The 278,822-nt window shown below is 46.1% G+C and overlaps 12 protein-coding genes across 12 annotated transcripts; 7 read left to right on the top strand and 5 right to left on the bottom strand.

Moving 5' to 3' along the window:
- Positions 1 to 4,445: 4,445 nt before the first annotated feature.
- LOC127014809 (24-hydroxycholesterol 7-alpha-hydroxylase) lies at positions 4,446 to 31,331 on the bottom strand. Its single transcript, XM_050894408.1, has 12 exons — positions 31,155 to 31,331; positions 23,455 to 23,590; positions 21,968 to 22,142; positions 19,785 to 19,934; positions 18,834 to 18,927; positions 17,253 to 17,351; positions 15,262 to 15,352; positions 14,082 to 14,215; positions 13,096 to 13,191; positions 10,087 to 10,175; positions 6,317 to 6,404; positions 4,446 to 5,199 (listed from the first exon to the last, which is right to left on the bottom strand). The coding sequence occupies exons 1-12, from the start codon at positions 31,329 to 31,331 to the stop codon at positions 5,128 to 5,130; spliced, it is 1,401 nt and encodes a 466-aa protein (XP_050750365.1). The 3' UTR covers positions 4,446 to 5,127.
- Positions 31,332 to 36,509: 5,178 nt separating this feature from the next.
- Positions 36,510 to 46,614, top strand: SLC25A27 (solute carrier family 25 member 27). Its single transcript, XM_050894750.1, has 9 exons — positions 36,510 to 36,612; positions 38,148 to 38,339; positions 39,118 to 39,202; positions 41,076 to 41,198; positions 41,960 to 42,072; positions 43,834 to 43,918; positions 44,592 to 44,684; positions 45,027 to 45,129; positions 46,543 to 46,614. Exons 1-9 carry the CDS (start codon positions 36,510 to 36,512, stop codon positions 46,612 to 46,614), a joined length of 969 nt encoding a protein of 322 aa, XP_050750707.1.
- A 2,184-nt stretch (positions 46,615 to 48,798) lies between these two features.
- On the top strand, positions 48,799 to 60,977 carry TDRD6 (tudor domain containing 6). The gene is made up of 6 exons (XM_050893985.1): positions 48,799 to 49,014; positions 49,435 to 56,269; positions 56,727 to 56,845; positions 57,941 to 58,030; positions 58,845 to 58,902; positions 60,483 to 60,977. Exons 1-6 carry the CDS (start codon positions 48,799 to 48,801, stop codon positions 60,542 to 60,544), a joined length of 7,380 nt encoding a protein of 2,459 aa, XP_050749942.1. The 3' UTR covers positions 60,545 to 60,977.
- A 749-nt stretch (positions 60,978 to 61,726) lies between these two features.
- PLA2G7 (phospholipase A2 group VII) lies at positions 61,727 to 78,617 on the bottom strand. Its single transcript, XM_050893766.1, is given in 12 exon segments — positions 61,727 to 63,082; positions 63,460 to 63,608; positions 64,273 to 64,446; positions 64,881 to 64,972; positions 65,252 to 65,365; positions 66,839 to 66,954; positions 66,957 to 66,985; positions 67,452 to 67,520; positions 68,075 to 68,168; positions 68,809 to 68,959; positions 71,213 to 71,337; positions 78,457 to 78,617. Coding segments are annotated over 11 exon segments (1,197 nt in total). The 5' UTR covers positions 71,318 to 71,337; positions 78,457 to 78,617; the 3' UTR covers positions 61,727 to 62,978.
- Positions 72,391 to 74,920, top strand: IMP3 (IMP U3 small nucleolar ribonucleoprotein 3). The gene has a single exon (XM_050893767.1). It carries the CDS (start codon positions 72,395 to 72,397, stop codon positions 72,950 to 72,952), a length of 558 nt encoding a protein of 185 aa, XP_050749724.1. The 5' UTR covers positions 72,391 to 72,394; the 3' UTR covers positions 72,953 to 74,920.
- On the top strand, positions 72,402 to 89,375 carry ANKRD66 (ankyrin repeat domain 66). Its single transcript, XM_050893984.1, has 4 exons — positions 72,402 to 72,448; positions 81,123 to 81,283; positions 82,865 to 83,093; positions 89,111 to 89,375. Exons 2-4 carry the CDS (start codon positions 81,145 to 81,147, stop codon positions 89,373 to 89,375), a joined length of 633 nt encoding a protein of 210 aa, XP_050749941.1. The 5' UTR covers positions 72,402 to 72,448; positions 81,123 to 81,144.
- A 5,050-nt stretch (positions 89,376 to 94,425) lies between these two features.
- LOC127015128 (taste receptor type 2 member 10-like) lies at positions 94,426 to 95,301 on the bottom strand. The gene is given in 1 exon segment (XM_050894872.1): positions 94,426 to 95,301. A coding segment is annotated over 1 exon segment (876 nt).
- Positions 95,302 to 95,765: 464 nt separating this feature from the next.
- On the top strand, positions 95,766 to 111,223 carry LOC127014550 (meprin A subunit alpha-like). Its single transcript, XM_050893983.1, has 13 exons — positions 95,766 to 95,831; positions 98,815 to 98,839; positions 98,955 to 99,008; positions 100,742 to 100,782; positions 100,869 to 100,944; positions 101,822 to 101,939; positions 103,347 to 103,522; positions 103,734 to 103,955; positions 104,851 to 104,997; positions 107,808 to 108,023; positions 108,358 to 108,831; positions 108,994 to 109,167; positions 111,163 to 111,223. Exons 1-13 carry the CDS (start codon positions 95,766 to 95,768, stop codon positions 111,204 to 111,206), a joined length of 1,833 nt encoding a protein of 610 aa, XP_050749940.1. The 3' UTR covers positions 111,207 to 111,223.
- Positions 111,224 to 114,586: 3,363 nt separating this feature from the next.
- MEP1A (meprin A subunit alpha) lies at positions 114,587 to 129,359 on the top strand. The gene is made up of 14 exons (XM_050894640.1): positions 114,587 to 114,655; positions 114,741 to 114,765; positions 114,863 to 114,916; positions 115,772 to 115,812; positions 115,923 to 116,001; positions 116,313 to 116,430; positions 117,997 to 118,172; positions 121,218 to 121,439; positions 122,419 to 122,568; positions 125,409 to 125,624; positions 126,530 to 126,988; positions 127,877 to 128,050; positions 128,642 to 128,849; positions 129,212 to 129,359. The coding sequence occupies exons 1-14, from the start codon at positions 114,587 to 114,589 to the stop codon at positions 129,357 to 129,359; spliced, it is 2,139 nt and encodes a 712-aa protein (XP_050750597.1).
- A 3,930-nt stretch (positions 129,360 to 133,289) lies between these two features.
- Positions 133,290 to 162,754, bottom strand: ADGRF5 (adhesion G protein-coupled receptor F5). Its single transcript, XM_050894095.1, is given in 21 exon segments — positions 133,290 to 134,660; positions 135,794 to 135,878; positions 140,591 to 140,650; positions 140,752 to 140,793; positions 141,748 to 143,118; positions 144,551 to 144,603; positions 144,606 to 144,729; positions 145,711 to 145,907; positions 147,203 to 147,355; positions 148,554 to 148,772; positions 149,035 to 149,253; positions 149,338 to 149,502; positions 150,921 to 151,154; positions 152,433 to 152,645; positions 153,447 to 153,589; positions 154,266 to 154,324; positions 154,794 to 154,921; positions 157,447 to 157,626; positions 158,976 to 159,146; positions 160,332 to 160,392; positions 162,635 to 162,754. Coding segments are annotated over 21 exon segments (4,062 nt in total). The 5' UTR covers positions 162,740 to 162,754; the 3' UTR covers positions 133,290 to 134,580.
- A 6,522-nt stretch (positions 162,755 to 169,276) lies between these two features.
- On the top strand, positions 169,277 to 169,546 carry LOC127014549 (mitochondrial import inner membrane translocase subunit Tim9-like). The gene has a single exon (XM_050893982.1). The coding sequence runs from the start codon at positions 169,277 to 169,279 to the stop codon at positions 169,544 to 169,546; it is 270 nt and encodes an 89-aa protein (XP_050749939.1).
- Positions 169,547 to 221,602: 52,056 nt separating this feature from the next.
- TNFRSF21 (TNF receptor superfamily member 21) lies at positions 221,603 to 255,846 on the bottom strand. The gene is given in 8 exon segments (XM_050893596.1): positions 221,603 to 222,100; positions 223,000 to 223,140; positions 223,143 to 223,218; positions 232,259 to 232,431; positions 232,434 to 232,523; positions 247,142 to 247,639; positions 249,380 to 250,034; positions 255,794 to 255,846. Coding segments are annotated over 7 exon segments (1,857 nt in total). The 5' UTR covers positions 250,029 to 250,034; positions 255,794 to 255,846; the 3' UTR covers positions 221,603 to 221,870.
- Between the last annotated feature and the right edge of the window lie 22,976 nt (positions 255,847 to 278,822).

Below are 278,822 nucleotides of genomic sequence, written 5' to 3'. Positions count from 1 at the left end.
TCTCATGGAAACAAGATATTTATAACTCCATTAAGCCTTTCCTAGTAATTTTATGATCAAAGTGAAAAAAATAAATAACGCTGTGCCAATCAGTCGCATGTCCAATGTCATTCAGAATGGCTACATGATGAAAGCTTCTCCTTGGTTGTTTCAATTAAACGCTTGCTATCTTTTGAATGCCTTGCTTGTGTCTAATTCCCCTTCCCCTGCATACCAGTGGAGAGGAAATATTTTTTGCCATGTGATGAGGCACACATTTAGAATGTACCAAATAACTGGGAAAGATGCTTGCTGCCAGTAAAGCCTACTGGTTTATGCTATGAATGTGACGGTTAAAAATATTTTTCCTAAAAGCCCTTAATGTTTGCCAGTTTCACCTAAAATGAGAAAAGCTACCTCAGTATTTCCACTAACCCTTGTCTATCTTTAAAATTACAACACAGATGCCAAGACTAAATGTAAACAACAGGTTAGCAACTGAGGCATTTGGACCCTGGTTCAGCAAAGCACTTAAGCATGTGCTTAAACTGAAATCCATTCCTATTCTGCAAATCCATTTTAAGTGTTTGCTTAAAGCAAAATGCATGCTTAAGTCGAGTTTTGCTTGGCACAGTGCTTAGGCACAGCACAGAGCTAGGGCCTTAGAATTAATTTCTTTTCGAAAGGAAGTCATTATTTTTAGCTTACCTCTCAATGGCTACAGCCATATCTTTTAGTCCCCAGATATCTATTTTCAGAAGGTATACGTGCTAAGCCTAAACTTCTGGTTTCTGTGACAATCAGTGGCACAGAAGAGATATCGAATGCTGTTACTAGCGTAAAGAAAGAGACCACTTGAAATACTTGACTGCTAAGTACAGATGAGAGGGGCCTTCAGTGAGGCTCATTAGAGGGAAGACATAAAAGAAGTTCTGATTATTCTGGGAGGTGGCTGCCGATATGACAGGTGATCTTTTCACCGTGCTGACTGGAGAAGATTCACTTGCAGTAGGTCAACAATTTTAACTCAAAATGTTTTGGTGAGTTTTCTGACAAATATTGTATTTCCACAGGAAATATATGATTTCAGGGAAAATGTTTATACTTTCCTCAAAAGTATCAAAAAAAGGTTTGGCTGCAATGGGATAGTTTCCGTGGTTTTTTTCCTGAAACTCTTCTTTAATATACAATAAAATAAAAAAATTATTACAGGAAATTTGTTTTAAAAGAGTTTTATTGCTCATTTCTCATAACTCTAGATTTCCTCTCTCTCATTAAGAAGACTCCTACCATTTGTTTCACTGGCTTAGACATGGGAGTTACTTATCCCAGTATAAATGAATACCAACATATAGTCCTGGCCAGCCCAAACCGTGGGTTTTGCTCAGATAGATCTGGCCTATGGCATGTCTGGAGGAGGAACGATTGCATTTTCTAAGATGGTTTTTGAGGGATGCTCCACTGCATTCCCTGTAATATCCATACTTCATACAGAAGGTAGAAATACAAAGATAGGTCAAAATACATTAATTCTTTTTTCTTTTTGTGTTAAAAATCTCCTGCTTGTGGAGAGGAGATACTACCCTTGTGGTGGTAGTATGAATAAAAACCTCATTCTGACGACTCCTACTGATATGTAGAAAAGCTTTCTAACAGTAGGGAGAGGCAGGTAAGAGGACAAATCCCCCATGGAAATTCAGCACTGCTGTATTTAAAAGCAGACTGGACAAACACTTGAAGAAGAATAATTTAGATACTGTTAATCCACTCCTGAGTAGGGTATCGTGATGACCTTTTAATACCCGTTTAACCCTGTCCCAGTGGGAAAGTGCTATCTTTCCCTCCCCCAGAAGCTTCTGAATTATTTCCAGGCAGAAGACCCCATTTAGCTCTATCACTTGACCACCACATTGCTTTACTAATCCACTTTCCTTGTTTTTTTCTACCTAGGAAAGTATGGCAACTGCATGGAGCTCTCATCCACTACAGGGCAGTCACACAGTGATGGGATCCCAGAGTGAAGCCCGCTTTTCTTCACCTGCTTGTTTGGTATCTCTCTGGCTGTCAAGAACAGGTACTTCTTTCCTGCCAAAAGCCTATACGTTAATAAAAATACGTCCTGCCTTTCAGGACAAATATTTTCATGACTGATTCTAGACTGCTAGGGAGTTGCTAAATCCGGTAACCCAACAGAGGCAAGGCTGCCGCAGCTCCACGCCGCTGGGTCCAGCCTGCAGCGAGGCTGCGCATGGATTCCCAGCAGGCACATGCACAAACACACACGTACAATATGTGTATGCACTGATGGCCCCGCTGACCAACACAGACAGAAACTCAGCACTCATACAAGCAGCACCAGTGGCCTCATCCTGCTCCCCTCTCTGGCAGATCAGGATGAAGGTCTGTGAGTGTGAAATACATGTAAAAATACACATGTACAATATGGATCCCTCCAGTAGCTGGTCCTGAATCCTCACTCTCCCCAGCTGCCTCCTACCCAGAGACACACATGCACACACACAAATACAAGTGGGTCTTAGTCAACCCCCAGACTCCACAGGCTCTCCAGCAGCTGGCCTGAACCCCCTGGTCCCTCCGGCAGCCAGCTCCTCCAGGTGCCTCACCCTGAGAGACACACACTTCACCTACTCACCAGCTAGCCTGGCTGGGTTTTCACTAGCGATCACACACCGACATAACGCGCCCACACAGTATGCGCACCCACAGTCCCTCCAGCTGCTGGTACCATGGACCCACAGGCCCTCTGACCAGTGGTCCCACTCCAGTTGCTGCACTCACACCCCCACACCCGCATGTGCACGCGCAAGAGACATCATCACAAAGAAAAGATGTGAAAATGGAGGGTAAGACAACAACAGGACAGACTGCACTGATCAGGCACAGGGCATAGCCGGACAAGCGTACCAGTCAGCAGCCTGTTTACATGCAACAAACCTCTTTTATCCCCTTATCCCTCTTTTTTTCCACGTTTGTTCCTCCCCAACCCACCTTGATCCCTCCCTTTCCCCACCTTTGGTTCCTCCCCTAAACATCCCATAAGAAGTCTTGTGCAACCGCAAGCTGCTCCTCCCCTGCATCCCACAATGTGTCCCATACCCGCAGGCAGCGTTCCCCCCTCAGCCCAAAAGGTGGGAGCTGCTCCCGTTGCTGCTGCTGGGTGTCACCCCCGGACACAGCCAGCCCTGGGAGACGTTGGGCAGGGCACTGCTCAGGGTCCCCACCTGCTTTTGCTCCTCTGCGTGTGGGGGGGAATGTGGTTTTTATCCCTAACGTTGTCCACAGGCTGTTCTTGCAGGATGTGGAAGGAGTCAGAATGTAGTTCTCACCAGACACAAGATCACACCAAGTCTGAAAAACTCAGCAATATGCAGAAACTACACCAGAATTGTGCTCACGTTTAGGACAGATCAGAAGCCATGTGCAGTGGTGTGTTATTAAATATTCACAGGTTTAGTTGGCTTCAGGTGCCTTTTATTCATTCTAACCAACTGATGCTGACCTGCAGGTTATACTTTCCTTTAGGGACCTTTTTAGTTTAAAGTCAAGTTTGCCATTACAGAATTTTGCTTTTTTGAGTTACCTCTCTTGGGAAAAAAACCCAACCAAAAGAAAACCACACACACAAAAAAAAAACCCCAAACCCCAAAATTAATTAAACAGAAGAATAAAAAGAAATGCACATTGGGAAAAAAAAATTATCTCTGCAAAACTACAAGATACCTGAACAGATGCTGTGGACATTTCCAAATTTTAAAATTAAAATATACACTTTTGGGTAGTGACCACACATGAAAACCCAGGGAATAGTTTTCAATTATGGAAGAGGTTCTGAAACAGCAGTTAAGAGTGCAACTCTTGCAGAGTTAACCATTATGAGCTAAATTAGAAGTTGGATGAATCATTTTCCAGCCATATAAATCACTCAAGTTTGTTAAATTGTTGTATCCATAACTGAGGTGAGCCAACCATTTAATGAATTATCCAATGTGTTATTTTCCTATGGATGTCATTCCCATAGTTTTTACCGTTGTTTAAAGTCCATTTGTGTTTTGTTGCAAATACTTCTAAAATGATGAATAATCTTTACTTAAAAGACTAAAAATACGTGCCATCTATTATTGTATATGAAATCTGACAGCAGTTAAAGTGTTGGTATCTGAACTTATTTGACAGCTTCTTTGAACAACTTTTACTAGGTATTCTTTATAGAATTAAATATTTTTAGATCTGTGCAATTTGTTCTATAAGTCAGACATGTTAAAGGGAAAGCAAAAATGCTCTAGATATTAGACAACCAGTCTAATGAATAGCAGTAGCTTTTCTTGCAATCACTTTTCATTAGAAGCCAAACATCACAAACTTTCATTGCATATTCATGCAAGGACCGATTCTGAATCCTGTGGAGCAAATAAAGCTCAGTAGAAATTTTAGGTGCTCCAGTGGAACAAGACCCCAGCGTTTCCCACGCTTGCAATTTTTCCATTACAAATGCATTTTATTTGCAAAAAATTGGCACCAATTGTAGGCGGAGCAGGCCAGATCTTCACCTGCCTACACAGGCAGTGATATCTAAGTCACGCTAGTTTATCGTGGCTGTGGATCTGATCCGGAGGTCTCTGCTCAGCACCGTCCTGTATTTTGTGCACAGCAGCACCAGGGAGCCGTGTGGAGTTACCAATCTGATTTCGTAGCACGAGGCACCACTTTGGCCTTGGTTCGAAGAGACCTACAGGAAGCAGGGACCTGGCCCAAGGGACCGGCTTTTCTGCTGGTTCTAGCACAACTTCCACGCAGGGTTTCCAAACATAGCAGCTTTTTGTCCTGAATGTCTGGTTGGTGAGTTTAGCATATCAGATTTGCAAAGTCTGTGAATAATTGGCCCACAAATTATGAATGCAGCAGGAGAGCTTGATTTTTAAATACTAGGAGGTAGGCAATCAGGTGAGGGGCACAGATACGACTATACTGGTATGGCATACCACAACACAAAGTATGTAGAGCATTTAAAGTTGAAATTAAGAACTGTTAAAGCAGAGAACCTATCTGAAGATGTAGGATAGGCAAGCAGCTCAGTGGTCCAGCCAGGAAGGTCCAACCAAAGGAAGGTGTGTTAGTGCTGGGCAGGTTTCATTCCCGGCATTTATACTGGACCCGGAATGGTGCCATGGGTTGCTGTGTCCCCACCAAATGTAAAGGGCTCTGCAAAAAGAAGATCAGTAGAAACATTTAAGTTAGTTCAATTAATGGAATTATCATCATGCTTTAATATTAAGATATAAACATATTCTTGGAGCTTTGGTCTTAGAGAACCAAGACTAAATACTGTGAGTATTTCTTGGCTTTGCTGAAGCCGTTGAGTAGGGCCTTCATGATTACTTTTTATTCCACTCTCTCTGACAGAGGATGACACATGAGATCTTAAAAAAACTCTTACGGTTTTGAGTATCTTCACCAGCATAATTGCCTGTGGGTGCAGACCCAAGTTACAATCAACTCCAGTGAGAGCTGGCATGGCAACACACCATCAGTCAGGAAGAGGCAACCTTCCTCCATATTCTGGGTGGACTTTCTACCACTACTTGAGATCAACATCTCACGATCTTCAAGGAGAGCAGAGGAATTAAGTTCTCCGAGCTTCCAACTTCCAGCCTAAAGGGCAATCGTACAAAGCCCATGCCACTCTAAACTTCTCCCTCTTCTCCTTGGCAGTTTAGCTATAGGGCAAGCGTGTCATGTTTAGGTTGTGACAGGTAGACATGCTCATTTAGCAGCAGTCCATGTTTGTGAGGAACAACGATTTTTGGAAAGTGGAAAGGACACAGTGCAAATGGAGAAGGAAATTACTGCTGAGAGTGGAGACTGCGCCACTCTCCCTTAATGGTAAAACCTTTCTGTGTCACAGTTGCTCCTTCAGTCTTACCCTAATCATTTATCTTCCACCACTGAATATGTAGTGGAAGAGCACTGCGAGTGCTGCCTCTGATTTCGTATCTTTGAAGTATTAATAATCCAGTTCCACATTCATTGTTTTTATGAGTGGCAGAAATTTCTTGTAATGTTTAGGCAATGATGAGACACAATACTCTTGTAGGCGCTTTCTTGTATAGACAGTGCAGCCCCACTAACATTGCTGGAGTTACTCTGGGTTTTCTGAGTTAAAATGAAGATCAAGTTATTCATCACATGTTTTATTAACACTCCTCTCAAAATTTTGCTTCATTATACATAACCACAGTTGAGCATGGTTGTTCAGCTGAGCGTGATGAAGGAAGGATATAAAGATACGGAATGCTATGTAAATGCATGGATCTTTTACCTCCTTTGGTACTGCATCCAAAAGCACAAATTCATATTTGTATAGGAATAGCACAACAAACAACTGGATTTCCATGATAGCAAACCACCTGCAAGAAAAGGGAGGAAAACATTGGCCGTCCAGCCTGACCGTCACATGTGTGTTATCATCAGATACGAAACGGGGTGTCTTTGACACATTTTACATTCCATGCTTTAGTTCTGCCTGAAAGTTTATCTTCAGTAGGAAAATATGTTGTGGCTTTGTTCAGCTTCATTACTCAGCGAAGAACACGAATGTAGCGGCTGCCCCTTCTTTCCGGTGAAACGTTAGACCGACAGTATCCCTCTGACACCCTATTTTAAAACAGCCCCTTATCATTATGGCTTTTTCCACTGTGTAAACATTTATGTTCTTCTAACGCTTGCTGACTTGAAATAACTTCATAGGAGTGAGAAGACAGTCAAATATAGAAAAGGCTATATGACTAATTGTGCTATATAAAGTTCTATAATACAGCTGGGAGCCTGATGACATCAGAGTGGCTGTGACAGCGGGAGTTATTATTTAATGCATCAGCATTAGAATGCAGTATGAGACCCAAGGGTATGATTTTTTTTCTGTAACACTCTCAAGAAAGGTCTTTCTTAGTCAGTCTGGAGAAGATTTCAGATAACTGCAGGTGAACTCCTCCTCTAGGCTATTATTTTTTAATGTCGATATGTACAAGAGCTTTCTGCATTCAGGCACCAGCATGCACCTATGCCATGTCATGGAATTACTCACCTGCAGAATTTAGACGTAAGTCTTAAATACCTAGTTAAAATAGTAATACTACCTTGCTCTTCTAACAGTTTATGATCCATTATCTGAGAGATGCTGGCAAACTTAGGTAAAACAGCTATTGGGGAATTCACTGGAGAGAAGGCCACATCACTGCACATGGCGTCAGCCTGGATTTGGCCTGGCAGGTGTGGAGAGGAAGCTAGTAAGCCCCACGAGACCCAAGCTAACTCCTGCAGAGCCATCCAGATCCGCACACTGAGCCGCCCTGTGCTCCGGAGTGGGAGGATGCTTGCTTGTTTTGGCGTAGCTTCAGACCTGAATTATGTCTGTGATTTCACATTGGAATTACCTTGAGATAGGGAGCTTCTGGTGACCTTCAGCTCGGGGGAAGGCAGGGCAGAGATATTTCAATGGAAATTAGCTCAGGTCAGGCAGGACTTACTAGCCCAACCTCCATGCCGGCGGCACCGTACAAAGGTGGGCACCGTACAAAGGTGGGCTCCTTACAGTCACTGCACTGTCTGCACAGCGCGGCCCTGGACCCCTGGTGCATGAGGTCCTGCCTCTGAGCCATCCTCACTCGTTTGGCACGGATGTACCACGATGCAACCAAATGCCAAAATGCCTCTAGGTTGCCCTGAAAGTGGAAATGCTGCATTTCCAGAGGGCTGTCCTTCAAACGCAAGCACAGCTGGATGCGGGCTGACCAGCTCTGACACCTCCGTACCCGCGGCGGGGTTCATCTGCAATCTGTCCGAGCGCCAACGGATCTAACCAATAACTGACTGCAGCACTTCCCACCATTAGATCTCAAAGTGCTTTTCCTAACAGGCTGCTGTTGTTATTCTGCTCTGCAAACAGAGATGCTGAGACACAAGGATGATAAGCAACACACACGTCTGAGGGTGGCCAGAGGGACAGTCCAGGAGTGAAAGGCAGGACTGCGGAGTCCCAGTGCGTCCCTCTCTCCCACGGCACGTTGTACTGAGCAGAAACCATGAGCTTTCTTGCAGCTAAATGCCCCTGAGTTCCCACCTGTCCTTCGTATCCATGACTGACTCCTAGAGCAGTTTTCCTCTAAAAACTCTGCGTGACTGATGCCTTCCCATTTTATTTAGTGACAAGGGGGTTTAACAAAGATGTGCTTTCTGAAATCTTGCCCCCAATGCGCTGCTGCCGATTTGTGTTGTGCTGGAACCCAGGAGCCCAGCTGTGGATTGAGATCCTGCAGTAAACGGAGTCTGAGAATGAAATCACGGCCGTTGTGCTGAAGGGTTTACAATGTCAGCGTAAAATAGGAGACAACAGACAGAGCCGTGGAAGATAAGCACAGTTGCACAGGCAATAGTCACCTGGTTAGACAAAAGTAACTTCACTGCCATCAAATTTTTCCTTTAAGCAAAAAAGATGGCAGAGAAATGGCTTTGTGGGAGCTCTTCCCATGTCAGTTTGCTAGAATATTTGACAAGTTATTTTCTAGCTTTCCGTTTGATTAAATTAGCTTTTAACTTCATGATGAACTTTTGCAATGGAGAAATTAAATGTTTAATACATTTCATTTATAAATCCCAGTACTGAATTAAATGAAAATGCATCTTAAATTTGAAATATCATTGTTTCATTCAGTCATACCACGGAAATCTGCAACCTGGTATCTAGATACATGCTTTGATTTAATTTCCTTTCTTCCAAGACCACCACCTTATTCTTTTAGAATTATTGCTGAAAAGCATGAAGGTGTGTGTTACCATGTGGACTGCCAAAGGGTTTCTAAAGACTTTTTGTCTGTCAGCAAGAAAAAGATTCTCCATCCGTTGCCTATGTAGAAATGTTATAATTTTCTTTCTAACCACAAACTTATTTTAAAGATATTATCAGAGTCCAGAGAACAGCCTGAACAAAGAAATAGGTCAGTATATATATAAACAAGCAGCTTTCAGAAACATTGTTTTGCAGCTTGTCCTGTACCTGCGGATGCCTCTTGTGAATTCTGCTGTCACCGTTGCTGGGAATGAGGCTGCGCTCGTATTTAGCGCAGGAATATGGTACAAGCCACGGAGGTACAGCAGTGAGTGAGCACTTTCCTCTGGCAAGCCTGAATGGTGAATGCAGTTTTATTCACTTTGTTTATGTCTTTAATGCCTTCACAAAGTTTATCTGACACTCATGTCCAGCCTGCTATAGGGTGCAGATTCAAGAATGCAGATCCTCTGCAACACCCTCTAGATTCCTTGCTCCACGTGGGACTCTTGAGTTAAATTGACTAGTTTTAAGGATTCTTGGTTGCTTGCTTCTTAGAGGAGACCAGGTTTTGAAGGCAGAGAATTGAGCATAGGGATGTTTGAACACAGAAACGAGGAGCAGCTGGCTCCCTGGGACTTGTTCCAGGAAGAGGGACAGCAGAGAAAACAGCAGAAGGAATGCAGGAAGCATCGAGGCTGGCATTGCTGGAGGAGTGAAGAGAGACAGGATCTGCAATTTAAGCCATCATACAATTGCGTAGGCCTTAATGCAAAGACAAGGGTCAAACAGAGAGGAGCCAGTTAAGACATCTGAAGATGAGCAAAGATGTCCATGGCATCATAGAGCATGGAAAGAGGGTCTCAGACCAGAGAAATGTTCTTTAGGTTAGTTTGGAACTGGTTTATGGCAGCCTAAATGCCTGTGTCTATAAACTGGCACATTTGTAAGTGCAACAACTTTCCCTTGATGAAAAGATGCCTCAGCAGCAGCAGCAGAGCCAGGCTGACCTTCCTCCCTGGGGGATATCCCTTGATACACTCGTCTCAGATTCTGCTTTTACATCGTGACTTAACCTGTCTTTTCCAGGAATGAAACCACTTTCAAACCAGTTTAAACAAGGTCCAGATAATACTGAACGTTAGGGGACTGACAAAGAGCAAAGCAATGAAAACACTTTATCTCCAAGTGTAAGAGGAGCCCAGTTCAAGAGAGTTGTTCTCTGCAGGGTTTGGGAATAAATAAACCCCAGCTGTTTCACTGACCTTCCTGGACACTGATGCTTCCCTCCTCCGAATGCCACAAAGCTGTCCAAGAAAGCATTCTTCTCTAAATTTGCCTCTTTCCAACGATCCTGTGGGAAGAAACTTTTTTTTCCAAATCAGCTTTATATAAATAAAGCTTAACTTTATTTCTCCAGGCTAAAAATGACCTTGGACAGCTAATCCTCAATACAAAGTTTCACTAATGCCGTTTTTTTGCATTCAACCTGTTAGAGTCTGGATTCCAAAGTCAGCACTGACTCAGGGAAAGAAATGAGGGTCCCATTTGAAACATACTTAGGTGCCTCAAAGCGCTGGAGAGGTTTTCAAAATCACCCCTAAAGCATTCTTCCTATACCTCCCCATTTTTCTAAATCCTGCATCTTGAGCTATTGAAATGCCTATAAAAATACAACCTTCTCCTTTTAAATATGCGCACATTCACAGCCAATGTTCAACCAGTATCTTCCCTCAGCCACAAAATTGTATTGCGGCACACAAATGGCTCATGCACATCTTGCATACAAACCATTTCTAAGACGCTGTGCACAGACAAATGCAAGGTGTACGAGTTGTAACACAAGAGAAAGGCAAGGATTACACAGCCCCATTCTCAGGTGCAAGCCAGTGCGTGAGAAAATGAACTATTCTCAACAAAACCAGCCTGTCTGTACCCGGAGGGCTCCTTGCTCCATCCTGAGTTGCTTTAAGAGAACAGGAACAACAGAAGGAACAAGGCAATATGGGCTAAAGTTTGGGTGGGTGGCACTGACAGAAGTAAATCTCTTGAATGCTGGGTGACAAACTATACCAGCCGCCAGAAACTCAGTGCAACTCTACCAAGGCCTTCAGGTAACACCCTGTCAAGTTTATGGTGGCTAACTCCTCTGAGGAAGCTGTCTTAGAGAAGATGTAATCTTGTGTTTATTTTGGGTTTTTTCAGCTAGGGCTGTTTAGAGCTTTCTGAAGAAGAAACCTGTTAGCATCAAAATCCAGTAAAAGCAAGAAAAAAAATCTCAGCGGTGGTGAAGCAAGACGATACATTTGGAATAGCAATGTCCAAGGGGTACTCACCTATTCCTCATGGAAAAAGGGGGAGTTTCTAAAAAACAAGCTAGCTTGCTTTTCAGGAATAAAGTTACTGAAGAAATAAGCTGCTGCATCAGGGTTTCTGCTTCGGATTTCAAACAGGCAGGAATTGTTATGAGGGATTTCAAATGGGTGAAGAGTTTGCTAGAAGGGAAGTTTTGTTTAAATTACTCCTTGATGTATTTCTATAAAAAAGACAAACTGTTCTATATCAGATGGTGCTAAAAAGAGCAGTTACAAGCCTGCCCACGCAGCCACCTGGAGTGGAATAATAATCAAGAAACTCTAGATGAACTACTGAATTAGCACAGCTAATACCTACCAGAAATCATCTGACTGGAAAGAGCAATGAACCTGGGTAAATACATGGAGATGAGCTATACAAACAAATGACAGGGAGAGGAGAGTACTTGGAATCATAGAATCATAGAATCATTTAGGTTGGAAAAGACCTTTAAGATCATCAAGTCCAACCCTTAATCTAGCACTGCCAAGACCACCACTAAACCATGTCCCTAAGCACCACATTGACACGCCTTTTAAATACCTCCAGGGATGGTGACTCCACCACTTCCCTGGGCAGCCTGTTCCAATGCTTGACAACCCTTTCGGTGAAGAAATTTTTCCTAATATCCAATCTAAACCTCCCCTGGCACAACCTGAGGCCATTTCCTCTTGTCCTATTGCTTGCTACTTGGGAGAAGAGACCGAGACCCACCTCACTACAACCTCCTTTCAGGTAGCTGTAGAGAGCGATAAGGTCTCCCCTCAGCCTCCTTTTCTCCAGGCTAAACAACCCCAGTGCCCTCAGCCGTTCCTCATAAGACTTGTTCTCTAGACCCTTCACCAGCTTCGCTGCCCTTCTTTGGACACGCTCCAGCACCTCAATGTCTTTCTTGTAGTGAGGGGCCCAAAACTGAACACAGTATTCGAGGCGCGGCCTCACCAGTGCCGAGTACAGGGGGACGATCACTCCCCTAGTCCTGCTGGCCACGCTATTTCTGATGCAAGCCAGGATGCTGTTGGCCTTCTTGGCCACCTGGGCACACTGCCAGCTCATATTCAGCCGGCTGTCAACCAACACCCCCAGGTTCTTTTCCGCCAGGCAGCTTTGCAGCCACTCTTCCCCAAGCCTGTAGCGTTGCTTGGGGCTGTTGTGACCCAAGTGCAGGACCCAGCACTTAGCCCTGTTGAACCTCATACAACTGGCCTCGGCCCATCGATCCAGCCTGTCCAGATCCCTCTGCAGAGCCTTCCTACCCTCAAGCAGATCAACACTCCTGCCCAACTTGGTGTCATCTGCAAACTTACTGAGGGTGCACTCGATCCCTTCGTCCAGATCATTGATAAAGATATTAAACAGAACTGGCCCCAATACTGAGCCCTGGGGAACACCCCTTGTGACCGGCCGCCAACTGGATTTAGCTCCCTTCACCACCACTCTTTGGGCCTGGCCGTCCAGCCAGTTTTTTACCCAGCGAAGAGTACGCCCGTCCAAGCCATAAGCAGCCAGTTTCTCCAGGAGAATGCTGTGGGAAACGGTGTCAAAGGCTTTGCTAAAGTCCAGGTAAACAACATCCACAGCCTTTCCCTCGTCCACTAAGCAAGTCACCTTGTCATAGAAGGAGATGAGATTAGTCAAGCAAGTTGGGTTCCATCAGTGGGGTCTTTCCACAGTGAGCTTTGAATCAAGATCAAAATGATTTAAAGTAATACCATATTATTTGGAACATATAACTGAACTTTAAAGTCTTGCTTATTCCTACAGGCTCCTCCTCGTTGTGCACATCTCTGTATACAAGGCCATCCTCCAGACAATGGGGAATACTCAACTTTAAGCCAATTTGTCCATGTGCTCTTGTTGTGAAATAAGTGAAGAGGAGAAAAGACAGCAAAATACGTATGCTAAGAGTGACAACTTACAGGTTTGAACACTTCTGGGTCAGGAAAATATTTTGGATTCCTGTGCAACCAATATGGCGACAACATCAGCATGTCACCTGCAGGGATGGTGAAATTCTGAAAAGGAGAAAAAACTCTAAGAAAAGAGAAAATCACAGGTTCAACTCACAAAACAGTCCCTCCTTAGTACTTCTCTTCCATCAGCAGAAGGTCCTAACAGAGGACAAGCGAAGGCAGTAAAGCCACGGTGAGCATATTACATGTTTGAAGCTGCTATATTACATGTTTGAAGCTGCTCTTGCTGTTACCATTTTTTTCCCGTAAGAAAGACCCAAACAGTAGAGAACGTGGAAAGACTATTTTTGTTCTAATTTGTTTTTTCAGGTATTGAAATAATAGAAACATTATTTCTGTCTTTCCTGCTTCTTGATGTACCATGTGAGCTGGTATTTTTTTCTACATCTTTTATTAAGCACTTCCTTCAATGCAAAGAAATTCATAAAAAGTCTTGTACGACAGTAGACCTTTATGGGACTTCAGTAATTTCTGAAATAGGCATGAGCACTGATTCCTTAAGAGAGTGTTTTTCTCCCAAACGTTTATTCGTTAGACTCGTGAACGCTGGCACTTTGCTTCTGAACGGCAGTGAAGAGGACAAACAGAAAAGAAGGAGTTTTATCAGTTACTAAATTATGGTCCCTTCTACTACATTTGTTGTGTCTGATTACGATTTCGTATACCATCAGCACAGTATCTCCAGCTCAATTCAATTCAATCTAAAATAAATTCAAAATTGAAGGTAAGACTGTGAGCAAGAGAAGGAAAACCACTCTTAAATTAATGATGATTAAATTAATGGTAATGAATAAATCTGTTAAACAGAATATATGTGGAATATATGTGGAATACCTCTACTATTTTAATTTTATCCGGATCTATTGGGAGGCCCCTTCCCAGACAAATCATACAGCATCCTTTTGGGGAAAAAAAAAAACCACAAACCTCACCTGAATTCTTATTGGGTTTACTACTTTCTTGGTGATTGCACCTGGAGACCTCAGCCGTATTGCTTCCAAAATGCACCATTTAATAAAAGGGAGCTTCTTAAGGTCCTCTTCAGAGACTTCTATTTTATCTTTACCTGGCGTGGCATGAGAAAGACGACTCTGTGTAAAAATTAGATTTCATACTCATTGCGATATGTGCTGACATGTCTTGCTTTAGAACTTTTGATAGAATACCTCAAGACTTCAAGACCTTGTTTACACCCAGAAATTTTCTTGTATTTCAAAGTAAATAAATGGACCAAAATCAGTACAATTTAAGAAAAGCCACTGAAGATAATTTAATAACTCTAAGGTAGGCGTAGATATGGCATTGGCTAGAAGAGGCCAAACAAAGGTCATCTTGGAAGTTAAGAGTCCCTGGACTTTTTTGGGACTCTGGTAGGACACTGCATGGAAATCTCAGGGACTGGAGGCACCAAGACAAGAAGCCACGGCTGAGCTCTTGGGCTATGTTAACACTAGCAAATAAAACAGGGCCAGGAGAAAGATTTAGCCACTGGTTCATGATTTTCCTTATTGGTTAATTATTGACCTGTTCCTTGATATGGTTTTGACCCATGTCAACTAAGAGTCTTCCATGAAAGTCTAAGCATGGTTCAGGGGACTGCATATGTGAATGACTGCTCCCAGTACGTGACTGTTTTTTGAGGGAAAGAGATTAGTCATGGGGGGTGAATCATGCTGGACAAATCAGCCTCAAAAGAGAGAAAAGAGGACAGTTCCTGGCCTGTTTTTCCACAGAGCAGCTGTAACTCTGGTGAACATCACACCATGAAAAGCAGCTGAATTGAAAAACTTCATCTGACCCTACCACAGATGCATGAAGAAAGCACAAGACTGGTTAATACAAATTTAGGTCTAAATGACAGGTGTGGAATGAAGAGACAAATACATATTGTTCTTTTTCTACCTTCTTTTGCTAACATCAAAGGTGGTTTTGCTTAAAACTATGTCTTGAGCATATGCTGAGAAAAGAACTCAGAGCTGGACTCCATGTTATCAGTAGTACCCTTAGCAGCAACATTCGTTATTCCCAGCCATTGACCAAGTGTGCCGTGTGCTGGGCCAACACAGAATAAATCATTTCTAGGTTCCAGAAGGACATGATCAGATTTATTACCTGCTTTGCCAAAAACAGAAGCCAGGTCTTCCATGATTTTCTTGTAAATGGAAGGATAAGAAAGTATGAAAACAAGGGTCCAAAATGCAATCTAAACAGAGACGAAAGTACTTTAACTCAGGAATATGGAACAGAATTACAGTATCTTTGTAGCAAATCACAGAGGCAGGTGAAAACGTTTGCACTTTTTTGTATGTGCCTGTTGTAGCTGGGATGCACAGGGAGCTGTGCTTCCTGGGTAAATCCACATCTAAGGGCTCAGATGCTGGGAGATTATGTCTACTCATCTGCTGTGTACTTATCTTCAGTGAACATTACACAGCTTTGGCTTTGAGCTTTGAAACACAGAATCCTTTCTTTAATTTGAAATAACTAGGTGTTAAAATGAATTACTAAATCATTGTGTGTGATTAGATTTAGCTGCATGAATGGAAAAAATTAAATAGTAAATTCCTACTAACAGTAGCAGAAATGAAGTTCAATAATTTGCAGGTCATTGTCACAGTGAGTCACACTAAAATGGGCAGGAAAAGTTTTAATTAACAGCAAAACAAGCAGTAGTATATCCCCTTTAGAATTTGCTAACTGATTATGCAATGAAGTTGAAAATCAAGAAATTTAGGAAAGGAGAAGATCCTCTTAAGTAGGATGAAACCAGAAGGACTTGCAGCACTGCCAGGAGTCTCTCTCCTCTTGCTGAGCTAGCAGGAGGTGCAGTCTGCACACAGATCTGGTCGCCGGCCATCTGTGCTGGTGAGGGGTGAGAACTCTTACTGTTATTTCCCAAATAGCCCCACGTGGATGCAGCCCTCCTTCTGCAAAACAAATCTGGTAGCTTAGTTTTCTTGTACAGCACTTGGACACTGTGACTTCACTCCAAGGGCTAAGGAGGGATAACTGAATTGTTTCAGATAAAAGGGTTTAACACGCTTGTAAAAAATCCCCTGGGAAGGCGAAAGGCCTTTTTTCATCATTCCAGTCACCAGAACAGTGGTCGTGACTATTCTGAGAAACAACGAAATATCTGTATGTCTATTTACAGCTGAATATTACAGAAGTAAGTAATGATAGTGTTGTGGAAGGAATGTCAGTTATCCTGATAACAGACAGCAGGCTATGCCTCTCACTTATACCAACATGTGAATCCACAGAAACCTCACTGAAATGGATGAAATTCCTTTAGGGTAAATTGCAGTAATATCCAATCTACAAAAAACATAGATATATCCATTAGGAGTACATATAAAAATAACTATCATTTTTTTCTAAATCACATCTGTAACAGACATAACTGTGCTGGAAAGAGCTTAGTAGTCATGGTAAATAAAGGATGTTTTTGCTGCTATGGATTCTTCATCTGAGAAATCCCTATAAATGTATTTGGTCAGCCTAAGCTGTGTTAGATATATTGGGCTTGTTAGCGTACATATATCTGTATCATTAATCTGTCAAATCCGTTTCTAACATAGACAAAACTTAAGCAGTAGTAGAATCAAACTATTGCTTTTCTTCCCCTGAAGCAACACTGACATTTGTACAGCCAATCCCCCAAAGTGAAAGAACCAAATTCCCTCAAGGATTTACACACGGAGATAAAGTTACTCTATATTATGCTTTTGATATTCTTTACAATTGGTAACACCAGGCTATTTCAAATAGAGTCTCTACTATAATACAGCCACAGTGCTTCAAAATAGAGTTAAATGCTCTTCACAGCTTAAGACTGTGATCTTAATAGCTATGAGACACATATTCCCGAAATGTTATGATAGGGGACATCATAATTTAGGAAAAATACAAGAAGAGCTTTTCTTGTCATTGCTTCTGTGACATTGCAGCCTGGGTATATTTGTAGTGATGCATGTGGGCGTGATAATCCCTTCTTTGGAATACATGCAGTGTGTGTGACCTCTGGTTCAAAGCCTTTGCTTCCCAAATACAGGCTTTTGAACAGGATAGAGAGAAGGTGTTTCTCTAGCTGATGTACTTACAGGGACAGCATTTGCTTGGGAAGCCCAAAGCATTAGGAGACTGTAATTGGGAGCTAGATGTTTTCCTTGCAAGTTATCCAGGAGATGTTGCAGTAGTGTCTGTTATAAATAAAAGATAATAATGTGTATTTCCAAAAATATATTAAAATCTAGGTTAGGGTAGGGCTTACTAGAATTCAAGGATATAACGTAAGACTAGTTTATCAAAGAGAAGTAATGTTAGTTACGGGGTTTTTGCAGTCACAAAGTAGAGATGACAGCTGTTAAAGAGAAAGTGAGACTCACACATAGGCAGAGGGCCAGAAGAAGTCAATGCACCACGTGAATCCCTACTGAATACTTGCACTGCCCTCCATTTTCTTAAAGTTTTTATGGGATTTGGTTCCCTCACTCCCCATTGTTGCTTGTATGTGGAAGAAAGAAAAAAGAAATCTCTAAATTCCTGCTCTACTTCAAAGAACCTGAAAACGGGACTGAACAAGTTGAATGAATGGAAATGAAGAAAATGTTCTCTCTGTCCCTGCCAAAAAGGTGCTTGTTATGAAGAGATGGTCTGATATATCAGCGAACTCCCTAGTTCCAGGTGCTTTGTTAGTGACCTAACCAGTGACTTCAATGGCTTGATATTCTTTGAAACTATAGCAACTGTGTCATGTTCTAGGATCAGCTTTTGTTTATAGTATTTCCTTAAATACAGGGCAACCATGCATTCAAGGCAAAGCTTCCTGTCTGCTTTTCAGAGGGGAAAAGGCTGACCTTGAATAAAAAATCACCGCCCTTTTTTCCAGATTCCCACCTAATCTAAGACACCGAGTTTGTGCCTCCTACTTCCTGCACCTTCTTACCTCCCACCATCCCCTCTCCAGCCCTCTCTTTCTTTCCATTATTCTGGTTTATTTTATGACAGAAATTGTGGTATGTAAAGCTTTCAAAGTCTAAATAAAACCTGGTTTGTTTAATGATCTGTTCTATAATCATTTGGTAGATCAAAATTCCCAGGCCAGTCTGCCCTTGCGTTTGTCAGCTGTATGGACAGAATTCCTGCCATAGCTAAGGAGAATAACCAGGGCGACAACTTATCACAGCTTTGACACAATCAATATTTAGGGTACTTGCCTTCCAATCCAGTAATCTGCTATTTTCTACTAGCCTGGCTGCTGGAGGATCTACTCACTCTACACCAGGGTTTAAAAATAGTACATGTAAGGTTTTGAAATTTCACAGTGCGGTGCCCTCAGAGAAACAACTGAAGAGGTCTTTCTCTCACCTCTTTCAACTGCTCACTGCAACTGCGATACCAGAGGCAAGCAATGGGTCATAGCTCTGAACCCTTCGTTTAAAATACCCCAGAGGAAGATGTAATTTCTCAGAATTGTAGGAAATAAACTAAATTGAGGAGTAGGACTCAAAATCATGGGTCTGTCCTAATGTAGGTGACAGCAATACTGGACAATTAAAGTACAGCTATCAAAGCTGACATATTTGGCTTATTTCTTCCAGTACTGAAATAATTCCTGCCCTCCATTCCTTCAGTCAGAGTATACAACGAAGTCATCTTATTTCATGGCCTCGGATGTTTACCTTGGATGTGGTCTCTGAAGGGTTGGTCCTTTCAGCAGCTGACACTACTTTCTCAAATAATTTTAGAAGCCATTTTTTGGATTTAGACCAGTTCCTGTAAAGAAAAGCAACAAACAAGAAGCACTTAACTGAGGCAGCATAAACCAACATTTCCTTTTCCATGAGAAGGACTCCTTGGTTTCTTTCCAAAAGCTCCTGGGCAGCAGTCAGTTGATGAATAGTCAAGTGTCAATCTGACTGACAGTAGTGTTGACTGACATGAGGAACAGCACATCTGAGACCTTCACTTTGGCCAGACCTCATCTTGCAGCCAGGACCTGTGACTGCAAGACTCCGAGATTTTCATATCTATTCCACTACAGGTTTCTCATTGTGGCTTTGGACTGTTGCTTAGGCCAATCTTTTCAAGAATAACCTCCCCTGAGAAAATAAAGGCCACATTTTTAGAGCATCCTTAGTTCTTTCTGAAGGCTATTCTGAGGCACTCAAAGTGCTGTCATGGCCCCGCGAGCATTGACAGGCTCCCCTCCTTGGAGTTCAGTTGCCTCTACCCAAGGTCAGCTCTGCGACAGTGCAGCCCTGTAACCTGGGATCAGTCTGCTGGGAAAACAGCTACGGTGTGGGAAAGAGCAGAGAGATGCCTCGTTGGGGAACCCCTCAGCTTGGGACTCACATTTAGGCTCAGGCCTTTGCCTAGTTCTGCTGCTCCCTGACAGGTCGAAGCTGGACTCTGCCCACCTAAGCAAGGTTGTTTCTGCTCTATGCCAGAAAAATGCATGAGACAAGGTCAGAACTTTTTTGAAGCACCGAGCTGAAAGCCTGCCTGACCCGATGGTGCACCAACAATAAAGACAGCGCATCATCCTCCAGGGGAAATGTCTCTCTGTTGATATCCCAGCAAGCAACATGCCTGCAATGGGTACATCACGTGCATCATCTCCTCTCCGTTACCTTAGGAAGCACTCGGGCATCTGAGAAGCGTATTCGAAGTCCTCATCATACTTCTGAAAATGTTCTTCAAACTCCTTGATTTCACTCTGACTTGTTGGGCAGATGCCCTTCCCAAACAAGGTGTTCACCACTGCTGGATACATGACATGCCTGCAAGGACAAGATCCCCCTGACTTACAGGCCGTAGGGAAGCTGTTGCAGCAGTTTTAGGTCAGGAAGGGGCACGTTGAATTGCCAACACTAGAAGCGCGGGACTCAAGCGTCACGCCAGTATGGAAGGGCTGGCACAAGGCTCCTACCTCACGCACGCCCTTACTGCAGATTTTAAGCAGAGGCTGGGAGATACACAGACCTCAGGCTAGTCCTCTGCATGTGGCTGAACTTCATCAGTTAGCATTTGGTCACTTGAGCAGTGGCAGAAAGGCTCGGGGTGCTGAGGTCCCCTTCTCCCCATTAACCACCCCTCTTATTTCAGGTTAGCCCATGCAGACCTTCCGGGCATTGCACAACCCCTTCTGCAACCAGACACCCCAAGAAATCCTTCCTCTGGCTGCAGCTTGGCTGGACTGAACAATGCTTTTTTCATTTTCTTTTTATCTCGCTCCTTCCTTATTTGCTCCTCTGTTATCCTGCAAACTCTGAGCTCGTTTCCCAGGCCACTTCACCTGTACTCTTGAGCTCTGAGAAACCCTCATGCACTCTTTGCTGGTTCCAGCCACTGCTAAACACATATTTCAGGCAACAGCTCTTTCACTTTCTTGGTTTTCTACAGCTGGTAAGGAAGATGGAGCCACCTGCTGGCTCTATGGACTTAACTTCGAGGCAGCTAAATAACAATTATCCAGGGCATTGCATTCCAGTTCTTCTCTCCTGTGTCGTCTGGGAAAACCATAAGAACAGATCACACTCAGCACAGATTTACTGTGGATGACTCTTACGGATTCTGTAGTTTATCATCTAGCCTATGACTTTTTTTTTTAATTTTAGACAACTAGCAGCTGATTCGGATTTGATGACCGGTGTCTGTGACAGCCATGGCAGTGGGAAGAACACCCTGTTCCTCAAGGCTGCAGCAGGGATGCAGCAGGGAGCCACGCATGCTTCATGTATGACTTGTACACGCATGCCACCACGGGCGCCCACGCCATGTTGTGGACCTCGGTCTGTGCTGGTGCCAGTATAGCACAGAACAACAGGTCCATCCCTGCCCGCAGAAACTTGAGCCCAGGTAAAAGACCACACATGGATTCAGAGAGGGGAATAACAAGAAAATGTGAGCGGATATTAGCGTACCAGGCAGTGGCGTAGCACACTACAGATTCGATGACTGTCCGTTTCTTCACAAGAAGCAGATGTGACTTTGATCTCAGAAGGCAGATGGGGGAACACCATGGGATGTGGGGTTTGCACCCCATTATTGAGACCAGTGCGACTGAGGGCTGGAAGGTTTCAAAGCCCCTTTCTCCCACATTTTTCCCCAGTTAATCCACATTGCAGCAATTGAAGTGACAGGTGCTCAGTGTTTTAGCTGCAGTAAAAAGCTGGATCATCTTAGACGTATTATGCACAAAAAGTCAGCAAAAGACAACCTGGATGTGAGGTCTTAGAAATAGGTCCAAGCCAAAGGCAATATTCAACTTGTAGTCCTGATGGACAGGCAAGATATAGGTGTTGTCCCAGATGGTCAGGAAGAAGGAGGAGTTAAAAGCTCTGTTGTTATCACATGAAACTGTCAGTAAAGGGATTTTTTTTACATGAAGGATGGAGTTCTGGCAACAAAGTCAGTTGCAGGGGTCTTATTTAAGTTTTGGGCTAGGCTTGGCCCAAAACACGCAGGGAAAGTTTTCATCCTGCTGAAGATCAAGCATTTTATCTGTTCATAAGTTCTTTATAAACATGTGAAGCTTTTATCGCATCTTTTGGGAAACAGGGTTTGCTGGAAGAGGCTGTGTTTTCTTTTTTCTTCCAAATAGGTAATTCAGATGTTTCTCCTAGCTGGGACAAACACCTTTAGATGAAACCGTGTCCACTCTGTGAGCCACCTGGGACTGTGAAGCAGTGATGACTGTCCTGACACAGCTTTTCTAAGACTTGAGAGCCTGAGCTCCACCTGCTTTACCGTAAGATCTCTGCTCCCACATAGGATACCGATGCATTACAGATGTGCTGCAAAACTCCCTTACCTTACCAGGTCATTGAGGTCACCTGTGCCCTCCATGCCCAAGCGTGCCATGTGCTCATGTAGTTCCTTATACAAAGTGCCCGTGAACACGTGCAGATTAGAAGGACCCATTATTCCCTTCATCATGCTGTAGAGGTTACCGTGGTTCTGATAAAATGATTCTGCAGGGACAGAAACTAAATACAAAAAGAAACAGAAACGTTTTGGAAAGTAGATGAAGTAGATTTTCACTGAAATATAGAGTGAAAATTTTTACACATAACTTGTGACTCTAATATAAATGCCTTAACCCTCATTTTCCTAGAATGAAATTCCCAGAAAGCTTCCTTCTAATCCTGTAAAGATTTTGGTGAGCCCTCTGCTTCTACCAGTCTGTGCAACATCTTCCTGCCTCACGAAGCTTCAATGCCAGCATCAACAAGCCCAAGACTTCCCCCAGCTTCAGTGTGGATGTACAGAGATGTGCATGCACTCCACAAAACAGACTGAAATGAAAAATAAATTAATCCAAGAAAAAAGAGTTTGGGTTTTCATGCTATAGTAGTACATCCTCTCAGTCATACCAGGAGAGGCTGAGAGAGCTGGGACTGTTCAGCCTGGAGAAGAGAAGGCTCAGGGGGATCTTATCAGTGTGGATAAGTATCTGGTGGTGGGAGTAAAGAAGACGAGGCCTGGCTCTTCTCAGGACAGGAGGCAATGGGCACAAATGGGAATACAGGAGATTCCACTGAGACATAGGCAAGTTTTTATTGTGAGGATGGTCAAACACAAGAACAGGTTTCCTAGAGAGGTTGAGGAGTCTCTGTCCTCGGAGATACTCAAAACCCAACTGGACACAGCCCTGAGCTGTGTCGCTGACATTGCTCCGAGCAGGGGCTTGGACTAGGCGATCTCCAGCAGTGCCTTCCAGCCACAGGGATTCTGTGATTCTGTGATTTAATCTCTCTGCCAACTTGCTTCTCATTTCAGTGTCCAAAATTGCCAAACTACTCAAAGAATTCCTGTCTGTGCGATTCCACATGCATATAAGCACACGAGCTGATGGAGCATGCCCCTGTGGATGGGACATACACCTGATCCCCTTCTAATGACTGTTCTACTACAGGGTAACAACTAATTATTGCTACAAGCTGATTTTCAAATTAAGTGATAGGACAACATACTATCGCTCCAAACCTGGTACACATAGGTGGAGTGTCTAGCCACAGAAAAGGACCTGATCTCAAACTGGGGTTGCTTGATGATAAAAGTAGTAACAGTCCCTGGTTCAGAAACCTTTGATCCCTTGAGACTGAATCCAAATTACACTGCAGGCTTACAGTGCTGGATCCACATAAAGGAATTTCATTTTGCCTTCATTTCATATCGTGGTCATAGGTTAAAAGATAAGCATTTAAGGCATGATCAAAAAGCCAGTGGGCTTTGGATTGGGCTTTAATGTTCCTGGGTAACTACATTTCCATTAAAAAAGAGCTAGGTCTCATTTACCTGCATTCTCGACAGCTTGTTGTACTGCCTGTTCAAAATTTAAGTCTTTAGATTTAAAAAATGCTTCAGTTCCTTCTTCCTCAGTCACAAAAGTAAACCGTTTTCCCAGAGCGGATATTGTGAATACAGGCCCATGCTGGAAGAAACAAAGATTTCATATTACTGTACTGTTAACACCTTTGACAGGAGCCCCAACAGGACTTCAGTGCTGCTGAGCGCTCAGGAGGGAGGACCTAGTCCTTCCTGCTCTCTGCACACCTTGGCTCAGAAATGCACAAAGATGAACATGAATCAGACCAAAATTTGTAGACTTACAGACCAGAAGGGAACATCACAGGGGCCTGCCTGACCTCTTGCAGAGCGGAAGAGATTCCTTCTCTGAGATTAACATTTTATACTTGAATTACATTACAGTTCAAACAATACAACCTACCTGGATTTAAAGAACCCAAGTGATGGATTACCTACTGCAACCCTTGGCTGCCATAGCAAAGTACCCACATTGTAAAAATCCACAGTCCTACCTATTTCAATCTACATTTTTTTAACAAAACCCCCCCACTCCTGCATCTTTTTGATGTTTTTTTTCTTTTCTTTTCTAGTTTTCTAGTTTAAAGGTTCTGCGAATACCAACAATTTCTTTCTTTTAAAGATTAATATCAAAATAGCTAACAAGCTCTGAGCAGAACAGATGGAGTTTGTTGAGACTTACATTCAGGGAAGGTTTTTGATGCCATAAATCATTCTTTTTTTTTCCCTTAACCTAATATCCTAGAGCCCTCTCAAAACTTTCAGCAATAACTATTCACTTCTGAATTCCTACATTACGAAAAAGATCACTGATATTTACAGGTACTCTAAACTAGCAAACAAATGTGCAATATCTACTGGCTGTCAGATCTAGACATAAAAAAATCAAAATTAGGAAACGAAGCATCTTCGGTATCTTTTTCTTAGTCAAGGCAATTTCTGCTCACAGGCAAAAGCCTTGGAAATCAAAAGCCCAGCATTTACATTTCTATGCACACCACCTTCTTTTGGCAAAGTTATTGTACATACGGAAAGGCTCAGGGCTTTCATAAAGTCTCTAGACACGTCAAGGAACTTGATTTTCTTTTCCAGGTTACATTGCTGACAAGGGTGAGAGAAAGTTTTCTGTTGATCTGTTTGGAGTACTGAAAAGCCTTGAATCCACCTCCCTCGCATGGTTTATGCCACTGACTTTAACCATTTCTTTTGTTGTCTGTGTCTGTAGCGTAAAGGCTGCTTCATCAAAAGCTCTTTGAAGCCAAGGAAAAGATTCCTCTTGACATCAATTGAATTTTGATTGTGTCCTTCAACTGTAAATTATTAAATAAAGAATGACTGTTTAAACTCTCTGGGCGATAATAAATAAAATATTGTTTTAATAATAGCTAAATTGTTAAGGTTGCTTTTTTATGGATAACAGCATGTCCTCATCATCAGGCTGGATAAAAATCAGTGAATTTGTACTGTGTTTGTTTTACATTAGATTTTTTTAAATTTTAAATTACCATTAAGATGTACTTAAACTAGTTTTAATATAAAATTAAATTGGAACTAATAGCAACCTGCAATAACACTTAATTATTCAATTAAGGTCACACTCAATTAAAGATTGGAAGACTTTATTTCAGATGATTACGTGTGAGCAAGATGCCTAAGCTCCCACTATAGACAACAGAGATCAAGTCTGTGCAGTCAGGGGAGCCTAAAACCCGATTCATCGGACCAGCTACTGCACACCTCTGTTTTTGTGGGTGAGCTGAACTGCCCTTAGACTCCACTGACAGGACTGGCTACGTGCCCACTGACCACCAAGTAAAGCTTGGACATCTTGCTTACCTGTAAACACCTACACAAACAATCTGGTTTTGAATCTCATCCAATTTCCTGCAACCTCTTGAGAATAATTAAAATTAAACCAATATTAAACAAAATTGAAATAAAAAAAGCTCCCTAAAGGACCTTGTCGCATCCCACCCGTGGGAAGTGGGGAGTGACTCAGATTTGCAAATCCCCTCGCTTTGGACTAAGGTGAGACAACACTCAAGGTCCATACAAAAACATCAACTTAAACGAAAAACTTGAGAAACTTCCATAAAACGAGTATTTTGTAAGCATTGGCGCGTGCACGAGATATACGTATACCTAAGCTACGCGGCTTTGCACGAAATCAAGGTAAGCCTTATGGTAACAACTTCAAGAGAGGAGAGAGAGAGAGAGAAAAGGGAAAGTGAGAGAAAAGGAAAGAGAGAGAGAGACCACCAGTCCCCGCCCGGGGCTCGGGCTGCCCCTGTTTATCGGCCCTGGACTTCCGGAGCCTTCTCTCACTCCAGCTCCAGGAGTGGTTGAGACACCCGTCAGTCAAATCAAGAGAAGTGACGCTAGGCCCCTCCCCATGATGTAACGCTTTCTCGGGGCGTTTCCCGGGCTTGCAGCAGAGTCACTTCGGGCCTGTCCCTTACAGACCTCCAGAAGAAGTCAGCTTCATTGAACGGCACAGCGATGGTGGATATTCAAAGACACGTCTTTCAGAAAGCAGCATTTTGTGTCCAAACAGGAAATTACAAATAAATACGACATACCTGATAAATTCAATGTAAAATTAAAATACTAAAAAAGGTTTGAGGATCAAACTACTACGGCAATCCCCATCCCCAATAATAAAGACTTTTCCAAACGTACCAGATGCAGGAAGTCTCCCAGTGTGTTGCTGAGCCTGATAAATGCTCAAGGTGTAAAGAAACCAAGTGGGGAAGCAATCCGAGTTAGCGATTATATCAGTTTAAGACAAGTCCCACCCTGGAGCCTTTCACTGAGAGTGATGGACTGAGACCTTGTTTCAAAGGAAGTGTTAAGTAGAATAGACTTAAACAAGTGCTAGGTAAACCAGTGATAAATATTTCAATTCAAAACTCTAGAGGGATTAAAATACGAAGTTGCAGAACTACCTACCGTGATCTGTTAAATCACCCTCAGCAACAGGAGGATGGACAGGCAAACGTGGTGCCTTTCTAAAGGGCTCCTGAAGGAGGACCTGGGAAGCCTCAAAGAGTCATTCCAGTACTCAGCAATTTTTTACAAGTGTTATTAAAGACCAGGATTAGTAGTGGATTAATAGGATGTTCTGAAGAAGAGCCCAATACAGCTTTTAGGAAGACATAAGGATGTGTGGCCTCAAACATATTCCTAATTCATTCCTTAGAAGAAGGAATTAAAAGTTTACTCATGATCTGGAGTCATTTGGGAGTCTAAACTATGAGGAGACCTAGAAACATCACAGAAGGCGGCGGTCTAGAAGAATCACGTTCTGAAATGACTCTAAGATCTATTATACAAGTGCTAATAATTAATTTAGAGCTCTCATCTTGCTAGGAAAGGAGCAAGAAAAGGACAACAGACATCTAAACCCATCCTGTGCCCACATCTTCAATTTAATGTGTCTTCAATTTACTGTGTGTCTCTGCCCATTCCATCTCAGCAGGATATACTGAGCTAGAAAAGGCAGAGGGATGCACAGGAAGCACGAATGAAAGTTTCAGTAAAAGGAGACTAAGTGGACTTAGATCCCAGGAAAGGTGAAAAGAGAGCAATTATTCCCAGTTTCTCATAATGTAAAAGCTAACGGGCACCTATTAGAAGCTAGCTGGTTTAAAAACAGACAGAATACTTTCTTGATATGGTTCATGGTTAAATTATGGATTCATTGCTGCGGGATGCTGTGAAAGCAAAATTATCCACAGGATAACAAAAGAGATTAGGTTATCACAGTCAGGTCATCTGGATGCAAATTCCAGCCTAGGAAATCCCTAAACTGTTCGACGACCAGAAGCTGGGAAGAAAAAGCAGAAGGCAGCGTACTCTCATCTGGGTGTGCTCCTTACACCCTGTTACTGAGCATCTACTAATAGCTGCTATTCGAGACAGACACCTGAATAAATAGACTTTTCATCTGTCCCCGAATAATTACACTGATGTTCTAATGCAATAAAATCATATACTGGAACAAGCTGTCAAGTAGTTCTGCATTTACCATCGTATTATGGGCAGGTACCAACAAAGCGTGGGCATTGCATGCCAACACTGCATCCCAGTTTACTGCTCTGTCTGAAACAGTGTTTGAGGAGACCTGATGACATACAGAGATATAGAAAGCAAAATAAAAATCCTCTTAGGATTTAGGGCCTATGAAGCTGCTTTCACTCATGAAAGCTCTGTTTTTTCCAAAGACTGGGAAACACCGCACAAAACAGCAGTGCTATGGTGAGAGGCAGATCTGACCTTACATGAAAGTAACACTCCAGAGAAATAAAAACTTCAGAAGGACGTTCTCCAAAATCCCAAAGGAAGGAAATCAGGGAAACAGCCATTTTTCCATGGGGCACTGTCAGGCAGGGAGCAACCACTCTCAGCTGAGACAGCTGCAATTGTGTCAAGACTCATGTTGGGAGTTAGGTGCACTGGGCTGGTTTTCTCTCCCTTGGCATGCACACACACACAAGTTCAATGCCATGTCCCCTCTCTGTCTCAGGGACTTTAGCATTTTGGTCTTCTGTGCATGGGACCAGGGTCACAGACCATTAGCGACTCAGCTGTGGACGCTCTCTTCAGAAACGCTCCGCCAGAAACCTTGTCCTCTTCTCCAGCCTGTTTGCCCTCCAGCAAACCTCATGCAGGATGCATGTCCCTTGCCATGTAACCTAGCAAGCCATCCCTCATGCAACCACACACAGCGAGTAATGCTGAGAGGCATCTAGCTGAGTCCTGAGACATGGCACCATGTCTCAAATGCAATCAACACAGTGAGAGTGATGTATGGAGCCACAGGTCCATACAACAGCGCACAACAATCTCATGGGTTAAACTGAACTTTTCTTGTTAGCTTAATTAGCAAACTGATGAGAAGCATTTGAAATGCCTCATTAACTCTTATCATGTTTGCCAGGCAAAGTGGGGAACTACATCCTTTGAACCCCTCATTAAGCAGCTCGACATGTATTTTGTTGTATGGTGGCTCCAGTTATCCACCTTGCCTGTCTCAGACTGCCTGCAAAACCACTTTAGCCAGGCAGCTTTAGGAGGAAGAGGTGGTATCTTTTATTAAGCCAGAGATTAAATATTTTATTAGAGCAGGGGGTCCTTCCTTTCTTAGACCCACTGATGACACAAGGGGAAAACCAGACAATTCTTCCAGCCCACATCATCTTCTGTAGGAGGAAAACACAAGCAGTGAACTTCAAGCAAAGTGCAGGGTGGAAGCAGTGGAAGTCTGATGTGTTACTGCAGGGCTTGAGAGAAAAAGCAGTGAGGGATATACACAAAGGGGACAATAAGAAAGCTAACTCTTTAAGAAAGAAAGAGATGAGCGTCACTTTGACAGACTGAAGGATTAATCCAGGGGAGGAATTTTCTAATTGCAAAAGACCGGATGGAGCTGAGGTTTCATACTGCCTAGAGCCTGTTTTCACTGATTTGTACAATATACAGTTGTACAACTGTACTAACTTGGCAATATTAAGGAGCTTGTAATTATTGCACATGGATTTTGCAACCCTTGTAATGCCTGTTAATGACCCCTTTGGCAGCAGCACCTGTTTTCTTTGGCTGTACTCTGCTACACTGCGTACTCCTTTAAAAGGGAGCAGGCAAGAAAAGGCTTATCTTTCCCACCCTCAGCACCTCGCGCCAGTGTGGGAGGTGGGAAGGGAGGGAAGGAGACGTGCCTGCGGTGTTTTAAGGAGAGAAAGAGGAGAGCAAGAGAGGAGTCCTTCCCGGGGACAGGGAGACTGCCGGATGATGGTGCTGCAGGCAGGCAGGCAGCCTGGGGGTGATGGATGGAAAGGTCTCTCTTGGCCCAGGGGGACCACAGGGAGAGGTCAGAACTCATAAAGACCCTGAGTTGCTGGACTCAGAAAAAAGCCAAAGGAAAGGTCCTATCTGCAAACACACAGTAAAGGGGAGATATGTAAGAAAGCCTCCTCTTTCTGCTTTGCCTTATTTCGAGTTTTCTCCCATTGAAAATATTTCTTGTTCTAGTTTCTGTCCCAACAAAACCTGGGGTTTATAAAGTCCTTCAGGTGTTTCTGGTGTGTTCAGATGTGGCAGCAGCTGCCTTAGCACCAACAGCGGCCTAAAGGGTCTCCAGGCACATGAACATCAAAATTCATGGACCCAGAGCCACTAAGTTTGCATTTGTACTTCAATACATTCTTTAGTATGTAAAACTTTTGCTCATTCAATCTGTGAATGAACCCCCAAAAAGGACTCTTCTTTCAGGTTTGTTTTAAAATTTCATCTAAGAGATTTTGCTAAAAGCTTCCTGGGAAAAAAGGCAACTAAAGCAAGCTTAAGTCATGGTGAAACATCTATCCCCAAAAGGGATTGCACTGGAAAGGACGGTTTGGCAGGCTGCTTTAATCTGGTTGCCACCAGGATATGTTTTCAATAGAACAGGGAGGTTCTCTAACAACCTTGTATCAGAAGAGTCAAATAAATACTATGATTGGTTTCTTTAAGTGAAGCTTGATCAGTTTATTTAAAGGACTAAATGGCATGGTTTCTGAAATAGCAGGAGAATGGACTGGAATGAGTTTTATTCCAGTCCTACATTTCTGCTCTAAGATGAATGAACAATTAACTGATCATGGTATGCATAGATGAAAGATACAGGAAAGACATAGAAATATAAGGTTAAAACCGGCCTGTTAAGCTCAAAGAAGCCAATGAACTCCAGATCACACACGTGAGCTTCCTCTGTGGTGCACCCAATGTGCTTTAATACAAGATTGACAGCTCTTGATGTTCTTACAGTTCATACTTCAGCTGATTATACTTGAACCTCTGCTTTCATTTAACACCATGAGTTTATAACAACCATGGCTGCAAAGAAGTACTTACAAATATGAAATCTAATAGTTCAAAACAAGAAAGCAAATTTTAAACATCCAGTATTTTTTTTTTTCCAATTTCAGGATGTTACAGTGTTTTCATTTTTAGCTAGTTTTTGCAAGTAGTGGGCTGTGCGATCCTTCAGTATCGAACACTTGAGGCTGACTACATTGCAGTAGCAGGTGATATCATCACTGAATGAAAATGGGAAACTGGGTTTTATGTAAGTTAGTATTAGCTGCCTAGAAATTAAGCATCTAATCTAAATTAATATTTAGGCTGTCTCTATCAGACAGACATAGAGAAAGGCATGTCCAGGGGGTAAATCTTCACACTTGTCTTTTGGTAAGTTTTTTAGGATAGAAAAAGGTGCCTGACAAGCATGCCTGTGTCTCTCTTGAATGTTGAGGGACACCAGCTGGTACTCAGAAATCTGACCTAACTTTAGGCAAGCAAATAATTAGTCTCCTGGTCCCGGCGCCTGGCACAGGGCTTTCCACATTATCTAAAACCAAGATTAACATGTAGCCAGACTACAAAAACCAAAACAGCAGAGGTGCTGGGTCCAAACGGGATGATCACAGCACAGAGATCATGCCTGGATGGGATCCACAACTTAGCAATGTTACTCATACAAAGCCGATCCTTCACCAGCTAAATGCTCCTGACATTATAAAACATGACAGGAAAGGGGCAAACTTAATGCAGAAGTTTCTCCTTGCCTTTCCCCTTGCAGGCAGTCACCCTGAGCATGCATTCACAAGCAGGCACGCCGCCACAGCCATTACCTTGCTTCTAGCTTGCTCTATAAACTCCAGAGGAGCTTTCCCGAACTGAAACGCAGCTCCAAACCAAGGGATCCAGCTCCTGATGCAAGGAGGGGAGCTCGGGTTTCTCAGCTGAAACAAAACAGCCTTGACAACAAGAAGTCCCAGGATTGCTGCCAAGAGGAGAGCAAGAGCCATTTTGCCTCTTTGCTGCCTGCCGCAGCAGCTGCTCTGCCTGCCGCAGCACCCGGCACGGCCGCGCTGGCTGGGATTACCCGAGTCAATGAATAGGACCTCTTTTATCAGTCTTGCCAGCTGATCACTGCCATGGAGACAAGATGTCAAAGCACCAAGCAGCCCAGGGGACCAGCCCTTGTTTTGGAAAAGGCAGAGCCAATTCTCCTCCTCTCTGGGACAAAGACCAACTCCACTTCTTGCAAAACTTAGATGTTGCTGTGACAAATCCTTGAACTTTGCACCCATCGCTGGAAGGCTACTCAAGCAGCCAGGGACACAGCCAGTGGCACTGTGGCAAAGGAGTGAGCCGCTTTCTTCAGTTCAAAAAATTATTTTTTGGCAATATCAAGATTACAAAGCAGAGAGGCTGTGATTTGCAGACATTTAGCTTTCAGCAAGGCAGATGGCAACAAGCTTCTGCAGGCATCATCTGAAGCAGTCAGCCTTATGAAAGGTACCTCTCACTTGTCTGAGATCATCTCATTAAAGGCTAGATGTGTGTCCAGTGTCTGAGGAGCAGAGAAAGGCTTCAGACGTTGAACTGACAATTCAAAACCTGCTGGTGGCCCCTATAACATCACTGCAATGTCAGAAGACAGGATTTCAGACAGGTCAGATGATTGGTTTCTTTGCGTGTGTGGAAGTGGTACACCAAAATTACGTACAGAATTCATCAGATATAAAAAAAAACTAGGAAGTGCTCTCACAGCCTACCCATGCACACCCTCAACAAGTCTGACGACAATACAAAACCAGGAGGAGTAGTTGATAGACCAGATGAGTGTGCTGCCATTCAGAGGAACCTCAACAGGCTGGAGAAATGGGCAAAGAGGGACTTATCACAGAACCATAGAATCATAGAATACCAGGTTGGAAGGGACCTCAATGATCATCTGGTCCAACCTTTCTTGGCAAAAAACTGACTTCATGAAGTTCAGCAAAGGGAAATGCCAAGTCCTGTCCCTGGGTAGGAACAACGCCATGGACCAGTACAGGCTGGGGGCCACCTGGGTGGAAAGCAGCTTTGCAGATCTGGGGTCCTGGTGGACACCATGTTGAACACGAGTCAGAAATGTGCCTTTGCACTCAACAGCACCCTGGGCTGCATTAGGAAGAGCATTGCCAGCAGGACAAGGGAGGTGATCCCCACCCTCTGCTCAGTGCTAGAGAGATCCATCCGGAGTGCTGGGTCCAGTTCTAGGCTCCCCAGTGCAAGAGAGACATGGACAGACTGGAGTGAGCCCAGTGAACGGCCAAGAAGCTCATAAAGGGGCTGGAGCATCTGTCATTTGATGAGAGGCTGAGAGAGCTAGGACAGTTCAGCCTGGAGAAGAGAAGGCTCGGGGGGATCTTATCAGTGTGTATGAACACCTGAAGGCAGGGTGCAAAGAGGATAGAGCCAGGCTCTTTTCAGTGGTGCTCAGTGAAAGGGCAAAAGGCAGTGGGCACAAACACAGAAAATTCCACTTATTTTTTTTATCATGATGGTGGTCAGACACTGCAACAGGTTGCCCAGAGAGGCTGGGGAGTCCTGGGAGACACTCAAAACCCAGCTGGACACAGTCCTGGGAGCCTGCTCTAGGTGACCCTGCTTTGAGCAGGGTGTTGGACTAGCCAGTCTCCAGGTCCCTTCCAGCCTCAACTGGGTTTTTTTGTGTGTGATTTTGTCTTCTTTTGCTCTGGCTCTTTGTCCAAATCTCTTCTTCTGCTCAGACCTAGGACCTAATCCTCAGGCCCAGACTCCTTGGTTGGACAAGCCCTGCTCAGCCTTTCTAGCTCTTAATCTGTTTGTTCCATAGACAAGTATCCAGCTGTACATCACATCTTACACTTCTCCCTTTACTCAAATACTACCTTCACACATGCATTTCCTTTTCAATCAGTCCCAGCCTTTCTGGCTCTGCCCCCAAAAGTGTTTCCCCATGTCCTTCCTCCCGAACCCTACTTAGTTCTGTCCCATTCTCTTCGTATCTGTGCTCCCAAATCTCACCAGAATAAAACCACGCTGGTGTCTGAGTAAGAGATAGACCTGGACTGTGCTTGACTTGTCCTCATGTATATTTTTATAATATTTCAGTAGTTACTAACCCAGAGGCCTTATCCACTCACCAGCTTTATGTATTTTACTAGGAGAAGAATATAGTTCATCACTACTATATTTTGTAACACTGTGCCATGGGAACACCACACCATTTGTATGGTGCACAACTTGTACACCATTTTGTATGAACATGATGATTCCATTAAAAGTGCTTTGTACAAATACAGTTTAACTCCCTTCCTGTATAGGAATAGGTGCACAGACAGGAACCTTTGTACCTGTGCAGACAGGCAGTACAGTAAAAGTAGTACAGCAGAAATACACCTGACAGTAGGAGGTTAAGAGCTGTGAAAAACAGATCTATGGCTTCATTAAAGAGCCATGCTGAAATACATTGAGATGTTACCTACGTTGGTCATAGGTGCAGAAGAACACGCCCAAATATGTCAACTGTGACAAGTAGGATGTGGATCTCCATTTCGCAAACTGTCTGGAAGAAACAGATAAATCACTTTTAACTGTGATATTACTACACTTCCGTGTTTAGCTATCACAGCTCTTTGTATGTTTATTTTATCCATTAAATTCTTTCTTTTCCTACAAAGGGGTGAAGTGATAAGAGCGCTAAAGGCCTTGTAATACTGGAGTATATTTCCATTATACGCACAGCCTGAGTAGTGAGTTTAAAGTGATCTATGTATACACGTAAGACAAGCCCTCAACCCTCTGTGAAGACATTCATTAAAGGCTTTTGTGTTTGTTTTGGACATTTTTTTTTTTTTTTAGCTTCTGCTTCTGGGGCACGATTTGGTGAAGGACACGAGATGCTACAAAAAGGCACTACTGGGAGGAGGACATAACCAGTACAATGGCGCAATAGTCACTAACAAGCTTTCCTCAGGCTAAGTCCTAGTCCTGGGTAGAGAATAGTTAATGGTCTTTCCAATGTAAACTAACACAGTCACCACTGATGGAAGGAGGTGAGAGGACATGGGCAGTTTGGCTGCCTTTCGCCAGCAGCACACAGCCCTCCCAGACCCTGCCGCTGTGTTTCCATCGCATCTGAAGTCCACGCTCCCTCCCTGCATATGCAACCTTTGATCAGACCGGCTTTGGACAGAAACCAGAAAATGCTGTCTCACTGAAAACCGAAATAAGTAAATAGGAATGGTCCTCTCTGCTGGAGCTGTCTTCCGCAGGATTTGGGGATGTATAAACTCCAGCTGTTTGATGGACCTCCATGAGCACTGGCCCTTCTCTGCTCCACAAAACACAGAGCTGTCCACACAAGCGTCTGTCTCCAGGTCGGGCTCATTTCAAAGATACTGTGGGAAGAGAAAATTCTTCCTCACAACCATCTCCAAATCAGTCTGGTTTAAAAAAGAACTTATCTCCCCAGACTAAAAATTACCATGGAGAGCTGCTCTCTCCATAGGATGCCGTAATGTTATGAGGTTTATTTTAAGGAGGGATCTAGTTGTTGTTTTCCACCCCCTAAAGCATGGTTATAGAGAAGACAGAGTGAGACTGTCCCCAGAGGTGTACATCTAAGGGATGAGAGGCAATGGACGTAAGATGCAACGTGGGAAATTCTGACTGAATATATGGAAAAAATGTTCACAAAGTGGTTAAGCACTGGAGCAGGCTGTGGTTGTGAAATCCCCATCCTTGGAGGTTTTCAGAAGGTGACAAAACAACACCCTGGGCAACCTGATGTAACTCTGAAGTGATCCCTGCTCTGAGCAGAGGATCGTACTAGATGACCTCTAGAGGTCCTCTCCAACCTAAATTACGAATTGATGATATACAGGCTGATATATAGTGACACAAGCTGACCCAAGCCCAGAGAATAGCTATGGAGGGAGGCACAGAAGTGCCAACAGCAGATTGCATAAACCGTCTAGAATAAGACTCTGAACCACTCATACCCTCAGTGCAGCCAGGCATGTTTGCATTAAATTGCAATATGCCTTCTTCCCATTTTAATCACGGTTTTGTCAGTAGTTTATCACTCCATGAATTCTAATGAATTCTAACCCAAACAAGGATCCAATTTAATACCAATTACTGGTGACCGACGAGATAAATTCATCTGACTTTAGCCGAGTATTTCACCTGCAATGCTCCCTTCATTTGTCTGAATCATTGTGACCAGAACTGCACCCTGAAATGTTAGGCAGTCAGACTGGGGTGTGAGGAGGTATTCTGGGATAAGTTTCTGTGACCTAAAAAATCCTCAGATCCTCAGCATGAGGATTAGTGATTAATAGCTAATGATTAACTTAGTGATTCAGCTGAGCCTTAATGATAAGTGAAAAGCTTCTCTTAAACAGCACATGCCTTACCCTTTTTTTCATGCAAACCTAAATACGCCTACATTAATTTAAGAGAAATTAGGACTGGCATGCAATTAACAGGGCTTCAGCATTCAGCCAGGAAAAGCTTTAAACTTTTCACATATGGGGCTTTGGGCAGAGATCGGCTTCTGTCTTCCCAGGTTTGCAAGCCCCTTGCTCAAGCTGCACTGCTCTGTGCCTAATCCCCAGGAGACGTGAATTGCTACAAGCACTTCAGCACTCCAGCTCGGCATGCAGATTTGCTAATGCAGCTTTCGTTAAATTAGATCCGGATCAATTCATCCGTCTCGGATGCCTGCACAGCTGTTTGACACAGGGATGCAGTTTGGGGCTCCCGAGGCACTGCTGTCAATGACAGCACCCCATAAAGCAAACAGATCCCACACGTGTTCTCATAATCTTGAGGTCTCGTTAACAATATATTTTTTTAATGCAGATAATTGGCAAAACTGTGCGTGCGACTGTACCTGCACTGCCAGTTTCCTGGCAGAGGGTAGCGTTGGTGACAGACTACATTTCCCAGGAGCCTGTTGCGCAGGAGTCTCTTGTGTCACTGCACAAGGACCTTGCAGCTCTGCAGGAGGCACTTGGGCTGCTGCGGTTCCTGGTGCTGGCGCTGGAGAAACATGAACTTCAGCAATTTGCCTCCTAAATGACGCAGAACAGAGCTGAGCTAGGGTCTGCTTTTGCTCCAGACCCTCGCAGGGTGGCTGGTGAGCCTTGTTTCATGTTAGGCGCTAGATGTCACCTGCAGAAGAAGAGAAGAGCTTACCTCTTCCAGAGAGATGGCCCCGAGCCAGCAGATTCGCTCTGTCAGCCTGTGCAGCGGCTGTGGCAGAACTAGGTACAACTCACGATGATTTTCCGAGAGGGAAGGGGGTCAAAATTTACTTACGGGGGGCAGGGGGAATTTCAGTCCCCAAATGCCTCATTCCTCAATGTTTGCTCTGGCTTTTCCACTCCAGCAAATCTGTTCATTCCACTCTGCTGGTCGTGACTTTTCAAAAATTTAAGCCTTGCAAGTGTTTTATGCCACCTGACTGTGGCTGGAGGGAGGGGTTTTTCAGGTCGAAATCTTCACCTCTGAGACCGAAGGGCTGCAGTCATTAACACAGAGCAGTTGTGACTAATTTAAGCTTTGTGCTTGCTGGGTTTCTGGAAGAAGACTAAAGAGGCAGGATGATCTGTTGCCTAAGTTAGTAGCAAGGGGCTGACTTCTTCAGGAATTTGCTTTTCATAGTTAATGCAGGTTAATCAAAGAAAAATCGAATCTTACATTTCTGGTTACAGTGGAGATGTCTTTAAAAATGGAGTATAGTAAACTGCTTGCTGAAATGCAGGAAAGAAGCACCCTGGCATCTGCGTAGCACTACTTTGTGATCAGTAACTTATCTGGAATATTTCTCAGCATATTCTATATAATTTCTACAAGCTCTTACAGGCAAATCTGTTGCATTGCTCTAATGATTTGTAACTTCTCAATCTTTGCTAATCTTTAAACATGAATACCAAACTTAATGCACAAATAGACTGTAAAACTGCTGAGGCTTTGAGCGGTGACTGCGTTCCCCTAGTACCTCCGAGTCCTGCTCTGGAAGGACCCTGGAGCATGGTGTGTCGCAGAGGTATCGAAACAAAGACAACCCCTGCTCCTGGGCACTCGCCGCCTGAGACAGGCTGGGAAGGTCCATCACCCAGTGAGACACCCCTGGCCTGGAACTGAAATTACAGGCAGCAACTATGTACCCGTACTGTTTCAGGCGCAGCCCTGGGAAGCTGAGATTGAGTTGGACTACCTTCCCTGGCCACCAGTTATTTCAGTGAGAGAAATAACAGGCTAAACATGATTTTTGTGTCTGCATCAGAAAAGCAGCATGTTTTAGGGTGGTTTGTAGGATAGATGCTCACCTGCATGTGTGTCTGCATGACGATGGCCACTGTGGGGTTGTTCCTGACTGTTAACGTGTGCTGCCACTATGCTGGGCAGAATTGGAGAGGCCACACACTCGATGAGAGATTTGACCGATATTTATTCAGGGGAGTAACTGGAACAGGATTTTCAATCCAGAGTATCTTGGAATGTACGCGTATTGTGTAACAAATCTGCAAAAAGAAATAAGGGAGAAAGGCTTGGTGTTTGACGGGAATGTATTTTGGTTACTCCTGCCCAGAGCCACTTTTAACAGATCTGGACATGAATCTCCTGTGCTCCACGAATCGCCTGCATCCCCGCTGGGTACGGTCCCTGCTGCCTGCTGGTGCCTGCACAGCCCCCTTGGCTGCCTGGCAGGGGGGACTGCGGTGCAGATGTTACCAGCGTGGCAGGTTTCCCCGCAGCTGCACTTGTATTCATGTTTGTTCCCTGCTCTTTCTCTTCAGTGACATTTCCCCTGGATCTCACGAAAACTCGACTGCAGGTCCAAGGTGAAGCTGCTGTTCATCACAAAGGAGCTGCCGGCGGCCAGGCGGTCCCTTACCGCGGCATGCTGCGCACCGCGGCTGGCATCGTGCGAGAGGAGGGCTTAGGAAAGCTCTGGCAAGGAGCCACACCGGCCGTCTACCGCCACATAGGTGATTATCTGCTCGTGATGGGACAAGTTTGGGTCCTGCCTTCTGTGGCTAACAGCCTTTTGGAGTGAGCTTGCCATATCTTCTTGTACTTTAAATATATCTGCGAGGACTTCCTTCAGTCTACCCTGCAATCCCACTTCGCAATATATGGGATTCTAGCTTAATATCATCTCTTCCCTCTCTTGCCCATTCCTTCACAGCCTTATTCTGGCTTCTGGGAAAACAAAATATAATTTCCCTGTCATCTTTGCAGGAAGGTCTTTAGTGCAAGCAGGCACTCAGAGTCCTCAGAACAATAAATATCTTTTATTTGAGGGAAGTGGGAACGGGCTGGGAAAAAAAGATAAGGTTGCAAGCGCTAGGATGAAGAAATACATTAGTGGTTTGGCCACAGGTAACAGCCTTCTGTGTTTTATTTGGAAATACGGTGACAGCAACAAACCTCAAAAGCACTTGTGGGAGGTTTTGTGCTTAGCAGCAGCTGAGAGGGAAGCAACGCGGTCGCATCTCCTCAGCGTGCGGGCATAAGCTGTGCGGCCTCCTGGCAGACGTATGGCTCAGCCAGAGAGATTCTCTGATGCTAAAAAGTTCTGGCTCTAGCATTGCTACCAGGCAGCTCCCTCGCTTTCCCCATTTTGATCACGAACGTGAGAGCAGTGACCAGCTCACCCAGGCGAGCTCTGGAGTGCTTTACAACCAATCTCTTGACCTCTGTATCACAGCATGACCTCCAGAAATGGCAAACCTAAGAATTGTCTCCTGCTTTTGTTTTCCACAGTGTACTCTGGCGTTCGGATGGTTGTGTACGAACATCTCCGTGACTCCGTGCTTGGCAGGTCTGAGGATGAAAGCTTTCCTTTCTGGTAACGTTGCATATTTATGCTCTTGCCTGTCTGGGGATCGTCCTTACTGTAGGAGTCCTGCAGCCCTAAAAGCTGTCTTTTCCTCATGGCTCGCCTACCCTAAAGAGGGTAAATATAAAGCAGGCGTTTAAGCACTGATACGGACTTTCTGATTTTAGTTTCAGGGCGGTTATCTTTTCATTCAGCTGGGAAGAGGACTAAGAAATATTGAAATAAGTTTCTCAGAGGCTTAACTAGGACCGTGATTACTCTAATAAGGACACTCTACTGAAGAGACGGAGAAACATGATAAACCGCATCGATATCAGCAGCTTGCCTGGGCTGGCAGGAATTAGCCTGGATCAGAGTGGAGGCAGGGCAGCTTGACCATGACTCAAGGTCTGTGATGTAGTGGCAGCTCTTTTGTTTCTCTGTGGGCCAGGGGATGTTGGGAAGTGCAGGTGAGTCGTGGCTGACTGTACAGCTGTGTGCAACAGCTGCCAGAGAAGCCGTGAGCAATTGCACAAACCCAACACCAGCGTGAGTAACCGTGACTAATCCTACAGCTGCCTGGGTAATGCAAACCAGAGCTTCAGCTGAGCCAAGCTGGACTTGCAGCTTGTGCCCTTCTCAGCTCCGAGGTCACTGAGAGCTTGGTTAGCTCCACACGGGGTGAGGATACATTTCCAAAGGTACGATGGACATCTCAAATGTCCTCTGGGGCTTTGCAGAAAAGAAGTGAGGGGTGGTACATCTCAGATTTCCAGCTGCTGAAGGGATGGGTCCCGCTATGTGTTGTGCAGCAGCAGTATGGCAACGTTTTGCTGGTTTGCTGCTTGCCGTACTGCCTGGGTAAGAAATTATTATGCCATTGGATTATAAGCAAGGGGAATAGGAAGGTTTGCTGATTCTGGTGTTGTATCTTAGCCCGAGAGATGGAAATTTCCTGGCTACTGAAGAGGCAGATCGTGAAGGAAAACATGCTATTTTGTTCATGTGTGTATGACAGATGTCAGCCTAAGTTAAATCTGTGCATCCTTCCTGAGGAGACAAGTGATCCCTATAAAAAGCAAAACCGAAGTCTTTGTTTTGCAAGTTTAATTCAGCAACAGTTAAATCTCGCTCAGTCCCTTTTTTGACAATGCAAGCAGCATACAGCTACAGAATTAGCTCTTTGCCTGTGGGGAATGAGCAGATTTTTATAGAAGTTTCGCAAAAATTGGAAATTTCTAGTTGTCAAATCCTTATTGTTGAAATGTCGGTCATGTACTTTTGTAATCATACATATTATCATATCCAATCAAGTGTTTTACTCCAAAATCAAATCTTTGGTCCAAAATGTAACTGTTTTTAGGATGGGATTTATAAAGAAAATACTTGTTGTGCCTGGTGCTACGTGAAGGGGGAACTATGGATAATACTGAAATTTCTGGTTCTACCAAAATAAGTAGAACCAGAAAATTAACACAACTCATCTAGTAGCAATGGAAGATAAAGAAAAGTTTTATACATCAGCAAGCAGTTTAGAATTTCAGATTGGCATTCAGTTATTATAATATATGGAGCACCATCCCTTATTTGTGTACCTTGCCATCCTGCCTTTAAACCTTAAGTGAGGAGCATAATGTAACCTGGAGAGGAAGCAAAGCATCTTGGCGACGTATAATAACTTGATTTTTTCCCCAGATAAGTTTTAACCCTTTCTTAAAATTGACAAGTATTATTGACTACTACCTGCAGTTGCCACAATTACCTTAACTTTGGCTGTTAGTAAAAGGAATAACCATTTACACTTGTTTCACCTGGGTTGTGCTGCTGAACTCTTCAGCTCCAGCACTGCAATTTGTGAAGATTTTCAGTGTATTCTGGAGCACTTTTTTTTCCCGTTTGGCAGGAAAGCTGTAGTTGGAGGCATGTCTGCGGGTGCCATCGGACAGTTTTTCGCCAGCCCGACTGATCTGGTGAAGGTGCAGATGCAGATGGAAGGAAAAAGGAAGTTGGAAGGAAAGCCGTTACGGTCGGTTCCTCTCAAAGCTGGCGTTTTTTTCCTGTTAATGATTACTCTTTGGCTGAGGGTGTGGTTCTCTCTGTTTTCTGCCACCCCCTCTCCCCAGCTGCTCAGAGCCCTTTCGGGGGAAGAGCAGTGCCTGGGAGGCACACAGTGGCTCTGGGCAGCGGAGAGGGTGGGGGATCCGAGACTTCCTCCTTATTCCATTTATACTCGCCTTCCTTATTCTGATGTATTGGTCCCAGAGACCACAAACCCTCGCCCATCCAACAAGTACAGCATGTCCATGACAGCGCTCTGCCGGCGGGAGGGAAGGATGATTTCTGAAGAAGGGAAGCTGGAAGAAAGGATGGGGGAAATGGCTCGTGCAGGATGCAGAGGCGCAGGGAAGGGCTGGGTCACCTGCAGACAGCAGGGCTCGAGACCCTCCTGCAGATACCGAGACATATTGCTCGTTACATCCGAAACTGCTGGCATCTTTTGGTGTCTTGTACATTTAGCATTGCAACCCAGCTGTGGGATCAAAGGGTCGTCTGTCATTAGCGACCAGATTGCTGCTTACCAGGGCAACTGTTATGTTTGGTAAAATATCGTGGCATGAAAGTCAAAGATGGATCAAAAAATGGATCAAAAAATGGATCCGGAGGGCCAGATCCTTGCAGGTATAAATTGCCTTTCCTATGTGAGGACCTGGTGCAGCAAAACACTGGAATATGCAAAGATTTCTCCACAGCTGAGCTCTCTACCTACTAGTTGCATATTGCTTTCAGGTTTCGAGGAGTGCACCACGCATTTATGAAGATCCTGTCCGAAGGAGGAATACGGGGGCTTTGGGCTGGATGGGTGCCAAATGTCCAGAGAGCTGCCCTGGTGAACATGGGAGGTGAATTTCATAACTTGGTCTGCAGCGCTTAAGGCCACATCTAAGCTTTAAGAAAGGAGAGGTCAGCTACTCCCCTGGTCTTCATCTCGTGGTTATCTACTCTGGGTACCTGTTTGAAGCGCACTGCAGGTGACTTCTGCCTTGAGCATTTTGTTCCTGTGGAAATCAAGTTGCTTAAAAATAACACTTTGTGCCTGAGCCTGAGGGATGGTGAGCTGGGAGCTGAGGGGGTCCCACAGCCAGCAGAGCAGGGACCTCGCCGGCCACGACCAAGCTCCCCGGTGCCCAAGCAAGGCAAGCAGGGCAGAGCCAGCGAAGGCAGCCAGGTTCCACCGAGATCCAGATCCTCAGGAAAGCACGTGGTGATGAGGCAGGTCTGAGGCCAAGCCAGGAAGCTGAGCCAGCATCAGGTCTGGTGAGGGTCACCAGGGTCAGACACAGCCCAGTGATCACCAGCAGGTCCATGGTGGTAAGAAAGGTCCAAGGTCGAGCTAGGGAGACGGTCCATGGGTCAGTGTCCAGATCAACAAGGTCCACAGCCCAGGCATGGTGTGATAGAGCTGCAGACAGGTACACCTACAGTGTAGTTCAGGCAGGGACTGAGGGTTATAAGGTGAAGTGGCTGCCTGAGCGCTCGGCTGATCCAAGCAGCACTCACTCCTTCCACATATAGATAGAGCTTTCCGGTGTCTCTCCAAAACTGCTAGGATATGTTGGACGGTCTTTGCTCTCCTTCCTGAGGTTCTGTTTATAAAGTAAGGAGGGAGATGTCTTTGGGACTGAAAGACACCGCCTGTGGGTGCCCACCATAAACACTTGCTCTGTACTTGGTGGCACATATTATAGCATTGCCTTGGCAATTTTTTATTTTGCATCCTTAAATTTCTTTGGCGTGACAGCTACTAATTTCTATGCCATTCAGCACAAGGATATGTTAGCAGCATGACCAAAAAATATCTTTGAAGATAGAATATCAGAGGTGGTGTAAGCTTACACCTTGCTAAGCAGCAGTAAAGGAATCACTGAATGGATGTTTGCAGCAGGAGCTGTTAAATGAGTGCTATAGAATACTATTAACTAAGGTATGTATCTCCATACACAACGTTAACGTGCAATCTCGGCATGTAAACTTAAACACGCAAACTCTTTTACAAGTGAGAAATGATCTCCACTGGGTATGTTTGGGCTGTAAAGCACTACAAAGCGCTGGGAGGGTCATCCTGGTTAGTAGGCTGGGCTCTTAAGTTTTAAGGTCAGGACACTGGAAATGTAACACAGATCTGCCGTTAACTTTCAGATCACTGTCTTTCATTCAGATGCCCAGACGCCATAACTCATGTCTGCTTTCAGAAGAACATGACATAACTTCCATGACATCATCTACTTTTTTTGTCCAATGTTTCTAACATTTTTATAACACTCGCACAGAGGTGGGAGAGGTAGAACCGTCCTTACTGTGACATTTCTGGGTTTGGTTAATGAGTTATTTTGCAGAATTCTCCATTTGGGATCCATTTTATCATTTGTAGGGTAAATCAGAGAAGACAGTAGTAGAAGGGAGCACGTACTCACATGTCTAATCACAGGACGTAGGTGCCACAACCACCATCAGAAACTGGGGGCAGAGTGCTAGCTGTGCCAATGGGAGGAGCTGCACTGGAAATTTAGGTCTTGCCAAGCCTCCATCCTATGTCAGAAATGAACAGCACAGACACCATTTACTTCTGACAATACTGTTTTTTCTCATTATCCTCTTTACAGATCTGACCACTTACGACTCAGTGAAACACTTTTTGCTTCTGAACACGCCACTTGTGGACAATAGCGTGACTCACAGTGTTGCCAGGTGCTGTATTCCCCGATTATCCCTTTTCCGCTGTGGAGCATTTCCAGCCTTGCTGTCTTGATCTGCCTGTCTGTGCCAGCAGAAGTCCCTATTCTTTGGTCGTGATACTGCTGATAAAATGCACCTTTATAACTACTTTCTGTTTTTGCCCGAGAGGACATTTTTGTACAAAAGACACACGACAAAGGATGCAACCATTGCTACAAAACTGTCCTCACTATAAGTGCCTTGCTGATGCATTTAAACACCTCACACATCTGTGAGAGCACAGGATTTTTCACTTTTCTAGAATTGCTACTATTTTACCTAACCCAGTTTTAATTTTAGCAAACCATAAGAATGAGCAATATAAACTCTGCAGAACAACCTCTTTTACTCCTTAAATTATGAAGAAATCTGCTTTATATAAACAATATCATAAATTGCCCATTGTGGGTCCTTTATCCCTGCCTCAGAACTGCACACAGAGGTGAGGGAAGCTGGCGCTGGGAGGACATCTGAGCAACAGCAATACCAGCAAGCCTCCTCCCAAATCAAGTTTATGTTAAGTTATGAGCTATTACTCATGATTTTATGATAACTGTTTTAATATACTACTAAAACTGGAATCATGATGCTTAAATTGTTGTGATAAATCTTAGTTTCTTCTTTAAGTATCTGTTGTTATTGACAGTTGCTGTTCTGGCCTGGTAGCTGCTGTTCTGGGAACTCCTGCTGATGTGGTCAAAACCCGGATAATGAACCAGCCGAGAGACAAGCAGGGAAGGTACAGACGCTTCAGAGACTGACTTTTCAGTAGAAAATTGAAACCCTGAGTCTCATTGATTTCACTGGGAGTGAAGTGCTAAGTCTCTGATTTGCTCTTCATCTTTCTGATGATTTTATTGGTTTAGTTTTGCACGTCCAGGGGGGTTTGTTGTGATAGCCACCTAAGCATACCCAGTTACTTAGTGGATTTCAGTTCCGATGAGAATCCAATGAGCTTACAAAAGAGCTCTTGCTTGTACAAATTTATCTGATACAGATTATTTTTCAAGGGGGGGTGGGATTTTTTTTCAATTGCATGTTTGTAATCCTAACAGTATTTGTTCTCCTTGCACATTGCCAGAGGTCTGCTGTATAAGTCTTCCACGGACTGCTTGATTCAAACTGTACAGGGTGAAGGGTTTATGTCTCTATACAAAGGCTTTATACCAACCTGGATGCGAATGGTAAGTGCCTTTTAACTCTCTTTACAAGACAGTTGAACAACGTGGCATTAAAACGTAAGGAGTTCTTTCTGCGTCAACACTTTTCCAAAACTATTTGGGTCTCTCGATTTATTTAATTGCAGTTAGCATAGTTGAATGCAGTGGATGACACAACCACATGCAGTGTCACTTCCCCCACGTTGCCTCTTGCATCTCTTTGATTTGGAAAATGCTGTCCTGCTTAATTGCTAGGGATTTTCCTTGCTTTTTTTTTTACAACTGCAGGCTCCCTCCTTTCTCCCTTCCTAAACTCTCCTTTGTTCCCTTCTTGTTCCCAGCCCTGGACTCCCTTTGCATCCCTCTTACTTTCATTCCTCCTCTCCTGATCCCAGAATTGCTTTATTACTGCTCCATCCGGGACCTCACTTTTACCCCTCTTGTATTCAGGCTAGCGGCTTTCTCCTGCATACTGCTGGGCCATTAAAGCTACATCTGTACAATTAATTCAAGCAGCAGTCAGAGCCTGGGAACTGGAACTTGGCTGTCTGCCTGTCAGTTTGGGCAAGGGACAATTCTCAATAGCAAATTTAGATGTGACCACCTTTTTTTTTTTTTTTAAGTCTATAAGAATTTAACAGTATGGCTATGTCTATACTCTGCCAGCTGGCTTCAAGGTCTTGACACTGAAGACCTTGAATCACTTCAATCCTCAATCACTTACCAGATTGAGCACTAAGATCGAAGGCAAAAGCCTCCGTTCTGTAATGTAACTGAGCACAACAGTGGCCGCAGCCTCTGGTAAGAGCAATTATAGGAAGGTTCTGCTCAGTTGCTTAGTCCCTGTGTCCCTGAGCCGGAGCACATTCAGTATTGATGGGGTCTTTGTGAGTTTACTACTGAGCTAAAAATTTCCATGGAGCATATGCCAACTTAGATTTCCCAAAGGCTTGTAATTTTGGGAATGTTTAGTGGGTGTTTCAGAGGAGCAGGAAAAGGTGTTTCCTAGGCACAAGGCAGCCTTTTGTCAAACACCAATCTATTGCCAAAAAAAAAAAAATTAAAGCATCTCAACTAAATGGGTACAGGATATAAATTTTCTGCAAGGAGAACAGTGTAATTTTCTGATTAAGGTTTTAGAACAAGTAAACCCTTTTAAAAAAAATTTAAAAAGCATTCAGCCTGAAATAGCCCCCAAGTATGAAACATTTCAGGTCAAACATTTATGGGTTGGCAAGCTGAAAAAAAAAGTTGTAGGTGTCTTGTGAAGGACTGGGTAGCTTTAACCATATACAACACTACGATTTTTGTATGAAAGACATACTGTGAGATTGAGCTTAAGAATATGATTTTTAAGAGGAGACAGTTTAATCTACTGGGCTTATTTATTGGGTCACTTCTTTTTTAAGCTTCTAACTTCAGTGTTTGCTTTCACAGGCTCCTTGGTCACTGGTATTCTGGCTTACGTATGAACAGATCAGAAGGATCTGTGGAGTTAGTTCTTTTTAAAATCGTGAAACCACTTCAACATTCACAAAACAAAGAAGAATCGGAAAGCTGGATTCTCATTCCACAAGGCATCCCCACCCCACAGGAAACTAATTCATTTAGGAGACTTACAGTAGGATCACATGTATAGGTTGCTGCCCCAAATCCAGTCCTTACTGGTTAGGAGTAGCCGTGACTTAAGGATACGATTTGCTCGGCAGACTGCTATATGAAATGTAAGTTATCCACAGGATAAAATTGTCACAATAATACTTCAACTGGCAGCCAGCATCAGCTGTCTGAAACAGTAAACAGAGGTTAAAAAAAACCCTACCAAGCAAGTAAAATATAATACTGTTTGCCTGTTTGATAATAGAGATGGTTCCTATTGTTAAGGACAAGAGCAGGTTAAACAACACAGCACTGAACATGTTCTGTGGCTAAGCAGTCCATAAAATTATTTGGGAATTTTTGTTATTATTACATTTGCACACACGTAAAGAACTACCTCTCATTAGTTTGATGCCTCAGCAAACCAAGCCTGCAGTGCTAGGTACTGAAAAACATTAAAGCAGTTTACCTGATTTCAAATTTGCTTTGCACAAAAGGTAGAAGGGTTTGTGTTCGTCTTACTTCCCAGAGACTGCCTGACCTCTTCACTCAACCACTGGAGTAACATCGATGAGTGAAATGCAGTCCTGTACCCAGGAAATCAAAAGCCTAGCTCGCTCTGCCCCTCTTGAATGACTCATAATACACATGCTGTCCATAGGACCAAGCTGAACTACTTGTCCTGAGAGTCCCTGTGCTGACGTGGCAGACTGGGTCATTAAGGTACCACTTTTCCATGGAAGTACATGCTCTGCCCATTTTAAATCTAGCTGGAAATATAAAGTTCTCTTAAAAAAACACAAAATGTATGAATATGAGTGATTTTATTTTTTTTTAACCTAAAGCTTTCCAGATTTCATAGGAAAGGGGACTACTGCTGTTTGCCACTAGGCTCATCTTTGGCAATCAGGAGGCAAAAATGCAGTACAAAAGCCATCATAACGTAGACAGAACAAAGCTGGCTTTGATTCAGCAATATCTAGTACTGAAATGATGGTACGAGACTTAGCACTCTGAGTAAATACTCAGGATTTCTTCTAGACTAGTCTTTGCAACTAGTATCTTTAATGTGCCAATGTCTGATTAAATACAGTTTGGGCGTCGTCTTGGCTTGCACTTCTACTTTTTTATTGTATTGTAGATCTGTTGTGGCTGCATGCATTTGGGCGTGTGATTCCAGCTTGGAAAAAATTAATCTCACCATTATTGGGGGGTCAGAAGTTTTTGTTCAGAAATACTGTTATTTTTCTAGTTGTCAGCCTGAGAAACTTATCTGAGTTCTTTGCTTCTTGCACACCATCACCAGCGATTATAAACCAGCAGTCAAAGCTGCATCTTCAGTTATATCCTGAGTGGTCCTGTCTGCAATCCTGTTACTCAGACAACCCTGATGATGGATATACAGAAGTACCTGATCTATTGAGTTAAATAAAGTAATTTTAAAAGTCTTGTAGTGAAAAACTGTTTTAACTCTTAATAAAGCTCTTTTTTTTTTTGAGCGTGAAACACTAAAGAGATTCGTAACAGTCCTGATTCCTAGTATTTTGTATTACAAAAATAAATAATTTGAACAGGAAAACTTGCCACTTTCTGCATTACTTCTTAGTGTTTTGTAATTCCAAATTTTTCAAGCGGAAGTTTCTACACTATGAAGCACTTGGCCATATTTATTTAGACTTACCAGCTTCAGTTTCAGAAGCCAAGAATTAGCCCAAGGATGGCACTGAGGTTCCTTGGCTGGACTCTCCTGTGGCCTAAGAAAGGCTCGCTGAAGTCCTGGGCCTTCCTCTTCCTCACACCTCCACTTCTGACCATTGTCCCTAAGGCTGGAAGGCAGCCCCATCAAAACCTCAAAGGTCTGCCTGGGAAAAGGGGGATGAAACCAGAGAGAAATCACATTTGCAGAGCTAACAGAGGAAGCGGAGCAGTGTGACAGTCCAGGCTATCTGGAGGGGGCCACCAAACAGAGCACCCACGTTTGCCACTTCCCGAGGCCCTGAGAGGTGATGCTTGCCTGCGGCTGCCCCATCCATAGGCACGAAAGCCCCGGACGCTGCTGTCCCTCAGTCCGGCGTCACCCTCCCCGTGTTGCAAATGGCTGAGCCAGCCACGACTTGGCGGAGGCAGGCGTCCCGTGTCACGGGACGGCCGCAGACGGAGGGCGCAGATCGGATGGTGACAGGCGGAGGGCGGCCTCCACCTGAGGCGCTGAGGGAGCCTGAAGCAGGCTTGCGGCAGGGCCTCGCTGCCGGCGGAGGGGCGGCCCTGCGCGCCCAGCCCGCCCCTCAGGCGCCCCTGCCCCGCTGGGAGGTTGGCTGCGGCGAGGCCGGAGAGAGCCGTCGGGCGGGAGCTGCCCCCGCTCCGCGCCCGGCCATGGCTGCCGGCGGCTGGCAGCCTCGCACCCCGCCCGGCCCCTCACAGACCGCCGCCGCGGACCTGAGCGCCCCACCCCACCCTCACACTGCCGCCCCACGCTGGCCAATAGTCGCCAAGCCCTGCCCGCACGCCCCGCCCCGGGCGCCCGCTCTGGCCAATGGAGGCTAAGCGGGCTCGGAGGGCTTTCCTCTCACCCCGCCCCCCGGCCGTTCCGCTACCACACAGCCGGCGTTGGAGCGCTCCACGCCGAGCGAGGGCAGCTGCAGCGCGGCCTGGGCTGAGCCCTGCGGCTCCAGCGTTCCCCGGCGATAACCCTCCTCTTTGTGGCGCCTCCGAGCAGTCTCGGTTTAGCAGGACCGGCCCGATGTATCAGCCCGCTCCGCCCCTCCCGTTCCCCCTTTCCCCCTACCCCCCCGCGGGGATCAAAATGGACTCGACCACTTGGGCGGCCGCGTAACGGTTCCCCGCGGGTCACGTGGGCGGCGCGTGCCCTATGAGGGCGGGAGGGCGGCCATTTGGCCTCGTGCGGGCGGTGAAGGCAGAGGGGGAGGCGTGAGCTCCGGGCCGGGGATGCTCAGCCCCGGCGCTACCGTGACCCTGCGGGTCTGCGCGGTGGGCCTGCGCCCCGAGGTGCCTGTCGTGCGGCTGTGGGGGCTGCTGGGTGAGCGCAGTGCTGACTACGTCCGCCTCCGCCGTGAGATCCAGGTGGCGGTGGGACCACGCCTGGTGGCTGCCCCACGTCCCGACGGGTTGGTGGCCGGTGGGGCTGAGCTATGTACTGGAGACCTGGGCCTTGTGGAGGTGGTCGGCCTCTGGTACCGCTGCTGTGTGGTGAGTCGCCGTGGCCAGGACTACCGTGTGTTCTTGCTCGATGAGGGCTGTACGGTGGTCACGTCTGCCTATTACCTGGCGCGGGGCTGCAAGGAGCTTTTCCGCCTGCCCCCGGAGGTGCTGGGCTGTATAGTGGCTGATGTCATGCCCTCTGGAGGCCCCAGGGTGGCAGCCTGTGGGGATGCGCCAACCTGCACCTGGACAGTGGAGGCTATGGAGTTCCTCAGCTACCTGCATGGCAAGGAGGTGTCAGGCCTGGTGCAGGAGGTGATGACGCCGCAGCTCATAGTGCTTGAGCTGCCCCAGCTTGCTGCCCAGATGCATCACCTGGGCTTGGCCAGGCAGGTTGCTCCCAGTTGGTTCTGCCAGGTGCTCAGGCGCTGCCTAACTTACGGCCACTTAAGGAACCAGCTCAAGCTGCAGCCTCCAGCATGTTCCCTTGTAACTTCTGCAGTGCCACAGCTGCTCCATGTTTTGCTCTCATATCAGCCTGTGTCACCTGCCTCGGATTACTTCTACCCGCAGCTTCAGTTGGGTGTGACAGAGCCTGTCCTAGTGACCCATGTCTCTGACCCACACCACATCTACTGCCAGTTGCAGAGCCTGTCCCAGGAGATCCGTTGCCTTTCTGATACCATGCACCACACTTATGACCGGTGGGAGCAGGATTTATTACCCAAAGTGGGCTCACCCTGTGCTGCCCGTGGCATAGATGGCCAGTGGTACCGTGCACTCCTGCTGGAGCTTATTGCTGGGGAGCAGGACCAGCAAGTGGCTCTAGTGATCTTTGTGGACTATGGCAGGAAGGAGACTGTGACCAGAACTAACCTGCGCCATTTGCCTGTTGAGTGTTTTCGTATGCCTGTGGTGACTTACCGATGTGCTCTTCAGGGTGTCTCAGATGGGGGTTGTGGCTGGTCCCCAGCGCAGATTGATGAGCTGAAAGCGTTGGTGCTAGGCAAAGGAGTGAGTGCTCGCATCAAAGCCTTTAACTCCTTCGAGCATCTCTATTATGTGAGCCTGTATGGCAAAAACGGCATCAACTTGAACCATCTTTTTGGGGTGCAGGCTTGCTGCCTGGTGAGCAGCCATACTCAGGTCAGCCAAACTGAGGCTCAGGGGCAGCTGGAAGTAGAAGAGTCCACAGCTGAAGAACTGGAGTTGCCACCAGGAGCACCTCCTGTTGCTTTAACGCACAGAGATTTGGCCTCTGCTCCTATAGTTGGTGTGCATCTGAAGTTGGATGCGTTCCATGACGCACAGGTCTCCTACCTCCAAGACCCGTCCGAGTTCTGGCTGCAGCTCCATGAGCATCGCCGACTCTTCAGGCAGCTGAGGCAGAGCATGTGGAATTTTTACTCCCATGCCACGAAGCTGGGTGGTGCTGGGTGGGACCTACAGCCTGGATCCCTTTGTTGTGCCAGTGGGAAAGAGGGTGTCTTTTATCGAGCGGTGATCACTAGCATACTGGACAGCGGGGTAGAAATACACCTGGTGGACAGAGGCAATACGGAAACTGTAGATCGGTGTGCCGTAAAGGAGCTGCTCCCTCGGTTCAGGGAGCTACCTGCTTTAGCTCTGAAGTGTTGTTTGGCAGGTGTCTCCCCTCTGAGAGGGAGTTGGAGTGAAGCATCTGTGTCTGCATTCAGAGAGATTGTACTGAATAAGGGACTAAAGGTTCGGTTTTTGAGTGCGCAGGGGGACAAATACATGGTTGAAATTTTTGACCAGTCCCAATTAGGAGAGAAAAGCGTAAGTAAACTCATGGCCCAGGGAGGGTATGCTGAATACCAGAGGTGTGAAATCCCTGAGACTCTACAGAAATCATCCGATAAGGCTGTGAGCCAGGCCTCTTCCCTAGCATGTGCTGGGGAGGAAAACCAAATAAATGCAGAATCTGATCTAAAGAGAAGTGGTAGAGCACTTAATCCTTATGTGGCTGTGATGAGCCCTGTTGCAGCCATTCACAATTCTAAAAGTGAATCTCTTCCTGCTCAGAAGTATGAGGGCGTGGAAAACCTGCCCATCTCTTGGAGACAGAATTATGTGGAAATGAAGCCAAGCTTCTCTGATGGAGGTCAGTTAGAAGTGGGGAGTACAGTTAATGTTGTTGTGTCGTATGTTGAAAGTCCTAGTTATTTTTGGTGTCAGTTAAGTAGAAATTGCCATGACCTTAAGGTATTAATGGCTGAAATTCAGGAGTATTGTAAAAATTCATCCCAGCCACATGCTTGGCCAAATTCTGTATGTTTAGCCCAGTACTCAGAGGATGAAAAATGGTACAGGGCTTTAATTATTAGTGAAGTTCCTTCTGCAGAAAAAGTAGAAGTCATATATGTTGACTATGGCAACAGAGAGCTGGTCTCTCTAACAAACCTCCGCTCAACTAATGAACGCTTTCTTAGGTTAGAGGCTCAGGCTTTCAGGTGCAGCCTTTACAACTTAATCCAACCAAATGGTCAGGATCCTTTTGCTTGGGATGAAGAAGCAATTCAGGCTTTTCAGGAGTTTGTTGATACTTCGTCATCTCACTTTGAACTGAAGTGTACGATATTTGCCTTGGCTTCGATAAACAATAAGGAGCTATTTAACATTGTAGATTTAATGACACCTTTTCAGAGTGCTTGCCGGTTTCTGACCGAGAGAGGTGTGGCCAGACCTTTATCTCCTCAAAAGCCTCTGATATCCTCAGTTCAGCTTCATTCTTACTATTATTCTATGCACGGTATCAAAATTGGGAGTGAGGAAGACATTTATATTACACATGTTGAGGATCCATGGACATTTTACTGCCAACTTGAGAGATGCGCAGATGTCTTAGCACAGCTCACAGATAACATCGGTCGCCTAAGTGAAACAACGACCAGCTTAAAAACCTTGCAAAAGTCTGGGAGCTTGTGTCTAGCAAAGTATACTGACAGTCACTGGTACAGGGGAGTAATTATAAAAACAAAACCTAATACGGAAGTCTTCTTTGTGGATTTTGGGAACACAGAGACAATAGAGAAAGATCATCTGCTTCCTTTACCCAGTGATGCTTGCGATATCTTGCTTTTGCCAATGCAGGCCATAAAGTGTTCCTTATCTGATATATCTAACGTTCCCAAAGAAGCTACAACATGGTTTAAGCAAGCCGTCCTAGAACGGCAATTAAAAGCGATAGTAGTAGCAAAGGAATCTGATGGTAAACTGTTGATTGAGTTGTTTGATGGTAATACTCAAATTAATGCAAAACTGAAGGAGGAGTTAAGCTTAATAAACAATACAGGACTGTGTAGGCATGTAGAAAATGAAACTTTGTGCTCTAGAGATACAGATGTGAATGAGAGGAATGAGACTGCAGAGTCCCCTTTAAATGCAGGTAGGCCTCTTGAAAGAAAAAAATGCACATCTGAAGCCCAGGGAGGAGGGGGAAGTAGCAAAAGGCACTTCAAAGAAGAAGAGGTAAACCTTTTCCAGCCTGCTACGAAGGGAGATCTGGCAGCTGGATTACTACAATCTGATAAAATGCTTAGCAGTAAGAAGGATGCTTTTTTGTTAGATAAAGCAGGGGAGGAGTCTCTGCTCTCTGTCCAGATGGATACACAGTCAGATATTAAATCTGATACTGAAGGTGGGTGTATAACACTTAAAAATGTATCTGATCTACTGCAAGAGAAGATAGTGCCAGCTCTTAAAGTGTTAGTGTATGTGTCTCATGTAAATGATCCGCTAGATTTTTATGTTCAACTAGAAAGTGACGAGGCTCAGCTTAACAGCATTTCGGAAAGCTTAAACAATAGGACACAAGCAAAGAACCCTTGTGGACAACTTTTCCAAGCAGGAGACTTAATCAGTGCTGTTTATTCAGAAGACAGCCTGTGGTATCGAGCTGTAGTAAAACAGAAGACTTCTGACAATTTGATAAGTATACAATATATTGATTATGGTAATACTTCAGTAATTAGTGTTGATGAAGCGCACAGACTCCCTGAAGACTTGTCATCTGTTCCAGCAATAAGCATTCACTGCTTCCTAGGTGGACTTAAATGCAGAAAAAATACAGACTGGGCAGAGAAAGCAGTGCTTTACTTCACCAAGAGAACAAGTGAAGTTCTGCTAACGTGTGAATTTGTAGAGAAGGTTGAGGATAAATGGGAAGTTATTCTCAGTGACCATCAGGGTATAATAACAGTGGATTTAGCTGATGAAAATCTTGCAAGTAGGGAAAGATCTTGTTCAACAGAAATACTTGATAGAAGAGAGAACAGTGACATGGTAACTGTATGTGAGCCTTTGCCTCCTCTGGCACAAAATGAAACTTCCTGTGTAAGTGATTGTAAGTCATTTATCTGGAAGTTTCCAGAGGCAGGTCAGACTGTAAAAATTTATGTCACAGTGGTAAATGGTCCAGAATACTTCTGGAGTCACAGTGCTGATACAGAAGACATGAACTACATAGAAGAAAAAATAGAGGAAGCTGAAAACCTTGGACTAAACTCTTTGAACAATTGTAGATCTTGTATTAAAAGCGGTGATATTTGTCTAGCAAAATATAGTCAAGATGGAAAGTTCTACAGAGCTAAAGTCAGCAGCGTAAGAGGTGACAACGTAGTTGTTAGACATGTGGATTATGGAAGTGAGGAAGCTGTTAGCATGGAGATGGTCAGACAGATTCCGTGTGAATTGGTCAGAGTACCTAATCAAGCATTTGCTTGCTGTCTGTCAGGTTTCAGTTCCTCAGAGGGCTCATGGCTTAGTCAAGCAAAACAGAAGTTTTATGATATGACTGAAGACCTCTTACTAGAAGCTGAAGTAATAGAAACACGGGAAGATAAAGCTTCTGAAGTCCCTCTGTCTGTTGTCAAGCTGGAAGCTTCTGGTAGGAGTATTAATGAAGAGATGAAGTCTTTTTGGAAGGCTAATAAAGGAACTGGTGACAATGCTTTCTCAAACCTTGAGAACCCCTTAAAGGAAAACAGATGTTCAAACAATGATATGGGTCTTTGTCTCAAAAGAGAAACTACTGCTGTTTGTGGATTAGCTCAAGAAGAAAATGAAAGTGCTTTACTTTGTTCTGAACCTTTCCTGGGTGTAACTTCTGAGTGTTTAAATACTGTAGAAGCAAATCTGTCAGTTGGAGCTGTTGAGTATTTGTCTGGGAAGGCTGATGATGGATGTGAAACAGCTGAGCATCAAAGCCACTTTGATAAAGAGATACCTCTATCCGAAGGAGAGAGCGGTAACAATGGATTACTAGAACCAATGAGAAGCTGCAGTCTTCATACTTTGGGGAGTGAAATGAAAGCTGCAGAACAAGGATTATCTGAAGTACCATTTCGAGAGGATGCTGAGCTGAAAGCAGAACTGACAGGCAGTGCTTCAGCAGCCAGTCTTTTCCTAGGAAGCAAACAAGAACAACTGCAAAGATTGCCAGTGCTCCAGGTACAGTCGTCTCCAAGTGATGAAACGGGGATGTTAGTAGAACTGGATCAGTTACAAATGCACTCTTCGTATGATGATCTAAAAGAGCTCATCCTGGAGCTGGAGGCACTTTCAGTGCAGACCTCCTTTGGTAAAGAAACAAAGGAAGCTCTGGAAACAGAGTCACTTGAAATGCAGACAGCTTCAGGCAGTGAAGCAAGAGAGAAAGTGCTGGAACAGGAATCGTTTGAGCTGCCAGTTGTGAGTGAGGAGATGGAGGAGTTTGCAGCTCTGAAGTTTCTTGAACTTTTACCATCGCTTAATGAGAGAGAGAACTTGGTGCCTTCAGTTAGCGATGGAGAGAAGACAGTAGAGCTGATTCCGTCTGATGTTCAGCTTGCTTTGGGAGAGAAGGCAAAGAAACTGGAATTGAATTTGTCTGGAATTCATAAAGCAGAAGCTATACAAGAAGATTGGATGGAAGTAGAGCCTTCTCCCCTAAGGCTGTCTTCATCTGGTGGTAGATCTGAGAAACAACTGGACCTGAAGACCCATGACATGCTGTCAATGCTAGGTACCGAAATTGAGCAGCTTCTGGAACTGGTGCTGCCTGATGTGCAGCCATCTCAGGAAGATGGGGAGGAGGACTCGTTAGGGTTGGAACACGCTGCACTGCAAAGTTCTGCAAATAGTGGAAGTCAATTTTCATTTCTTACAAAAGACTTAACAAATCAGAGGCCTGTTTGCACTGTAAAATCATGTGACTGCAAAGTTGAGAAACGTAAGGAGTGGCAGAAGAAGAAAGATGACTGTTATGTGGAAGAATGGATGAAACAAGACTTGACTGACTCATTTAAAGAATGTGCAAGTACACGTGTGCAGTCTTCAGACTGTAAGCCTGGGGATGAAGAAGTAGAAAAAAAGCAGAATGAGAACTTGGCTGACTGTGGTGCAGGTAAAGTATCTGATTTGAAGGAGTTAAATAATCAAAACGTTGTGCACATTCAAACATGAGAATAGCTTTCTTGTAGAAACCTAATGTTTATTCCCTAATAAGTTACTACATTAGTGTTAACATCAGTATGCTTTGATGGGTTAAGGACATCAGACTAAGTGTAAGTATCTCATGGATAATGTGACAGTAAGAGCAACTAATCTTACTTTGAGAGATTAATGATTTTATGATTGGAAATCTATTTCTGAACATGAAATGCATTTTCAAGACTGTTCAGGATGACAAATTTTTAACTTTCAAATATTTATTAAGTAAAAGTAGTTTGGAGGGGGAAGGGGTGTATGGGAGCAGGGTTGTGAAGCATTTGAGTTTTTTGGAGGGGCTGTTTTTGTGGTTTGTTTTTGGGTTTTGGTTTTTTTTTTCTTCCTCCTTCATTGATATGTCATCATTTTTGTAGAACACAATGACTATACTTGTAATCTGAAGGGCTTTGCTGTTGGTTCCAAATGTGTGGTGTGGACCTCTCTAAAATGGTGCGAGGCTCGCATTTTGGAGGTATCTGAAAAAGGTACCAGGGTAAGTGTGGTTTGAATACTCTTTCTGCATTCTTAAGATCTGGTCCTTCTTTGGTCTTCCTCCAAACTTTGAATATTTTACAGAAGTCTATTACAGAATTTAAGACTTGGTATTGGAAAGGCTGATTCTGGACTTACAGGCTACATAGAAACAGCAGTGTCTCAAACAGAGTGGATGCTATATGTCAACACTTGATATTCCCTTCACATCTTATTCTCCTGCGTTGTCTGGGAAGACGGAAAGATCTGGCTCCCGTTTGAGATACCTACTCATATGTGTGTGGTTCTGTCTGGCCTGCAAGTTAATGTTCTGCTGTGGAGCTGTGTTACCATTAAATGCTCATGGAACTTGGCATTATTTTACTGATGTTTTGAGGAATTAATGCTAGAACAGTAGGAACTTGGGAAGAAACTTAAATTATGCTGTAATTAATAATGAATACACAACTATTCCTCCTTCAGTGAAACGTGTATTGAATTAGCGGTTGGTGGGAGTTAACTTCTAACAGTAGAGTATTGGGCTGCCTTGTTCTACTGCTGTTTAAGCTATGGGATAACTGAGGAGTCTTCCTCCAGTTCAGGGGGAGTGTGTGTGTATGTACATATATGCACAGGCGTTATACTTACATAAAAGGGCCTTTGAGTTGTAATTTAAGGTTGCAAATCCAAAAGATCATTTCATAAAAGTAACTTTTTGGAAGATTGAAGGCCTGAGATCATGAAAGTCAGCTCTTTTGCTAGTAGATTCCTTAGGTATCTAAAGCTAACCTCAGCTGTATTCAGATGAGCGTCAGTGTCAGGTATGTAGTGATATCCCTCTTCATCAGTTTCCTACTGGTTCTGACCTAGTAGGTGTTTTCCAGCCTTCCTCTCTCACCATACTTGGGTTAGAAGCCCAGGAGAGCCTCGAGCAGATTCAGTAGCGATATTCAGCTTTATTAGAGGTTAACTTGCTTTTCCTTGCAAGATCCAGACTGAAAGCATTCTCAAAGGCAGGGAGCCCTCACTTGCGTTTTCCTACTAGTATGTCTTATTTGCTGAGCGTATTCTTAGGATCCACTGCTATGCTAGATAAAATTTGGCTCTGCCTGTGCAGGTCTTGAATCTCTCCAGTGGCAATGAGGAGATTGTGGATCCTGAGAATGTCTGGAACGGTATTCCTGACTGGGCTTGCAGATCATCTGAGGTATGGTGGTGTGGTAGTGGACTGCACAGGACAGTACCGATTTTTAGAAAGGGGGCTCCGAGTTTAGTTGTGATTCTTCCTGTGTCACCATGAGAATAGAAAGGCAAAGTAGCATTAATCTGTGCATTCATGCCAACTGCTAGAAGCATAGTATTTTTCTTTAAGACATCATAGTGTCCTGCCTTCTCTAATAGATCTCTATGGAGACTATAGAAATTTGTATATATCTACAATATAACTAATATAATTTATGTAAATATTTATATGGATTTATATAAACTGTCAGCCATTTGGCCTGAGGACTGTGAATTCAGTCTGGGAATAGATTAATGAAAACAGCTCGAAGGAAGAAACGTTACTGGAAGACTACTATTAATCAAGAACTGTAGCACAATGCTGCTGATATATGGCTTTTGACCCATCATGCTAGTAAAGCATGTAACTAACTGGTAAATCATGAAAAATATGTCTATTACAAAGTAATTGGGAAATGATAGTAAGGTTTTCACCAGTGTTCTTCACGAAGTACTAACAAATGAAAAACTCATGTCTGGAACCCAAAACTCAGGACGTCAGCCATGCTACTGACAATGATAACAGAATGAATTTCTAGTTCATTCTTCACATGCAGTTTCTGCATCAAAGCAAAAAGTGGGCAGAAGGCTTCTGTAGTGAGTTATAAGGGGGGAAAACAGTGGTAAATAAGAGTCCAGCAGTGCTGATGTAAAAAGTTAGTCTAGTATTAAAGGAAGCATTTCAATGGAAAACTATCTTGGCAATAGTGCCAGCTTCCTAACAGTCCCCTTTTGTTTAGGCAATAACCCCTGCAACAGAAAACTTGCAGTCCTTACCAGAAGAGTCCTTACTTCAAGGTAAGACTACCTTAAGCCTCCCAAAGAGGTTGTGTATTCGGTGTTTGGGTGCTTTCCAATTTTCTAGAAAATGCTTTATTTTAGAAAATACAGTTGAAACACTTTTTTGAGCTTTTGTATTTACTCTAATACTGTTGTTGTAATTTTCTTAGTAGCATTAGCTTATGTACTGGCAGTTTAATGGTGAATACATGCAATGGAAGCTGCTACTCTGTCTTGATTAGAAATCAATTTAGTATTTATTTATTCACCCTAGTGGATTGAGCCTCTTGGACAAGCTGGGGTGGTATACCTAAGTTATAGATTTTGGTAGGGTTTTGATCATTGGCCACCAGTATGCTACTCTTGCTCACATTTCTGAGGCAAGGTGACTCTACTAAGCATTGTAGTTTGGGATTTGAATGCCCCAATCCCTTAGTAGATCTTGGTCTCTGAATCTAAACCCATAATAATACCATCTTGTACGGATAGTTTGTGAATAGTGCATGTACATCTTTATCGTTACTTAAAAATTTTGAAGTGTTACTGGCAAACACCTATTCTGTGTACCAAAGAAAATAGTACAGGTTCTTTCTGCTTATGTACTGTTTCTATAATCTATGGAATCATAGAGCAGTTCTGGTTGAAAGTGACCTTTAGAGGTGCTCAAAGCAGGGTCAGCTAGATCAGGTTGCTTAGGACCTTCCTTTCAGGTCTGGAATCTATCCAAGGACAGAGACTCCAGAACCTCTCTGGGCAACTTGTTCCTGGGTTTGACCAGTGGTTGCCTGATGGAGACTGAACTAAGCTTAAGCAGAGATAGCATTTGTGTTTTCAGTGATTGAATTGGTAATTGTATTTCAGTACAACTGTACTGAAAGCTGACTGGTTTACGGGTAACAAATAATGAAGCCTGCAACAGAGATCTAGTTACCTGTTGGGCAAAAAAGTAGTTAAAAGAACTTGATTAAAATGTTAAACTGGTGAATCTACAAATCCTCCCTCAATTGCATCGCTCAAATGCAGGATTATTCTTGATCTTGCTGTTTCTGGTTTTGATAATACTTTTACAGTTTTTACCACTTCATTTTAGTTTTTTCCCCTCTTTGGCTGCTAATTGTTATTGTCCAAATTTGCCCGCTGTCTGTGTTCTTGAATACTTTGCACAGTATTAGTGTATGTACCCTCTCAGCAACAGCGCAGAAAACGTGAGCTAAGGTCATGCAACCATGTGGCACAGAACTGGATCTTGCTGCACATGTTGGCCACTGCCTGGAAAGGCAGTTTGAGTAGAAGGTACCCGATCCACAGGATGCAAAAACTCCTGCAGTGCCTTATGCTAAGCCCACTGAGGGATGGAGTGGCTTGAACTCGTAACTGAAATCCGGGAGCACTGCTTGCTTCATCTCTTGGGCAGTTCCATTGTTTCAACTGTCTATCCTTATATGATAACTTTGCATAAGTGTAGTCTTTTAATATGGTCCAATATGTTGATGACATTTAGTCTGAAGCCTTGTAGAGCTATGACTTTAAATATTGATGCATTTATACATGTTTACAGAAACGTCTTGATGGGTCTAATCTGTTTTTATTCCCTGTAGAAAAGCAAACTGGCTGCAGTTCAGATTTAGCTGAAGATCCTCATGTCCTCCAGTGTTCCTGAAACCACGTGACATGTTCACCACATGAAGCTGAACAAGTACCTGTGTACACAGACATTCCCATGAAAATGTGTTTTCATGGGAACAAGAATACAAGCAAAGCATTGAGTGTTTCTTCTATCTAACTGAGCAAATGCCTGTCACTACCATACTTCCCTGTCAAGGAATAGTGCTTGTTGGTAGACTGTGATCGTCAGCTTGGCTTCTTAAGGCTGTACTTTCTTTACTTAAATAACAATTTGCCTCTTGACTGGCATTCCTTACTGAATGTGGGTGTGCACTAACTTGTATCTAGCTGTTGGTGGGTGGTTCTTGAACAAAGGTTTCTTGTGAGTTGCTGTATAGGCTACTGTACACAATACTGCTTTCTGATGTTTGCTTTTTGGAAAGTTGCATTGTTCAGTGTGTGGGGTTTTTTTCTCTAAGAAAAGTTGAGGCTATCTTTTTTTTGGGGGGGGGGAAAGAGTTTTTTCTCTGTAGGGGAACATAGTTGTTTTGGATTCAAGTCTTGCATTTGGTGCTGTTGTAAAGCAATGGAAGAAGCTGGAATAAAGCTTTGCCTGGCATGTACTGATCAGTGTTGTTAATGACTTGTGTTCTTTCCCTATGTATAAGCCCAAATGCTGTGTGCATACCGAGTATCTTTCTTCAGCTGTACTACTGCAGTTAGATGTAGCTATGCATGTTCTGCAGTTACTGGTTCTGTTTTGACCCTAAACAGCTCTCTGGAGCACTGTGAGCTATGGTGAATGCTTTGAAACATCACACAGTCATGTACAAAATAGAACTTGTATTTATGACATGGCCTTAATTGCACCAATGAAGGATGAAGCTTTTCCTATAAATATGAAGCACACCTGCTGGAATGGTTTTGCTGCTGCATGTGTACTGTGTGGTAAGGACTTCTTAAAACAGCTGCAGCTTATCTTACCTTTTATTCTCCACCTCATGTGTTGAAAAGGGGTTTCTATTTTCCAGTCCTGTTCCATGCTCCTGTATAGCATAGATTCTTCCTCTTCTTCAGAGGCTATGGATTTTTCACGCTGCCATAATGTTTTAGGAACCCAAGATCTCTGACAATGTAATAGTCTGGCTGAGTATCACAGTAGATCTCAAGTGTTAGTGCTCACTCGGTAAGAGAAACACTTGCATGTTGATTTCCTTAACAGAGACAATACATGATGGTAGGTTGGAGAGAATTTAATTAATTCTGAAAAACAAATCCTAGATGTTGTTGCAATCTCATGTTAAGATCACAGATTATATAAATATTTAATTACACTGTTAACTGCTTTGCTTGTTCTGCTTGCTTCAGTTGGTTTGTTTATAACCTGATTTTGAAACAAATAGGCTACAGTTAGAAGTAGTCCCCCTTTTGCAAGGCTTATTCATTTAGAAGTCACTCTTCCATGTGGCAGCTTCAAAGAGTTTTGTTCTAAAAATCAGAGCCTTTAGCCAACCACATACTGAACTGCTTCTACTGACAGATACAGACAGTAATGCTAGTACCTGGACAAAGACAAGTGTCTAGAGTATTACAACCATGAGAGACATCAAGAGGATCAAGCAATGCTTACGTACTCCTTTTTACAGGGAGTGGTAGAAGCGACACATCTCTTCTGTAACTTCACCTACAACAGTATGACTGAGTGATAGTGGTAATACAGAGATTAACAAGAGAGGCACTGCTTGGAGCTTTGCTGAAGGGGAATTACAGTTGCTACAACAACAGTGACCATTTCAGCAGCTTTTGGAATGGAAATGTTCTCTGAGTATGGCAGTAAACACAGATCTTACGTGTAAGTGGATTAAGTTCATAGGAGAAGTCCTGTGTCTGAACAAACACCTTTCTGTGCTGTTTTCTTAAACTATTTCCTGTAGCTTTTAATGTAACTCTTACTAAAATAAGACAGTTTTGAAGACCTTCTTCCACTAGCAGCTTTCTGACTAGAAGGAGCACAAACCTGCTCCAACTCTCAACTGTTGTCAGAGCACAGCTGAAATACTAAGTAGTTTAATAACAAAAGATTTTTTTTTTTTTCCTTACACTGCAAAAAAGGCTTGCTGGATGCAAACTGACTTCAAGCTTGGTAAGCAGAACTTCAGTTGAATTCCTTGGAGCTTAATCGCTTGCTCTGCAAACTTGATTCTAAGTCAAAACCAGAAAGAGCATTTAAATCACCATCAAGTGATTTCCCCCAGCTGCCTATAAAGCAGAAGTTACCCTGTTGCAATATTTCAGAGAATCTCACTAACTCATTTGAACTAAAACCTCGCTACCTTTTCATGATAATGTAACCTAATGCCTTATCTTTTTTTTTTTGTTCCACACCCCAAAAGCTGTGTAGGTGGCCAATGCTATCACATGTCTGAGCAATGTCTGGCCAACATTGGTGTCCTGATGTCCGTGGCATTTTCAGTACTTCTTTGTATTCCTTATTCAGGTTCAGCTGGAGATAAGTCAATATTGGTACCAGGAATAACATTGGATCCTATGCCATCCACAAGAGAATCCCACTTATCGAAGTCTTTCTTAAGGCCTACAAAATGGGAGACAGAAAACCCAAGTGGTAATGAATTAAGTAGTCAGCTTTTTGTAAAGCTACACTGAAAAATTAAATTATAGGATAGATGAATCAACTTGGCAAAGTAGGGGAGGCATGATGTTTTAAGGAGGGAAAAATGACGCTCCAGGTTTTTATGTATTACAACAAAACTGCAATGTTCCTCCTCTGAATTGCTTAGATTACAGAAGTAACTAACAAACCTCTAGAAAAAGTCTGACTGGTTTTTTTCTACTTAAACTTCCCTGACACACTTACTTTTGATCTTGTTCTAAACAGAATGGTTATATAAAAAGCTTTGTAGGAATTAAGTATTAATTTAACTTCATACTTTGATGTAAACAGATACTTACTCAAATGTTTCTGTAGGAAGGCTAATGAAGCATGATTACTTATATCAATAGCTTCATTTGGATCTATTTCTCCTTTTAATTTGAAAAATCTTCCAATGATTTCTCCGCTCACAAAGGTAAAGTCAGGAAAGCTCTGATGTACTGACCCCCTGCAAATAGAACAATGATCAACAGGCTTGTAAGAATGCAGTTGTCTGATTAAAAGATGCTATGGGTTGCACACACTTCTTCAACAACAGCCACACATCTTATGCTGTCTTCTTCAGCAGAAGAAGATAAAACAGGTTAATCTCATGAGCATGCAAGATTAGCAGCAAATTCTGTCCTAACCACAGAAAGCAGGAAGTTTTGTACATGCTTACTGTAAGTCACTATAATTGCAATGGCAATAAAGCGTAGGCTTGGCAAAATTTGATCAAGTTGTCTCTCTGCTCTGAGTATAAGGTGTATTATAGAGCCATCCGCTCGCCTGTACGCAGTGCTTTCACTAGGTGAGTGCATAACTGCACCCAGGCGGCTATTTAAAGCGTTCAGACACAGATGATGCATGAGGCCCAGAGCAAAACTTGTGCCCCAGGGCAGGGATGCACACCTTGGAGTATCTTAAACTTAGGGTTACTGGCTGCTTCGAGAGAGGTCTCTGTCTCCACTGTGGGGGACATGCTGCTGTCTAATTTAAACATGCAGTGAAAACCTGGTCCATGAGGAAGTAGTGACTGTCTGTCTTTCTGCAGTTACATGTAACTGAACAGCTCCAACAAGAGAGTAAAGATTCATCTTCAACCACAGAAATGACGGATCCTGGACACTTACTTGATAGTGATCATTTTCTTGTTTGTGTCATTGGAGCTGAGCTTTTTCATCTTTAAGATATTATCAGCCCACTGGAATTTTTCAGAGTTGATAAAAAGCAGCGGTTGCTGGACACTGCTTTGGTAAATGTCATCGCCTACTGGGAGCATCCATGCATCGAGGGCAATGCCACACCTGTCAAAAACAAACGGATATTGTCACAGAAGCAGAAAGCTTTGTGTGGAAGTTCTCAGCATGCTTTGATTTGCAGGAGATACGGGAAAGAGAAACTCTCTATGATACTGAACCGATAAACAGGTTAATGAATCATTTTATTTCAAAATGATTCCTGCTCTGGGGGAAGAGAACTAATCTGTTATTGCATTTGTTCGTCTCCATTGCCAGGTGCAGCTGGACACAGGAGCTTCTGCAGGGTCCCACAATATCATGATATAATATGACACAGCTATTATGTTCCACCACATCCCCACAGTTGAAAGAAGCATGACTTGAGAAAACAAGACATGCCAAACAAAACTTTTTTCCAAGAGCTAATTAGTAGCTGGGGGATCTTCCTGCTCCAGACCTCTCAAGTGCCAAATGTCTCTTGCCTTGTTTTGCATACTTACCTGAATCTTATTTCTTTGCTGAGACTCTCAATAACTGTAGCACCACCAAAAGAGTGTCCCATCACAGCTATTCTGCTAGTATCAACAGAATCCTGTCAAAAAAATCCAGGTGCTGTAAGAGACTTTCTTTCCCAAATTTTTTTTTTTTTTTAAAAGGGAATAAATTTTTAGGCAATAGATCCTATTGAAGTAGGAAGAGCATCATTTCAGCTCCATTACTATCTATCCAGCTTGGGATGACCTGAGAGTATGTTCATAGATCTATGGTGTGATCTTCAGAATAGTTTACAGGAACCAGTTTAGAAATGGAAGAGGGAAACCAGAAGCATTATTGGGCGTTTAACAAAATGCAGTCACCGCCTTTCACTCACCTTTAGGCTATTCCAGTCAAAGTCTGAATTTAGTACATTCATTACTTCCTCTCCTGAATTGATTTTAAGAATGAGATCGAGAGCTTTGATACACTCCTGCGCTCTTTGCTGCACCTGGGGAGAAAGAGAAGTTGGGGCAGAGCAGTGGAAGGAATTATCAGACAACTGCTAGGCTTGCCGGCCCTTTGGACACAAGACTTTTAGTCTGTTTTTTTTTCCCCCCAACTGTCTGATACGGTAATGACTATTCATAACTGCAGAATGGAACTGTAAAATGGAACTCTGAGAAGGCCTGACCAACAACAAAACTGACTTTTGGAGGTCCAAAGAGTTGAAGCTCTTGCGTAGATCCTCTGCACGTGGAGAAATTCATCCCTATAACATGAGCAAAGACCTTCAAATCCTTCGTCCTGTCACTACTCAGAGAAGGGGTTGTTGGGATGTGCAAAGGCTGAAGTTATACAACTACAAGGAAGGCTGACTCGCTGCTCCTCCTCATGCTCATTTTGATGAGCAAATGTCATTACATCACTTACCCCATCTGCACAATAGCTTTGAAACGGTCTTTACACTGGATAAACCCAAAATAAGAAAGAGCCAAGAAGCCCTTCCCATTTTATATACATACACATTCTTGAAAACTGTAGTAAAGCTGTTGCAAATAAACATTTTCATTGTTCAGTATAAGAAGTGTTTTTGACTTTGATATGTCAGTAAAAGAAAAGCTTGAAAAAGAACCAAACCACAGTAGCATCCTTGGGAACTGCAGTGGGTAGGCAGCCAGCAAGATCTCTGTGCATCACTGAATTTCAGATACATCTCAATCTCCTGACTTCTCTACTAGTGAAAGTTGCAGGCAATGGCTTCTGGAGGTTATTTGCAAGCCCAGACATTACATATTTAGACTCGTAAGTAGGATGTTGTATGCACGCAGGAAATGACACTTGTACTGCTGTCTGTATGGCCCACGGAGATAAAGAAACACCTCCCTGGCTGAGTTTGCATTAGCTGGAAGAAAACACTCCCATATTTTAAAGGTCAAGTCTATGCTTGGAGGAGCTTGTCAGTACGGCCATATCGCATCTAGCATGGATGCTGCTTATAGTCAGGATGTCTTCATTGTTTATATTGCTATAAACCATGTTAAAGTGTTGAAGATGATGAAGCAAACATCCCCCTTAAAGCAGCCGTGATTCACCTTGCTATCCAACAGTAAACAAAAGCTGAAGCAAGCCTAAGGCCACACAAACGTTTGAATTCAACTCTGCGTCACTTAAAGACTGCGCTGGGCAGCAAAAGTGTGAAGACACAGAGAAGAAACAGAAAGTTGAGTGGAACCACAGGAGAAACAGCTAAGTTCAACAGTGCAACTTCATGAGAAAGCTTTGTCGAGGAAGTAGTTTATGCTCTGAAGAAAGCTGTTGTTGGCTTTCCCATCTTCAGGAACATAGGACTTGACGCATTTTTGTATATCCCCTGAGTCATGGCAGAAGACTGCAGACATGGCCAAAGGGAAAGAGTCTGCCAGTTAGTCCTAAACACACCACTCCTGCCTCACTTCCTAGAGCACAGACCTAGGATGAGTACCTGCTTATGGCGCAAACAACGCTCCTCCTCTCCAGTTTTTAGTTTCCTGTAGTAGATCCACTCCTTCTCCATGTTTGATGTAGACTCTTCCTGTGGTTCAGAAACTGACTTTTTTTACAATAATACGTTGCTGAAGCAGATTCATCTCTGTAATGTCAACACAAGGTTATTTCTGGGGATGTATTCCATTTGGTTTGAGATGAAGTCAGCAGAAGTTTTAGATTTCACTTATCTCAAGAGATCCAGCTACCAACCAGTGCTGCTGCAATCACAACTGAGTGTAGACAGACTTTCTAAATAATGCAATAACACCAGCAAAACTCCCACCTCCTTTATATTCTCCAGGTTCTAACAATGAGAGAAAAATAGCACGCCCGAAGAATGATGAACGATATCTACCCTGGGACTTTTCATTCAAGGGCTTATCTAAGCAAATTCCCTTTGCTTAGACGAGAGTTGAGCTAGAGAAATGGGGGGTGCGGGCAGGGCTGAAGAAGAGATGACAGTTTTTCTTTTTAAAACAATCGTAAGTTCTTCTTTAGAATAAATAACATTCTATTCCATGTGAGAAAGTTTCTTTCCATCAGAACTCAAAAACATGCAGTATACGCACCTGTGCTCCACAGCAGCCACTATAAAGCCCTGGGAAGCCATCTCTACGCAAATAGCAGAATAGATTGTCCTGCAATCAAAACCACACTCTGGTGATACATGTGCACGCATAATTATTTCATTTACGCTGCTCTTTAAACATTGACCACACTACATATGTGCTAGCCCCCATGCAATATTTCTTCTGTTTGAATTTGCTAGCCAGCAGAGGAGGCTTTTGTATGCCAGTCACCAAAGCCTGTTCACAAAATCTTGTTACTGTTTTACTATCTATTCAGAAGGAAAAATGCTAATGATTTTAAAAAAGTAGCACATACGACACTTTGCATCTTCAAAGAGCTGTCCAAAAATCAACTAGCTAATCTTCACAACATGCTTATGGAGTGGTAAATACCTTCACCCCTAAAATACAAAGGGAAAACACAAATAAATACATCAACCCTGCTTTTATTTACTGCTGCTGATTTCAGTGGAGGCATACTGATACACAGCAGCCTGTTCTTCAAATCTGTTTCAACTCCACGGGGATCTCACCTCTCTATTGAAAATCTGTTCAGAACCATCCTTGGAGACTGCTGTCTCCGTAGACGACAAAAATAGTTTGTCAACAAACTGCAGAATTACCGAAAAGCTCCAAGTCCATGGGAAAAAACGAGGAGGGGGTATTTTTCTCCCGGCTTAAAAGCAGCATTTGACTTTGCAGGACAGGTCACTGAACCTAGAAAAAAATCAAAGCCTATGCCATTATTACTGAAATGAGAGAAAGCGTTTGTTCCTATGGTAGAGATCCCAAGAATCTGGTGACCACTGATTTCAGAGCGGTCATCTGAAGCTAAGGTACCAAATCTCATCCTTAAAATACAGAAGACAAATACGGATCTGATTCTGAAAATACTTTCTACTTGGCAGAAGATACTTTCCTTCTCCCATCCACAGCCTCGCACAAGGCCTACATATCTCTTAAACCCTACGAGAACAGATTTTCAAGAACAGTCAGGCATCCACGTCTTGTTGGTATTCAGACCTTAGTATCTATCTGACTTTTGCCTATTTGCACGTTTCCCTGTGGGATTTAAATCCCGACACATAGGCACAGCTTACCCAAGCTCTTCCTAGAGCAAACTGCCCAGACACTCCTATTCATAGCAGTCAAGGACTGTGGGTCTGCCTGAGAACTGGGTCACATTCAGCGTTGAGCCTCACTACGCAAACCCGTCCCAAACACATACTTCTTTGGGAAAAACTATTTTTTAGTCCTGCAGCAATAACACACTACTCACAGAGCAGTGAGGCAACGACCTGCATACAGAGCTCATGCCTTTGCACTAGTCAAAGAATAAAACCAAAACCAGTCTTACCAACATAGTACTGGAAAAGCCTTTCTCCTACAACTCGGTACATATTAAGGAAGTCAGAGAGTCCCTGATAGTACTCTTTGTCTGGAATCCATGGTGCCTCTTCATTAGCTGTGGCATCACGTGATGGATAATACAGGCGCAAGAAGCTTCCCTAGGATTGGGGGGGGGGGAGGGAAACAAAAAAGACGACTGATATTTATTTATATATGGCAGAGAAAAAGGAAAATAAAAGCATTTATGTCAAGGGCTTCAGATGCAAGAATGACAGCTCAAGAGAATTAAGAGAATCGCACAAGAAAATTATTATCCCATACAGGCTTTGATGCCAATCCTATGTCACTATCTTTTTGTCCCTGCAATGAATTTAATATAGCATGACTGTTGGCATCCAGGTAGAGATACACGTCACCTTCTCTAGGTTAGCCTATGGCTAATTCAAAATGCTCCATTTAATTAAGTTAATCATTACAAACACTCACTACCTATTTGCTCCATTTCTGCATCTTCCTGGATCTTTTCTTCTGCCTTCCTCACTACGCCTCCCTTCGGGGAATGGTACGATGATGCAGTTTGGTCAGTTTAACAGAGGTGACTGTGTCCCCTTCACCCTTCCAGCTGGGAGCTGTCATTGCTTTCCTTGCACCAGTGAGTCTCATGGAGCTGTTACTGACCCAATTCAGCTTGCTAAACTGGGCGGAAAAAAGGACCCTCCTAGAAGTATATTTTTCCACTAGGTGAACAAGACAAATTTTACACTGAGAGTAGTTTCTGGACGTGTGGTCCAGCAGAGGAGATGCAGGTAGAGTCAGGGGCATGGTCTCAACGTGGCTATAGTGCTCCTGGCTAAACTGAGCAAAAGGCTGTCAGTACAGCTCTTGGGCAGCTGCACAGCAAAGGAGTGCAATATATTCTTCTTCCTCCTCCTCAAGATGTTTACAATTCTGTAGCGGTCCATCTTTCTAAACACAATTTTGTTAACCTGTGTTTTATCCGCCTCCGTTTCTTACCACCGGTTTGAATCTTCTTTTACTGTCTGCACGCCAGGTCTTCCGGGAAACCACCCAAGCTTTCCACATTCACGTGGACCCTCCATACCCCCGTGCCAGTATTTTTCCTACGCGGACAGCAGCAGCGTACCAACGGCACACCTTAAAGCAGACCTCCGGCAGATGAACTGGGTGTAATTTGCATTCCTACTTCCTGGTTTGCAAGGGAATTTGCGACACACTATTCAAATTCACTGTCTTGCTCCAACTGTACTTCTGTTTTAACAAGTTAAGTCTAGGGCCAAAAAGAACATGTGCTTTGGAATAAAGTCTAGTTTCTTCAATGCTAATTTATCAGTTTCATATACAACGTGTACCAAAAGCTTGTTTCATGAAGCTTGTTTCTATTTACTCATCAAACTTAAATCAACCTTTGACATAAAGGCCATTAAGGAAGAAATCACCAAACCTTCATCCATACTGGTAATGATATTAATTTGATCCCAGTATAGTCCCAGTGAACTTCCCCAGGTGACTAACTGCTTACCAGAAGGGGAAAGAGGTTCATTATCCATGCCTGAGAGAACTGTAATTAAACAGATTGCTTATCAAAGAAAAAAACACAGGCTCATTGCAAAGAGAAACTAATTGCTTCTTTGTGCTAACACAGAGTAAGCTCAGTAAAGGAAAACATATGAATAACCACTGCAAACTGAGCACAAGTTCCACTATACCTGGCTAGTCTGAGTAAAACCACAGAGTAAATGCAGGCGTATTCTCATAGGAAAATTAAAAAGCAAGAGGATCTGAAATGGAAACCCATAAGCGAGCTCATTAGCTGGCTATTTACTGTCCCCATCTTCTTATTGTGGCTTCTCTCTGTACTAACCACTTGCAGAATTGACATGCTGTTCTTTTTCAGGTAGATAAAATTTCGAGCAGCCATCTCATGCTTTACCCTGCAGCTGAAACACTGCATACCCTCATCACCCAACCCTGCCAAATCCTGTCTGGATCTTTGTGATGAGAACAGCTACAGTCACGGAGACTGCGTGTGGAGTCTGCCCAGGAGCCCAACGCAGAAGGGAGCGGTGGGGTGGATCGGAAGAACCCCGTGGGTCCCAGGAGGACACAGTTTCTCTGCAGTATCTTGCGTAGGGGAGTCAGGAAGGCAAGGATATTAGGAGGAGGGAGGAAGTAGCCATGGAGAAGGCTTGCAGGTTACATCCATCTGGTAAATGCCCAGTACACATCCTGCATTGGGACGGAGAGGATAGAAAGCTCAGCTGTGAGGGTCAGCCATGGAGCATCCCTGCACACAGACAAGACCTTCTGTTTGATTCACCTGTAAAACTACAGCAAGTTGTTTCACTAACATTGTGGCTTAAATCCAAAGGAGGAAGAACCGAGAGCTTTACCTCAACTGCATTTTCTGTCATCAGGTCTGTACATCCAACTGAGTGCGGTCCCTTTCCTTCGGGGATCCTGTAAAACTTCTCAGTGCTGCTGCTCCCCATTTCCATTGGTGCCTTCACCGACAAACCTGGGGAAAAACACAGAGCAAATCAAGAGACCACCACAGTCTGTGTGACCAGATCACCTTCCCTGAAAAAAATTCAGCGCGTTGAAGATCCGGGAGCAGGAAATTCAAGGTTGAGCTGAAACAAGGATCTGCTTATGAGAACCAGAGATCTGAAATCCCGAGTCACCAGCCTGACCTGCTCTATTGGGGAATTTCCTTGGAGCAGAGTGTCCTGAATCCCAAGGATCAGACAACACTGTACACTAAACAGAAAGGCAGGGAGGAAACGTTTGGCTGGGGACGCTGTGGGAGGTCGAGGTGCTGCGGTGCAGAGCAGCAGCAATCTCACTTCTTGGGCGCAAACAGGGAAGCGCAAGCCCAAGAGCCCGAGTTTCAGACGTGCAGGCAGTTCCCTCCCCACCAGGCTATGACCTAGAGCTGCTCCTCCTCGTACGAACTGCAGAGAGGGAAGGTTTTGCAGCTCCTCGGTAAACAAAACCGGCCTACGCTTCTGGGGGAGAAGGATGTCATGGAGAAAACCACCGCTGTAGCCATTTTTCCAAGAGGAATGACGAAGCCAGGATTTGATCCCTGGAGAGAAGAGGAAGGGCTGCGCGTGCAGGAGAGCTTGTTGGGAAGGTCTGACCGTCCCCGGCCCGTACCTGGGGTGACACCTCCGAGCCAGGCTCGCCCTGGGGATGAGCCGAGCGCAGGGAGAAGCCGCCGCATCCCAGACTAGGCAGCAGGCGTGAGCAGCAGCCCCTGCCCCTCGCTCCGGCAGCCGGGGTGCGTTTTATCCGCCACGTTTTCCTCTCCCGGCAGCAGCCCCGGCACAGCGCGGAAAAGACCCGGGGCCATCCTAACACCGCAAGAGAAGCTCGGCGGGACCGCTCCTCCCGCAGCCGCCCAGCCAGGCCTGGGAGCCCCGGGGGGGGGCGCGGAGAGCCGAGCCGGGGCGGGACTCCCTCCCTCTCCCCCTCCCCGAGGAAGCGGCGGTAGCGGCGGGGCGGAGCGCGGCCGCTCCTCCCCGGAAAGGGCTGTCGGTCGCCGGTGACGAGGAGCTGCGTGGGTCGGCAAGATGGTGCGGAAGCTGAAGTACCACGAGCAGAAGCTGCTGCGGCGGCTGGAGCTGGTGAGCTGGGAGGCGGCGGCGGGGAGCCTGGCCGAGGTGAAGGCTCTGCGGCGTTACCGGGTGGGCCGGCGGGAGGACTACGTGCAGTACAAGGCGCTGGCCCGCACCGTCCGGGCCTTAGCCCGCCGGCTCCGCGACCTGGGACCGGCCAGCGCCGCCTTCCGCGCCCGCTGCGCCTCCGCGCTGCTGGAGAAGCTGTACGGGCTGGGGCTGGTGAGCTGCCGGCGGTCGCTGGCCGTCTGCGAGCGCCTCTCGGCCGCCGCCTTCTGCCGCCGGCGCCTGCCCTGCCTGCTGGTGAAGCTGCGGATGGCCCAGAACCTGCGCCACGCCGTCACCTTCGTGGAGCAGGGACACGTCCGCGTGGGGCCCGAGGTGGTGACCGACCCCGCTCTCCTCGTCCCCCGCGCCGTGGAGGACTTCATCACCTGGGTGGACGCTTCTCGCCTGCGGCAGAAGGTGCTCGACTACAACCAGGAGCGCGACGACTTCGACCTGGCCGCCTAGGGATGAGCTGCCGGCCCTGCCTCTGCCGCCTGCGCTCTTCTGCTCTGCCCCTTAGGACACGCGTGGGAATAAACACGCACCGGCAAAACTACGGCAGTGCCACCATCAGATATTTACACACACACCACACACCCCCCCCGCAACACACCTGAAAGGGGAGCAAGGAGGAAACGTACTCACTTCTAGTAACGTATTGCTCTGCTCCTAGCTCCCCTTCACAGTTAACAGCTCCGTTCGTCTGTGCGGAGAAACATCCTTTCCGCATCCATCGCTCCAAGAAAACATCCGATAGCCCAGCTCCATCGTACTTACATCCCGTAACGCGAATGTGCTTGGAAAGGCCTCTGCCTGATCGCAGGAGAGGATGCGGTCGGGTTTAAGTGCTTGGCTGCTAATAAGAGCTGCTGGAAGGGCTTTTAAGCCTGGCCAAGCGGCTGTTTTAGGACTGAGTTTGGCAGCTTTGCAGCTGCTTTTCTCAGAGGTTGCCCCGAAAGACTGCCAGTTCCTCCTTCAGCTGACGGGCGCGCAGTAACCACAGGAGCTGCTTCTGGAAGGGTTTTCTCTTGATACCAAGGAGCGTGTATATGGGGGAAATGCGGGGGCTGTTTGGGGTCAGCAGTAAACGAGGAGGCCAAGTACTGCGTTTCTGGAACTGTAAAAGTTTTTAGCCAAAAATGGAATTAAGGAAAAAAAAAAAAAGCCAACTTCAATTTCATGTGAAGTCGTGAAGGGAAGTTTGATACTCTCAGTTCAGTATCTTTGTTGTCTGGGGTTCCAGCTGACAATTAGGCGTCATTTAAGGAGCAGGATCTAACTGGGGAGGCGTTGGAGCGAAAGCTGTCCTAACCGTAACTGCAGATCTGGGGGGAACTTTTGCATTTAGCACATAAGCCAAACAAAAATTGGTACCTGAGAGGAGCCTCAGGCCTTCTGGGGCTGTTGGGAACTTTATTCCCCTTTGAAATAAAGAGCAGAAAAGCAAAAATAAAACAGTTGTTTTAAGTTGCTGAAGAAATGTGTGTGCTATTTTATGATGTAGTTTCTCTGAGGGCTTCTTCTGATCTTTAAATATTCCAGTGAGCCCTGTTTGTCGTCTTGCAGAACCTTTTTTTTTTTTATGTAACTTCTTTTATGTAACTTTTTTTGTAATCTTTTTTTTTTCCTGGTGATAGCGACAAGGCTATTACTGAATTACAAAGTGTTTTTTGCTAGAAATGCTTTCTTTCTCTTACCCAGGACTACAAAAGGATTTGGCAGTAGGTTTAGGAGCGGAGCTGTGACTGCCCATCCCAGGTCCAGGGGGTTGGAGTTCAGCTGCAGCACTGCTCTGGGTCTGGATGCTTTAGTTTGGCTTTTCTGAACGGGAACGGTGTTTAGGTGAGGGGTGTTTTGAGGGTATCGAATCAGGACCAGAAACTGTCATCAAATATTATGGCTGTTTTTTAAAAAGGAAACTTAATGTTAAAATTCCTACCAATCTCATAAGGCAAATGCTTTAAAAGTTAATGTTCTGTTTAATGCAATAATAGATACTCAGAAAAGGACACGAAAGAGGTGGGGAAACCCCTTTGCTTATCCTATGAACTACTCCTGTTTATACTTGAATTTATTTCAGTAAAACATCACCTGTAACACCTTAACAGCCTTTTTCTCAGGGCATGGACCTTGCTTACGGTAACAAATACAAATTGAAAAGATGTTTCGTACCTGAAGCGTGACTTTTCTTAAACACCTTTCCAGCTTTCATCTAGAACAATGTCATTATTTCTTGGGAAATTCAGAAGGTGCCTAATTCAGGTGCAGGTAAAAATGGTGCATTCGCTCTGCTTTACTCTTTTGGGGGAATTTAAATAACAGCACAGTGACATGCCCTGTGCAGGGCATTTTACTACTCAGATGCTAAACTGCTGCTCTGCCCAGTTTGTCCAGCCTTCGAAGGAACAGCAGAAAAGGAAATCTTGAACCTCCAGCCTGTTAGCCTCTGTAGTTTACGTCATCAGCTAGTTCCTTTTGTCCTAAACCAACTTTTTATCATTCGTCTATGCACCTCCAGCATCTTCTGTAGCAGAAGAGAAACCACCCAAAAACCTGTCGGCTGTTAAATTACACTAAGGCAGTGGTAGCTAATTGATTTCCCTATGGATGCTGTGGGATAACAACATCCATCACCTCAGCTCTCCTCCTGTGGTATTGGAAATCAAATCCTTACGTGTTTTTTTTAAATGCATCAGGTTGTGTCTTTATATGTCTGTGTGTGTCTTAAGTCTGGAAGTCTGTGGCCCTGCTGGTTTTACAGTAGCTGAGACCTGAGATGTGTGTCCCGCTCCTAAATTTTTAATAGCCGGAGTCCACGCACGCCTCAGAGGAGAGCTGGGTCCACTTCAAGTGCGATAAACAGAGTGTTGTCTTGATCCAAAAATGGAACTTATCTGACAGCAGCACACCCACATTCTTGCTCATGAATGCAATCAGGCGGATGGTGGCTTCCTCGTGTTTAATGGTGTTTTTGCCTTTAGTTCGTGGGTTTAAGTTTGTTTGCCAGAGCCAACGTGCTGTGGCTTGCAGCTGGGCTGTGCCTGCAGCAGCTCCGGAGCCGGGGATTGAAAGGGCACAGGAAGCAGCTCCGACAGCCTTTCCTGGCACTTGGATAAACACGGAGGCTTTTTTTAAACTCCAAGGCTGGATCCAACGTCGCTGTAAATCGGCACCGGCTTCCGTGGGTCTGTGCAAGCTGGCACGAGGAGGTAGTCCGGCATTGCACTTTTTTGGGCCAGATCCTGCAAACTCTCCCCTCCAGCGCTCCGGGGGCTTGCAGCGGGAGAGCTTATGCACATGAGAGCGGCAGGACAGGGTCGTGGGTGTCACTGTGCTTCTTCCCAGCACTTTCTGAAGTGGGTTTGCTATTCTTCCGGCAGCTCCATGAAGCTTGTGGGAAGTTACTGGTGGAGGAGGACAGAGGGTGGTGGTGCTGGTGTTGGGACGAGCTCTCCCCGTGCCCCACAAAATCCGATCTCTGCCACCTCCACGAGTGTCCACCCCAGCAGCTGCGGGCTGGAGGGGTGCCAGCTTCTCCACCGAGGGAGGAAGGGGCTGCGGGGGGGTCTGGGCAGTGCAAGAGCTGTCAGAGCAAATGATGAGCAGTTCCCACGCAGGAGCTCTCACTTGGATAGTGGGAAGTGGTAAGGGAGGTTTTACCAGGGCCTACAGTTTTAGGGTTTTTTTTTTTCCCTTGTTTTTTTTCTTCTTTTTTTTTTTTTTTTTCCCCTCTGACATTGGCTTGTCCTTTATTTGAAGGCTGCCAAAGCGGGGGAGCTGAGCCTGGGGAATGTGGGGGAGCTGAAGGAAAGAGTCCTTCACACTGATGCCTTTTGTGTTGCAGGGTGTAAATGGCTGAGGCTGTCACTGAAATGCTAATGTGTATTTTTCCACTGATCTGAGCCACTTTTTGTCCAGTGAACAAGAATGCTGCATGTTTTAAAGGCTGCTTCCATCTGACATCTTGGTGTGGCTTAGTGCAGAGGTGATGCTGACCTCAGTAATTCAGTGATAGCACATCACGGCGAGCATAGACAGCACGCGGGGCTGGGGAAAGACGTACATCCCCCTTGCCAAGATGGGGTACAGAGACTGAGAGAAGCAATGGTGGAGCTGGGCGATTCCCAGCCTTTCGGGTGATGCTCCTGCATCCTGGGTTAGGCCAGGGCCTCCCGGCCACATCTCCAGGCACTTCCATGTGCTCATCTCGGTCGCACTCCCCAGTGAGAGATTCCCCAGTGGATGGAGGTGTGCTGTCCCCTTCTTGATCTCTGAGTAATCTGTTTTAAGTACATTCCCTGCCTGATTTGGCACTGGAGATTGAACCAAAGAGCCATTTCTCATCACTGGGGCATGGAATCACCTCAGTCCCTACCCCAGATACCAAACCATTTCAACATTGATTAGGTCTGGGGGAAAAAGCACCCCTAAGCGTTATGACAGCATTTACCTGAGAGCTTCAGTTCTGGTCCCTGCTCTTAAATGCCATGTTTTAGGCATTGAAGAAACTTCTCACCCTTTGCTTGCTGGTTTGGGCCTGAAGCAGGACCTGGGTGGTGGAAAACAAGTCTGCTGTGTGGTCAGGACATGGGGATGTCGGGTGGAAGCAGCAGGCAGCAGCTTCGGAGTCAGCAGGAGGAAGCACTTGGGTTCAGTCTTCCCATAAACCGTGGAGCTTCTGGATCCAACGGCTAAATCCAAGAGTACCTCTCCAGTGGGAATGTCCCCTCTCGTTTCTCTACAAGCACGAATCCACTGCAGAAAGATCCCTTTCCCCCTAATATTAGCTGATTTTGAAGAGATAAAGTGTTTCACTTCCAGCAGGCAAAGGGGAGGCCAACCACTAATGACAGCCAGCGATGGAGATTTGAGCATCTCCAGTTTCCTTGTGGAGCTGCCTGTTAGAGGATCCCACGTGTCCCCAGCAGTGAGTCACAACAGCTTCTCGGCTGCTGTAGATCGTGTCAGCGGGGCTGGTCGGTGCAAGTCCGGATGGCATTGCCGCCCTCAGTTCCTACCCTGAAGAGCCACCACGTGCTGCTCCTGGAGAGGCTCAGGTGGTTGTGTCACGGGGTAAAGTACAGGCAGGCTCTCCTGGCAGGTTCATCTGACTAATGTTACAGTCTGCCACCTTGTCACCTATATCTGAGCTCATCGGGCTTAAAACACACCGGGGGGACCTACATGCTAAAACCGCCATCTCTTTCCCCACCAGCTCTAACAAACAGCAGCCAGGGCGCAGGGTCCCGTGCAGGCACCCACCTTGCAGATGCTGGGCTGGGGGGAGATGAATGCCGTGCTGGCAGAGCACTCAAAACCTCCTGCTCGGTGTCCTTCTCAGCCTCCCAGAAGACTTTAGGTCGGGAAGGACTGCTGGACATCACCTAGTCCAAACCCCTGCTCAAAGCAGGGCATGCATGGGGCTGCCTCGGTTTTGCATGTCTCAATGCTGGATGTCTGAAGCAGAGTTTAGTCACCCTCTCTGTGAATTTTTTTTTCCCCTTCTGTCTAGTTTGAGTTTCCTCTGCTGCAGCCTGGGACTGCTGCTTCCCATCCCCACGCTGGGCACGTCCATGTCAGGAGGTGGGTTACTTTTCCCCGCGGGAAAACTTGATTCACCTTTTCCCTGAACGCCGCCCATACACACAGCGGGGAAGGGGCATGTCCACCGTATCCCCCCTGCAGCTTACCCGGAGCGAATCCCACCCGCCTGCAGGGACACACAGGGATTTAGGGCCAGATAAGGGGCTGGAAGGGAGGAAGTGGAGGAGCGCAAGCCCTCGAGGATTGGGGACAGGCTTCAGGAACAGCAAGCTGAAGCCAGGGAGCGGGAGCAGTGGCAAGCCGCGCAAGGGGCTGCGCAGAAACAACCCAGCTCCTTAAAATCCCCCTCACGCCACCATTGCTCCTCCCAGTGCTCTCCCCAGACCCTTTTCCTCCCCTTTAGCAGCTCCCGGCGCTCCACGTACCTGGTGTGCGGTGTCCCGGCTGCCCTCCGCTCCCGTCCCGCTGGCCGGAGGAGCAGGATGGACCCTTCGGCCGCCCACGGCCCTCCGGAGCCAGGCGAGAGGCGGCTGCTCCGGCAGCAGGACGTCTCTCTGGCGGGCAGACCGACTGCCGGGCTCTCCCCGAAGGGGAGGGACCAAACTTTGCCTTAGTTTTCAGATGAGACAATCTTTCTGGGAGAGATCTTCCTTGGGCCTGGAAACTAAGTTTCCGGCATGGAGCCATCCCCAAAAGACACTGCACGTCCCAGAAGACCCCGCGGCTGCTTAAATGCCGGGCTGTGCCTTTGCAGGGCAGGGACGGGTTTAGATACGGGCTTGTTTGCGTGTGGCTGTGAATTTCTGGCTTTCCTCGGAGCGCTGCGAGCGTGGTGGCGTAGGGCTGGATCAAGCACCGGGATCCCCACGAGAAAATCCCCCGGGACGGGTTGCAACATCCCATGGAGGAGCTGCGATGCTTACAGCTGGGCGAGGAGGGGAGACCTGCAGCGGGGGAGCACTGCACTTTGGCTCGAGGTCCCTCCATAAAAATCCAAATCTTTTCCTCTGGCTTTATGAGAAGGGGATAACAACACCCTAAGGAAGCCGATCCCACTTTTGGGTGCAACTTCTGGAGCGGTTTAAGGCGGATCAAGTGCAGGTCCCTACTGACAGGGCGGATCTGCACCCCCCCCTTTGCACAGCCCCGGCGTTTGCCCCCTCCGTAACGCTGAGTTTAGGGAATTAACCAGAAAACCAGCACCAGTAATAAAAGATTAGTTTTCTGAGAGATCAACAGGTTGATCCAGCTGATGAAACAGCCATATGAGCTTCAAGCGAGCAAAGGGAGGCAGCAGAGGAGGGAGGGAAGGTAAAATTTGGCTTGGCCTAAATTGCTTGTGGAGCTGCACCCGTGGACTGTCTCCTTGGAGAGCTGGTGAGCGCCTGCGGTGCGATCATTGGCTTCTCTTCCTCTCCCTTTGCATGTATGTGTGTGGGTATGATCTGAAGCTAGCAGAGCACAAAGGTGCTTGAAATTTAAGTTATATTTTTAAACTTTGAATTTTCTTGGCATTTCCTTGGAAAAGAATGAGGAAGTTGTATGAAAAGCTCCAAGATTTTTTTTTTCTGTACTTTTGTCCAGCACTCATTTCAGTGACAGGCTGGATGCATTAAAGTGTAACATTTTCAGGACAGATTTAATGCTGATGAAAGGTCTTGGAGGACAACTCTGAAGACCTCTGTTTAATCTAAAGGAACAGGTTCTTCAAGGGTAGTGAGAGGCAATGAGGAGGAGCAGGCAGTGCATAAGTGGTTAAAGTAACAGACATGCCAAAGCCAATGATACTTTTGTGGCCCACTGAGGAGCTCCAAAATTTATTATATTTTTTAATATATTCAGATATTCCCAGATGTGCAGGAGTCAAACTCAGTAGAAGTCATTTATGGGTCTTTTTCTTGGATCTGGTCTATACAGTCCAACCACCTAAGTCAGGGGACCTACTGAAGCAGGCTGTGATTCCCTCTGACCGTGGTATCTCATCTTTTTCTTACAAGAAAGCAGGGTAGAGATGGTGGTGTGTCCTTCCAGCCTGGATTTGGGATGTGGTTGGGATGTTTATGGGAGTTGGGAGCAGGGAAATGTCCCCATCCACCTCTGGCTCCCAGGATGTAGCCCCTAGGATTGCAAACCTTCCCTCACATCAGCCTCTGCAAGCTCCAGTGTTGGTCCCTTCCAACATGCTGAACATGGAAATCACACTCTTTTCAATCTGTGAAAATTAATCCTTGAAGTAAATGCGATGCAAAAGCTGGAGAAAATCCTAAAACTCTTCTGGTTTATGGCGGGGACTGGACTAATTAGCTCAAGACCAGCTGTTGATACGGGAATATAGAAGTTTTCTCCCCATAGATTTGGCCTGACTGGAGAAAATATTGCAGTGTTTCCATCCTCAGGATGATGGGGTAGCGTAGTGATCCTTGAAAGCTGCCTAAATTCCCTGTCAGCAAAGCAGCTAGGAAATATCCCCTAGCAGAGATATAATTATTGAAATCCACAGCCTCGCAGGGGCCGAAGATCTGCTTGCATTTCTTGATGGGGGTCTGTTGTATGGGACTGGAAAGTGCAAAGCATGGCTATGGAGACGAGATTTTTAAGCAACATGCCATAGCTCGATTATTTGCACCAAAGAACATGGGAAGATACTTGCACAGACATTTCTTTCATTGCAATAAAACGCCACCAGTAATGGATCTGCAGCATTGGCAAGGGAGGAGCCAGTTTCCATGGTAAGCGAATACCAACAGACCCGTGGCAAATGTTTGGCCCGAGCTGGCTGTTTGTTAGCAACATCCTTGAGAAACGCAACGTGGTTTTATCTACGAGTCCTTTATATAAAGGGCTGCGCTTTGCTCCAGATTTCTATGACTGTAAACCAAACGTCACCATCAGTCCGTGGTCACTGGTTTGAAGATAAATTATAATATCTTTTTTCCCTCTCATTCCTTTTTCCTTATTTTTGGATAAATGCTGGTTTCTCCCAGTGCATGTCTCATTTTTAATCCAAATGCTGCTTGATCTGTTAAAATTGCTCTTGAGAGGAGCTGATACATCAGTGAACACCCACTAAACAACCGTCACTCTTTTCCAGGCACCTTTCTGAAGCGTGCAGCATGACAGAGCTTCACGAAGCCGTGGCTTTGGGGGACTACGACCTGGTGGATGAGATTTTGAGGACAGGACGCTGCGACCCAAATCACAAGGATGTCGACTGGCATGACAGGACCCCGCTGCACTGGGCTGCTGCAAAAGGTAAGGGCACCCCCTGCTCTGTCATAAAAGGTGATGCTGATTATAATTACATCTTGCTATGACGGCAATTAATGCTGGTGATAGTCAGAGCTTGTATCTGATCATTTTGTCCTTAAGAGCAAAAGAGAGAAAAACACCAATTTAAATGGGAACTTTGCCTCCAAAATAATTTATGGGATTACCATCAAAGTGACTTTTTAGCTTTTTTTTCCATCACGTGAAAATTTACAAGTTACATGAAATGTACCTATAGCAAGTCTGCTTGTCCCCCACATTACTTTTCTAAGAGGTGACTTCCTACAGTGCAGAGGGGTTATTTCTTATGTACATCTGCAAGAATGAGCAGAAAGTCAAACCCACTGTATTTATACCAAGTATTTATCAAACCCAATAGAACAAAATAATTACAGTGTGTTTTACATTGCCCTCCCTTTACCCCACCTGGTTGAATAAAAAACACAGGACCAGAGTTGTGTGCAGCTCCCATTAGGTCCTTCATCATCAGAAATGTCTGTTAAAGTCAAGTATCCCTTTGCAGCCCAGAAAAGAGATGAATGCAACAATATATAATATATAATTGTACACAGCATAAAATGGACCTGTACTCCGTGCTAGGGTGTTTGTTACACGTTGGGCTCTCACATCATGGCATCTGTCTTTGCTCTGAAATCAGTGTGTGATTTGCTGGTTTACGCTTGACACCATGCTTTACTTTTGCCCTGATGGATTATTACTCGTTTCGGCAGCAGCAAAGGGAACTGAGCTATTTAAGAAAAGCTGTTTCATGTATATATAGATATACATCAACATTATATATAAAAAGTTAGTGTGATTAAAAATGTAAATTGTCAAAGCATGAAATCAGGGAATGAGGATTTATAAATGCTATGACTGTCTCTGATAAGCACAAAATGATATGCACTGAAAACCACCACCAGCAAGAAAACCACATTTCCATAGGAATAGGTTATTGTGAAATGATGATGAGAGGCTGACATGGCCTAGATGCCATTGGGAATGATCTAGCTCAGTAAAGGCAGTGTGAAGCGGGGTAGAAATAACTTATTTTGCTTCTTTAAGCAATTCCACAAGTTAGAAAAATGAGAAGGTGAATGAAAACAAGTAATTTCTCTATCTCCTATCAGACAAACCTTTGTTTTATTAAAGCGGTTCACAATTTTACAGTTTTTTAATGTTTAAATTTTATTTTGCATTGAACTAAAAACCAAAATGCAACAACGAAATAGTCAATAGCCATCTAGTCAATGACTAATTGAGATGTACTGTTAGTCAATGACTAATTGAGATGTACTGTTCAGAAATTAGCAGAAAGCTTTTTGATTTTATTGTTGCTTTTGTTGTAAAATGCTTCTGGAAGCAGTCTAGTTCGGAAAAAAAAAATCAGCGTTTTCTAATGAGTATAATTTATTTGATAAAGCAAATGGCCAGGTCATGGGTAAAATCCATTGTTGTATGACTGAGGGAATTGTGATCAAATGTGTGCAACTGTCTTCTGCATCCTGAAGGTATAAAGTCTAATGCGGGTGCATCTTCTCTCCCTGTTTTGCTGCCCAACGCAAGGGCAATCGGAGCTGGTCAAGCTCCTCGTGCATCACGGCGCCCGGCATTGCCTGCGGAGCGACGCGGGCTGGACTCCGGCTCACTTTGCTGCCGAGTCGGGGAGACTGGGGGTGCTTCGCACCCTTCATTCCCTGCACGCTGCCATGGACGCGGCCGACCTCTTCGGCGACACTCCCAAGAGGCTTGCGGAAATCTACGGTCACCAAGACTGCTCCAGGTTCTTAGAAACGTGAGTAGCGATGGCTGGTCCTGCTGCGGCAGCTGACGGGGCTCCAGCAATGAAAATTTGATTGACTGCTATATAGAGGACCAGAAAGAATATGAGTGTGTTACTTATCTTTCCACATAAAGCCTATCGAAGTCATCAAGCACAAGTAGTGCTTGATAAACAAATACGGGTCTTTTTCACAGGGAAGCCATTGGGAAGACATTCTTTTATTCCACTGCCTTCTATGGTTTGCCTTGGTATGTTTACAAAATCATGACGACTTCATGACGTCATTGTTTTTATAAGGATATTACAGAGCAATTATTAAGCAATGGAAATTAAAGCGAGAACTAACAAGTATTAACCCCTTAGGGTGGTGAATACTGAATACACAGGTCGAATTGTTTAAGAACAGCCCTTTAGGAGGTAATGTTAGTGTATGTATATCATTTGGCTTTTCTTGTAGTAAAGAACAGAGCGATCCTTTTTTTTTTACATCATTATTTAAAATTATACCATTTGATCTGTTAATAGGATGGCCACATATTACTTCCAAATTTTGGAAAACTCCTTATTGTCTTAATTCTTATGTTTATCACTGAGGCACCATATGCAACTAGTAATATGCTTTCAAAGGGTTCCCAGTTACCATTCCTGTTTTTCAGCCACTGATTTGGCTCACAAATATCTTCATCCTTGCAAAACTGTTTCCCTGGATCAGGCTGCCATCCTCCAGAGGTCTGAGCTGTGTCCCATACCTGCATCTCTCTAAAGCGGTGGGACAGACCACCAGAGGCTAACCAGCTTGTTCAGCGCAAATCGTAGTCCCACGCCTTACCTGGTATTTAGATACACTGCTTGTGAAACCTGCACATGCCGGACCCTGAGATGCTGAGAGCACCCAAAGGCTTTTCCTCCCCTGGGTTTTTCTCTGATTGTACAGTCCCACTATAGTCCTTAACTGGCATCTTTTTTTAGCGCTGCCACATTCTCAAGACTGCTTTGGCACCATATAAATCATGGATTTTTACATAGACACATATCCAACTCCAAGTCTCCAATTTGCCTTCATTGAGGAGTTCAACACAAGAGCTGCCGAGTTCAAAATCAGGCATGGTGGCTGTGCAAATGTCTCAGACGGCCAGTGCCTACCAAGTACCACCTTTCATTAATCCACGTAAACCTTTCGGTAGGTACCGTTGTCCTGTTGCTGTACTTCTACAGCTTGTTGGTTCCTGCTGAAATGCTCCATGCCCACCTATTATCTTGACACAGCATCAGCGACCTTCCTTAGGAAGAGACACCCAGACTGTGCAAAATCCCCCTGTACAGAGCCCAAAAAACTTTCTAGGGGAGCCACGTGATCCTGTTTCTAAGCTCTGGCTGTTATGGAAGCTGCTGGGACCTTTGCATTTTACCTGCCCACCCCACATCCAGGACACCTTACAGCTGAAGCCTCGCTGTTTATGGAGCTGACATGCTGCAAACCCTCACTATTCACCACCTTCCTTCCACGCAGAAGAATCACCTCTTATTGCCCTTAGACCTTCAGTTTAAAGAAATTTAAACAACCAGCAGCAGATAACTAAGCTTTGCTGATTAGTTTTTTTACGACCTAGACCCTAGCTGGGTTAAGCTCAGGTTTGCCAGTTCTTTGAGAATGAGGCACTTTCTTCCAGAGGAGAGTTTCTCTTTATACTGTTCTCAGTTCTTGGCTTGCTTAGTTTCTGTATCAGAACGGGTAAATATTGTCTGTCCTAGAGAGTGAAAGGTCTGCAGGCTCGTTCCCCTCAATTAATCATTTATAGCGATTGCTTACCTATTCAGCGCTCTCATTTTTGCACTGATCTCGCCATTAAGTCCTGCCAAGTCTGTAGCGTTTGCCGTGCGCTTGGCTATGCACCAGAGCCGTGGGGCGGTGAGGCGACAGCAAGGGTGGGGGAATCGCCTGGATGATGCCGACCAGCGATGCCTGCGGCAGGCAGAGGTGCCTGCGCTGGTGGAGGCGGCTGGGAGAATGACTGACAGGATGATTGACAGGATGATTGACATCCTGGTCTGAGCCAGCTAGGCAACAGCCTAGGGCAGCTCACCTAGTTGGTGGAGGGTTTTCTGAGGTGAACGACTAATTTAAGGTGGAAAACTTGTCTTTCAGAGCCACGTGCTGGCCTGACTCACCCCGCGGCTGCAAGGCTCAGCTAGGAGCATGGCTGGGAGAACTTAATAACTGGGGAGATGCTTTGAATGCCCATGCCTAGGACATTTTATAAGACACACGAAGCCTGTATGATCGCCTCACAGCCATAATGCAGCCTGTGGGCAGCCAAGAGTTTATCACCAGGGCTCAGGAACCCTTTTTTTAAGCCCAACCGCTATAGTTTACAACCACAGTGGATGCCTTCACCCTCATGCAACAGTTTCACCTCTTCACGTCAGCAAACTTAGAGTTAACTAGGAGGAATTACTGGCATTTGTAGTCTAATCACGATTACCTTCTGCTCCTTCAGGTGTGCAGAAGGTCCCAGAGGTGATGTCCATGGTCAGGCAGTGCTCCGTGGCTCCAGCGGGAGCTGGGCAGTATCGATGTGTGCTGCAGAGAGAAAATGAAGTGTGTGTCTGCACACCGATGCTGTGCAGCACAGAGTAGGTCTGCCCTCTGCTCACGGTCTGTGGTATTGGTAGGTAAATATGAGGGATATTTTGTTACAGAGCATCACTGTCAGTTTTGGATATTTGCCTGTCATGCAAAAAAAGAGAAAAGGCAATTTTAAAAATAACAGCCTGTGCCAAATGCAGGGCTGACACGCATATCTAAACAGGGCTATGAGCATCCAAATCCTTCCTAAATCCCAATTGATCCCTCTCTAGCACCACCATGACCCTTGCACGCTGTGTATCTGACCCCAGGTGCTGCTGGCTGCATGAACATACCCCTGCCTACCTGGGCTGAGCCACGGCTCTGTGCTGGGGATTGTTTGCATCAACGTGGAAATATTACACGTATCGACATGTAAATATTATTAACACGTAAATATTAGGAATATTCTGCTACAGAGTATCTGTACCACTCACCGCATGGACATGCAAAGAATAGGAAACAGCCTTCAAAACACAGCTGCTTCTGAATAACAAACACATAATTTGCATCAGAATTTTATTGCACCAGAAGGGCTTTACCCTGGGTGCTGTGAGAGCTGTCAAGGTGGCACAGAGACCCGCGGCCCGTGCCTGCTGCCAGCCTGCCTGCAAAGTGCTGAGCGTTGAAACTGCACCAAAGACTCCTGCTATCTAAGCCCAGGGCATATATATTACATATGTATATACACACACGCACATATATATACACACACCTCCACATACATATGTTTGCGTGTGTGTGTGTATATATATATACATAGTAAACCCACGCTATGCAGCGCATCTATGTGGAGCCGCTGGCTTTGCTCCATGCTTTCAGCCAGGACAGCGTTGCACTGATGTGACAGTGCTGCTGTATTACATAAAAAAAGGACTTTTCCCAATATTTGGTGGTATTTTTGACAAAGCTCCATAAATACTGAGGAGTACCTACAAAATCAGACGTCTGCAGTAGGAGCAAAGAGTTTGTCTTCTCTTGGACAGGATGTAGAACTGGGGTGTCTGTGCCCGGGTGCTGGCAGTGGGGGAGTGCAGGGGGGGTCTCTGTGAAAAGAGATGGAGGCTGCACCACGCCGGACACGCCGCAGGGCACAGCTCAGCCCATCAGCGATGCTGGTGGCTCCTCTGGGAAAACATGTTTAAGAAAGGGCAAAAATGCTGCCCAGCCGTGAGGAGTGAGGGAAGAGGTGTGAGAAACAGCCCTGCAACACCAGGGTCAGGGAGGAGGTGCTTCAGGTCCCAGAGCAGGGATTCCCCTGCAACCCATGGAGGACCATGGTGAAGCAGATATCCACGCTGCAGCCCATGGAGGACCCCACGCTGCAGCAAGTGGACATGCCCTGAAGGAGCTGCAGCCCCTGGAGAGCTTATGCTGGAGCTGGCTTATCCTGAAGGACTGCAGCCCATGGGAAGGATCCATGCTGGAGCAGGGGAAGAGCATAAGGAGGAAGGAGTGGCAGAGATGAAGCATTACAGACTGACCACAACCCCCGTTCCCCATCCCCCTGCACCACTCAGGGGGAGGAGGTAGAGGAGTTGGGAATGAAGGAGCGAAGTTGAGCCTGGGAGGAAGAGGGGGTGGAGGGGACATGGTTTAGTTTTGTCTTTGTTTCTCATCATCCCACTCTATTTTCAATTGGCAATAAATTAAATTGATTTTCCCCAAGTCTGTTTTGCCCATGACGGTAATTGGTAAGTGATCTCAATGTCTTTATTTTGACCCAAAAGCTTTTCCATCTTTCTCCCCCTGTCCTCTTGAGGAGGGGCAGTGAGAGAGCGGCTGGGTGGGCATCTGGCAGATGGCCAAGGTCACCTACACGAAAACCTACTGTTTTCAGTACTTTCTCCTGCTTACTGCTGACATGAGAAAGAAAAGAAGGCCTGATCTTTTGCTTTTGCTATTTTTTGAAAGAGAACTGAAAGAAACTTTCAGTGACTTGAAACTTCAGAGTTGGACTAGATGATCTTCAAAGGTCCCTTCCAACCCAAACCATTTCATGATTCTATGTTGTCTGACTTGGACATGAAGAATAGACGTATTTGTTCTTTTAAAATTCTTCAGTGCCTACAAAATGCAGAAAGTAGCTACCTGTTTTTTAGTTTGGGGTCACTTTTTTCCAAAATAATTGACTGTGTCAGTGCCAGTCATGTAAAGATTGTAAAAAGAAAGTTAACAACACTTAATAGGAAAAAGAGTTAAGAGCTGTGATTAACAAAACCGTAACTGAGATGATAAAAAAAAAATAATTCTACTGCTCAAAGGAGCATTTTGGTCTTTATGTAAGTGGTTTTTAATTTGCTTTGGTTGTTTAAAATGGGAAGTGTAATGAAAAACCATTGATATTTCAAGGCTACAAACATACAGCGAAGTATGTTTATTTTCAGATTAGCTTGTACAATGACGTCCTTCACTGAAGATCTGGGACTGTGTTTATTTAATAGTAAATATATGAATATCACCAAAAAAAATTAGGTCTTTGGTAAATCACAGATGCCAAGAGCAAACTCACTGCTGACTTGGAAATCCCAGATCTGGATGGATGATGGTTCAGTGTCTGACATCCAACAGGTTTCACACACTTGAAATCATAGAGGCAACTTGAAAAACACAGCTAAAAACCCCAGCAACCAGAGGAGAGTTGTGAATCATTTGCATATGGAGATATTGGGCTGGGGAAAATGGTATCTTCTACATAATGTTTTCCCATGCAACATTTGAACCTCTGCAGCACAGCCTTATTTCTATGACATTGCTTAATTCAAGTTATTATTTAAAAAACAGAAATGGGGATGAATTGTCAAATTTAGTTCTGGATTTGAATGCAAAGTTTAGCAAAATTTCAGGGCTGAATTGGATTATGATTAGATAATTTCTGAGGTTAAAAGGTCATCTATAAAGAATAACTATGTACAAATCCTTCCAAATTCTAGTCATCGTCAGATCTGATGTTTTGGCATTAAGAATTTCTATTACTCATGAATGAGCAGTACAAAAAGTAAAAGAAAATGGAAATGTTGCGGTTACAGTGAGTTAATATACCAGGTACATTTGCATTAAATGTGCTTAAGTCTATTTAATAGCGCACAAATTCACAAGATCAGTCTTTGAGAGCTTTTTATGGTTAAAATTATGAGTCCAGTGGTAAAAGTCTGATCTCACCGTAGATCCTTACCGAAGGTTTCCCACTTCAGCCCAGCTCTCAGTGAGTACCTAGTCACTTGGGGTGATGAATGCTGTTGGATTTGGGATGAGCCTCAGTGTTTTCTCATGTATTGCTGGCAACAGTGTTTTGACCATATGAATACACGATCCCCTGATCCTGTAGATGGGCTGCTCATGAACGGTGGTGGGACTGTGCTGTGCTCAGTGTGTGAAGATGCACTCTTGCTTTCTTCCCCAGAGCAGAGGTGGAGAGCAGAAACTATCGCAGGACAGCTGCAATGAAAGGAATCCCCTTAGACCAGAGAGATGAAGACTGGGAACTCAAGAAAGAAGAGCTTGAGAGAAACCCACCGTGTTCTTGGGAGAACTACACATCCTCCGCTCCAAAGAAAAATCGAAAAAAAAAGAGGGAAGCAGGAACACGCCCTGCCTATTTGGTGCCACCGACAACTGGCAATGCAGAGCGAAGACAATGGCAGACCTCAGATGCATCTGCAGGGTGAAATATGGATGAACAGGAGAAGCAGATGGCCGCAAGAACGCATCTTTGTGATGTACTGTAAATACTGTCATTAATAGGGAGCAGGTAGCAGTGCGTCTGTCTGTCTGTGTGTCTATATGTATCAGATCTCAAATATCAGAAAACTGCTGAAGATGTTTAAATATACTAATACTCTAAGTCACTGAAATGTATAGATTTACAGAAATGACAGCAATTACCCATATTGTCTGAGAGGGGACTGGTTTTGCTCCTAACTGATTCATGAAAGCATCTGGGACTGTGGTTCTGCTCACTCTGGTGATGTCTGTGGCTTTTGCTTGTTTGCTTCTGGTCCTGAGTCAACCAGGAGGCTCTATAGGGGCTTGTAGCCTCTGGTGTTGCCTCTCTTTTGTTTGGAAGTGGGGTGTAGTTGCTTCTTCTAGCTGAAGGGGAGACATTGATGTTGACCTTTTACTGGACACATGGGTCGAACAGCCTGTGTCTAACATTCCTGGCCCAGCAGAAGGGAAAACATGCTCCCTCATTACTGCTTTCAGACATCTGTGGCTGCCAAGACAGTTAGAGCACTGCCTTATTTTTAGCAGTGTCCCCAGCCATTTTTATATCTATGCTTATAGGAATGCTGTGGAACCGGCCCTGAGCTATCCCTCTACTCATCAACACTCTCCATGGCAAAAGCATTTTTAACTGTTTCACTTCTCAATCATAAAAAATTTGAATTTGACCCAAAGCAGTTTTCCATACCATGCCAGCACTGGGCAGCCATTCGTATTGACTTCTGACATCTTTCGCTTCCCCTGCCCTTATGTGCCTGCCTCCCTTCCTCTCTGCTTCCCCTCCGCTAACCAAACCTGGTCCTTCTGGAGTGCCTTGGTTACAGGTGTCCTTGGCACCCAGCCACAACACTCAGGCATCGCAATCACAACCAACAACTCTCTGATCTATCTCCCTCTTCTAGATTTCCAGGGACTAATTCAGCCGTCTACACAGAGGTGTCTAATGCCACCTGAGATGCTCTCGAGTACCCTGCAGGTCTCCAGAAGATCCTGTGCTATAGCTCCCAACCCCATGCAGACGTCTCAGATACCCTAGGACTTCTCAGATGACTCGAGATGCCTATGTTTAGGCAAACAAGTCAAGCTCCAGCTTTGTCTTTTGTCATTTGCACTTTCCAATCCATATGAAACGTCAACTCCATTCACAGTTGGCCTGGCTGTTGAATTAGTGACAGTGCAAGTGGAGACATACGTGGGACCGAGTGCCTATTGCCATGCTGATAAACTAAACAGGCCTGTTTCTAGCCCTGAGGCCAGCTGGTGGAGTGTCCTGTAGTTGAGGAACATTTTCCCAAGGGCTGGGCACACCATTGCATCTCTCCAGAGAGCAGCTTTAGCATATGGGCTGTGCGCTGTGGCCGTGGTGTTTTATAAGCTGTCTCCTCCAGTGTCAGCTGGATGGGGCTGGTGCATGGAGGGTGGTGATGCTGTGTTGGGCATCATGTTCACAGGGGTTTCATGGAGATGGAAGAAGATATCTTCAGCGTGGTTTGCTGGGGCTGCATTCTTTTGTGTGAGAACATCTGCAAGATGTTGGTTTTGCCTGCTGAGTCTTGTGATATGTGAGCTTTTGAGGGATGATCTTGCATGGGATGTAGGGAGTAAGAAGGATTTGCCCTGGTCTTTTTGTGAAAGCGATTGGGACTGTCATGCTAAAGCATCAACTGCATTGAGCAACAGCAGGGAAAGAAGGGAGATGTGGTGGTGCCTGTCCTTTAAAGGCCTTTCAGCTGTGGACATGTGTCCAGATGAGATGTTTTAAGATCTGCCTCCCTTGGGAAATGTGGGTGGTGAAGAGTGTCTCCTACTGTGGAAGTGAGGCTTAGTGGAGTTTGGCATCTAATCTGAGTGGCAGCTAAAGGCAAACAGCTAAAGGCAACGTGCTCTGAGTGTCTAATTTTGATCAGATGACTCAAGCCCTTTCTTTTTAGTGGAACAACATGAATGTAATTTTTTTGCTTTACAGCTGCAGGAAAAGCCAGAAAAGAGTGAAAGCTAATGGTTCAAAAACACTTTCTTATACTTTCTTATTAACCTCTTCCCCTTTCATTTTTGCGGGGATGGAGAGGAAGAGGGAAGGGAGTGCTCTTTGCCCACAGAAAAGGCAACCCTTAAAATAAAAAGCTTACAAACTAAGCTTTTTCACCTTCACTTCAACTTTTCAAATTAGCATCCCGGGACCACTCATGTTCTCTAAGCAGAAACTCTTCATCTGAATTGATTTCTAAGAGAAAGTACATAGAAATTAGTGAGTCCTTCACACTGTTGTCCTACAAGATGACCACATCTCCTTTATTGGGGGAAAAGAAGGTCTGAGAAGCCTTCTGCTGGTAGAATTACATTAAAGGTTGTTCTCAAAAATGCAACAGAAAGCTCAACAGCTTCTTGTAGAGTGAATCCATGTCCAGCAGGGCTGATGCTACACCTGAGATGACTCCCTGGAGAGCATTTTGGCTGTATCTGAATACTGCAGAGCTTCAGGAGGCCTCTGAGGTTTGGGCTCCGCACCTGGCAAATGTACTCCTTCTGGGTGAGTGTTTTAAAACAAAAGCAGAGACAAAACCTGCCGAGATGCATGAAAAATGCACACTTGGCACTTGGCATGAGGTAAGACGTCCCGCTGGGCCTGAGCTGGTGAAAGAAATGAACAATTCAGGTTCTGCTCTGTTCACGCTGAAACTATTTCATGTTTAGATAATCTGCTGTGGTGGGTTGACCTTGGCCAGCTGCCAGACCCCCACCCAGCCGCTTCTTCACTCTCGCTCCTCAACAGGACAGGGGTGGAAAATAAGATGGAAAAGCTCATGGGTCGAGATAAAGACAGGGAGATCACTCACCAATTACCGTCACAGGCAAAACAGGCTCGACTTGGGGAAAATCAATTTAATTTATTGCCAATTGAAATTAGAGTAGGATGGTGAGAAACAAAGACAAAACTAAGACACCTTACCTCCACCCCCGCTTCTTCCCAGGCTCAACTTTGCTCCTTCATTCCCAACTCCTCTACATCCATTCCTCGAGCAGTGCAGGGGGATGGGGAATGGAGCTTATGGTCAGTCCATAATGCATTGTCTCTGCCACTCCTTCCTCCTGTCGTGGTTTAACCCCAGCCAGCAACTCAGCACCACGCAGCCGTTTCCCCCTCCCAGTGGGGTGAGGAGGAGGAAAGGAAAGAAAAAAAAGTAAAACTCACGGGTTGAGATAAGAACAGTTTAATAACTAAAGTAAAATATAATACTAACAATAGTAATAATGAAATATAATAATAATAGTAATGAAAAGGAATATAACAAAAAAAAGGAAGGCGGGGGGGGGTGAAAACCAGTGATGCACAATGCAATTGCTCACCACCTGCTGACCGATGCCCAGTTAGTTCCCGAGCCGCGATCCACGCCTCCTGGCCAACTCCCCCCTGTTTATATACTGGGCATGACGTTCCATGGTATGGAATACCCCTTTGGCTAGTTCGGGTCAGCTGCCCCGGCTCTGCTCCCTCCCAGCTTCTTGCACGCCTGCTTGCTGGCAGAGCATGGGAAACTGAAAAGTCCTTGGCTTAAGAGAAGCGCTACTTAGCAACAACTAAAACATCAGAGTGTTATCAACATCATTCTCACACTAAATCCAAAACCCAGCACTGTACCAGCTACTAAAAAGAAAGTTAACTCTGTCCCAGCTGAAACCAGGACACCTCCGCATGCTCTTCCCCTGCTCAAGTGTGGGATCCCTCCCACGGGAGACAATCCTTCAGGATAAGCCTGCTCCAGTGTGGGGTCTCCATAGGCTACAGTCCTTCAGGTCATGTCTACCTGCTGCAGCGTGGGATCCTCTACAGGCTGCAGTGTGGATATCTGCTCCACCGTGGACCTCCATGGGCTGCAGGGGGACAGCCTGCCTCACCATGGTCCTCTCCACGGGCTGCAGGGGAATCTCTGCTCCGGCACCTGGAGCACCTCCTCCCCTTCCTTCTCTGACCCTGTTTGTTGCAGGACTGTTTCTCACAATTTTCCTCACTCCTCACTGCCGGGCAGTGTTTTTGCCCTTTCTTAAACATATTTTCCCAGAGGAGCCACCAGCATCGCTGATGGGCTGAGCTGTGTCCTGTGGTGGGTCCATTGGAGCTGGCTGGAACTGGCTTTCCCCGGCGCAGGACAGCCTTGACCTTGCCTCACAGAGATCCCCCTGGACCACTCAGCTGCCCAGCATCTGGCACAACCACCCCGTACATCTGCCCATGGGTCACTGCGAGATGAAAGCATGACTTTATTCCACACCGCTCTTTGCACAAAACTCACCTCCCTCGGTGTTTTACCAAGCCAGCGTCCGTTGGTAAAAGCAGATCTCGTAAAGAAGTAAAAGCAGACCAGGAGAGCAGTCACACAGAGCAGGGGAAATCATGTTTTTGCATGAAGTGGGGCACAGAGAGGACACGTAAGGCTGGCGTGGGAAGCGGGCTCGCCACCCTACCTGTCCACCCCGAGGCCATTTCTGCATTGCTGCTTATAAGTCAGGAACCACCTCTGGTGAATAATCGTGATCAACGTATTCACGCGTAGGTTATAAACCAATGCAAGATAGTGATACAACTCATACTGTTACAAAGTACACAGCCACGGCAGAAATAAATGTAAAACAAAATAGATATAAACATGTTGTTTAGTTAAGTAGTTTCAATCAGCAAATACCAAAGCATTTTTAGAAGGTTTGCAGCATTGTTATTCCCCTTTTGCAGCTAGCCCGTGTACCAGGTCTGAATTACTTTGTTATTGACAATAACTGAACTCGAAGAATTATCTAAATCAAATGATAATAATAATTTATTTAACTCATAATAATTTAGTTCAAAGAATTTTAATAAAGTTTTCTTAACTTAGATGGTGAAGATAGAACATCTGTATCATCTACACTGGCTGGAGAGTTGCATTAGAGATTAAATTACTTGGTTTTTTATAATAAAATATCAACATTTTTAATGGGCTCCAGCTTTTATTACAGTTCCTACCTCATGCAAACCTTGCACTTCACACAGGGCAGAGTCCTTAGCAGTGTCTTTTCCAGTTTGGGATTGCTGAAAATCAGAATAAGGGAATGAACAGCCGGAAAAGCATACTGAAATACTAAAATGAGAAACGTCACAGGATTTTCCTTCTTCGTGGCATACATCAGTGTCAAGATCAAACATATAAAGTTAATGCTGTAAATGAAGAAGAAGGACAGAATAGATTTCATGGCTTTGATATGGGCATCCATGCTGACATTCTTCACTGAGTTTGTCTGCATCTTGTGTTTGCATCTCCAGAGAGAAAAGAGGAGGAGAAGGGCAGAAAAGATTACTGCCGCGAATGCAGTGGCAAATCCGAAGCCGCTCATAAAAACAGGGAAAAAATGTTCATCCATTCTGACACTCAGTTACCACAAATTTCCTCGGGTGGTGGAATTGAGGTTGTTACAGTGCGCCTTATCAGTGATGTCGTAGGCAAGGATGCAGATGACCAGGGATAAAAGCACTGAACCCAACAACAGCTATGGCACGATCCTGTCAATTTTTACTTTCAGGTAGATGAAGAAGACGTGCCTGAAATTTGCAATTTTTATACAATAAAAAACACAAAGACAGGCAGAAAACCACAAGTTGGAAGAATTTAAAAAGCTTTGAGTAGCTGCAAATAGTTGGAGTATGGGGTGAACATAATAGCACCAGGGGTAAATTATTGAAAGAAAGGAATATACCCATGTGATGCACAAATACCAAAACCTGAAGCATCCCAGAAACAGCAAGATCATGCCAGCAAATGCCTGAAGTGTGATGACGCCCACAGCCATGGCATCGTATGAAGTGGCATTAAATTTATCTTGAGAGTAACAAGTTTCCATCCTCCAAGATGGGTAGCGGTGCTGTGCCAGAAAAGTAGGTTGTTGCACCAATGCTTAGCGCAGGTTGGCATCTCCTGTTCCCTGAGTGTCACTTATGGAGCTTTATAGAGCCGGTGATGGTGGGGATTTTGGTGCTGCTCCTATTCAGAGCAGGAATCAGGTGTGGGAATGTGAATGTACTGGGTATTCCCTTACCTGATATCAGTGTCAGTCTTCAAGATTTGAATTTCAGTTCAGAAGAGCTGCGTTGGGTGACACAAACAACGTAGATGTTTTTCTGCGGTGGACAATGTTGTGACTTAGTGACTGTCCCATGTTTAATCCCTGTCAGGATTCACAGTCTGGGTTGTTCTGTCCCTTTGTCGCCTATGATACTCACGCGGAGGGGTGCGCTCAGCAGAGCACAGTCAGGGGAGTCACTGTCCTCTCATCCAAGAGTCCAGGAGCTGCAAAATTCAACCAAGATGCTGGAAACTGGAGTTCATTTTGATCCTCCACAGGCACTGAAATCCATGTTAGTTTTCCCAATGGTAATGCCTAAATCCTAAGTGAAGAGCCACATGGTAGGGGGAGGGCATTGACGAAAAGCAAGACTTTCTTTTGAAGGTTTAAGTTGAAGCATATAGAGGAAAAGAACAAAAATAAGCATGAGTCCCTGTGCCAGGGTCCAAAACTCATCTGCTAGCAATGTGAAGAGTTGTAGGGATGGGACCATGCTGGGCTCCCACCACACTGAAATACCCTCAAGCTTTCAAATTACTTTAAGTCCTGAAAACTGTGCTTTTTTAACAGGCAAGGTGTGTTAAGCTCTGTAGGGCATGGACTGCCTATAGACTTTGGGTTTGTACAGGACCTTGCACATTGGACCTTGCACATCAGGACCACAGTTACCAACTAGATCTTGGCTGATGATGTGGTGTAATCAGGAAAAATTTAAATCACAACAAACAGCTATATAGCTACAAGAAATAAATGACCAGCATTTTCTCTCTTCAGAATGATGCACTTTTTTTCTGGGGGATATAAATGCAAGCACTACTCTTTGAATATTATTATCACATGCTCCTATTTGCATTTTTTTTGCTAAGGAACTTGCTACGGCATTAACACATTGAAATGTTTTTATAGAAGGCCTGGAGTTCATCTCAACAACAAAACATGGTACCTACCACATGTTCCCATGAAATCCATTCAGATATTCCAGTGGCTTTTAATAGAAGTTCTAGTGAGATCTTCACCACCCTGTATTTTTCCTATTGCCTAGAAAACATCAATGTCATAGCTAGGTTTGGATGCAGTCATTCAAAAATATTATGGATCATTTAAAACCAGTCATGCTTGACTGAGATGACGTTAGAGATAGTCACTGCACTTATGGATGGATATTGTCTATGGGTATTGTCTGGAAGCTCAGAAGAGAATTGCTTAAGGAAAACAACCCACTTCTCTGAGGCTAAAAATGCAAGAATTAATGTGAAGCCAGGTGATCTCCAGGTCCTTCAGACCTGCAAAAAGTCAGAATGAAGTCGTCAGACTGTGATGGTGATCAGACTCCTCTTGTGTGTGTGTGAAGAGCAACCTTATGGGCGCTGGACACAATGCCGCTGGCCTGCAGCTGATATCAGTAAGAAGCAGCATTTAATGAATCACCCGCTTCTCTGTATCTCATTTGCCATCTCCTTCGTGCATAAAGAGGGTGGAAGTTTTACAGACTGGGTGGCAAGGAGGCAAATCCATTCCTTTTTTTCGGTCTATGCCCTTGAGTCCAGGAGTCCGGGCAGGCTTGTGCCAGCTGGCCATTAGTGGATTTTCTTCCCCTGCAAGGTGTGTTTCAGGAGGCTGATTTGGCACTTTCTCTCCCTGTAACCCCCGTTCTGCTGCTCCTGTGACAAGTGGGCTGGGAACTGATGGATGCTTTTTGGTGAATTCAGTTTGTTTCCTCTCTTGTGGCCCCGGTTTTATGGGATGGTTTGTGATCATGCCTCTGGGGGAAAGACGCTGATGAGGCAAGTGGATTAACTCCTTCTTTGCACTCGCCGGTACCTCACTCCTCGCTCCGATCCCACTGGACTGATGGGATTAGCGAGGCGGATGCCCCATGCAGGTGGCAGTACTGAGCGTGCAACTTGTAGAGACCCTGGACTCTCAAGGCGGCCAGTCCTGTCCCCCTGCCGCACCGCAGTCTGGTGCAATTGCCCCCTTCCTGTCCCATAACAACTCTCCTACTTCTTGTAGTGCCCGACGCTTGAGGGTCTCACAGGCTGGGAGGAAAGGCTGCCGGCAGGCTGCAAAGCACGGACCAGGGAGCTCCCTGCTGAATATCTCCTGTTCCCCCCCCTCCGCAGCCAAATCGGGACAGTCCTTCCCCTGAAGGATGGGGGTGCAGGGTGACGTTGGGCAAGGGAGCAAAGGGGAGGCACGGGTAGCAGCAGTGATGTGAAGACGGGAGGAGGAGGAGGTGCAGGAAGTGTGTGGGAGCAAGAGAGCTGCAGGAGCCCGCAAAGCCTCTCATGTGGCTGCCAGGAGGAGAAACCCTCCAAACAGGCGGAGGCAAAGCTCAGCCCTGCTCTTGCCTTCTCACCAAGGGGCCTTCCTCCTGCCCTGCTTCACCCCGGCCCACGTGACTTGTGTTCACAGGGTAGGACCTGGGTGGGATTCCCATGCAAAACACTGGGAGCACATGGCTTCATAGGCACATGAGCAGGACCAGAGCGGGACCAAACCCGGACCCCTCGCTGTACTCCTACTCTGAGAGACAAAGTCTTCGAGATCTCCTGAGGAAACCCAAACCAACACATTTTGCTGGAACTTGACGGCTGGCATTCTGTTGATTACAAAAATAATGCTATTTTTAAATTAAAGATGATGCTTTACCCATAGAATGAGATGAAAACAAAAATTTATTTGCATCTACCAAGATATTTCCAGGAATACAAAAAAAATACCAAGCAAACCTTCTCTTGAAGTGATTTATTCAGGTTGCAGACCATAAGCCTCTTTTGCAGAGGTCGTTCCTTCCATACTCAGCAGCTTTGGTGGTCTCATGTCAGGATGGCACCAGGATGGTTAGCAAAGCAGAATAAAATAGTGAGATTATCTCTGAAAAAGTCACAGAAATTTTAAATACTTCAATAGCTCCTGATTGCTACAAGGGTTAATATGCTAAGAATAGTTATAAAATGGGGAGGCAGATTGCTTATCGGGTTGGCTTACGGCTATATTTAATAGGATTAAAATCTGCTCTTCCTTTTAAAGTTCAACTTTTTTTATGGCTTATGCTTATCAGTACTTCTGAAGGCTATTCACCTGCAGGACACTATATCTACACTGGCAGGTAGCACCAGACGATCTTCTGAAATGGATTGCTGGAGGATATGTTGTTTCACAGCACTGGTTACCTGCTCCTCTGCCTTTACGGTACTCCCACCTGCTCCTCCATTTTCTGGCTTGGGATCAGGGTGAGATTTCACTTCATTTGTCTGTGATTTTGAAACTGTACTTTCTGTGTTTCAGATCCAAAACTCTCTTGAAGACAGAGGTAAGGATGCAATATTTTTATGTTAGTGGAAGCCTATCAATCAGTCATCAAGTGAGGAATTATATCAACTCATGTCTTTTAGTCACTAACTTGGGTGTATTATTTCTTTTGATAGTTGATGATGTTGATGGAGGGCAGCTTAGAAAGGACATTCCAGAAATAAACTCAGGTAAGTCAGGACAGTAAGCAAGAAGAATGTTGAATTATTACAGAGATCTGAGCTAGCCTTTGGGGACCACAAGTCTGGCAGATGTGATGGCACCAGAGGGGACCGAAAGCTCCCTCCAGTGTGAGAAAAATCCCAAATGTATCATGGATATGGTGAGTATCGCAGGGCAGTTAAAAATGTGTGGGATGAACCCCAGCTACTTCTGGAGAGAAGGGAGAAGACCTCCGCTTTGGAGTCTGGTAGCAGTCAGAGAAGACGGAAGGGCAGGAGCAGGGCATGGGGCAAAGGACAGAAAGGTCCATAAAAGGTTGGTGCTGAAAAGGGAAGATGGAAAGGCCAGGAAATTTCCACAAGGATAATTTTGTAGGAAGCCCAGGATCTTAATCTTAAATTTGGAACGACACTCAACTGCTCCTGGGGAAGGCTCAGCAACCTCTGGACTGAACCTGCACCCCTTCCCACTGCACTCTTCTGCAACACGACTCCCGGAGAAACCTTGGCAGTGGCTCTAATTCAACTTGTGCTTTGTTGACCTGCATTTATCTTAAGTGGGTTGGTTGGTTTCACATGACCGATGACCAAGATACGAAGCTTAAGTACCTTCATCTCTACCCCAGGGTTTCAGTGGCATTGCCTTGAGAGAGTTTTCGTTTCCTGACATTGCCTGTTACCTACTCTATGCTCTGGTGTAGGTTTCCTCTGGTTTTGCTGAGAGAACAGAAAACATGGTGTAGGGTTGGGGGGGGGGCGGTGTTTGGGGTTTTTTTCTTCTCTCTGTATGTGTGTGAGAAGAATATAAGTTATTTCTATTACAAAAGATCTGAAGATGAACTGTCTATGCTGGGACTGTGTTTATAAGAGGGCATTAAATGAAAATGTTATACTAGCAGGACTATACAGTGGCTGGGGTTTGGGCTCAGCTCTGCATGGGGAATTTGGCACCTTAAAAAGACAGGAGTATAAAATAAGAGTCTCAAATGCTGTATTTTTAAGACATGGAAGATGTGGATCAGCTACTTAAAACCAAATATCTGTTGCCAGTTCAAATCCATCCCCTCCAGCACCACTCTAGAAGGGGAAAGAGTCTCCCAAACTTTGTACCTACCAGGCCATGTGGATATTTTGGATCCCTGGTGCATCTCAAATGGCACCAGACACCTATGTTTAGGCAACTGGATGGACACACAGCTGTAATGGGATCTGAGGCACGCAGCACATACATAGGTTTAATTGCTTCAATCTGAGCTTGATTCAGGCTCAGGTGGTTAAAAAGGTGGACTGAACCTCTTCCCTCTCCAGAATCCTTGTTTTTCTCCTTTGATCATATGGGGAATCCCAGATGATTAGTTTAGGTTAGCTAACTAGTTAGGCTATTAGATGCTGAACTTCTGGACAAATACATTCCACCTATATATCAACTACAATGTTCGAAGGTCTGCAGTTGTTTCAGGATACAAGCCTGGGAAAAATAATGAAATCTCCTCTGGGCAGCTGTTATGAAATTGTTATGGAAATCTTAATTCAACCCCAAATCCTCCTTAGCTGCGGATGGAGGACTGGCATGTTATAGTGTGGCAATGGTTATTTGTTTGCTTGTTTCTGGGCAGTTGCTGTTTAAAGAGAGATGGGTTGGTTGATGAGGCAGCCTGATAGACCGCGTGGTGTTTGGAAAAAAACATATTGTAGTTCTTGATATGTTACTCTGGCCTAAATGGTTGTTTATCTCATTTCAGAAATGGGAAGGAAGCTTTTTGAAGGTGATATTATCTTACCGGTATGTGCTGCTGATCTAAACCAACATCAGCAAGAGTGTAGATCGGGCTTAAAATGTTAACACAAGCATGTTGATCTCATTAACAGCTGGAGAGGAATGCTCTGAGAAACAGCTCCTACAGATGGAAATTTCCCATCCCCTATATCCTAGCTGACAGCCTGGGTAATAAGACTTTTTATTATGGTAGCACTAGATATAGAGGAAGATAGATAGCATTAAGATGTACTCTGTTTTTGTCCAGCTCTCCGGGCTCCTTTTGTTTCATTTGCCATTGAGTTATGCTGCATTAATGCCCTTGTTACTGCTGGCCAGACAGCGACGTAACTCTGCCCCAGCACACGTTGTTTTCGGTGTAACAACAGCCCCAGTGACCAGCTGGATGCTGATGAGCAGCCAGTTTAACTCGTATCAGTGTGTCTGGCTGAGATCTCTAGATAATGAAGTCAGGAAATCCTAATCTCAAGAACATGCATGTTGATCTATTGCACCCTTTGTGCCTTATCTCTTCTTAACAGTCCCAGCTCAGTACAGGCAGAAAGGAAATGCAGATATTTTATAAGTAAAACAGTTCAGAGCATTCTCCCTTCTTGTTTTCATCTAATTTTAGGCACTATTCTAAATTTTGAACAATTTAGGAGTGAAAACTAATAGTAAATCAGTATTAAAATTGTATGGATCTCTCCTGTGTTTACTAGCCCCGAGCAATAAGTTTACAACACTTGAAATTATATAATAACTTGCAATAAAATTACCCAGCAAAACCTGAGCAATGCCCTGGATGTCCAAAAGCCTGCTTGTTGGTTTCAGCACTATCAGCTTATCTAATAAAAGATATTATCTCTCCCTACGGCCTCTGCCAAAATTACCCGTCAGGGAATTCTGCTAACGGCCTCCTGCTCTTTCATCCAGGTAGATATTTTTTATAGATGTTAATATTTTTAATGTATGCTTGTTCATACTTTCTATCTAGAATTATAGACATTTATAGTATTCTAAAAGCAGAACAACTGCTGTTGTTATCCTCTGCTGTGTGTTTCAGATCTGAATGCTAAAGGTGTTATCCTGCAGGCGTTTGAGATGTTCAGGCTGAAGTCTTGTGTTGATTTCAAGCCCTATGAAGGGGAACAGACTTACCTGAAATTTGAGAAGCTGGACGGGTAATTTTTTGTTAACAATCTGGTTTGTACCACCTTGTTTGATATGATAGTTTTTCCAACTCAGGAGACATTTGTTTTCATTCTTGCGTGTACAAAGGACAAAAATACCTGAGCCACATTTCTGTCCCAGACTTTATTTGTATTACACTGGAGATAAAACCAATGCAAACAGACTAACCAAAGGTATTATCTGCATTTGATGTTCTCTTAATATAAGAAAAGACTATTTTATTTCCATTTGCATCCTAACTACTGAAGTGAATCCCATTCTTGGCACTCTTTCGGGGAAAACAAGCAAATAACTTCCTCCTGGTGTTGGTTAGGGGCAGGGTACGTCACTACTGGGTTGGCATTAGCATGTAGCTTCCTCCTGGCTTTCAGATGCAGGATTGGGTTTACCCACCCAAGTGTTGAAGCCAACAACCTCTACTGCTGTGCAGGTCACTGCAGGTTGCCTTTGTGCTCAGCGGGGAGGAGGTGACTCTTCCAGGCCACAAACCATCTCATCTAAAATAAAAGTCTAAAATAGGTCTGGTGACTCACATGCCAAATGCCTGTTACTGTCCAGGGACTGTAAAGGTGCCAGGGAAGCTAACTCAGTGGCAGATGCCAACACTGCGACTGTCTAAAGTTAGGTCAGGGGATTTCCCTGCTTGCTGGGAAGGACCATCAGGAAGCTGGTGACACCAGCTAGTGCCTGTGTCTGGGAATCCAGTGTAGATCCGCCTTTGCGTGCGGGGAGACTGGTGCACAGCGGTTTTGGGCAGCTTTTTTTTTTTTTAAACACACAGTGATAAATTATTTCTGAATGGACATGAAAAGTTAGGATTTAAATCAGTATTTAGGCACCAAACCAGGGAAACCAACGCAACCTGAGTTCACTGGAGGCTGCTCAGTACCTTTGAAAATTGGGCCACTTATTTAGGTACTTTGGTAAACATACACATAAACATCAGCCAATGCAGTCTATGAGGTTATAAGGCACCTGCTGTACTTTCCTGCGCGGCTCATCTTACGCTACTCGCCTTCCTATACTGGTTGAGCTGGGGCTACCTAGAGTTGAAGAGCGATAGCATTTGCCTTCACCACCTCCTTTACAAGAACTGCAGCCAGCTGAAGAACATGCATGCACTGCCCTCCGGGAAGGGCAAAATGAAACAAGAAGGCCAGTGACATCTGGGACGGGGACTTATTGCCAGGCTGTGGCAGGATACTGAAGGTACACATTGCTCTGTATGCTGGCATTGCAAATCTAGCCTGAGCAAGACTGGAAAACTCAGATGGGAAATTCTAAAAAATATTATTTTTTTACTTTTACCTTGATCTTGCAGTTGGGTTAATATGTAGATACAAATCATAGAAGGTATTATGCAAAATGGGTGCAATATCTGAGTCTTTGCCTTACAGGTGCTGGTCTTATGTGGGGGACCTTCAGAGTGGCCAGACGGTGTCTATAGGAGAGAGATGTGACTATAAAGCCATAGTGGAACATGAGCTCCTGCATGCCCTGGGATTTTACCATGAGCAATCCAGGCCGGATCGCGATGACTATGTTCAGATATGGTGGGATGAAATTATTGAAGGTACAATGCAGGTCTGAAATGATTAAGAATCACGTGTAGATGCATGTCCCTTTTCTTACAATGCTAAAATGTCTCTGGTTGAGAATGGCTGCCTACATGTTGACAACTGGGCCATTATTTAGCCACAGGTAAAGCATTTTGGCAAGATGTTATGTATGTGCTAAGTTTTATTTCTGGTCTTACCTAATCACTTGTGTATGTTTTTGTCTAGGTTTTGCATATGCCTTTGACAAACACAATGATAGTTTCCTCGATGACCTCAATACCCCATATGATTATGAGTCGGTCCTGCACTATGGACCATATTCTTTCAACATCAATAGCAACGTTCCTTCCATTACAACAAAAATTCCTGAATTTAATGAGATTATTGGGCAGAGGTTGGATTTCAGCAGGATTGACTTACTGAGGCTGAATCGCATGTACAACTGCAGTAAGTCCTTCTTCTCACACACGTGTTTGAAAATCCTTACTCAAGCTTCATGATAACGTGGATGGAGTCACATGAGAGGAGCAGGCATCACCATCCTCTTGCAATGCTAAGAGAAACTATAATTCTTATGCAGCAGCAAGTTCCATGGTGGCCAGATCCTCATTTCTTTATAGAATACCATTGAAGTGAATCAAGGGTCTAACACCTTTCATTCACACAGACTTTCCCGTAATATTACTTGTAATAGTTACTGTTTCCTTCATGAATGATGAGCATCATGCTGTTGATGATGATTAAATCTTCAAGTAACAGTAATCTGGAATTGGGGTCTCTGAAATCAGAGTATTTCAAGTTCCTTTTTCTGCCTATGTGATGTTTGATAAGACAATTGGGGTCAGGAGCACAAATGGGGATAATTGTGCTTTCCAGCTCCACTGGCAAAGCTATGAAAGTAAATATTCAACATACTGTACAGTACTGACATACTGTGCCAACATACACCTGAATGTTAAATACACCACCAGCTTCAGCAGAACTACTTCTGATTTACACCCTGAAGAAAGAAATGGGCCACAGAGCCTATCCCAGGCAGGCTTAGAGAAAATGATGGATGTCTGAAAGGGAAAAACTAGCGCGTAGGGACCAAGCTGGTTCCCGCAAGGAAATATTCAGCCGAGAACGGGAGAAAGAGATAAGGTGTTTCTTTCAGGAGGAAACATCATTTATGTGTGGTAACAAAGATTTAGATGTGAAAGTCTGTGTAGTCTTCAGTTGTATTAAGAACGTATTTCCTGATGTTAAGTGCTGTATGTAAACACTCTGGAATGGGTTTAACAGCGAGAGCCTTATTTGATATTAATGGGCATGGTAAAATGTCTTGCTCTATTCCTGGCAGCTTCGAGCCTCACCTTCTTGGACCAGTGCTCCTTTGAATACATCAGTATCTGTGGGATGGTGCAAAGCAGACAAGACGGTGCTAATTGGGACTACACATTGGGCAAACCAGGAGATGAAGACCATACTTTGGTGGGAAGCTGTGCAGGTAACAGATGTAGTTTTAGACGGTCATTAGACTTTACCATGCTTTTATGAGATGTGGGAATGAAGATATACAGAGATAAATAAGTCATTAGAAATACTCTTCTATTAATGTTAATCACTGTATACCTGATGCTAAACATGACTCTTGAATTTTCATATAGAAAGGCTAATAATAATTTTAATTTGAAATGTTTAACCCTTCTTTAAATCTTCTCCTTACATTGTAATATCTCACAAAGAAACGACAGTTTGAGACTTAGCTGCTGTAAATTGGTGGTAGCTCCATTAAAATGAAGGGAGCTCCACCAGATTGCCGCAGCTGACTTTAGTGAAACTCCATAGAATTTAGTCAGATGAGACTCTCCTCCTTTTATGCATATGTTACAGGATTTTGAGTAATTTTCTGGTTTTTGTTTAAAGCCGAAAGACCCTCTCCCTTTGTACAGGAGTTCACTTGAGGCATCCCCACAGAAGGACATGCATAAACAAATATCACAATACACAAATCTTGTTTGTAGACAAATTCTGACATTGAAACCAATCCACGATCATCAAAATAGGAAGCTGAGCTTCAGCAGTGTGTCACAGAGCAAGAGGAAACCACCCTCAGAAGACTTTTTCGAGGGAGGGGTTGCTGGGTGATGCAGAGCCGTATCAGGAGGGTGTAGCTGCTGCTAATTCAAAGTTTGTTCGAGCTGCACCACATAGGGAGGCTGAAGGATTATCTGAGAAGCACACCTGCAGTGATTTCCTCTCTTCTGAGGAGAGTGTTGCACGGGGTCCTTTTGATCGAGGCTTTGGCTCCACTGCACTGATTTAAACATATATTGAACAAATATGATTGTATTGAGTTCTGCAGTATTTTGATTGCTGCCAGGACACAGGAATTGAGTAGGGCCTGTTGTTTTCAGAGCCAGTGGGGAGAAAATTAAACACTGTAGAGGAGTATCACATAGACAGTCCAAAAGTCCTCGAGCAAAAAAGTTTCTTTTGAAAGTCATGGGCATGAGCCTAGCTGGTCTGTGTACACGTGGTCACAGTTAGGCACATCTGGTTCCCAAAACACAAGCGGTGGTTAGTCACAAAGGTGTCTCATGGTGCAGGAGAAAAAAAAAAATACTGACTAGAAAAGAAGGCCATTTCTGTGGAACCTGCTTCCAGGGAGGAAAGAGCAAGAGATGGCTTTTGGCAGTAACAGATCATGTTTGCTGCCTAACGCTGCATTTGGTTACAGTTTGGAGATCCTGCGGTTATACCAAATTTGCAGTCAGTGAGGAGGAGAGCAGGCGCATGGCAGGCAGGGCGAGGGGATGCTCCTGTTCTCATCGCTTGCGGAGTTCGAAAGGGCAGATGTACGCCCAGTGAAAGGCACAATGAAAAAAACAGCGCTTGGAAGTCCCTCCAAGCAGGGAGCAAAATGAACAGGAGGGTTGTTTAGGTCCCATCGTTGGCAGTTTCTTGTTTCTAGAGGAACAAGTCTGTTTGGCTGTTGTTTGATGGGCTGTTTGCTTGCAGTTCGCAGGGTGTGCGGTTTGCTGACAATGTAAAGGCTCTGGATGTGTGACAGAGCATGTGGCTGGGGAGCTGACAGCAGCTTCCTGCCTCTCACGGCTAGTGACAGATAATTAACTGCTCAGCTTCAAGGAGGGGGAAGAAAAAAAGTTTAAAACTTAAGTAATCAGCCTTTAGAAGTTTCCTGAGAGCAAACGGGTCAGCAGTTACTGGAAAATAAGCAGCTTTATTGGGTGTTTGTAGGGGAACTTACTGCAGAAGGCCAGCAATGCTTACGGGAGCGCATCCAAGCACAGGCATGTAGCTGGAAACAGCAGTGGAGCTCCGAGTGGCATTGGGTGGCAACTCAGAGTCATCGTGCTCTACACTGTCGCTGCTATTTGCATCAGTCGGCTCCCAGACAGACGGAAATGTGCAAACCCGTAGATGCAGCCACAGGGTATTTGGAAACCCCCAGTGTGATGCGGCTTGAAAATGTCCTTGCTGTCAGGAGAGACACTTCCTATAGAGAGGGGATGTATTGAGGCTATTAAGTGAAGCTGATGCACTTGCTTAGTCGTCTTCAAGAAGCCGATTTAAAATTGGAATATACAGAACGGGGCGGATGCGGATGATGAGGGTGTAAGTGGTCAGCCTTTGTAACCAGAAGGATCAAAGACTCAGAGGAGGTATCACTCTGGCCCACAGATAGAATTGCAGACTAACTATGAAAGAAAGGAAATAGTTATTATTTCAAACACATTAGCATGAGAGGGCATGAGCTGATACGAAGTAATGGGGCTGGAAGTTAATAAATTCTTTACCTGTAGCAGAAGTAAGGCAAAAAAGTCTTCAGCTACTTTTATAGGGCAGTCTGATCTATTGATAAAAGGCTTACAGGGCATGGTTTCTAGGTAAAGCAGAAGACTGAAGGCCTTGCCCTGACAAGACCCTTCCAATACTTTCCTAGTTTGTCTTAAAAAAAATCCCTGCCCAAGTGCATCCACGTACATCTGCACACGTTGACAGGATTGGCACATGTACAGTTTGTACTTCATTGCTAAAGAATGGAACCAAATGTGTACCTTATTTAATCAGTTAAACACTAGTTTGCAAGCCATATTTCAATGCATTTTCATTTTAATATTGATTTGCAATGTGGGGAGAATTCTTTTCTATCGAAATATTTTTTTTTCTGCTTTGAAAATAACTTTCTAGCTCAGGCAAGTGGAAACTGCACTAAAGCTTATTTAGCACTGGCATTTCATTAGTGAATGTATCAAAAACTTTTTTCGCACCACTGTGTTTTGTGCTTCCCAGAGAGAGGATATTTCATGCACTTAGATACAAAAACTGGACATGCTGGTCAGTCAGCTCTTCTGGAATCTCGCATCCTTTATCCAAGGAGGAAGGAAAAATGCCTTCAGTTTTTCTACAGGTTAAATGGAAGTCCACAGGATAAGCTAGTTATCTGGGTTAAGAAAGATGATGGAACGGGAAATGTTAGACGGATGGAAAAGCTGCACACTATTACAGGTAAGTGAAAGTGTGTTTCTATATCTGAAGTGCTGGCAAACTTTGATGCGAGACAACACTGGCGTGGTTTATTGTATGAGAGTTTGCCCAAGTGTCCAGTGTAAATCTAACCTTCATTTACTTCAGTTGAGTAACTCCAGATTGAGTGCCCATGAGAACAGAATTTGGCTCAGAGGTGGTTTCCTTAAGACTGTTCCCAGATTAGCTAGGGTGCAGGGCATCAGACAATCACCATCCAAACAAACAGGTCACAGGATGCTTGAGGAAGACACAGCTTGATTTGGGATTGTGTCCTGGACTTTCCGTTCTCACATAGATTTATTTCCCCCTTCAGCTGACGGAGAACATCACTGGAAATTGGCCAGCATTCCCTTCAGTGTCCAAAACAAATTCCGGTATGGGTTTCAGGGCATCAGAGGAGATCCAGCCAAGTCTGCGGGAGGGATTGCCATCGATGACACCAGCCTGACAGAGACAAACTGCCCCACCAACGTCTGGCACATCAGAAACTTCACATCCCTTTTTAACAGTACTTCAAAAGGCGATTATATCATAAGCCCTGTATTTTATAGCTCGGAAGGCTATGCCTTTGCTTTACAGCTGTATCCTCACGGAAGAAATTCATCACCCTACGTGAATTACATGGGGATTACTTTCCATCTCTGCAGCAGTCCAAATGATGGCCTTCTTGAATGGCCGGCTGGACACAGACAAGTTGTCTTGTCTGTTTTGGATCAGGACCCTGATGTAATCCACAGGATGTCCCTCAGCCTTAGCTTTACTACACACCCAAACCAGCTAGTATATGGTAAGTCAGAGTGCACCAGGGAGAAATATAGAAATGCAGAGGTTTGCTCAAGCTGGAGAAAACTCTTGAAAGCCAAGAGACTGAGCTAGATTTGCTCTGCACGTAACACTGCTGGGCTGACTGGAGATCAGCTTTCATTACTTATGTATTTTTGCACAACAGGCAGAAACGACACTCTGCAGTGGGACAAGCCATCTATCACTGGAAGTTTTTCTTCTTTCTGCAACTGCTACATGAGCCCGGGTGTTGGCTGGAATACATTCCTGACCCACAGGGAGCTGCACTGGAAAAAATTCCTTAAAAATGACAGTCTTTTCATCTTTGCTGATTTTGAAGGTAGAGTATTACATTATCAGAATCCCCACTGGAATAGAGCAGGTACATACTCTTCTGTTTATAAAGAAAGCACAAAAGATGAGGGTGATTAGCAAACATCTAGAGAGTCACCTATTTCAGGAACAAGGTTTTTAAATGCCTAGTGATTTCAGGTGCCTGGATTTTTGAACACCCAATATGAAACCCTGTCGATGACCTTGATTCTCTAGTCCCTGAAAATCAGATTTTCAGGACAGATTACACTTCCGTGTCTTGAAGATCAGTCTACTTAATGGTGTTCCCATTTGCCACCACCCCTATATCACTTCCGACTTAAGAAAATTGTGGTTTGAAAATGAAGGGGTTCTTTTCAGACCTTGAAAAACTGGCAGAAGGAGTTTTTGATCCAAAGCTTCTCTCCTGAGGTTGCAAGTTTTGTCAGGACCGTGTGCAGCCTCTCTGCTCTGTCAAAGGCAGCAGGGAAGGGGAAAAAGGAGGAAAAGAGCTGTCTGGTGCAGAGGGCAGCCTGGCAGGCAGGTATCCCTCTGAGCGGGCCAAAGGGACTGCACATGCCCATCCTCTGTGACAGGCACATGTCAGATGTCTGTTTTCATCTTACCTCATGGTAGGTGTCCAAAAATGAACTTTCTAGACTCCCTGGTGGGTCATTTGAGAGCAACGGATACCTCTGAGGAGCAGTTGATCCCATTCCATTATAGCTGTGATGAACTGCTCTTCTGATGTGCTGATCTCCACCGGCTGCAAAGGAATCCATCACTGATGACTAATGTTGGGTGAGATGAATCCTATCACCCTTCTGAAGTGAGTTTCCTTTGGAAAATGTCAGTGCCTGGAAAGTGGAAACACTTTGTATAAGTAAATAATCATTAAAGCAGACCTGACCCTAGTACAGGGGTCAGAGCACTTGTCTCAGATATGAGAGGACAGTTGAGAGTATGCTGTGATAATCCAGACTCACTCTGCATGACCGAGGGCTGTGAACTCTCCTGGCAGGAGGATTTCTCCCTTGCTCTTCATGAAAAAAAAATGCAAAGTTCTTGTTTTCATTCCAGCAGAGAATGGAGAAACTTTTGAAATGGCAAGAACTTTTGCAAGGTGGGACAGCTGCTTCCCATGAATGCTTAACCAGGAACGTGTGCTGCCTAATAAACGTGCAAAGAGCGGTCTACATTTGTGGCATACAGAATGCCCAGCTTTTCTGCAGGTTATGTAGGGCATTCGGCAATGCTTCCAAGTCCCCTTTAGCAATAAGAAAAGCAGCTGAGGCCTCTTTGTGCTTTCCCTGACAGCGCTTTGTACCGGGAGTAATTCACTGGGGGAAATTCAGTCCCGCTGTGTCATAAGGGTGCCAGTGGTCCCGAAAACATGTGCAGCTGCCAGGTGAAATAGTAGTTAAGAAATTGAAAGACTTGTTAGGAGACTGCATTTAGTCTCCAGTTATAAATGGGTTCAGCTTAATTTCTAGATGTTAAATCTAATATGGTCATCTTTATAAGGTTCCATTCTCTGCATTTGAATATTTATTTTGATACCAGGGTGCCTAAAACTCAGAGGCAGTGTTACATCGCCCTCTGATGAAAGTTGGAGTTGTCTCTGTATAACCAACCACTGAGGGTCTGCCCCATGCCTCCCACTTCTCCACAAGCCTTTCCACCCTCTCTCCTCACCTCCCAGCCCTGTTTCAGATCACTTCTGACCCAAGCCTCTAATCTCTCGTCCCAGTCTCCCTCCAGCTCAGTCATCCCAGGATCCTCTGCTAGGGTTGGGAAAGACACAGGCTGGAGTGCCATGCATGCCTGCAGCTCTCAGCCCTTTCAGTCTCCCCTCCCACCGCCCTCGCTGGGTACTGCTGCAGCCTCTAGAGATACTTGGATGAATTATTGTTTCTTTGTTTCTTGCCCCTGGAATCAGCCTGAAAGTCACCCCAAAATACACGCAGAACTGTACTATATACTCCATGTATTAAATTAATTACTTTTTTTTCTTTTCTTGCAGATCTCACCCCTTTGATTACATCTGAAGTCCCAGTCCATCCTTGAAGTGCCCTCAATCTCTTCACTACAAGTCCGAACAGTCATCCATGACAGATAAAATATATTACTTCACTAAAGAAACTGTATTCTGTGGTTTCTGTATTTTAAGAATTTGAACTAGGGTTCCCTGTTAGTTTTAAGAGACTAAACCCATAGACTCTCCAAAGATTATTTTGGCCCAAGCAGCAAAGTGCTTCTTTTAGTTACATCGTCGTTTTTCGTCCCATGTTTCATTCTTTTTATCTTTGCTGATGGCAATGCTTACTTCCCAGCTCTTGTGTCTGAAGTCTCTCTGTCCAGCCTTCCCTAGCCAGAAGCACCAGTGCTTGACTTTCCAAGATCCTGTTCCAGGACTTCCCTTTTCTCCCCATGGCCACTGGGCTTCTTCAAGCCCAGCTTTTGATAACGGTCACTCCCAAGTATTCAGCTCGTTAGGTCACTGCTGAAAGAATAGCATGCTTCCCTACCTTCATATGCATCTGGACCCAATTCAACATTACTGAGAAGTTTTCATGAAAGCAGAATGGGAATTTGCTTGGATCTTGTGGTGGGTTGACCTTGGCTGGCCACCAGGTGACCACCAAGAGGGTCTATCACTCCCCTTCCATCAACAAGACAGGGGGAGAAAAATACGACGAAAAGCTCGTCAGTCGAGATCAGGACAGGGAGATCACTTACCAATTACTGTCATGGGCAAAACAGCCTTGGCTTAGGGAAATTAATTTAATTTATTGCCATTCAAACAGACTAGGATAATGAGAAATAAGAACAAATCTAACACCACCTTCCACCCACCCCTCCCTTCTTCCCAGGCTCAGCTTCACTCCCGACTTCTCTACCTGCTCCCCCCGAGCAGCGCAGGGGGACAAGGTATGGGGGTTGCCGTCAGGTTATTATGCATTGTCTCTGCTGCTCCTTCCTCCTCACTCTCTTCCCCTGCTCCAGCGTGGGGTCCCACTCACGGGAGACAGTCCTTCATGAACTTCTCCAGCATGAGCCCTTCCCACAGGTTGCAGTTCTTTATGAACTGCTCCAGCGTGGGTCCTTTCTGTGGGGTGCAGTCCTTCAGGAACAACTGCTCTAGCGTAGCATGGACCCCATGGGGTCACAGGTCCTGCCAGCAAACCTGCTCCAGCGTGGGCTCCTCTCTCCACGGGGCCACAGGTCCTGCCAGGAGCCTGCTCCAGCGCAGGCTTCCCACGGGGTCACAGCCTCCTTCGGGCATCCCCCTGCTCCGGCGTGGGGTCCTCCACGGGCTGCAGGTGGATATCTGCTCCACCGTGGACCTCCATGGGCTGCAGGGGGACAGCCTGCCTCACCATGGTCTTCCCCACGGGCTGCAGGGGAATCTCTGCTCCGGCGCCTGGAGCACCTCCTCCCCCTCCTTCTTCACTGACCTTGGTGTCTGCGGAATTGTTCCTCTCACATATTCTCACTCCTCTCTCCGGCTGCTGTTCCACAGCAGTTTTTCCCCTTTCTTAAATATGTTAATACAGAGGTGCTACTAACGTCACTGATGGGCTCAGCTTTGGCCAGTGGCGGGTCCGTCTTAGAACCGGCTGAAACAGGTCCTGTCCGACATGGGGGCAACTTCTGGTGTCTTCTCAGAGAAGCCACCCCTGTAGGCCACTTGCTACCAAAACCCTGCCACATGAACTAAATACAGGATGCATTTGGGGATGCATACATTGTGCAAGGTGCTAAATGAATATATTAAATTGCATTAGTATAACATGAGATGGCTGCATAACCATCGTCCTCTACAAACTCAAATATATGCCTACAGAATGACTTATCTTTTGACATCCTCTTTAGTTTCTTGGGTAATTTTTAAGTTAAGGGGACTAAAAACCAAGTGTTTTTCAGACTACTCTGATTTTGCTTCAGTTTTTTGTTCCTTTCTCACATTCACTGCTACACATCTGCAAAACATGGCCTTTGTGCTGTGTTTTGACTCTCTTTGCTCACCTGTGAAAACAGCCTTTACATGATGTATCTTGAGACATGCTTCTCTTTTACTAGTAGTGTGTCCTGTTCTGCTTAGGTATCAGTGTCCTTCTAAATAATGGTTCATAAAAGCAAGTGTTGAAGAAGACCCGTGTATTCTAGGTGAAAGATCAGTCCTCTGGTGCCCTTCTTCTCAAAAAAAGAAAAGATCTCTGTACTTATTCCTCTGCAATGTGATCTCATAAAAATAGCTTCCTTCTTTTATCTGTTTGGAGGAAAATATGTTGCTTAGGTTGAAGGACTGACTCCTTTCTAGAACAGGGTGGTCACTGTACACAGGCACATTTCCTACTCAAAACCTACTTGCATTTGAGGCTTCTTCACACTGAAGTCCAGTGTCTCCTGCCAGCACTGCTGGGAAGCAGTGTGTGAAGCACCTCCAGAGCACTTTTTCTTCTCTTCCTACTCAAGCCCTCTGTGTTGTGCTGTGGGTGGCGGTGTCTGTGGCACAAGCCTTTTCCTACCTAATTGCTAAACATAGAGGTGGACATCCTCACCTTCACCACTTGTAATTTCAGATGTGAAATGAGGGAGTAGGATTCAATTGCCTAACTTTAAGTCACTGAGACACTCCAGGGCACATGGGACATTTGCAAGGGGATTACAGATACGATGCAGGACCTGTGGGAGATCTAGAGCTTTCTGGAGCCTTGGCTCAGTTAGCCCATGTGCCCTCCCTGAGCCATGTCCCTTGAGAAAGAAGACAGCAAAGTGCAGGACAAGAGTTTGTCATCTCTGAAACCCACCAGAAAAGAAAGGAGCATCAAGCTGGAAGGCCAAGGGTCTACTGATATATGTGACCGCCTCCGGAGGCAAAGGGTGGCGTGTTGTGCACTGGGGCATCAGTCCTGGGATGGGATCAGCCATGGGAAAACACTGTCAGAGCATTCATAATCATAACTCTTTTATCTCTAATCTTTACAATGCGATGTTAATTATTAATTGAAAACAGCACTGGGCCAAATTCTAATGTCACTGGAGTGCTATAAACCCAGAATAATTCTGCTTAAGCATGTGGCTTTCCTCCTGTGCAGTCGAGATCATCATGCTGACAGATAACAAGCACAGTGGAAGGAGTCAGCAACTTTGGGCCAGATATTGAGATCTTGTTACACAAAGTCTGGGTGGGCCTTTCACCAGCTGCACTGAAGACGTGGAGTTATCACATTCCTCTCGGTAACATTCCTCCAAAGTGGACTTAGGTAATTGATAACAACAATGCCACCATGTGCCATTTAGGAGGAAAATCCTGCTGTTATAATAATGTTACAAAGGTGGAAAGTTCGAAGCTGGTTGGCTGATGTTCTGGGGAAAGCTCAGCAGCATGCCCTATATATTGCAAGAGATGAGAGGGACCAGATTCTTTTTCCATTGCAAAAATGGGCTCCAGCATCTTCCCACTCTGCCTAGCGCTTCTAGTATGTTATGTTTACGGTACTCCAGTCTCTGTAAGTAGAAACCTGATTTCTACAGGCTCCTCTCAGTCCAGGGACGTCTCATACATTATACTCATTGTATTTTATTCTCTTTCAGGTCGGGCACCTCTCCAGTGAAGCTGGTAAGTGCTCTGTGAGCTGTTTTGTGTTTTGAAGCATTTTCTTCTGTTTGCTGTGTGCCGCCACATCTGAATACATAATGTTTTGTCTGTCCTGCAGCAGCAGATGCTGACGCTGGTGAGATAATCAAAGACATTCCAGCCATAAACTTAGGTGAGTTCATGTCTAAATTCTCATAAGGTCTGAAAAATTGTGAGCAAAATGCTGAATTTTCAGTATTGTAAAAAAGACGGGGGTGACTGCTGGTCAGGTAGTTCATGGTAACAAGAGAAATATAATTAACTGAGCTCTCAATTACCTTCCTCTGGCTACGGCACGTGAATCTATCCTAGGACTGTAACCCTATGTAAGCAAGGGATGCAGATGTCTTTCACTTCTGAAGTTTGGACAGACCCATGCTGTTAAGGCAGTAACATGCTGTATCAACTGGAAAGGCTCTGGATTCCCACAAGCATTCCCCCCCCATCTCTATATGATTTTTATAAAGTTTTACAAAGTGGAAAATAGCTTAGATGTTTATTGAGCTTCTAGATGGGTGGTAAGGAAATCAAATGGAAAAGACACAACACACTGCACTGCCTTCCTCTATTTTTTTGTATTTCCTGTAATGCAAATTTCCACATATCTTTTGATGGTGCACTGTACAATATTCTTCCTGATGCATTACTCAATATTACTATATTCTCCAGAGCACTGTCTCACTGTGTGACTGTTGCCACTGCCTGATAGCAAGCAAGAGGTTATCAAACTAGACATCGATAATGGTGGCCACCAGATTTCTGCCACCAAAAATGCAAACACTGCTGAGTAGTAAATATTGAATAGAAAGTACTGTTACTTTTAGGCCTGTTCCTATATTTCAGTGTCAAGAGGCTGGTCCTTCTTTATTTTCTGTAAATGCCCAAGGACATTAATCTTGTATAAGTAGGCTCAATATGGTTTATGAGATGAAATACATTTGATATTTGATATTTCATTTACATTATCTTTCATTAAATTACTTTTCAGCTGCTGGACTGGACCTCTTTCAGGGTGATATCTTGCTCCCTGTAAGTAATTAAAAACTTTATATCTCTCACTTGTACTAATTGTATTTTTGGTACAAATCAGCCCATCTCCCCATGGCAGATGCATCACCAGCTGTTAATTCCCTTTTCAGCAAAATCAGCGAAATGCCCTAAGAAATGAGACCTACAGATGGAAGTTCCCCATTCCCTATATTCTGGGTGATAACCTAGGTAATGCAGATACTTTAATCAGATTTTAGCTCCGATCCTTATTTGCACTGGATTCACTGTGATAAAAAATTTGCCTTTTTCAGAACTGGTTCTCTCACATTAAAATTCACTAATAACTAGATCGTTCCTTTATATCAAACCCATTTTTTTTCTTCTACAGCTCTCATAACAAAACACAATTTAATCAAATTCAATAACTTTTCAATCATTTTTCTTTCGTTCCCATGTGTATATCTGCGTGCATACCTTACCTCTCCAGGGTGAATGATCTGCAGTGTGTTAAAGGTGCTTTCCTGATGCATGTTTTCCAGATCTGAATGCCAAAGGAGTAATTCTCCAGGCGTTTGAAATGTTTCGTCTTAAGTCTTGCATTGATTTCAAGCCATATGAAGGAGAGAGAACCTACATATTCTTCAGCAAAGAAAACGGGTAAGGGTTATATCAATTTCTGTTTAATTTTGCTGTGTAGAATCAGCTGGCAATTCATTCCATTTGACTTCAGCAGTCTAAAAGTTTAGTCTAAGTAAGTTTGTTGTCAGCAGAGAAAAAGAGGCCACCGAGAAAGCAATCCATCTTATCTTCTTAGACACAAAGCTTGGAAGCAGCTGCCTCCTTCTGCTGACTGCAGAGAATGTTTAGATGATGAACTTGGAATGGGCATCTGACGTTTGGATGGCTACTCGTTGATGAGGTGAATCCCAGCATTACTGGGTTTTCATCAACTGTTTCCACTTTCCTACCTGGGGTTGTTTTCCGTTTCAGTGGTGGGTGAAACGACCCCCGTGTACATCTTCTTAACTTACCAAGGATGTGAATAGCCAGATTTAGGTTTTGAAATCTTTGGAAGATAGGTCAAAAAAAGCTGTGGAAAGCCAGCTTATTGTAAGATTGCTATTGTTTTGATGTGGCACTTATTTAATGAAAATTTCTCTCAAAATCTGAAAGGGTTTTATACTCAGAGATTCAGGTTTTCAGGAACTGGAAAGATTTCTTTTATTTCCTACGTCTCAACGTGTTTTGAAAGAACATCTAGAAAAGCACAAAAATGTTCTCACTGTATCAGCTGTGAATATTTCTTGTTCTCCCAGAACTTCATAAAGGCCTATAGGCACTGATATTTCTGCCCTCAGCTCTTCCTTGGGTAATATGTCCTATGACGCTTCTCTTTCTTACAAGACTGCAAGCACCATGATTTTTGACAACTCAGTGCTGAAGAGCCTGGTACTGGAAACTCCCTGGTAGCAGCTATTCCAAAGACCATAGGTTCAACCTCTTTGTTTTCAGTACCCACATTAGTGTGTTCAGAGCTCCTTCAACAAACTCAGCCCAACGCTGCTTTGTGATGTGCAAATGAAGGTACAGGCCAAGCAGATGCTCTTTAGCAGTTGCCTCTCACATCACCCTTGGGCTACCTTAAAAAGTTCCCAGTGAATTGGCTGAGGAGCTCCTTTCCTCCTCAATCATGATTAGCTTCTGCTGAGTCATGGTTGAGGGGCTGGGCCCTCAGAGAAAAATGTACTTTCACACCTATGGCCAATGCATTGCATAGTTGCTGTTGAAAAGGACCAAATGCTGCTATTCTAAATCCTCCTAGATCTTTCCTCTAGCCCAAGTGATTGCAAAAAAGCTCAGTCTGTCTTGATGAGTTTACTGTTTCTGTGTACGTATTATGTTTCTTGGCAAAATGGCAGCTGACACAAGACTAAACTTCTGTGGATCTCAAAAATCAGGGGTGAGGTTGTCTAACGCAGGGGGTAAGTAAAATGCTGGCCTCACGCAAGTGATAGTGCGTATGGTTTTGGGGTTTTGTCTGCTTTCAGAGCAGAGTATCTGTAGAGTATCAAGGCATCTGGTCAGCATCTAAATAATGATTTACGTTACTCCTTTTATATTTAAACCTTTTTTGATATTACTTTAAATCCAGTGAGCAGACGGAGATCTTAAATACAGAGAAGAAAACTACTTAACAGACAGTAAGATCTCTCTCTTTCTCAGGTGTTGGTCCATGGTGGGGGACCTGCAGACTGGACAGAACCTCTCTATTGGGGTAGGGTGTGACTACAGAGCGATTGTGGAACATGAGATCCTGCATGCTTTAGGATTTTACCATGAGCAGTCGAGGATGGACCGGGATGACTATGTGACAATCTGGTGGGATGAAATTATTACAGGTGGGTTTTGACCTTCAAGTCAGATTTTGTAAAGTGCAGATTCATCAGTATCTTATTTTCCCTCCTAGATTTTAAGACCTTCTTAAAGATCAGATTTTAGAAACACTGGGCCACACCTGAGACCGCTGTAAATCAATCTGTAGATGCAGCAGGGTTTTGATACAACTTCTCTGGTCAAAGACCAGAGGCTGTCTAAGGTTAGAAGAGAGAGGCCCTGCTTGGAAGTCAGAGGACTTTGTTTCCCCTTGGCTCCAGGACTGGCCTGCTCTCTGATTTTGAACAAATCGCTTCCCCCCTCTATGAGTCTGTTTTCTCTTGCCATGTAATGCAAATTGTAAGCTTACTGGGATGGTGAGCTTTGAGGTGGCTCTTCTTTAATCAAAGGTCCTCTCAAAATCTGAAAGGTTTTTATACTCAGAGATTCAGGCTCTCCTGAAACTGGAAAGATTTACTTTGTACATGAAGAAGCCTCAAAGTGATTAGATCAGATGGGACACATAAAATAGGGCTCTCTCCTGCTCTCTCCTGCCCAGTGTGTCTCTGCAGGGTCTTGCCTTCAGGTTTAGTATCATCAGATTCAGTGACTTTATGACTTTCAGCAAACTCTCCGCAGTCCCCCCAGTCCTTAGGCAGTTTCTCCTGCTGTCTCCTGTGAGGTCTGGTTCTATGCTACTTAATGATTAGTTTATTTGAAAAAGAGTGAATGGGAGTCTATAACAAATTCTGAAAGGCATGCTAGTAAAGACACCAAGTGTAAACTCTTGTTCCCAGTGGTGGTGCTTTGCGATGCCAGTGATGGTGCCAACGCAGCAAAGTTGCCCTGCCATTGCTCATGCTCTGTGTGGACAAACTGATCACTTCAGTCTCAGGGTTATGCACTCACCATCTTTGCAAATAAGTGAAAAATATATGCAAAACAGTCATCAGAAAGGAACAAGATTCAGGGAACGCTGTGTTCTCTTTTGGATAGATAAGAACCTCTGGTACAAGCAGTTTCTGCTGAGCTCTAAGAGCAGTATCTAATATGCTGAATTGCTCCAAGTTGAATGGCCTTGTGCATTACTACTTGTCTCTACCCTGTAATTTGCAGTGTCCTTTGGGGTGGCTGAGCAGTAGATGGGATGTGGATATTGATTTTGCAGACCATTATTTTTATTGTCAGGAACAGCACTAAAAATAATTCACCTTATTACTATCTTGGTCTTATCTTGAATTATGGTGATGAAGATGACGATGATGTTAACAGTATTTAGACTCTGACTTTTGGGCCCCTTTTTGCTGTGCACTGTAACTAACCACCTCCAAAGCAAGAAGTCTTACAATGTACTTATAATGCACTATTGTGAGCTCCGTGATGTGCAGAGGTATGGAAAAGCTCGACAAAACAGTGCCAGTCCTCCGTGCATTCTTTTTTTTCTTTTTTCCTCCAGAAATAGATATCATTGAATCCTCTCATCTGTGATGTATTCAGTAGCCACAAATCTGGAGCACCAAAAAAACGATACAGATGATGGACTTTAGTGTGACACTATTCTGAATGGAGTCCTGGGACTGGCTTGATATCATTACAGTCAATTCCTATATTCTGTAGGTTTCTATCCATCCTATAAAATCTCATTTTTCAGTTAGGCAAATTCATTAAGTAGAAAACTTCTGCTGAAGCCATTTGAAAGATGTCTGCTCCTCTAAAGGGAAATAAGGCTGATATGATTGTGTTCTCTGTGTGTGTTTGTGCGCATCTCTTCCCACATCATTAGTGATCTGCAACCCCAAATTTAATAGCATGGTAGCAGTTTTTGCCATAATGCATTTTCATAAACTGCAATGCAGATAGCTGGCTGGTAAGAGAAGAGATCCCCTATTCATGTTGCTGTCGACAGAAAAGCTAATAAGCCTATTAGACTTCAGAGAAAACACACAAGACACAGCCTAATGAAATTGCCACCTTGCTGTATGATTTCTTATGAAAGCACATAGAAGTTACCCTTTGCCTGGTAATGATCTTAAAAGCCAGCACCATTACATATGCCTGTGTCCTGCCAAGATCTTTTCCCCAGCTATAAAAAGTGATAGCACTTAATTAGCAAGATTCTCACCCTTTTTGATAAAAGGTGCAATTCAAGTATCAGTAAGAAAACAATCCCAAGCTCTTATACAATCTCAAGCCTTGGACTAAAGACCTTTGCGCCCAGAATGGACTTGCGGAAGGAAAGGGCAGTCTTTACACAGAGAAGCTGTAATTATCCACCAGCGCAGTCATGTGCTGTTTCTTCTTGGAGAAAGAATGCCAAATATTCTGAAAATATTATTTGTAGCTGGAAATGCTGGCAATCTCTCTTTACTTCCATACCAAAGTATGTGAAATGGCTCCCTCTCTCTGCCCTAGCAGACACCTCCATAATGAAAAACTCTCTAAGGACAAATTTTTTTGCCAAGCAACCATGAGAAACACGTTTCCAAAACACATTTCAATAGAAATATCATAGCAGTATTGTCAATCTAGGGTAAAAACATCTTCCCCCCCCCCCCCCCCCCCCGCCCCCAGATTCCTAATATATTCTTTGCTTCAAAGAAGAATAGAACCTGGAGTTACTCCAGGACTGTCATACCTGTCCTCTTAATGAGTGGAGGGTTCCAGGGCCTCTCCTTGTCCATATATGATCTAATATCCTGGGAAACATTTGCATCAATATTCACAGGCTCTGGAGTGGAGTACATTAATCCTTAAGTTTAATCCTTCAGGGTACTTACTATTAGACCATCTAATCTGATCTCCTGTATAGCCCATTCTTTACAGCTCATTGATGTTTGATTTTGAACTTACCAAAGTCACATGTGAGGGTGCAGAACTGCAATCTAAAGACACTGCTTTGTTGTCCAAATGACTTCACAAACAAATGTTGCTAAATTTGAATATTTTATTGTAAAGTAGTTGCTTTCGGGTATATCAATTCTGCCTGAGAAAACTGTATCCAAGGGGCCATGCTAAAGCCATTTCCTTTCCAGTTTCTCTAAAAATGAAGCACTTTTCTGTTCTTTTACCAGGCCAAGAGCACAATTTTCTGAAGTACGATGACAGCTTCATCACTGATCTGAACACTCCCTATGACTACGAATCATTGATGCACTACGAACCACTTTCATTTAACAAAAATGAAAGCATCCCTACAATCACAACAAAGATACCAGAATTTAATAACGTAATTGGACAACGTCTAGACTTCAGTGCCATTGACCTGGAAAGACTGAATCGCATGTATAATTGCAGTAAGTCATAATTTAGCCATGGCAAACTGTTTCTTTGTTTATACTTGAGCCTGGCTGGTTCACCTCCCTTATGTCTCTAAAACCACAAAAACTCTTCTTGGGTGCTCTTGAGGAGGTATGGGAGAGGGCCTGTGGTGTAGAGACCCAAATTGTTTATTCCCTCCTCATCCCTCTCTTTGGCTCTGTTAACTGTCATTACTTTTGTAAAAGTTCAGTTAGTCAGTGAAAGTCAATCCATTCACATCTTTTCTTCCATGTTGCTCGTAGGGTTCAGACATGTGGTTGTGTTCTGCTGGTGTGTGGGCAGCTTCATTGTGCTTTTGTGAGGTGAATGCAACTGTACTTTGTCCTCTTTTACTGACATTTGGTCTTAGTTAGATTATTTTGCACCTGAGATTGGCTAAGTCTAGAGTCCGACACTATCTAGTTGGTTGCTGAGCCGGTTGAAGATGTTATCACCACATGTAATTGTTAGCAAGAAGTTATTGTCCCCATGGATCTGTCAACAGAAGCATCAGCTTGCAGGCAAACTCAGCTGAACCAGCCCAAGGTAACTGGGTGGACTTTGTTTGAAGTGGAAGAACAGTGCTCATGCTCATCAAGCAGACAAGTGAGCCATGAAGAACAATAACCTCCAGCCGAGGAATGGTTAAATACAACACCAGCACTGTTCACAAAAAGTGACTTGTTTCTCCAAGACTTACAAGCAGGCCCAAAGACAGCCACCATCAGTCACTGTTTCAGCTGCCGCATGGGAGTTTGTTAACCTTCTGCAAAGTGGTCAGATGTTGTTATCTTTATGCAGGGAATCCCTCCAGGAATCAAATATTTCCTCTTTTGAGTCTTTGGGCTCACATCTGCTGTGGGTTGTCTTCTCTACATGATGTCTATACTAGTGTAAACAAAACCCCCCAAAATTAGAGCAGAAATTTTAATGAGATACTACTTTGGAGGTAACCATGTGTGCATTTTTTTTCAGCTTCGACTCACACTTTTTTGGACCAGTGTTCTTTTGAGTTTGAAAATATCTGTGGCATGATTCAGGGCACCAGAGATGATCTAGACTGGGTCCATCAACGGAGCAGTGCTACAGGGCAGGAAGACCACACACTTTCTGGGCGCTGTAGAGGTAAAACGAAGTAACAGAACACTTTCCTATGGAAAAGGGGTTAGCTGGAGTAATGGTCCCTTGTGCATGTCTGTACTGGTCTGTGTGCTTTAAACACAGTGTCTTTAACAACTTCTCTGAACCTGTCGTTGTAGTCAACCCTTGAGAAAACCCAGCACTGGCTACTCTGAAAACACAGGATTAAATGACCGTATTTAAGACATTACCCAGCAAACATCCGAGTTGTAATTTTTCTAGTTAAGCAAAAAGCCCTTTTTCTTGTCACGTGTCTTGGCCCTGTGAATGTGAGTTTATGGTTGCATTCGTGCTCTCATTAAGCTTTTTCAACATAGTGAAATGTTCTCCACACCAGCAAGATAAAAGGGGACAAAGAACAATCTTAACTAGAGGCCTTTTAAATATAACCTGTAAAAGGATTTACTGCAACTTCCGAAGTCTAAGAGTTATGTTACCCCACGATAAGAATGAAACAGCACTCATAGCCACTCATAAATGTTGTGTTTGCAAAGCGAATGATAACTTAAGCTTGAGGAGTGCTGGAGGTAGAAGAAAGTTGCAAAGTATTTTATGATAGGAGTTTAGGGATAATTTTCTTTTTCACGTGGTAATTTTGCCATTTTTCAAAGGAAGAAAGTCTCAAAAAGGTTGGAGTCAGTCCCAGTCACAGTCGCAGGATGCTAGCTTACAAGTGAGAATAGAGATTAAATCCCTGAAGTTCTGAGAAACAAGGGCCTGATTTGTCATTATTTACACAGGGTAAACTACTACAGACTTCCAAAAAAGAAGTGACTTTTGCAGTAAATTTTGCCTAAGTACAGAGTGAAGGAATCCTGGCCTAAAGGACATTCAGTTGTGCTTTCTTCCTCTTTGATAAAGGAAAAATTTGTCTTGCTGCACTCAGGAGTAGACTATTCCCCTTATGTGACCCAGCTGCTGGAAAGAACAGATCCTCAACCTCTTATAATGCTGGTACTTGTCAATCGGGTCCAAGAATGCAATATAACTCAAGAAAACCATCTGACAGCTTCTAGAAGTACATGCTCCTAACCCTCATCTGACTTTTTAAATTCTTTCTCTCCTTTTTTTTCCCCATATAGTATAATTGTAACTGAAAAATAATTCAGCTGAGTTGTTTGAGATTATCAGGTAAAATCCAATCTGTCTGAAGTAAGCACCTAACTTGCACTTATGCTTTAGCATCTAGTGACCCAGTACAAAATAAGTATCGATGTTATCTAGAGTTAATGGAGAGGGGTAGGTGCCTCTGAGGATCTCCAGAGCATCTAAATGAATGGGAGTGCCTCTCCTTTTGGACACCTTCAAAGGGTCATTGACTCCACCAGGAATTTAGATATTTTTGGAGAACTGGTTCTGCAGTCATCTCAAGTGGGTGCAAATTTTAGGTTTCTAACAGATGGATCGTATTTTGTCCAAACAATTTTGACGTCTTGGGTTTTTGACTTATTACTGGCTAAACTGAAGGAGGGAAAGTACGGCCTAACATTTAGAGAGGAGCTGGCAGCCTGGCTCTGGATTTGATCCCTGTATCCCCATACTGAAGTCTGCTATGGCCATATTTGGATTGCCATAGATGTTTAATGTTGCCTTTATTTGACTTTCTTATCAAAAAGGAGGTAGAGTCTAGATCATTTGGGGGTTTGATACCATAGTAAGTTTAACAACAAAGTTAGGCACCTGAATAAGGCTCACAGCTCTATTTCTCACTTGGAGCAACAGTGATCATACTTATATTTAACATACTTAAATTTAACATAAATTTAACTTATGATGAAGTGTCATACATGTGCATAAAGCAATTAGCTATCTTTGGCAAGGTTTCTATGGGTATGAGTTCAAAGCATTGCTACCGTGTGGGAGGTAACAGAGAATATTCCCCTGACATGGTTAGAGCGAACATGATAAACAGCTCGAACAGCTCCACTAACCGTGCAGGAGGCTGTACTGAGTTTATGCAGCTGCAGGTTTAACTGATGATGCTCTAGATGTTAGCTTGGACAAGAGTCCAAGGAACCAGCCCCCAACAGAGGAAGGTTTCACACAATAGCTAAAAAAATTTCAGTTGTTAATTTAACCATAAACTATAATGAATAACTAAAAAGCAACACAATACAGATAAGACGTGACAAGTTCATGTGATACCAAGATAAGACATGTGTGCAAATGGTGAATCCCTTGTAAATATAAGGATAAAAGTAGATACTTCAAATCTAAAGTAAAGAACGCTTCAGAAAATGTTAGTGGGAAATTAAACTAGAGGAGCAAGAATTCTTAAGTAATTTTCCCAGACTGAGAAGCTGAGTTTTGAAATGTCTTTGGGCAAGCTGTAAAAAACAGCTTCTTCATGTTCAAGGTCAGGAGAGTGCTAGTTTTGTGTCCAACCCTTTTTTATTATCTTTATCACTGATAAGAAATTATCTTACTCTTTACAAGGTAATATAGCATATGATCTCTAAGATCTCATCTTTAGATTATCTTCAGTATAAATCAAGTAAAAAAAAATGTCTGCTAGTTACTTGCAGTCAGCACTGAATCCTCTGTCTCATATCTCTGACATTCCTGAGGCATGCAACTTCCAACTAGACCAACTAATGCAAAATTGACATAAGCTGCCAACAATGAGTTCTATGTATATGCTAAACTACTAGTCCTATTCTTATCCTGGTCTGTCTTGGATGGTTATCACATACCATTTCCTCTACTGTTCATGTTAAGTACTACACTTATGCCTACTAAAAGAGTGGAGTTGAATGATAAATTTACACCGTGCAGCTACCAGGAAATCTGGAAAGAGACAGTGACACTCTACACTTTCTTCACAGATGCTGGCTATTTCATGTACTTCAGCACCAGCTCTGGCAAGGCTGATGAGGTGGCAATCCTAGAGTCTCGAATCCTTTATCCAAAGAGAACTCAGCAGTGCCTCCAGTTCTTCTATAAGATCACAGGAAGCCTTTCTGACAAGCTGATCATCTGGCTTAAAGAGGATGATGGCACTGGAAACGTTCGCAAGATGAGGAAAATTCAAACCTTTCAAGGTAATTCTGGAAATATGAGAAATATATAGGATATTAGGGGTGGAAAAGTTGCCTTACTGAGTCCATGAATGCAGTGGATTAGCTCAGAAATCAAAAGATTTTCCTGAAGCTACCAGAATATCTTGCAATCCACCTAAGGATTTTGGTATTACGTGAGGGCATTTAGCAGTGAAACTGTGGATTGTAATAATGTAATTTAGGTGCTCCACAGCTGAAGTCACAATGTTCCTAATGTGTTACACTCAGTGATGGAGAGGGACCCCAAACTCTGCTGGAGATCAATTGACTAGATCTCCACTGACTGTTATATGATCTAACAGTGAGGTGTACAGATGTAAATACCTGTGCTCATCTGCAGTCAATAAGAATCCCAGCCTGATTTTTATATGGTTGGAAATATAAAAACATATGTAGTTTTGGAAATGTGAACTGAATTCCCACTTTGGGTGATTTTGCTAAATAGGACAAATTCAGCCATCATGGCGCTATGCGCTTACGTTGTCAAAACCCAAGACCTGTGATAACCTGCCTATATCAAGCTGCAGCAGTTTGCAGGGAAGGATAAGTCCCTGGAAAAGCAGCAGCAACTGTTAATTCTAACGCATCGGGTCATTGACTCCCATCCACTTGTTATGTCTTGGCCCTTAGCCTGTTGCCCTTTATACTAGAGACTGTCATCCACTAATGTGTGAAGAGTTCCTAATACAATGTGTCCAAAGCATTTAGATGATAAGGCAATGTGAGTATATTATAATCACAATACCAACATGAGATCTCTAGCCTTCAGGACTCTGTGAGAGGTCCAGTTGTCTAAAAATGCAGCTGGAATGGTTGGCTAGGAATAAGCTGCTTCATAATATCACTAATCATGCTGATGGCAATGTTTTGCTTTCCTTTTACCAAAGCGGATAATGACTATAACTGGAAAATTGCCCACGTAACCCTCAACGCTCAGAAGAAGTTCCGTTACCTCTTCCAAGGACTAAAGGGCAACCCCAGCTCTTCATCTGGTGGGATTGTTATCGATGACGTCACACTGACAGAGACCCCCTGTCCTACAGCTGTGTGGGTCATTCGGAATTTCAGCCAAATCCTTGAAAACGCATCAAGTGATGTAATTCAAAGCCCCCGGTTTTATAGCCCTGAGGGTTATGGTTTCGGCATAAGTTTGCATCCCCACTCCACAATGAGCGGCTACACTCGCATTGCCTTTCACTTGTGCAGTGGAGAGAACGATGGTGTTCTGGAGTGGCCAGCTCTGAACCGCCAAGCTATACTCACAGTGCTGGACCAGGACCCTGACGTCTTGAAAAGGATGTCCTCAAGCAAAAGCTTCACCACAAGCAAAGACCATATTATCTCTGGTAAGTGGTGTCTGCCTGGAGGAATGATGAAAATGAAAGCCAAGGAATCTGAGTCAGAGGACTGAGTGTAGGACTCGGAGTTGGGCAACTTTGGCTGCATTTCCCAATTTGGGACACTTTCCTGTGGATGACTCAGAATTCCTGTCTGTGAAAGATCATCTAACGTGAAAAGTGATGCACAGAAGGTTGGTGGTATTATGAACAATCCCTGGGATATCTGAGTTTGACTCTAAATACAGAGTTCTCCTAGGAGCTGGCAATTCCCATTCTACCTGTGGTTTGCCCATTATGATAGGTGACGTATCACCACAGGATGGTGCAATGCTAGCAGGCTGCTGTATTCCATTACTAAATCAACAATAATTTAAGTTAAAACTGCATTTTGGAGGCTTGGTTGACTTGAACATACATAGTCTGAAGGCACAGCATTCACATTTTAGCTGTATTTAAGAAAAAAATACCTGAAAACACCTGTAAGATCAGTCTGCAGCAGTTGAAGCCTGTCTTTCTTGGCTGCAGATTATGAACTCTTTCACACAGGGACTACCTTTTAACTCCAGGTTTATGTAGCACGTAGCACCATAGTTCCACATCCAGATCACACAGGTGACAACGAGGAGGTAACTTGCGTTTGGTTAGTCCTCAAGGAAGGGAGTTGTGGAATTTCAATGCCCTCACGCAGACTAAGAGTTCTCATGCAGACCATATCTAAGGATCTGTTGGCACCCATAATTTGTCAGTCCTCTGTGATTTTTTGGGGCATTTCAGCTCTGAACTTGATTTTACAGCATAAATCCTCTTTAACACTGTAATGCAGAAAAAAGTCATGTCATACTTCCAGCTGCAGAACTTTGTGGTTCTTATTTGCCACTCATATTCTCTTTGCAGATGCTAACGGAACCTTAATATGGGACAAACCATCAATTGCTGGAAAATTTGATGCCTCGTGCAATTGCTATAGAACTGTATCATGGGGGTGGACTAATTTCATATCCCACAGCCAGATGAGACGGAGAAGCTTCCTGAAAAATGATGACCTGATAATTTTTGCAGAATTTAATGGTAAAGACCCTCTTCCTGATTCGTCTTATAAAAACAAATGGGTGATCCTTTCTTTCTCTCTTCATACATTCAAGTAACTATTGCCACCTGTCTCTGAGTCATCTTCTCTTCTAATGGGGATCAGCTTTTAAAAGCATTTCTGTGTCTTAGTTTCAGGTGGGTGATGTTGACTAAAGTGATTGTGAGTTCAGAGGAATCTAAATAGCAATGCTTTACTGAAGGTTAACTTCTTAGACACCTTTAAGCACCCTAACCAGTACCTATGTCCATTTCTAAGCATTGAACATACTAAAAGTCCTTCCTCGTGGTGTTTATTTTCAAACAGAACAGCCACACTTGGCATAATTTTTCAAAGTACAGAATACCGCTGATTTACCTAACTAGTTACCATAATTTCAGTATTATTTTCTATCTTGTGCTTTAAAGATGCAGAACTTGCTGTGGTACGGCAAGAGCTCTGTAAAGGGCAAATGGACAAGGAGTACCCTCTGGTCCACAAAGCACCCTGTGAGCCCCTGGTATGAAGAATACTACATATAGCATCACTCACTGTTATCTGATGTCTTTCTCCTCTCTTTCCTTTTTTAAAAGATCTAAGTCACCTCAATAACACTGAAGTCCCTGTTGAACCTGAACAACCTGCCTTCATGGAAGGCCTCATTCTTGAAAGGCAGAAGAGAGCAGCCCAGGATACGGAGCCCGTTCAAGACCGGCTGCCTTATCTGCAAGACCCGTGTGACCCAAACCCTTGCCAGAATGACGGAGTCTGTGTGAATGTGAAAGGGAGAGCAAGCTGCAGGTACCACGGACCTCTTCCCTGCTCGCCTTGGCTTTCTTCTGAACCAAACGATGCAGCTAATAAGTGTTCAGAGCTACAGACCTCAGAGGTCTGAGCCACTAAGTTTTCAAGGAACAGTAGGAACAAAACACTTCACTGCAGTGACTGGTTTCTACTAGCAGCCATAAGGGGAGGCAAAGAAACTCCATTCTGTGGTGCTTCCAGGGGATGTAAATGGCCTCCAAACAAGGTGGGGTTGTTGTGACGTGAACCCCTCTACTGGGAACTGCCCATCCAGGACAGTGAGTGTGAGGACCTTGAGGTGGGCCTATAGGGCAGGACAAAACTCCTGATTCATGTGAATCTGTACTTTATTTTCCCAGGTGCCCATCAGGACAAGCCTTCTTCTTTATAGGTGAGAGGTGTCAGTCAAGGCAGGTCCATGGGAACATCCTGGGAATGACAGTTGGTGGAGTTGCTGGAACCATTGTCTTAACCATCGTCCTCATTTCCATGATGGCTAGAAGATAAAGAGCTGCAGGGAGATAAATCTCAGCCTGGTATTTTTCCATAGTTCATAAGACATCATTTTTCAGTGAGAAATGATGAATACAATTTGCAGAAGACCAGTCAGCATGTGGATGAAATGCTCTATCAACATCTTGGCAGCAATCTGTTTACTCTGTAGGACTTGGCAGTTAAAGAACATAACGAAAGTTCATACCCTGCCTGTCTTGTGTCTTCTTTGAATGTTTTGTTTCTTCAGCCAGTAGCAAACGGTAGTGCTGGGAGTCCATGCATTTACTCTCTACCACAGTTCAAACTTAGATTATATAACTGGTAGAACCTCTCAAAACAGTGGAAAAAGTCACACAGAAGCACATATATTAAGATTCTAGAAATGTTCCTATAGAAATTACTCAAGAAATCTAAAGGGTACAAATCCATTGTTATGTAAATCAGTACATCAATACTCATTTTCCATGGAGCTGTGCTGGTTTACAAAAGCTGATTAGCTATTACACAGAATTCATAGTAAACTACTATTATATATTTTTGGCCAATTCTCTAGCAGGGAAATAATTTCACATTAAGCTAGTTGTCTTTCTAGAAGGCCTCATCTACATAAGGTTTTCAAATATTCAAGTGTAAATCTATTGTCTGGGCATAATCCAAAGTTCTTTTAAACATCTATAAAGCTCCCTTGATTTCAGCAGGCAGTGGATGAAATTGGAGCAGATCATCAGTTATAGGATTGGATCTGTAGCAGTTACCATTTACTTCATATCCCTTTGGAAATCACACGTCAAGGAGAGGGGTGAGAGTGTAGGAAGATGAAGACTGGGTTTGTGATACTGGTGGGTGCTGGACAAGGTGTTAACACCCTGCAACTTGGTGCAGATGGCAGGAAGCAACCGATCTAGTATGTCCCAAGATTCCTACTTTCAGGTGCTCTAACAGTTTCCACACTTGAAACTTTGTTACCCAGGTTTCCTCCAAAAGCAGTTTCTTCTTGTCTGCGTATCAGAACAGAAGGAGTTCAGAATGCAAATGGTAAATAATCGCAGAGGGTGAAGCTACCCCTGTGTTTATCAGATACCTGTCACAAGGGATGGCAGCCAAGGGAAAATGCACGTGTAGGGAAAATGCACAAGGGAAAATGCATGGCAGTAGGTTGTACACAGGGAGCTTGTTTCCACTTGTTTTTACACTTGGATTCATCCTGGTGCTCGCACCAGTCCTGTGAGTAGGGACAAACCATCCATTAACCCGCAGTTAAGCAGGGGCTCTCACTGCAGGGCTGGCTGGCCATCACTGCTGCAGGGAGGGCTGCGGACAGACTTCTTTTTTCCTACCCTAGCTTGCCTGGCCTTGGGGACAGCATAGGCTAAACGACTTGGGCGATGCTCGCAGCAGTGCTGGACTGGGGGCAACCAGGACCCTCCCCTGAGAGCATTGCTTTGAGTGATCGCTCCTGCCAGGCAGCAAGTGGAAAAAATCCTGCAAGCTCTCATTTGGCCCACATGCTGGTTTATTTACCGTCTGGGAAAGGCTGCAGCCGTGGTAGGGGCACTGCCGCCCGGGGAAGGGAGCGAGCTGCCTGCGCCAGCCTGCGGCACAGCGGAGGATGCCTACAAGAAGCCAGCAGTGTTACTCCATGCAATGCACACTCCCTTTTCGAGGGGCTGACAGGCGGGCAGAGATACACCCACACCACATGATTCTTGAGCACTTTCCTGTTAGAAAGCCAGGGTAAAGCACAGGACACAGCCGACGCGGTGCACTCGGCCTGCGGGCAGGGCAGACTGCCTGATGAAGGCGGCAGGCGAGCAGAGGCCCGCCAACCACCGTGCCAACACTGCCTTTCACCCACAGCTCTTCCTTCCCGGGGGCAGCGGCTCCATCCCTTTCCCTTGGGGCTGATTTTTACTCCCCAGTTTAATTAGCGAAGGGGAGCATCAGGCCGGGGCCAGAGTTACCCCAACGCCCCGGCGGCGGCTGCGGCCGGGCCGAGGCCGCCGTTACCCGCCCGCCCTGAGGGGGCGGCGGTGCCGTTGCCGCGGTAACGAGGCGCGCTCCAACGGTCGGGGGTGGGGGGGAAGAGCCGCCTGGTGCGCATGCGCGGCGGCAGCCGTTGCCCGGCGACGCGGTCAGTGGTGGCGGCGGCGACGCCGCCGTGTGAGGGAGCGGCGGGTCGCGGCCGTGGGCTCCGTGGGTCTGCGGACACGCAGCCCGGCCGGAGGGCTCAGCGGCACCGGGGAGACGTCCGCGTGGGCTGGAAGGGAAAGCCTCCTTCCTGCCCGATAAAAAAACCCCAAACCTGACGTGCTGATATGTGCACCGTTCGTTACCCTGCAAAGAGGCGGGAAAAAGGGAGGGGTGATCCAAGAGGAGGCTGTGGGAGGATTAGCACTACTTATCCCAAGGAAAAAGCTGAAAAGAACTTGGAAAGAGCGCAAATTAGAATAAATTATCCTCGATTTGGTGTGGATTGTATCGTATGCTTTATCCCTGGTTTTCTAACAGGAGAGCACTAAGGAAATTAGATGGTCCGTGTGTGGATCTGCCTGTCAGCCCCAAGTCTTCTCAACGGCAGGACTGCACACTTGTAAACCCCAGTTCTGGGGCACATTGATTTTCGCTGGCCACTGCAGCGTGGATAAAATGGTCCTGGGCTCTTTGCATTGGTCGTATCGAAGGTTCCCAAAGTCTTTAAGGAATGAAGGGTGAAATCTGGGCTTGAAGCACATGTAAGAGTTGTTCAGCAACTGTCGCAATCCAACAACTCTAAGCAGGGAGTCTGAGAGCAGGCAGGTCTGTGCTTCAGAGACCTGTATGTCACTATCCCCTCCTTCACTATTTTTCCTGAGCTGGAGTAAATCAGAGGAAGGTACCAAGGCAGCGAGTGTTTTCCATCCAATGCTATAAAAGGTAAGGGAGAGATCCCACCAGATCTTTCCAGAGATTAGGTGAACCTGGTAGGTTTTTGTTGCAATGTGCTTTAACTTAGTGCCTTGCAGTTAAGCAGAGGAGGTACATGAGTGACAGCAATCATCAGGAAACAAGCCCTGTGACAGCCCTGACTTCAGGAAGGGGAGTGAATAGAGGGATTTGGGCTTTGATCAGGACAAAGGGAAGGATTGGGCCAGCTGACCAGAAATAGCCAGCTGCCCAAAATGCCAGACTCCTGAGGGGAGCAAGTTGTTGGTGAGCCCGCTGCCCACCTTGCCTGTGCCAAAGCCCTGGTTCTTGCTGCTGAGAATGTGTGGGAGGGGTATACTGTCGTTGCTGCCATGTGTTTCCCCTTCTTCCTCCATTCAGCACTCCATTCCACTTTTTCTTGTCTCCCCTTTTATCCTGATCTGTGTATAAATACAAGTGAAGCCTTGGCCCCAAGTCTTTAAGACTGGCAGTTAATTTCTTAGCTGCTTCTCTTTCATGAATTGTCATGGCTCTTGCAACACTGGCAAAGACCTTGCCTTTGAAGATCCACCCAAAGAAGTCCCTTCAGTGCCAGACAGCTCGGCGTCACATCCTGATTTCTCATTCACATACAGTCGAGACCCAGGCTGAGCTAAACTGGGAGGTGTGGTGAAACCTCAGAGATGAAATGTCTGCAGGGATAAGGTGTGGCAGGACTGTGCTGTCTACAGGGACTCGTACTTTACAGTTTATGTAAAGCCTATTCTGACTCGGTGGGAGTGGATAGTTCTGCAGTAGGTCAATATTGCACAAGCTACTTCCAGAGTGAGTTAGACCAAATGGCTGTCCAAAGGCAAATTTTGGTTGGAATAATGTGCGAAGGTCTGATTTTCAAGTTTCCACTGGCCATACAGTTCAAAGAGATTCTGGATTTTCAAATGTTTCTTAATCTCTAACTGTGTTCTAGTATTATATCTACATCTTCAAGCAAAAAGAAATTGCTTTCAATATATATAATACATTTGATTGATGCTTGTTTATTGTCTTTGGTCATCACCACTTGCCCACACCAAACTGTCACACATTCCTGTAACTGTGGGCAACAGTTTCCCATCCTGGTTCATCCCAAAGTCCTGGGAACAGGTTCACCACTGGTAAACACAGACCTGATTCCCCAACAACCAAATGGGGCTGTACCAACTGACAGTGGTATTTGATATTGATCTCAAATCTAAATCTTCATGATTCCATCTATCATATTTTACGTTAAGTTTTATAACATTTCTGTGTGCTATAAATACTTTGCAGGCTCTCTCATAGCTCTCTGCTTAAGACAGGAGTCCTGCCCTTAAAGGTGTACAGGCTTGGAAATAACTGATTCCACAAATGTTGTATTAGAGCAATAATTTATAGAAAACCTTTCATCCTGCCTGGCACATGGTGGTTTATATTCACTGCAGAGTTGACTCTCTGAGCCCTCCAAGTGTGATTCTCCTCTGAGAGGAGACCCAAACATACAGACTTTACACAAGAGACTCCTTGCATACTTAACACTACTATGCATTAAATAAATGCAGTCCCCTCTGTGGCAGAGGGCAGCAACCATCTCTGTCTTACCACATGACATATCAAGGGAAGGACAATTATAGTTAAGGATATAAAGCTTCCTTTTCTTCAAAAAAGTGCCACATGGAGCTTTCAGTTCATTCCATCTGAAAGAAGACCACGCAGGAATCATCACGGTCTTCATTGTATCTAAGTCAAAAGTGAAGGTCTGAAATGAACCTTCTCCATTGTGAATCTTTGGTTCCAGAAGTCTTAAATAGAAAGTGGAGAGCACTATACCCTATGGCCTTTCCAGACTCTAATACGAGGGCAGGAGAGAAGCTATGAGGTACTTGTGTATCTACACAGGCCTTTGGAATCATTCAGAGAGTTGATAGGGGAAATACTAAAACCACTGGAGAACAGCTGTGTATAGCACTGCAATTCATGGCTCAGTACTGCATAGTGCTAAGCACCCTCTTAAAGGCTGAGAATTCTTCACTCCCAATGTCTTTTCCGGCACTTGAAGACCTTCAAATCCTTCCAAGTTTGAAACGTCTTGTCATCTCTTCTGGGATTGGCAGCCCCTGTAAAATTCCACCTCTCAAAGCTTCCCTGCCTTACACATTAACCAGAAATGATTATTCCAGAAGAATGCACCAAGGCACAGCTTTTAGTCAAAATGAAGCAGACCACTTCTTGATGACTTACAGGTACTTTTTGTGTGTGTCTTGGAAAGGGCAGAGGTCCTTTCGGAGTTATGTGATTTAGCATTTACAGTGCCTCAGTTAAGCAAAGAATATGACTTGGAAGTGTTTTCAGAGGAAGAGCTGGATGGCTCTGAAGAAGATACTCTGTATTTTCCTGCAAAACAAAGCATAGTGGTTAGACATAAGGACAGATAGCCTGGAACATATTGGCACTGCAAAGTAAGGACAGTTAGACCTGTCCTGATGACCCAGGTGGCTTTGACTTGGTCTGCAGCCCTGATACTAGCTGAATTACAGCAATACCAGCAACCACAGAAGTCAATGTGTTTGACGACACAGCCAGGATATGTCAGCTTGAACTGACGATCATGCCATAGGGTAGTAATTTACTCACACAAATGGAGGGACTTAGTGGTCCTCCTTGAGCATGGGGATGCATCTAGAACACATGCTCTTGAGATGAATCCCAGCTCCCTCCCTCTTGTGTCCATGAGGCTCTAAACTAAGACCCAGGTGCACAGAGCCCGAGAGCAGAGTGTGGAAGAGAGTACTAATAATATGGGAGTTTCAGGTGGCAGTAGCATGGGAAGCAGTTGTGGGCAAGTCTTATTCTTGTGGTGGGAGCTTCTGTATCTGGCTAGTGTACTCATGTAAACTTCCTGTGGCAGAGTCAGAGACCAACTTCTTGTCCCATTATCTGACTAATAAACAGACTCTTAAAAAGCAGTCGCTTGCCTACATTAAACTCCTTCATATCCCACTTTGACCAAATGTCACCATCTTCTCTGAGCAATGGTTGGATGCAAAGATTACACATTTAGGAATGAAATTACTCATATTTTCAGCAATGCTTCTTGCAAAATAGAGTCATAACTGAAATGGTGACGTCCATAAAATGACAGCCCGAGAACCTTTGAAGAGATACAGCTCCAAGGTGGTGAAGAGTACATGAACAGTAAATGAACCGAGGAGCACTGTGTCATGATATCATTAAGCTCAAAACAAAGCTCAGTTAGTGGGTTTTAGAATTGGTGAAACATGCAACCCTTTAATACTTGTTTTAGTGTTAGACAATTATGCTGCTAGCATTATGCTACAATCATGAGCAATTATGCTAGTGATTCCAATAACTTATTACAGTTCCTCTGTATTAGAAGATTAAATACAATCTATGGATGGATGGATAGACAAATAGATCGATAGATATCAGGATACAGAGGCCCTGAGAGTGAGAACTCAGGCAAAACCTTCTCTGTGCTTCAGTAGGAGAGATCTATTGTCACGTACCTGTTTTCCCGCATAAGTTGTTAAAGGTTCTTGAAAATGGATAGCTCATAGCAAGCATTGGTGTCACCAGGATCAGGGAAGTTGACTGTAAGAGAGAAAATTGCATTTTGTCAAAAGCCTAGAACTTTTCTTTGTAGCCACATCGAGGGGAAAAAGAAAGGTTACAATGAAATGTTGTTCAGTAGTACAAGCAGGCAATCCACAGAGGGACAAGTTAGATGTTTGTGAGGCATCAAGTTCACCCATTTGCATGTTTATGATGGCAATGAAGGAGAACAACTTTAAAAGAAACTACAGGACACAAACAGCCTGTCTCTAACTGTTGGCCAGGGAAGGTGGCTTAGGCTCCAGAGTCTGTCATATCAGACAGTACAGAGTTCTGATCCCTTATCTGAGGGAGTATATCCATTAAGTTAGCCAGAAAAGCTAAGAGTTATATGCTTGGGGATGGTCGTTGAAGGCCAATAGCCTGAGGTAATCAGAGGCAAATTTAACTTGACACACTAGAGGGCATTGGAACACAACTCTCTACAGTCCAGATGGGAAGAAAGAAACTTTTTGCTGCTGAAATGAAGTTTCTTTTTCAGTTCTGGAGTGGTTTGAGAATTTAATGGGATTCCTCCAAAAGATGTGGTAAAAAAAAGTATGGAAAACACATCTTTTTTCTGTTCAGCCCTCTCTGTTCATTAGGTTGTACCCTGATGGGGGAAATTAGGCAGTTTTGTGCATTGTCACCTATATCACAAGGTGGTAGAGGAAGAAGGTCAATGAATCATATCTAAAAAGTTTGATCAAAGACTTTTTGATCAAAGACAATTCCCACTGCCTGGGGCAGCTTCCACAGTGTCAACTAGAGTTGGAAGTGTCTGGCCCAGGAGATTTTGTCTGAAAAGGAATTCAGAATTGGGGTCCAAGACTTAACAACTTGTTCTCTCTACTTTATTCTGCTGGATGTGTCGGTACAGGAGGGAATGAAGAAACTGACATGCTTAATGATAGTTGTATCAGTTATTCCTGCCTTCCTTCCAGTTTCCTGGGAAAAAGGAGTTTTTCCCACAGTCAGAATAGCATCACATCCAGCAGATGTCATTTTGAAGCCAGAAAGAAGGAATGGTGCTTTAAAAATGCATTAGGAAATGTTCCTAGACCTCGATTCCCAGGAGCAATCCTCCTGCAGAAAACACTGGAATACTTGGAGTACCAGTTAAAAAAATCCAGGTGGATGATTCTGGGCATCCTAAATGAAGAAATGTGAGGCAGAAACTGTATCTTTCCTGTCTTGTCCTGACACAAGATCTGAACGTGGCAGATGGTTGGAGCCCTTAAAACTTACAGCGCTGCTCTGCCTGGCTAATCACAGGCTGCCTCCTCCCCGGCCTTCAGCACATTGCTGGAGGGGACATGCAGGGAGGTCACTAATGGGTTCAATACTGGTTTAACATCTTCATTAATGATACAGAAGATGGGAAAAGTGCACCCTCACCAAGTCTCCAGATGATACCAAACTGGAAGGAGTGGCTGATTGATAGATCACATGAGTCTGCTGTCATTCAGAAGGACCTCAACAGGCTGGAGAAATGGGATGACAGGAATCTTATGAAGTTCAGCAAAGGGAAATGCAAACTCCTCCTGTCCCTGGGGAGGAACAACCCCATGCACCAGGACATGCTGGGGGCCGTCTGACTGGAAAGGAGTAAAGACAGAGCCAGACTTTTCTTCTTGGTGCCCAGTGAAAGGACAAGAGGTGCTGGGAACAAATAGAAATACAGAAAATCCCACTTAAGAAGAAACTTTTTCACTGTGAGGGTGGTCAGACACAGGAAAAGGCTGCACAGAGAGATTGTGGAGTCTCCATCCTTGGAGCTACTCAAAACCCAAGTGGACACAGCTCTGAGCTGTAGTTCACCATGCTCTGAGTGGGAGTGTGGTACTAGCTGATCTCTGGAGGTACTTTCCAACTTCAGCAATTCTATAATTCATATGGAAGCTGGAGTGATTTGAGCCAATGCTGTTCCGCTGAGCTGACAGTTCAGCCTTAATGGACTCCTTAATTTCTTTGAGGCTGTGTACCCATCTGTCTTAATTATGCTGGTTTTTAGGTCTGCTTCCCAGTTCTTTAGCAATACCTGTACAGGCTCTTCCGAATAAACCCCATTCAGATACCAATATAAAATTAAGCTTTATTGTCATATAAGAATGATGCTAGCATTTATCACCATTTTCTTTTTCACCCCAGGTGCCAGTGGTTAGATTCTGACGCCTGCAATCCCTTACCCATCCTGGCATGGCTTCTTTGGTAAGGGGTTATAAATGCAGAAGTGTAAGTTGAAACAAGCATTTCTGTGTTAGAATACGCAGGCAGGCACCCCAGATAGAGGTATTTTATTCCTGTTGGCCGAAACTTTTCTATATTCTGTGTCTGGGAATGTGGCCCCTCTTGTGCAGAAGTAGAGATGAACACACCTTTGGCATCAGCAGGAAGAGGCTAACAAACAACTCTGTAGCTGCAACATGTCTTCAACCAGCAGAGTTCTTTGTGAGGTGAAGATTAGTCCATAGCCTCAGCCCTTGGCCTCTCCTGGGGCTGTAAGACACGTCCTGGGTGACTGAGGCTATGACCCCCCGGTGTGGGCGGCCTGCTATATTCTGCTTTAGAGGTTTGTCAAGCCTCATTGTAAAAGCAGTTAATTCTGTGTTTTTACTCCTTTGTTCACACTGAGAGACCATTCCCCCAGCCTCTCTAATGGCTAGTGGGTGCTTAATGCCGTAAGCAGATTTGCACTTGGTTGGATCCAAGGACCCTCTAGCCCAGGCGCTTCTTATCCAACGTGGGCTATAGCAGAGGCCCTAGGGAAGAGTTTTACAAAAGTGAAGTAAGTACGTAGCAGCGGATCTTCAGAATGTTCTTTCCACTTCTGGCTGTCAGAGGCACAGGGACTTCTGGAGGCAAAGACAAGACCTTGGTGTTTAATAGCCCTTAACGGCCTATTAAGCTTACACAAAATGAGGTAAACTGTAAGAAAACCTAGGAGAGTGTCCAACGTCTGTAACGTCCAGGAGCGAGGAGGTCTAAATCTCCTTTGCTTGCTTTGAATCTGCTGCTCATTGGGTAAAGTCTGGTCCTTAATTATCAGCCTGGGTGGCACACTTGCTCCATGGCCTCGTAGCAGCATCCATCACTTTTACATTCCCCATCAGTGGTTTAGGCTGAAGAGTCCTATGGCATTCTAGCACAGCAGTCATCCCACCTCTTCGGTACTTGTTCTGCTCTGCGTCTTTCCAGTTGGGCTCTATGTTTTTTGAACTTAATTAAGCCCATTTGTCCCCATGCCAGCATTTTCCTGTGGCTTAAATAGCTCTGCCTCCCTTTAGGCATTTTGGATGAAAGGCCTATGGTGCCATGAGATCTGTGGAGGTGAAGGATGCATGGAGAGAGGAACCAGGAGCTGCTAAAGATTAGAAGGTGTGAAGGGAGCAGATACGTGGCTGACACAAGAGAGTCTAGCTCCATGGCTGCCCAGTAGCTTATAGCAGCTGAGCCCTGTTTTACCCTTTTCAAACAGCCACGGAGCATTTTTTTTCAGAGTCTTGATCTCTGGAGCACAAATTGAAATGGAAGAAATTCCATTTAATCATAAGAAAACGCTTTTTTTTGTGCTGAAGGTGGCAAAACACCACAGCTTTTTGTTCAAGGAGTTAGTGGATTCTCCAACTTTAGAGATACTGAAAACCTGACGGGACAATGTCCTAAGCAACCTGCTCTAATTTACCTTGCTTTGAGCAGTAGGTTTGGACTTGATGATCTCGAGATGTTCTTTCCAACCTCAACTGTTCCATGATTCTGTCACATCTCTGTTTGGCAGGAACACTGCCTGTGTTTCTGTCCTAATTGTATTCCTCAGCAGTCATTTTCCTGAGACACTGTGCAAACTTTATTTTTTCTTTTAAAGATGGTAGTGGAACTGGTTTCCCCCTTTAATGTGAATGTCTATCCTGAGCAGAGGCATTTCCAGATGCCCATTCAAGCTGTGCTTCAATGCAGGGAGGAGTCCAAGAGTCACTGGGCCAGAGAATGTCTCTGCGGATGGAAGAGAAGCCTTCCAGGATTTCCTTAAGGATCCAGTCCCTGTTTGCAAAATTATTTCTTTTTTTCTAGGCACTAAATGTTTTGGGTTAAATGCAGGAATTTGCTGGGTATAGGACCCAAGTTTCTCCTCTTCTGAGAGTGTGTCCAGGCCGCTTGGTTCCAGAAACACATTCATTTATGTCTATCTTTTGCTCATTAAAATTTGAGTCTTTGCAACACATAGACATGATTTTGACAAAAGATTCATAATTCCTCCCATTTTTTGTTCCCAGCATAAGGTGGAGGCTAACCTGTCTCCTTGTCTCACAAGTTCAAGTTGCAGTATCTCCGTCCTTTCCTGCTTATAGCTGAAGGGCGTCTTCCCCAAGAAGTTCCCTTTGCATTTCTCTTAGGTTGTGAATAAATAATAGTGCCACTGAAATTTTCTCATTTCTAACTTAAAGTTTCAGTTACATTTTCTGGTTTATTTCTTGTGGAATTTAGAGCAAATGTCCACCAACCTCCTTCTCATTTTTTACCAATTATAGGTGAAATAATGAACTTCTTAGAAAAAGGAGTGTATTCATATTTATGTTGTTAGTGTCTTGTCTTTCTCTGGCTAGTTCTAATAAATAATTCAGAATATAAAGTGCATTTGACTTAAAAGACACTTGGAGAATGTTAGACTATTCAGCAGTAACTGAAATACATTCTTAGGTCAAGGTTCTAACCTTTGTTTGCTGCGAACTCCATTTGGACATTGAATTCCTCTTCAGCAGGGCTTCTTGTATCTATTTGTTAAAAAAAAAAAAAATCAATCAGTAAATACAGCAATTATGCTTAAATTCCAACAGTATTTTCACGTAATATAAGAAATAGTTTGAATTCTTACCTTCTTGTCCCAGAGAGTCCCAAACACCAAAATGAATAATCCCTAGGAGACAGATAATTACATGCAGTTTGATGACACCAACCTTTTCATTGCAGTACCTCATAATTATCTCAAACATTGTCCATGTTGACTATTTAAACTCTGAACTCTTTGATAGAGGGCATTTTTCTAACTGCATCTCACATAATGGACTGCTGATGTGGTAGGAGTTCTCCAGGCCTGGCCTATTCAAACTGTGTGTATATCTGGTCTACAAAAGTGACACAGATAGTTTGCTAGCACTAAACATATTTGGAAGAAGGCACCTTTGTGTATGGAAGGCATGCCCTGCCTATGCTCCCCAGATAAGCTAGCAGGTTCACAATGTAAAAGGCAAGTGAATTTGGTCTGAAGCATACAATTCTGATGCCATTCTTAAGAGACAGAGTAGACCTAACTGTCCTTAAGAAATCCCGTTGTATTGGGATCCTACTGGCCACCTAAATATGTTGTTTTAAAAATCATACTGACTGAAAACTCTCAATCATGTGTATTTTGGTCAATTCCTCTCTTTATTATTAGTACTGCTCAGCTGTTCTTGGTGACTTTCATGTTGTTTATACTCCCTCATTACTTGAACCCACAAGAGCATAATATGATGCTTCCAGATACACTGTAAATGAAACCAGACATGCTGAAGCTTGCCCACCTGAACGTAATAGGGCTATTTTCCCTATCTTCAGGAATGAAGTACTTCCTAAAGCTACTGGCAAAGTTGGAAGTTATCTTTATGTCATCTTTATCTATAAGGCACACCTGTTAAGGCAGCTGAGAATATGAAATACTGCTGAAATCCTGGAACGGGTTTCCCAAAGAGCCCTTTGGGAATAAGGATGTGTAAGGCAAACCTGAGCTTTCCCAAGCTGTTTTTATTCCCCTCCAAGCACAGCACTGCAAGAATATCACTACATGTTAAATGGTCACAGAGGAACCAAACCTTACACGTGTGTAACTCACCTGCAAAGCATTGAGCAGAGCAAAGAGGATGTGGAAAGCTCGATGACTGTTTTTGATGATGGTAGCAAGGCCAAATCCCCAGGTGAGGCCTAACAGTGGTGTCAAGATGGCCACACTTTTGCCAATTTGAAACAAAGAGTTCCTCTCCTGCCTGTTTGTCCTATCCCCAATAGTTGGCCTCAGTATTTTTATTATAACAACTGCGGTGATGAACAAATTCATGGCCACAATGATCAGGGCAGGTATGACGAAGGCCAAGAGAGCTTTGCTGTCCTTCCAGTTGAGCCAGCAGACATCCTTTCTGGTGTAATTGTTCCTTGGCAGTGTGACAGCGATAGTGATGACTGCAATGACAAAGGGGCACCCATATCCCAGACAGAATGCCAGTGCTTTCTGAGCGGTCTTGCTTGTGTTATGTAAGATGAAGACCAGTCTGTAGAAGAGAATGAGGCCCAGGCTGAGCATCCAGAAGAAGACACACAGGTAGAATAAATGGATGAAGAAAGTGGCCACAGAACAGATACCTCTGCTCATCTGTTGGTTTTGGTCATTGATGGAGGCAGTGACAATGAACCAGATGTCAGCAATCAGGAGTGATGTAGCTATGTTGAGCATACAGACGTGGCGCATATAGGAGGTTGTGTTGTTTGTCACGTATTTCCAGACTAAGGATTCAATTATAATGCAGGCCACCAAACTCAAGATTGAAATGGCCAGGCCAATGTAGGTAATATAATCTTCAAAGATTACCTGGGGGGATTGATCAGGTGACATCAGAATGGAGAATGATGTCAAGTGGTTGCAGGAGCAAATGACATAATCTTCTACCTCTGTGGGTATGCAACCATGAGTATTCCAGCCCCCCCCATGTTTGTTAAGTGTGAAGTTCCAAAAGACACACTGGGGCATCTTTAGAGACAAGTTTTTCTTTGCAAAGTTCATTTCAATATCAAACTTCTGGCTTCTGTTGCTGCTCACAGTTGTTGTTATCAGTAAGCCGTTCACATACTCGGGCTCATTCCGGGGCAAAATATGTCCAAGTTTTGAGTACATCACACTGACAATGGTTGAATTCTGAGTTAGAGTCTGAATTTCAGTTTCACGAATAAGCACATCAACTGTGAGGTTTTCTGTACTGCGGAATTTCTTATTATACTCTGTGTTGCTATTTTCTGTGACAACTATACCTTGTAGCTGAAGGGTGTTTGCAGAGACAGGAGGAATGGTATTATTAACTGGTTGGAGGTGCAGGGAAAAATTTTCTACCGAATGCAGTAACAAAGAACTTTTGAGTATCTCCTCTTTATTCAGGTCTTCCCAAGCTTCAGTTGTGGAATCCGCAACAATAAAGTCCACTGTGGAGAGGAAATTCTGGAACAACAACAGAATAATGCTGTTACTGAAATCCCATACAAATCATTGTTGTTTCTGATGGTAATTTCTGCGTGGTCCTAGAATTGTCTTTTGAAAAAGCCCAGCATTTTCTTATTTTGCTCAATCCATGTAAAATCTTCAGTTGTTAACCCTCTGCATGCTCTGTTTTCAAGTTAAGGTTTCCAAAAGTGGAGCTGCATGGCTTTTTTTTACATATTACTTAGTATTTTTTCTTCTCCAGCCTTCTTTCCCTTCTTTCTCAGCCTTCGTGCTATCTTTGATTTCTCACTCTCTCTCATGTAGGGTTCTCCAGCTACAAATCATCAAGTCTCTTTGCACTTTTCTGCTCAGAAGAGCAGTGCTTTTCCTCTGTACCTCACAATCAAGGTTTACAAGTATTTCTAAGATATGTTTTGCCATTCATTTGTTGTAACATCTAATTGATTTTCCTTGCTTGATCCCTATCCTTATTTCAACCCTTTTTTCTATTTCTGCTCCTAGTCCTAGAATCACAGAATGGTTTTGACCTTTAAAGGTCATCTAGTCCAAACCCCTGCAATAAGCAGGGACATCCAACCTGACCCTGAACACTTCCAGCGATGGCGCATCCACAACTTCTCTGGACAACCTGTTCCAGTGTCTCACCACCCTCATCATAAAGAATTTCTTCCTTATGTCCAATCTAAATCTACCCTCTTTCAGTTAAAAACTCTTGCTCCTTGTCCTGTCGCTGCAGGTCCTGGTAAAAAAGTCTTTGTCTTTCTTACAAGCCCACTTTAAGTACTGAAAGGCCACAATAAGGTCTCCCCAGAGCCTTCTCTTCTCCAGGCTGAACAACCCCACCTCTCTCAGCCTTTCCTCGTAAGAGAGGTGTTCCAGCCCTCTTCACCATTTTTGTGGCCCTCCTCTGGACCCACTCTAACAGGTCCATGTCTGTCTTGCGCTGGGGACTCCAAAGCTGGGCGCAGTACTCCAGCTGGGGTCTCACAAAAGCAGAGTAGAGTGGGAGAATCACCTCCCTCAACCTGCTGGCCCTGCTTCTTGTTCTGCAGCTCAGGATACGATTGGCTTTCTTGGCTGCAAGCGCATATTGCTGGCTCATGTCCAATTTTTCATCCATCATTCTTTGTCCTTTCCTCTAACTTAGAATGCTAGAGACATTTATGGGTCCCTAGAAGATTTCTATTTGCTAAGCATACAGCAGTCTCTCTTTCATGCATAGCTCCTTGTCTTCATCATTTTGACTTTTCATAAACTCTTCTGTATCTTTACTGTCATTTCATCTTTGCTGTCATTTCATCTCATTCCCTTAATACTTTCCTGTTCCTGACCCTAACTGTGAAATTTCTTCAGGGAGAATGTCATCCTCTGTGACAAAAGGGGCCAAAGGGCTTGATAAGTATAGGTAAGACTTAAAATAAAACCTTACTTGAATAGTGAGCTCCTCTGCATCTGCTGGGATAGAGGAGACCATATCCAGGATGTAACGATTGCACCTAGGTTTGCAGGAGAACTGTTTATTGTGTTTTGCTCCTTTTCTGTCTTTTCCTTAAGCTCTGCAAGGTAGTTAGGTAGGTTTGCTTTTGCCTCAGGACTGTTGACCAAGGACTGGAACAGAAGATAACAGTACATCACATGCGTGCAATTTGCCTGCAGCTTGATCCTCCTTCATAATGGCTACCCCTATCCTAGTAAAATAAACAGAGCCAGGGTCATTCTAGACATGTGGATAGTGTTCAACTCTCTGACCCTCCAGAACAGGGTATCCTCACTGCCTGTTGAGAGTGGTCTCTCGTCTGTGCTAACTCGCAGACTGCTGCTGGAAATTTCAGGGGAGAAAATAGTTGGCCTGGGCCCAAACCATATGAGGGAGCAATCTAGCAAGTTAAGAAAACACGTAATTGAGTAGCTGCATCTCTGCCTGGGACATTGCTGTGCCTAATTTACTAAGATAAACATAGTAACTATTTGATGAAAGAAAGATAATTGTTCTCATCTAACCTCACTGAGAGAAGGGTGACTCTGGATGGTTTGTAGAAGTGAAGAGCACTATGGTAGGATACCTAGGCTGAAAACCGAGGCCCAGCACCTATCTGGGAAGTGTAGTGGCTGATGGGGCATGCTAAACAGAGCCTGGGTCTGAGGTTGGGCGGTGGCCCAGAGTTGTCCCTACTGCCTCGTTGTTAGCGTACTCTGTAGCATGCTTTGGGCTTGTGCCAACTAGTGTTCACCGAGGCAATGCCTGAGCATGGTTCAGGGAACACTCCAGGCCAGCGACTGCTCCTGCCGGATGCTATGAATAAGGTCACCTTGTCTGGGGGAGAGAGCGTTCGTGTGTGTGGGTATTAGCCATGCAGTGCCACATGCCCTCTGGGCCAGAGAAGAGGACCTAGCCTCTTTCACTGACTTGTGTAGATATAGCTAATCATTCTTTATATCTTTTAAAAGATAGTTTTAATTAAATATTTGATTTTTTAATGCTTCATATATTTTAGATTATCTTAAGCAAAAAAACACCCAACAAAAATTTTTGCTCGCTCCTATTCTCCCCCGCCCGGGCCCAACCTCTAGAAAACTCATAAATGTTACCTCGGCACTAGCCAGCAGGTTGCTTATTGGTACAGACAGGCAGTCATTCCTTTCAACCTTCCATGATTTGTTGGAGCACTTGTAAATTTTATTGCCTCGAGTAAAACCATCTGGATTATTTAACTCACAGCATGGCTTTATTAATATGGCCCCTTCTATTCCAGTGCCAAAGCTGTCAGAGCAGGAAACTCTCTTATCTGTATTGAGAAAAAGACACAGAGATAGAAAACTAAGAAGCAGGGAGATGAATAATTTACCCCCATCAAACCTGTGACCTCCTTAAGTTGAGAGGTCTTTAAATTAGTTAGGATTTCAGCTTGCCGTCTTCATTAATTATGACCTTTCAGGGTGTATATGTCTTGCATTCCCAATTTTGTGGAATCATGAAATTAAAAAGGAAATCGAATAAAGCCCCTTGTTTTTGAGTACTGAATCAAATCAACAAACCAATACCCAAAGTTTTAGGATTTGTCTGTTAGATTACAGGGTTAGATAGGGGTGGAGTGGGATTATATCGACCACTATGTGAACAGTAAGTCACACAAAGTTTATTCTGCTAAGGCACTCAGTGCTGCTGTAGCACAAATAGGAAATTCATTAAGACCTTGATAGTGAGGCCTCAACACCTTTTTGATGAACAGTGAGTCTTGCTAATTGGCTTTGATTGGGTTGGTCATATCAGTAAGTATCTGCTGATTAAAATAAATAAAGCGTCTGCATATTTATTGCCTAAGAGACTGAAATCTGGCCAGATACAGTGATTCAACAGTAGACACCACTACTGTGAAAAAAGCAAAATTTCTGCATTATGGGGATGTCCACACTTTAGAATTAAAAATCTCTTCCAGTTTAGAATAAGAAGCTGAAATATCCAAACTCCGGTCAGAACTAAACATCAAAACTGGACTTAGCAATGTGGAATTCTAATTACCCAGCATTTCCTGCAGAGCTGACTGGAAGCTGGGTCTGCCGAGGTCTCTGCAACACCTCATGAGGTTGCCATCCTTGTGTTTAAAGTGGATATGCTCTCCCACAGGCTGACCTCCTGAGCTAAATGACTTCTTCCTGGGGCTCCACAATCTTTTATCCTTGCTAAATTGTTTGTGCAAGCTGGGAGCTGCATGACCACATTTCAACACAGGAGACAAAACTTGGTGGTTTTGTCTTGGTTTCTTGGTGTCTTGGTGTCTGGCTGCACCAGAAGGAAGTAGGGACAGAAGATGACTGAACTATAACTGCTTGGGAACATACTGGGGCCACTGTGAAATACAGTGAAGACAAAACATCTTGTCTATTTATTTGTTTAAAATTACAGCGAAATTGATATTTTCCTCTGTATTTCAAAATTTCCCGTCAAAAAAGGAGACAAAAATTCTTGGCTAAAAAAACCTGCTCCTGTTAGGTGTCACCAGTGATAAATTTGTGGCATCTGATTTAACCAAGATACTGAGATTTCCTATTTAACAGCTTTAAATAGTAACTTTTTTCTTACCAGGTTTCAGGTGCAGTCTTATACTTTCACTGTCGACTTTCTGTCCAATGCGGTTAATAAACTTGCAATATGCCGTGAGCTCTTTCTCTTTGCTGCATTCTCTTTCTGTGTAATTGTACATGTAGCAAAACAAATTTCCTTTTTTCTTTTTCCCTGTATGGAAGGATTAAGATAGGTTAACACAGATCTGGGGTCAATCAGCTAGCAGACAGCGGAAAGCTTCTGCAAAACTTTCTTTTCTGTGGATCTTAGAGAAAAAAACTTCTTTTGTAGAAAAACTTCCTTTCTGTATGCTAATCTCTGTCTCTTACTCCCCACTTAATAAATCTTCTGGCAGCTGCTGCGTGATCAGTACCTTTTTCAATTACTTGTGTATGAGCAAATCCTGCCCAAACCCTCTTTTACTGGGCAGGAACCAAAATTTTCTTTAGAAACCGTTTTGGAGAATACTCTTCCTGCTTCTGCTTCTACCACAGGCATTTCATTTAGGCTAGGATACTTTTTTGCTGTTCTTATATGGTTCTTTTGAACTCAGGATCTGTACCACACTCCCATTGCTTTTCAGTATGCCTGTGCCTGAGGGTCCCTGACTGCAATCTCTTCCAACAAGATCTTGGTGTTTTTCTTAGCAACCGGAGGACCCCTCAGTCTCCATCTGCTTTACACTTCAGCCTGTTGTTTTTGCACTCCTGCATGTTTTCTGCGTTAGTTTAGGTGGCTTTTCTTTGCTTTTTTCCGATTAACTGTTTCGTTACCCACTTGAAAACTTCTGGTATATAAAAACATACCAGGGAAGCTGCAGAACTGCCCTAAATTTTAAGACATAGAAGCTTAGGCTTTTGTGCTGTTAAAGATATGTAACCTGTATTCTTGAAGAAAATAGAATAGTTCTTTGAATTGCATTCTTAACATGTTATTATACATTTTTCATGAATTAGTAGATCATCTTCTTAAGTAACGTTTCCTTGATACTCAGTTCAAAAAAGTGGCAGAGTTGCAGATAAAAGCAAATAAATGGAGTTCAGCAATTTAATCTGAATAATGATGAGGATGCTCACTTCTCACTGCCTGGCAAAGCAAACCAAACATTGAATTTACCTATTATGTATTTATCACTACAGCAGTGACCTCAGTTGCTCTTCTATTAATCTCAGCCATGCTCCCCAGGCATAGCAACCATCCTAAAAAAAGTCCATTACCCTTTTTTTGCACTCTCAGGAGTACTTGTGGGTTGTCATAATAGCAGTAAGTACGAATTGGTTACACAGACCTAACTGAAAACAAAAAAACCCAGGGACTGGGTTGTGACACATAGTGCAACTAGTGATTCTGCAAGTTTGTTGTTTCTTACCAACTTGATATTCATTTTGTTGAACCACCAATGTAACAATGTAGTCTTCCATGGTGTTAGCACTTATGCAGCACTCAAGGGCTTGTTGCACTTCGCACTGTATAGATGCTGCAATGGGGTCTATCAGGATGTTCTGCTTCAGAGGCAAGGAAATAACCTCGATTGTCACATTGGCAGAACTCTCCAAGTACTTCTGGGAGAATGTGCAGATGTAGGTGCCTGAAAGAAGTGACACAAAAACCATGTCTCAGTCAACAAAAGTGCTCCTCAGCTTTTGCATGGTCACGAGCTCTAATGCTGAACAAGTGCAGTGTTGTTGGCAGCATTGTGTCTTGCTGCCCTCCAGCAGTTATGATTTTAACTCTTTTTTTCATTTACTGTGGCCAGGCTTCACAGTGATTTGCAGGGCTAGGGATGCTGTAAATGATCTGGTACAGAGATTTCATTGCCGTTGTAGCCAATATAAACCAGGTTCACTCACCGCTCCAGTCCTGTGTAGCAGTCTTCACTGTGAGCACAGATGTGGCTGGAAATCTGCTATTTTTGATGCACGTATCACAGTCTACTGTTTTTGTTTTATTTCCAGACTGGATTTTCCAACTGATACTGTCATAATTGCTCACATCGCTTTCGCACGTTAGATTGAATGTATATCCCTCGGAAACTGATGAGTTTATGCTTGAAGATATTGTTACATGGGCTGAGACAACACAAGATAAATGTCATATTATTGAGAGTCACTTGTTATAATCATTTGTTTGCAATCATGCTACCTGACTCTTACCTGTCCGGAGGTACGTCACTCTGATGTTTTGACTGCGCCTGGCACCGTGTCCAGTCTGCAGCTCACATGTATATGTCGTCACTGTACCTGACTTCTCAGATGGGCATAGTGATTCACTGATGTTGAGCTTGTATTCAGTGCAGTTTTCACTGAAACTGGAGACTCCTAGAGAGAAATAAACATTCCTTGGGCTATGGATGTCCAAAAATACCTGGGCTCTGGAAATCACAAGCAATCACTCTAGCTAAGGAAAACCTTGTGGGTTTGTATGTAACATTTAACAGCATGGCACTTTTAACTCATCATTGCTGAAGTTCATTCACATCTTTTAATCTGGCAACACTCACAGTGGTTTTCCAAAAGCCTGAAGACAGCTCTCAGCACAGTGCTGGGCACCTACTGCCAAAACCAGTCTGAGAGCAACAACATTGCTTGGATACGTCAGGATAAGCCAAAATGAAGAGTATTCTGGTTCAGCCTAACCTCATTATCTGCGATATTTAGGATCAGTAAGATAAGTAAAACAGGAGTAAATACTGCAGATTTTAATGTCATCTTATTTTGAAATAAACATTCGGAGGTACTTGACAGTCATTCAACTTTAAATCTGAAGAGTGCTAGTTTAGCTATAAGGGGAAAACCCCACCAAAGCTGTCCCATGCTGCAGCAGAAAGTGTATCTGGCATGAGAGCAGAGTTCCTGGAGGAAAGCCTGGCCACAGGGAATCAAGGGCAAAACAGCTCATTACGGTAGGCCAGGATCACCCCTCTCTCTGCAAGCACTGCTGCACGCCGGTACCTGTCCTCTGTGGAAATGACTGTGCACATGAGCTTTGAAGGTTTTCTCTCATTTTGCTGTCCTGCTTTCTGCTGAATTTCATTTATAACAAACGGTTAACAACAAACAATTAATCCATATCCATAAAATATTAAGAGGACAATAGGCTGTTTATGACTATGGTTCATAGACATTTATGAGCGTTTCTATTGATGTTATTTTGTAACTCTTTGTAACACATTTACTTGTGCTTTATTAACTCTTTATATTCATATTATAAGTAAAGCCTTGTGGGATGCCACTGACTCAACTGGCATGTGAGGTATCACAGCTACACGTGGAGAGGGAAACTGTGCACTCAGTATTTAGCTAGCTGCAGCTGTTTCAAAGTGTAGCACCTGCCTCTCTTGGTTGCCAAATCTCGGTATGTGGTACCCAGAAGCTTTTCATACCCCAAGGGTGATTCTGGAGATAGTAATAGAGACTGACACACTCATCCTTGCTCTCAAAACAAGACAATGCAGAAATAAGCTTTTTGGAAAAAGTCAGTTCCATCCAGGATGGCACAGTTTTAAGCATCAATGTCTGCACAGTGCATGGAGATGTCCAGAATCCCACTGGCACCTGCACAACACATATGTAGTCTGTACCACGCTGTCCATCCAATGTCCTTCCCACACACACACACCTTTGGAGAATACCCTGTATTCATCCTAGGACTTGGCCTTTGGGGTAGCCAATTAGGAGGAAATCATTGAAGAACGAACAAATCTAGCAGGTGAAAGACAATCTTTTGTTAATCTTACCTGTAATATTGATTGCTCCATTTACTTTCCAGTCACCAGTAAGTGATGGTAAGTGTCTGTCAATACAACAGGACAGCAGAGGACTGTTTGTCTGCATTTCAGGACTGTTGCATGTAACATCAATGTCGTTTAAGTTTGGAGTGATGGATAGCGGAGAGACTGCTATTGTATTCGTGGCCTTATATATCACTGTGTGAAACCGATTGCTGTTTGTGAAAGTGCACCTGTAGGAACCTGTAAAGCATAGGCAATATCTTAGCACTGAGAGCACATTTTGCTGTTTTTTCCTCTACGTTTGGAGTTAGGGCCTGGGAGCTACTTCCACACCTAGTTTTCGCATCTCCCTGCTCTGCAGTGGCTCTACTACTTGCTAATCAAAACGTACCCTCAGGTCACCTGCAGTATGCTTTCTGCAGACTGATGCCAAATGTATCCAGATAAGGCAGCTTCAGTGTTGACGGGTACTTGAGAAGAGACCAGCGTGCTGGGACTGAAATACTTAAAATCTGGCTGAGTTGGTGTTTTTGGGATCTGTGTGTTGCCCATAGTCCATGTGTCATGGTAAGAATGTAGACTGTGCAAAAGCTTCCTACACAGAATGGGTGAGAAATAGGTGCCCAGGGTGGACTCCACAAGAGCTGGCACTCTGAGTGCAGGCACGTACGCTGCTCAGAAGGTATTGCCAAAGACAGCAGAGTATTTATCAGCCACTTTCTCAGGCACTTGTCCCCTGGATGCAGCCAGGCTTCCTTTTGAAATTGGCAATCAATCAGAGCTCCAAACTTCCTTCATACTTTAGGTATGTGGGTTCCCCTTCCCCATTGGGATAGCCAAGTGAGTAGGCCACTTACATAGGAGTGGAGACACCAAGGTTCAGGGCATCCTTAGACCAAAGAAGTTTGGACCCATGACTCCTACCTCGGGTATGCATGCCCAAATACCTGGTCACAGGCTACCCTTTTTGAAGTTGAATGTAAAATTCATGGTCCAAAGAGAAGAACTGAGTGGGAGCTTGAGTCAAAGCTCTGATAATACATGATAATTTCCCTGATAACTCCTCCCAGCAAAATGCCACCAATTTACCTGTTTCTGATTTTCAAAAAGCCCTAAACATGAACACATGAAAAACTGTAACTCCAAGCTCTGATTAGTTAGGTTATGCTGGCAAAGGGGGCAAGGGCCATCAAGGGCAAATTCAACCACAGCCTGAAGTTACCACACCAAAAGGCCTCATAGTCATGTAGTCACCGCTGTCTCCTGTGGTATGGCAGTGAAGCCTGGCACTGAGAATACCCAGGCCTGTATAGTCACTTCAGTCAGTTCACATCTTACTGGCAATGCCAGTCAGTATGTAGTTCATTAAAGAAAAAAAAACCACCAGAAAATTATGAGGGACAGTGTATTTTTCACATTTACTCTAGGAAAATGCAGTCACTGCATTCCTCTTTGTTTTTTATAGAACTAGCTACACTAGAGATATACATCTGCTGTTTTAATGACAGGAAATCATACCAGAATCCTTCATTGTAACGTTGATAATTCTAAGAATTGACCTCGAGGTTCTCCTTGAAAGTTTTCTCTCCATCGAATACCGCAAGCTGGTTGAGATGATCTGATCGAAGTGATACCAGGTCACATTCTGAGATGCTGAATTTATCTCACAGATCAGTCTTACTGTATCCCCTTCAAAAATGTCTACAGGACTCACAGTGAAGTTTGTCTGGTCTGGGAAGACAAAAAGAGCAACATTCTGCATTACTGTCATTTCAGGTCACGTCTATATGGTGTCTTTCATCTCGTGGGAATCCTAGGTGCTTCACAACTAATATGCACTCAGCATCAGTTGCAGGGCACTACCTCTGATATAAGCTATGCAATTTTCCTGCAACATATTCTTCTACTATCTTTGTCAGCCAAAGATCCCAGAAGGTTTTATGCAGAAAGCCAGCAATATTATCACCACCACTACTTTCTAAGTAGATAAACTGGGAGGAGAAGCAACCAGGTTAAAGTAATCCTCTGAGACAGACAGTCCAGTGCTCAGTGCACTGAGAATACAGCACCTCTGGGGCACTTGATCAGGCAACTGAATTGTAACACACTGTCTAGCAGCAGCATGGAAAATGTGCCAAGGAAGCCAGAGGGAACCTGTTCTCATGTAAACTGCAAGAGGTTTTTTGTTTTGTTTGAAGAAATGGGAAGTGCTGGCAGCCTGATATGCTAAGAGCTGTCTCAGTTCTGGAGGTGAACTCAGGGGTTTTCAATCTCTCTCCCATGGAGAGACTGCATCAGGGTTCAGTGGAGCAGCTGGAAGGATTTGGTTTTCCGTGGGAGGTACTGTGTGCATGGCGATCTCATGTAAGCCCTAAGCCTTGGTGGCACAGGATGAAACGAAACAGCCAGAGAAATAAATGGTTTTTGAAGGTCCAGTAGCAAATAATCAAGAGTATAAGACAGCTACATGGTTGAGGCTAGAAATCCTAAAGTAAAAGTTGAAGGAAAATACTGAGAGCGTTTTAAACTTACTGGTTATTTCTGTTGTGAAGGTAGCTTGGTTTAGCTGGTACAGTGCATCTAGAAATTGTGGTACAAATTTGTGGGAATTTGCTATCTGATCGAAGCTTGCTGCTCCTGCTTTTACTTCGTAGTTCACAAAAACACTTCCAGGCCTAAACAGATACAAGAATGAGAGAAGCACCAGAATTAAATATCCTTGCATATTAATGGTTTTCTATGTTGTGGTGACCCATCTTGCATGGCTAGGAAGGCTTCACAGGGCTCACCTGTGAAGGCTCCTGTTGTGACTCAAAGACTTGCTCTGGTATACAAGAAGGTTGTGCTACAGCTCTTCCCAAAGTAAGAACATCTTTATGTGGCATGTCCTTCGTCTGCTGTCTATTTCTAGTAAAATTCCCTTAGAAAACCTAAAATGCAGCTGCATTTAAATATGTGTGGACTTAAGTAATGTCTCTTTTATCCAGATCCAATGTTATATCCAGAGTCAATGTACTAATTCATCTTTCTGATGACCTGGGAGATGATGTTAGGTTTATTCACATCCTTTTCCCCTTTTGGATGGAATTCAGTCTTTGCCACAAAAGGCTTTGATCCAGATGGAGAATGATTATGTTTCTTGGGCTTTTGCACAGTAGTGAATTTTACCTGCAATCCTATTTCCATGCTAATAGTTGGGCTTTCCTTTGCAGCTATTATACTGTTATTCAGTATGCATATACTGGGCATGGGTTCTAGCCAGAGTGAATATAGTCTTTGCTGACCGGTGTCTCCTTGAGACTGGACAGAAAGATTTGTGTCTTCCAGGAAAAAATGAAATTGTTTACTTACCTGAAACCAGTTACCGTTGCCGATACAAAGCCTGGTAAACATCTGTAGCTAGCATTAAACTGTAAACAAAGACATATTACATGACATAAGTCCTCTGTATATTACTCTAGCGTGCTTAAAATAGGAAATTCTCCATTCAACATTGATGTAAGGGCATGTAGCATATCTGATAGAATAGACCTGGTGCTCTCCCCACTGTCACTGGAATAAATTTGTGTTGATGGTTTCATTCTATGGGTGCTCATGTGGATGTAAACTGGGATCAATAATGTGATTTTTTGTCATGCTTTTGATGCAAAAGATTCCTAAATACTTTCCTGTTAGCCAGCATATTAAAATGAATGGGAATACTGTCATTGCCTTTCAGTGGAGGTCAGTTTTGGCCCACTTTGTAGCTACCACTGCTACATACTTCACAGCTCCCCACAGAGATAGTAGCAGTTCACCCTATTTCCCAGACACTTAGGGTAAGTACCATATTTCTTAGAGGACCTTCTACCTTCAGAGATGGAAAACAAAAGTAATTACCGCTTTTTCAAGGTCAGCTTTGTATTTTTTGTATAATTCAGAAGAAGAATCCCTGAGATCATCCCAAAAGTCTGTGTCGAGTCTGACTGACATATTGATTACAATGGGCTCTCCCATACCACATGAGTCTGTAAGGAAAAACGTAAAAAGAAATGTAAAAATAATCAAAAGCCATGCTTACAAAGTGATTTCTTAGCTTTTTCTTCTAACTTAATCATAGAATCTTAGAATCATAGAATGGTTTGGGTTGGAAGGGACCTTTAAAGATCATCTAGTCCAACCTCCTTGCCACAGGCAGGGACATCCAACGTGACCTTGAACACTTCCAACGATGGCGCATCCACAACTTCTCTGGACAACCTGTTCCAGTGTCTCACCACCCTCATCATAAAGAATTTCTTCCTTATGTCCAATCTAAATCTACCCTCTTTCAGTGAAAAACTGTTGCGCCTTGTCCTGTCGCTGCAGGCCCTGGTAAAAAGCCTCTCTCTCTCTTTCTTATAAGCTCCCTTTAAGTATTGAAAGGCTGCAATAAGGTTTCCCCAGAGCCTTCTCTTCTCCAGGCTGAACAACTCCAACTGTCTCAGTCTTTTCTCATGAGAGGTGTTCCAGCCCTCTTGACCATTTTTGTGGCCCTCCTCTGGACCGCTCTAACAGGTCCATGTCTGTCTTGTGCTGGGGACCCAGAGCTGAACGCAATACTCCAGGGGGGTCCCACAAGAGTGGAGAAGAGCGGGAGAATCACCTCCCTCAACCTGCTGGCCCTGCTTCTTGTTCTGCAGCCCAGGATACGATTGGCTTTCTTGGCTGCAAGCGCACATTGCTGGCTCATGTCCAATTTTTCATTCACCAGTACCCCCAAGTTCTTCTCCACAGGGCTGCTCTCAATCCATTCATCGCCCAGTCTGTATTGATACTGGAGATTGCCCCAACCCAGGTGCGGGACCTTGCACTTGGCCTTGTTGAACTTCATGAGATTAACACAGGCCCTCTCCTCGAGCAGTCAAGATCCCTCTGGATGGCATCCCTTCCCTCTAGCAAATCAACTGCACCACTCAACTTGGTGTCATATGCAAACTTGCTGAGGGTGCACTCAATCCCACTATGTCATTAATGAAGATATTAAATAGTATGGTTCCTTGAGGACACCACTCGTTACTGGCTTCCACTTGGACGTTGGGCCATTGACTATAACTCTTTGGACGTGGCCATCCAACCGGTTCTTTATCCATCTAACAGTTCATCTGTCAAACTCATATCTCTCCAATTTAGCAGCAAGAATGATGTAGGGGACTGTATCAAAGGCCTTACAAAATTCTAGGCAGATGACATCTGTAGCTCTTCCCTTGTCCACTGATGCAGTCACTCCATCGTATAAGACCACTAGATTAATCAGGTGCAATTTGCCCTTGGTGAAGTCATCCTAATCCTAAATCAAAATCTTACAACTTGTCAAGATTCATCTGTATGATAGGAAAGTTGGGATTCTCCTATCTTTCTGTATCTAATTTAGATGCCTGGCATCTGCTAGATATCTAGACTCCCTCTCCATTTGATGCAAAGCTGTAGACACCTTCAGAAGGTGATACATTCAGAAGGTGATAGGCAGCTTTCCTACAATGGTTGAATTGCTACGCTGTTCCTGTTATAGAGAGTTTGGATGAGTAACTTTGACCAGATACTTAACTTTTACTTAGTGGAAGTTACACAGGATAATCTCCACCTACGTTTCACTGAAATTAATGGAAAAATCCTCAATGACTTTGGGAGGGTAATATTCTCGTGAAGACCCATCAATGGGCACAAAAGAATATAAAATGCTTAGAGATATACTGGAATTTTCTAAGTTAGGTCCATTTAAGGACATGTCCATACCACGCAGTGGAGGAGCATTGTACCCAGGGCCTTGGACTTCTAAGGGGTGTGGGAATTCCACATGGAAGAGATACTAGCTCTACTTCTGGAAATAGTATAGCAGTATTGATGTGGGACTGCCCTGTGATAGAAGCATTGCCTCTAAGTAGAGTTGATTAGAACGGGCATGCTGACAGCACTAGACTGCTTCCAGCTCTAGGGCTGCCTCTGAGTATCTCTGCATGCTGCTCCATCACAAATCAGAGGTAGACCCTCGTGGAGGTTTGTCTTGGATTGCAGAGACAACGGGTAGTCCTCCACCCCAGTGCTGCCAAGCCTAAGTGTCCAGTCATTAGTCAGGTTCCTAAAAAGTCATGGGCACCTTGTCACAAGAGTCATGAAATAAAACCAAAGATTCACGCTGGGATTTTTTGTTCCTTCTCTTCTCTTGAGCACTATGGCACACTTTGGTCACTTTTGTAAGTTCCTCTTTTGAAAATCTAATGAGATGAAACTTTCTTTGCTTAGTGGAAGCTGAAAGTCCCAAAGAGGCATGGGAGTGATTCCAGGAGCTGGGGCTCCAGCATGGCACTAAATATCTCCAAGTACTTGGGTCAAGGTGGACGCACATCACAAAGAGAAGAGCTGTAGAGCTTCTCTACAGGCTTTCCACATTCGTAGGCAATGTGGTAGCCAGCTCAGTCCTGACGTGCTGCCTTATCACACCTTTAACACTATCCCGTCTTCTAACCGGTATATGAGTTGTACAACGATGAAGTTCAGCACTGTTTCTCCTTACCTTCGGTCTGAGGCTCACAGTAAGGCCCGTAGAAAGGCATTTCCTTCATGTAGCCGCAGGGCAGGTCGGGTGCTAGGCTGACAGAAGGGCAGGTTATCAAGTCACTGCACACAGCACTTGGCCAGGCATATCCATTTTCACAAGAACAACAGCTATTGTTCTCACCACTGGGCAGACAGACTAGCATCACAAAGACAGAGAAATACGATGAGAATGGTAAACGGGGCATAATATATTGCTTATTTATCCTGCTGTATCTTTATACCAGTGATCTCAGCTAAATGTTGCCCATCTTGTGAGTTCACTTGAATGATGCAAGCATGATGATCTGATGCCTTACAAATCTTACTATACACTGTATACAAATGTATACTATACACTAATAATAAATGACTAGCCATAAATGGGAACCGGACTGGTACAGGGATAAGTCTGATCAGTTACTTTTAAGTAATTGAATGGAGATGTGAAGCCTGATCCTAAAAATTTACCTCGCATATTGGCCAGCGTCCTATGATAGTTTTCAGATTGGATATTTCTGTATTGCCTGGGCTGAAAGCAAATGTATAGGCTTTTAAAGATTGTAAGAGCATGTAATGGTCATTCAAAGTCCCACTGGCTAGCGAGGTGCTGTGTCATTCTGACTGTATCCTGACAGACGCTGCGTGAGAGAAGGTAACGTTATCACAAAGCGCCTTAAAGACATATATTCTCTCTAATAAAAAAAAAAAAAAGAAACAAAACACTTCACTGTAAGTTTTTCTGCTCTTAAAGTGCCATTGGCAAAGTAAGATATTAACAAAGTGATTTTCACACATTGCGTGTGACCCTGAAGGCCTTTAAAAGATCCGCTTACATGTTATTTTGAGAACTGATGAACACTTCTTTTCACTGCTTTATGGGCCAGCGATAAGAAGGTACCAAATCTCCTCCTCTACTGTTTTAAATGCTTGGTGTGTTTGTATACCCTCTGCTGTATTAGTTACTTGGATGTGATGTTGCACAACCACAACTCATGTAATAAAACCTGTCTGATGTCTTGCCCTGTAAGAATACGTTTAGTGAGTTATATCAGGAAAAGACTGCGTCTCATACAGCCTGTCTCTGTCAGGGTCAGAGTACAGCCTCTTACAGCGATTTACGTTCCAAATGCAAGTGGAGGGAAGTAAACAGTCTGATAACTGCTGTCGCAGCTTCCTGAAACTTGAAAGTAAGTCAGACTGCTTGTTAGTCAAACTGGAGCAAAATCCTTTGGCTCCGGCTTCCTCTGGCTTTGTCCCTTCCTTAGGAAAAGAAAAGCATTCAGGGCTATTCCTAATGCCAACATTATGTAAAGAGGAGTGGTGGGATGCAGATAACAAAGCATGCTGTTGTGTGCTAGAGCTTCAGTCTTGTTGGGTCTTTCAGTAGGCAGCAGAGACAGTTCACTTTTGCTGATTTCGAAGTGTGATGGATGGTAAAACTGGGAGAGATCAAATACTGGCAAAAAAGCACGTCACCCAGAATATAAAAATAAATAACCAACCCACCTGTTGTAATGTTGATGTTTGAAACTGTCATTTCTACATTTGAAATATTTGTTGAAACTGAAAGATTAAGGTTTTTGAAATACTCTTTGACTGGCTCCAGAAAAGATGAATCCATAAGGCTTACTTCAATGTCAACGGTGTAATCCAGAGGGGGAAGGTCAAAAATAAGCACTGAAAGAGAAATAGCATAAGACTGCAAAGCTGTGTGTGAGGGTAAATCATAAATTGATGGCTTCCGTTTCGGCACTTGGGCTCTGTTGCTATTTAGTGGTAGCTTAATGTGGCATGCTGCTTAGGAAATCTTCTTGATTCCTTCTTAGCAGATATGCTGCACATGTTTTATCTGCTGCTTGTCTGACAAAAGCCAGATTTCTTTGGCCTCAGAGCAATAGGAAGCTGATATAAATGGCGTAATATATACAGAGAAAAGCTGTCTCATCCTTTCTCTCCTTTGACTCAGCAAGTGGATGGGTTGTCAACCATAGACTGAAGCCATACAGGATTATCTTGTGACCCCTGTCCTGCTAAGAGGCTCGGAGGTTTTTCTACACCATGTATTTCATCTTGCATAGAAGCTGTGCTCATATGTCAGTCTCTGACCAGACAAAAGTTTCCACCTCTTTTGTTTGTGCCTTTACTACTGTACTGGTTTTGGCTGGGGTAGAGTTAAATTTCTTCATAGTAGCTTGTATGCGGATATGTTTTGGATTTGTGATGAAAACAGTCTTGATAACACAACATTTTAGTTATTGCTGAACAGTGCTTACAGAGCATCAAGGCCTTCTCTTTTTCCTGCTCTGTCCTCCCAGCAAGTAGGATGGGATGGGGGTGCACAAGAAGCTGGAAGGGGACACAGCTGGGATAGCTGATCCCAACTGACCAATATGATTTCACACACCATATGACCTGGAGTGTGACGTCCACACCATATGACATCACGCTCAGCAATAAAAGCTGGGGGAAGAAGAAGGAAGGGGGGAACATTTGGAGGGATGGCGTTTGTCTTCCCAAGTAACCATTACGCATGGTGGAGCCCTGCTTTCCTGGAGATGGCTGAACACCTGCCTGCCGCTGGGAAGTGGTGAATGAATTCCTTATTTTGGTTTACCGATTAAACTGTCTTTATCTCAACCCATGAGTTTTCTCACTTTTACCCTTCTGATTCTGTCCCCCATTCCACTGGGGGAGAGTAAGCAAGCAGCTGGGTGGTTCTTAGCTGCCAGCTGGGGTTAAACCACAACAACTACTCCCCCCTGATGATCGCAGTTCAGTACCTCAAGAGATGCTGTCCCCAATAGTGATTTTACCCTTGGCTTACTAGAAACCTGCTCTGTTACCATACATTTGTGTACGTACTGTTTTGCTTCTGCCTTTGCATCTCTGACTGGAAGCTTTCCTCTCCTAGTGCACTGTCGATCTGTGGAAAAAAGAAAGTGAAGCTCTGTGAAAAAACAAAGTGAAGCTTTAGCTGCTGTTGTTGGCATGAAAGAATTAGTGAAGAAAATACTGGCATAGATAATTTTTTTCCCTCCACCAATCTTTGCTCCTCCCTGCCCACCTTTGCCTCTTTAAACAGAATATTTATATCTTCCAAGCAGGGAAATGTTAAACACCAGCTGAGGGATGTACTGAGTTTGCAGGTGTCTCTTTGCATATCTCTGCATGGTAGTTGTCTCAGCTTAGCAGAAATTCTGTGTCTGAGCTGCACACTGGCTATAGGGCTGATGCAGTGCTATCAGTCTTGGGCCAGCCTTGCAAACTGCTTGGGAGACCTGGCCACTCAGCCTTTGAATCCAGAAAATGGACTCATATTATCCTTTGCTTTCCTCTTTGCTCTGAGCTTCCAGTTCTGCAGCAGCAAAACCAGCCTGAGTAGGAGTAGAAAGGGGATCGAAATATCTTGGCTCTGGCTCAGGTGTCAGGTCAGCTATTTTGTGGGCCATCAGTAGCACACAGTTGACCAGGGCAGTGGTGGCACAATTTCAGTGTGACTGGGTTCACGCAGGGTGCAGCCAAGCAAGATTCAGACCATCTTATTTTTTTAATCATGCCCTAAAAATACATTGGCACCACAGTTAGCAAGAAAGGCTAAAGAACAAGCAAAGGCACAGGCAGGAAATTTGCAGCTTTGCCAGTTTCTTGAGTCCTACTGAAATCTTTATTTACAGAAAGGGTGAATAGCTTGGCAACTCTTCAGTCATCTCTTTACATAAAGGAACCATCTGGTGTGTGATTAGAGCTGGGCTTCATATCGCAGCTGTGCTGGCAGTGAAGATCCCAAGGTGCATTGGCATTTTTGCACTGCTCCAGGTACTACCTTTCACCTTCGAGGTTAGCTGCAAAAGTTACGGAAAGCCCACTGTGATCCACTTCTTCCCCCAGGTTTGGTCTCAGTGGTTTCCTTGTTTAATTATCCTCCCAAACAACTACAGGGTATTGCTATGTCGTTAAATGCTTCACATATTTGACACCATTAAGTGATGACTCATTTGCAGGATCAACCACGGATCAACGATGCTAAAAAATAAAGTGTTACTCTTTTCATGAAAATGCCTAAAAGTGCTGAGCTGGAGACAGTTTGAAAAAACCAAAGCAAACAAGATACTTGGTCACTATTAGACATCTGCCGAAGGGCAGGCGGGGCTGCTGGAACTAGCTGTATCTTGGTTTGCCAAGACAGGGGATGGTGGCAGAAACAGCTTAAGGAGTTCCCACCTTCCTCTTCACCTCTCCTTGCCTTTTTTCAACCTGCTCAAAAAAGCATGTTTTGTTCTGGTCAGTCCACCAGAACTAAGGTCCCTGTGGTGCTAGGGGCTGAATATAGATGTTAGAATCTGTTTTGGCTTGATAGGGTTCATAATGTAGAAGAAAAAGAAGTATTTTCTGGTCTAATAATAATTGTGATAGACCAAGAGCTGGTAGATTTGTAGACTAGTTTTCTTTACTAGACTATATTAATTTCCATTTGGTCAGTCCCTTTGTTTTTCTGTTCCTCTTTTGTCATTTCTAGTTAGGGACTATTTGTGCAGAAACTGTCTGTTACCAAACCCACATACAGGATGAAGCACAAAACAGGTTTCCATAATTTGCACTATTGAGGAAGCAAAGGAGGTATGTGAGAATTATTGGAAAAGTGAGAAACTGAAGTAAAGTCTGAATCCAAGTGCAGCATCTAAACACAAGTCACTCAGGAGTGGCATTTTGGTCATGTGTATTCATGTCCTACTGTCAAGACAGTGGTGAGACTCCTGTCACCTACCTGTAAGCACCTCCATGCCTGAGCTAGTTTTGGTGACTTATTTGGTTTCTCTCTCTCATAGGATGGGTGAATCCCATCCAGGAACAGTGCCCGTGTAACTGTTACCTAGGCTTAGCTCCAGGGACAGCAACTTAAATCCCTTGCAGACTAACACAAGTGAGAATCCAGAACTTTTGCTCAGTTCTTTCTGGAGAGGCTTTAAGATTGGGAAGCAAGAAGAGCCCAGTTCCTGGATTTCTCCATCTCTTTTACACACTGAGGAGACTCTGGCTTCAGTTTCCCCACCTGATCTTATACTGACTTCCTCTAAGGTTTTGTGGATGTAAAGGAGAGCTATAGCAGCTGGATGCTACAAGCAGAGACCAAACGAGAACCAATGGGGCTGGGAAAGGATACTCACTACATATTGAACGAATGGATGAAAGTTTGAGTCCTGTGATGTCTGGCAACTTGCTGTGACCAGTAGAAATAGGCAGTGGAGACCTGCAGTAAGCGGGGACGGCATTTTGTCCAGTAACTTTGCTGTACAGCCTGAAAAGAAAATGAAGCAAAAGAACTAGGGAATTTTCAGCTGACTCACACAGTAGGAAATACCAGCACACTCTACAAAAACAGTATGTTCAGACTTTTTCAGCACACTCTGCCTGTTCATTCCATCCAAGACAGAGCACGGAACAAGATCTGTAATTATTCATCTGCCACTGTCACCAGACTGTTTCCCTCATATCTCCTTTTTTTCACGTCAGTTGTACCTACTCAAAACAGAGGGAGAAAGAAATCGCTTGGAGAAAGCAGAGTCCTAAGTAGATTCCTAACGGACAAATGAGCTGCTAGAAATTCATCTGCCATGAGAAGAGTTGACTTTGGATCTTCAAATATTCCTCACAGTGGTACTTGGCAAACACACAGGCAGAACATGAGGGAATAGTTAGAAATGTTGCTGTAAGTGAGGGCCTGTCCTGTTGCAGCAGGGAGAGCTCTGCTGCTGGCCATGTTCCACTCTGGAGAGGGCTGTAGTGACATCATGGGCTCAGCTAGAGACTTCTGTATGTTTGTTACCCCTTGGCTAACAAGGGAAACAATGAAGACCAATATCTCCTGGAAAAAATCCGTGTAATTTTGAATTTTCAGTATGCATCTCCATTAATTGCACTGAAGTTAACAAGTAAATAACCTAGAACCCAAGAATACTGACACACTAGAATATTATGTGGTGCCTGAAATCAAAACCCAGAAAAAACAACCTTTTCCAACTCATTAATACCTAAGCTAATTCACTCATGCGGTAGATCGGATGATGAAACATAAAGGGAGAGGCAAAACAGGTATGGACACTTATGACAGGTGCTACCACATTTATGCAACCAGAGGAAGAGAAAGGGAGCTGAAAAATACGTAAAAATATGTATCTTGCTATGAATACGCACTTTCTGATTATTCCTAACAAAGCACTTTCCTAGCTCTGGAATGAAAAGCTAGTAGAGAGCTACAGGAAAAGGCAGAACCCAAGCAGATTGTGAAAATCATTTTAAGAAAGGTCACTGAGAAAAGACTCTTAAGAATAGTACTGAACAGTACCTGAGTGGACAACATCAGCTTGATTAAAATCATGAGCTTTTGTAAAATTATGATCTTTTTGTATTGAAAAGGCTGTTCATACAAACTCAGGCTTTGAAAGGCTGTGAATCATCAGGTGAAAGCAGAAAAATCAACACCTCCTGAGATGATAATGAAAATTGGCGATGGCTGCCTATTGCCGCCACATTGCATATCAGAGCTGGTGCTCCCAAGTAGACAGGGCGCTTCACTGTGACTTTCCTGCTCAGAGGAGCCCATGACAGAAAATTATAATATGAACACGATCTGTGGTCTCACCTTGTGAATGGATAGAGGACAGCAATGAGCTTAGAGCCAAGCAATGCACTTGACGTCACTGACGTAGGTTTCCAGCAGGCATTTGTCAGGGTTTCTCATCAAAGGTGGTTCTTAGAGACATTCACCTGCAGTGAGACTTCACCTGGATACTGACCTGGTTAAAAGATAAGAAACAAAAGTAGGAAGAAATTATTTGCTTTTCTAATAGAGAGATGTCATCACCAGAGCTCCGCAGAAATGTGCGTGTAAGCCTGTGTCTTACCCTGTGTTCTCAAGTGATGTGGAAAAGGCAGTGATTAGTGATACAACACTGTGGAAAACTTTAAATGATTGAGGCTAACAAAAGTAAAGTCTGCCTGTGAAGATCTGCATAGAGATCGCAGGATACTGAGTGACTGGGTCATGAAATTCATGAAATTCAGCACTGATAAGTGTAAGGTAGAAAGAAATGATCCTGACGTATTCTGTGATGGACTCTGAATTGACTATTACAACTCAGAAATGGGGTCTGAAGAAATGTCAACTGAATTCTGAGATGCAATTAGATATTTAAGATATTCTAGGGCAGCAACAGAGGAAAAAAAAAAAACCAACCAGAAAACTGTACTATCTAGACATTTGAGCTGACCCAGTATGGCTACTCTTATGCTCCTGTATAGGAATAACCAGAAAGCAAGACATCTCACTAATTCAGAATATCTTCCCACCCCATCCCAAAATCCATTAAAAAAAAAAGACTGTTACAGGCTTTTTTTATCCAATAGATGAATGGCTGGCAGAATTGGGAAAAAAAAAAAGGTAGGGAAAAGTTTCTTCAGTTTCCTGGGCATGTCCATCAGTATATCCAGCATTCTACAAAAGAGACTATTTTGCTATTTTGAAGACATCATCCACTTGTGATCCACTCAAGACTTCCATGGATCTGGCTGATCCCAAGACCAAGATGGATCAAAATGGATCAAGAGGGAAACATTGCCAAGTTATAAACTGTGGCACAAGTCCTTGAGATAGTGACATGACAATAATAGAAACATGAACAAAACAAAGATTTCTGATAGTTTTGTATATGCAGCATATGCTCACAGCATATGGTACAATAGCTTAATCTGTACAAAGAACTTGTATGTCATTGGTAACAGGTTGATAAAACAGATAATAGAAAGGAAAAAAGGTCATTTAGCAAAATTTACGATGAGGTTAAACAGCAGCTGCTACAGTTTTGCATGTATCTTTTGCACTGTTCACAAACTTGCATTCATATTCAAATGTTGTGGGTCAGCCTCTGTTTTGAAATGCACCCTTTGTGCAGCCATATAGCTGAGACCAAATGCCCTGTTAACTGTATGCATAAGAAACCATATAGAGGACAACTCATGTATATGAGAACTGTGCTGCTACTCAGGCCTTGATAGCTATTTGAAAGTCCAAAAATCCCAAACCAGTATCTAGAAAGCCAGAAAACTAGCAAACAAGTATCAGATTGCAAATGGGGAAAAATATGAATGTTCTTCTCAAGTAATGTGGCCATTCCTCTTGTTCATTTAATTTCTCGTTGAAAAAAGAATTGCTGTAGATTTTTCAGTGAGTAATTTCTCAAGTACCTATCTACCTTCAGTTGATAAAACAGAAGATATGTGGACACATTCATCGTTTCTCATACAAACTGTCTCCTGGGAGGCAATAAGTGTCTTCGACTTGTAAAGCCCCAGAGAGCTAAAGAAGCCCAGGTTTTCTACCAAATCTCTTCTCCACAGCTTTCAGGCTGAAAAATGTTTAAAGTTAACTCTAAAGTGCAGAAGATTCCTAGAGGTAAATAGCAAGGTCTCGCTTTAACCCAGGACATAGGTGATCTACGTGACCTTCTTTTTACTTTTTCTAAGTTTCTCTTTTTCATAAATGTTGCAAAATAATTACACCCTCTCTTGCAAATCTGCCCAGCATGATAGTTACCGTCACGTATGTTTTAGAAAATAAAGAAGACACCCAGAGATATAATATGGTTTACCTTCTCAGGTGATTCAAAGAGAAGATCTTCTAATTAGATCCATCTTAAACATCTTCTGCTTTCTACTACAGCCCAGGCTGCTCTCTCAAAGGGAAACCAAGACACAGGAACTTGTATAATTAGCTGAACATGTTATTACTGCCCAGAAAACAAGTCGCCTCTAGAGCCTGCACTCAGTTTTCAAGCGTGAGGCTGACCAGAGATGCCACTGCAGAAAACCCACAAGGCTTTTTAAGAGGAGATATTTCCTGATACCATTCATCAGGCAGTACTCATTATTTCCCCCTGCACTGATCTAAGTCCCTCAGAGTTTTATCTGCAGATTACTTTATCAAGTGGACTAACTTGTTCTGCTGCTGCAGGTGTGTAACCTCACCTGCTTTGTTCTAACAAAAGAGGGTGTTGAGGACTGAAAGCAGTAAAATCATGTTTTGTAGCTATGGCAAAATGTTTGTGGGCTTTGAGTTAAATAACAAAGGAAGAAAACCCTAAAGTTTTCCCACCCGAGCTGGCAGTATTTTTGCTGTGAACTGGACCTGGAAGGCACTAGGGATATGCGTTGATGCCCTTGGAGAAGCTGCACAGAGATGCAGACCTATGGCTCTGATGGCTACTGTGGAAGGTGGGGAAGAGCAGGAAATTCCCAGAAACTAGGGGAAACTCTGATGTGTTATGTACGTTTCTACCTTGAAATCTACCAAAATCTGGATCCAGGAACTCACTACACAAACAGGGGACATCTGTCCAAATAACAATGGGGCCCTTGTCCTTACAGTGTTCGATCACAGCTGGTTTATCAATGGAATTTGTTTGCACAGCAGTGTGTGTGAGGCAGTGACTCACTGAGCTCATGCAATTTCTGTGGAAAAGCCTGGGATTAAACTCAGGTTGTGGGGGATTATTTTTTTAACAGTGGTGTCCTGGTTTCAGCTGGGACAGAGTTAACTTTCTTCTTAGGAGCTGGTACAGTGCTGTGTTTTGGATTTAGTGTGAGAATGATGGATAACACTCTGATGTTTTAGTTGTTGTTAAGTGGTGCTTATCTTAAGCCAAGGACTTTTCAGTTTCCCATGCTCTGCCAGCAAGCAGGTGTGCAAGAAGCTGGGAGGGAGCAGAGCCGGGGCAGCTGACCCGAACTAGCCAAAGGGGTATTCCATACCATGGAACGACATGCCCAGTATATAAACTGGGGGGAGTTGGCTGGGAGGTGCGGATCGCGGCTCGGGAACTAACTGGGCATCGGTCAGCGGGTGGTGAGCAATTGCATTGTGCATCACTGGTTTTTTTCTCCCCCCCCCCCTTTTTTTTTTGTTATATTCCTTTTCATTACTATTATTATTATATTTCATTATTACTATTGTTAGTATTATATTTTACTTTAGTTATTAAACTGTTCTTATCTCAACCCATGAGTTTTACTTTTTTTTTCTTTCCTTTCCTCCTCCTCACCCCACTGGGAGGGGGAAACGGCTGCGTGGTGCTGAGTTGCTGGCTGGGGTTAAACCACGACACAGTGGTTAATTCAGGAGATAGGTCTATGGAAAGAGCTCCTGTTCCCCTACAGACTGGAAATGGTCCCTGTGGAGATCCTGACTTCTCATAAGAAGTCCATGGGGAGGCAATAGACTCATGGGGTAGGCAGATGTGCCCCCAGGATCTCCAGAGCCACGTGGGACACACTAGGGCATCCCAAAAGGGCACACGTCTCCAAGGCAGACAACTGAGTCAAGCTGTAAATGCCACTCATTGTCACACAGCAGAAGGAAAAAGGAAGCAAAAAAGTCAATAAGGTGCCTGATAAGGTGTCATGCCATTCCCACTTCTACACTAGTTCCCAAATCAAGGAGTTGTGACATTGGGGCTGGTCCAGCAGTTACAGTAGGGTCATGTTGCCAGCTGATATTGGCTGTTGCAGGGGAACAGAGGGGATGGCTGTCAGGGCAGCATTGGGCATAGTTTGGGTTACCCTTGGTGTTATCTGTCTACAGTAGTAGTGGTTGTTTTTGTGTCACAGTGAGCTTGGACCAGGTCTTCAGTCCTCTATCAACTGTCTGTGGCGAGTGTGCTGGTTGCTCCATTTCTAACAGCCCTAAGACATGTCACCGCATTTTGCCTCTTGCTGGGTCTGAGTCATAAGAAGCAAAATGTGTGTTTAGCTAAGTTTGCCCTGCAGGCTTTGCAGCTGCCAGCACTTACTACAGATACTAAGGGTATCGTGGTATGTGACTGTAAACTTCTCTTCAATGAACCGTCTTGAGGGTGCATCGTCCTTGGCAGCAATACAGCCTGTTCCTGTTCCCTTTTCTGCAAACCTGGTCACCTTCTGCTCCCCACAATGTGGTGAGTCAGCCCTCAGCCTGCCATTCTGCCGCAGTTTTAAGGTGATTAAATTGGCATGATTGATGCCCTCGTTGCCCTTACAGCTTGTCCCCAGTGTTGCAGTGGCATTGGTCTGGTTTATTGCCCACCCAAGCTGGTTCAGGAATCTGAACGAGCAGAAAACCAAGGCTACATCTACAGCACTAAATACAACCATCTCTCTCTCTGCGGGCAGGTTTTACTGCTGGCCTTGTGCTGATGCCTTCCAGACCCCTCTCTGAGCCAGTTTAACTCACTGTCCCTGCAGAAAACTAAACCAGCAACAAGGCGTCTAGCTTGCTTTCATCTAAGTGAGTTTAATCACCTCAGAGAAGGGCCCAGTGAGTGCCAGGGCCAGAGCAAGGAGAGGAGCAGATATGTGGCCCCCAGCAGGGAAGGGGGAAGGAACAGAGATTGGCAGGAAGGGCAGGAGGGTAAGGAGAAGGAGGACCTCTTCCTTTCTGCCCTGGCAAGCAGTTCAGCATGAGTCCATGGTCTATCCCTACAGAAACAGTTGCGTAGTTTTCACACAGTGTTGCTCCCTTGGCTGTCTCCCTGCGGGTTTAGATAAGCAGCAATGCCAGTGCAGAGGATGGGGTGAAGACGAGGGCAGCCTTGGCGTAGACCTAGTTAGCTGTGGTGGATCCACACCTTTCACATTGCCAACCCTTCACTGGCAAACCGATCTGATTTAAACCCTCCTCCCCTCTTTCTTTTTTTTTTTTGTTGCTGTGGCTTTCAAACAATTTTAACCAACAACACCAAAAGCAGTCGAATAGGTGAGTGAAACCCAGGCTGTAGAATATGGCTGGACAAATATCGGAATCTGATCAGATCAAGCAGTTCAAAGAGCTTCTTGGAACATACAATAAACTTGCAGAAAACTGCTCCCTGGATTGCATAAAGGATTTCACTAGCAGAGAGGTTAAACCAGAAGAAATGACTTACTCAGACCACTGCCTACAGAAGTATTTAAAAATGGCACAAAGTTTCTCTATGAGATTTCAGGAGTACCATATTCAGCAGAGTGAAGCTCTGGCAGCTCAAGCAGGACTGCTTGGCCAGCCTTGTTAGACAAGAGCACTCTGTTCACCTTGGGGTATGGGAATGGGAAAGAATGTCAGCAAGGTGAAACGATTCCTTAAAAGAGAGTTTCTGCTTAAGACACTGTATCATCAAACTGCAGCCTAAAAGTATGAGAAATCTTGGTTCACGTTTCCGGAGAATGTGAAAATTACACAATGTCAGAGCATTAGGTATGTAATCAACTTGGTATGTGAGCACAGGGGGATGTCCTGATCATCCTGCTGTTTTTTCCTGTGTGCATTCACCATGTACTGTCATGTCACCAGAAACTGTGAACTTCCTGGATTTTAAAAGATCTAAAGTTTCAACCCCAGAACACTTTTGGTTTAAACATCTGAGACTGTGCTTAGAGAGCCATCACAGGCTCAAGAAAGCAAGCAGAAGGTGTGTTAGAGGATATCTGCTCTGAACGAGGAGCACTAATCCAAAACAAGGCAGAGCTACGCTGATCCTGTAATTCACTGGAAATGTGCCATTACAAAAGCATGTGAACGCATTTCATCTGGCATGAACAAAAGAGCCCAGGGAAAGTTCCCACATAGGTGCAACCTGAGAGATACTGTTCAAAGAAACAATAAATGTGGAAACAACTTAGAAATGAAGTTAACAAAATACAGGCCTCTTGCCTCACCCATCTTCATTCCAGTCCTGGCTGTTAACACTTCAGTCTCATCTCTCGAATCTAACCTCAGCAATTTGTGCAATCAAATCCCATTGCCACTTGTATCCCAAACTCAGAAAAAGATGGCAAAACCTCTCAGAAGCTGGATGCAACACTGCAGGTTCTTACACCATTTGCCGTTCTTATTATTTTTGGGTCTGAGTTTTGCATGGTCAGCCTCTCAGAGAGATATGTTTTAGAAATGGAAGGACAGAATGAATACCAAGCATATTGGAACTAATAAGCAGATTACTTTGAGAGAAAAGGTTTTGGAGTGAATCTGGTGATGCCTGGGGCTTCATTTATTATCTCTCTCACATGACTTTATATAGTTTTACCCACCTCAGTCTTGCAGAAAAGAATCTGGAGGGAGTCCTAGAAAGTTGCTACCTAAATCCACTCAGCTTGATGATGTTGAAAATAAGGCTAATCTCATTCTGAAGTTTATTAACAAGCATTTTTAATTTAAGACCTGGAAGGTAACAAAAATGCTCTACTTGATGCTGTTGATGCCTTGGCTGGAGTGCTGTGTCCGGATGTTGCTGTATTGGAGAGCATCCAAAGGAGAGCCACGTGAATGCTAGGACATGAGCAGAGTATGACCTTGTGAATAGGTTGAAGGTTGTTTGGTTTAGATAGGACAAGACTCAGGTAAGGACACAATAACAGCCTGTCACTTGGTAAAGGACTGACATAAATGTTCACAGTGACAGCTGGGTGAAGGATGATGTGAAATCATACAATTTGAAGCAAAGACAAAACGCTGGTGATTATGGAAAATATGTAATTGTAAAGGTTAGAAGCACTGAATTAGGCTACCTGGGGCAGCTGTGAAGTTCCTTCAGTGGAGGTTTTTAAGAACGGGCAATAAAATTGCTGACATGGAAGAAAGCCCTTGATTCTGCCTCCATGTGAGTTTGTGGCAATGGGGTGCCGGGTACACTGTTTATTGACCTTTTCCAATTCCCTCTGTTTCTCTACACTGCTGGAATTTCTGTGCAATGAATGAGTTCAAAGAGATTCAAGGGAGACATGCAAGACCACCGATCTGTGTACTCAGAGCTGGGTTTGGACTTTACTATATCCATCTTAGACAAGTTCAGGAATTCCTTTCTGGATCTCTCCAGCACAACATTCCCAATGGTTTAAGCACAGAGGAGGTGAACTGTATCTACAGCCTTATCAAGGGTTTCCCCAAAATGATATTTCCAGAGAAGAGCTCTGGTTCACATGCTTTTCTACATCAAATCACATTTTCCATCCTTGTTTACGAAGTATATACTTTTCCTTCTTGACCTATGACTTTAAATTCCTCTATTCCTCTGTAAGCCTTCCCGTGAATTGGTGATGACCTTTTTACATACTCAAATAGTCTACATGGAAAATGAAAATAATTTAGACCCAGCTATCTGCAGATAAGGCTCAAATCATACCATGACCAAGTAGGACTTCCTGCAAGAATAGAATAACTCTGCAAGACTCATGTTTGCAAGGCACGGTAGCTGGAATAGGAACCACTCAGCCAGATAACTGAGAGCACAGAAAATACTGCCCAGCTGAATGACCAAATTATCACATCCTTCAAGCACTCCTAATGCTCTGAAAGCAGCCGACAGAACTTTCCATGAGCATTTCAACATAGTCTGGACAGTACCAGCCAGCCCTGGAATGTTGTCCTAGCCCTCCCGGAACAGTTCATAGTTGGACTTGCTGCTTTTCAGTGGAGAACAGCAATCTGCTGGATCAGTGAGGGTGTTCTGACATGAGTAAGCATTAACTGCAATAGTTACTGGCTAAGCATTAACTCAGGGAAGGAGGAAGTTGAGAAACAGTCTGCCACATTCGGCAAGACTTTAGCACTGTCCCGGTTTCTGGCTAGCTGTACAGCTGACCTGTCTGGGAAGCTACCACACTAACGCTAGACCTCTGGCTTGCCTCTCTCATGAGGCTAGGTAACAAAGTTCGCCTGCACTTATAGCCATCTCACTGTGTTAGGCTAGGAAAGGCCTGCTGAGGACTAACTTTTCTTCAGAGTAGGTACCTCCATCTTTGGCAGGGAGATGATGCTCACATAGCTCATGGCTTCTATGGCCTTACCAGCGTAGCATGGTGCAGAGACACCTGGGTTGTACCAGAGCCAGAAGTAATATATTGTTGGCATGCTGCATAATCCCTTGCAGCAGGGTTTGGTGGCTCATGTCTGGTGGCCAGACTGCTTCTATAGACACTCTCACAGCCCTGTGGCTCATTACTTGCGTTCGCTAGCTCAAGTAACCTCTGTTCACTCATCAGGGCCTGGCTTATTCCACCTTATCCTTCTGTCTGACTCCCAGATTTCCACTCTCTTGTCTTTTACAGGCAGGCACATTTGGTAGACTTTCTTAGCCTGCCCACCCATGTCTTCTTTCTAGAGTATTTGGGACAACATTTCTCATTTGATACCAAACTTAATGATGAGAAGATTTCCTGCTTCTGGATGTATCTGAAGCACAGTGTCCGGTTCCCAGGCTCCCCAGTACGAGAGAGACATAGACATATTGGAGTGAGTCCAGCAAAGGGCAACAAAGATGATTAAGGGGCTGGAGCATCTGTCATACCAGGAGAGGCTGAGAGAGCTGGGACTGTTGAGCCTGGAAAATGAAAGGCACACGAGGATCTTGTCAATGTCTATAAATAACTGCTGAGGAGAATTATAGAAGCACCCACCCTGGCGTGGCGTCTTTGGTGAGGGATTATGAATGCAGAAGTGTAAGTTAAAACAAGCATTTCTGTGTTAGAATACACAGAGTTATCCATCCTCATGCAGGCACCCCAGATAGAGGTAATTTATTCCTGCTGGCTGAAACTTTTCTATATTCTGTGTCTGGGAATGTGGCCCCTCTTGTGCAGAAGTAGAGATGAACACACCTTTGGCATCAGCAGGAAGAGGCTAACAAACAACTCTGTAGCCGCAACACGTCTTCAACCAGCAGAGTTCTTTGTGAGGTGAAGATTAGTCCATAGCCTCAGCCCTTGGCCCTCTCCTGGGGCTGTAAGACACGTCCTGGGTGACTGAGGCTATGACCCCCCGGTGTGTTCAGCCTGCTATATTCTGCTTTAGAGGTTTGTCAAGCCTCATTGTAAAAGCAGTTAATTCTGTGTTTTTACTCCTTTGTTCACACTGAGAGACCATTCCCCCAGCCTCTCTAATGGCTAGTGGGTGCTTAATGCCATAAGCAGATTTGCACTTGGTTGGATCCAAGGACCCTCTAGCCCAGGCGCTTCTTATCCAACGTGGGCTATAGCAGAGGCCCTAGGGAAGAGTTTTACAAAAGTGAAGTAAGTACGTAGCAGCGGATCTTCAGAATGTTCTTTCCACTTCTGGCTGTCAGAGGCACAGGGACTTCTGGAGGCAAAGGCAAGACCTTGGTGTTTAATAGCCCTTAACTGCCTATTAAGCTTACACAAAATGAGGTAAACTGTAAGAAAACCTAGGAGAGTGTCCAACGTCCATAACGTCCAGGAGCAAGGAGGTCTAAATCTCCTTTGCTTGCTTTGAATCTGCCGCTCATTAGGGTAAAGTCTGGTCCTTAATTATCAGCCTGGATGGCACGCTTGCTCCATGGCCTCGTAGCAGCATCCATCACTTTTACATTCCCCATCAGTGGTTTAGACTGAAGAGTCCTATGGCATTCTAGCACAGCAGTCATCCCACCTCTTCGGTACTTGTTCTGCTCTGCATCTTTCCAGTTGGGCTCTATGTTTTTTGAACTTAATTAAGCCCATTTGTCCCCATGCCAGCATTTTCCTGTGGCTTAAATAGCTCTGCCTCCCTTTAGGCATTTTGGATGAAAGGCCTACGGTGCCATGAGATCTGTGGAGGTGAAGGATGCATGGGGAGAGGAACCAGGAGCTGCTAAAGATTAGAAGGTGTGAAGGGAGCAGATACGTGGCTGACACAAGAGAGTCTAGCTCCATGGCTGCCCAGTAGCTTATAGCAGCTGAGCCCTGTTTTACCCTTTTCAATCAGCCACTGAGCATTTTTTTTTCAGAGACTCGATCTCTGGGGCTAAAGCCCTTGTTTTCAGTCACCATCCAGTTTGTTCTTCCTCAGCCACAAGAGCTTTCCCTTCTGTGCATAAAACATGACCTTTGGGTAGTGCGTAATAAGTTGGATGATCAGACAATGTTTGTTTCAGACATAAAACACACAATGACTTTAAGAAACACACACCCAGGCACAACAATATTTCATGGGCGAGTTGGCTAAAAGGGAAAGAGGGGACAGGGGAAGTTGCACTGACCTTAGATAACGCATCTGAATGAGAACAAAAATAAAATAAACACAAATTAATCAAGGACTCCAAATCGAACTGCTTAGTGATAAGGATTCAAACAGGCAATAAACAGGCTGCGAGATAGATACTTTCTCTGTGATGTTTGAGGAACTGTGTTATTCCAGCTTTGTGCCTAGCATGGTGCAGGGGGCTGAGCTAGCTGGTATGCTAAGGGATCTGTAGGACTTGAGCAGAGGTTTTGTTTTCAGGGGGACTGTGGGGGCAATTTTTTTTTTTTTTGAGTTAGTTGTGTGCAAAGAGATGTCATGGCACTCATAAGGGAAGGGATGAATGCTCCCCATGCCACGTGGCACATTAATATGCCAGGCTGAAAACAGTGGTAGCTGAAACCAAAGTGAAAAAGGCATTTAAATCAGCACTTTACTGGAAAAAGAAAGCCCTGCTCAGTTCTTGCCTTCTTCCTGGCATTTCTTCCTCACCTCTGCCCAGGAGGTTTTTCTCAACTCCAGCTAAGGGCTCCTGCTTGACCTTTGTATTGGAGTTTTGTAGAAGGAACAAAGAAAAAAGAAAAATAAAAGGGAAAAGAAAAACAAAGAAAATGCGAAACAATAAGTTCCACTCTGCTATTCCAGCTCTTTGCACGTAGCTGAGTACCATGTTTTGGAAGGCTGCGGAAAAGCACACGCCAGCATACATTTGCTCACTTCTGATGGCTGGGATGGGAGAAGGGATGTAGCCATGAACTTTCCCTTCTTCTCCTCATCCTTTTTTTCATCACTCCTAATCTGCAGTTAGGAGTGGCAGGTCTATCTCACAGCTAGCAGTAACGAAGCAAGAGATTTGGAGCTCAACACTGTGAGTACAGGGAAGGTGGAACTCTCCATGTACTCCCATATCGATACAGCGAAGAGTGAGGTCTAACAACATCCGTTGAAGTGGAATTTCCACGGGCTTCAATAAATTTTGGATTAGGTCCCTAAGTCGGGCCAGCCACAGGTTACTTCTATAGACTGAAGTACTAGAAAGTTTGATGACTGCATGCTTCCTGCTTGTTTCGTTTTATTAACCTCTTGATTTTTTTCCTGTTATTGCTGCAAGCGCAGCTGGCTGTATAGGAAGCTACTGCAAGTTGTGTAGGTGTCAGCCATTTGGAGTTTGTATAATCCTGCTCTGGACAGCAGGAGTTTCCTGCCTGAGGGCCTGGCCTGTCACACCTAGCAACAAAAATGTAGAAGTACAAAATAGCATCCACCTTTTGCACAAAGAATTGTATAAATGGAGGGAAATCCCCTAGATCAGTGAAGGCAGGTCTCTGTTGTCCATATCTCATAATTCCCTTCTGTAATGATCAAGCCTGAGAGAAAAAATAATTGTTTATATTTTCTTCCACTGATCTCACTTCTAGCCTTACTATTTTTGTACTGGTCTGTCTTCCAGAGTACAGGATAACCCAGAAATGCTAAATAGTGCTAGTATTTAACTTCTTTGAAGGTTACACTTGTCTATAATGTTTTCAAAATCATCAGAGCTCTTTCATCTTCATCATTTGCATTAAGTGTGAGATCAAGACAGAATATCATCAACACAGATGGGACTAGTTTGTTTTACTAATGTTCAGAAGACTTTAAGGAATATTAGACTTCAGACAGATGCTTGGCCTGGTTCAAAATAACATCACACTTCAGATTTAGACCAAGGATGATCCAGCCTTGTGAACCCCTATGGTGCATGTTGGGCTCACATGGCATTAAAGCACAGCGATGCAAAGACAAGTTGCACCTGATGGCAGGTTTGCTGATGAGATCCAACACTGAGCTGGGTAGAGGAGTGGCATTTCTCAGGCCCCAGGGTGCCTTCGGAGAGCTTAAAAAAACACCTGCCATGAGATGTAGGGCCAGAATAGATGACCTGCTGAGGTGTCTTTCTGCCCTGTTTTTCTAGGAGACCTAGTCAATAGTTAGCCTGTTCCATGTCTCAGCCTATGCCAATGCCAAGATTCACAGAAATTATTCAAAGAACGGTATGGGCCAGGGGCTGTTCCCAGTCAGCAGCAGAGCCTGGGCTGCCTTGTTTTGGAGGGAAAAGAAGAGTTCAGGCATATGGAGGTGAGCTGTGCCCTGACAGATGGCCTCAGGGTTAGGGAACAACTCCAGCCTCTCATGCTGCACTGTTGCTGTTGCACATGTTTCTCCTAATCCTAGCATGGCCTAAGGTAAAATGCACATTTCAAGATCAGGAATATTCTTCAGCTCCTCTTCCCTCAGTGGGACAAGGTTGGTGCCTAACTTTGGTGGCATCTCCCACAGCAAATCTTCAGAGGCTGTTTCTCTCTGCTGACTGTACAGGCAATCTAAGTCTTACTTCAGTAAGAATCTCCTCTGCTTCAACACCCTCAAAAGCGTTTGCACTTACATTAGGGACAAGGGAAGCCTCCCTCAACTGCTGTCAGATGGATTAGGCCTTTGCCGAGTTTGGTACTATGATGCTGCAACAGTGCTGGAGCCACCATTGCAAGGCCGTCCAGAAATAAGGCATTTAGGAAAAGAGCAGACAGCTTTTGAGATAGATAGATTTTCATTAATAGCATAGAACACCTTCTCTATGAGGAAAAGCTGAGAGAGCTGGGGTTGTTTGGCCTAGAGAAGAGAAGGCTCTGGGGAGACCTTATAGCAGCCTTCTAGTACTTAAAGGGGGCCTACAGGAAAGATGGGAAAGGACTCTTTACTAGCGAGTGTAGCGATAGGACGAGGGGTAACGGTTTTAAATTGAAAGAGGGTAGATTTAGGTTAGATATTCAGAAGAAATTGTTTATTGTGAGGGTGGCAAGACACTGGAACAGATTGCCCGGAGAAGTTGTGGATGCCCCCTCCCTGGAAGTGTTCAAGGCCAGGTTGGATGGGGCTTTGAGCAACCTGATCTGGTGGAAGGCGTCCCTGCCCATGGCAGGGGGGTTGGAACTAGATGATCTTTAAGGTCCCTTCCAACCCAAACCGTTCTATGATTCTATGATTCTAACCTCTTGTGTGTCCTTACTGAGACAAGGGCGAGTGTTTATGAACAGCGATTGGACTTTTTAAGCCGTAGGCTTGAAACAGGATGGATAGTGAGAAGAAGGAAGGAAGTGCCATCAGTCCTGTTTTACAGCCGGAGAGACTTGAGGCATGCACAGGCTCAACCAGGATCTCAGCCATAGGATCGGTCGACCTAGATTTTAGGACCCCATGCAGGAATTTACAAAATTTATCCCTCAAGAAGGAACAGTAAAACAATTTCAGGAGCAAGGGGTATGCTGTGAACAGCCTGTCATAAGGCACGTAGGGACAGCTTTGGAATGAAGATGGTTTTTACACACTCAGCCTGATGGTTGTCGAGGGCCAAGCCTGTGGTCACAGGAGCGAGCCGAAGCAGGAACTCTAGTAGAGCTTTTCCTCTGTGCATGAACAATTGGGGGAAGCTCTGCAATTTTGAGGAATTTCCGAGGACAGTAAATTACATACTAGATCACAGCTCTATTATGTTTTTGGGGAAGGCATTTGGAAATTAATGTTTCGTATTAAAATTTAAATGGGGAATCCATACAGCTCTGCTACTCACAGGCATCCTCAAACCTGGCCTGCCACAGCATTTTCTCTCCTGTTGAGGTGGGTTTAAGTGGAGCCTGGGTTGGCAGCAGCCAACTATGTAAGCAGACCCTCACTGTCTCTGTGCTTCTGTTCTCTGCTGCCAAACAAGGATGGTATTAGCTGTCCCTACTTCACAGGGTGTTTAGAGAGAACCTGGGGCAGGAATAACCCACTAGTGCTTGCACTAACAGCCTGATAAAGCAAGAGCTGTAGAAATACCTAGGAGGCAAATGAGACACAGCTCCCCTTTCAGCCAGAAGGAAGGATTTCAATGCCAGGAGTGGTCAATTTTAGGTGACCTTTGAGTTCTTCCTAAAACAAATATTACTTTGTGTAAATCAGCTGATTGAGACGACACAAGGGAGTTAAAGGTTTTTTCTGGGCTGGGAAACTTATTCAAAAGTGGTCCATTAGAAGGTGTCTAAAAGGTGGGTTAGATATCCTATTGTGGTGGGTTGACCCTGGCCTGCAGCTAAGCACCCACACAGCCGCTCACTCCCCACCTGCCAGCGAGATGGGGGAGAGAATAGGAAGAGAAAAAGGGAAAAACTAGTGGGTTGAGATAAATACAGGTTAATAAGGGAAAGAAAGAGGAAAGAAAACACAAGTGATGCAAAGGCAATCACTCACCACCTCCTACAAGCAGACGGATGCCCAGCAAGTCTCCAAGCAATGGTCACCTTGGAAGACAACCCTGCCCCCCGCCCCTGTTTTTTATTGCTGAACATGATGTTATATGGTTTGAAATATCCTTTTTGTGAATTCGAGTCAGCTTTCCCAGCTGTAACCTCTCCCAACCCCCAGCCCACTCACTACAGACGCAGAGTGGGAAAAAGAGAAAGCCTTGATGTTGTGCAAGCACTGCTCAGCAATAGCCAAAACACTGGTGTGCTGTCAACACTGTTTTAGCCACAAATCCAAAACACAGCACCTTATGGGCTGTTATGAAGAAAGTTAACTCCATCCCAGCCAGACCCAGTACACCCATCTTGTTCGGCTTGCTCAGATGGGAGTTATGATGGAGAAGGGAGGGCTTTGGGGCAGAATTCATTACAGGCTTCCACAGGGATAAACTGAAGTTTGGAGAAAAGGTATGGGCTGGGTGCAGAGATGGTGGATTAAGGTTACAGCATCCATGTCATGTCATGGGATGGTTGTCAGGGGATGGACCTCTCTTACAGGCCACCACTGTAAGCAGGCAAGCCCTCAGAATAGGCTGCCAATGTAGTCAAACATTCCTTAACAAAGTCCACCGATGCAGCTTTATAACATGCAAATATAGTACTGCAATTACTAGACAACCTGCTACAGTGAGTTAGCTGCTCTGCAGTAACTGCTCTTTCCTGCAAAAAGTGTGGGGTGGATCATTTCTCCATCAGAGAGAAACAAGCCATTGCAAATCATCTTTTGCAAGCTCTTTCCCATGCTCCCTGTTCCTGCACACCCACCTTGTGCCTTCCATCTCACCCACATTCCTAATATAACCCCTCCAGCCCACCGTAGGACCACCATCCCAGCCCCCCAGTTTCTGCCCTCACCCAGTGCTGGCTCAGTCCTCATGCAGGATGCTGCCGAGCACAGTTAAGGGGGACAAGCTGCCGCTTCATTACCACACACGGCAGGTGCTGAACCAGATTAGTTGATGGGTGATAACTGCCCATAGGCAGGCTGAGCAACATGCAAGATCATTCGAAAAATAAACTCTGCGTAATCATGCAATTACGGTGGATCAGCTCACAAACGGCAATTGGACCCCTCTTTGAGATCACAGTCCTAAGAAGCCGTTTCATGGAAAATGAAATGGTTTTCTGAAAGGAGTTTGGTTTTACTGTAGGTTCATCCCATTTGATCTTAAAAAGCCATGATTCTTACACAAGGCTGAAATTAATTCCAGCAGCAAATCATTTCAGTTTCAAGTGCAAGTACATTTCATTTACAATGTGCAAATACAGCCCCAAAACTAATGATGCCCTCATGGATGATGCAATTCACATCCATGCTTACCTACTGTAAGCCCTTGTTTCTTCTGGCAAACTGTGAATCGCAGCCATGAACGGTGGCAGCAGCAGGGAGGCTTTCTTGATCAAGATGAATGGGTTAAAAAAGGAACTCTAGTAAAGGCTACGCTCGTCTTTTGTGTTTTAACAATGAGAGGAAGCTCTGCCTAGTTTGAGGAATTTCCCACGTCTCCAATTCAGACTTTGGAAAACTGCTTTATTAAGCCTGTCTAAGAGGTGTTAAAAAAATAAAAATAATCAAGGAGATTAGGACAAAGATATCTTCCCGAGCCTACGCATGTTCTGTTTGTTTGTTTTTTAAACCTGGATCACCGGAGGCAAACTCAGAGGAATCTAGGGAAGTTAAATAATGACAAATGCCAAATACTCGCACCGGGTTCCTGCTGAGCTGGCCGAGCCATTACTGAATTCAGTCAAGTGTCACTGCTACGCCGATGCTAAAGATTTGCCCCTAAATTTCCTACATATCACTTTGTTCTTCAGTGTTGCCAGACATCTCAAGACAGATTAAGTGACAGAAATAGATGAGGAATTTTCTGGGTGAGAGGAAGATCTATGGGTTGAGAAATGCCATTTTCACCATGCAACAGCAAGTGATGGAACAAGGAGAAATGGAGCCTTAGGCTTTCAAATTCCCAACGTCCTTTCCTTCGCTATTCCCTTGCCTGTTACAAGCTCATTGCCTCCCATAAAACTGTCACTGAAAGTGAGAGTTACAGCATTCAAACTATAACACCTTTCTTCCCCAAATCTGAAAGCTCCTTATGCACGTAGGTGAGCATCACTTTCCCACTGATGGGAGAGAGAAACGAGGTTGCACAAGGTCGTACCACAGCTGTGTTTTTTCTGAATCACAACCATTTAAGCCACCAGTGGATACTGCTGTACCAGAGATGTTTGGATGGAGCAGGACTTTTGGGCTTACAGACATCAATGGAGGTGAAAGCATCAGAAAGCGTCCCTGCATCCCCCCTGACACTGAACACTGGCGACAGCACTCCAGCTCTCCAACATAACACCATAAAACTGACTTTCATTTAAGCAGCTCAAAACACAGGTAGAAAAGAAAGGAAACAAGATAAATGTGACACTCAAAGATAGTACACAGCAGTGTCTCAGCCGGTGGCCATGGGTGCCCCAAGTCCCCCTCCCCTGTCAGCATATATGAAACTGAAGGGGGATGCAAGAGATTGCTCTTAAAAGAAACAAACTGATCGTTTTATACAGCTGACAAAAATACAGTGCTTGTTATCTGCATTGCAAATCCCAGCCACTGTAAGCATAAAACAAAGTGAAAAAATCCAAATGCTATTGCCGATGATCTGTTTTTTTCTGAAACTATGTAGCATGCCTTAGGAGGTAATAGATGCACTCCAGATTAGCACAGTATTTCCATGCATGTCCCTCTTTACCTCTGCAGCCCCAAGCTTAAACTAGGTTAACCGTAGCCTCTATTAAAATTCACTAGCCAAGCTAACAGACAGTAACATTTTGACAGAAGCTTGAATGGCTTAACTCATACCCTGAAAAGCCAAAAGCATCCTACAGAAAACTGTCAACTAATCACCACAAAATGAAACATGCACCAATCGCAGTTCTCCCAGTAGAAACCTGCAGGAGGTTTACTGGTCATGCAAAGCTTGCACCGCAATGTCAGAATCTGGCCCTGAAAATTCCTTCAAGCCGTCTTCACCTGCCCCGAACTGTTAAACCGCACAAGGAGACTGATGCTACATTTCACACACATCATCCATACCTGTAGGACAACAAGTGCTGGTCGTGTCCGAGCCTTTCCCAAACTTGTCCTCCTGTGCTGGGAAGGAAACTTCCCATCCAAGTGTCAACTCCTGCCTCAGTCTCTGCCCTTTGTTTTCCCAAGAGCTCGAGACACACCTGCTTTTCCGTGTGTGCTGTTGGTTGTTGGGCTCGGGGTTTGTTTTTTGTTTTGCTTTTCTTTTTGGAACAAATTAAACAGCCTGTGAGCAATTCTCAGTAAGCGAGAGAGAGAACCTTTTGGCTTGTGGTGATTTAATCAAGCAAACCCCGTGACCTCCCCTTCCTGCGATCGGTGGGAACTGATTCCTTCTCCACCAGTGCAGGGTGGAGTTGCAGCTAAAAAACACAAGCCTGAAAGCGCTGTGCTGGATGGGCAGGGCAGATCTTCCTTCTCCGTTTGTTGTGTCAGAGAACATGGTGATTCCTGCTGGTCCAAAACACGGAGATGACCTCTGGCCAGGAAGGAACCTGGGAAATATTTTCTAGGCGATTTCCTGCTGTGGGGGGCAGAGTGGATGCAAGGGACACTTGGGTGGGGGTGCTAACAGAGCTGCTGGGAAGTGCAGTTTCAAGATGAGGAAAACACTTTTTTGGTCATCAGGGGTGTGGAAGTAAAAGAAATTACTTTTTTTTTCTAGGGTAAACTGTTCTGAGAGCCTCAGTTGTCACTATACGCAGTGATCTGGAGCCTAAGTTGTGTAGGTGCTTCTCAGACTTTCAGCTACAGTGCCTTTCATGCTAAGAGGTGTTGAGATACTCTGCAAATTAATATAGGAGAGCCTTTCCACATGGAGTTCGTGTTCAGCAACACCCCAGCGATGCAGCTGTGGCACAAGGGCTTCTTGTCAAGGTGCAGAAGAAATCTGAGCAGACTTATGTATCCAGAAGGACAGCTACCCCTGGAATAACCCCCAAATTGTGCTGTGCCGGTCCTGCTGCCTCACACTGGGGCTCCCAGGGCGGGATTTTCACGCACTAGCCAAACGACTGCACCCCAGGAACGTGGGGATGGTTCCCCAAGGCTCAGTGCTGGTTATGCTGATAAAATGAAGGACACTGTAATGGCCTTCTTGCTTTTGTCTCTCCTGGCTTTTTACCATCTCTGATGTTCTTGCAAGATAACACACTACAGCACTGTGGCCCAACATCAACCCATCAGATGGCACAGGGCATGTGCCATCTGTGATGAGTATTGCTTTCCAGAGGTATCAGCTTCTCCTTCTTGACTGTAGAAGTAGCTGACAACAGCTAGTCTCTCCATGTTTCAGGGTCTGAGTGGGGCGTATCTGGACCATCTTTCTGAGGATGTCTTAAGATGGAAAATTGCATATAGGACTCCAGACTCTACAGCTAATAGCATCCTTCTTTCTGGACACAACAATGATTTATTTTAGTAACTTGATATCTCCACTCAGGATCACTTTTTAGTTACTCTATTATGATCCAGTTCATACTATAAAAGCTAGAAAGGACATTTGGACATTTCACTGCTGAATACACTTCACACACATGCTCGCTGACATACACTTGTTTTTGCACAGAGAGGGAGAGAAAGAGACAGAGAGGGAGCCTGGGCCGTGTACCCCATCTTTACGTGCTTTTGATTAACGAGTGTGATCCATATTTCCTTATATTTAACAGCAGCCTCTATATCTAATAGCAGTCACTTCATTTCAGTGGGCTTTTCAGTTTCATTTCCTTTCGTCTGGCTAGAGCTGGAAATTTTGTTCCTATTTATCTCCTGCTGGCTGGGATGAGTAAAATATGATGGTTGGAACACCTGGGAAAGAAAATGCTGCTGTGATACTTTGATTAGAGTGACAGAATGATTATTTCTTTAAAGTAGAGCACCTGAGTGATTATATTTTAAAGTATACAGAAAGCATTCGTAGTATGTTTATTGTTCAGTCTTGTTTTCCTGACTTTTAGTCCCATCTACATTGTGGTTTGCTGGTGGGTTTGGTGGTGGGTGGAAGATGGTTTCCACCCTCATGGTAGTTTCCAAGGTTTCCAAACTGTTCCTGTTCAACATTGAGATAAGTTTAAAATCTTCAAGAAAGCCTGGGGCAGATTTTGCTGTCACATCTAAGAACTGGAGAGAAATGGGAACTCTAGAGAACGGTTAGATAAATATGTAAAACAGCTCAGAAGAAAGTATCTAAATTGGCTCAGACTAGAGATGCTTGTTCTCTCTGTTGACTAATGGGAGCCTCGAAGACTAGCTCAGGAGCAGGTATCTACGTTGCCAGCATTTCCAGTGAAGCAAGATGAAGACCACTCTCTGTGGAAAGACCTTGCTGCAATCGATGTGTCATTATATTATGCAAAATGGAATGGCTCTTTGGACTTCAAGATAAGAGCTGACAGGCATGGTTCAGCAACAGCATCATCCAACAACAATTTGATTTGCCGGAGTGCAGACTGGTGCTTAGGCCGGACATACAAATTTTGAAGGGAATGAGGAAAGCCTGAACTCTTGATATTTGAGCAGGCATGAGCAAGCTATGCCTGGGTTTGGATTAATCTGTTATTAGGAAAGGCTTGCAGAACCTCAGAAAGGTCCTATCATCTTTTTTTCTATATCCTGTGCTCTGTCTTTGCATGACAAAGCTTGATCAGTTTGTACAGCACCAAGCACTATGGGGCTCTGAAGTTGGCTGGGGCATCTCAGTACAACTATATCCAATATAAATCATTAAATGCCACGGGTCACTAGAAGGATGATATAGCAGGTATCTCACAAGCCTGTCCTGTCATCAAGGAGTGTCATGACCGTCAAGTGAGCTGCAATGCTCTAATGTGCATGGGGACAGCAAAGGGGTATTATTTCAGTTGTCCTGGTGATCCTGGCAAAGAGCAAAGAATTAACCTTTGCTCATACCAGGGGCAGCAAATCCTAACTCACTTTGCTCTAATGTGCTGACAAGGAAGGAAGTAATGAAATATCTCATTATACATCTGACTTGAGTAGTATATTTAGAACTGACAGTAGTGCTGAAGGCTGCACGGTTTCATACCAAAAGGAGTGACATGCTCTGGACTGTCTCACTGCAGCCAGTGGTCAACTGAAACTATTTATCTGCATGAATAAGGTCCCTGAAGACTACTTTTTTTCCTGAAGCACCAGGAATTCATTGCAGTTGTAGAACAATTAATTTGGGTAGTCAGAGTACTTCAGTTGTGCACTGCCATTGCCCAGCTTTATGGGTTTCTTTTAGGTTTAAGTGACTTGGGTTTATAATGTGGTTTTTCAGGCTAATTACCACACTTGTAGGAATTTCATCGTAGGAGAATGATGACTACTGATGCCTGTAAATGTGGAATTTTCCACTTACTGGAATTGTTGTGGGTGGACCAAATTGGATTTTTACTGTTTTGGGGAAGTCAGGAAGGCTCTAAGATAAGAGTCTCCTAAATAATGTCACTAGGACAGTTCAACCTTAGCGAAAACAGTTGCGCGAAACTGTAACGATAAAGAAATTTTAAAACAAGCGCCTCAACCAAAACAGACTATCCTTGAAGGACATGATATACGTGATCTCAGAACTGTGTATGTGCAAAACAGAGGTCAGCCAGCGGACACAGTGAGGAAGAGTATATCCTTAATCCAGAGACCCCTGACGACCACCCAGAGACATAAACAGACATACGCAAGAGACATTTGCATATGATAATGAGTTCCTGGGAATCTGATGAATATGTATAATGAGTTCCTGGAAATCTGATGAATATGTATGTATAAGCTTGTATATAAACTATGCAATTAACCTGACCAGACACACACAATAGGAGGAGATATCCCCTGTGTGTCCAGCGCTGCCATAAAGAATACCTACTTAATAGTCCCTAGACTACTGAGTCTTTGATTTCAGCCTTTCACGGCAACACTACAATAATGTGTAATGTAATCATCATGTTGAGAAGGCACAAAATTCTAAATGGCAATTTAATCTTCCACAGAAAAGGACAGAAAAAGCAAATATGGGAAACTGAAGCTGGACAAATTTAATTTAAAAGCAAAGGTCCATATTTTTAATAATCCCAGCAATCAACCATACATGTAAACTTCCGTGTGATTCACTAATACTTGACACATTCATGTCACAGCTGGCTGCTTTCCTGCATGAGGTGCTTCATTTTTCATTATTGGGCTTAGATAGAGATACAGCTATTTGACATCCCTAATACAGGACCTGCTCTTTCAGCCTTTAGACTTGCTGGTGCTCTTTTATTATTAAATTAGGGAACTGGGTGCTTTAGTGGACTGTGGTTTTAACAACATGTTTTGTCTGGGGTTATATAAAGCTTCATGTGCTAAAAGCAGTATTGGCAATAGGCAACCAAGGGCCTTCATAGCTGATAGGAAATCCCAGTGCAGAGACTCAGGTCAAAGTAGGGACTTCTGCAGAATGATGGCGAACTCATTGAGCTCTTGTGAAAACCAATAGAGGAAGTGGAAAACGCCTGTAACTGGTAGCCTTTGTGTTCATGCAATTGTTGGATTTCCCCTAGCAGAAAACATGCAGTAATTCCTCCAGGGATTTTTGAGTCCCTACCCACAAAGCACAACCCACCCATCCCTTTTTGAAACTTCAGGCAACTTCCTTTGGGTTAGCTGGGCCCTGTTTAAAATGGATGGCTCCAGGCAATGGCCTATTTTCCTGTCCTTTCTTCTGACAATGGACAATGAAGGAAATGCTTTTTAATGATGCATTACCAAACAGAAGTGATCGCTGAGGGGTTTGGGTGCGGAGAGCTCTGCAAAGCTGTATCCTACATAACATGGGGCTTGAAGACTCCATACAACGCAGTGTTGTGTGGAATTCCCACTTATTATTGTAATTATCTGCACATAAAAGTTATTAATAGAGGTAACAGTAACAACACAAAGAAGCCCAGCAGTCAGGAGGATACCTTTGTGTTGAAGGTGTACAGACCCAGAGCTCCTGCTCCAAAGAGCAGGAGAAGTAGTAGCTGAAGATACACAGATGGGACAGGACAGGGACACAAGGAAAGGTGCTGGTCCTGGCGTGTCAAAGGGACAAGCTAGGACAATACTCAGGCCGGACATGATGTGTGCAAGAGCAGACACCGGCAGAAAGAGATGGAAGAATGTTGTCATCATCCAGGTGGTGCCATCAGTGAGATGGCCAGAACCTGGGTGGGGATGGAGGGAAGAAGATATCTCCTGGAGCTGGAATCAACAGGAACCTGCAGGATTTAGGCAGGGCATGAATGGGAGCTCTTGAAGAGTTAAAGCTCCAGTAGTGCACAGACTTTGGCATGAGAGTGACCTCACACACATGAAGAATCCAGCTGGGATTGCTTTCAGGGCCAAGACCTTTCTTCTGAAGTCTGGTCGATGTGACACATAGTCCAACACGGTGGGGAAGTTGATGTGTTAGATTATGAACAAAAAAATTGTATTCTTCTCCTGGGGTGTCATGGTTTAACCCCAGCCAGCAACTAAGCACCACGCAGCCACTTCCCCCTTCCCCCTCCAGGTGGGGTGGGGAGGAAGAAAGGAAAAAAAGTAAAACTCGTGGGTTGAGATAAGAACAGTTTAATAACTAAAGTAATAACAAAAAAAATACACTACTAACTAAGAATAATAATAGTTGTAATGAAAAAGAATACAACAACAAAAAAGAAATAAGAAAAGACAAGTGATGCACAATGCAATTGCTCACCACCCGCTGACCGATGCCCGAGCCATGATCCACCCCTCCCAGCCAACTCCCCCCAGTTTATATACTGGGCATGACGTTCCATGGTATGGAATACCCCTTTGGCTAGTTCGGGTCAGCTGCCCGGCTCTGCTCCCTCCCAGCTTCTTGCACACCTGCTTGCTGGCAGAGCATGGGAAACTGAGAAGTCCTTGGTTTAAGATAAGCGCTACTTAGCAACAATTAAAACATCAGCGTGTTATCAACAGTATTCTCACACTAAATCCAAAACCCAGCACTGTACCAGCTCCTAAGAAGAGAGTTAACTCTGTCCCAGCCGAAACCAGGACATGGGGCAAAGGGGAGGGTGTAAGGCAAGAGCTCCAGGAGCTTTTCTTCTTATCTTGTCCCCATGACAGGCACAAAAATGGGGAAATAGACTATATGTATACTGCTTTTTCTTATGTTCTCATGCTCCTTTCACTTAGTACTCTATTTACTTAGTACTTGATTTATTTACAAGAGAGAGGAAGCCTTATGTAGGTAGGTGTTAGGGCAATAAACTTGCCTAGGAAGGCATGGATTTAAAATCCTTGCTCTGACAGCGAATGTCATATATGGTATTAAGGTACAATACCTTGGACAGGTCCTCCAAAGTGTTTTCTGTGCTTATGAAGGTGAAGAAGAAGGGATCCGCTATCTGTGAGAGGCTCCAACGTGAAAGAATATGGGCTGTACAACCACTACTGATTCATATTTAACGTGTGATGGCTGAAGTACATGTCAGTGGGTAGCATGTATATTTAGTTCATGGATTTGCATATCCTTTCCAGTGAAAAGAGACCTTTCGACCTGGTCAGAACATGTTTATGTATCATGCTGGTTACTGGTAAAGAGCATTCTGGTCATACAGCTGCTTCGCAGTCACCCTTCTGCCCTAAATGTCCATCAGCTCACTGCAAATCCCAAGCAGGCATGAGACAGTAAAGGTCAGATTCCTCCATGAGAGCTGTGGAGTCACCACATGGATGACTAGAGGTAATTGATCCCAAAGAAAAGCAAATACAAAAAGAATTTATGAATTCCATCTTGCAAAGAGTCCATATATATATATAGTCCATTCATTCAGCAAGCCATTTCCTCTTTTGCATAGAAAATGACTAGGCAAAACAGAAACTTCTGGCTATACAGAAACCTTTGTATTTGGTACAGTTCCTTGTGAAAAGCACTTTTCCTGTGTGAATCTGATGTTTTTTCTCCTTTGCAGACATGAATGAGATGTCTTCACCATCATGTGTTCCCTCCAACCCACAGGTCCAGCTCCCAGACCTATTTTTGTATTAAATCAAATTCCACTTTGCTGTCCTTCTTTGCTAAGAAGCTCTCTTTCTGCTGTTGAAAAGAAGACAACATTGCCGCAAAGGTCCCTTGGCCAGATATCCATGGCACTTTTTAAGAGACAACCCCATGTGTATTGGGAGAAGCAAACTAATTTGAGGAAGGGTTTCTTTTAGCCATGAGTATGCTTTGTGTATTGCAATGTTTGTTAATTCCTTCCCTGACACCTTTTAGACTGATCACACAGTTTCTCTGAAGGACAGAGATATTGTCATTTCTTGTAATCTCAATGATAATAATTACCTACATATTTTCTGTCAGAGGCCGTGCTAAAAGACAAATACCTAAAGGACAGGTATGTTTTGTTTGGCTGCTCAGCAGCTGGAAAAGATGTCCTGCTAGTCAAACACCAGTTAAGTGGTTGCTAACTATATGGTGAAGACTTTTGTCAGGCCATCAGCCAGGCTGAGCCAGGCAGGAGACACATGAGTTGACTGATGACATGAGGAAGGGAGGGAGAGTATAGAAATGAATTGGGGGGCACTGTGGGGAGGTAAGGGATAGGTCTGTTGGAAATACAGAATAGAGAGGACACAGAAGGACCACAGTAGGGTCTAGGGCAGGTGTGGTGGCTTGAGTATTGTTATGGTAAGTATTATAGGGAATATGGTGGGACTCCATGATATTGCAGTAGAAGGTGTTGGATGTAAAGCTAGGGAAAAAATTCATTACTTCTATGGTTCATAAGACGACTTTATCTTTTTACTGTTCTATGCTGAGCAGGTGGGAGGTTGCTGAAGAGTCCCGAATGTTCCTGCACCGTAAGGACTCTGGAGAGAGAAGCCCAGGACACTGGTCTGGGTGCAAGACACAGCAATGAGCCTGGAGCCAGAGCAGTGGGGAAAGGCACCCTGGCTCCAGTGGAGGAGCATTTAAGCAGGCTTTTGTCAGTGTTACTGGAAAGGGACAGCTGGTTCACCTAAATTCCCGTCTTCTAGCAGAGACTTCCTTGTTTGCTTATAGCCTTGTGAAATGGGGAAACGGCCCTGTGACAGCATTAAGGAAGGGTGCAGTTTGTTTTCTGGGTAGAGTGGAAGGAATCTGGCACAATGTAGTTGCTTATCAGGGGAATGCTGACAAATGCCACCCTTACCCCTCCCAAGAGCATCCCCCTCTCATCCACCACCCAGTAGAATTTTTGCACTGTCATGTTCTTGTGGTGGTTGGTTAAACTTCCTCCAAGTGTCTTTCCTTTGTGCCTGATCCATGATGTTCATCAGTCCATTAGCTGCTTTTTACTCAAGATAGATGGGCCATAAGGAACTGAATTCTCTTGCAGATCGAAACCACCGGCAGATATCCCAAATGCTGGGTAACATGTTACCCTGAACCTTCACGTGCTTTTCATTGGCATGGAAGTCTCCAGCACAGCTTCTGGTTGACTTGCAATAGCATGTTCCCAAGGACTGGCAAATTCCAAGGAAAACCAATGGAAAGACCCCTGCTGAGGGACCTAGGACTTGGCTTACAACTGCCTGGGTGGATGCTTAACCCACAGCAGAAGGAGAGACCCAGTACCAGGGAGCAGAAGAAGCTGGCTGCTCCACATGGCAGGAGCCGGGCGCTGGCAGAGCAGTGCCCTCACTGATGGGCACAGTCCCATGGCACCTGAACAAGGAAAGCAGAGCAGGTCTGGTGACAGTGACCGGGTTCAGCCACAGTCCCATCCTCAAACGAGCCCATAGCGAAGGCGCAGGTCCAAGGTGAAGCCGGGAGGTCATGTCAGCAAGTTGGTATTGGGATTAGCAAGGTACAAGGCTGGGCACACAATGCACAACATGGCTTGGCCAAGGACCGAGGGCAAAACTTAAATGTGGCTCCTGAGCCAAGGCGGAATCCCTGATGAGACGTCTCCCAGCTTGTTCTCACACCTTAGCTGTCTTCCCAGCAGTCTGATCCCTGGTTACACAGCTGCACCCTTGCAGAGCTGACCTTGGGTAGAGGCAAGCAAACCTCAAAGAGAGGAGAAAAGAGCTTGCAAAGCCTGTCAGTGCTCTCAGGGCCATGACACTTGCCCTTAAACTTCTGAATCCATAGGGAATGACTAGTGCATAGAGATGCAGTTATATTGCAAAGATGCCTAGACCCAACGTGAAGAAAGAGGCAACACTTCACTTCTGAGCATCTGCTCCTACCATAATACCTGGCCCTCGGTTCAGTGTCCAGGCTTGCCATTACACATGAGGAGGACTGGTTGCCTTGGGGCTCAGATCCAGCTGAAGCAAGAGTGAAATGCTGTAGAACAGGATGGTATTTGAGTACTGAATCTCTTATGCCTTGCTAGATATGGGATCCTTCTCTCAGCAGCCTCACTTAGAGGCTTTTCCCCTAGTTGGGGGCCTCGGTTGTGCTAATGGCTTCAGTTTACTGTGCTTTCTGTGTTAAAAAGAAAGAAAAAAAAAGGAGAGAGACTAATAGAGAAAGACAGATCTGAGCAGCCCCCAAAAATAATTTCTTAACAAGGAAAACACTCACCTCAGTGTTAGAGACCAAAGGGATAGATGCCAAAGGGGTCAAATGCCAGACACAACCTTGATTTGCAACTCAGTTCCCCAGATCTGAGACCAAAGTTTGGCTTTTGTTTGGCCTCTGAGCTCTCATTTGCCAACACCAAAAATGCCTTTGTGGTATGCAGTCGTACTGGTCTGATTCCTTAGGCTAAGCTTGACATCTTTGCCACCCATGCAGAGCTGATGCAGGTGTTGCTGAGCAACTGCAAACTGAACCTGAAAGGGTTTGGGTGGGATAAGCATAGTGGCACGACCTCATTCACATCTCTTGGATGTGCTGAGACTGCAGTGTATTGGTATTTCTGAAGTAAAACAGGTATGGGTGTGAGGTGCTGTAACTAACAACTGTTTTTGCTGGAAAGTCCCTGTGCTTTTCAAAGTAGACAACTCCCTAGCCAAAACTAAGTGCCCGTAGGGATGTGAGTACTTAATTGCCACTTCAGGTGCCAAGTTCTGTGTCCATTATCAATACCCCTTTTAAATAGTATGAGTCCCGATCAGCCATTGCCTAAGCCTATAGATACTTCTGTCTGCTCAGTACTTATTTGAGTAGATCTGTGCTCAGCTTTGCAGGTTTCTGAGAGTCCCTTCCTGAGGAGCTCAGCCTGGGCCAGGTCCAGACATCATCCACATAGGGAGGCATGTATGAGGATTACAGGCTGTCCCTGGCCAAGCCAAAGATCTTGGGCTGCGTGTGCATTTTATGATTTCTTCCAGACTTGTTTTCTCCCAATAGCCTTTCAGATCTCACCTCTAGAAATGACTGGAAACCCTGTGGGATTGTGGCTGAGTACAGACATATCACATGTGGAACAGATCTGGAGAGAAAACTCTTGCTGCACATCCCAAAACCCCTCCAAGAGAGAAAGGGGAACACGGGACAGGGCAATACCGAACTATCAGGTTAACACATCCTGAAAATGCCATTTATGGATTGAAAACGTTTGTTTGTTTATTAAGCAGCACACCTGGCCCTTTTATTAGTGCAGCACAAAGGTGGTTCTTTCTTAATGGAGCACAAAAATGGAGAAGAAATATCAACAGCAGACTGTGTACATGAAAATAAACCCAGATATTAGGTTAGGGTGTGCATTTAGCAAGCTCAGCTGACATTGGGCATGAGTTTGACCTTCTCACTGATCCCAGCTGAACAGAAAGGACAGCAAATATTCAGCTTGAATTTCCTCTCACACCAGTTTTGCGCCAACATAATTTCATCGGCACCAGTGTATCCTCTGTTTGCAAGGGTGGATGGAGAGGAGGACCAGACTTGTGGACTGGCAGGTAGAGCCCCTCCTCTAGGACTCTTCCTCCTCAAGTCCCAGATCACTGAACATGCTGATCCTTACAGAAGGGCTAATGCATTGCAGGCTCTCCCCCGGTCTGACTTTTGGAGCGTCTAATCTGTCTGAGGGGCTGGGGAACGGAGGCTGAAGACAGCTGAGATTAGAGGTGGTTGAAAGCTGGACTTTCCCTCCAGCTGAAATTCATCACATACTGTAAAACATATATCCTGCTCTGGGACCTTAAACAAGAATTTCTAATAGGGTCTTTAAGAGAAGGAAATATAGGAAAAAATATTTTGAAATAAACAAAATACTTCATTTTAATTATCTGATAAATGATACTGGGATTGAAACAGGGGCTTATCCATGGGTCTTGATGGTTTCTCTGACCTTTGCTAGCTGTCAGCCAAATCAGTGAATACTCAAGTTTTACAGAACTTGAGCACTGGGAGAAAATTGCCCTGGACCAAGGTGTTGAGAGCCTTCCACCAAGCGCAGAAGTAGTTCTTGTTGCTTGTTGAGTATCCCAGGTGTCCAAAATGTGGATCCCAGGTGTCTAAGATGCCTTGGCTCCCTGCCAGGGGTCTGAGACACCCTAGGACCCTCAGCATGGGAGAGCTCTGCTGGGCAGAGTTTCCCTGGAGGCATCACTGAGGGTGGCTAGGGCTCACAAGCAGTGAGAAAGCAGGCTGGCTTCTAGCACCCGTAACCCTCTCAGTGTTTCACCTATAGTTTTGTGGAGTCAGACACATTTCCACAAGACTCCATCTGTGACAAAATAGCATTTCCCAGTTAAAAAAAAAAAGGTCCATGAAGAAGACCCACAAGCTTTCAGCACTGGCTTTTCTCCTTGTTCCCATCTGCACACAAGATTGATCCAGAGCAAACCTTCTACCTTTGCCTGCATCAGTTGTACATTTCCTGCAATTATTGTTTGCCTGCTATCCTTCCTGTTATGAAAGGGAAGCTGGCAAGATAAATTTCTTGGGACTAGTCTACACTTGAAAGCACTGGCCCTATCTTAACCCTAGCAAGGAATGCGGAGGAACACGTGCTGTCACCTGACACATCTTGGAGGGATCTCCCAGGAGGTGAGACAGTGCTGCTGGCAGCAGGTGAAAGAGACGCGGCGTAGGGGGACTTTGTTGGATGGATGTGGCACATCCTCTGTTTTCTCTCTTTTCCCCAGATCCCTTGCACAGTAGCTGGCTCAGCACACTGCTGGCTCATCCAAATCCACTATCTTCATGGTCCCAGCACCATGAGGTGGGGGACAATATGACTTGGTGCTGCTGATACACGCGATGGAGGCTGCTGGTGCGTAGGCACGACCTTGGGAGCTGCACGGGCAAGCGCCTGGAGCACAGACTTCATTAAACGCATCCCTCTGGCCCTGCTGATTGCATGGGGCTTGTGTTCCTGGGGTAGATGGGCGGGCTGTGGGCGCTGTGGGACCTCTCTCCACTGATGCTGTCTGTTGCAGGATGTGTCCCAAAGGAAAAGCATCATTCCCCCTCCCACTAGCCAGCACAGACCAGAGCCGCTCGCTGCTGGCACGTTTTAGTCCTGCCAAGGACTGCACACCACTACCAGCCCATGCTTACCTGTTTATTCATGACCAACTGCAAGGGGCAATGGGGCAACACTGATCTGTGTGCACAAGGCCACAATGTCCATTCCCATGGCCAAAAATCAAGGTCAGATGGGTCAGGTGCCAGTCCCCACTGCTTTCTGGGAAGAGCAGCTTTTGCTTTCTCCTGTTTCAAAGCTTTAAAGTTGGTCAGATGCTCCCTGTGAAGCACAGCCCAGCTTTCACATTGGTTCTGCTTAAAAACACACATTGATCTAGCTCAAACCGCTGGCAAATCTGACCAGTCTGGGCTGCGTGCTCATGGGGCTGCTGGTTGCAGGTTGTCTGGTTCAGACTACAAAGGATGCTCGTAGGATGTCTCTAAGAGGCCTCAGATGAGCAAACTCTGTTTGTCTTATCTTGAGTAAACAGGTGATACTTTCTGATAAGCAGACATGATAGAAGCAGGAAGGAAAACCTGAGGTATGGTTGTCCACCAGCATTGCTCAGCCAAACAAGACAATAAATCTTGCCTTTTTATGCAGTTGGGAGAGCCAGAGAAGCCTTTCATCCAGCCTGCTCATTTTAAAGGGAAATGGTTCCAAGAACGCAATATTTACTTAGTATTAAATGCAGTCTTTGCCAAGTATTGAAAAAGATAGGATTAGCTTTTGCTGCAGTTGGCTAGCAATAGCCTATCTGTCCACTTTTATGTTACAATTACTACAGAAATCCTGAGAGTTTTGTACCAGATTCAAATTTTGCCCAGGCAACTCCAGCCAGCCTTTGGCATCCTTTCTAATTGGGGGAACTGAGACATGGAGCACTAAGCTATATCAGCAATATTCAAAGTCTTTGGGGGACACAGCTCTTCTGAATAGCACAATCACTGCTCGATGCTTCCTGGACCCCCTCCCCAGTTTTAAGAATAACTTCTAGCTGGCAAAAAACTCCAGCAGGACTACGTGGCATGCTCCAGTCGAGCTACCCTAGCAGCTCGCCCCTGCTGTAGCACGGCTGCTTTTGCTGCCTGCCTCCTCCTCTTCCCTGACTCCCGGCGGATGCCCTGCTGGGGCAGCTGATCCAGCTCCCCAAGCTGGCAGGAAACCTCGCGGATGTTTGCTGGGCTGGTTTGCAGCCAGCATAGCAGGATGAAGCAAAAAGGGGCAGATGGAGGAACTGGTTGAGCATTTGAGATGCCACAGGGCAGGGGACAAGGAGGGGACACGGCTAAGGGCATGAGGGGAAGAGATGATCAGCTCTGTTCAAGCCCTCGAGTCATATAGAGGAGAGGTAAAAAGTCAAGTGAACTCACCCATAGGAATTTTCCTGTTTGAGCAGTTTCAGCAGAAAATTTGTACCCTCCCCTGTTAAATATTTTTAGAGAGGAATTTTGCCCAGTCCCACCAAGAAGTCCTTGTCTTATACAGACAAGCAAGAGGTTTGCATAGACACTTCTCATGTGACCTCAGGCACAATACCAATGACTTTCTTCAGATGTGAGGGACAAATCCTTTTAAATCAGTTCATTGCTCCCTTTTGGAGCTGTGCAATTCCATTTTGCCCCCTGAGCAAATGAAAAAATGCTCTGTGTTGTCAACCCAAGGGACTTCTTTGTACTGCAAATGAATTTTCCTTCAAGAAGGACCGTCTAACTCCCCGTGCACATGTGAAGTATTAAGGGAATTAATGAACACCTTGTTCACGCTAGTCTTTGAGCGGTGCTTCCTCCCTGCTACCCAGGGCTGCTCCATTTGCCCCGTGCTTTTTGCAGCGATCAAGCAGCAGCTCCGGCTATGCCTCCAGGCCTCATCCCGCTCCGTTGACATAGCTCCTGGGGAGCTGCGGGCAGCTCAGCGCAGCTTTTCTGCTCCTAACGTGAGCAGGAACTGGTGCTGCAAGTCCATGAGCACCTTCAGGCACAGAGGGACCCCGGGGACACACAAGGTCCCCGTGGGAGTCACGCGAGGCGGCCCGTGTTTATGCAGCAGCACAGCTGCGCACGAGCCCTTGTGTTTAGGGAGCAAGGCTCTCATTAATTTTATTAGTGCAGCAGCTCTTTGCATGCAAGAGCTAAAATTCCCTGCGCACTCAGAGGGAGGGCGAGTTCCCCCAGGCTTTAGGGTAGCCAGCAGTTAATAGGATTTAATAGGTACCCACCAGAGGTGGGCTCAGATGTGGGGGATCACTAAGAAACCACCCGTCTTGAATCCCTGGGAGAAGGAAACCAAACTGGGCACTGCTCCTCCAGTGCGTTGGCAAAGGATGAGTCGGTTGATTTAACAAACAGTGGTTTTTCAAAGGAAGAAAAGAAAATGATAACAGGAAGATAATAAGTAACACAGGATACCTAATCACTTCTGCAAAGCTTGATCATAACCGGTTACTGTCCTTATCTCAGTGTCCCCAGGGAGGCAATTGTGAGATCAAAAGCTCCTGAAGTGAGAACATGCATTTCTAGTGCAACGAACTGTGCAGGTCTCTGAGGACTCACAATGTAGAGGTATGCAGTGGCTGGAGGGAACGAGCAAGCTGCACAGGAGGGAAGGATAGGTTCAGCACAGCCAAAATCTGCAGGGTCTCCTCCTAGAGAGGGTGTGTGGAGAAGGCAACCCCTGCGAGCAGTTACACATCAGCTCTCCATCAGTGAGGGGCAATTCTGCCTCCTCTGCTGCCCACTCTGACTCCCCAGCTGGCAGCCGAGACAGGCTTGGTCCAGCATGTTTGTTTCAGTCTGCTTAAAACAATCCTTGGTATTTATGGCTGATTCAAAGCCAAAAATATGTCCAACACCCAGTCAGCTGGCTTTTCTCTGAGCTACACAAATCAAATCAGCCCTTAATTGAATTCCCCTCTATTGAGGCAAACTGGAACTCGAGCACTGGGATTTCCTTGGATTGTTCCCGCCGGTGAAGATTTCATCCAGTTTCACTCTTGCGTCTGGCACGTCTTAATGACTTCATATACAGCTTATGCAAATGGGCTTAATGAACTGGGGATGCTCTCAGCTGGGCGAGGGGAAGGCAGAGCATCAAGCCATTAGTGCAGTGTGTTCAGGCTCCAACACCAGTGTCAAAGGTAGCACACCAGTCACCTGGTGTCAGCAGCTACTGTAGATGTGAGACTTGGTAGATTAGACTGGTCTTTCCACGGTCCCACCGTGCTTAGTCACTCTTTACATTATAATGTAAATTGCCCTGTGAATAAACTTCAGGGCAAGGAGCCCCATGAGCCATGGGAAGCTTCTGCTCCGCAGGGAGCTCTGTGCTCCATGTGGGTGCCGCATTCCTCCATCAGTGGATGGTGGGGAGCAGGTAGATGCCCCCAGCAGCCCCCCCGCACCCATAGGGCTGTGAACCCCTGGGGTAAGCCTAGGCAGCTGGGTCAGGGCTATGTCTGCACTGGCCAGAGGCCTTCAAAGGCACCTCCCTAGCTCTCATTTCTCCCCTACCAAAATGGCTGGTGCAGAATTGCTGCAGGTCTGGAGATGGTGGTCAGATTCAATCAAGAGTCCAGGTCCTCAAACAAGTTGAGGTGATAAGGCAGGTCCGAGGTCAAGCTGCGAAGTCAGCCTGCAGGTCAGTGTCAGGGTCAGGATCAGGCCTGGTGAGGTAACCAGGCTTAGACACAGCCCGGTGGTCACCAGACAAGTCCATATGGGCAAGGCAGGTCCAAATGATGGGAAACAGCCCTTAGCTGTGCCATCTCCAGTCTGGCCCCAAGTCCTGCCAGCCAAACCACTAAAGGGGGTGTGCTGAGGGTGCTGCCAGTACCTAATTTCCAGGCAGAGGAGATGATAGATACATCCACAGCAGCATCCCACCGTCACCACAACCAGACTGCGGGCACACCTCAGTCACCTTCCTCCCAAGCTGGTAGGTTGTTTTGGACGAGAGCTCAGGCTTGGAGGAAGCCTTTCACAGCAATGAGCCTTCATTCACCACATACATCTCTCCCTAAGTCACTACAAGTCCCACAGAAACCTTGTGCCCTTCCTCGCTCCTCTAAGAGGTGACAAGAAGCAGTGGCATTTTCCTTTCTGTGGTGACAAAGGACCATTTCTGGCCACTTCGACTGCCTTGGCTGCTTCCCATCTTGGAGACAGCCTGCCACCTTGTGTTGAAAGCTGAGGATTATCAGGGTGGCTTTGCTCAGGGCACTGAAAATGCCTCAGGCATTACATAATTGGTTTGCATTTAGGACTCCTAAAGCCCAGAAGAAATGAAGAAGACCTCGAGAAGCTCAGCGCTGTGGGGGAGTCAGGGGTGCAACAGAAATCGCCTCAGTGTCCCTGGTCCTGGCTTTGGTGGCACAGTTGCTTTCGGGTAGGTCATTGCCTGGTGTTTCTCTCCCCAAGCAAGGACGAGCACCTCCTGGGTCCCCAGCAGCCATTTTGGACTGTCCCTGCTACAGTGGAGGATTTTGGTCCATTCAGGTTGTGGCATACCCCACAACTGGATGTGACCTTTCCTGCCCTTAAGCCTGGCCCATAATTTGCAGCACCCATACCAAAAAGCCCATGGAAGCTCCATTGCTTTGCTTCACTGAAGGCCTCAAACATCATTGAGGTGCTCATGGGCATTGGAGACATAGATATGGGCTCCAGGTGCAACATGTGGGACATCAACAGGCACTGAGTGGTGGCTGGAGGCCAGGCCAGATGCTCAGGGCACCTCATACAGCCCTAAATACCTGTGTGAGCCAAGGACTCCAGGTCCTTACACACCTCAGAGGCTTCATCTCAAACTGGACCCTGCTTGACTTCCACTTGGCTCCTTTTACTTCCTCCACTCTTAACAAGCATAAAGTGTTCATTAGAAAGGATAGATGTTTATAGGGTATAAGATTCTTTCCAGATTATTTTTTCATTTTTCTAAATACTCCTAAGAGTGTGACAAATTCTTCTCATAAATCCTGTTAGTGGTTAATGAACCCAGAGTGAGATGTGCCTTCGTCTTGCTGAGCTCTGCTCTAGCTTTCTACAGAGGTTCTCTTTTATTTCTCCTGTCTTTCACAGTTTCTTTCATATTTTTGTTTTCTTCACCATCAGCCTTTCTGCCATCCTTATGTCATTTTCCTCCTGTCCTTGTTCTTGCTGCAAACGGTGTTATGTACCATATATGCCCCATTCATGGGACAGAGAAACAGCACACACGTGATGTGCAGGTGCAGTGCAGGATGGCAGGTATGGGTAAAACATTCACAAAAAAACCCCGTTTACCCAACTGTATTGACTGTTGCAGCTCCCAGTCACGGGGTGATGGCAGCTGGGTTAGCCATGTGTCGTGGTTTAACCCCAGCCGGCAGCTAAGCACCACGCAGCCGCTCGCTCACTGCCCCCCCACCCCTGGGATGGGGAGAGAATCAGGAAAAAAACCTCGTGAGTTGAGATAAAGACAGTTTAATAGGACAGAAAGGAATGAAAAACAATGATAGTGATAATAATAATAATAATAATATGACAATAATAATACTAAAAGAATTAAACCATACAAAGCAAGTGGTGCACAATGCAATTGCTCACCACTCGTTGACCGATGCCCAGTTAGTTCCCGAGCTGCGATCCCCCCTCCCAGCCAGCTCCCCCCGTTTATATACTGGGCATGATGTCATATGGTATGGAATAGCTCTTTGGCCAGTTTGGGTCAGCTGTCCTGGCTGTGTTCCCTCCCAGCTTCTTGTGCCCCTCCAGCCTTCTTGCTGGCTGGGCATGAGAAGCTGAAAAATCCTTGACTTTTAGTATAAACACTACTTAGCTACAACTAAAAACATCAGTGTGTTATCAACATTCTTTTCCTACTAAATCCAAAACACAGCACTATACCAGCTACTAGGAAGAAAATTAACTCTGTCCTAGCTGAAACCAGGACACCGTGATGTCCCAGCAGAGGTGAAGGCAGCTGCCTTCACTCAGCTTCCACAGCGGACACGTTGGGACTGAGCCAGAAAATAGTGATGGGTCAGATCCAGCTTAGAAATGGGGACAAACATCGTTTTGTCCTCCTGGTTTTGGATTTCACTTCTTACACAGACCTGATTCCTCTTATCCTTGTACAGGCAAAGAGCTGCCCAGCTGAGAAAGGCTGGGTTTCGAGTTATTAACTCACAAGCAACGGTTGACTTCAGAGATACCTGTATGCTTACCCAGCAGGTGATGACTTGACCAGGCACAACACAGCGCTCAGCACGAGCACAGCAAAAGTCAGGTTTGGGGACTAAGTGGAAGTACCAGCTGCTTCCTGAAATGCGTTGGACGTCGCGTGGCGTATCTGTGTCGCTGGTGTAACCCACTGGGGTCACAGTGAGATGGTGCAATTCTGCCTCGTGAGCAACCGCAGGCTGAGCGAGGCAAAGTTGTGCTGCTTATTCTAAAATGACCTTCCCTTTTTGTCTCCTGCGGCTGGGCCAGCTGAGAATTAGTCTGCAGGATTCGCCCTCCATGTACACTGAGACGAACGAAAGGAGAGCTCAACTGTGATGATTTTTCCTTATTAGCGGTGGGCTGCGGACGCAGTCTGGCAGCGTGGCACCCATTGAATTCTGCCCGGGTATTGAAAAGCCTTTTGGCAGCTCAGCTGGAGAATGACTTATGGGTTTGTTTACTTGCTAGGGCTCCGACTCATGTTCAGCGTAGGCCAAGCTGAGTCAAATTTTCACATTTTGCTAATATGGCATGTGCACATCAGGCATGAGGAAACATGCTAAAGCTGCAGAGACTCAGCCATGTGCGTGCGCTCCTTGGTTTCCTTGTTCCTGCATACCAGTGCTGGCCGAGGCAGAAGGTAAGGTGACGGCAGACCCTATTGTCGGTTCAAGCCTTGGATGCTGACCTGCTTATCCAAGCACAAAATTATGTGTAAGAAGATTAAATCATGTTCTAAAGAAGGTCTGAAATCCTTGCTTTTCCAGTAAAGATAACTGTTCACTGGCACACTGTGAAACCCAGCCAAGAAATTGTGCAGAGTGCTAGCAACATCGAAAAATGACCCCACGTGTCCTCATAGCAGCAGGTCCTTTAGTAAGATGAGGAACAAGCACAAGGCAACTTTCCAATTACTTTAACACGCATAAAAAATTGGGTTGTGCCTGGTCATGGCTTTGTGATCTTTCAGTGGAATTGCTATTTGGTACTGACTTGCTCTTGCATCTTTATTGCTTATTTAAAATGTGCCTCTGCTTGGACGGGAGTTTTGTAATAGTGGCACTTTGGGCTTCCACATCTATTGCCTCGGAAAACATCACATTAAAACTTGCTCAGCTGTACAAATTCCAGCCCAGCAGACAGAATTCAAAACATCGCTGGCGCCTTCCTGGGTTCCCTGTAAAGCACTGACAAAGCCGACCCCAAATCTGCAGTAACGATCGCATTCCTGTGACGGTACTCCTCTCACCACACGCTATGAAAGTGCCCTTCTGGCTTCTGCTTCGATTTGATAACTTCAGTACACATCAGATGTACTCCACCTCTGAGATGCTTTTAGCTCCACTCTTCCACCAAAACGTATTTACCTCTGTTGTAGAGAACAGTATTAAATTATTAAGTAATTTACTGCCTCCAGGAGTTGGGAATGGTATTGCTCGCAATAGGAGGTACTGGGCTGCACAGGTATTGCCATAGTTAGGTTTAACTGATGCTGTCCTGCTCCCCACTTTAGCGGTACCCAGAACTGCTGGGGGTTTTGTGACAAGTGTCTTCTGTCCCAGCTTTGTCCCTCTGCTGCGTGGTGACAGGTCCTCCTCTTTTGCTAAAATGTAACTTGGTTCATTGACACTACATAATATGCCTGAAAAAAGGGGGAACTCTCTTTTCTCAGCCCTCACCCACAACCAGTGCCATGCCCAGGGAGCCATCCTGTCAAAATCGCCCCCAAACCCTCTAAAATGGGAATCGAGACAGAACAACCTGCTTCCACTTCCAGGTTTCTGCCCCCATGTGCCTTCCCACAGTTCTTGTACTGGGAATCACTGAGAGCAAACCCAACCTAAGTAGCACACTTCCTCGCACCAAATAGTTGCTTACACGCCAAAAGAGGTCCCATGGAGGAGCCACCTGCCACCGCCACCTGGCTACAATGGCTATGAGTTCCCCTGAAGTCTCACGAATGCACATGGTTCCCCAATAGCGCACAGTAGGAAATGGCATTGCTTTTTTATTGAGACAGAGGGAGCTGCAGGTGAATTGTTTTGGTTTTTTTTCCTTTTGGTTAACCTTGTAGAAGGCTTTTTCCCAAGCTCAGACCTATCCAAGTGTGGAAAGAGTCACTCTTGGAGGTAAATGGACATCTCCTCAAGTCCTGTATGAAGATTCAGGGTGCTGAACTCACGGCTGTGGGTTCAGGTGCTGAGGGACCAAGAAACATCAAAGCTTGTTGAGCTGAGTCCTGTACAGGCTTGCTGGTGTTGGCACCGAGGAACCATGGTGGCTGGTGGTGGCCCTGGACAGCTGATGAGCTATTGGCCCAGAGCAGCCTGTGGATGACTGAGTGACCTGTGGACACTGTACAGGCAGCAGAGCAGGACCTCGACAAGCTCAGGGATGGGAAGTCAAATTAGCCCCGCAGGGAAGCTAAAGGCCAACCCAACCCTAGTCTGTAGGACTGGACTGGTGGCACTGAGTAAACCTTTGTCACTTCTCTGATTCAAGGACCAAGAATGTGGCCAACCCCATCTAGGTTTTCCTTATCATCCCTCTCCTGTCTGGACTTTGTCTTCCCACAATCTCTGGTTTTCCCCTTGGAAAGGCTTGTGACTTTCCCTTGAGGTGGGCACCTCATCGAGATTGGGCATGAAGCTGGACAGGGTAAGAGTGGGGCACTTGGCTGCTTCATGGTGTTGCACATCATCTCTTCCAACCATGAGTGATGATGTAGACCTGTGACATATTAGCAGAATATGGGAATTTTTTGAGCTCTTGAGGTGTATAGATCACAGGTGGGCAACTCCTTCTTACAGATGAATGGACTGTAGGTCTAAGAAGCAGTGGGCAAATGCTTCTGAGGCTATGGAAATCTGATCATCCTTGGTGCCCCTCACATCTGTTATGTGCTTTGTGTTCTGGAAACAAGACCCAGGTCCACCAAGATGTTTAGGAGCATCATTCCTATATAGGCTCCTAACCTTTGTAAGCACCCATGGGTGTTTATGCCACTGCTAGGAGCTAGGTGCTAGCTATCTTTCACACATCTGGCTTCAAGCTGTTGTTTTGGCAGACATGCAAGGACCTGGCCTGGCTGGAAGAAAGCAAACACAAAATACAGGGTGTCCTGCATGGGAGCATTGGTCAGGAGGGGACGTTCTGCATCTCTGCCTCCAGCTCACTGAATCGCATCACCCACGCCTGGAAAACAGCCTTTGTCGGGTATGTTCTTGGCATCGTGCCTCCATGCACAGCACTTTTTGTGTTCTTCCTGAGACTCATGAGGCTGAGCTGTGTGTTAGCTTGACAGAGGATGTATTAGAGGCTGGCAAGAAAAATCCAGAGGAACAGGAGGACCTCACAGGCTATCAGGATCTCCAGGGAACTGGGACCGAGTCATGGCAGAAAGACACAGGGAAATAAAATCAGACAGATATGTAGATGCTGCTAGACCAAGCCCAGTGCAAACCAAAACTGAGCTCAGGTTTTCAGTGTCACCCTTTTCCCTCCAGTATTTTGCATCCCCTGGTTCTAATTGCAGGCAAATGAACGGAGCTGTGTCTGACGAGGACAAACTATGGGAATTTCAAAGGATATCCAAACATTTAATTTTGAAAATTTAGAAATGTCATGTGCATTTTAACCTCTGTGTAGTCCTTTATAAAGCACAACCTATGGCAAAGAAGGGGGAAGAAAAAAAGGGGAATGAAATCATTGTAAAATTAACAAGATCCGCAGGTCTTATTGGGAATTGTCAAGGCAGGATAATTCAACATTATCTGGACATTTTTCGGTGCTGTTGCAGCAGGAGCGGGAAGGCCGAGGCTAGGCACAACGCCTCGGGGGCCCACCGAGGCTTTCAATGCCATGCAGGAGTTGTCCTTGCCCATGACCAGCTTTTCAGGAGAAGCACTTTGAAGCCCACCAGCTCTTTGCAGGTTTATTCTCATGGGGGCTGCATTTCCGCAAATGTAAGTTTTGAGCCATTTTTCTTGTTTTTCTCTTGCATTTGCTTTCCTAATGTTGGCCTCCAGAGGGCGAAAACCCTTCAAAAAGATGCTGGGAAGAGCTCCAGCCAACCTGGAGATGATCTGCTTGCAAAACCACAGCAGAAAGACGCGTGATAAGGAATCCCCCCCAAATCGTGCGTTTTCCAGCCCATTTCTGTGATGACGTCTCCGGCCCCCAAGCCTGACCACTGCTGCGGAGGTCAGGGCGATGGGCTGGGTGAGAGAGGGGGAAACATGAACTCCTGACTCAGGGCTTCCTGGAAAGCTTTTGGGATGATGAAATCGGCTGGTGCCTTACGTCAGGTGGGAATTTTTTCAGTGGCTTGCCCCAGGATCTGGTTCACAAGCCAGAAATCCTGGACGATGCAGGAAAGTCCTAATGCCGCCGATGCAGATGTTATGCTCCTTTTCCATACGATATACAAGCAGTTTCCTTGCAAAGTGCTTTAGGAAAGAAGGGGATCTGCCACTTCTCAGCTTCAGAGAGGGTAGAAAATCCTGCCAGATCAGAGCATCCTGGTACTCTAACCCTAACCCAGAGCCCAAAGTGATGGAGAAATGGGTCCCAGGACAGCCAGTATTAAAGCAAGGGCTGGATGCTTTTGAGGACAACACATACATTGCCGCTTGTTGAAGAGACTCAATTCCTGGGAAATGCTGAGTGCTCTGAAAAACAGGTCTTTTGCGTATGTGTCCAAAGGAACTGGAAAAGTAAGAACTAGTGGGAATATCATACTCATGGACAGAGAGGATTTTGCTGGCTCCCAGCTGAAAAAAAGGGTTTTAAGAGGGTACGGAGACAAGATGGAATGAGATAGGAGCAGTTCGGGGGTGAGGAGATGGGAAATGGGGCTAAGGCGACTGAAGGAGAAATAGGAAGCTGGGAGCCTCAGTGTATGGAATATTTCAGTGTATATATACATACGTACCAGCTATACTATTAGTATACTCACTTTATATAATATAATATAATTCAATTCTATAGTATATTTATGGTGAGATGGGAGGCCACAAGCCCCAGGCTTGCCCCAGGCTTGCTGCTGGGCTACGGGAGGATGCTGCTGTCAGCTGGAGAGACCCAGCACCTCTGCATCCATCCTGGCACCATCACTGAAATAAGCTGAGTAATTAAATCAGTTACTGCTACCTTTCAGTCAGATCTCATTACACGGCACCTGAGTTATTCTTCCAGTTGAGTGATTGCCTGGATTCTACCGTGGTGATGCTAAATATCCCATCCCTGATGAAGTCCCTGGTAAGAGCCTCAGAGGGGACATTTGGTCAGGGCTGGCACTTTCTTCTGCAGCAATAATGCTGTTGGGGTCTAATCCTGATGTGGATGTGGTCCTGCCTCATCCGGCATCAGAGCTTACCACGGACAGAAGGGAGAATTTCGGAGAAGGGACGCAGGGAAGATCAAACAGCTCCTGCAATGAGTAGGTCAGGGCTCCTTGTCTTTAAAAAGAGATGGCTGGAGGGGAAGCATGGTGAGGCTTATGAAATTGGGAGAGGACAGTCTGTTCACTGCTTCATCCAATGAAAAATAAAATTAAAATTAATTAATTAATTAATTAAATAAGGGCATCAGCTGAGGTTGCCAGGCTCAAAACAGACAAATCAGCCAGTGTTTGGTACAAAGTCTGGCAAGGAAGCTTTGGATGGCACAGGCTGGTCCTTCCCAGAAGCCTGGGTGGTCACGGGAGAGAAACCCATGAAGGGTCACCCAGCACGCAGAGACCCCAGCTGCTGCAGGCACTCCCCAAGCCACAAATGGTCAGAGACAGGAGGGTTTGCAGAGGAAGGGCCATTACCTGTTATCATGCCTTTCCCAGACATCTGCTTCTGGTAAGTGTCAGGGACAGGACAGTGGGTGACGGGGACATGCGGGTGACCCGGTACAGCAGTCCTGTCCCGTTCTTATAACCCCTTCGACTGAAGCAAAGAAGCTGCAGCAGAGACAGCCCTGGGCAGAGCCTTTGCAGGCCCGCCTCGGTTGCACTATTTCTCACCTTGCTTTTGTAGCACAGGCGTGGGTGGCTTGTGCCAGCACAGATGCTGTCCTTATGCCAGTCCAGCTGGAGAAACACCTGGAAACAGATCCCCCGTGTTCATCTGTCTGCGTTATACCAAGCTAAGGAGTCTTCCCTCTGCCTCAGCTGCCTCTGGTATCCAATAAATCCTGAATTGTTTTTTGCACAGTCCAGCATTAACAGCACAGATGGAGCAACCATACTGGAATATGCATGGCTTTTAGTTGAGAGGAATAAATTATAATGGTACACAGAGGCTTTTTTCTATGACTAGGACCGGCATAAATGTGTCTTACAAAAAAAAGACCTCCTTCTCCCCTTGTCTTCTTTGCCATCCGAAATAATCATCCTGGCCAAATACTTGTGCAGAACTGGCTTGGGCTTGCAAAAGAGTTTTTAAAAGCTCCATCTTTCAATTTTTAATTTGCATGTATCTGACATTGAAGGGACTAAACACGAGCACCGCAAAGCTCATGTTTTTTTGATTGCCACTTTTCAGAGTGTTACTGTGTTTTGAAGTGGTTTGTACCGAAGAAAAATGAATGTCAAATATAGGGAGCAGCAACAAGCCTGTTGTCAGAGCAAACCCACCTTCACTGGATTTCCCAAATGTTTTGCCTTTATTCTGCATTTTGTGTGAATGTTCAACCTGCTTGTTTCATTTCCTTTTTCTTTTTTTCCTTAGAAAAATAAAGCAGACAAGGTTTGAAAGCAGAGAACATGCCGAGTGCTTCAGAGAGTTCTTCTAGCAATGCTTGTCAGGTCCTTCATCTGGAGCTGCTCGGCTTGACAGCCTGTGAACTCCCATTTCTTTAACCAAAGCCCTGAAAACATGATATTGTGCTTAAACTACCCAAACCCTTTAAACTACTCTAACCTTTTATAGCTGTTTAAGCCGCTTAAGATTCAGCTACAGCTGAGATAGATAAATTCAAATGCTAAAGTGTTGCGGAGTAGCCGAATGCTATAAACTCTCCTGGCTTTGAAATGATCTCAAAATTGAAAATGTTTCAACTGGTAATATTTAAATATTCATTGCTCTAAATCTAAGAAATTTGCTTCTAAATAGGATTGAATTATGAGCCTCAAAGAGATTTGCAGCACAAAGCCCCATTTGCAGGGAGCCTGAGTAGCAGTTTTAGTTATTAACTTCTGCAGTTAGGAAATTCCTCCTTAAGTGGCATCTTTAACAAATGCTTCATGAAATTGCCTTCACCAATCAAAAAAACACAGATGTAATTAATTTGTCTTGAATTTTAAACTTCATTGACATCAACAAAACGAGCTGTATTTTATCTCCCTGGCTCCCACTACCCAAGCTGTGTGTAAAATCTGGCAGTGACATAAAATTGGTACGGCTTGATGTTTTTGTGCTCGTTTGCTCAGATTCATTAAACCAGTTGTGATGGGGATGTGCAATCGCACACACAGGCAGGCACAAACCCAAAACCGTTGCTGGGATGAGATGGAGCAACCCAATCCCAGGCGCAGGGCAGATTGTTTTTAAGTTGCAAGCACCATGTGGGCCACCCTTTAAAATTGCCAACAGCCCGGGCAGTTACGTGCATCAACGTGATGCTGTGCCAGTTTTTAGCCTGTCATCGTAGGGGTCAGAGGAGGGGACACCAGCCTGGGTGAGGAGCAGATGCCTCCGGTGCACAACAAGATGCAATGTGTTTGTAGCCAAGTTTTCTCCTGCTGAAAGAACAGGACGTGATTTTCCTGGCTGAAATAGGGCAAGACCTTGTTGGGTCACCTCTCCCGCCTCCGCCTGGCCACGGAAATGAGTTAAATATCCAACTCTTCAGCCGAACTGATTAACCAGCTCCAATGCTGCTGAGAGCCGCTGGGGTGGAAGCAGTGGCAAAATGCGGAGCTGCGGGATGCGATGCGGCGATGTGCTGGGCATGGAGCTCATCCAAAATGCCCGGCGAAACCCCGTGGGGCCCAGGTCTGCAAGCTAGGGGACGGTGGGGAGCCTGCTCACTGTGGCAATGGGGATGGATGACCTCCAAACCACCATGTGTCTCAGGAGAGCCACATGGGGCTTGATGGCACTGCCCCTGTGCCACCTCCCCAGCTGATAGTGGGTGCAGGTCCTTGGCATGGGCCTTGACCACCTACATCCCACGAGGAGATCCTGCAAGTCCCACTCAACCCTTTGATCAGAAATCATAGAATCATAGAATAGTTTGGGTTGGAAGGGACCTTTAAAGGCCATCTAGTCCAACCCCCCTGCAATGAGCAGGGACATCTTCAACTGGATCAAGTTGCTCAGAGCCCGGTCCAGCCTGACCTTGAGTGTTTCCAGAGATGGTGCATCTGCCACCTCTCTGGGCAACGTGTGCCAGTGTTTCACCACCCTCATCATAAAAAATTTCTTCCTTATATCTGGTCTAAACCTACCCTCTTTTAGTTTAAAAACATTACCCCTCGTCCTATCTCAAAAGGCCCTACTAAAAAGGGCCACTCAATCTCCTCGAACTCCAGCCTGGAACTGGTGCCCAGGCTGGCACTGGTCACGGCAGTGTTGGGCATCATGTGTTGGGACACAGGGACTGTCCCTGGCCTTTAATGAAGAATTCCAGGTGCTTTAGTGGCACTGGTCACGGAGGTTTCCCAGAGCTTGAGTTTGGGGGAGTTCTATGGGGTGCTGCAGTGAGGATTACGTCAAATAGGATTTTAATGTGGCAACAGCTTGCCAAATGCTCCAAAAACCGACAAGCACAGGAAAATATCTGCTTACTCTGGTCAAAATATGCATTGCTTTTTATCTTCAAAAAAATGTCTCCTCTGGAAGGAAATGGCTGCATATTTAGAGATGGGCGGTGGTAAGACGCTGGCATTTCAGCGCTGAAAATTACACCTTGTGCTTTTTAACAGAGCCTCGGGGAAAAACGCAAATGAATGACACAGGGGACAGACGCTGCAAGCCTTAATGTCATGCTCTCGCCACTTCCCTCCCTCTCGCTGGAGCTACCAGTGGGGAGCATCTGGCCTTCCTCCGAAAACCACGTGCAATTTATTGCTCCGATAATAAAGGCTGGACTATGAGCCCAAACATCACCCTTGGAGCAGCAGGGTGCAAATCTCTGCCGCTCGCTGTGGGACTGCCACCGCGGCAGGGCAGCTCTCAGCGGGCATCGTGCTGTCACCTTCAGCCTGGAGGAGGTTTGGGGCCAGCCGAGCAGCACTCATGCCTCTTACAGCCTCAAGAAATGCTAATTGTGCAGTGCTTGCTTGAGCCTCGGCTCTATAATTAGCAGTGCTGCGTCAGCATGCGTTGATGCTGCAGCGTTAATGGCGCAGCTCGTTTTCCAGGAGCTGCTGGGACTCCAGACAAACGAGGGGTTATTTCGGGTCACTTGTCCATCACGCAGTTTCCCTGGGTCTGTCCATCCCCACTGAGCACAAGTTTGCTGTGTAAAATGGCAGCGCTGGATTTTTACAGCGACTAACCAATTAGTCTGATTGGGAAACACTCATAGAGTTTGAAACAGAGTCCTGCGGGCTTCATATTGAGACCCCAGTGGGTGACACTTGAGGAGAGAGCTGGGACCTCACCTGGGGACCCAGCCCCAGCCCCGGGACAGCATTAGAGGCATTAACCCAAAGGAAGGGTTTGCTGCCCTCAGGGGAAGCATTTTCACCCCTTTGAACACCCAAACCCCAAACTGGAGGGTCAAGTCCCCAGTGGCTCTTGTACATTGGGGCAAGTGTGCCAAAATCAGCGAAGCTGAATGCTATTCTAGGATGCAAGCCAGATGCTGTATCACTGCCTCTTCCACAGATACACATGTTTTCATTTAAAATCTGGCATGCCATCCTAGTTCGGTTCCTCCAGAGGGGTCTTGAATGGGCCAGAGCACCTGAGGCTCAGGATGTCGGGCCCAGACCAAGACCTGCATGGCCATCCATGGCAGCAAAGCCCTGTTGGCATTATTCATCCACAGAGTAATGTACAGGAGTGCATCACCTTGGGGGTGGATGCAGGGAAACAGCCCCCCCCAGCCCTTTCCACCCCACATCCTTCCACACTGAGGTCCTCCAGGGATGCAGCTGTAGGATGCAGAGCAGGGGAAAGAGGAGCAAAACAAAGGGAGTGGGAAAGGACAGTAAAGAAGAGGGGGACATTCACTATGAGGTGCAGAAAACCCAGGTTACTTTTATTTTTCCCATCAAAACAGCCTTTTTTTTCCCCCCAGCGGGGGATTGCTCGGGTATCGTAGGGGCACACTGAGCTTCTTCCATAGCACGTGCCCATGCTCGTGAGTTCAAAGATTACGTCTGCCGGTGACCTGCCAGGATTTGGTCCCTGCCAGACCTGCTTTTATTTCCCTGCCAGGTCCAGAAAACCTTGTAGGTTCATCTCTTTGGCATTTCATCCCGCATGCTCATGGCACAACCGAGTAGCTGCAGTTACTGAGAGAGTGTCACCCCCAATTTATGTCACCGTAGGATGGAGAAGAGCCAGGACTATTACATGTTTATTATATTAGTGGCCCTATTTCTAGGCTAACAGCAAGACCAAGGCGTGTTTTGCAGAAGCCTGTGCGCTTTATCCCAGGCAACAAATCCTGACTCAGCCTGTTACATAAATTATTTATCACAATCACGGAAAGTTAGAGGAGAGGAAGGCTGAATTAGTCCAGACAAGGCGGCTGATGGAAGTGAAGTGAAAGCGTAAGCAAACACAGGGCTGTGATGAAGACTCCTGATTTCAAAAGGGCAAAGCTCACAAACTGAGCATTGCCAGAGCCTGGCTGCAAATGCCACCAGTGTGAGGACCATCCCTGGCACGGTTTTGGCCCAGAAGAGGTCACACCCTCCCAAAGGTCTCCGTACACTGCTCGGGGTGGGGGGACAGGGACATCACCTTGTCCCTGGGGGGAATTCGGACGGAGCCACCCCATGCAGGAGGATGAGAGTTAATGTTTCGGCTGGGGTAGCGCCATACTAGCTGGCCCTGGCGCTGTTGAGTTTACTCACCATCTCAAGGATATTAGGAGTAAACAACAAGACTGCAAAGAATTAAAGTAACCAGGGTTTCCCAGCAGCGAGGGCCCTCCCTTGGATGTCCACAATGGGAGGGGAGAGGGGAGCAGCCAGGAGTCAAGCTCGCCAAATAGCAAAGAGCTGCAAGGAGGAAGATCCACCACGCCACGCAGAAACATGGAGCTTGAGATGAATACAAGCGCAGCCCCAAAACAGGGGCAGGCACTCAACAAATATTTAACTTCTAAAATTGCCATCCATTGCCCCAAGTCAGATAAAAGCAGGGAGGAAATCTGGAGGGAAGATGCAAGAAGATCCCTGAGGTTAGTGCAGAGGTGGGTGTTATTTCACCTTGCATTAGTAACATGTGCTGATGGCACGTGGCTGTCTCCGTGTATTGGACGTACCGAGGATGACCCTGAGGTCCGGAGCAGCAGCAGCACCGGCCACAGCCCTGATTTCCCACACCACAGCTGGGCTGAGCTGGAGGGGGTCCGATGGGGAAGGATGGACTCACTCACCCCAGGAAAAGGGGCTCTGGCTTGTGGTTTCTGCTGCGTTTAGCTGTGGCAGATGGGGAGATGCCTGCCTCCTCCCCACCTCTGCTATAGGGCTGAAAACATCCAGAGAGGGAGAGCAGGTCCTTGAGGATGGGAACCCCTTAAATGACCAGGCATGAGTCAAAACCCTGAGAAAACCTGACTTCCTGAGCCCAGAATAAGAAAGAAAAGAGAAGGAATTGGGATCACAGTCTTTAAATACCTCCAGGAGGGAGCCAAGGGGCAGACAGGGAAAGATAAACATCAGGCAGGGAAAATATTTAATTTAGCTAAAGGACCATATTGACACTATAGCAAAACAGGATTATCTGTCCATGGATACATTTAATTAGAGGACACTTCCCAGCTATTAGAGCAGAAAAAAGCAGAGGTGAGGGGAAAAAAAAAAGTAAAGCTGCTTTCAAGATTAAATGCCATTTTAAAAAAGGAGATTTTATAAGATGGCAACAGCAGGGGTGGGGAAAGGGTTGATGTCCCGTCCTCACACCTCCTTTAGGTGGCCTGACCACATGCGGGCTCGTTAATTCATCTTTACTGTCCAGACTGTTGAATTTTTCGGATGGTCTCCAGCCTGATTTTGACCCAGGCCAACTCGCGGGCTGCTAACCAGCTCACAGGGCTTGTCCGGGGAGTGGAGGGCAGATGGGTGCTCCCTCCCTGCAGCGGGGTTGGGAGGTGCCCCCGTCCTGGAGGCTGGCAGAGCGCCAGTCCGTCCTCTTCCCATCACTGCCAGTCCCTGCTCCTCCATCCTCCCGCTGCAGAAATGATGGCCAGATGCAGGGGGCGAGGTCCTTGGGAAAGGAAGAAAAGGAGAAAAAAAACCACAAAAGGAAAAAATAGTTGGCTATTACCCAGCTGAAATCTTTATTTGCTATGTCGCCTTTCAAAAGCTTTAATTCCCTTCCCTCCCTTGGGGGAACTTGTTAAGAAGGTTTTCACCGCTTGTGGCCAGCTGTGATTTCTGGGTGTGAATCCCCCGGGCACGCGGAACCGCTTCGCTTCCAAAGCCAAGAGCTCCGCTCACCGATTTCAGGTCTTTCTCCCATCGACAGCCGTACGGGCATTGGCCTCATGCGAGGCAGGGTGAGGGAGCATCCCCACTCCGAGGAGATGGGACAGGCCAGGGCAAAAGGCAGGAGCGACTGGTTTTCTCTGGGGGGATGGGGGCAGAGGATGGAGGACGGGACCATTGGCTCAGCTCCAGAGCTGGACCTTCCTCCCAGCAGCACATGGCAAGATGTGGCAAGAGGAAGGCAGACGTCTAACCAGGGAGCCAGCACAGCCATGGAGATATTTCCAGCTCGAAAACTAGTTTAATGGGCAAGTTAATTAATGGAAAGCATGGTTTGGGAACACTGCCTCCAACCCTCCCTGTTTGCTGGGGCTCAGCTCTTCAAACCGTTAAGTCTTACCCATACGCTCCTCAAGGGAGGCTGGTGTGGGGTCTGACGGGGTGACACTTTTCTCTGAATTTCACCCTGATTTTTTTTCTGATCAGTTTGCTGATGAGGAGTTTCATTGCCATCCTTTAGTTTCCCCACCTGTAAAATGACAATAACGCTGGCAGCCTCTGCTGTAAGGTACCCAGCGCTCCGCTCACTGGGAGAGCTGTAAGACAACTAGTTATTCTTATAATAAATTAATATTATCAGTAAAAAAGAAGATGCAGTTACCATGAAAAGCATTCATCAGCCCATCGAAGCACCCTGGAAGATCAATGATTTAATCAATCTAATCCTCGCCAAGCACTAGCCTGGAACGATCTGAGCTGCCAGAAGCAAAGTCAGGCAGATTAATGTCCTGCCCACAGTCCTGGTTTCCCGCTAAGCCTGACAGGTCCTGGCAAAAGCTCCTGTGCCCAGAAATGTATTTTGAGACTAGCATGCTTGACGAGTAACTCATTTACTTTAAATTAAATTAAGGCGAAGTTAATCTCGTCCATAGCGGGAAGGGAGCAGACAGGTGAAGCTGGCGTTGCAGCCAAGGGGTCCCCGAAGGGCTCGGAGCAGAAACGGGGTTGCAGGAGCACAGAGGTAGAAGGCTGCGTTGGCCTGGCTCCACTGAGCCCTGCAAAGCTCAAGGGTTTGGGGTACGTGCAACAACCGTGAGCTGCCAGAAATACCCACAGCTGCCAAAACAGGCAGGTCCTCCATCGTCCCCCCAGGTCCCTCTGCTCCCAACCACCCCAGCAAGAAAGCAGGCAGTGATCTGCAGTATTAGTGTGTTAAACCGGCTCAGGCGAAGGTGTGATGGAAATGAGAATTGATGCAAGTGGGAAGGCTGGGCCCTTCAGCTGGGAGAGGGGCGGAGAGGGAGGCAGAGCAAACCTGCACTGTATGCGTACTGAGTATCTCCACAAATCTGCACCTAACAGCCCGTGTGAGATGGCAGAAAGGCGCTCCACGGGGTCCAAAAGGAGGCCAGCTGGCACGGTCTGGCCACGTCCGCACCATTTCACCCTCTTAGTCATCCTAAACGGGGTGGCCACGTTCCGGCTGCTGTCTGGAGTGGTCTGTGGCCAGAGAGAGCTCCAGCACCGTGCCTGGGAATTGCCGGGAAGTCCAGGCTGTGCCCAGGACCACTCCAACAACTCTGACTTTCATGCAGGGGACCCTTTCCTGAGACTGTTTCATATGCTGTCATACATAAAGCTGGTTCTCTCATAGCAAAAATGGGGGGAAAAAATGGAAAATTCTGCCTTTTTTGTGGATGGTTGCCCAGAGAAGATGTGGGGTCTCTGTCCCTGGAGATGCTCAAAACTCAACTGAGCACAGCCCTGAGCAACCTGATCTCAGTCTGAGAGTAGATTCAGTTTTGAAGCTGTCCCTGCATTGAAAAGGGGGCTGGACCAGGTGATTTTAAAAGGTCCCTCCCAGCTTAAGCTAATTTTATGGTTATAAATTATCCAATGATCCTAAGGTATGAGTAAACCTTTGGAACCTTTAGAGATCCTATGGAGTTTCTCTTCTGGCTATTTCCACTGGTTCACTATACCTTGACCTCAGAGATGGAGCTGATTTATGGCTTTACACCAGCTTCACCACCGCTTCTCATTCCACCTGCAGCTCCATGGTCTAGTCCAGGTTGTTCCAGGGTACCCACACAGCTTGTCCTGGCACCATGGAGGTGAACCACAGCACGGAGGTGGAGTGGTACACCCAGGAGCAGGAGGTCCTTCGGCTGCTTTTGCCATCCACGTCACTGTGTTGTGAAACTACCGCTTTGGAAAACGCCTTCCAGAAGCACCCCTCTCAGATACAGCTGCTCATCTCTTCCTAAATCCCGTTAACTGCTTAATTGGAAATTGCTTTTATGTTGCATGGCACAAATCTCACATGCCAGTGCTCTGCCCAAGGTGTACAGCCATTTTGCTGCCCAGAGGATCCAGACAGTGTTGGGGAAAGCCCAAGGCAGCTACTAGGTTTGGGTTGCACCTTTTGCACTACTGGGAGCCCAGCAAAGTATGTTTCTGAAATTTAGCGGAGCGCTCTGGATAAAAATCTGTCATGCAGTGAAGCCCTTTGAAAAAAACACAAGCTCGCTGCTGATGTCCAAGCTGGTAGGTAGGTAGGAATCCAGAGAAAGCTGTCTTCGAGGAAGGTGAAAATGCTTTCTGCTGCCTCGTAGTAATATTCAAGAGTCAAACAATTTCAAATAATAAAAATAAAATAAAAAAAAAAAGCTTCATTACTTCACACTGTAACTTACAGGACCATAGATAGCTGGTTTATCTATGAAATAAGAGAGAGAACCTCATGGATCTCCAGCCCAGCCTCCTGCTCAAGCAGGGCCAGCTCTGGGGTCAGACCAGGTTGCTCGTGGCTTTATCTGGTCACAACTTCTCCGCTTGACCTGCTCCACTGTCCTCAGGGTGGAAAAGTTTCTCCTTATACCTGCCTGGGACCTCTCTTTTTTCAACTTAGGGCCTCCATACAGTTTAATAAAGATGCCAAACTCCTGATGGACAACCTCAACCCCCTCCAACCCTGCTATTAAAGAGGAAGGGAAGAAAACAAGACAACATGCCTGATTTTTACAGTGAAACAGAAATCTTTCATCTTGGACATAAGGTGTTTTGAGGTTAGGGATGAGGTGAGCCGAGGAATGACGACACTTCCAACAACAAAAAGGGCATTTTCCCCTCCTGGCGCTGAAGCTGGATCCATGGACCTGCAAGGGTAGAAGATTGCCGAAGGAAAACAAGAGGACGCCTGGCCTGGACGTTATTGAGTCACCCCCCTTGGGCTAAGGAGGACCTAAATGTACATCTCCCCCATCCTCCCCTGTGGTCTAACCACTCGCTTTTTATACAAAAATTTGGGCAGGAGCCCTGCCTGGCTCAGCTCCCCACCAAGACCTGCTGCCACTGACCAAGGAGCTCCTGCCTGTGCAGGGCAGCTTATTCCCAATGTTAGGACTAAAAAGGGTCAATCCTAGGGCTCTTCTCCACCTCTGCACCTTTCCTAGCCATTCCCAGGGTGAGCTCCCCAGGTTAGGGACTCATGCGCATCCGGGGAAGAAAAACCCAAAGGGAAAGTGCCGTAATTTGTGCATTTGTGTGTTTATGCAGGGGTCAGCAAGGTTTCAGTCATGCCCTAAGCAGGAGACTTCCTTCTTTAGCATCAGAAAACTAAGAAGAAAAACACAAAAAAGAAATAAAGAAAAATTAAAAAGACATTTTAAAAAATTAAAAAGAAAAAATAAAACTCGCAGGGTTGCAATATTTTATAAGCTTGTAAATGTTTTTCCTCCCAGAAAATATCAGAGGAAAGACTAGCTTCTGATTTTGAATTAGATCACTATTACGGGTTAGTCACGCAGCCAAAGCAAATCTGAGAAGCAGAGAGGAACATCTCCAACATCGCTTAACTGACTTCAGAGCCAGATACTCCAAGTGTATTTTAGGCACCTAAAGAACAGAGACGACAACCTTGCCCGGCTGTAACAGCACCTAAATCTGCAGAAAGGTTGGTGCAAGTTTAGGAAACCCCACAAAGTCACTGCCTGACCTGCTGGCCAGCATCTTCATCAATAGCTGATCCAACGTTATTCGGATGCTTCTGGTTTAATTTTGGGTTTGGTTGTTTTGGTTTTTTTTTTCCCTTTGTCTGGATTATATTGGTTAAGAAAATGCTTGAGAAAGGGAGGGAAGCTGGAAGGGAAAATTAAATTACAGCCGTAGGAAGGAAACCATAAACCTCAAATGCTCACACACTGAAGCAGCAGCCGTGTCCTAAAGGCTGGTTTGATAAACACATCAGGGGGTGCCACCACTAGGCATGTACTCGATGAATACATAAATGATGGCTCCTCTTATTTCTCCTCCATCTTCCCATTTCATACCAGTTGCCCTGGAAACTTCCCCATCCTGGTACTCACAGGAGCAAAGTCCAAGCGAAGAAAACCCAGCTGCAAAGCCTTTGTGACTTCAAGCTCACAGCCACGGGATGCCAGAGGAGGATTTTGGCGTGACCCATCCCCTGTGCTGACCTGCCTCCATCCCACGCGCCGCACCGCTCGGCCCCGCATTGGGGGCATGGGCCCCCCGAATAACCCCCACATCCCACACCGAGCCCGTGGGGCACGCTTGGGTGGCATCGCCACCGATCTCCCCGCAGGTTGTTCACACAAAGGCTGCACAGACCATTCCTCCTACACAGAGACTGTGTTGCAATTCACCGACAATTAGCTGACGTAAAAGGAGCTGGAGGGCTGAATAACCTCCCAGAAGACTCGGGTGCTTTTCCAACGGGGCAGGGGGGGGATGCGAGCAGTCGCGCCCGGAGGCTTGCAATTAATTCCGCATTAGGATAAACTCCAATTAGGCTGAGGTAGGAGGAAAGTGCACCAGATGCCTTGTTCTTCTGCAGGGAGCGCCTGCAATTCATGGAAAAGAAAAAAGAAAAGAGAATAATAATAATAAAAAAAAAAAATCTCAAACCTCGTTTGCACTGGAGGAATTAAAAGACCCTGGAACAGCAGAGCCATCCAGTCCTGAGGATGCCAGGCCACGCTGGAGGCATCTCTGGAGGGTTTTGTCCCAGCAAACACTGTGACCTTGGGTGGAGATGTGATTTTCACACCTCATGTTCAAGCCCGCAGCAAGCAGGACTGGAGCGGCTGGTGTTTTGTGTGACCTGCACGAGAAATTCCGATCTCTGCCCCAACGCAAGATGCCTACAGCAGGCAGAGGAGGGGAGCACGGCTGCACCCTCGTCTTCCTTTCTGTCCGCTCTGGTTTGACAGGCTCTACCGTCCAGGACTGCCACCCCAGCACCCAAATCCCCCCTCCTCCTGGCTGTCCCTAGGTGGAGGACAGCACACAAGGAGCAAACACCGCGACTGAGCAAGCGAGGCCAGGCAAGGGGCAAAGCCAAGCCGCGCATTTTAAACCCCCACCTCTTGCCTACAATGCACACTTGAGTACATTTTTAATGCCTATTTTGCATAAAATGCATTTTTATGCATATTATATATATTTATAAAGGTCTTTATATTCACAGCTTTACCTTGCTAAACCCATTTAGCCAAAAACTTCACCCATTTGAGTTGCACACCACAACCGGCGTTGTGGCGTGCAAGGTTGGTGCATTGCCCACGATGCCTCAAATAAGCCACCGAGGCCAAGGAGTCTCCCCCCGCTCCCGTGGAGTTAGGCCTCCAGGTCATGAACCCCTCGATCCTACCTGCCTGATTTATTTTCTTAAGGCATAAAAGAGCTGGCCCAGAGGAAGGGTGGGGGCGCAGGGCTTGCAGCTCCTCACACCTCCCACGCTGCCAGGAAATACCCTGCCGGTACGTGTGGCTCAGCTGCTCACAGACATTTCCCCTGCACACCCCTAGATACATAAAATATTTATATATACATATAAAAAAATATAATATATATTATATACAAATAATATATTTTAAGATTTCTATGTAAATAATAATGAATATAAAATATTTTATAGTTACAGAAGTGTATAATTCTATACAATATTATAGAATTATATAAAATTTACTGCACACACATACATATGCATACAGCAAAGGGCTGCTTAGAGGTCACAGCTCGGAAACAGAAAGGGATGGAGCCAGGGACAAGACCAATATCCAGGTGCAAGCAAAGGAGGGAGCGATGCTGGGAAGTGTGCACAGCACAGATGGAGCCAAGGATTGCCCAGATCCTGGCCTGCCCCATCACCTGTCACCAAGAGAAGTTCAACGCATCCCAACAGCCCGGGGACCCACCTGCGCCCGCTTTTACAGCTTCCTCCTGCCTCCTCTGCATCTCCTGGCCAAGGCACCTCCATGACATGCCTGCTTCGTGGTGTTTCTTCATCTGGTCGCTAAATCCTCTTTCCATCAGAAAACACGAGTTGCTGCTGGGATGGGAAGCGGAGCTGCGGGACCGGGCCGGTGGTGCCCTGGGAGGGCGCACAATGGCTCTGGTGCTTACAACCCATGGGTTTACCAGGGAGAACCCGGACCATCAGAAAAGGACAAATCCCCAGTTTCCCAGCCAGACTCACTGCGAGAGCCTGCTAAGGATAATTTAAAGCTGGTAGTTTGTGCTTGCCTTAAGCTATTGATTGAGCCGATGATCACACGCCTTCCCTCCCATTGTCAATTCTTGCCCAGGCAGATCGACAGCAACCACCACCACTCCCAACAAGGAGATTAAAAAACCCCGCTTGCCAACAAGGTGGTAATGGGCTCCACCTCAAAATACTGCTTTTAGCAACCTGGCGTATGCCAGGCACACGAGCCACACTCACTATTTCTTCATGATGCTTTGAAGACACGCTGCAGCCACAGAGCGCTCAATGCTTCATTGCCAGTGAGGGAAAACCCCACCCCAGTGGTCCCAACGAAGGCTCTTGCTATTTTGCACTGTATTTCATCTGTCCATGTGTTGAAAAGTTTTAATCCTGTACCTATGTATAGTCCTGTAACAGCAATTTTCAACGCCAGCCAGAAGGAAAACACAGTACTCCAGTTAACAGAAAACACTCTGGAGCTAAGTATACAAAATGACAGTATTATAAATCAGAAGCATTTGTCCCATTAAGGTTTCAATTCGTAGACAGAATACCAAGGGATGAGTTATTTGGAAGCGGAGGCTTTAAGGACATTGCTAATGTAACAGCAACAGAAATGCTGTGACTGCAAGACCTTCGCTCAGGAGTGACTCAGCACAGCAGCTGCATCCTGGAAAATTAATACTTCAGCCCCCCCTAAAATGCCTGCAAAGCCTTTGAGAGCTTGCAAAAACCAACCCTGGAAGCCCCATCAGCCATCTGATCTGCTCACCGCTACGGGGATTAACACGTCCCCCACCCCAGCTCAGCGCAGGGACCTGCCCCGCGGGGAAGCATCCCTCCCTGGCTGCAGAGAGCTCCAGCAGCGACCGTGGGGACTCAAGGCAGTGTTGTCAACAGAAAGCAATCACATTTTAGCCTCAAAGCTAAAGGAGACAACCCCCTCACCACCCTCAAACCCCGAAATCTCCCTCTTCACCCCGCCATGGGCACCCTGAGCAGCCCCTGCTCCAACCCAGGTGTCCCGAGCAGAGGCAGGTGTTAAGGAGGTTAATACAGAATCATGTCAAGTAACAAACACCTAGTATTTATTAATAAATTAGTACACTGGAAGGCAATTTTTCAATTCATTCCCCTCTTCCCCCACTCCCACCCCTTCCCACGGGCCGGCACACGCCACCCTCGTATCATGATTTCTTCAAATTGAGCGTAGTACAGACTGTTCGTTACGGGAGCATAACAGTTGCAAATATAATCAGAGAGACTTCGTACGATGCAGCTTTTTTCCCCCACCCCCCAACCTCTTTTCTTTTAATAAAAAGTGAAGTGTGATTTGAAGAGACTATTAAGACCGGGTAAGGTCTTTGGAGAACCTATCGGCCACGTCTGTATAAAAAACAAGAGACACGAGTGTAAAAGCATAGCTTGGTTTAAGTCTTACACCACGAGGAGAGCAGGACCACCGGCGGCCGCCTTCGCCTCCCCACGTCAAGCACCGGCTCCCTTCGGGGCCCCGCCGTTCCCACAAGTGGCAAGGCAAGATAACTCCTTACATTCGACTGAAGGCAAAGGACCTTTTTATCGCCTCAAAGTTTGGTGGGACTGACCCTTTTCTTTGCGTTTAAAGCGCTTCTGCTTTAGCGTATAGGAGCGCGATGCATTGTCCGGGTGAAAACCATACAATAAATAACCGTGCTAGTAAAATCTCAGCAATGGATATGAGCTATACAATAGTACATTAAAAAAAAAAAAAAGTCAGCTCGAGTGGGAAGTTAGCTGCATTAAGAGACAGTAACCAGCAACGACTGGGGTTTTTTTGCGTGTGTTTGCCATTTACCACTCCGAGGCGAAGGGAGGTGGTGGGAGACGGTCACTCCGAGCGACAGCTTTGACAGAAGAAGTGGGTTACAGAGCAATCCCCAATTCGATGTGTTAAATTACATCAGATTCGTGGTCTTTTAGTTCATTAACTGCATTTTTTTTTTTTTTTTTTTTTTTTTTTTTAAAGTGCATCGACTGATCTGATTGGAATGAGAACAAGGAGAAGAGATGCTCGGGAAGGGGGCAGAGGGTGCAAAGACTTGGACTGAGCGATAGTTAAGGTGGAGGGGTGCAACGCTGGCAAACTGCCCCCCCTCCAGAAACCAAGGACACCTCAACGAAAATACTGGCCATATATTCTACAACAAAACCTGCCTGCATATTGTCGGTCGTCTTAACGAGCGCCAAGCTAGCTCTAGCAGATATTCGGAGAGTGCGTGGTGACCCAGTGCCTACAGTAAGTCGGGAAGGTGGCTATAGACAGAGTCGAGGAGGGTCTGGCTGGCTTCCTGGCTCTTGACTCCGGCGATCTCAAATAGCCTGTCCAGCTTGTCTTCGGCCTGCGGGATCTCCTCTATCACGTGGAGCTCCTCAGGGTTGAGGATGTGCAGCATGTCGTCGAAGATGGGCTGCAGGTCGCAAGGGTCCAAGCGCACCTGGCGCAGGACGGTGTCCTTCTTTTCTGTAGGAGGAAAGGAGAGGGTGGTCAAGAAACCCCTCAAGAAACCTCCGCTAACCAGGGCTTGTTCTCCTTGGAGACCTCGGTCCATCCCCTGGTGCCACCTCTGGAGAGGGACACGCCACCAGGAGAATTGAGGGAAAAGGTGGAGGGTGATGAGTGATGGGGAGGGGAGAAGATGGAGAAGCCAGAGCTGCTGAGGCACCTAATCCAGGAGCTCGCTAGAGCAAACACAGCATTTATAAATGCTGAATGGCCAATGTGGAAAAGGGAAGGCAGGAGGGGAGCCAAAAAAGCTGAATTCTGCTCTTTTGAGCTGTTTTCCTTGGGTCAGCTTCACTTCCGCACCCAAGTATAAATTCTGGTAGCTTGACTGAGCTCAGTGTTTCACCTTCATCAGAAGTTAAAGAAGATTAAATGCAGCAAGTTAAATGCAGTAAATTAAATCCCCTCAAAAAAGGGGGGGTGACTAACAGTGATTTACATCCTAAGTCACACGCTGCAGCAAGCAGGACCAAGGATAAAAAAAAAAAAATAATTCAATCTTGAAATGACATTTTTCTGGTGTCATCTCATGCAATAACGTACAGGCCAACGCAACAGCCAAAAGTCAGGAGAAACCCCCCCAAACATCCAGGGATGCTACAACTTCTCTGGCAGCACTTCAAAGAGTTAAAAGCCTTTAAAGGTGTTTTCCCCTCTCAAATCTTTATCACCTTTGCTAACAGGATATTCTGGTCTGGAATGAGGATGTGATAAACGTATCCTGGAGAGCCAGTTCTCCCAGTTTTTTACTTTAATGATACCATGTTGGGTGGCTCTGCCACATGCACTGACAGCAGGGGACACACCGTGGCATCCCTTTGGTCCTCCCGCTCCCCCCCCGGGGCTGATTTTGGTACCTTTGGTAATAAAAGAGCCTGTCCGGCTGAGCGCGGAGGAGCCGCTGGAGGTCGAGTCGCACCGCAGGAGGGGCTCTGCTTCGTCGACAAAGAAGCATTTCTTCTCCGAAGGAGAGGGCTCCACGGTGAGGACAGCCGCCTCCGGGGGCTTGGGGCTGGGGCTGGCGCGGGGCTGAGCGGGCTGGGGCTCACCGGCAGTGCCAGTCTGTCAGCTTCCAGCTTGGTGGGGAAGAAAGAGAGGGAAAATTAACTCGGAGGGACGCTACGCAATGGGCTCGCACTCAAAACCATCTGCATCCCGGCTTTCAACACACCCCAGCCGTCCTTGGCAAGTGGTCCCCGCATTTGGGTGGCCTCCGCCTCCCAGGGGACCTGCTGATGCAGAACGGGCACCGGAGGTGACCTGGGGAGGACATCAGCGCTGGCATTTGGCACGTCAGTGCTCAACAGGCAGAAGGGGCAATGCAACCTGCACTCTTGGTAGGAACAACTACAGCACCAGGATTGCGCACGCAACCACAGCAGAGCATTTTAACTTGGTTTTCCTTCTCACTCTCAGTTGATTAAAGCTCAAAGCACAGCTCTGCGGGGCAATAGGTGATGATGCCCAAGCAGGTAAGCTCCCCCAAAAAACCTGCTCCATAGCTATTGTTTGCTAAAAGCAAGGCATAGCCCGGCTCCATGCCTCCCGCCAGTGCCGAGGCTGCAGGGCGAGAGCTGCGAGACCCCTCGGGGACCTCCGCTGCAGCACACTCCTGTGACCAGCTCCACTGCTAACATTTCGAGTTAATGATTTGTTTGCCCCTTCTCACCCTCGCTCCTGTGAGCGCCTCATTAAAGCGTGATGGAGAAATCCATCGCACCAGACTCCAAGTTCAGGGCCAGGAAGGACAAGCAGGGGCTGGCATTGACCACAATGTCACCCAAGTGCCTTTACTTTTTGCTACCCTGATGCGAGTCAAGGGCAAGCGTTTGGCTCCACGGTCACGAAGACACAGAGAGCAGCAAGCGCTGCTGGGACACGCCGTGCTGGGAAGCGGCACCATTTGGGTGCGGGCATGAACCCGTTTCCTAATTTGACTGTGCTCTGCATCTTCCTTCTTGCATCTCCTTCCTACCTGCATGACAGCAGCCAACATTATCTACCCTCCTCTGTCTCTCAGCATCCCCTCGGGGTGCAAATCTCAAGCAGAGCATTTCTGGTTCCCATTCCCTGCAGGGACGAGAGGCTCGGGGCAGTATCCCCACATCCCTGGCTGGCAGCTTGGGCACCTCTGCAGGTCACCAGGTCCCCCCAAGCAGGTTGCTTTAAGGACCATCTAATATTTAACTTCTTCCCAAACCCCGCATCCCTGCTCGACCTGCCACAGAGCAGAACTGCAAACCCTGTCCACGTGCAACCCGCTCTCCCAAAAGCATTTCGCAACCTTGTTTTCTTCTTCTACAGAGGGAAGACCAGGCTATTCCTGCTAACATGCTTTTGCCTACTACCCAGGGATTAAAATGCAAAATTCAGATTAAAGGCTGTGGGACAGGGAGCTGCTGAGCCACCTCCGCGCCGGCATGGATGTGCCTGCGCATTCCTCATCCGTGTCGAGGAATTTGCCACCCACAAATCACATGTCTGCTGAGACGCCCATTAGTTCACATTAAATTAACATTGAAGCCTGTTCCTGGTAGAATAAAAGGTTTTTTTTTTTCCCCTCTATTGAAAATAAACAGGGGAGGATTTGTTCTAGCTCAGCATGTTACACAATAAGCATGTTAAAAATAAAAGTCAGCTTTAATTTTTAATTAAAAGAATCTGCCTTCTCCTCTGAAACTCCCTTTCCAATACAGCTCATCGACAAGAATCAGCCTACTGCCTATTGGGGAAAAGCAAGGGAAGGACCAGAACAGCAGCTGGCCGCTTTCCAAATTGCAACACGCTCTGATTTCCCCTTTAAAAAAAAAAATAACCAACGGGCTTTAGGGGTTAGTTTTTCCTCGTGCAACTCATCTATTTAATATCCAGCCGCAAACCCACCTCCTCATTTCCAAAAAGGGGCCTGACGGCCAAGGAGCAATTACAGGGAGGGCAGGGAGCAGCCGGCTGCCCCGGCTCTGCCTTCCCAGCAGAGGGGAAAAACCCTTCCCAGAAGCAAGTCATTTGGAGTTTAATTAAACAGCTGCTAAAGCAACTGAGGTTATTTGACTGTAGGCATCCCGGGAGCCCAAAGCTTTCCAAATAGCTGAACGGTTGCGAGCTTGAGGCAAAGCAAACAGGATGCTCGGATGCGTGTTAATATTTAAACCGTGGGAAGAAAGTGAGTGGGAACGAGGGCTTTGAAAGGCCGGGCAAAGGAAAAGGTTGCTGCAAGGTGAAGCCTGTGGAATAGGTGTAAAAATACACTATTCATAGCCAGTGACTCATTTGCTCGAAACCACCTTGGCCATTCCTATTTTTAAGAACGGTGGCGCTCAAGCGAAACCGAGCTGTGGCTGGAGAAAAAAAAAAAAAACACAAACCCAACAAACCCCTCTGAAGCTCTTTTGCCTTTCCAAAGCCACCGCATTTCTCACCTTTCCGTCCTCGTTGCAGGGGTCCTGCGCTTGCCACTGAGGCTGCATTTGCACCTGCACAGACAGACACATGGGAGACTGTTAGATGCACGGTCCAGCGTGAAAACGGCAGGCGCCGCGGCGGCTTTGACGCATCAGCAGCCTACTGCGAGCGGTCAGTCGTACCGGGGCGCTCTGCCAATTTTTCTTTCCTTTTTTTTTTTTTTTTTGAGCACTGCAGCAAGAGGTTTGCAATGCCAAAAAAAAAAAAAAAATATCCTAAAAGCTCCTGTGTACTCGCAGCCCTTTAGGATGCGGCTCAAGCACCGACATCCTCTTGGATCCCAATGCATCTGGGAGGATGCTCTAAGCAGCTCAGGGTGTCTGAAGGTCCTTCCTAAAAGGAAGGAAAGCGGACAGAAGGGGATGGGTGCAGAAGATGACACAGGCTTGGCTTTGTTTTTCTTTTCACAGCTGTTCCCAACAGCTCTGTTTGAACTGGTTGGTCCCATTTGCTGCCTTCGTTTTACTGTACCGCAATAAAAACTCAAGTCGGACAAACAGAAACTGCAGCTGCTCTGCTAATGTTAGGAAGGAGCAGTCGTAGGCATTAAAAAAAAAAAAACAAAAAACAAACCCTCCCTTGGGCAATGCTTCCCTGTAATTCCTTCTGCAGCAACGAGGCGGTCATAAAAGCCGGTGGCAGGTTTGCTGCTGCAGAGGGTGGCTGTGCACCCTCCCAGGATGTGGGGGGATAAATTTAGCACCGAGGCGGCCGTTTCCCGGATTCCCTGCCAAAAGATGACACCCGGCTGACACCAGCCCTATTCCCAGGTCTGTTACGCCTCCGTAGGGAATGCAGGAGGAGAAACCCCGGCACATGAGGCAAGGGAGGGCCGGCCTGGGCGGCCGCCCCGCACAGGCAATGCTGCAGATGCAGGGTGGTGTCGGCAGGGGATGCTTTCGCTATGGTCCCCACAGGCGTAGGGAGGACCTGCTTGGATGAGCAGCTTCATGGTGCACATGGTGTTTGGGGGTCCACCTTCAGGGCAGGCCAGACCAGACCTTGGAAGGTGAAACACCTCATGGCCGGGCCATGAGGTCTCATCGAGGTGGCAGAGAGATGCAGCGATGGTGCGCAGGTGCTGCAGAGCAGGAGGTAAGCCCTTCGCCAGGATGGGAAGGGCACGAGAGTGCTCAGCACCCTAGGGTGGGAAAGCCCAAATGTCCTCTCTGTGTCCTTCACCTCACTGGCCAGGTTTCAGAAGAGCACTCGACACCACCTCTGCAGTGGAGCCGGCCTCCCTCAACACAAGGCAGCCCTGGAGAAGAGCTACTCAAGTCAAGCCTCACGCGACCCAGGACGGGCAATGCTGGGTATGGGGAGGGTTTAGATGCTATGACCAAAACGCAACCACCCATGGAGGAAGCAGCTCTTCCCCACCGGCCCGGGCCATTCATGGGCCAAGTGCTTCTCCAAGCAGGAGATGGTGTCTCCATGAGAGCTCCTGGTGGCTTCTCCTTTCTATGGATTTGCCTACCCACTTTTTCAGCTCAAACCATGAAGAAGAGTTGATGAAGCCGTGACGAAGAGTTTCCAAACTCAATTACAGCCTGAGTAAGTCGGTACCAAGTTCACCTTGTTATGACCCCACCATCTTCTAGTTTCATCTTATGCTCCCAAGCCCATTATACTGCAAATACACAGACCCAAGGAGATGTGGCGACCACAGCAGGGAAACCTCAAATATACCTGCATCTACTATCAAGTTTATATTTTTCTGTTTATATTATTTATATTTGTATTACTTTATAAATTACTAAATTTTCGTTTATTGCACATTCTCCAGTCTGGTTCAAACGCCACCTCGGTTTGCCGAAAATCAACTCATGGTTGGTTTAGAGCAAACCTGGAGGAAAACAGTGATTCCCACTCCAGCAAAACCCAACCAGCCCTATCCCTTCCCCAAGGCTCTGGCCACTTGATCCTACAGCTTTGTGCCTCAAGCAAAACCTGATGCACGTCCAGAAGGAAAAATTGCATGCAATTTTGTTTTTTCCTGGCTGCCTGGGCATTTCCCAGCCCTCGGACGGCAGCCCCCCGGCTGGGAAATCCATCCAACAGCTTCACCCTCGCTCCCCTGCGCAAGGTTAACGCAGCACAAAGTTAATTGCTAATTACTGGGTCCAGCCCAGTTCTGCTTTGCCAAAAGAGGAAACAAAGAGGATGGGCAGGAGCTGTTGGAGGCTGGATTTGGGGAACGCTGCTCCAGGCTCTTGAGCACCCCCCCAAGGTTTTGACCTGCCAAAGAAGAAGAAAAGGAGCCAAAAGGTGTTGCCGCAGCCGCGTGCCTGGACACGGGGCTGCTTTCACATCCTCTTCCCCTCTGGCACCCCCCAAAAACCCCACGGCTTAACCTCACACCAGACCCAGCCCTGACATACCTGCTGATTCACGGGATTATCTGCGGCATGCAATTAGCCACGGACCTAAATCTCATTGGGCTCAGGGCTGCAGCCTCCCCTTCTCCATTTTCAACATCTCGCTTATTAATTTATTATTTTTTTTAAGCTTTGCTGAGGCTGTGCTGCTGACTGCTCTGAGCAACCCTGTTTGCTTCCCCTCCATCCATTCCCTGAAATATTTCAGCCGAGGCCAGCAGAGCCATAAATAAAAAGATAAGAGCTTAAAGCATTGCTCACAGTAGGACACTTACGGTAGCCAACGTGGCCAGCCATGCCAGCAACGCCCCAGGCCAGCCTGGGCAAGCACAGACACCCATGGTATCTGCAAAATGCTGTTGTGCACCCCAAAAATATCCCACGATCCAGTGCCTGCGCTGCACTGAACCTTTCCGATTTTAACCCCAAAATGGAGAACCGCAATTTGCTGGGATAGCAGTGAAAAACCTCTCCCTTTCCCCCTCTCTATCCCCTATTTTTGTTGTTGTCAGCACCACTAATTTGGGGTGTGTCTGTGCTCACTAAACAGTGCCCAGGCTCGCATGCCGCTGCCCGGCAAACCTGCCTGCAAGGGGAGAGATCGTGCACACCTTGAGCTGGAGAAGCGTTCGTGGCCGGGGCCAACCTTTAACAGGAGCCCTGTGAGTTAAACGCACCCCCAAAAAAACCTTCCTGGACCTGCTGCGCTCATCGTATTTTCTGGATCAGCTGCAAAAAAAACCCTAGCAAAGCGATTCAGAGGGCTAATCTCGTTTTAACCTAAATTCATTCAGCGCGATGCAAAACCAGCATAATCTCCCGCAGCTAAAAAAGCCGGCAAGCCCTTCAGCGGAGCTGTTCCCTACCTGAAGGAAAATGTTCCTGCCACATACCGTAATGCTCCAGAGACTCCCATTAATTCCCCTATTCCTATTGGGGGTTGTAAAGATTTGGATTTCAGAGCCCAAAAGGCTGCCGAGGGAACGGGGCACTACAGGAGAGAGCAGCTTTGCCTCCATAGGTTTCACAAGCTGAAGCCAGACGCCAGATAAAGGATTTGGGACAAGGATATGATAGTGGGTGGGATGGGATGGTGAAGGGAGGCTGGCTGGGTTTAGGGTACCAATTTGCTGTCCGAGAGCTGTGTCATTCAATAACACAATTTTTACTTATGAGTTGAGGGTGTCGGTGCTTTCTTCTGACACAGGACAGTGGGGAGAGATGGGGAAACCCCCTTTTACACCCAGCGATGCCGGGCAGGGCCAAAGGCATCATGGACAGCACAGCCACCCGCACCTCCCTCCCGGGCTCATCTAGGACACACCAGCACACATTAGAGGCTCACTGCTGGTTCGGGTCACCCCAAGGGCATCATGCTGTTAGCCGGAGGGAGGATGCATGCGTTTGCATTACTTATGAGAGTCCTCACTCCCTCCACAGCACAAAAAGCTCTTTTTACTATTCTTTGTTGGTTTTTTTTTTTTGTTTTTTGCAAGACCGCTTCCGCAGGGCCGGTTGCTGGAGAGGTGCAGCGCAGCACCCACGCCTGCCACCAGTGGGGCGACCCCCTCCTTTGGATCAAACCAGTTTGGTACGGAGGGAAACCGCCTCCATTTGCGTCTGCACAGACAAATCACCGGAAGTCAAACTTGAATTAGCTCTAATTAAAGGCTTTCCAACCAGCAGATTAAAAAAAAAAAAACAAACCCAAAATCGACCTCAGTGTGCCTGCTCCCAGCATTGAGCAATCAGCTGCCCCAGCCGCTTGCGGTCTGGACTGCCATGATGCAGCTCAGCCGCTGGCACAAGGCTTCAGGGATTCGGTCTCCCTTGCACAAGCTGCTTCCCACAGCTTTCTGCATCCCTCCCAGGGCCATTCCATCACCGCCCGCATCCACAGCGCAGGAGCCAGTTCAGGGAGAGGAGGCAGACAGGTTACAGCAGGTAATACCTTGCAGAAACACAAGGTGCTGCCATGCTGAATCTGCGCCCCGAGGTGCTTTTGAGCTTTGACGTCCCACGTGCTGCTTCAGCGCAGCAACCAGTCCAGGACATTCAGGGCAGAGGAATGGCCAACACCTAAGGTTGATCAGGAGGGATGCTCATCCAAAAAAGCCTGATCACATGCATGGGGGAGGAGGACGTGCCAGCTTGGGGGAAGTTTTAAAAACACCTCCTTTGCTGAAATGAGCCCCATTTCTCATGTGGGCCCACCTGAGCCACCTGCTCAAAAGATCAGCAACCCAATTTTACCCATTTCTAGGAAAACAAGTGAAAGCCGTGGGGGACCACCAGGCTCCAGGTGCTGCTGGATGCCGGGGAACACGACACACTTTTTAAAAAACAAAGAGAAACACCTTGCAGGAGAGCTGGTCGGGAAGTCCAAAAGACTTGCATACAATTATCCATGAGATTTGGGTTTGCTCATTCTCCGGAGCATCCGCTCACTCCATTTTCAGAGTCATGGGCATGTGCAAGCCAACAGCTCGTGGTTACTCCATCAGCGGGAGTCCACCATCCCAACAGGTCACTCAATAAACCCTGTTCCCGGAGCTACCCCTCGCATTTTTGTGCTGTTTGAGAAGCACCACCTGATGGTCTTGGCCAAAACAGTGCAAGGCTCGGGAGCGTTGGGCACCGCACAGCCCGATACTGTTGATTAGGCGTTGCGCTGACGAACAAGCCCCACGTTTTATCTGATGTCCTAGCCCAGCGCTTTGCTGTAGTATTCAAAGTCAAAGCAGTAACTAAGAGGACAGAGGTTACTACCTGCTCCAGGAGAGCAAGAGGACAACGTGTCCTTCTGGGACATCGCACATACTGGAAACTTTAATACACATGTGCAAAACGACAATTTTCTCCACCTCTTCCTAACCATAGCTTTGTCTCAGGCTTTTCATTTCGTTTTTTCCATCTTTGATATAAAAAAAAGGTATCTTGGAGCACAGTAAGAAATGAGAAAGCTACATCCTGCTTAATTACCAGGAGCTGGAAGGAAGAAAACAGCAACTGAATGGGAGCAAGAGCAATCGGGCAGCTGGCAAAGCGCACCTATACAAAATTTGGGCAGGACGTACAGGGCAATGCTTGGCACGCACCTGACTCGAAGTCTCTCAAAAACAAGCCCAGGACTCCTGCTAACGCATCAAAACCTGTGGTTTCACACTTGGTTACGAGGGACCAAGATGTTCGGTACACTAAATGAAGTCATGTGGGATACGTGACACGGTGAAGGGACCACGGTCCCTCTTACAGGGGGAAGTTTGGGATCGTCAAAACAGGATTTGGGAATCCCCTGCCCCAACAAATGCTCTGCCCCACAAGCTTTACTATAGATGAAGGTCCACCTTGCCAGGCCCCCACCAAGTGCCCAGAGGGGTTTGCAGGCACCCACCCGTTCCCCTTTGGGTCTGGGTCACTGCTAAGGCCAACGGGAAACGTTTCACCAACTGGTTTAGGGGGAAGAGCCCTCCCTCGACTGCCCCCACCTGCATCCATGTGTTGTTCCATTGGCTTCCATGTTCAGAAGAAGCCTCATTGATCACCTTTACAAACACTTCCAGAAGGCCACTGTATTATCAGAGCCAAAAATCCAAAAACCACACTGACAGGTAAGGCAAGGGTGGCCAAAACAAGCTGCAAAGGTCACCAAGGCACCTTCTGACGACTTACACCCTGCTGAGACCCTACCGCAGGATATTCCGCAGCTACTTATTGATCATCCCAAAATATGGGACAGGCTGTTTTAAGGCCAGAGCTGCCAAAGAAGGGCAACAACTCTGGAGGACAGCACACATGGACTCCCCCATACCACCAGTCGCCACCTTGGAGGAAACACCTCGCTGCTCCACAACAGCAACATTTAGTGCTCAAGGATGCTTGGCCCTTCTCACAAAATCCTGGGCATTTAGTTATAGCATTTCAGAGTAAGTTTAAAGGGGTATGCTCTTTCCTCCGCATCCCCAACACAAGGGCTCAAGTACCAGGTCCTCCTGGTGACCTTCAAAGATACATGCAAACCACAACATGTGGGACTCAAGAGCTTCTCAAAACTTTGACAAGGTTTTGAGCAAACTTTAGCAAAGCTTTGCTCAAAAGCAGATGTAAAGCTTAAATATAAGCCCCGAGGAGCTCCAGGGGGAGATGGAGTCCAGCTACTTGGCTATTAGCTAAGCTTGAGGCTGCAGCCGGGTCCCATGCACCCACGTGCTCGCCACGGCCAGACAAGACGTGCACCACATCAGACAAGAGCGCGCGAAGCCCAGCCCGTCGTTACCGGCGTGGTGTCCTCCATCAGGCCTCGGATCTTCTCCACCACGTCGTTGCGGCGGTGTTGGCGGAGGGCGCTGATGAGCTGGGCCAGGCTGGCCTCGGGCCCGCGGATGGTCCAGTGCTGCAAGGCAGCGTAGGCGCGCTCGTGGTCGGCCGCGTAGCCGTTGGAGAAAGCGCCACCTCGCGCTCGCTGGCATTGCACAGGAACTGGTAGATGTCCTTCCACTGGCTCCCCACCTGGGCTGCCACCAGCTTCAGGATGTCGATGCCTGTGGGGCAGAAGAGCTACAGGTGAGGCACGGGGGTCTGCAGCCTCCCAGCGTTGCAGACCTAAGCCTTAGGAAAGCTTCTCCCCCATCCCCAAATAGCCATGCTTTGCTTTTCGTTGGTTGGTTTTTGCTTGGAGATTTTATTAGTATTATTATTATCATTTTTAGGACCTTTCATGAGTCCAGGCTGCAAGGAGCTCTGCAGGCAAGCAGCACTTGTAACGTGCTCAACACCTGCTATGCAAGTGAAGGGTGACAGACTCATAGGTTGCTCCAGTTGAGGCACACACACTCCAAAATTAACCACGTTAATTTAACCGTAAAATTTCCTGTACTCTTTGGCACAGGGAAAACCCTGGTACTCAGCCACCGCACAGCTGCAGGAACAGGGGAGATGGCAATGCGCTCGCCCATACACCTGCATCACAGCCACCGCTTGGAACAGGAGCTGGATTAAGAGGTGAGTCGCCAAAGCATCTCCATAAAGACGGATATTTCTGTAACAGAGCACCTACAGCAGCTACGACCACATTTAGAGCCGTTTCCAGTGCAGACCGGTGGGATGACTCAGTTACGGGATGGGAGACCCTGCACCAGGTGAGCGTTGGGTGAATGGAAGATCTGGTAGGGGATCTGAAGAGCAAAAAGGCAGTTTCCCCCAGGAAAGACCTCGAGACATGTTGGTTCAAGACGGTGAGGGTTTCCTCCCTTTAGCTTTGGGATCAATGCAAAAAGCACGCTCATCCTTGTGTCTACTAAGAGATCAGGAGCTAAACCTTCAAATACAGCCATACGTCTGCCATAATAGCTAATTAATGTTGTTTTATCAAGCCAAACACCACCTTGTTTTAAACCACCACACAAAGGGTCAGCATAGGTGAGCTGCAGAGAGAAACTCACTTTTTCCAGGGAGGTAACCACACCTCGGGTCTCCTTGCGAGCCAGCATGCCTCCATGGCTACAGGGACTATTTCTCCTTCCCTCTGCGGGCACAACAGCTATGTCAGCGAAAATAGCTGCTTACGGAGGAATATCATAGCCAGGGTCTTTCCTGCTGGCCTAAAATTTAACAATTTCTTATGCGGTTTAGACCAGACCTCTCAACTGCACCTTCAGGTCGCAGTCCTGATATAGCCAAATAGATATATACATACATACATATATTAAAAAAAAATATATATACACATATATATAAACTATACAGCCTGATATAGACATATTGATATCTCTTTTTATATATATAAAAACTATACAGCCTGATATGTATTTATATCTTTTTTATATATATGTGCGTGTATGTATATATGCAGATATATGATATAGATATTTTTATATATCTCTATATAGGATATAGATATATGATGTGTGTGTGTACATATATACACATATAAAAAATATCTATACAGCCTGATATAGATATTTTTATATATGTGTATATATATACACACATATTTTTATATATCTCTATATATGATACAGACACTTTATATATGTGTGTGTGTATATGCTTATACACACACACACACACACATATAAACAAAACTGTACAGCCTCATAGAGATATTTTTTACAAGCTTATCAAGACTTACATAGACTTTAGTTTTCACTTCCGAGCTAGATAATGTAGCCATGACCCCACGGTGCTCAGAGCATCCGCAGCCGGTGTCCAACCTGCTCTACAGCAGAAACGCCAAGTACAAACCGCATTTCGCATATCCCTACCCTCCTCCCGCCCTAACTCCCCAGCTGATTTACGGTGATGTGCACATACTATCTCACACGGAGATGCGAGGGTCGGGGCTTCTCCTACCATAAAAGCTCAGCCCACAAGCCCAGCGTGGGGGATTCAGCCCCCCAAAAACCAAACCAACCACAGGGCTTGGTTTTAACTATGGAAAGGTTCAGGAGGGAGGGGAGAAAAAAAAAGGGGGGAAAAAAAAGCGTTCTTCATTATTCAAAATGAGCCCAAGACAAAGACAATGTTCCTCAGTATTAAGGAACAAGAAAAGGCTGTGAACATGCTATTGAGATTTATGATGGGGTTAATTATCTGAGGCACATAAATAGATGCTATCACCCATCACATTTCAACACGGTAGCAGGAATTAAGCCTGGTCTTGTTAACTCTTCCCGTTACTCAGATGAAGACGCAGCGGTCCTCAGTGCAAGGTGACACAGGTTGCCTGCGAGCTTCCAGGCAAATCCCAAATTCCTCTCCCTCCATGCCTTTGCATCCAGGCTGGCCGTCGGTCCTGTGCAGGAAGGACAGGCAGCCCGAATGACGCCAGCAGCCAAGCCCTGCGCCTTCGGATATCACACACCTGTGTCGGTAAGAAGCCCAAAAGCCAACTTGGGTTTGGAATCACATTCTTTAAACCAGCAAATTCAACTGCTTTTGGCATAAAAGCAGCAAAACGCCAGGTTTATGCAGCTGACGCTTAGTTTTATCACTCAACCCAGGGGGGAGGGGAAAAAAAAAAAAATCCGTGAATACAAGGGTAGAAAAAGCTCTACAAGGCTTGTGCACCAAGGTAATGACAGCAACGCAAAGAGGGACAGGCAGGTCTGGTACTACTTATTATATATCTATATATATATATAGATAATGACTTATGCACTGAGATATATCTGTATATAGTGCATAAGTCATTATCTCAGCGCATAAATCTTGCAGAGCTCTTTCTACTCTCGTATTCAGGGATTATTATTTTTTCCTGAGTTCAGTGATATAAATAGATATATAGATAACGCTGCCCATTTTTATATATATATATATATATATATACACACACACACACACACATACACATATACACACACACATAAAATGAGCAGAGTCCGGTCCCCCCAGCAGTGCTGCCCTGCGGCGAGACGAAGTATTACAGCTGGGTGGGAGCTTTGCCCACACCCACTCCCACGCACATCAGTCATACAGAAGCATTAAAACATAATTTGCTGGTTTATGACCCCTGTGTGGCACACCTAGTCCTCCCAGGGAAGGAAGACCCATACACTACCTGCCCCACCTACGTATTTAACACTGATAAATCCCAGTATTTACAGCTGCTGTACTGGTGAGAAACATTATCAGCTGGTCGCAACTTGATTTGCACGAGTTTCACGCGGTGGCACGACATTTACTTCCTGAAGTTCTCACACAAGATTTACGACACAAAGCGCTCATGCTCCTACTGACATTTTCAAGTTTAGTATATTTAATCTCACCATTCAATAAAGCGGCCCCATAAACATGTTTATATCCCTTGGCAATAACATCCCAGGGCATGAGAACACACCACACAGCAGAGGACTTAATGGCGCGTAATAATCTTCGGAGAACAAATGTTCCATTAAAAACGAATTTGGAAATGTCTACCTTAATACTCTAAGAACCTTAAACTCATTTTCTTGCAACTATTAAACGAATTTAAGCCCCATATGTTCGCTACATCTACTACAATATTGTGCAAACAAAACCCCAGAGAGATATGGAAGAGACACAGACATGAGCACAGATTTGGCTCCAGTCAGTTAGAAAACCATTGCTCCCTCTGTTCTTGAAAAATAAGATTAAAACCATTACATGACAAGTTGCGGCCGCACGCTGCCAAGTATTACTGCTCAAGCCATTTACAGTAACTTAATTCACTTGTTCAAAACTAAAATAAAATGTTAATGCTTATAATAAGCTTACAGTCCTACTATTTCCATATTTCCAAAAGCCCTACAAGTTTCGCATGGAGCAAAAAACCCCAGGCTCCACCTTAGGTCCTGGGTCCTCCCCACCCACCGAACCACATGGACCTTCTCCCACCATGCTCATCTGCACACAAGGCTGGAGATGACGCTCAAAGTCCTCCAGACCCCAGCAATCCCAAGTAAAATGGCCGAGCTCAGCGGGCATGGTGCTGTAACCCACCCGTTTCATGCTTCCCACGTGAGGCTGGTCACAGCCATGTCGGCACGATGCTAAAGCTGCTCTGAGCTTGCAAATACTGGAGAACAGCCCGAGTCCTCCTCCTTTTTTAACACGGGCCATGGAACAGCCTGGGAGAGCTGCCACCACCCTGCTGCTAAATGCAGGAGGCATCACCGCCCTCTCCATCATCATCATCAAGGACCATCACCATTTATCACCCAGCTTTGCTTGCCTCAGACACTGGAATTAAAGAGGAGCCCTTGCTGTGAACCCCCACAGCTGCATCCAGCAGAGCTGCGTGTGCCGTGGCCATCCCAGAGGAGGCAACGACAGCATCTGAAGGATCCAGGACATTCATGCGCGTCTTGGGTACCTGGGCAGGTGGCATTTCAATCGCCATTATCTAAACATTGCAATTCTCTATATGTTGTGATGGGCTACTTCATGTAATCACCTAATATTTTAAGGTGGTGATAACCCCAGAGCAATGAAGAACTCCCCTTCAAGCCAGGACGAGGCCGACGTGCACGGCAAAGCCCAAGGGTGAATGTACACACATGGGAACATGGGCGCAACCAGGCACATCTACAGCCAGAGCAAACTGAGACAAACGGAGACAAGTCCAGAGACGGACAGACGCCTGCAGAGCGGCACAAGCAAACAGCAGTGCTGAATACATGTCCAGCTCATCCACAAAGATGCTGACCTGAAGGGAGGACCTTCCTGGAGAGGCAGGGCAGGTCTACAGACAGGTCTCTCACCTCCAAGCACACTGCTCACCTCCATCCCAATCTTCCCCATAAACACCATTTCAGTTTATTTCAGTGACTTCCATTTGCCTATTTTGAATCTCGTTCGAGATTTTTCCCACCCATTTCCAGCTCCTTCAGACGTCTCCCGCCTCATCGCGGTACGCAGTTTGGTGAAGACAGAGCAGTCTCTCCTTCCACTCATAAACATCACCAAGCTGGTCATCACACGAGCGCATGGGACTTGGCTGAGCTTTAATGACTCCCTTGAGCTTGTTCTGGACAAGCCTCACTCGTCTCCCGCAGCCCTGCTATTTACAGGTTACAAACCCAGTTCTCCAGCAATTGTTTGGCCTCAAGCAGGGCAAGAAGCCAGTGCGGTGTGGGGCCATGACCAGCAGTGCTGGCACGCTTACGTACAACACCTGCAAGAGACCATTTCTGTTCTCTGCCATTACTTTTTCACATCTTCAAGCAAACTCAAGAGGAGTGGAAGGGCTACTCCGCCAGAAGGCTACACCCAAACACTCGGCAGCAGATAACGGTAAACTCTAACCACAGCCTAGCCACAGAGGAGCTTCGGTTCCTTCCTCTCCCCACCCTCTCACAAACAAAAAGCCGTCACTATTTTCATTTTCGGAGCTCAAGCCAAATGTCATTTGGTATTTTTCAGAAGAGTGCTCTTTGAGAAGCTGCCACCTTAAGGGGAAAACTCATGCTCAAGTCTACAGAGCCCTCCCAAGCCATGTGTCCTCCCATCCCACCAATAATGAAGGGACATAGCACAGAGAAAAGGATTAACACAACATCAGTTCAAGTCTTACAGGCTGTCTTGTCCACCTGGGAAGCAAAGCTCTGGAGATCCTCCAGGACCTGTGGCACACACAGTCTCGTCTAGTGAGCAGCTCATCTTCCCAGGGTTCCAGAGCCAGCTTCACGCATTTTCAGAAAGGCTGGATTTCAGGAGACTCCATGCTCCAGGCCTTCATCAGCAGGGACAGGTCCCACCAGTCCACCCATGACACCTGCAGGAACTGACCTCCACCATCCCAGTACCAATCTGAGCTGGAGCACCTGGAGCTTCCACCACCTTACCTCCTGACACAGGTATCCCAGAAATGGGCAATATTAATTTGTACACCACATGCAGTGACAAGTCCTGACCGTGACAGGCTGGCTGGCTTTCGACACTTGCACAGACCTTGAGGATGAAGCATCACGGGCAGAGAGCACAGCCCAAGAGCACAGGCAAGTCAGACAAGAGAACCGCGGTGATGCAGCCCAACCCTCCCCTACATTCAGATAGAAGCTCCAAATCACTGCAAACCCAGCTCTGTTCCTGAGCTCAGCCCACCTACCTCCTCCAAATATCCTCCTGACTCATGCGAAACACAGCCACAGCAGCCTATTTTTACCTCTGAGCGCACACTGAGAGCCTGCGTGTACAAGCAAGCCAGGATGCGGCACATCCAAATTCCAGTTGACAAGACACCGCGGCTCGGCCAAACCAGGACTCAGAAATCCCAAATCCCCGACACAAATACCTTCCCAAAATGTGAAAATTTCACCAACCTCTGCCAAAAATGGGAGGTTACTGGAAATTCAATTCCTCCCCCTCAAATATATTTCAGGTCCTAAATGAGGAGGTTTGGAAGATGCGCAAGGTCCTGCACCTGGGTTGGGACAATCACCAGTATCAGCACAGGCTGGGGGATGAAGGGACTGAGAGCAGCCCTGTGGAGAAGGACTTGGAGGTACTGGTGGATGAGAAATGGGACATCAGTCCACAATGTGCACTTGCAGCTCAGAAAGCCAACTGTAGCCTGGGCTGCATAACAAGAAGCATGGCCAGCAGGTCAGTGGAGGCAATTCTCCTGCTCTACTCCGCTCTCCTGAGACCCCACCTGCAGTACTGCATCCAGCTCTGGAGCCCTCAGCACAAGACAGACATGGACCTGTTAAATCAGGTCCAGAGGAGGGTCATGCAAATGGTCAGAGGGATGGAACACCTCTCCTGTGAAGAAAGGCTGGGAGAGTTGGGGTTGTTCAGCCTGGAGAAGAGGAGGCTCCAGGGAGACCTCATTGTGGCCTTTCAATACTTAAAGAGGACTTAGAAGAAAGACGAAGAAAGGCTTTTTACCAGGGCCTGTAGTGACAGGACAAGAGGCAACGGTTTTAAACTGGAAGAGGGTAGATTTAGATTGGACATAAGGAAGATATTCTTTACTGTGAGGGTGGTGAGACACTGGAACAGGTTGCCCAGAGAAGTTATGGATGCCCCATGATTGGAAGCATTCCAGGTCAGGTTGGACAGGGCTCTGAGCAATCTGATCTAGTGAAAGATGTCCCTGCCCATGGCAGGAGGGCTGGACTAGATGATCTTTAAAGGTCCCTTCCAACCCAAACCTTTCCATGATTCTAACAAGAGGAGGAAAGGACACACTTATGAAGACTTGTTAGCGATTTGCTAGTTTTCCCATGGAGGACAGTGCTGGTATCAGACCCTCCCAGGAGCCAGTGATTCACATCCTCAGCAAGTGCTGTTTGGGCAACAAACCACTAAATGGTGATGTTTTTAAAAAAAAAAAAAAAAGAAAAAAACAAAACAACAACAAAAATCTTGCAGGGCAGGACAGGGACTCCAGATAAACACTTCCCACACGCTCTCTGGAAAATAACCAAAATAACCTTCGAGGAAGGTCTGTGATCAGCCATATGCAGTTACAAACATGTTTCAGACCCAGGAACCTGAGGGTCAGCACGAGACAAGACCTCCCTTCCCACCACATGCTACATGGAAGTCACCTCTATAACAGGACCTGTGGTCCAACCCTCCCGAGACCCATGCGAGCTCCTGCCCACCACCGTGGGATGCTCTCCCTCCGTGTCTCCCTACACTGGTGTTGGGGACCTGCAGAGTGGACTTGCTCTTCTTTGGTTTAAAAGGGAACAGTATAAGTATTTTATGTAATTATTAAATTTTAAACGGCTTTTGCAGAGTTAATCTTCATTATAACCCTCTCGGACAGCTGGTAACCCTGAGCAAGCACACTGCCGTGGCCAGAGCCATATAAATATCCAGACACCCACAGATGCCAACCTGAGGATTAAATTCACCTCCTGCATTTTTTTAACCCCAGACAAAGCCTTGGTGAGCGAGGAGAAAAAACTGCCTTGTTATTCAAGAAGTTATGTGTGAGAGCCTTACTGATGTGAGAAATCACAGCCCTCCCGGCGCAGAAACTGGTGCTGGGTTTTTGGCAAAAAACCCCTCCGGGCTCGGTGTGTTTTTCTACAAGGACAACCCTCCTCTCCCCACAGAGCTGCCCTGCCTCTGACACGCGGCCCTACACCTTAACAGGCAGGCACAAATCCCAATCCCTTATTAAATTAATCCGGGGCCACCCAGGAATTTTGACCATGGGATAGTTTGGTTTTTTCCTTCTTTTTTTTTTTTTTTTTTTAAAGCAGATTTCGGAGCAAACATACCAGCTTCCCGGAGCAGCTCTGCACAACCCTCCGTGCGTTGCGGATAGATGGCTCGTGTAGCACCACACATTAAAAGTGATCAAGCACCGGTCCTCAGGCCTGCTAATGCAATAAGGCTGAGGAGCAAGATATGATAAACCTCCACATGATTAGGTTTCCTCCTCTCTACGCAGAGCAGCAGCCTCCCTTGTTTGCATTTTCCAAAGCTCCCTTTCACCATGAAGCCTTGGTCAGTTCCTGCACATGCCCTTTGGAAACCACGCAGCTTCCCAAAAGGTCAAGGATGAGTTTGGGGCAAACCTGAGAAAAGTTTTAAGTCAAGTAGTTTGAGGCAGACGGTGTTTCAAACTCATCAGATGTCACCTCAAAGCTCCCATGGCACAGGTTTGCACTGCAGACGAAGAGCTGCTTCATCCCACCCCGAAGCGGAGCATTGTGCCTGTGCTGGAGCAAACGTAGCATGAAACACAGAGCTCCCGTGCAGCCGAACAAGCTCCAGTGAGGGAGCATTCCTGTTTTAAGGCTCAGCAGTAGCACAGCATCCATATTGCTCGTGATGTCCGGCACATACCTGCCCCTTCCAATTTAACAAGCTCCCTTTCTGCCTGGGTCTCACTTTGCAGAGGTGGACAGGCTGACATTAGAGGACCAGCAGTCATCTGCAGATACCAGAAGAGAGACTGCTTTGAGGAAAAAACCCCAACACCTTCTGCCTCTCCGTTTTGGCAGGCAGACAGACATTAATCCCTCCTCTCACGCTCTGTCTGCCAGAGTCCTATTAGGTTTTGCATACAAGCCCAGGGCTGCTCCTCTCCAGGCGTAACCGCAATTACCAAGTCATGTTAGCAGCAATGGGTGCACCTGCCCTCATGAGATGCTGCTGGCCATCTCTGCCCTACCTGTGGTCTGGGCACAAAACCTTGAGGCCACCACAGTTTGAGCGGGTGAAGCTTTTAACCCCATCGCTCTTCCCCATGCTCTGCAGATGTGCAGAAGAGACGGAGTCCCCAGGGATGTGTTTCCACAGCAGGTCCTCCATCCTCGCCCTGCCTCCCAGCGTGATGCTCCTGTCACTAAGCTGTGACCCGTTCAGGAGCTGATCAAAGGGAAAACTACCTCTACAAAACAAAACCACTACACTAAGTGGCTTTCATCTCATTTACCCATAACAAGCACCGAGGAGGGGTCCTAAAGTAGAATCCAGAGTCACCCCATAGACCTGCGAGTGCCATCCCTGCAGCTGGGTTTCCTTATTTAGGGTGGCAGTTGACTAGGGAGTGACACCAGGCTTGAGGAAGAATATCCCCTGCTGGGTTGTTTCCATGCACTTGCTTCCCTTCATTAGGTGATGGATCTATAGAAAAGATTACGGTTATGTGTGGGCTTTTTTGGTCAATGTGCTGTCCCTTTAAAAGAAAAAGAATCAAGTAATTTTACTCTGATAAGCATCTTCCAACACTAACCATAAATGAGTATCTGATTCCACGTGAGGACAAGCCCGCAATGACCCAGATGTCCGGATGCATGCTGCCAACACACCCGTTGGTTATAGTCACGTGGGGATGCTTTGGAGCTGCAGCGCAGCACCAGGCTCTCCAAGGTACAAGGACATGGTCCCTTTTCAACACCCTCAACAACTTCCTTGGGAGCAGACCAAGCTCAAGCCTAGCCCTGGTCCTAAAGCAACCAAGCTGCAAGCCAAGGACTATTCCCTACGAATCGCCAAGCAAGATGATCCTGGCTCCCAACGTGCTGACAACTGGGCATCCCAACAACTGAGCAACCAAGACAGCCAAATCTTGACACTCCCCATCTTTCCAGCATCACCCCTCAACTCCCCACTCTGATCTTGAGCCATTTTAAGTACAGTCTCTTCTACCTGCAGTCAAGCCTCAGCTCCATCTTGGCTGCAAACAGCTTTTGCAGAACAGTTTATTTCTCTGATCGTTTAACCAGAGGCTTCCTGGCTTCGCTCTCACCACCCACTGCAATAATGTGCAATTACAAGACTTGAAGAAAAATAAAAGGGAAGTGGCATCTGATGCCAGGCCAGTACTGCCAAGATCTGTTCTTCAGTCTTTCAACTCCAAAAAAATCACCAAACTCTCTTCTTGCCTCTTGGCACATCATTTCAGGCAGTTTCTTCTATACACAGGTTTTACCCAAAACCGTAACATTTTACACAGCCTTTGCCTTTCATCCTCTGCTACTCAATGGGTGAAAGTCAAAGGCAACACTATCAGCAATTTCTGCAAGATGATTTCAAGCCCATCTTCATGTTTGGCATAGACTGATGCCAAATTTGGCATTTCCAAGACGTTCAAAAGACAGGCTTCAATTCTCAATTTTTATTGAAAGGTTTAGCCAAGCTCAATTCCTTGCCTTTGGAAACAGCTGAAGAAAGGAACTGGGTATTTGCTAAAATAAAGGGATTGTTTAGAATAAAGTGTTTCCAGTGTGTAGGCTGTTCTTGATCTTCTAAAAGAAAGTAGTCATACAAGGTTAAAACCACAGAGCGCTATCAGCCCAGTACCCATGTCGTTCAGGCACCACGCTGATAATTTCTTTGGAAATCTTTGGCAAACTGCTTTTCCCCTTTGGATTCCCATCTGCAGGGCTACAACGTAAGAGCCAGCTGAAGCAGCAAGAGGTCCAGCTTCTCCAACCACAGCTGCACCGTTGGTGGTGTTCTACCTTCTCACTCCTGCATAGATGAGACCTTGGGGCTCTTGGGAGAGCCCCTGTCGTGGGGCTCGAGGACAGACGTGGAGGTAGGCTGGCTGCTAACTCAGGCCGTTAGTCATCGCAAGCTCTTCCCAGACCTCTGAACCATTTAATCCAGTAAGAGTCATCAGCATTTGCTGTCTTGGCTGGAACACGTCCATGTTAAGGACACGGCTCTAGTTTTAACACCAGCCTCCCAAGCTACTGCTATTTTCAGGTTCGGGCTGTTATTTAAGGCATGTATTACGAACAGAAAGAGCATGGGGCATAGAAACCATGGAACATCTCATGGGGAGCTGAGGACAAGTGAAACGCCCCATGACAACTGCTGTTACAGGATCGCACGCCCATCTCAACTATTTAAGCAATTCAGTTTATCAAGCCCTTTCAGGAACTGGGCAAGAGCTTGAGCCACTGCTTCCGCCCTAAAACCCTCCTCGTTTGGGAAGGAGCCCAACCACAGCGAGATGTCTTTGCTTCTGCGCCGAGCAGTGCTGGTGCCACCCTGACCATGTTTCACCCGGAACCGATGGGCTTGAAGCAATCCGTAATAAAATCCTCCAAACAGGCAAAGCCTTGGATGCCCATCCGGCGCCACGGGAGGCTTGAGGGGTGCTGGTGCAAGGGCAGCTGCCCAAGCACAGCTCCTCCGAGCAGAGGCTGCAGCACCTATGGCAGACTCAGTCTTCCCTTTCAAAGGTTAGAGCTGTTTACTGAAAGGATTAGGAGAGAGGAGATGGCAAACTAGGAGGAAGCGGGGGGAGACCGTGCACAACAGCTATGTACATAGGCTTTGCCCCAGCAATAAACACGCCCCAACCGCTTGTTGGCGTGGCCAGCCAACATATAGGTGGGGAGGTCGTATGGATGTGGGTGCACTGCCAGCACCAGACCCTGGGGCTTTACCTCCAGCTCCAGAAGATGATTTAAACCTAACTGCTTGCCCTCCACACCCCTAGTGCAACCACAAACCGGGCTGGCACCTGAAGACCTGGGGAGCAGCTGTAGTCCTCACATCTATGGAGGCTTTGCCCTGGCTGCCCACCACGGAGGGATCTGTGCTAGCAGCACGAGAGGGGAAAGATTTCCTCTCTGCAACAGCCTGAAGTTTGTTCCTGGCTATATTCACCCTTGTCTGAAACGCTGCTTCAGGATGAAGCATGATTTGGGTACAAACACTGCTGGAGCAGCAGAAAGCTAAGCCATGACGCTGCAGCTCTGCAGTACATCTTAGCTGTACAGCCAGTTATTAAATAAAAGGTCAATTCCTCTACGGTACTACATCTTCTCTCGTTTCAAGTAAACAGTCTTAAGAGCCAGACGTTTCAATAGGAGAACCAAGAGGGATTTATACACCACAGCGGAGGAGCACAGCTTCCATATTTGACATGACAGAGCACCACCATCAAGTAAGAATTAACGAGCAAGGCCCTTCCAGCTAACACAACGCGATTTAGGCAACACCAGAGCTGCACTAAAAGCAAGACAAAGCATTAATTGGTTTGCGCTCGTCTGTCTGCCTTCATTGCACAAAGTTCAGCTGAGGATATTCAGTGGCAGGAGAAGTCATGAAGCCACTCATGCCAACACAGAATCAGCGTGACTACTGCAAGAATGATGGGAGGGATGTGCAAAACTGCCCAGCCAGGAGCCCAGAGTAACAGGGCAATTCGCATCCAGACCTGAGAGACTTGATCAGATACTGGGCCAGGTTATCACCTAAGTGTGGTTTTGCTGTTACATCCAGCTTATTTCCCAAGTCAAGGGGAAAACTTAGCAAATATCTTGTGAATTTGATGCACTAGCTTAATTCAGCTGTTAAAAGATGACAGAGAAGACTGGAATAACTCATCTTGGGAAGCACAGGATGACTCATCAATTGCTGTCCCTCAAAGGATGACAAGATCTGGGAGGTGGGGTTATACCCAAATGGGCTAACATAGCCTCATGGCTCACCACATATCAGCTCTTACCTGCATGGTTTCTTTAACCTGAATCATGCTTGGTGACGAAACACACAGCACTGCCCACAAAGGCAGCTCTAACGTGGCCTCCAGGAGAAGGGCCAGCTGCAGCACGGGCATTTCGGCACAGGGTCTGAAACACCAGGTTAGAAACCAGAGCTGCACCCGTTCTAAGCAACTTGGTCCAGTCCTTGCACTCAAGCACTCCCTGCCCTGTACAAAGTCAGCTCCTGCTCTGAGAGGCTTCAAAAAACAGGAGAGAGTCAGAAATTCAACCAGCTGGTAATTAAGGTCTTGGGGAAAAAAGTTACTACAAGTTAGTAACAACCAGCCGCTTTTGGCCAATGAACCATGGCCAAAGCCATGTAGTATTTCTGGTAGTGCCCACAAATAAAGATGTCTAATAAGGTTCTGCAACTCCACTGCAGATTACTCACCATAGCCTCAAGGACCACGCTTCGGGTATCACAGATTTTAGGGACAATGGAGTGCAGGGGTTATTGGAAAAAGTTACCGCAAATGGAAAAAAGCTCAAGAAACCACACCCCAAGAATTCAAGAGAGTTAAAAGGAAACTGATAAGTAGCACAAACACAAAAGAAGGCACAAACTAATTCCAACAAGACCTTACTGGTTCTGTAAATGCATTAATGAAGGCAAACAAAGTGTAGGTCTATTAATCAGCAGGAAGGAAAAGAGTACATGACAGAAGATGCCCTACTCAAAGCCTTCTTTGCTTTGTACTTAAGCACTCAAGGATGACTTTCATCAAGGACTGATCTCTCTTAAACCTTCCAAACTTTTTTCAATCCATTCTTTGTTTGGCCCCTCTTGTTAAATGTGCTTTTCTAAAGATTAACTGTGAATGGATGTTTAAGGTTGAGCAACCTCAACCCAAAGTAACAACTCGCCAGGGCTCTCTGCACAGGATAAGGGGGGGGTCAAAATTCCCACTGTAGCTTTGCAGAAGAGGAATCATGCATCCTACTAGGGAGATCATGGTTGCTCGGTGCTTACATTCATGCCATCATTAATTTATCATTGATTTTTACAAATTTCAATTTAATGACCACAACAGGTCACCTTTAAAGTCTCATCAAAAAGCTGACAGCAAGTCATCCACCAAAAGAACAGAAAACACTACAAAGCAGAGCCTCCAGGAAGACCTCGCGACCCTCATGGAGCTGTACGCCTCCACGACACAGCCTTTAAGGACAACCTTCCTGGCTCCAGTATGGGCAAAGAGCTGGGGACACAAGCCAGCAGTCGGGATTTAGGGCTAAGAACCTAAACTGAGGCACTGCCAAGAGGCAGGGGATGACTCAGCCTTCCAGAAACAGACGGGGTGAGGGGAAAAAGGACAACACAAAAGACAACCAGACCCACGCCTGAGTCACCGAGAAAATAAGGCGAGTGTGAAACAGAAGAAAAGTGGAAAGGGGAGGAAAAAAAAAAAAACCAACCAAGCCTTCACTCAAGATCCTTCTACCAAGGAATGGGTGGGACAGAGAAGGCAAGGAGCTGGGGTGAGCAGGTGACATTCCATCCATTAACCCTTCTTTCAGGAGCAGGGACACACCATGGGAACAGGAAGGGGGAGAAATCAAGGATGAAGAAACATCTGAGGAACCAGTATATGGGCTTTGTCCTCGCTAAAAGACCCAGCAAGTCAGAAAAGCAACCGGTCACTGGACGTGGGGGCAGCCCCTCCAAAGCACCATGTGGGATGGTGGAGAGGACACTACCTCCGCGGCCCCCAGTCGCTACTGCTCACCATGCCCGTTGCAGTAATAGATCCACTTCTCCCTGTTCTGCGTGGGGGTGGTGGACTTTTTCATAATAGCTTTTTCCACAATGGCACTGGGATCTTGCCTGGGTCCCTTCTTCAGAGTCCGTGAGCTTTTCCTGACACTGCAGACAACAATAACCACCAGGACCAGCAGCAGGAAGAGGACTATCATCCACGGCAAGTGTTCATTGATGTCGAAGTGCTGGTGGACATTCTGCGGACCTCGCCGGGGGGGCCTGTACGGGACGCTGGACTTCTCGCCTCCCACCATCTCCAGCGACGGCTGCTTCTCCAGCGCTTGGCTGGTCTGCTTGTGCCGGTAGCTCTGTGCCTGGCTGGTGGTGCCGGAGCCCATGAGGGTCCCACCGGCACCATCCGTCTCGTTGAACGAGGTTTCGTTGTAGTAGCCTGCCAGCTCCGCCATGCCACTGGATGTGCGTGGCGCTGGAGAGGGGACAAAATCGGGAACTGAAGAGTTCAGACCTGTGAAAGGAGAGGAGAGTTCAGTGTCACGGCACCGGAGACACAATACGGCATCACATCACGGTCTAAGACCTGCCTGAGCGTGTGCTTGGCCAGCAGACAGAAACCCAACGCCAGGCAGCGAGGAAGGGAAGAGGTGAAGTTGAGGTTTGGCTCTGGGAACAGATGGGTACAGTTACAGAGGTAGATTCAAGGTAAAATTGACCCTTGTTGGTTAAGGCTAGTGGCAGCTCATTAAAAAAAATGAGTTATTAAAGGCATGTTGTCGATCTGTGTTTGTCCCACATTCAGTATTTCTCAGAAAACCTACAACTTTGAGGGAGTTGTTTTTTCGTTCTTAGGTTTATGAACATTAGTTTTACTCCAGTTGTAGAATTTGGTATTTAGGCTGGAAATACATGACAGTTTGGAGGCTTACTATCTCTTTACTGGGTTTTGTTACGGAAGCACAAATGTTCTTATCAGCACTGCAAGCAGCTGTGGATGCATCAACTACAAAACAGGTTTCTGAAGCAACAGAAGCAACCAAACTTCCCCCTAAGAGCTACTTTCCATCTTTATTGAGTTTTCTTACCAACCAACAGCTCTCAGGTCCCAGCCAGATGCATGACCAAAGCCTGGTGAGAAGAGGAAGGGCTGCTGTGGCAAAAACTCGAGCTCACTTTGGAAACTCGGCTTTTGAAGATCATGTCTCACCCCAGTTGAGCCCGAGAGTGGGTGTAACCATCTGTAACCTGATTTTTGCCTCTGACGTGGTTACCCAAAACACTCTGACCAGGATACAAACAGGGAAAACGCTTTAACTTTTACCTAATTGTCTACAGTTGATTTCAAAGTTCAGGGAACACCCTCCTGTCCTCTCCCAATGACACACCAACATCATATCAAGCTTTGAGACCTAACAAAGGAGAAGCCCTGGGAGTCTACCACTGTCAACACTTCCCTGCTATTGCATTCACCAGCTCAGGTGTACAGGTTACCAGAAATTGCATTTTTTTAATAAAATGCCCCATTTGAGATACTGTAAGTAGGCTGCTTCCCAGGCAGTGCTGAGCACCACCTCAAATTGGGTCCCACAGCACCACTGCAACCAGCCATGGCTAAAACATCTCCATGAAGACTGTGATGATATATCATTTCCAATTAAACAAGAGAATGGGGAATTCTCCCTGGTTCTCCCCGCCTGTGATAACTAACAGAAATCTTAGAGGTTAAAGAAAAAATTTATGGTACAGCCTAGGCTCCTGGAGGGCTGTTTTGGTAATGGTTCCCATTCAAGCCGATATGCTGGCACAGCACGAGGCGAAACGCAGCAGGGAAAGCATGGGCAGGAAAGCAGTGAATTCATCAGGAAAGGAGCCTGGTGGAGCGAAGCTCCTCTCCTGCTGGGGTTTTCCTGCTGCACCCCACTCAGGTTTGCCACAAATGCACAAAGACTTGTGCCAGCACAACACACAGATGGGAAAAGCGGCTGGGGAATGTGATGTCCTTTCAGTCCAAACAGCAGGACAGCCAGGAGTCCAATCATGACTACGGTCTCAGTGAAAACGTTACTAAACGTGGTATAACACAAGTGAGGGCAACCTGATGCACTCTGGAGCTGCCTTCTGGCCAGGAAGCAAAAGCACCATCCACTTTTTAGACCAGGTTGCCCTTTAGCAGCCTAAAACCAACCCTGACCAAGGCAGGAATGCAATCCCACAACCAAAACCACGTCTGTGTTTCAGTGGTGGACATTACCTTTGGGAAGATGAGCAGTGAGTGGAACTTCATAGGGTGCTTCACCCACTTCGGTGCCTGACGAAGTCAAAGACGTGTTTGGAAGAGATGCTGGAGAACCACAGATGTTGTCACTCTCCTTCGTCCCTGGCTTGATGACCACCATGTTTTTCCCAAAGCAGTCCGTGTATGTTTTGCACTTCATCACACTAGAAGGCACATCAGAAAAGGTACCACGAGGGCACGGCTTGCACCTAACGTCTTCCGTCTCGGTTCCTTTCTTGCGGACGCCCCAGCCGACCGGGCACACCGTGTAAGGGACGCAGGTATCGTTCGTCTGAAACGTACCAGACAGGCAAGTGCACTCGCGGTCAGTCAAGGCAGTACAATGAGTTTTCTCAATCATTGGCAGTTCACAGGGTTTTCTACAAGGGTGGCACCGCTCTATGCCGTTCTCATGCTTAGTAAAGGTCCCATCTGGACAAGGGCTGCACTCTCTTAAGGTACTCTTCGTACAATGTTTAGACACATAGGTTCCTGCGGGACATTTGTCGCAGATCAGCTCTTTGTTGGTGGCATGGTCGAAGTGGCGGTACTTGCCAGGGGAGAGGCTGATGGCATTCTGCTCGGAGGTCAGCTTCGACTGACCATCAGCGGTGCCAAGGAGCATGAGCAGCTGGAAGACAGGCGGGAGGTATTAGTCAACAACAGCGCGTGACCGGAGCCCTCTCTGCTGGCGATCCCTTGCGGGATCACAGGGGATGTCCCAGAGCCGCGGGACTACAGAGATGTTTCTACACCCAGGGGTGGGAGCTCAGCAAGGTCGGGTGGAAGAGAAGCGGTGCAGAGAGCAGCACGCTCTCCAGGCACATCGCCAGCTATGATTATAATTCCTTAAATTTGACACCACGCTTCTCAGCGAGACTAAGCATCATTTACACTGCAACCCTGCCAGGGCGGTAAATACTGCTAATTGTGTTTCAGCAGTACGCACTACCTGGCCACCCCAGGAGAATTCAGACCAGCTTTGCATTTCAAGGCTGAGAGGCTCCAGCACGAGCCGGGTGCTTGCCGAGAAGACAAAAAAAAAAAAAAACAAAAACCACACGCAGGTGGCAGCCCTGACCTGTAAAACTTTCCTCCTCCGTATTTGTTAATCTGCACTTGTTCAAATAGTTATCTTTCTAAGTAACGCAAACCAGGATGAAAGCTAGCAGCCGTTACTGGACTATTTCTCAGCCCCTCTGCCCTTCCATGATTTTTTATGACCCTGCGCAAGCATAGGGTTTGGTGAGACCGCAAGGGATGTTCTGCTTTGAGCCTCCCACTATGTCTGAACCCATGTTAAACAGGATGCACTAGCAACAGGAGAGAAAACCCGATGCTATTTTTAAGCTCTTTGAGGAGCTCTGCTGTAACTCAGTTCCTCATTGCATCAGATACAGGTAAAAGGTCTCCAGTTTTTGAGACACCAAACTGCACCCAGCTGGGCTTGGCTAGATAGTGACTACAAATCTGTTTATATCTACCTATTTCCAATCCCGGACCTTTATTCATTTAATTCCTTTACACTGAGGCTGCTCCATCCCCAAGAGAAGCTCCATCTACCAAGCAGGACCTCTGCTTCCTCCAGAAGACCTCTGGTCCATGGATTTAATGTCAGTTATGTCAGCAGAGATAAGACACCAAGAACAAAAGGCATATCAAAAGAAAGGCGGACACAACCTCATACAACATGCAAAGCAATAGAAAAAACATTTTCAAACAGCTGCAGGTTGAGTTAGGAGGGAGAGAGAGGAACAAACCAATGTTACCTTGAATTTCCAAAGGTGCTTTCCTACACTGAAGGTAAAAAGACCAGAGACCCTAACGCTTTTCAACTGCACAGCCAGGCACATAAATCACTTGGGTATGTTATACAAGCCCTTGCCTCTTGCTTTGCTACCTACTCCGGGCTATCAGCCAGCAAGAATATATTCAGAAGGAGGAAAAAAAAAAAAAAAGCCTCCCAACAACATGACTCTGCAGAAGGCACATCGCAGCAGAGCCGCAAGCCGTGCCGCGTCATTTTTGGTGCAGTCTCTTGCTTCCTGGAAACACACAGCACATTTCTGTTTCACCTGCTAAATAATTTACAACTCGGGATTTGTACAAAACACTTCAATATTTCTTTTTTCTCCTGAAGCTGCAATTACAGAGCAGGCAGAAGCAGGCAAGCCCGCAGGAGTTGACAAGGATCCTGCAGCGGCCAGGCTAATTACTGCACGTCAAATTAAAAAGCGGGGCTGCCCTGGCAGGCAGCAAAGGCTTACAGGATGCATTTTATTTTTCCCCTCCCCTAAGACATGATTTAACGAAGTGCTTAGCTGGCTCTAAGGAAACCTGCTGCCTGTAATCTTCATGACGCAACCCTGAATTAGCAAACCAGATGCAGCAGGATCCAGCCTCTCGAGATTGCGTGGGGGGTCACCTGCGTTACTCATCCTCCTCCCCGTGCCAGCGCCGAGCAGGACCGGGTGTTGGGAGAGGCAGGACAGGCAGCGGCTCTCCTGCCTCGCTGGGGATGAGCGGCATGCTGCCACCTCAGATCCTGATTTCTCCCTCTGCATCAAGCCAGTCCTCAGGAAACCCACGGACAACCCCGCTATAAGCACGTGCCATGGGTCCCATCCTGCTCTCCCTTTTCTTCCCATCTCCAGCATCTTCCCGTCACTCATCCAGGTAACTAAAGCCAGTGCGACCTGCACTACCATAACAGCACCAGGTTTGTTTTTTGTTTGGTTTTGGGGTTTTTTTTAAGCCTTATCTCAAGGCTTGGAGCTTTTGAACATCTCCAGGTCTTCAGCTGCACGTGCACTTCCAAGCCTAGGGACAACAGCAAGTCCCAGTGGGGGAAGGCTAAGCAGCGTTGAGCATCCGCTATTTATTCAGATTGGCACTTCTGGTCCCTAAAAAAAAATCCAGCTGCCCAGGTTTCACGGCTGGCACACCACTCAGATCTCTGAAAGAGATGGCCAGGAGCAGGAGGACATCTTCAACAAAAAGGAGTGTCTGCTGGTTTGGTCATTCATCCTCAGGACTGCCCAGCAGCATGCAAAACTAGATCTTTCTGGCTGATATACCCAGTTTCAGTGGCAAAAGCAACAGAGTAATGAAGCGAGCTCTGCTTAGCCGCTGGATTTCAGTTCATTACTCCAATACCAGAGAAAGCGTATAGCATAACAAAAAACCACAGGGAAATAAAGGGACCGGTGCAAGACAGCACTAAAGAGCAGATTTGGTTTGAAGCAGTTTCGGTGATGCCCTCTGTGCCCAGTGCAGGAGCAGCTCTCGACACTGAAGCCAAAAGGGTCAAGCAGGACGGGCTGGCCACGATCCCAAAGAGCATCCCCAACCCAGCATCAACGCCCTGCCCCGCACGGGCAAAGGCACTTCCCAGCCACCTTCACCTACTCCAACACGTGGAGGTTTTACGCTAGGAGGAAAGCAGATCAGGCTGGGGAACGCTCTCATTTTTGTCTCCCCGCATCAGGGAAACGGCTCAGACAAGGGGACCTTTGCGCTCGGCTGCAAACAAACCCTCTGAGCCAGCAGCACCCCGCAGCTGACATGGGCACGACCCGCTTTACCACCACCCTGCCTGGTGACTCCATCTCAATGGTCGCATCTATGCCATGCCTCCGTCACCCTCTTAAATAACTGCACGCTGCAGGAGAGACCCAAGGGGCGATTTGCACAGTAAATAACTTTTACGGAGCCAGAAGCTTCCTGGGCACGTGCACAGGGGATGCGGCTGGGAATACAACGGCTCAGTCAGGACCCAAACCTGCTCGGTGGCCCGGTGAGTCAAAACACCAGCAGAAAGTTGGTGGGTCAACAGGCATTTGTGTCCTGAAACAGGGCGCCTTGAGGCAGTCATAATCTCGGGTTGTGTACAGCGCTGCCCTGCTGCCAGCCCTGCGGGGAGGCAGCGAGAAACCTAAAAAATAAGTAAATAATACCCCCTCCCCCAAAAAAAAGACAAAAGCCAGCTAAACGCAGGGCACTTGACCCTGGCAGAGAAGAGCAGGAGCAGAGAGCTGTAAGCAAGCAGGGACCAACAGTGCTAAATTGATACTCTGGGAACTGTTTCCGAGCAAAACCAGCAAAATTTGGTAGAAATGGCAGCTGGCTCCATGGCGATGCCTTGGCACAGGTCGGGGACGGGCTGCACAGCCCACCGCCCTTCCCGAAGGTCAGCTGCACCCTCCACCAACCAGAACCGGGAAGTCACTTGCGACATTAAAGGAGAAAAAAAAAAAAAAAATTATAAAACAAATCCAAGAAAGACAAATAAACTGGTCTGGAAGTTTCACGGTAACTTTGCAGACAGGACAAGCCCATCTCCTGCCCCACTCACTGTAAAAAGGATCAGGTTACTCACTCGGAAAAAAGTTGCCTGTGAGGAGAGAGTATCGAAGACCAAAGCAAGTTTCTGCTTCCTGCAACGCGACCAGCTATTTCAGCTGGTCTGGGGTTTGTGAAACCGAGAGTCCGGGGCTTACCCTGCTCAGCAGTGCCTTTACTACATCTCGAGAGTGAAATGCAGGCAGGCGAGCGTGCCAAAACAGCAGCACTGGCACATCTGACCCCCGTGAAGGAAAACCCAGCAGCTATTCCTGCAGCCAGCACCGACCAGAGCTCGCAAGCATCCCCGGCAGCCACGGTTTTGCTCCAAGCAGACGAAATCCCCCAGGCTCCCGAAAGCCCCGAGTCAAAGCAACGTGACATCGCACCGGTTTGAGGCGAGGGCATCAGGGGAGATGGTGGAAACTACCTTGCGGTAGCCGGCAGGCGCCCAAAGCCCACGCCAAGCAAGGGAAACCACGACCAACACCAGCCTTAAGCAACCGCTACCGAGCGGCTATCGCTCAAAAACCAAGCGGCCGGGCGGATTCGGCTTTGCTGCACCAGTGAGAGATCCACCAACTGTTGATTTGAACATACTTCCATTGGGCTGGATAGACATTAACTCCTTGTGAGGCCAAAGGGAGTTGCCCAAAATTTTAAAGATTAAGATGTCAGATGAAGAAACCCTGACCGGTGGCCAAGGGAGGATCCTGCCAGCTCACGAGCAAACGGGAACTTTGTCTTGCGGCTCATTTGCTCGTACGATCAGCACATGTAGAGGTTTGAATACACACGTGCACAAGCAATATACATGCGTGTTTGCTCAGAGTCTCAGCTTCATTTTGCAAAATTGCCGGTGTATTTCCCTACACCTTTATATCACTCTTTTTTTCCCCTCTTCCCTCTATACCTGCCATTCCCGACTGACCTCCAAGATCCCAGCTGGAGCTCCGTATCTCAAGCTCCCCATCAGCATCTCATCTTCCAGATGTGCAGCAGCACTCGCCTCTCCCAGTGGGAAACCGGCGCCTGGGAGCACCCAGTCAGCACCGTGCACGCACCCCGGCTGCTCCACCGCTGCGCCAAGGTACCCTTCGCCTTCAAAGCAACGAGGTTGTTTCCCGGCTAATGCTCTCCCGGCTTTAGATTATTTTTTGTTTACTCGGATTCCTGTCGAGCCAGCACCAGCTTGCTAAGATCCACCTTGAGTTCAAGAGCAAGTGCACTCCTCGGTTACACAACCCCGCCGCAGCAGCTGCGGCATGTGCCTGACACACCGAATTACCATCTCTCCCCAAAAAGACGGGCTGTAGCCCTAAAGCGCTGATTGGGAAGGGCCCTACCTGGGAAGGTAAACCTGGAGGTGAACCTGCCAGAAAACATTTCTGCGCTCAGTCAGGGCAGCTGCCTGCAATTAGTGGCAGTGAGTTTTGCTGCCTGTCCAACGGGCGGCAAGAAAAGCAGCTGGGGGGGGGGGGGGAGAAGGGGGATGGATGGATGGATGGATGGACGGATGGATGGACAGACCCCAGCCCAACGCCGAGCTTCGGGAGCGGGGCAGGGGGGTGAAGCAAGGATCCGCTCAGACCTCGAGGTGAGGCACAGCCCTAGATGAATCCTCTGGGAGGATGCCGCCCTTTGCCCGCCTGCAGTAAAAAGAGGATGGAGCAGGGGATATTGCACCCAGCCGGTGCCCGCTGCCAGGGTTGGGGTGCGGGGGCTGGGGGTGACAGCACCCCCCCGGGGAAGGCACAGGGAAGCACCGCACACCCCACGGCGCCGCGGAGAGGGGGGACGGCGGGACACCCAAATACATGGTACCCCTCTAAAACGCGCCCCTGCCTACCTGCCCCCCACCAGCCAGGCAGCACGCACCCCCCCCCCCCCGCCCGGGTGCTGCAGGCAGCCCCGCACTGCAGCACATCCCCACCCACCCCCCGCCGACACGCGGATCTTTGCGCGGGCGGCGCCGCTGCACCCGCGGAGCGCGCAGGGACGGACCGACACCCCCTCCCCACACACACACACACTCATTCACTCACTCACCGTGAAGAAGCCGGCGAAGGCGGCGGCGCTCCGGCACGCCGCGGCGGCCCCCATGGTGGCGGCCGGAGCCGGGGCCGCCGCGCAGCGCAGCGGGGCTGCGGGCGAGGCGCTGCCCGTCCAGCCGCGCTGCCTCACGCGGCGGGGCGGGGGGCCGGCGGCGGCGGCGGCCGGCGGCGGCGGCGGGGGGGGGGGGGACGACAGGCGCCCATGGCGGCGGGCCGGGGCCGGGGCCGGGGCCGGGCGGGGCGGGGGCCCTGCCGCCCGCCGCGCTCCCACCTGCCTGCGGGGCCGCCGGCTGCGCACTGCCGCGGCGGGGCGGCGCGCACGTGGGGCGGCGCGGCGGGGCGGGGCGCCATTGTGGCGTCACCCGGCCGCGCAAGCCCGCGCGCAAGGGCGCCCCCCCGCGCCGCGCCGCGCCGCGCACCCCCCCCCCTCCCCTCCCACCTCCCCAAATTCCATCCCCGCCCGCTCCGTGGCCGCGTAAGAACCGCGCGCTGCCTGGAAGCCCCGCAGCACGATGCAGCACCGCGCCCCCCCTTTTCCCCGAGCAGCCTGCGCAGCTCTCCGCGCCGGCGGAACCCCCGCGCCCGCCTCCTCCAGGGGGTTTAACGCAGCGCCCCACCACCCCGGGGCTCCCCAGCTGCTTCAGCCTGGTGACCCGCCGTCCCCGGGGTGTACGAAGCCGCGGGGCCGGGGGCGATGCCCGCAGGGGCTCCGCCGGAGCCAGCTCCCGGCCCCACCGCCCCAAATCCATCCTTGTGCCGAGCATCCGCGCGTTGAGCGTATGGAAAATGGGGGCCCTGCGCCATACCGCTGCCTGTGCTGCCTGTCCTTCCATCCAGGGATGACCCTGTCCCACCCGCCTGGGACCCTAGGGATGGAAGCGCTGTGTAGGGCTGCGAAGGAAATGGTTTTGCTCCACCTCTACCCCGTGTTGCTTTAGCATCTCCCTCCATCGCCCTCCCTAAAAACGGGGTAGGAGTAGTTTCTCTGGGCAGAGCAGGGTGCTGCTCACAGCAACCATCAACGGCCATGACAAGTGATGGAAACAGGTCCAGGTCCCTCCAGTGAGTCAGGAGGAACAGGAGATGGGGCCAGAGACAGGACTGGAAAGGCTGCAACATAAGTCCAAGGTCCTTCCAGGAGATGGGAACAGAGATGAGACTTCAGGGTGGGTCCAAGGTCTGACCAGGAGACCAGGGCAGGGTGGGGGAGGCCCCAGGTAAGGCTGATCAGGGCCTTCAAGGTTTATGAGTGCACCAAATCAAGGCATTCTATGACTCTACATTGCTGGTTGTCTATTGAGGAAAACATTCAAACACCTGAGTTCCAGAGCCTGCAGAATCCTATTGACCAACAGTCACCTTCTGGAGGCATCCTGAAGGCAGATGAAACAAGGGAGGGTTTCAGTGCCACACCAAAGCGAACAGCACAGAACCCCCGTGAATAACAGAAAATCTCCAAAAAAAAGAAAAAAGAAAAAAAAAAAAAGCGGTGCTCTTGCTCTGTGGGTTTCATGCAAACCCTTCTGAAGCCCACAAGAAGCCGCCCCCTCATTTCAGGGAGGTTTGAATCCAGCTAGGAGTCTCCTCTCCCAGCCAAGGTGGACTTCTTCTCCCCGTACTTTCTCCATATCTAATCCCGGAAGGGAACTGGAAGGGAGCAACAACCCTCGGGAGCCTGGGAATGAGCCTGGAGAAGAGCTTCCCTCCCAGAGCTGGGTGGCAGTGACAGGACTGCTGTTCCCAGGAGGGGACAAGACAGACCGTGTCACATGTGCAGGGAGAGGACCTTCCTCCACAGCTGGCCGTGCTGCTGTGCGAGTGCCGCAGAGCCCTGCTTTGGGCTTTGCCTTCCCCCGGGACCACCGAACCCAGGAACAACATGCTCTTCCCAGGAGGTCAAGGAAGGGGAGCCTCATCCCAAAGAGAGATCACGATGCAAAGCAAGACCCAGTAAAGCTGCCCAGAAGGAAACCTGGGATGCCCATCGCTGCTTTTAATTCGAAATAAATTGGGCAAATAACAGGCAATAACACAACTGGGTCAACACCAGACTTGTGGATGGTGGAGGGGATTTTAAGTTTAAAAATGTGCGCCCTTCTGATGAAATACAGGACAAGTCTTGCCCCGCTGGTGAGGAGCTAACCGAGCTGGTTGTGTCTGGGCTAGAAGAGGGTTTGAAACGCCCCGGCAGCATCAACCCACGCTGGATCCATCAGCAGTGTGAAAGGCAATGTTCAGATTGTATTAGGGAAAAGCAGAAAAATAATCATCCGGAGGACGGAGTGACTCAGGGGATTGGCAATAAGATGGATCATGTTACCGCCGTGGAATGGATTCCAATTAGTTACATCCGCTTTTAATTATTATTATTTATACAGAACCTAAAGGCAGTCCACAGATTATGCAAAAATGCATGGGCTGATCTGTAAATCCCCCATCCCACCCCCCCTTGCTGCCCTTGTAATGACAAATACCAGTCACGCTGCCTAGACTGGTTCATACTGGCTGTGAAAAAAATGGCTTATTAACGTCCAACTTGCTGCATCTCCACTTTTTTCACTCTTTGGAAGGAAAATTGGGAAGTGGGTGACCGAGGTCGGAGTTTCGCATTAAGAGTTTTCGGTGGCAGCAGCGGCTCAAGAAGTTCCTCCTCGCCTCCCTGCATTCGGTTCCTTTTTCCCCCTTGTGCCACCCTGTAAGTCATGCAAATACAGGCCCGCGGGATCAGCCAGGTCAGTGAACTGGTAACTCTGTTAAAAAAAACAAGAACGAGGGTATTTTTAATCACAGTTGGTGAACCTCGCTGCTCATGTTGACCAGAGACCCCTGGGTCTTCGCTAAGACAGTGGCGGGAGTCCGAGCGAGCGATGGAGGGGCATCCCACTGACCTGGTTTGCCACCAGAAACCATCTTCTCTTCAACAGCAAGCTCTCTTGCAAGGAAAAGCCAGTGGTCCTGCTTAGTCATCTGAGGCTGTTTAAAGCACGTTCATGAAATGGGAGGAATTGTTTCGCCAAAAGAAGCTTTTTGGGAAATGTTAAAGAACGCGCTACAGAACCATCACTTGCTTCATCCTGTAGCCACCAGAAGCATTCTGGGAAGTGATTTCTCGTCACTTATTTGCAATAAAAGAAGGCAGGCTAACGGGGCAGACGTAATTTACTTTCAGACTTCCTCATTCTCTGTACATGGACCTTCTCCTGTAGAACCAGAACATTTCTATGGTCTGTTGCTGTTATGGGAAAGTAGCCACTGCATGGGAAAATTCACAGCTCCAATTCATATAGAAAACACAATTATTACTTGCATTAACATAAATTGGGCCGTTAAACCAACAAAGCCCGTAGACTTCCCTGGGTGAAGGAATGGAGAGTTTGGGTGGGAGTTCTCGCCCTTCTGGCCCTCCTTATGATCTCCAGGAAACTGGGAAGGGAAATGTCTACCAACAGCAGATGTTCCCAGCAGGAACTTATAAAGAGATATATATATACACATATATATAAACACAGTGGTTTCTAGCAGGATCCATGGCAAATGCAGGATTGCCTGCAGGAAGGTCTTTCAGGTGGTTGAGGTGGGATGAGAAAACGTTGGTCTTCCAGTGTGAGATGGCAACCAAGAAAGAGCATGAGAATGTCCGCCAGCTCAGCAGACAGAGCAGCTCCCCCGTGGCCGTTTGTCCAGACCGGGACAGAGTGCACTTCTGCTGAATCCTTATTAAATGAGCTTTTCTCACCTGACGCTGTGGGAAAACAAAACCATGTTCTCCATTACAGAGCTAAGATGAGTCTGGGTCTCCCCGTAGAGAATCCAGTTCCTGCCTTACACTTTTTGCCAACAGCAAGTTGCTTTTATGTATTATTTTGATTCCACTGACTGAGAAGCATCTTGAAGGAGAGAGATTTCCTTAACGAAGGTGTATTATCACTGACGGGTTTCCTGCCTAGGTACCCCCTGGGATGTCAGGGCAAGGAGCTGGGGAGCCAGGGGTGGCAGCTGGGAAATGAAATGCGGCGCTGTTCGACACAGGTTTGGTCGCCATCGCTCCTGAGCTGATCTCTCTTCTGGAAAAGGCTGATGCACAGCTGAAGAGCCTGTTTTCCCAGAGGACCGTAAGAAAGGAGAAGCTCAGCGGCTGATGGCAAGGCTAAGTGCATAAACATGACTTTAACCCTGTGCCCAGGGTAACGGCTGTGAGATAACCAGCAGGTAAGAGGGGGAGATGCGGCTGCACATGAAGCACAGCTGGCGCTGCATCTTTGCCCCTGGTGAGAAAGGGGAGAGGGGCGCATGGAGCTGGCATGTCAGATCTTCTCCAGGTCAGTGACTCGCTGTAAAGAAGTTTCCCTTCTGCCCCCAGAGCAGTACAGTAACGCAAGTGCTGTAAAGCAGAACAGTTTATCTCCGTCTGAAAGCCGCGGCCGCCTGCGCACCGGTGGAGCAGGTGGAGCAAACCCAGTCACATCTGCACCTTTCCGAGGAAAAATAATGAACGGATGTAAAGTTAATAATGCTTCTTTTGGGGGGGGGTGGTTATCCCTTTGATTATATGGAGTCTCGTTTTGCAGGAGGTCCTTTGGTTCAGCTGGGGAGCGAGGCCCAGATTTTGAAGCCTGGAGGCTCATCTCAACCTCACCAAAAACATGATGACTCTGGGGACATCATATAGTGCCCTCATTCACCTTACTGCTTCTTCTTGGGTGCAAGTGCTTGAACGGTGCCCAACAAAGCGGAGCCTTGCTCTCAGCTGGGGCATCTTGATGGTCATCAAGTTGCAAATGAAAAAGAAGGTCATTTTTATGCATGTATCTGAAAGTCTTGCTATGTCCCTAAGCTTATACGGGAGAAATCAAAGCAATTAGGCGGTATAGCCATGATCAGAGAGTTGGCAGCAAAGCCGAGAGCTTCACACTAAGCAGAAGACCACGTGTTGTTGTGCTCCTTTGAGCCCAGCAGAGCCTGAGTGGGACGGGGAGGTGGCAAGGGTGACAGGGTGCTTGCAGAGCTTTTGGAGAGCACTGCAAAACTCAGTATGAGTTTCCCAAAGCCAATTGCTTTCCTGGGAGGCTTGTGTGCTCTTGTAGGTTCAACATCACAAAAAGACACTGAACAAACCCCCCTGCAAATCTGTGATTCGTGTCAGCTGTGGACACAAGATCTCTTTTGTGTCGGATTACCCGGCGCACGTGATGCTGCCAGCTTTATGCTTCGTGTCGCCTGCGGAAGGACCGTCGGAGTGGCACAGGCAGCCACTGCCTAATCCAGCCTAAATCCTCCTGGTACGGAGATGAACCAGCAAATAACTCTCACCACCTCCAACCCAGCAGGCTTCATTTCGCTCAGCTCAGCACAGCACTTTTTTTGCTCAAGTGAGAGCTCAAAGCCAGCTGTACAGCCTTGGGTTTTTTTTTTTTGGAGCCCCCGGAGAATGTCACTTCCTGAGTGACCTTGCTCAGCCACCCCAGCTGCACCCAGTGGGGCGGACCTCGTTGCTGAGTGATCATGGATAACCTTAGTCACAGCTTAAGGTCTCCCCCCCCCATCCCCCCGATGCAAGGGGGACCCCGCGGCTCTGTTGCCCCAGGGCTGAGGGCACAGCCCCCTGTGCACGTGTCTGTGCCAAGGGGGCTCTGGCCACGAGGTAACGGGGTTCATGGGAGGAGGATGGTCGGGGTGAGAAGCAACTCGCAGGGGCTCTGCTGACCCTGCACTGTACATCATATTTGATGTGTTCGCGCAGGATACGGAGTTATCCAGGGCGGTCACTAAGGGTGACTACGAAGAGATGCAAAGAGCTTAAAATAACGCCTGACCAGGCAATACAAGCACACGTAAAACTCAGTGTCCTTGACGAGGGGCAAGGACTCCCTCCACGTGGGCTACTGCCACCCAGGAATGAGATCCCAGAGCCTTTCAGAGGCTTCCCCGGATATCAGGTCGCAGCACAGCAGCGGGCAAGGAAGGCAAACAGCCTCCCCTGCATCCGTAAGGATGGTGATGGGTATGGAGGAGCCCCTGGATGGGGAGGGCTCAGCAGGCGCTGTAGTGTGGGGCACATGAGGCTGAAGTCATGGATGATACAGAGAAAGCCAACGGGGAAATTAGTAACGTATCACTCACAGCATACATAGGTGATGGAGCCTGGGAACATGCCGGGTCTCTGAATCACCGGGATTTGTGCAACCCCAGTCCCAGCAGCGCTGGGTGTTCCCCGCTGCATTGGCTGAGTGCTGTGAGGCAGCCTTTTCCCCGGAGCGGTCGGCGGTGGAAAGCGTGCACGGAGCAGCCTGCTGTGACTGTAGGCAGCTGCCTGAGGTCCAAGCGGTGGCTGGATTGTCCTTGGCACCGTGGGTAGTGGGACAAAGTGGCTTGGAGCCGTTCGCATCTTTCGTGGGCTCCTGCAGTCCAGCACAACTATTTAAAAGTCTCGCCCAAGTTTGGCTGATTTAAATCAGTTCAGGCTATTTAATCATCACATAAGCAGACAGAGCTTAAAGACTAATTTATAGACTTAATGTTGATTAAAGTATCTTGGAGGGTTGTATAAGGAGCTGATTATGCCATGGAAATCTTTCAATGGAGATGAAGACCCAGGGAGCAAGACCTCCAGCACAAGGGAGCTCAAGCCTTGCATTAAGCACCAGTTTAGGAGGCAAGAAGAGCCTGCAGTAAACTCCCTGCAGTCTGGCACTCTCCTGCCTTCACACATTTTTACTGCGTGCAAATCCTCCTCCAGGAAATTCAGAATTAGCCCTGGTGCTAAATTACTCTGGAAGAGAGCATCTTTAGTGCAGATTATTGCTGGAGAGATTAACGCCCCGTCTCGGGGCTTGATGTGTGAAGCAGCACAGAGGTCACAGGCCAGCTCACGTGAAGGACACGTCCCTCCCATCTCACCAGCCTCCAGGTCCTTCCTAGGGACTGGGCAGTTTTTCTCTGTTCCTTGGCAGCTTTTCAGACCCTCTCCTGTGATGGTTTCTGGTCCTGTTTGCCACCGCAGTTATACTCAAGCTGGATAAGAGGGAGAAGGGAGGATAAGTCCCACTCCCCGAGCTCAAATCACCTTCAGCCAAGACTTAAACACATCAGCTTGAACCAACCTAAGAGCTTGCCACTGCCAAACGCGGAGGTCTCATTCCTGCCCTTTCTCCTGCAGTTCCAGGCCACCAGCCCCTGTCCTCCCCTCTGTCTTAGCCCTCACGCTGGTCAGTTCAGCGCTGACTTAACAGAAACCTGTTCCCTTTTCTCACTTGGTTATTTTTGTGCCAGATTAGTAACCTGGGTGTGCGGAGGCTGTACAACACCAAAGCTGATGCAAGGGAGAGCGATGGGAGGGTGGGGTGGAGGATGGTCCCAGGCAGCCTGTGGCTGAAGGATGCTCACTATAGATGCGAATGCTGCATCAGAGCCGATTCCCAGGTCATATGGGATCAGAGGAGAAGCAGAGATGGTCATTTGGCGCTACAATGATAACTGGGATGAAAGGCCTGAGACTGGGGGAAGTGGGCAAAGATGTTGGCAGGTTGCTGGGACAATCCCAACAGCAGCTAGGGAATGACCCCCATGGCACGGTGATGGCTGGGAGGTGCTGTGGGAGCTTTGGGGTTGCACCAGGCCTTACTTGTAGCTCACCTCACCCTGAGCTCTGCCCCATCACTGCGGGGCACTTGCTGGTGGAGTAGCAGCAGGATGGTGGGATGCCCAGTGCCATGCCTATGGGATAAACTTGGTTAGAGGTAGCACAGGGCTGGATGTGTAGCCGCCATGTTCCCGCTCTTAGCCCAGTTCTTTCCATTTCACCTCTGGGAACCTTCTCTTCAAGCTCTGAAGTGTCTGTGGAGCAAGTTGTCCTTGAAAATGAGCCAGGGTACAGCCCTAAAAGCTCTAGATGCTGCCGCGTCTAGGGGTAATGCTGTAATAAATGCAACCTTTCTGGCAGCAACAAGAGGGCAATTAACGAACGCTCAATTTCTAAAGGTCCTTACAAACACATCACTAATCTCCAGCCAGAAACCTGGGAAAATTTAGTCAAACCAGCCTGGGTACTCAAGGGACTATCCTGCCTGCAAGCCTTTCCTCACCATTCTGCCTCTACTTTCCTTCCCCCACCACCATGCCCCAGCCATCCTTCCCCTGCTTCCCTTCCCAGCTATCCTTCCCCATTTGTGAACAAAGAAACTTAACAAAACAGTGCTTCACTGAAAGGAAGAGAGGCAAGGGAAACAGGAAAGTAGATAATATAACAATAAACAACCACCCCATCCAAAGTACACAGAGAAATGTTCAACTCTCCCTTTCTCTTTCCTTTTCCGGGGCCCCCTAGGAAAGCTGGCTACTGCCTCCATCCCGCAGCCTCCCACTGTGTTCAGTTCACTGGTCTCAAGCCTCAGGCTATGCATTTCTCCCAGGCAGCAAGTATCCATCCATCCATCTGTCCATCCGTCCATCCGTCCATCCGTCCATCCCTCCCTCCCTCCCTCCCTCCATCCCCCCACCCTCATTAGCCACTACTCATCATTAACTATTCAGTGACGCCCTTAGCAGGAACCCATATTGTCCTCTCTCAGAAGATGACTTCCTAAATAAAGTCAAAACCCAAGGGCAGCTCATTTTTTATGCACAATTTCTGACAGCGGTTGTGTTGAGCTAAGGTCTCAAGGTCATGGAGTGGGAGGAATTTGACCCAGGAACAGGAGTGCTTGTGGAGCTCCAGTTTCCACCACTGGGTTCACCTTGCACTCAAGCAGGAGTGGAAGAGGAGAGACTCAGAGCAGGAGCATGGAGAGGTGCACTTCTGGCTGCATCGCCTGGTGAGTGTCCTGGTGCCAGGCAAGGGATGAGCTGTTCCCCTGCTCATTATTGTTACCAGATGAGTGGGAGACTTTTACAATCGCTGGTTTTGGATAATCAAATGCTGATTGCTCAGAGGAAGGAGAGCTGCACTCCTCGTCCCTCCTGTGCCGCGCGCTAGGCAGGGAGGGGTAGCGGGCACAGCCCCCTGCCCTCTCCTGCAAGGCTTTGTTCCTAGGGGGGACGCGCAGCATTCCGGACGTGACTGCGGATCCCACCCCCCCCCAACGCCCTGCTCCATCTGGGGTTATTGTGCGATGCCCAGAACAATATGCTGTGGTTAGTGATGCCTGGGAGAGCGCCGGGAGGCTCCCCGCTCCCCCTCTCTCTGCTAGTGCTAGGGGGGAGGCAGCTTTCAGCCATCTGGTAGCTGTGGGTTTGGTGGAGGTCCCACAGCAAGGGAGAAGAAGCAGTCACCAGTCCTGTTCCTAGACAGGAAGGCCAGCGTTTGGCACTGACTCAGCCACAGATGCACTGTGGGTCTTGGGCACAGGATGCCCTCGGGCACTGTAGGATCACAGGATAGCTCATGTGGGAAGGGACTGCAGGAGGTCCCCAGCCCAACCTCCTGCTCCTGCAGGGCCAGCTCTGGGGTCAGACCAGGTTGCTCAGGGCTTTACCCAGTCGGGTCTTGGAAACCTCTGAGGTTGGAGGCAGCACAGCCTCTCTGGGCATCCTGTATCAGTGCTGAACTGTCCTCATAGTGGGAACGTTTTTCCTCATATCCAGTCTGAACCTCCCTTGTTTCAGCTTATGCCCAGTGTCTGTTGTCCTCCCCTCATGCACCACTGTGTAGAGCCTGCCTTCATCTTCTTCATATCTTCCTTGCAGGTATTGGAGGTCACTATCAGATCCCCACCAAAGCTCTCTTTTCTCCAGCCCTGCACCCTCAGCCTCCCCTCCCAGGCCATGTGCTCCAGTGCCCTGACCATCTTGGTGGCCCTTCACTGGACTCACTCCCATGTGTCTCTGTCTCTCTTGTATTGGAGGCAGATGTAATATCCAGACATGGTGTCAGCAGGGCTTAACAGAGGGGAAGGATCCCCTCCCTCGACCTGCTGGCAACACTCTGCCTAATGCAGCCCAAGGGGCTGTTGGCCTTCTTTGCTGCGATGACACGTTGCTGGCTCACGGTCAACCTGGTGTCTACCAAGACACCCAGGTCCTCTCTGCAGAGCTGCTCCCCTGCCAGTCAGCCCCAGCCTGTGCTGTAGCATGGGGGTTATTCCTTCCCAGGTGCCAGACTTGGCATTTATCCTTGATGAAGTTCATAAATATCCTTGACGTATAAAGTCAAAGAGAATGACTAGCCAGCAGGTGCCTTGTGGCCTTGCCCTAGTCACATGGATTTTTGCTTTGAAATGGTTTGGAAAGTCCCTTCCAGGACCTACGTGCATCTTAGGGGAGTCTGCTTATTTGGCATGTTGTGATGGCTGGAAGTTCAGGCAGTGATGCAGTGTAGGCCAGTGAAATAACCAAGAACAGCAGAACCGCGTCTCACAAGAAAACCTTCTGCACCACCCAGTGCCAAGGGGAGGACTTGTGGGAGCACTGGGGGACATCAGATAGGACTTTTCCTGCCAGTGCTTCATTGCAAAACCCTCAGGAGTTAGGGGCTTCTGTGTCCTCCAGTGGCCACGGTACTGTCAGGAGGGAAGGGAAACTGTGTCCTTTCAGGCTTTGGGAGTCCATTTGGCTGCCTGGGTGAGATATCCCTCAGCACACATCTTGTTTGTGCAGCCATTTTGAGGAGGCAGGGGGCACATGCTTGTGTGTGGCAAGGAGCTGGGCTTCAGGTGGTCTGGACTTCCCTGTCCTTGCTTGCTGGTTGATTCCCCATGTTACACAGGTTCCCCCGGGCTGAGCTGACCCTCAGAGCCAGCTTGGTGTGGAGTATGTTTGACTCAGGATCTGTTAGTCATCTTCCTTTGCCATGTGCAAGTCCTTTGGCCAACAAGTGTGTTGGGAGATGGCCATCGCATTTGGTAGAGGCAAGGCAGAATAACGTTCTTCGCCACTAATTACCCAAGGAGAGACAGTATCTTTAAAGGCCATATGAAGGGAGACATGTAGGAAGATACCATTTCTTTTCTGTGGATGAAGACAAAGACCCCCTTGGCTCCTTTGACAAGGAGCTCCCATTCTTCCCCGGCTTACCACAGCAGCGGTGCAGGGTCTCACCCTCACCATAGAAAGGTCCCTTCCCCAGACCAGAGTATTTATTCCCAGGACTTCCCCGCCCCAGGGCTGCTCATTCATCTCTCGCAGACAGAACGGAGCCTGTCACAAGAGCAGATGCAGAGCAGGCAGAGCTCCCCGTGAGATCCTTCACCACCAGAGATGATAAACAGATGGGGAAATCTGCTGGGAAATGCATTGACGTAAGAAGTAGGTGAGAGGCTGGAGCATTGTCCCCAGGGAGGTGGAAACATGCTGAGAAAGCTGGATGCAGAGACCAATGCACAATGGCTCTTTGATTAGCAGATGGAGAGCTGCTAATGGACCATTGCCTCTCCTAGCCCTCCCTGTGGGTTGGAGATGTCTTGCCCTCACGTTATCTCTCACCCTGACTTCTCTCCGGGATTTCCTCTGACCCCCTTCAGCAAGCTGCTGGGCTCCGGTCATCCCAGGCTAGCGTCCCTCGTAGCATCCCTCTGTCACCAGAGCTGCTGCGGCCGGAGGCATTGCTCTTCAGAGCATAACTTACTGCTGCAACACATGCGTACGGAGCATAGCCCCATGGAGAAGCCTCAGCCTTCCCATCTGGAGGGAGAGGTGGCCTCAGGCACTTCTCCAGGACTTCAGTCTGACCTGACAGCCCTCCTTGGAGGGGTTTTCACATCGGGGCTGCACCCTACTGCATCAATCCTTCTTGGAAGGACGGGGCCGTCCGTGTAATTGCTATCCATGCAATCATTTGTGTGTTTTGCACGAGATACCTCTCCCTTTCCCTCCAAAAATTAAACGTGGAGTAGGGCCCCCATGGCAGCCCACTCTCTCCTGGCCAGGCAGCTGGCTGCCAGGAGAGCAGTGCCTCGGGCCACCGCACTGGGCACACATGGGAGAGGAGCACGCCTGAGAAATTAATCTCTGTAGCATCTGGGTGCTGAGCTGGTCTTTATTATTAAATTTTAATTACCGGGGCTGAATTTTAATAGAGAAACTGCATAATTCCACTTTACATCCCAGCCCCAAGGCCAGGTTGCTAGCATCAAAGAATCCCTAATGATGAGGTTAGGGTTTTTTTGCCTAATGCAACAAAAATTCTTATTGGATTTGGAAATACAGGAAACAAGTTGCCCCAGGGGAAGGGGAGGCAGAGGGCTGCCTGAGATGCAAAGCTGCCGGGAGGCTCTGACAGCCAGACTTATATTACTGTTTATAATACTTAATAGCGAGCAACACTACAAAGTCCTTTCTTTATTCATTTCTCTCCCTAGCACTTCACAGCATGCAATAACTTGGATTTATAAATTAAACATGCTCCTTGTTTTAATATATCATCTACTTCTTATTCCACGATCCTATAATAGGATTTTTAATTGCCTGTCATAGAATCGTGCATCCTCCTCGCAGTCTGGGAGTGCAAGTGTAACCATGAGTTCATTGGCCCATGTCAGTATTAAATGGTGCATTTAAATCTTCACATTAACAAAAGCGAGGAACGCGAGCGGGAACGTGGAACAGTCATCATTAAAGAGAATTGTTTTCTGTGGCAAAAAATGAGGAAAAAATACAAACAGATTTCTTTTTTTTTTCCCCTCAAAGGGAAAGGCATTGCGCAGTGTTTTAATTATTGCTGGGTTTATTTTCAACTGATGCGTATCCAACAGTTTGAATCCAGATGAGAGTCCAAAGGGCTGAGGAAGGGGGCTAGAAGACCCAAGGGTGGCCACACTCCCATTATCTGGTGCTTAAATTGGACCATCTAGCTCCAGACCCCCGTCCTGCTTCATTCGCTGCAAGAGACATGGCCGTTTTTCCCTGCTTCTGTGCTCAGCAGTGCTAAAATTTGTGCCGCTGGTTAAGTCAGTCCAGCTGAGATGTCCCTGCCAGAGCCCGGGAACCCTGGGCAGGAGAGGGCACCGAGGAGGGAGATGGAGAACGGGGCAGCGGGTACTGTTCTGCTGCAGTATTCAACCTTGGGGCACCCACACGGTGAGCACTGTGCTGCTCCGGCCTCTGCACCCCAAAGCGGGTGTGCTGGGGGGAGAAGGGACAGAAAAAGGCAGCGAGATGGTTAATGAGGATGGAGCAGCTGCCCTGTTGCAATTTAATGTGATTTCCTCTTGCAACACTCGAATATCTGCTCTTTGTAACAGTTGGCTGTATCCTAGAGCTTTTATCACAGCTTCTCCTTCCTGGCAAAACAAAGTTAAATCCTTCAACCTTTCTACTTTTTCATATCTTAATCTTTTTTAATTAATTAACGTCTTTTTCAAAGTGTACCCTAAATAGGAGACTTGGTCCAACTGAGACCTTATCAGCAGAGGAAAGTTGAATAATTACCTCCTCTGGCTTACACACAACACTCTTGTTATTGCATCCTGGAAAGAGATTTGCTTCTTCTGTTAGTGTTTTCCCAACAGCAGATTTCTCATCCCCATCCTTTGTGACTTGCTGTACCTCCTCCGTTTCTGCTGTACTGTCACCTGGTAAGAGCTCCCCGGTGGGTATCGTGCATTTGATATCGCTCCTCTAAGAGCCGCAGTTTGTGCTGTTATTTATTGGATTTCATCTTGTTCAATTCAGGCTTTTTCCCCAATTTTTCGAGGTAATATTGAATTCTCATTCGGTCCTCCCGGGTGCGTGCGGTCCAGCACAACCTGCATATTTTAGAAGTGCGTTCCCTGAGCCATCATTCAAGTCAGTAAATGAAAATATTGAATAGAAGCACCTTTATGCCTGATCCAGGAGGACACTGCTCAAAATCTCCTCCTTGTCTGGCTGAAAACCATCAGCAGTGACTCCGAGCATCTTTTATTCAATTGTTCCTAAATTCACTTTCCCGTATTTTCTTAATTTAAGAGAATTTGTGAAATGTCAGATGGGACTATTTCAAAAGCTGTACCTAAATTGCGGCACGTTTCAGCTGCCCAAGAGAGAACCTCGGCTGAACATTACTCTGGTTTGGGCAATTTATTTCTGACAAATTCACCTTCTTTTCTTATTCCCATATTCTCCTCTGGCTTCATATCAACTGTTTGTTTAATAATTTGTTCTGGGAGTTCTCCAAGGCTCAAAGTTAGGCTCCTGGTGTATAATTCCCACTTTCTAAAGACAGATATTGTGCCTGCTGGTTTCTGCCCTGCGGAACCTTTCCTAGCCCAGGGTGGCTGGGAAGAGCATCGCAATTGCTTCCTCCGCTCACCTCCCACGCTCACCTCCCACGGCACCGTCCTCTACCTCTGCTGACTCCACCTCCTCCGTCCCACCTAAACCGTCTCCAGCCGGTTTCTTTCTGCTCCACTCCTTGGTTTGATTAATGTGTAATTAAAGTGAATCAGCTGGCAACAAGGAACCTTTTTTGTGAACGCAGCACTGGCCTTTTCTGAGTCATCCCTTCTTTACTCTCTTTCCTCTTTCTTTTCCTTCTGACGTATTTATAGATCCTCCTGTTGCCTTCCCACCCTTGTTAGCTGAAACTCATTCATGCCTTCCCATACGGTTTCGCAATAGGGCGGTTTTGGCTGCAAATATGTAACGAGCTCTCACAGTTCCCACCTCCCTCTGCCCTGGGTTTGCAGCAGGACCACTGGTGTCGGGGTCGGTGATTGTGTTTTCTGCCTTCCTCCCAGCAGGATAAACCACCCGGCACCTTTAGGGCTCTCCCCCGCTGTGCTGGCCCTCCTGCTTCCCCAGGAGCTACCCATGGCTTCCTCGTGTGTCTCGAAATCAGCTGGTTTGGGTCCAGAGTCCCTCTGCCCTTGCTTTTGCATCTCCCTGTTTGTGAGAAAAATGAATTCTGCCACTTTGTGATCACTCTCCCCAAAATCACTCTCCCCTCCGGTTCCCAGCTGGCTCGTCATGGTCACAGTCCGATCTAGGTAGCTGTTTGTCCATCTGAGCTGAAACTTTATCCCCAGCATCCTAGGGACCCGGTGGGCTGTGTCCCTGCCTGTCTCATTTCCAGTTGTAGGTAATTAAAATAACATCCTTCGCTTTGACTGTTCTTGATAATTGGAAGAACCTCTTCTACCTCCTTCTCACATCTCCTGCCACGGCCACATCGCAGGCACAGCCGTCTGCCCTCCCAGCGCTGCCTTCCTTTCCTCTGCTCTTCCCAGATTACCTCTGTAAGGACATAAGTAGGTTTCTGTGCTGTGAGTTCATTGTGCATAACGTCATCATTGTGGCTGTGTCTTCAGAATTCACGTTGTACTTATTTATTTCCTAGATTCTTGGGGGAGGTTGTATAGGCATGGTAGATAATTGCTGCGTTGCCCTTTTCCCTTCGTCAGGTCGCCCTTAAACCAGCACTGTAATTTCTCCAAGAAAACTGGATCCTCCCCCGTCTCCCATATTTACGTACCTCTGCCCGGGGCTGGGGGGTCTCAGCTGGGAAAAAATCTTCTTCCCCAGCCAGAGCTGGCTGACATGTCTCGCAGCGCTCGTCCCAGTGACCACACAGGCTGAAGTCTGAGGTTTCTTTGTTTGGGGTGAGGACACGCACCTCTCAGCTTTGATGTCCCACTGGCATCCGAGCCTAAACATTGAGCCCTCTTCATTTCTGTTGCCACCCGGCGAGCCCCGAGCCCCTCCAAACCCCACAGGCACCAGGGGCTGGGGCTCACAGATTTCATCTTCCACCCAAACCAGCAGGTCAAGCCAACCTGCATCACAAACAAGAGACCCAGGATGTAGGAGAGGGGTATTTAAAATGGAAATTGCGTTCTGAGATTGGCCCCAAACAGTTCAGGAAAATGTTATAATTAACTGTGAGATGCTGCTGTAAATATTGCTGGCTGGAGCAAGAGATTTGAGCATCCTTCCTCTGGTCTTGTTCTGCAATCCAAGAGTTTCTTTACTGTACATTGCAAAATAGAGCCCTTCCTCCCTCCCCATTTTGTGTTGAACAAACAATGCTATGTCTCTCCTGCCACTGCAGTATTAGAAAAAACTGGGTCATGCATATAATTCTGCAGAGGGAAACAAAAGGCCATTCTGCCCCTGTTGGATCTCATATTTATGGATGCTGTGGCACATTATGGTAATTCTCGCTTGAATCCATCATATAATTAATAGCTAATAATTTGGCGGTGGCATTTTTAGATGCAGGCTTGGGGAGAGATTCATGACACAGTGGACAAGACAGTAAAATATGACTTACACATAAAACTGCTTGCAGACTTTCCAAGGCACCAGAGTCCCATCTCCGCTTTGCCTTCTGGCTTTTCACACACTCTCTTGTTTTGGAGGGTGTTGTTGATAACTAATTCTTTCCTCTGTATTCTGTCCCATTTTTAAAAAAATCACAGCGTGTCTGCACGCAAAACTGGATGGTCGATGAATTTATTGGAAGTATAATGTCGACATCTGTTCTGTACTCACAGAAGGACAATTTCAGGAAGGTGGTAAATTGTGGAGACACAGGCATATGCTCACATATACTTGCTTGTAGGTTGTACATGTCAATTTTATAGATGCTCATGTACAAAGTGGAGAAACTCAGCTTTGGCTTGGTGAACAGGCTAAAATCACCAGGAGTGAAAACTGGTATAAATCTATTGATTTCTGGCACATTTTAATGTTTCTTTGTGCTCCTCTGTGCATTTAGTCAAGTATTATCTCGTATATGCACTCAGTGACTTGTTGCAGTAAGAACAATCTCAGGCCAAAGAGATGAAAATAAAAGCAAAAAAAACCTAGAAAAATGTTTCCATGGCTGTGACCGAGAACAGAAGTGTTCCTGCTTTGCTGAGGTGAGGACGTGACACAACCACTCCCCTCCGAGCAAGACTGAAGCAAAGAAGGTGAGGAACCAAAAGTCACTGCCATTATCACTCTGGGATTATCGGGCATAATCTTGCGGGGTGAGATGAGGTCTCAGGCAATAAACGTTGTCTTCCAAGCGTGTCCATTCCTGCATGCTGCTGCGTTTCTCTGGCAAATCTGGGGTAACATATGGTCTAGGAAAGCAATGCTACAGACCCCCCTCTAACTTCCCCAGGCACACACACAACTCCGCAATATTACACATCACCTGAACACTAAGTATCTGCTGCACCTCTTTGTTTGTGTGTTTGGTTTTCAGATAACAGGTTGTGGGTCTGCCCTCCCCCAGTACAGCATCTCCTGGTACCGCAGTGCCTATATACGCCTTACCAAAGAAAGCCCTATGTGCATTATTTCTCCTCATTGACACTCCAAATAAATTGTGTGACTCAAGGCACTGGTAGGCCTTGTGGAGTAATTAAGAGCACCGGCATCAGAGCTGATATTGCCCTACGGCATCCCATTCAGAAGGATTTTAAGCAGCCCAAGCCCTGGCACACATCCCTGTGGCCTCGGGTGCAGGGCAGGTTTGTTCCTCCTGACCTGGAAAGCAAAACAGCAGGACAGCACTGGGACCGATGGCTACAGCCTTCCTGCTGCTGGAGGACCACGGCAAACACATGCAGCATCCTTGCCACCCCTCGTTACACACGGGACGGGGGGATGTGGTCCCTCGGTTGTGCAGGTGGGCATCACCGGGGAGAGCAGGAGGTGCACGGGGCTGCGGCGAGGAGCTGCAGGAATGGCCAGCCCCTGCACACCCTGCCCCGGAGGGGAGAAGACACTTTGCGTCTGCTGATGATGATTAAAAATACCTTATAACAGGGTCATGCTGGCACTGAAATAAGCATTTTGCCGCTCTAACTCATGGGCTTTTTGGGCTTAGGCAAATGACTTGACATGCCCTGTTCCCAGCCTGCTCTCTGCCTGGTTCCTTCCTTGCTGGTTTTGCTCCTACTGTAGCTGCTCTGCTCTAGATGCAAAGAAAGAAAAATGTGAGTAGAAAAGAGGGAGGGTGAGGCATACACACATTTCATTTTTATGGGCCTTTCACTGTATTTCATCTGTCTTTCATTTAATACACTGGTGACATTTGCATATGCCCCGAAATGCCACCTAGGAAAGAAAACACATTAAGAAATAGCTTGACATAAAGAGTGAGGCGTCCTTCAACAGGGCTGACAGGCAATGTGCAGGCAGCCTGCAGGCACAGGCATCCCTCTCTGCCGAGCCGTCCCCGGGAACCTCTGGGCTGCGGTAGCGAGATGCACCGGCTCCACGCTGCAGATCAAAGCGGCTCCTGCTCTTCGGTTTTGCCTTACGTGATCCGGCTGCCACTTGCAAGCAAAGCTGCCGTCTGGGAAGTAGGAAACATTTTTGCACGGAGGTGCTCCCCCGCCCCCTCCAGCTCTGCTTGCGCTGTGTGCTGTTCCTCCAACGCTTTAATGACTTGCCATTTCTAGGAAACTGCAGGCAGACATAGAGGAGACCATCATCATCATCATCATCATCATCATCATCATCATCATCATCATCATCATCATCATCATCATCATCATCATACTGCTGAAGGCGGTTAGTGCTGGGATGCAGATAGCCCCTGGTTCTGGGAAGCTCCCTGGGCCAGGCACACCAAGCCAACAGGAATCTGGACAGGCTGGTGAATGAATTTACCCTTCAGATGCAGGGGCTTTGGGGCTAATATCACACATCCTTCACCGAGGAACTGCTGTTTATAGCCTTAAACTGGGTGACTGATGAGCTCTGCTGGGAACAAAACATCTCTGCAGTTGTAGCTGACAAGTTTGGTACAGACAGACAGGACAACCCTTCTTACCCCCTATACGGTATATGGCTTTAGACCTGCTATGGCAGTTTGGGTGTGAAGCTTAGCCCGTAGAGGCAACCAGCCCAAAAGCATACATGGCACTTTGTACCCTAACCCCAGCTGAAGGCCTTACCCACCCCTCGTGTGCGCCCTTTCCAGGGGGAAGAGGGTGGCATGCTCCAGAAGTACGCGTTTGGCCTGAGCACAGCCCTGGGGCTCTCCGGCTCCGGGCTCAGGTCCAGTGCTGGAGATGACCTGTTTCATGCGCTTGGGCAAATCCCTGCCACGGGGATAATCATGCCCGATGCCAGTCTCCAAGGGGAGCGTGGAAGCTTCATTAGCTGATGTTTAGGAAAGGCTTTGGGCAGGAAAAGTGTATTCAGCGTTAAAAATTAATGAGCATCAGCAATGCCAAAAATGTGTGTGATAGAGAGAGGGAGAAAGACAGTATCAGAGGACAAAATGCTCAGGGAGCAAAGAGCTGGCCCAGATGGAGCAAAAGCTTTGCTAGCACCCAGGTGGAGGGCATGGCTGAAGCGCTGGCCCTGGCACAGTGTCCTTCGGGGACCAGTGGCCCGACTGGCTTCTCCTACCTTGCCCTGGTACACAGAGCAGTGAAAATCTCTCATAATCCTCCTGGGGACTGGCAAGCGGGAGATCTGCCAGTAGTACTGTCTTTCCATCATTCCCTCATCCCAGTCCTGGGACTCATTGGGCTGAAGACACCTCCCTTCCCCTGAGGAATGGGTGGTCCAGCAAACATCTCATGCTTCCCTCCCCACCACTGCCCAGTCTTACAGCTCCAGGCTTTCCCTCCCTGCAGGGTTCCCATCCTGAGGCTGAGCATCTGCTGTGCACAGGAGGACCCTGTCGGACGAAAGCCATGGCTCAGGTTCACAATGAGCTAATGGAGATGGTAGAGGAGAAGGTCGTGTGACTTTTGTTTCACCACCGTCATAGATCTGAGCTTGGCCTTGGGTCTGTAACAGCCCCAAGGGACTGGGTGAGTGTGAAGGAGGCCTTTGTCAGGTTATCATCTGGGCCATTGGTCCTTCAGCTGGTCCTGGAGGACTCACCCACATTCCATGGCACTGGATTTCCCTCAGGAAGAGATGATCAGCAGCTTGTCAACTGTTTCGTGATGACTGTGTCCTTGTGCCTAGGAACTTCTGACGGAAACTAGCAGAGTATGGGGTATGCCTTATCACCCCTGGCTACCCCCCACCTGCTGCCCCTCGAACGCTGCCCATCAGCAGCTTCTCCTGACAATTGATTCTGTTTCACACTCACAAGCTTTACAGTCTCTCCCACAGTGTCTCCCCTTCTCTCTCCCCTGTCCTCCAGGCTGTCCCATGGCAGCTTCTCTGACCACATCCTCCATCTTGTTGGTTTGCCATTTTGGTCAGTTGCTAGTCATCATTCACTGTTGCTGAGATTTTCTTTATTTCTTTAGGGTCTGCCTGGTTTTCACCTGCAGCCAACCTGACTTGGTGTTGTGGGAGCTTAGTTTCAGCTGCATCTGTCAGTTGCTATTTCTACATTGTCATCAGAAGGGAAAGATCCCAAAGATTCCCGCGTTGGTGGATGGTCACAGCAGGTTCTACGTGGGCATGGAGAGCATGGGAGCATGTATGTCCTTCTCCTGTCCACAGCATTGCTTTTACCTGCACACAAGCTCTGCAGTGTGTTCCCCTCTGGCTAAAATTATTATCATCACTATACTTGATGCTTCCTCATAATTTCTCTTAAAAAACAACACTCCGAAGTGGGTGCATGCAGCCTGAGGGACACCTGTACTGCCCAGAGATAGGGGAGCCTCAAACCATGCTAAAACTCCACTCATTTTGAGTTTTCCATCCCAGTACTCCTCATGACTTGAGCCATTCAAGTCAGCACGCTTGGGCTGGAGCAGCTCTTAAAGAAGACCTCAACTCACTGATGGGACAGGCTGTACAGCTTGCCTGATGGCCACATGCAGGCACAAGCAAGAGGATGGGTGTGGAGCTGGTGGGAAGGGGGAATGGGACATGCCTGCCCCTCTCAGTGGCAGCCCATTGAAGGCATACGCCAGCTGTGCAACTGTGTCCACAATCCAGCTCACCAAAACGATGTTAGCCAGTGAACCCTGTGGAAATCAGCAGGCGTTGGGCATCTGAATGCCTGGGGAAATCACCGTGGCCATACAGGATGTCTTGGCAAAGTAGGATCTTCCCTGGTGGGGTTTAATAATGAAACAGCTAGGCTGTCCTTCCAGTCTGAGAGCAAAGATGAGGATGGCTGAGACCACACTGAGGAATGACAGTCATACAACACCACTGGCTACCTTGAAATGGGAATACAAGCCTCTACCTATCAGGTTCATCAAGCAAATCTGCTTTTACAGGGTCTGTAACAAAATTACCGAGCATTCAGCACGTCCCATACAAGGAACAGCCCCGTGAAGCCTGCCTCATTCCTCCTCCCACTTCTCCTAAGACTGAACGTCATCCCTGGTCCAAACCAGGAGGATGCACCTTCCTTGGCTACCAGAGCAGGTCAGCGTGGAGCCACAGCTCTCTGGGCTTTCGTTGCGTTTGTGGTGACGTTAGCTCAGGCTTTGCCATGAAGAGCTAGGTGTGAAAAGATATGGAAAGGAGGATGTTTCCTACAGCTGAGAGCCTGAATGCAGCCATGGCTGAGGAGGCAAACCTGCTGACTCACATGGTTTCCCTGCTGCTCTTCAGGCTCCATCTTACACTGCAGGGAACCTGCTAGCGACCCTGTCCTGAGCACTCCTCCATGGAGCTCCTCCTGTCCCTCCCAGGCAGCTCAGCTCTTGGCCAGCGGGGACACAGAGGCTCTCTCTGCAACTCCAGCAGATTTCCCAAAGGCTTGGATGGGAAAGGACATTATAACCCTTCTCTTTCCAGCACTCTAGCAAAAAACATCTTTGATCTCTTGTGTATTACTACTATATCTCCCTTGTGGTGTGGTTCTGTGAGAGGGAAGGAAATGTCCTTTGGTCCCAGTACCCAGGTGAAGGCATGGCTCTCATGCACACATGGTAAAAGTACACTGTGCCTCGTGCTCCTGGGGAAATGAGGACACTTCCTAGTCTCTCCCTGAGGAGCACAGCTGAACCGCTTGCAGCGAAAGTACTGCCAAGCTTCCCAGATGAACTGTGTGTCACTTCCCACGTCTCTGGAGTAGCAGCTCTGACATCAAGTTAGCAAGTGCTGCCAGCACGTCAGGAGCATTCACCCTTTTGGATCTTTTTCCAAACTGAATCCTAGCTCCGAGCCCCTTTGAACTGGTGACCCACTGTTACTGTAGAGCAGTGAGACAGAGCAAACTGTATGAGACCCAGGACAATTATAGTAGGGACCAGGAGAATCTTTGGAGGAAGTCCTTGGATCCATGTTTCACATTGCAGTGGGTACCCACAGCAGCGGGATCTGCAGAAGATTGGTACTATAGGATCCAGGCAGGATTGAGCACAAAGTGCAGCAGGACAACAAGGTTGTGCTGTAATCAGAATTTCTGCTCAAAAGCAGCTTTCCCACTAACAGCACTGGGTGCAGCCTTACACAACCATAGCTTTCCCAGCCAGCCCACTCCTTATCAAAGGGGAGGGGAAGGAAGGGAAAAGGAATGAAAACTGTTTGATATTTCTCATATAAGGGAGAGAGATTCAGAGGATGGACATTGGCCATGGGGCTTCAAAGACATGTCTTCAAGTTTCTTCTTTATGATAAACATCATGTGTGACCCTTGGCAAATCATAAACTTACATTCTGTTGGAACATCTAGTTTGATTTCTTGTTTCACACTGAATTATAACATGTAACCAGCTCCTCCTGTTGAGTTCAACAGCTTGTGTTTGACTAAAGCACAGATTTCCCATCTGTTCTTCAGCCTCAGTCCTTTTTGCTGCAACATTGCACTGCGAGCTGGTACAGATGATCCCCCTAAATCCCTCAAATCCTTTTCTAGATACATTGAGTCCCCATCCTATAGGCACTGCCTGTGTTCCTCGTTCCCCAGTATATCCCACTGCATGGAGTGATATTCATCCTACACTGTTGGGAGAGATACAGGCCACAGTACAACTGCTCTGTCACTGCAGTTACTGATTATCCCACCAATCTTTCTGCGATCCCCAACTTTTACCAGCAGTGATATTTATTTTTGCCCTCAAACTAGTGGCAGAGTTGAACAGTATTGGAATTAGCAGCTCTCCCTCCAGTTTCCAGTTAAGGAAACTGAATATTTTATTTTGCCTGGAGCTATCTGCACCATTTCAGGCTAACTAGGTGTTGCACAGGTCATTCCTTTTGGTAGGCCTGGATTATCCTACACCCCATGAGGCACA

This window comes from Gymnogyps californianus, chromosome 3 (genome assembly GCF_018139145.2).
Source record: "Gymnogyps californianus isolate 813 chromosome 3, ASM1813914v2, whole genome shotgun sequence".
Taxonomy (NCBI): Eukaryota; Metazoa; Chordata; class Aves; order Accipitriformes; family Cathartidae; genus Gymnogyps; species Gymnogyps californianus.
Note: the sequence above shows the minus strand (reverse complement) of the source record. Positions and strands in the feature narration are given on the sequence as shown.

Coding starts and splice junctions, on each gene's coding strand:
- LOC127014809 (XM_050894408.1), bottom strand. CDS start 31,331: ATGGCTCTTGCTCTCCTCTTGGCAGCAATCCTGGGACTTCTTGTTGTC. Junction 22,143..23,454: donor ACAAGCTGTCGAGAATGCAG/GTAAATGAGACC, acceptor TTTTGTATTTAG/TTTCTGTCCCTGCAGAATCA. Junction 13,192..14,081: donor TAAACCCAATAAGAATTCAG/GTGAGGTTTGTG, acceptor TCTCCTTTTCAG/AATTTCACCATCCCTGCAGG.
- SLC25A27 (XM_050894750.1), top strand. CDS start 36,510: ATGTCACCTGCAGAAGAAGAGAAGAGCTTACCTCTTCCAGAGAGATGG. Junction 38,340..39,117: donor GGCCGTCTACCGCCACATAG/GTGATTATCTGC, acceptor TGTTTTCCACAG/TGTACTCTGGCGTTCGGATG. Junction 41,199..41,959: donor TTGGAAGGAAAGCCGTTACG/GTCGGTTCCTCT, acceptor TATTGCTTTCAG/GTTTCGAGGAGTGCACCACG.
- TDRD6 (XM_050893985.1), top strand. CDS start 48,799: ATGGCTGAGCCAGCCACGACTTGGCGGAGGCAGGCGTCCCGTGTCACG. Junction 49,015..49,434: donor CGCCCCTGCCCCGCTGGGAG/GTTGGCTGCGGC, acceptor TCGGTTTAGCAG/GACCGGCCCGATGTATCAGC. Junction 58,031..58,844: donor GGGCTTGCAGATCATCTGAG/GTATGGTGGTGT, acceptor CCTTTTGTTTAG/GCAATAACCCCTGCAACAGA.
- IMP3 (XM_050893767.1), top strand. CDS start 72,395: ATGGTGCGGAAGCTGAAGTACCACGAGCAGAAGCTGCTGCGGCGGCTG.
- ANKRD66 (XM_050893984.1), top strand. CDS start 81,145: ATGACAGAGCTTCACGAAGCCGTGGCTTTGGGGGACTACGACCTGGTG. Junction 81,284..82,864: donor GCACTGGGCTGCTGCAAAAG/GTAAGGGCACCC, acceptor GCCCAACGCAAG/GGCAATCGGAGCTGGTCAAG. Junction 83,094..89,110: donor TGCTCCAGGTTCTTAGAAAC/GTGAGTAGCGAT, acceptor TTTCTTCCCCAG/AGCAGAGGTGGAGAGCAGAA.
- LOC127014550 (XM_050893983.1), top strand. CDS start 95,766: ATGCTGGAAACTGGAGTTCATTTTGATCCTCCACAGGCACTGAAATCC. Junction 98,840..98,954: donor AAACTCTCTTGAAGACAGAG/GTAAGGATGCAA, acceptor TTCTTTTGATAG/TTGATGATGTTGATGGAGGG. Junction 108,832..108,993: donor CCCAAACCAGCTAGTATATG/GTAAGTCAGAGT, acceptor TTTGCACAACAG/GCAGAAACGACACTCTGCAG.
- MEP1A (XM_050894640.1), top strand. CDS start 114,587: ATGGGCTCCAGCATCTTCCCACTCTGCCTAGCGCTTCTAGTATGTTAT. Junction 128,051..128,641: donor AATTTTTGCAGAATTTAATG/GTAAAGACCCTC, acceptor CTTTTTTAAAAG/ATCTAAGTCACCTCAATAAC. Junction 128,850..129,211: donor AAAGGGAGAGCAAGCTGCAG/GTACCACGGACC, acceptor TTATTTTCCCAG/GTGCCCATCAGGACAAGCCT.
- LOC127014549 (XM_050893982.1), top strand. CDS start 169,277: ATGGCTGGACAAATATCGGAATCTGATCAGATCAAGCAGTTCAAAGAG.